The sequence below is a fragment of the Pleurodeles waltl genome, chromosome 3_2, assembly GCF_031143425.1.
Source record: "Pleurodeles waltl isolate 20211129_DDA chromosome 3_2, aPleWal1.hap1.20221129, whole genome shotgun sequence".
NCBI classification, from domain to species: domain Eukaryota; kingdom Metazoa; phylum Chordata; class Amphibia; order Caudata; family Salamandridae; genus Pleurodeles; species Pleurodeles waltl.
In genome coordinates, this window is record NC_090441.1 from 12,886,885 (window position 1) to 13,130,677 (window position 243,793).

Consider the following 243,793-nt stretch of genomic DNA (forward strand, 5'->3'; position numbering starts at 1 on the left):
ACACACCTGCAAAGGACATTATAAAACACACCCTTTCATGGACCACAAACCTTGCATTTACACAGCACAACAAAAACACGGACCACCGTTTTCCCATAGATTAGGCACCCCAATTTTTTTAACATCCCATAGAATACCCTGCACACACTTTTGTTCATTCACACCTTTTTGCACTTACCCTGTTTAGTAAGTCACTGTCACATATTTTTATCCACCATGTCACATTCTAAAACTCCACGTTTTACAGAAGATGAGTTAAGAGTCATGGTGGATGAAATCATAAGAGTAGAGCCACAATTGTTTGGAGCACAAGTCCAGCATACTTCTCTCGATAGGAAAATTGAAATGTGGGACAGGATCATTGACAGAGTGAATGCTGTAGGTACCACCCTGCACACAAAGGAGGACATCAGGAATAGGTGCAATGACCTCAGGGGCAAGGTCCATTCCCTGGTCTCTAGGCACCCGCTGCAAACCCAAAATGACTGGTGGTGGCCCTCCCAGTGCCCCATTACATCTCTTTCCCTGGGAGGAGAAGGCATTGGCTATCCTGCATCCTGAGGGCTTGACAGGAGTACCTGGGGGAGTGGAGTGTGGTAAGTCACAACACAAAATATGTCACCAAAATGCCTTGTCATGCATGCTCACAGCTCACCATTTGCCACTGCAGGGATGTGGAATTCCTATCGCCCAACACATCTTGTTTGGGGTCAAGGGCAACAAGTTTTTATGTTTACTTTGTCCTTGGGACAAGTAGGCCCAACCCCCTGCTGCACAAACCCTTTGGCTGTCTGTTTACAGAGAGTGGAACTCTCTGCAGTTGAGGTAATGTGTTTCCAAAAGATAATGCTGTTCGAACTTGTATTTATGGTTCATTTTTTGAAAGCCTTCATTATTAGGGTGCGTGCTGTAAATAAATGTTTTAAGGTCACACTTCACTACTGACGTTGGTTCCAGTACAAACAAAAAAAAAAACGTGTACACACATGTTTGAAAAGTTTAGGCTAAGAGGCTAAGTATAATGCTCCCAGAATGCTCTCTGATTATATGCAAATGAAGTGTCATTTAGTAAAATGTGTTGATGCATGCTAGTATTTCCCAAAAATATTTCTAATGGAAAATCAGTGTAACCATTTTCAACACGATTATGGGAAGCATGAAAATAAACAAACACTGACAAAGCCAACTGATCTGACATATTTTTATAAGTCTTTTAGTTTTATCAATGTGTGTCTTGTTTTGACATGGCTTTTGTAACACTTTATTGTTGTGGGAGCTACCAGGCCCTCAACATTGTAACAAACATTGGCAAAACCCCCACAAAAAGTTTTTGAACTCTTAAAGCACACGTTGCCACCAGCGGCATAACAAAGGCCCCGCAGCCGCCCTCCAGGGGGCCCCTTCAGCACAGCACCTGCCCTGAGTGAGTCTGGAGAGGGGGCTCCTCCATGTTCTTTGCAAAGGGGCACCCTCCAGTTTCGTTACGTCACTGATTGCCACTGTAGTTCCTGACACTGAACAAAACTACTTTGTGTGGCAATATGCTCCTTGTGGAAGAGCAGAATGCGATCACTCACAGTAAAGCCAGCCGAAAGAGAGAGAAATAGAAATTTAATAAAAACAAAATGTCTTTGTTAACACCAGACCTAATTAGGGACCAAGACCCACATGTAGGTAGCTTTTTGCATGTCGCAAACAGCGACTTTCGCTGTTTGCGACGTGCAAAAAGCACATTGCGATGCACAAACCCAGTTTTGCGATTCAGTAACCTGGTTACCGAATCACAAAACGGGTTTGCGATTCGCAATTAGTAAGGGGTGTTCCCTTCCTAATTGCAACTCGCAGTGCAATGTAGGATTGTTTTGTGACCGCGAACGCGGGCGCAAACCAATCGCAGTTTGCACCCATTTCAAATGGGTGCTAACACTTTCGCAAAAGGGAAGGGATCCCCATGGGACCCCTTCCCCATTGTGAATGTCACTGTAAACATTTTTTCAGAGCCACTGCCTGCTCTGAAAAAATGAAACGAAAACGTTTCATTTTTCGTTTTTGTTATGCATCTCGTTTTCCTTTAAGGAAAACGGGCTGCATTACAAAAAAAACCAAAAAAAACTGCTTTATTGAGAAGCAGTCACAGACATGGTGGTCTGCTGTCTCCAGCAGGCCACCATTCGCGAGGGGGTCGCAAATTGCGACCCACCTCATGATTATTCATGATGTGGGCATTTGCGAAGCCCTTGCGAATCACAGATGGTGTCAAGGACACCATCCTACATTCGGATTTGCGACTCACAATTTGCAGGTCACAAATCTGAACCTACCTACTTGTGGCCCCAAATTCTTAAAGAAAGTCACAAAAGTGCACCCATGGTATATGTCGTACCCTATAAAATATTTGTGAACTGTATTTTAGCATGGGTAAATACAATGTGTAGATTTGCTCATGTGAAAATCTATTGAGCATTTGCAAGTTCATTTTCCCTCCAGCCACTTTCTTCCCAACCCTGGAAGAAGTTCTAATTCTGCCATTGTCAGGAGTAAATGTACAACCTTTCTTATTATGGGAAAATATTAGAGAGAAGCTGGTGAAAATCTTTAAAACATGCAGGTTAGTAAGTTTGCAGACTCAAAGGCATTCCAGCCCTGGAACTATTGCTTACTGCTTCCTCCAGCGCCAGTATGCAGATCTGCAGAAAGGTGGCAAAATAAGGAAATTGCTACAGTAGGGATTGAAACTCCAAGTATTCAAGCCCTACTATGGTAGTAGCCCTGGCATAATCAGAGAGGCTATTAATTGCTGCCATAATTTGTCGCCACACTACATGGCACCAAAGGGACAAGTAGATCCTTTTACAGGACAAGAAGATTTGAGAAGCAACCTGTCCCCTGGACAAGTAGATATTTTAATAAATTCCACACCCCTGCACTGTCTGGTCTTGTTCATTTACCCCACCAACATTCAATACCCAGAGTATCTGAGCGTAAAAATTGTCAATCTGTATTGTTGGACCTAACATCACAGCTACTAAGGTCCGTCACATGCCATTGGTCCAAATGGGGCCTGTACGTGTTTCATTATACAATAATAATACCAGGACTCATGGTATGTATCAACAGGTAAATGTATGCCCAAACCTAAATGCAGTCTGCATAGAGATATGTAATACCCAATATTTGTATAGTGTTTGTAGTAGAGAGAGTTAACTGACTGCAACTCCCAAGAGGCACTGTTTCTGTAATTCCAAACACCGGCCTCTCAATTGAAGTGTGCTCGCCTGGGAGGATACCATGTGTATAGTGTGTGTAGTAGAGAGAGTGACATAACTGCAACTCCCAAGGGGCCTTGTGTCTCTAACTCCAAACACCAGACCAGGGTATACTTGTCCAAATACCCCTGTTTGGCAACTCCCAATTGAAGTTTACTAACATGGGAGGATATTATTTGTCAAGTGTGTGAAGTAGAGGGACTGACCTGACTGCAACTCCCAGGAGGCGTTGTTTCTCTAACTCCAAACACCAGACCAGAGTTCACTTATCCAAAGACCCCTATTCCTTAATTCTCAATTGAAGTGTGCTCACTGGGAGGATAACATTTGCTAACTGTTGGGAAGTAGAGGGAGTGACTTGACAACAAAGCCCAATAGGTCCTGTTACTCTTACTTCAAACACCAGCAGAGTGGCCACTTGTCCAAATACCCTTGTTTGTCAACTCTTAAATGAAATATACTCACCTGGGAGTGATCAAGCACAGATCATGCCCACCTGTCAACAACATACCTCCATCTTGACTAGTTAACCCAATATGAAATATTTGAGGACAGGAATGACACCTTACCCAGTGTGTGCAAGTTTTCAGAAGGCCTCAAAATGCCTCACCAGATTGGCAGCAGAAATATTCACACTGCACTATGCATGTGATGACTCCAGTCACATATACAACAAGGTCCAGGGTTTGCTTGCATCACCCTCAACTAGGCCTCCAAATGAGCAAAGCTATATCATGTCTAGCCACTGTTTTGCAGGCACTGGTGGCAAGGTGTCATTTTCAGGCCATCCTCCCAAGTTGAAATGATCTGCACATTTCAGCAGCTGCTTAAGTCAAAATGAATTATTATGCTTCACACATTCCATGTCAGTACACCCAATACTATCGTTACTTGCCCAATAGGATTACCTGCAACTTAACTTTGTGCAAGTTCTCTGCTTACTGTAACTCAAAACCATTGGAGGTAGACAATACAACTAGTAACGTATGTTTTACATCAACAGGTGGAGCTGTCGCTGGGCACACAGATGCGAGATAACAGACTGCCACTACCCCCTGGATGAAGCCCTCAGTGAAGAAGACTCCCCTGGATGTCTGGACATGGAGGATGGTTCTGGTCCATCTGGGCAACCTGCTCAGATGGCTACAGTGAGTCTCACTGTGCCCACAACTTCACCTCCCAGCCCGGTTGCCTCAACATCACAGGCAAACATTTGCCCCCCAACCTATGTACCTAGTACAGTGTCTACCATCTTGCACCCCCCAGTCCTGGATCCTGAGTTGCAGCGCAACACTTCCGACAATGAGGGTCCAGGAACAAGTTGGAGAGGGCACCCTCAGGCAATGGCATAGGCCAGAGGTGGTAGGGTGTGTGGGAGGAATGCTGTGGGCCAGCTGGGTGAGCCACTGGGGCTGCTCTTGGACAGGACACCATCAGCCACTTCTTGAGGGTCTATCAGGAGTCCCAAGGCATGATGGGCCAGGCGTTAACTGAAATCCGGGAAATCAAGCAGCTACAGAAGGACATGCACAGAGACATGCGAGAACAGATGGAGGCCAACAATACCAACATAGCCTCCCTAACAAGGGTGCTGAGGGACATACATACCACCCTGAGCATGGCTTTGCAACAACAATCTACCTTTCATTTGGCTCATCAACACCAGGAAAATCAACATCAGTGCCAGCCACTGGAAGGGAGGCCCTACCAGAGGAAGAACCAGTCCGAGACACCCCTGCCTCTGTAGCAGCAGACCCCCCCTCATGCAATCAGGGACAAGACAGAATAAGGAAGTCTGTGATGCTACAACACATATGTTGTAGGTGTGTCGCAGTTTACAAAGCCAAATCATTATTTCATTCCGCTAAAATGGCGGATGCCTGATCTACTCCACTGGACATTAGGAACAGCCCGCGACCACCAGCAGAAGTCGTCAGGGTAATAGGCGGTTCCAAACGCGGCGGACACGGTCATAGGCTAATGTGGTGGTCACGGCCCAATGCCTATGTCCACTGGCGGTGATGACCACATCTGCGGCAGAAGTGACCACCATGTTGTGTACATTCACTCACTTGACTCCTGACACTGCCAGCAACACCTCCACTACCTGAGCTGTGTGTTCCGCCTCTGGGAGGAATCATAAAAGTAACCATGTCACATCCAGGAGGTGACAGGGCCCCCTTCCTTCTCTTCAAGGGCTTGTTGATGAGGTCCTACCCCTATATAGACAGCTCTTTGGCTCACCAGAGGAGCAGATAAGTACCTCATTAGCACAATCAACCCTGTTCAACCCTATCCTTTCCCTTCTCACAGGCTACAATGTGCCTCTGCGTGCCAGTTAGACGTCTTATTGCTGCGGTCTGTGTGGCATCAATGGGATGTACATTACGCAGGTATTGGTGGCCAGTACAATATGTTAAGTTCAGTCACATTGTGTTGTGTGAGGTTTTTGGGATCCTAGATCCTCCTTATGTTGGATACACATAACCAGGGGTTGGCCAGCCAACTTCAGCAGACCAATACTTTCCTAGAAGGCATTCATAGTGCCATATCTGGCCTACAGAGATCTTATCAGGCTCTAGCCTACACACTGATGACAGCCAGTCACCCGCCATATTCTGCCCCCAACTCCCTCTTCCCAATCCAAATCCCCCAGTCCCCTACCTATTCCATGCACAAAGACACATACGCATGCACCCACCTGTGTGTGATGGGCTCCACGGTGGCACAGGACGTGTAAAGCTGCCCACAGATGAATTGCTCCTTTTATATTCTCCGTTTCTCCCTGCTGAGACGTGGTGGTTGGACTTCCACATCCACATGGGTGGTGTGCAACCTCATAATGTGTATGGTGGAAACACAGGTTCCGCCAGCCTGTTTATGCTGCCTCATCACTGTGGTGGTCTGCAGTGCCTGGCATGCTGGTGGAACCACGGCGGTCTTTGCTCCAGAGGCCCACATGACTCATAATACAGGGGTACAACCTCCAAGTCGATGGCGGTCGGTCTGCCACCTCCGCTATGCGGTACAAGGTCCACCAAACTCGCAGTGAGGCCCTTTGTTTTTATTATATCATCACACAAGTAAGATCGAAAACTATTAAGGGTGTTGTTTGTTTGATAGGGCATGCACCAGTATTTCTTTGTCCTTTTATTTGAATTTTGAATGTCATTGTGGTGGATGTCCTGGGGTTTAAATAGGACCCTGCTTGTTTTTTTTTTTACATTTCACCTTTTGTAAAGAAAAAATGCTGCACAGTTCAATCCGTTTTCTCCATGGTTGTTATATTTGCAATATTCATTTATTTTACGATGCAACCTAGTCTTCCAACAGGCCATCCAGCCAGAAGGAGGCCCAATACTAGTCATCATTACATGAAAGAAATGTTTCTCTGGTATATGTTTTTTAACACATCATTGAGGGCAGAGATGGCACTGGGATACATTAAAAATGTTGGCTATTGTTTCTATTTCATGTTTTTTTTCTGCAAAAAGTGTATATGTGGGGTAATATTTGATACCATAGAAAGATGTGTGTTGTTGTAAAATTTTATAGCTCAGTTAATTTTCATTGCTGAATTAATAGTAGTGTTTTCTTCAGTGTTACCATGCCTCCTTTGTCTGGCCAGTGTATGTGTGAGTGTGTTTGCCACTGGCCACCATTTGTCTTTTTTTTCCATGTCATGTGACCAGGTGCCATTTTGTGTAGTTTGTGTCCATAGGCCTGAATGTGTTCTTTGTTCTCCATACCTCCTTGCTCGTTGTTGCTTGACCATGTGGTTGGTGGGCATTATGTGTATTCAGCCAGTGGGTTTTTTGCCATAGACTTGTATCTGTTCTTTGTTCTCCTTGCTCGCTGTTGTTGATGTTTATCATGTGGCTGGTGGCCATTTTGTGCATCCAGCCAGTGTGCGTTTACCATAGGTTTGCATGTGTTCCTTGTTCCCCCTGCTTCCTTGCTTGTTGTCGTTGTTTGACCATGTGGCTAGTGACCATTTTGTTCATCCAGCCAGTGTGCTTTTGCCATAGGCTTGCATGCGTTCTTTGTTCCCCATGCCTCCTTGCTCGCTATTGTTATTTGACCATGTGGCTGATGGCCATTTCGTGCATTCAGTCAGTGTGCTTTTGCCATAGGCTTGCATGGATATGATATCAGTTTAATAATATGAGCATTATTTTAGTATATGTATATTAGGAATATGATGATGAACAGTGCTTTATATTACATGCATTTTTCATCTGCACCTCCTTGACTCACAACAGTTTTTTTATACTCCCATACAAACATCAACAATTCATTATTGTTTGTTTATTTAAATGTTTTATATACATTTTTTATATAAATGTTTTATCTATGTTTTTATTTTCATTTTTCAATTGTTTTTATTTTTATTTTATGTTTTTACATTTCTTATTCTGATTTAAAAAAAATAAGTTTTTGAAATTTCTATTTCTATTTTATTTTATTTTTTGTTTTTTCTATTCTTTTTTGTGTGTATTTTGCCTGGATCCTTCCAAAACAGGCACACAGCCACAGAACAGCATTACACTTTTTAGGTATAATTCCATTCCCTCAAGGACACCCGGTCTGTATTAAAGTAGGTGTACTACAGACACATCACCAATCAGCACCATTCATTTTGTAATGATTATTCCATTTCTCCCTGGACCACCTTGCTTGCAATAGGCGCACAATAACCTTCAAGGATTATGCCATGTACCCACACATCTCCCTGACTGCCACAGGTGTCTCCTTTAGAATAGGTGGACTTAAAGCAAAGAGTAAACCTGGATGGAAATTAAATTTTATGGGATGATGGAGTGGTTTGACTTTAAAATGGTTAGATAAATTGTTGTCAATTATTACCTAAGTAAACAACCACATAAAATTATATTGCCTTTGTCTGTAATAATTCAAATTGCAACAATGACAAATGTCACTAAATGTTTTCTTGCTTGTTTGCTTTTAGGTGCACTTGAGAAGAAGAGACATCAGGCACAGTACTGCCAAACAAAAACAAATGACGTCAGCTCTCCAATCTCTTCCGCTTGTGCAGCTTTTTGCCAGTGCCAAGCAAGAGTTTTAAGATGGCCCCAAAGCAAGGTGCTGCCAAAAAGGTGGCCAGTGAGAAGAAACAGCTTTCCGCCACTGGTGTGCTGCCCACAACCTTTTTCAGGAGATGTGTGCCTGTCACATCAGCTTCCAGGAAGGAACCTGGGAGCAGCACTTCCACATCAACAGCACCACCACAAGCTAAGCCCATGTCTGCCAGCGAAGCAGCCACTGCAATCATTGCTACGCCGATGAGCAGTGACATTGAATTGGATTTGTCCCTTTCACAAAGTAGTACCTAATTGTTTCAGGAAACAGAGTAAAGTGGACAGCAGCCAGAACTAATAATTGATCTTTCTGAAGTTGTAGCAGAACAGGACGTTGAGCTTCCTGCCCAGCAAGAACCTCCTCTTTTAGAATCGTTGGCTCCCAGATCTTCTGCAAGAAAAAGGAAACTCCACCATCTTCTTCAAGCACCACTTCTGATGATGATGATGTGGGCACAGAGTGGACCCTGGCAGAGTCTGAGAGATGCCAGGAGAGGCAAGGGAAAATAAAAGTTCCTGAAAGCCTTAGAATTATGGAAGGGGATGATGAGGAGGATGATGACAATGTGCCACTCATTGTGGAAGCTGCCACAGAAGAGTCCAACATTACTTGTCCTATTCAACCTGTTCCGAGGGATGCGGCACAGGTAGCACCACCAGCTTCCATATTTGTAAAGCCCCAGCTGAGACCTGCACCAACCCCTACCTCAGTAGAAATATGCACTCCAGGGAGGTAATCAATGACACACCCACCTATCTCTAGTTATTCTTTAGGCATTGGCACTGACCCACTAAGAATGTACTCCTCCCCAGTTTGGGACTTTTTACACTAAGCAAACAGGAGGAGAAAATTACAATATGCTTCATTTGCCACACAAGTGTTCGTCAAGGTAAGCCTGGTTTACTTTATAGTACTGGAGGCCAAACAACCCATGTGAAAAAAACATCACGCAATCTGGTGGGAGGAGCACCTTAAAAAACCTGCTGAACATGGTCATGGTGAAGTTGAGGAGAGCCAGGAAACATCAGCTACAAATCTAATCATGCTGGGAGGTCATGAGGAAGAAGAGGGTGTCATCGTCACACAAAGCAGCCCTGTCCCCAGCAGTGTGCCAGAATCATCCACCTCAGTGACCCCAAAATGGCAAAATGGTACAAGACCCTGAATCAGAAGGAGACACCACGGCATACAGTGACTGCCCCAAGATGCATATTGAGTCTACCACCACCGACTCGCCTGCGTCAGTGGCCCCGGAAAAGAAGAAAATCCAGGCTACGATTATGAGTATGCTTAAGGAGAGACCCTACGATCGCAACCACCCAACAGCCTGTTTGTACAATGGGAAGCTGGCAAAAATGTTAGCACCGGACCTCCTCCCTTTTTCTTTTGTCAAAGGAGTGGGAGTTTTAGAATTTGGGATAGCCATCTGCCCAAAATGGAAGGCTCCAAGTCGGACCTATTTTGCGGGCGTTGCTGTTCCAGCTCTGTATTGCAATTGGTTGGACAAGCTTTGCAGCAACGTACTGTTCACACTATCCACTTGATGACAGACAAGTGGACCAGTTGTAAGGCCACTGCATCCATGCACACTGCATCTCTTTTGCAAGAGTAAAGCAACAGCTATCTACATCTCTTAGCCCTGAAGAATGTTTAAGAGCATTCGGTGGCATGCAAAAGTAGCCATGTTTGTCATGGAGAAATCATTTACAGTCGCAAACATCGTTGACGAGTTTAACAGCAAGGTGTCTGAATGGCTGTGACCCAGAGGTCTCCAAATTGGATTTATTGCCATGTACAATGGCAGTAATATTGTAAAAGCCATGGCAGACACTGGCGATTTCAGGATCCTGTGTTGGCACATTTCATCAACCTGACTGTGCAGAAGTTTCTCAAAAAATAAGTCATTGTCAGCAACATACTGACCACCTGCAGAAGAATCTGCATTCATTCCATCCATTCTTTTAAAGCCTGGAAACAGCTGCAGATTATTCAGGTTGCTAATAGAGTACCAGTTAAAGTCCTCATACAGGCAATGCCAACACGTTGCAACTTCACCTATTACATGTTGCACCATCTGTATGAGCAGTACAGACAGATCAATGACTATGTCATTCAAAGAGGAGGGAATGCAATTGGGAAAGCTATGACCATGGATGAAGACAAATGGGGCCTAGTCAAATATCTGACACAGATGCTACAACTTTTTGGGTTTTCACACAGGAAGTTAGCAAGGAGGACAGTACGATGGGCAAAGCTATCCTGTTGTTGCGTCTGCTCCTGGACCAGCTAAAGAAGGTGTCTGGAAGGTTTGCAGTTGCAGGTGTGAACACAAATTCAGAAGCGCGTTCCTTGGTTGAGAGCTTAATCCTTCACTTGGGTTGTTTGCAATGCTGAAAAATGACATCATGTTGTCCAAAGCATACATCCGTGCCACAATACTTGATCCACGGTACACTAAAATTCTGCCCATTTTCATTCCTTTTTATGAAAGGGATGTTTCCAAATACAAGAGGTAGATTGTTGAGCAAGCCAGAGACCTGGAGGAATAACGGCTGGAAATTAGGGTACCACTCTGCAGGTATAGGGTACCGCCTTCAACTTCCAGAGAGGGCAGTCTAATCTCACAGCAGCCAACACCAGCAACAATAACACTGGCACCAACTGGAGCAGAAGAATTGCCCCAAATCTCTGTATTGGCTTGGTTTCAAGTGGCAGGTCTTGTCACAATTCGCTCCCTGCACTCCAGTGCCCATCACCAGGGAGCCTAATTGTGGGACGTTCCAATGCTCTAATAAACTTCCAGACCTTCCCCTGCATGCGTATTCTGACTTCCACCAATTTGGACGCTATTTCCAAATTACCATCCATTCCGAATCCATGCTGGGTTTTGTGGAAGCCAGTCTGCTCATGCTTGGAACTCCATTACCTAGAATCCCCTGCTCATTGCTTTGTCTCCACCGCTGCAGGCCAAGGATGGGTGGAGGAATTCAGAACACCTGTGGCTGGCTGGCTGCTAGCCTGCTCATACCTCATGCATGTGATTTTTGTGAGCCCTTGTAAGTCTTGGCTCCCTTCAGATCAGTGTTGGTCATTGTAGCTGTATTCCAGTGAGACTGACCCTTGTTTACTGAAGGTTCAGAGCCATAGTTATTTCTTGTTCCTGTTTCTGAGCCTTTGCTATTCCTTGTTCCTTGGACTAGCACTGCCTGCAATGCTACTTTGACTCTTGAGCCTTATCAAATCCCTGTTCCCGAACTAGCACTCTTTGCAATGCTACTTGACTCCTGAGCATCAGCTTCCCAAGATCAGACTTACGGCCTCATTACAAGTTGGGACTGGCAAACTTGCCCCCTTAAAGGAGCCAAGTGCTATCTTGCAGCACCGAGGGGGCTGACCAGCACCCTCGGAATGCGCACTGTCTGCAAAGCATTGTCAGCACACCATGGGCAGTGCAAGGGCCCCCATGTGGCCCCCAGCACACCCTCACCACCAGCCCTTCCATGTCGATGAAACTGCCATGGAAAGGCTAGTGGTGAGGGGAGTTGTAATCAGCAAGGCGGCGCTGAGTTCAGTGCCGCTCTGGCTGAGTACAACTCTGACCGCCGTCATACTGTTGGGAACCATGTTCCAGGCCGGGATGGCGGTCCCCTGGCAGGTCCAGCTGCCAGGGTTGTAATTGGGCAGTCGGACCACCAGGAGTGCGGCGGTCCAACTGTCAACGTGAGTGTGGCAGTCCTCAGACTGCCACACTCATAATGAGGCCCTTAGTATCAGTTTGTCATCGAGTTGCATGAGTAGTCGCAAGACTGGCGGTGTTCCTGACACCACAAACAGGGGCATACAAATTTGTCAGGATGCCTTTTGGACTCATCTCAACTGCCTCAGTATTTTAGAGGGCCATGTCATCTATGTTCAGTGGCATGAAAGGGATAACATTTTACCAAGATAATGTGCTACTTATTTTAAGACCTGTCAAGAACACCATTCAGTGGTGAGATGTGTCAAGGGTTATATGTGTGCTGAAGATGTTTCAGGAATTTGACTTGACATTAAAAGCAAGTAAGTGGTAAGATGTGTCAAGGGTTACATGTGTGCTGAAGATGTTTCAGGAATTTGACTTGACATTAAGAACAAGTAAGTGCAATTTCTGGAAGGAAAAGATATTGGGGGTCATTACAACCCTGGCGGACGGAGTTAAAGCTGCGGAAATACCGCAAACAGGCCGGCGGACAAAAAAAGGGAATTACGATCCTGGCGGAAACCGCCAACAAAGACAGCCACTTTAGCACATCGCCCGCCACGGCGGTACAGACAAACAGCGCGGCGGTCACCGCCAACAGACAGGCGGGAGACAATGTACCTCCCACACTATTATGACAGGCCAATACGCCACCTTTTCCGGGGCGGATTCTCCGTGGATAAAAACATGGCGGAAACAGCTTTTGCTATGGGAAAACGCTCACCTTAACGACGACTCCATGGAGCCGGAACTCCAAATCCTACCTGCTTTTGTCTTTCTGCTCCTCTACGACCAACAGCGACATAGGCACAGAAGATACCGGTGAGTACTGCTTCTACGACACGGGGGAGGGGGAGGCAAAAGTTAGGGGGACACCCACCAAACACCCCCACCCTCGCATATTACAACATACAAACCAATGCATTTACAAAAATCACATGAACAACCCACAATCCCCCTGGAAGAATGCAAAGACAAAGCGAATTTTGGTCAAACATTGTTTTGTGCCAATATACATGTCATACAAAAAAATACTGATATATATCTCGAAATCTGTCATAATTATATATACAACAATACAAGAAGTAGTGCAGATATGTACACAACAATGTCTGTGCACCAACAGTCCAAAAATGCATGGGCGAGGCCCACAATAGATACCTGACCAAATCCGAGAGAACACTGCCGGGGCATCAGATAGAAACACTACAGGCACCTCAGGGGGAAGGGAAGGGGGGGCACCTCAGCCAGATGAATGCGAAGCCAGATCCACGACAGGGCTCCATGCCCATTGATGTATCCTGGGGAGTGCAAAGCCACAGTCTCTCAAGTCTCACAAGTGGGTGGGTTGCCCACTGTGCCATCCTGGGGAGTGCAAAGCCACAGTCTCACAAGTCTCTACAGTGGGTGGGTTGCCCACTGTGCCATCCTGGGGAGTGCAAAGCCACAGTCTCACAAGTCTCTACAGTGGGTGGGTTGCCCACTGTTACATCCTGGGGAGTGCAAAGCCACAGTCTCACAAGTCTTTACAGTGAATGGGTTGCCCACTAGACCATCCTGGGGAATGCAAAGCTAAATGTTCGCAAGTATCTGCAGTTCTCTACTGGTACTGGGTGGGACTGGTGCCCAGACAGGATGAGTCTCCCCGTGAAAGTTCATGTCCTGTCACTGTCCCAGCTGCACATGGGATAAGGATGCCTGATGTGGCAGCCTATTCATACCCACACGGTGTTTGCCTTGTTCAGTGGTCTTCACCATGGCAGTCTTTGCCCTGTTCAGCGGTCTTCACCATGGCGGTCTATGGACTGTTCAGCGGTCTTCACCATGGCGGTCTTTGCCCTGTTCAGCGGTGCTTAGCCATGGCAGTCTTTGCCCTGTTCAGCGGTCTTCACCATGGCGGTCTTTGCCCTGTTCAGCGGTCTTCACCATGGTGGTCTTTGCCCTGTTCAGCGGTCTTCACCATGGCAGTCTTTGCCCTGTTCAGCGGTCTTCACCATGGCGGTCTTTGCCCTGTTCAGCGGTCTTCACCATGGCGGTCTTGGCCCTGTTCAGCGGTGCTTAGCCATGGCAGTCTTTGCCCTGTTCAGCGGTCTTCACCATGACGGTCTTTGCCCTGTTCAGCGGTGCTTAGCCATGGCAGTCTTTGCCCTGTTCAGCGGTCTTCACCATGGCGTTCTTTGCCCTGTTCAGCGGTCTTCACCATGGCGGTCTATAGACTGTTCAGTGGTCTTCACCATGGCGGTCTTTGCCCTGTTCAGCGGTCTTCACCATGGCGGTCTTTGCCCTGTTCAGCGGTCTTCACCATGGCGGTCTTTGCCCTGTTCAGCGGTCTTCACCATGGCAGTCTTTGCCCTGTTCGTCGGTCTTCACCATGGCGGTCTTTGCCCTGTTCAGCGGTGCTCTGACATGGCGGTTCGGATACTGACATTGGTGTGTGGCATGACGATCTCCACACTGGATATTGGTGTGTGGCATGACGATCTCCACACTGGACATTGGTGTGTGGCTTGACGTTCCATCATTGCCCAGCGGGGCTGTGGGATCTTGGTCCCTCCTGGGCTGTGACTCCGGCGGTGGTCTCCTGACCAGTAATGATACTTGGGCCCTCCTGGGCTGTGACTCCGGCAGTGGTCTCCTGACCAGTAACAATACTTGGGCCCTCCTGGGCTGTGACTCCGGCGGTGGTCTCCTGACCAGTAACGATACTTGGGCCCTCCTGGGCTGTGACTCTGGCGGTGGTCTCCTGACCAGTAACGACGGTGCTGGCGGTTGTGCCTCGACCGCCGGAAATGATGGCGCACTTCTCCGCCGTGACACTCACAACAGGCTGGGCAGACTTCCTCAGGACTTTCCCCACCTTCTTTGGAGTTACAGCTGTCTCACCAATCACCTTCGATCCCATTTCAGTTGTTGTCCCACCAGGAGTCTTGACACGGTCCCGTCGTCCACTCTCCAATTTCAGAGCCTTTACAGGGGGTGGGCTGCCAGTGCCTTGGCTCCGGGTCCTACTGCCTGCCCTGGTGGATGGTGCACTCCAAAAACCTGGAACACGCACCACTGGCACTGGAGGCTTTTTGGCTGAGGCGCGACGACGGGACTGATGAACTGGAGGGGGAGGGTGGGGGCAAACAGGTCAATTTGACATAGGGACAGTTTCTGACGGACACTGGGATGGGTAGCTGGAGGGGGTCTGGGAGTGGAGGTAGAGGAGGTGGTTGTAGGAGGTGTCACTTTAGGTGTTTTGGGTGCAGGTGCAGGTACTGGAGGCTGTTGTGAGGTGGATGGATGTTGGGTGAGTGATTGCCGGCGTTTGGGTACTTTGGGAGGGGGCGTCACAGACACACTGGGAGAGGACACAGGGGACGTGTAAATGGCAGTGGAGGTGGTGAGTGCAGGTGAGCGGTTTGTGGTGCTGGGTGTCCTGGTGCGAGTCCTAGTGCCTGTAGATGTGGTGCATACAGGTGTGTGTGTAGACGACACTGGGAGGGAGGAGGGAGAAGAGGAGGAGGGGGACACAGTGGATGTTGCTGTGTCTGTATGGGTGTGATGCTTGTGTGAGTGCCTGTGGTGTGTGTGGTGCCTATGTTTGCTTGAGCTACTTTTGGGTGTTGACTTGTGTGCCTGCTGGTCTATAGGTGTGCTTGGGATGGGCTGGGGTACAGGGGATTGGGTCTGGGTGGAGGAGGTTGGAGGGGGGAGGCTAGACACAGGGACAATGGCTGCCATCAGTGCTGAGGCCAGAGATTGCAGGGTTCGCTGAAGGACAGCCTGACCAGAATGAATGCCTTCCAGAAATGCATTACCGTGTTGCAACTCTCGTTCTACACCCTGGATGGCATTCACAATGGTAGACTGCCCAACAGTGAGTGACCTGAGGAGGTCAATGGCCTCCTCACTGAGGGCAGCAGGGGTGATTGGGGCAGGGCCTGAGGTGCCTGGGGCGAAGGTGATGCCCACCCTCCTGGGTGAGCGGGCACGGGGCGAACGCTGAGGGGCTGCTGGGAGGGTGGGGCTGGTAGGGGAGGTGTCGGCTGTACCTGTAGAAGTGGGGCGCACAGATGGTGCCGCCACCACAGGGGAGCTCACATCGGCGCACGAGTCCGTCTCGCTGGTTGGTGATCCTGTGGCCGACGTGAAGCTCCCCTCGCCCTCCGTCCCACTGGTGCATTCAGAGTCTGTGGTGTGGCCCTCCATGGCCAAGTGGGATGCAGCTCCCTCGTGCTCCGGTGCCACTGTACCTCCGCCTGATGATGCTGATGTACAAAAGGACAGGGAGAGCAGGAAAAGGGGGGGAGACAGAAGAAAGAGAGTTTTAGTGCATGGCATACCGCTACCGTTGGCGGACAAGACAGACGCAGCAGCCCCATGCGTTACGCCGTGCTCCTGCCCTCTGCACATGCAATTTCTGGGATATGGCCTACATGGCAATGGTAGAAATCTGCGCACATGGATGGCAAAGGGGCAACTATACATCAACTTGCCTCTGTTCTGAGCTGGGGTAGAGTTCCACATGGCCTACATTACGGAGGGGCCTTGCCTACCTAACTCGTCCTGGCCTAGGGACACCCACAGCCCACCTCCCCCACCCAGACACCTCCACTGCACGCAAAGTCCACAGAATGAGGTTGTACTCACCCCCTTGTGTCTGCTGTGATGTCCTTAAGCGCCCATCCAACTCCGGGTAGGCCACCACCAGGATCCGGAACATCAGGGGGGTCATGGTGCGACGGGCACCCCTCCCACGTTGGGAGGCCATCCCCAGCTGAGCCTCCGCCGTCTTCTTGCTGCAGCAGCAAATGTCCTCCCATCTCTTCCGGCAGTGGGTGCCCCGTCTCTGGTGGGCCCCCAGGGTCCGGACTTCCTTGGCGATGGCACGCCAAATGTCCCTCTTCTGGTGGGCGCTGACCTACATGACATGCACAAGGAAAGAGGAACAGTCATTACCTACTGCACCGTCAATGTGAGTGGCCCCATCCCAACTCTGTCCATGTGGCCCATTCATCCCCATGCATTTCTGTGGTAAGAACTCTGCCCCCTTCCCTCTCCCACCCAGCCCTGTCCACCCAGGCCTAGCCCATCCAACGTGCTCCCTGTGTAATAACCTGTTGGTCTGGAGGACCGTAGAGTAGCATGTACTGGGGGAGGACCCCATCCACAAGTTTCTCCAACTCCTGTGCAGTGAAGGCAGGGGCCCTTTCCCCAGACGCAGCAGCCATCGTCGCTTCCAGACCGAGGTCACAGCAGCACTAGCAGTGTAGGTCCTCTCCTGTCGAAGGTCAGGCATCTAGTGATTGAAAAGATAGAAAATGGTGGTGACGTCCGCGGCGGTGACGTCCGCGGCGGGGCGCATCATCACCGCCAGCGCACCTGTTCATTGGCTCCTGGAACCCATAGGGTCCAATGTTAACCAATGCAGCATTGCGCCGCGCTCTACGACCGCCTACCGCGACGGTGTCCAACGCCAGCACAGTTACCCCACAATTCCATTGTCCCAATTTAGAGGTCAGGCAGCCGCCATTTCAGGGGCCCACATGGCTTCATTTACTACTGCATCACACATACCGAGGCCTACACTCAAAACATTTCCCGGATGGGTTAATTGTCTGTTGTAGTCTTGTGTGTGACTGTGGGTACATACCTGGAGGAATGGTGACAGTTTCTTCGCTGTTGTCCTTCCTAGGCACCGTCAGTTGGGACATATTGGAAGATGGCGGAATCCGCCGGTGTACCGACCGCTGGTGGACCTGTTGACAATGGAAGAGAGACTTTTGATCGTGACCTACTGGTTCGACCGTGCCACAATCCGGGAACTATGTACCCAGTTGGAGCCAGAACTGATGTCACCAATCCGCCATCCGACTGGAATCCCCCCTGACGTTCAGGTGCTGTCAGTGCTCCATTTCCTTGCAAGTGGGTCATTTCAGACTACTGTGGCCATGGCATCAGGGATATCCCAGCCTATGTTTTCCAACGTGTTGTCCAGAGTGTTGTCTGCCCTGCTGAAACACGTAAGGAGATACATCATTTTCCCTGAGGTGGAGGATTTGCCTACAGTGAAAGGTGACTTCTATGCCCTTGGACATATCCCAAACGTCATAGGTGCCATTGATGGGACCCATGTAGCTCTGGTCCCCCCCGCAGGAGTGAACAGGTGTACAGGAACAGGAAGAGTTATCATTCCATGAATGTCCAGATGCTCTGTTTGGCAGACCAGTACATCTCGCAGGTAAATGCAATGTTCCCTGGCTCAGTGCATGACGCCTACATCCTGCGGAATAGCAGCATCCCTCATATGATGGGTCAACTCCAGAGGCACCGTGTATGGCTATTGGGGGACTCTGGTTACCCCAACCTGTCCTGGCTATTGACCCCAGTGAGGAATCCCAGGACCAGGGCAGAGGAACGGTACAATGAGGCCCATGGGCGGACTAGGAGGGTGATCGAACGCACCTTCGGCCTCCTGAAGGCGAGGTTCAGGTGCCTCCATATGACAGGTGGGTCCCTATTCTACTCACCGAAGAAGGTGTGCGACATCATCATCGCCTGCTCCATGCTCCATAACTTGGCATTGCGACGCCAGGTGCCTTTTCTGCAGGAGGATGATCCAGATGACGGTGTTGTAGCAGCGGTGGAGCCTGTGGAGCCTGTGGACAGTGATGAGGATGAAGCTGATGAAGAAGAAAACGACAACAGGGAGTCAGTCATACAGCAATATTTCCAGTGAGACACAGGTGAGTACATTTTCAGGTTTAACATAACATTAACTTTCACACGTCTACCTCTATCCTGTACCTACATTTCACTCACTATTTGTTAACTGAGTTGTCCCCTTCCAATTCAGTTTCACAAATGTGGTAACCTACGTGTCAACAGCTTGCACCCTTGAAAGGCTTGTGATGTGTGACATTGGTATGTTGGCCTTCCAATGGGTAACCATTTTTGACACTGTAATTGACAATACAAAGTTCAAAATCATTGACTGACTCCAGTTTTATTAGTGTTTCAAGGGTGTTTATTTAAGTGCATAACAATGAAGGGGGGTTGTGAAATGGGGATGGGTTATGGTGGAAGAATGTCCATGGCAGAGTCCAGTCGATTAGTCTCACAGGTACATTGCACATCTGGCCATTGGAAGTGGAGCTGGGGCAGTTCCGATTTGGACAGGGTAACAAAGTGGTACAGTGGGGGGACAATCAGGGTGGTCTTATTTCCTGGCGGGGGTCTTGCCATCTTGCTCTGTCCTGTTCCTGGATCTCATGGACCACTTTCGTGGTGGTTGTCCGTCTGCAGGGGGTGGGGTGCTGGTGTGTTGGTCCTGTGGCGGGGCGTCCTGTCCACTAGTGATGCCGGAGGTGGTGAGCATTTCATCGTCCTGGCTAGTGTCAGGGGCCCCTTGGAGTGCCACGGTGTCCCTCAAGGTCTTTTGAATGTCCGTCAGCACCCCTACAATGGTGCCCAGGGCGGAGCCGATGGTCCTGAGCTCCTCCCTGAACCCCAAATACTGCTCCTCGTGCAGATGCAGGGTCTCCTGCAACTTGTCCAGGACCGTTGCCATCATCTCCTGGGAGTGGTGGTATGCTCCCATGATGGAGGAGAGGGCCTCGTTGTGAGTAGGTTCCCCCTGGCCTGTCCTCCCTCTGTCGCACAGCACCCCTCCCAGTTCCCCTGTGTTCCTGTGCCTCCGTCCCCTGGACTGTGTGCCCACTACCACTGCCCCCAGGTCCTTGTTGTTGTTGGGGTGTTGGGTTAGCCTGGGTGCCCTGCAGTAGTGGACACACCACTGATTGACCTGTCCTGGGTAGGGTGGTATGGGCCCGCTGGGTGGGTGCTGTGCTGGTGTTACCAGAGGGTGGAAGTTCGGTGTTGGGCTGTGGCTGGGCAAGGGGAACCGACTGTCCTGAGGCCCACGATGGTCCGGGCTGGTCATCAAGATCCAGTAGGGCCGAGCTGCTGTCGTCACTGTGGGCCTCTTCTGGGGGTGGAGTGGTGTTGTCTGGACCCTCTGGTGTGGTGACGTTCCTTCTGGTTCCTGCGGGGGTATAAGTACATGATTACTGCATGTGTGTGTTTCATGGTGTGCAATGGTTGGGTGTGCGTGTACACCAGTGCAGACATTCCTGTGTGGGGGCTTGTGTGCTGATGGTTGGGGGGTGTTCTGGGTATGCGCAGTGGGCATGCTTTAGTGATGGGTATCCATGCTTAGTTGTGTCATGCAGGTCTTGGTGTTGGGATGGGTGGTTGGTGTTATGGGTACATTAGTGAGGAGTTAGGGTGATAGGGGAGGGTGTGAGGGTGGGGGTGTGTGATAGCATGCAGGTAAGGTGGGGGATATGATAGTTAAGATTTGACTTACCAGTGTCCGTTCCTCCAACGACTCCTGCAAGGCCCTCAGGATGCAAGATGGACAAGACTTGCTCCTCCCATGTTGTTAGTTGTGGGGGAGGAGGTGGGGGTCCGCCACCAGTCCGCTGAACCGCGATGTGGTGCCTGGATACCGTGGAACGCACCTTCCCCCGTAGGTCATTCCACCTCTTCCTGATGTCCTCCCTATTTCTTGGATGCTGCTCCACAGCGTTGACCCTGTCGACTATTCTTTGCCATAGCTCCATCTTCCTGGCTATGGATGTGTGCTGTACCTATGAGCCAAATAGCTGTGGCTCTACCCGTACGATTTCCTCCACCATGACCCTGAGCTCCTCTTCGGAAAAGCGGGGGTGTCTTTGGCGTGCCATGGGGTGGTGTGTGTGATGTGTGAGGTGGTGTATGTGGTGATGAGTGCGGTGAGTGTAGTGGTATGTGGTGTTTTGTGCGTGGATGTTGTGTGGGTGATGGTGTAGTGTGCCTCTGTGGTTCTCTATTCTGTGCTGTCTCTCTCTGGCCTTCTCTCTAATTTTGGGTCGTAGGGGCTTGTGGGTGATGTGGGTGTGTGTTTTATATTGTGTGTGGGAGTGTTGTGTGTATGTGTATCAGGTGTGTGTATTCGAAATTGTCCAATGTGGCGGTGTTTTGGAGATGTGTGTGTATTTTGAGCGCAGCGGTGTGTACCGCCAATGGAATACCGCGGTTGAAAGACCGCCGCGTGGATTCGTGCGTCGTAATAGCATGGGTGTGTTTCTGTTGGCGTGGAGGTGGAGGATTTGTTTCTGCATGTTTATCGCTGACCTTTGGTGTGGCGGTATTGTGTGGGTGTCTGAATTTCGGCGGATTCCGTGATGTGTGTCATAATAGCTGTGGCGGTCTACCGCGGCCGCAACGGTGTATTGGCGGTCTTCTGCACGGCGGTAAGTGCCTTATACCGCCAATGTTGTAATGAACGCCTATGGCCCTTATTGCAACCCTGGCAGTCGGTGATAAAGCGGCCGTTATACCGCCAACAGGCCGGCAGTAATTTCTATGAAATTATGACCACGGCGCAAACCGCTCAGACAGACAGCCACTTTAACACACGGACCGCCAGGGCGAAACCAACAGGCACCACGGCGGTAACCGCCTACAGCAAGGTGGAAGACAATGTTCTGCCCACTGTATTATGAGACACCAATCCGCCACCTTTTCTGGGGCGGTACCAACGACATCAAAAGCCTGCTGGAAACAGAACAAAGAAGGGAAAGGACTCATCAGTGGAGACTCAGGGAAGAACCAAGCTGCCATGGAGCCCGAGTAGCATGTCTTCCCCATGCTCTTCTACCTTCTGCTTCATTACGAACACCAACGCTGGCGAAGATGACCACGGTGAGTACTGCTGCCTAGCACACAGCGAAGGGGGGGGAGGAAAAAGAGAGTGACACGCAACACACATACCCCCAAGACCATACACACAAACAGATGCAGTAACATTACATATTTGCCCAGTACCCCTCAGGAATAATGCAAGGACAAAAGGAATTGATTAAAGTGAGTGTAATAAGATAAAATAGTATAAATATGTGCATCCAAATCAAAAAGTATATACATGTTTACAAATGTAGGGACAATGCCCAGTCCTCACTGTCCGTGGGCCACAGTGCCACATCACATAGTCCAAGGCCCCACCTTACTCCTGCAACAACACGGAGAGAACACTGCAGGGGCATCAGTGAAAATAGCCAGGCACCTCAGGGGGACGGGGAATCGGGGGGCACCTCAGCCGGAAGATGGTACAACGCCACTGGTCCTGGAGGGGCCAACATGCCCTGTGTTTGATCCTGGGGAGTGCAAGGCCACAGTCTCTGAAGTGGGTGATTTGCCTACAGCTTGGCCCTGGGGAGTGCAAGGCTGCAGTCTCTCAAGTGGGTGATTTGCCCACAGCTTGGTCCTAGGGAGTGCAAGGCCACAGTCTCGCAAGTGGGTGATTTGCCAACTGCTTGGTCCTGGGGAGTGCAGGTCCACAGTCTCTCAAGTGGGTGACTTCTTACACTGGTTCTGGAAGGGGCATTGTGCCCAGTGAGCTTCATCCTGGGGAGGATGGGGTGAGTGGATGGCTACTCCACTGGTTCTGGAGGGGGCATTGTGCCCAGTGAGCTTCATCCTGGGGAGGATGGGGTGAGTGGATGTCTTCTCCACTGGTTCTGGAGGGGGCATTGTGCCCAGTGAGCTTCATCCTGGGGAGGATGGGGTGAGTGGATGCCTTCTCCACTGGTTCTGGAGGGGGCATCGTGCCCTGTGATGCAAATCTTGGGGAGTGCAAGGTTACAGTCTCTCACCTGGGTGTCAGACCCACAGGAGTTGCATGGGCCAGGCCGCACAACAGCCCATAGACGCAGGACTACACACTGTATGCAGGCGGTGAAGGCTGCTCAATGGTGGCAGTGGTGCTGCTAATGGTGGAGCTGACAGTGATGGGGGAAGGCTACAGCCCTTCCCCTGCAGCCTCAGACGGCTGCCCACTGGGGCTGCTGCTGCTCGCGGTGGTGGTGCTGGTGGCGGCAGTGGGGGGAGGCTCCAGCCCTTCCCCTGCAGCCTCGGACGGCTGCCCACTGGGGCTGCTGCTTCTGGTGGTGGTGCTGGTGGCGGTGCTTGCGGCAGTGGGGGGAGACTTTAGCCCTTCCCCTGCAGCATCGGACGGCTTCCCACTGGGGCTGCTGCTGGCGGTGGTGCTGATGGTGGTGCTGGCAGTGGTGGGGGAGGCTCCAGCCCATCCCCTGCAGCCTCCGACGGCTGCCCATTGGGGCCGCTGCTGGCGGTGGTGCTGGTGGCGGTTCTGGCAGTGGTGGGGGGAGGCTCCAGCCCTTCCCCTGCAGCCTCAGATGGCTGCCCACTGGGGCTGCTGCTGCTGGCTGTGGTGCTGGTGGCGTTGCTGGCAGTGGTGGGGGGAGGCTCCAGCCCATCCCCTGCAGCCTCGGATGGCTGAACCACCATGGTTGGTGGTGGGGGCTCTGACTGAGTCTCAGCACCAGGCCTCTTGTTCTTTCTGCCTGCTGGTTCAGGCCCCTTGCCCTTCCTGCCAGCAGCTGGGGATGGCTCTTTGCCCCTTTTGGCAGCAGCTGGGGACTGCTCCTTGCCGTTCCTTTCAGAAGCTGGGGATTGCTCCTTGACATTCCTTTTAGCAGCTGGGGATGCCTCCTTGCCCTTCCTTGCAGCAGCTGGGGGTGCCTCCTTGCCCTTCCTTGCAGCAGCTGGGGATGCCTCTTTGCCCTTCCTTGCAGCACTTGGTTCAGGCTCCCTTTCAGTGTGGCTGCCTGGTGCCCAGAACCTCTCCCACCTGGAGTAGCTGTGGACACTACTGTGCCCGTGGACTGGGTGGCTGAGGTGCTTGTCTGGCTTTTGACCACCCTGGCCTGACGTGAGGGACAGGGGGAGGGCTAGGGAAGGGGTCAATGTTGGCGAGGAAAAGCTTCTTAGGGACATTGTGGTGGGAAGATGGAGATGGCTTGGGAGTGGAGGAAGAGGGAATGGTTGTAGGAGGTGTCAGTCTGCTGTGTTTGGGTGCAGGTACATGGGCTGGATGCTTTTGTGAGGTGGATGGCTGTTGGGTATCCGAGTGCTTGCATTTGTGTACTTTGGGAGGAGGGGCACAGACACAGTGGGAGAGGACACAGGGGATGTGTGCATGGATGTGAAAGTGGTGACTGCCAGTGAGGGCCATGTACTGATAGGTGTGCTGGTGGTAGTGGATGAGGATGTAGTGCATGCAGGTGTGAGTGGAGATGCAACTGGGAGGGAGGTGGACGATGAGGAGGAGGGGGCCACAGTGGAGGCAGTGGATGTTGGTTTGTCTGCTTCTGGATGGTGTTTGTGTGAGTGCCTGTGGGATGAAGTGTGGTGCGTGTGTTTTCCATGTCCACTCTTGTGTGTTTTCCTGGGTGCATGCTGGTCTGACTGTGTGCTTGGGATAGGTTGGGGTTGAGGGGAATGGGATTGGGAAGAGGAAGTTGGAGGGGGAGGCTTGAAAAAGGGACAATGGCTGCCACCAAAATGGAGGCCAGAGCCTGGCTTGATCTATGTTGGGCCACCAATCCAGTGTGAATGCCCTCCAGGAATGCATTTGTCTGTTGCATTTGGGCTGTCAGCCCCTGGATGGGATTCACAATGGTTGACTGCCCAACAAAAATGGATTGCAGGAGGTCAATAGCCTCCTCACTCAGGGCAGCAGGGCTAACTGGGGCAGTGCCTGAGGTGCCTGGGGTGAAGGAGATGCCCACCCTCCTGGGTGAGCGGGCACAGGAAACTCACCAAGGGGCTGCTGGGAGGGAGGTGCTGGTACGGGGGAGCTCCCATCTGAGGAGGTATCCGTGTCAGAACTGTCTCCACTGTGATGCTCCCCTCGGCCTCCGTCCCACTGGTGCCCTCACCGTCGGTGGATTTAGCCTCCTGGGTCCTGTAGAGTGCAGCCCCCTCTGTCGCTGGTGCCCCTGCTCCTCCGCCAGATGATGCTAATGCACATAAGGACAGGGTGACAAAACAAAAAGGGGGGGAGAGACAAAGGATACAATTGGTCAATGGCGCCACCATCACCACTGTTTGCGTACACAACACACTCACACACTCACACACAGCAAACAGCCCTACACACTAGGCAATGCACTACCAGTCACAATGCTAGTCACCAGCCCACGGATAGGGACACCTAACGCAAATTGCAGCATACCTGAGACCCACAGACCCCTGCCCAGTAGTGGATGCCTACTAGCTTGGTAGGTGTACTTTCACATCAGAACCCTTCCCTACATGGGACCTACCCTGCAATGCTAGTCCTGGCCCAGGGGCACCCACAGGGCCCAGCCCCCCCCACCTGGATACCACCCCACCAGGCGTAAGTTGTAATGATTTTGTACACTGCCAGTATGGGGCCATCAGGGGGGTCAGGCTTTGACGTGCACCCCTTCCTCATTGGGAGGCCATCCCCAGCTGGGCCTCCACCGTCTTCCGTGCCCAGCGTCTCAGGTCCTCCCACCGTTTCTGACAGTGGGTGCTCTGCCTACCGTAGACCCCCAGGGTCCGCACGTCCTTGGCGATGGCACACCATATACCCTTCTTTTGATGGGCACTGACCTGCAGGGAAATAGACACAGGGAAAGGTATTAGTCTGACCGTCCTGCCTGTTTCACTGATGGCCCACCGTGCCCCTTCCCATCCCCATCAGCACAGAAATGGCCCACCATACATGCTGCACGCTGCCCAGGGTCCATCCACCAACCCCCCACACGTGGAGTTCACACACACACCACTCCATACATTCACGCACCATGCATCGTGCTCACAGTGTACTAACCTGTTGGTCTGGAGGCCCATACAGCAGTCGTTACTGGGGTAGGACCCCATCCACTAGTCTCTCCAACTCAGGGGAGGTGAAGGCAGGGGCCCTTTCCCCAGTCACACGAGCCATGGTCGGTTCCAGACACAGGTCACAACAGCACTTGCAGTGTAGGTCCTCTCCTGTTGAAGGTCAGGTAGCAAGTGATTGCACAGCTAGAAAATGGCGGTCACGTCTGCGGCGGTGCGTACCGTCACCGCCGGCGTTCATCACCATTGGCCACTGTACCCGATAGAGCCCAATGATAACCAAAGAGGAGTTGCACGGCGGTTCTCGATCGCCTCCCACAACAGTGCACAATGTCAGTGGAATAACCATACAGGACAGGCTGACGCCATTTCAGGGGGAGGTGCAGACCATGGATCCTAACTGTGTCACAGTACACAAATGCAACATTTGGTCATCTCCAACAAATTACTGTTACAATCACAACATGCATTGAACTGTAATGGCTGGAATGTAGAGATAATGACCAGCTGCTCACTCTTTTGCCCCCTAGATTGCAACCGCTGCGGATGAATAGGAGATGGTGACATTCCCCCGTGTACAGACCCCTGGTAGAATTGGCAACAATGGAGGAAAGGCACATTATCCTCACCTATATACTTGACAGGGCCACAATCACGGAGCTGTGTGCCCAGTTGGACCCTGACCTAATCTCTGCTATCCATCACCCCACTGGGATCCCCCCCTCTTGTGCAAGTGCTATCAGTGATCCATTTCCTGACAACTGGCTCCTTTCAAGTGACAGTGGGCTTGGCAGCAGGAATGTCTCAGCCAATGTTCTCAATAGTGCTGACCAGAGTGTTGTCTGCCCTGATTAAACACATGTGCAGCTACATCGTTTCCCCCAGGTGGAGGATTTGGCCACAGTGAAAGCTGCAAGATGCAATGGGACATATCCCCAACATTATTGGGGCTATTGATGGAACACATATTGCATTTGTCCCCCCCCCCCAGCGAAATAAACAGGTGTTCAGAAATCGAAAGAGTTTTCACTCCATGAATGTGCAGATGGTGTGTTTGGCGGACCAGTACATCTCTCACATTAATGCAAAGTATCCTGGGTATGTGCATGATGCCTTTATCCTGAAGAATAGCAACATCCTAAATGTGATGGTTCAACTCCAGAGGCACAGGGTGTGGCTAATAGGTGAGCCCTGGTTCCCACCAAGTATATGTTGTTGTATGGGTATGGTGTGGGCCCTAAGGGTTGGTGTGTGGCTAACAGTTGTCCCTCGATATTTGCAGGTGACTCTGGTTACCCCAACCTCCCATGACTACTGACCCCTGTGAGGAATCCCAGGACAAGGGCTGAGGAACGTTACAATGAGGCACATGGCCGAACAAGAAGGATTATAGAGAGGACCTTTGGCCTCCTGAAGGCCAGATTTTGTTGCCTCCATCTGTCAGGTGGATCCCTGTGCTACTCACCCAAGAAGGTCTCCCAGATCATCGTGGTATGCTGTACGTTGCACAACCTTGCCTTGCGTCGCCAGGTGCCTTTTCTGCAGGAGGAGGAGGCTGGAGATGGCCGTATGGCAGCAGTGGATCCTGTGGACAGTGAGGCTGAGGAGGCAGAGGATGAGGATGAGGACAACAGAAGTGCAATTATACATCAATACTTCCAATGAGACACAGGTAAGACAGTGTTGATACACATATAATTGACGGTTTGATGTGTGACATTGTCACTGGCAGGCTGTGTATTCCTATATCTATGGTCACTCACTGTACCCTTTGGCATCTCTATTTTCAGATATTTGTGCCCCACTATTGCTCCTGGTGTGTTGACTGCAGCCAACTACAGGTCTTTCCTATGTATGCATTACTGTACAGTTGAATTGCAATGTTTAAACCTTGTTAAACGAATACATACTTAAATCATTTGACATACTCCATACGTGTATTTTTTCAAAGGGTGTTTATTTAAGTGCTAAGAAGTAGAGGGGGTAGTGGAATGGGCTGGGTTGATGATGGAGGAAAGTCCAGGATAGAGTGCAGTCTATTTGTATCATAGGTGCATTGTCCAAGGAGGCATAGGAAGGGGAGCAATGGCAGTTCAAGGTGGACAGGGTGACAGAGTGGGACACAAGGGTGACAACCAGGAGAGTCTCTTTTCCTGGTGGGGTCTTGGCAATAGTCTCTGATTCTGCCTGGATCGCAGGGAATGTTTGCAGGGTGGTTCTCCTTCTGCAGGAGGAGGGGTGCTGGTTGCCTGTTGGTCCTGTGGCGGGGCCTCCTGTCCACTAGCGGCAGTGAAAGTGGAGGGCTGTTCATCGGTTTGGCTAGTGTCAGGGGCCCGGTGGTGTGCCACTGCCTCCCTCATAGTGTTGGCCATGTCTGCCAACACCCCTGCATTGGAGACCAGGGTGGTGTTGATGTCCTTCAAATCCTCCCTGATCCCCAAGCCAGGAATTTGACTTGACATTAAAAGCAAGTAAGTGGTAAGATGTGTCAAGGGTTACATGTGTGCTGAAGATGTTTCAGGAATTTGACTTGACATTAAGAAAAAGTAAGTGCAATTTCTGGAAGGAAAAGATATTGGGGGTCATTACAACCCTGGCGGATGGAGTTAAAGCTGCGGAAATACCGCAAACAGGCCGGCGGACAAAAAAAGGGAGCCACTTTAAGACATCGCCCGCCACAGCGGTACAGACAAACATCGCGGCGGTCACCGCCAACAGACAGGCGGGAGACAATGTACCGCCCACACTATTATGACAGGCCAATCGGCCACCTTTTCCGGGGCGGATTCTCCGTGGATAAAAACACGGCGGAAACAGCTTTTGCTATGGGAAAACGCTCACCTTAACACACTCCACGAGGAACGACGACTCCATGGAGCCGGAACTCCAAATCCTACCTGCCTTTGTCTTTCTGCTCCTCTACGACCAACAGCGACATAGGCACAGAAGATACCGGTGAGTACTGCATCTATGACACGGGGAGGGGGAAGGCAAAAGTTAGGGGGACATCCACCAAACACCTCCACCCCCACCCTCGCATATTACAACAAACACACCAATGTATTTACAAAAATCACATGAACAATCCACAATCCCCCCGGAAGAATGCAAAGACAAAGCGAATTTCGGTCAAACATTGTAATGTGCCAATATACATGTCATACAAAGAAATACTGATATATATCTCGAAATCTGTCATAATTATATATACAACAATACAAGAAGTAGTGCAGATATGTACACAACAATGCCCGTGCACCAACAGTCCAAAAATGCATGGGCGAGGCCCACAATAGATACCTGACCAAAATCCGAGAGAACACTGCTGGGGCATCAGATAGAAACACTACAGGCACCTCAGGGGGAAGGGAAGGGAGGGCACCTCAGCCAGATGAATGCGAAGCCAGATCCACGACAGGGCTCCATGCCCATTGATGTATCCTGGGGAGTGCAAAGCCACAGTCTCTCAAGTCTCACAAGTGGGTGGGTTGCCCACTGTGCCATCCTGGGGAGTGCAAAGCCACAGTCTCACAAGTCTCTACAGTGGGTGGGTTGCCCACTGTGCCATCCTGGGGAGTTCAAAGCCACAGTCTCACAAGTCTCCACAGTGGGTGGGTTGCCCACTGTTACATCCTGGGGAGTGCAAAACCACAGTCTCACAAGTCTTTACAGTGGGTGGGTTGCCCACTAGACCATCCTGGGGAATGCAAAGCTAAATTTTCGCAAGTATCTGCAGTTCTCTACTGGTACTGGGTGGGACTGGTGCCCAGACAGGATGAGTCTCCCCGTGAAAGTTCATGTCCTGTCACTGTCCCAGCTGCACATGGTATCAGGATGCCTGATGTGGTGGCCTATTCATACCCACACGGTGTTTGCCTTGTTCAGCGGTCTTCACCATGGCAGTCTTTGCCCTGTTCAGCGGTCTTCACCATGGCGGTCTATGGACTGTTCAGCGGTCTTCACCATGGCGGTCTTTGCCCTGTTCAGCGGTGCTTAGCCATGGCAGTCTTTGCCCTGTTCAGCGGTGCTTAGCCGTGGCAGTCTTTGCCCTGTTCAGCGGTCTTCACCATGGCGGTCTTGGCCCTGTTCAGCGGTCTTCACCATGGCAGTCTTTGCCCTGTTCAGCGGTCTTCACCATGGCGGTCTTTGCCCTGTTCAGCGGTCTTCACCATGGCGGTCTTGGCCCTGTTCAGCGGGTTCTTAGCCATGGCAGTCTTTGCCCTGTTCAGCGGTGCTTAGCCATGGCAGTCTTTGCCCTGTTCAGCGGTCTTCACCATGGTGTTCTTTGCCCTGTTCAGCGGTATTCACCATGGCGGTCTATGGACTGTTCAGCGGTCTTCACCATGGCGGTCTTTGCCCTGTTCAGCGGTGCTTAGCCATGGCAGTCTTTGCCCTGTTCAGCGGTCTTCACCATGGCGGTCTTTGCCCTGTTCAGCGGTCTTCACCATGGCGGTCTTTGCCCTGTTCAGCGGTCTTCACCATGGCGGTCTTTGCCCTGTTCAGCGGTGCTCTGACATGGCGGTTCGGATACTGACATTGGTGTGTGGCATGACGATCTCCACACTGGACATTGGTGTGTGGCATGACGATCTCCACACTGGACATTGGTGTGTGGCATGACTATCTCCACACTGGACATTGGTGGGTGGCTTGACGTTCCATCATTGCCCAGCGGGGCTGTGGGATCCTGGTCCCTCCTGGGCTGTGACTCCGGCGGTTGTCTCCTGACCAGTAACGATACTTGGGCCCTCCTGGGCTGTGACTCTGGCGGTGGTCTCCTGACCAGTAACGATACTTGGGCCCTCCTGGGCTGTGACTCTGGCGGTGGTCCCCTGACCAGTAACGAGACTTGGGCCCTCCTGGGCTGTGACTCCGGCGGTGGTCTCCTGACCAGTAACGAGACTTGGGCCCTCCTGGGCTGTGACTCCGGCGGTGGTCTCCTGACCAGTAACGATACTTGGGCCCTCCTGGGCTGTGACTCCGGCGGTGGTCTCCTGACCAGTAACGATACTTGGGCCCTCCTGGGCTGTGACTCCGGCGGTGGTCTCCTGACCAGTAACGATACTTGGGCCCTCCTGGGCTGTGACTCTGGCGGTGGTCTCCTGACCAGTAACGACGGTGCTGGCGGTTGTGTCTCGACCGCCGGAAATGATGGCGCACTTCTCCGCCGTGACACTCACAACAGGCTGGGCAGACTTCCTCGGGACCTTCCCCACCTTCTTTGGAGTTACAGCTGACTCACCAATCGCCTTCGATCCCATTTCAGTTGTTGTCCCACCAGGAGTCTTGACACGGTCCCGTCGTCCACTCTCCAATTTCAGAGCCTTTACAGGGGGTGGGCTGCCAGTGCCTTGGCTCCGGGTCCTACTGCCTGCCCTGGTGGACGGTGCACTCCAAAAACCTGGAACACGCACCACTGGCACTGGAGGCTTTTTGGCTGAGGCGCGACGACGGGACTGATGAACTGGAGGGGGGAGGGTGGGGGCAAACAGGTCAATTTGAATAGGGACAGTTTCTGACGGACACTGGGATGGGTAGCTGGAGGGGGTCTGGGAGTGGAGGTAGAGGAGGTGGTTGTAGGAGGTGTCACTTTAGGTGTTTTGGGTGCAAGTGCAGGAGGCTGTTGTGAGGTGGATAGATGTTGGGTGAGTGATTGCCGGCGTTTGGGTACTTTGGGAGGGGGCGTCACAGACACACTGGGAGAGGACACAGGGGACGTGTAAATGGCAGTGGAGGTGGTGAGTGCAGGTGAGCGGCTTGTGGTGCTGGGTGTCCTGGTGTGAGTCCTAGTGCCTGTAGATGTGGTGTATGCAGGTGTGTGTGTAGACAACACTGGGAGGGAGGAGGGAGAAGAGGAGGAGGGGGACACAGTGGAGACAGTGGATGTTGCTGTGTCTGTATGGGTGTGATGCTTGTGTGAGTGCCTGTGGTGTGTGTGGTGCCTATGTTTGCTTGAGCTACTTTTGGGTGTTGACTTGTGTGCCTGCTGGTCTGTAGGTGTGCTTGGGATGGGCTGGGGTACAGGGGATGGGGTCTGGGTGGAGGAAGTTGGAGGGGGGAGGCTGGACACAGGGACAATGGCTGCCATCAGTGCTGAGACCAGAGATTGCAGGGTTCGGTGAAGGACAGCCTGACCAGAATGAATGCCTTCCAGGAATGCATTACCGTGTTGCAACTCTCGTTCTACACCCTGGATGGCATTCACAATGGTAGACTGCCCAACAGTGAGTGACCTGAGGAGGTCAATGGCCTCCTCACTGAGGGCAGCAGGGGTGACTGGGGCAAGGCCTGAGGTGCCTGGGGCGAAGGTGATGCCCACCCTCCTGGGTGAGCGGGCACGGGGCGTATGCTGAGGGGCTGCTGGGAGGGTGGTGCTGGTAGGGGAGGTGGCGGCTGTACCTGTAGAAGTGGGGCGCACAGATGGTGCCGCCACCACAGGGGAGCTCACATCGGCGGACGAGTCCGTGTCGCTGGTTGGTGAACCTGTGGCCGACGTGAAGCTCCCCTCGCCCTCCGTCCCACTGGTGCATTCAGAGTCTGTGGTGTGGCCCTCCATGGCCATGTGGGATGCAGCTCCCTCGTGCTCCGGTGCCACTGTACCTCTGCCTGATGATGCTGATGTACAAAAGGACAGGGAGAGCAGGAAAAGGGGGGGAGACAGAAGAAAGAGAGTTTTAGTGCATGGCATACCGCTACCGTTGGCGGACAAGACAGACGCAGCAGCCCCATGCATTACGCCGTGCTCCTGCCCTCTGCACATGCAATTTCTGGGATATGGCCTACATGGCAATGGTAGAAATCTGCGCACATGGATGGCAAAGGGGCAACTATACATCAACTTGCCTCTGTTCTGAGCTGGGGTAGAGTCCCACATGGCCTACATTACGGAGGGGCCTTGCCTACCTAACTCGCCCTGGCCTAGGGACACCCACAGCCCACCTCCCCCACCCAGACACCTCCACTGCACGCAAAGTCCACAGAATGAGGTTGTACTCACCCCCTTGTGTCTGCTGTGATGTCCTTAAGTGCCCATCCAACTCCGGGTAGGCCACCACCAGGATCCGGAACATCAGGGGGGTCATGGTGCGACGGGCACCCCTCCCACGTTGGGAGGCCATCCCCAGCTGAGCCTCTGCCGTCTTCTTGCTGCAGCGGCGAATGTCCTCCCATCTCTTCCGGCAGTGGGTGCCCCGTCTCTGGTGGGCCCCCAGGGTCCGGACTTCCTTGGCGATGGCACGCCAAATGTCCCTCTTCTGGTGGGCGCTGACCTACATGACATGCACAAGGAAAGAGGAACAGTCATTCCCTACTGCACCGTCAATGTGAGTGGCCCCATCCCAACTCTGTCCATGTGGCCCATTCATCCCCATGCATTTCTGTGGTAAGAACTCTGCCCCCTTCCCTCTCCCACCCAGCCCTGTCCACCCAGGCCTAGCCCATCCAACGTGCTCCCTGTGTACTAACCTGTTGGTCTGGAGGACCGTAGAGTAGCATGTACTGGGGGAGGACCCCATCCACAAGTTTCTCCAACTCCTGTGCAGAGAAGGCAGGGGCCCTTTCCCCAGACGCAGCAGCCATCGTCGCTTCCAGACCGAGGTCACAGCAGCACTAGCAGTGTAGGTCCTCTCCTGTCGAAGGTCAGGTATCTAGTGATTGAAGAGATAGAAAATGGTGGTGACGTCCGCGGCGGTGACATCCGCGGCGGTGACGTCCGCGGCGGTGACGTCCGTGGCGGGGCGCATCATCACCGACAGCGCATCTGTTCATTGGCTCCTGGGACCCATAGGGTCCAATGTTAACCAATGCAGCATTGCGCCGCGCTCTCTACGACCGCCTACCGCGACGGTGTCCAACGCCAGCGCAGTTACCCCACAATTCCTTTGTCCCAGTTTAGAGGTCAGGCAGCCGCCATTTCAGGGGCCCACATGGCTTCATTTACTACTGCGTCACACATACCGAGGCCTACACTCAAAACATTTCCCGGATGGGTTAATTGTCTGTTGTAGTCTTGTGTGTGACTGTGGGTACATACCTGGAGGAATGGTGACAGTTTCTTCGCTGTTGTCCTTCTTAGGCACTGTCAGTTGGGACATATTGGAAGATGTCGGAATCCGCCGGTGTACCGACCGCTGGTGGACCTGTTGACAATGGAAGAGAGACATTTGATCGTGACCTACTGGTTCGACCGTGCCACAATCCAGGAACTATGTACCCAGTTCGAGCCAGACCTGATGTCACCAATCCGCCATCCGACTGGAATCCCCCCTGACGTTCAGGTGCTGTCAGTGCTCCATTTCCTTGCAAGTTGGTCATTTCAGACTACTGTGGCCATGGAATCAGGGATATCCCAGCCTATGTTTTCCAACGTGGCGGTGGTCTCCTGACCAGTAACGATACTTGGGCCCTCCTGGGCTGTGACTCTGGCGGTGGTCTCCTGACCAGTAACGATACTTGGGCCCTCCTGGGCTGTGACTCCGGCGGTGGTCTCCTGACCAGTAACGAGACTTGGGCCCTCCTGGGCTGTGACTCCGGCGGTGGTCTCCTGACCAGTAACGATACTTGGGCCCTCCTGGGCTGTGACTCTGGCGGTGGTCTCCTGACCAGTAACGACGGTGCTGGCGGTTGTGTCTCGACCGCCGGAAATGATGGCGCACTTCTCCGCCGTGACACTCACAACAGGCTGGGCAGACTTCCTCGGGACCTTCCCCACCTTCTTTGGAGTTACAGCTGACTCACCAATCGCCTTCGATCCCATTTCAGTTGTTGTCCCACCAGGAGTCTTGACACGGTCCCGTCGTCCACTCTCCAATTTCAGAGCCTTTACAGGGGGTGGGCTGCCAGTGCCTTGGCTCCGGGTCCTACTGCCTGCCCTGGTGGACGGTGCACTCCAAAAACCTGGAACACGCACCACTGGCACTGGAGGCTTTTTGGCTGAGGCGCGACGACGGGACTGATGAACTGGAGGGGGGAAGGTGGGGGCAAACAGGTCAATTTGAATAGGGACAGTTTCTGACGGACACTGGGATGGGTAGCTGGAGGGGGTCTGGGAGTGGAGGTAGAGGAGGTGGTTGTAGGAGGTGTCACTTTAGGTGTTTTGGGTGCAAGTGCAGGAGGCTGTTGTGAGGTGGATAGATGTTGGGTGAGTGATTGCCGGCGTTTGGGTACTTTGGGAGGGGGCGTCACAGACACACTGGGAGAGGACACAGGGGACGTGTAAATGGCAGTGGAGGTGGTGAGTGCAGGTGAGCGGCTTGTGGTGCTGGGTGTCCTGGTGCGAGTCCTAGTGCCTGTAGATGTGGTGTATGCAGGTGTGTGTGTAGACAACACTGGGAGGGAGGAGGGAGAAGAGGAGGAGGGGGACACAGTGGAGACAGTGGATGTTGCTGTGTCTGTATGGGTGTGATGCTTGTGTGAGTGCCTGTGGTGTGTGTGGTGCCTATGTTTGCTTGAGCTACTTTTGGGTGTTGACTTGTGTGCCTGCTGGTCTGTAGGTGTGCTTGGGATGGGCTGGGGTACAGGGGATGGGGTCTGGGTGGAGGAAGTTGGAGGGGGGAGGCTGGACACAGGGACAATGGCTGCCATCAGTGCTGAGACCAGAGATTGCAGGGTTCGGTGAAGGACAGCCTGACCAGAATGAATGCCTTCCAGGAATGCATTACCGTGTTGCAACTCTCGTTCTACACCCTGGATGGCATTCACAATGGTAGACTGCCCAACAGTGAGTGACCTGAGGAGGTCAATGGCCTCCTCACTGAGGGCAGCAGGGGTGACTGGGGCAGGGCCTGAGGTGCCTGGGGCGAAGGTGATGCCCACCCTCCTGGGTGAGCGGGCACGGGGCGTATGCTGAGGGGCTGCTGGGAGGGTGGTGCTGGTAGGGGAGGTGGCGGCTGTACCTGTAGAAGTGGGGCGCACAGATGGTGCCGCCACCACAGGGGAGCTCACATCGGCGGACAAGTCCGTGTCGCTGGTTGGTGAACCTGTGGCCGACGTGAAGCTCCCCTCGCCCTCCGTCCCACTGGTGCATTCAGAGTCTGTGGTGTGGCCCTCCATGGCCATGTGGGATGCAGCTCCCTCGTGCTCCGGTGCCACTGTACCTCTGCCTGATGATGCTGATGTACAAAAGGACAGGGAGAGCAGGAAAAGGGGGGGAGACAGAAGAAAGAGAGTTTTAGTGCATGGCATACCGCTACCGTTGGCGGACAAGACAGACGCAGCAGCCCCATGCATTACGCCGTGCTCCTGCCCTCTGCACATGCAATTTCTGGGATATGGCCTACATGGCAATGGTAGAAATCTGCGCACATGGATGGCAAAGGGGCAACTATACATCAACTTGCCTCTGTTCTGAGCTGGGGTAGAGTCCCACATGGCCTACATTACGGAGGGGCCTTGCCTACCTAACTCGCCCTGGCCTAGGGACACCCACAGCCCACCTCCCCCAACCAGACACCTCCACTGCACGCAAAGTCCACAGAATGAGGTTGTACTCACCCCCTTGTGTCTGCTGTGATGTCCTTAAGCGCCCATCCAACTCCGGGTAGGCCACCACCAGGATCCGGAACATCAGGGGGGTCATGGTGCGACGGGCACCCCTCCCACGTTGGGAGGCCATCCCCAGCTGAGCCTCCGCCGTCTTCTTGCTGCAGCGGCGAATGTCCTCCCATCTCTTCCGGCAGTGGGTGCCCCGTCTCTGGTGGGCCCCCAGGGTCCGGACTTCCTTGGCGATGGCACGCCAAATGTCCCTCTTCTGGTGGGCGCTGACCTACATGACATGCACAAGGAAAGAGGAACAGTCATTACCTACTGCACCGTCAATGTGAGTGGCCCCATCCCAACTCTGTCCATGTGGCCCATTCATCCCCATGCATTTCTGTGGTAAGAACTCTGCCCCCTTCCCTCTCCCACCCAGCCCTGTCCACCCAGGCCTAGCCCATCCAACGTGCTCCCTGTGTACTAACCTGTTGGTCTGGAGGACCGTAGAGTAGCATGTACTGGGGGAGGACCCCATCCACAAGTTTCTCCAACTCCTGTGCAGAGAAGGCAGGGGCCCTTTCCCCAGACGCAGCAGCCATCGTCGCTTCCAGACCGAGGTCACAGCAGCACTAGCAGTGTAGGTCCTCTCCTGTCGAAGGTCAGGTATCTAGTGATTGAAGAGATAGAAAATGGTGGTGACGTCCGCGGCGGTGACGTCCGCGGCGGTGACGTCCGCGGCGGTGACGTCCGTGGCGGTGACGTCCGTGGCGGGGCGCATCATCACCGACAGCGCATCTGTTCATTGGCTCCTGGGACCCATAGGGTCCAATGTTAACCAATGCAGCATTGCGCCGCGCTCTACGACCGCCTACCGCGACGGTGTCCAACGCCAGCGCAGTTACCCCACAATTCCATTGTCCCAGTTTAGAGGTCAGGCAGCCGCCATTTCAGGGGCCCACATGGCTTCATTTACTACTGCGTCACACATACCGAGGCCTACACTCAAAACATTTCCCGGATGGGTTAATTGTCTGTTGTAGTCTTGTGTGTGACTGTGGGTACATACCTGGAGGAATGGTGACAGTTTCTTCGCTGTTGTCCTTCTTAGGCACTGTCAGTTGGGACATATTGGAAGATGTCGGAATCCGCCGGTGTACCGACCGCTGGTGGACCTGTTGACAATGGAAGAGAGACATTTGATCGTGACCTACTGGTTCGACCGTGCCACAATCCAGGAACTATGTACCCAGTTCGAGCCAGACCTGATGTCACCAATTCGCCATCCGACTGGAATCCCCCCTGACGTTCAGGTGCTGTCAGTGCTCCATTTCCTTGCAAGTTGGTCATTTCAGACTACTGTGGCCATGGCATCAGGGATATCCCAGCCTATGTTTTCCAACGTGTTGTCCAGAGTGTTGTCTGCCCTGCTGAAACACGTAAGGAGATACATCATTTTCCCTGAGGTGGAGGATTTGCCTACAGTGAAAGGTGACTTCTATGCCCTTGGACATATCCCGAACGTCATAGGTGCCATTGATGGGACCCATGTAGCTCTGGTCCCCCCCGCAGGAGTGAACAGGTGTACAGGAACAGGAAGAGTTATCATTCCATGAATGTCCAGATGCTCTGTTTGGTAGACCAGTACATCTCGCAGGTAAATGCAATGTTCCCTGGCTCAGTGCATGACGCCTACATCCTGCGGAATAGCAGCATCCCTGATATGATGGGTCAACTCCAGAGGCACCGTGTATGGCTATTGGGGGACTCTGGTTACCCCAACCTGTCCTGGCTATTGATCCCAGTGAGGAATCCCAGGACCAGGGCAGAGGAACGGTACAATGAGGCCCATGGGCGGACTAGGAGGGTGATCGAACGCACCTTCGGCCTCCTGAAGGCGAGGTTCAGGTGCCTCCATATGACAGGTGGGTCCCTATTCTACTCACCGAAGAAGGTGTGCGACATCATCATCGCCTGCTCCATGCTCCATAACTTGGCATTGTGACGCCAGGTGCCTTTTCTGCAGGAGGATGATCCAGATGACGGTGTTGTAGCAGCGGTGGAGCCTGTGGAGCCTGTGGACAGTGATGAGGATGAAGCTGATGAAGAAGAAAACGACAACAGGGAGTCAGTCATACAGCAATATTTCCAGTGAGACACAGGTGAGTACATTTTCAGGTTTAACATAACATTAACTTTCACACGTCTACCTCTATCCTGTACCCACATTTCACTCACTATTTGTTAACTGAGTTGTCCCCTTCCAATTCAGTTTCACAAATGTGGTAACCTACGTGTCAACAGCTTGCACCCTTGAAAGGCTTGTGATGTGTGACATTGGTATGTTGGCCTTCCAATGGGTAACCATTTTTGACACTGTAATTGACAATACAAAGTTCAAAATCATTGACTGACTCCAGTTTTATTAGTGTTTCAAGGGTGTTTATTTAAGTGCATAACAATGAAGGGGGGTTGTGAAATGGGGATGGGTTATGGTGGAAGAATGTCCATGGCAGAGTCCAGTCGATTAGTCTCACAGGTACATTGCACATCTGGCCATTGGAAGTGGAGCTGGGGCAGTTCCGATTTGGACAGGGTAACAAAGTGGTACAGTGGGGGACAATCAGGGTGGTCTCATTTCCTGGCGGGGGTCTTGCCATCTTGCTCTGTCCTGTTCCTGGATCTCAGGGACCGCTTTCGTGGTGGTTGTCCGTCTGCAGGGTGTGGGGTGCTGGTGTGTTGGTCCTGTGGCGGGGCGTCCTGTCCACTAGCGCCGGCGGAGGTGGTGGGCATTTCATCATCTTGGCTAGTGTCAGGGGCCCCTTGGAGTGCAACGGTGTCCCTCAAGGTCTTTTGAATGTCCGTCAGCACCCCTACAATGGTGCCCAGGGCGGAGCCGATGGTCCTGAGCTCCTCCCTGAACCCCAAATACTGCTCCTCGTGCAGACGCAGGGTCTCCTGCAACTTGTCCAGGACCGTTGCCATCGTCTCCTGGGAGTGGTGGTATGCTCCCATGATGGAGGAGAGGGCCTCGTTGAGAGTAGGTTCCCTTGGCTTGTCCTCCCTCTGTCGCACAGCAGCCCTCCCAGTTCCCCTGTGTTCCTGTGCCTCCGTCCCCTGGACTGTGTGCCCACTACCACTGCCCCCAGGTCCCTGTTGTTGTTGGGGTGTTGGGTTAGCCTGGGTGCCCTGTAGTGGTGGACACACCGCTGATTGACCTGTCCTGGGTAGGGAGGTATGGGCCCGCTGGGTGGGTGCTGTGCTGGTGTTACTAGAGGGCGGAAGTTCGGTGTTGGGTTGTGGCTGGGCAAGGGGAACCGACTGTCCTGAGGCCCACAATGGTCCGGGCTGGTCATCAAGATCCAGTAGGGCAGAGCTGCTGTCGTCACTGTGGGCCTCTTCTGGGGGTGGAGTGGTGTTGTCTGGACCCTCTGGTGTGGTGACGTTCCTTCTGGTTCCTGCGGGGGTATAAGTACATGATTATTGCATGTGTGTGTTTCATGGTGTGCAATGGTTGGGTGTGCGTGTACACCAGTGCAGGCCTTCCTGTGTGGGGGCTTGTGTGCTGATGGTTGGGGGGTGTTCTGGGTATGCGCAGTGGGCATGCTTTAGTGATGGGTATCCATGCTTAGTTGTGTCATGCAGGTCTTGGTCTTGGGATGGGTGGTTGGTGTTATGGGTACATTAGTGAGGAGTTAGGGTGATAGGGGAGGGTGTGAGGGTGGGGGTGTGTGATAGCATGCAGGTAAGGTGGGGGATATGATAGTTAAGATTTGACTTACCAGTGTCCGTTCCTCCAATGACTCCTGCAAGGCCCTCAGGATGCAAGATGGACAAGACTTGCTCCTCCCATGTTGTTAGTTGTGGGGGAGGAGGTGGGGGTCTGCCACCAGTCCGCTGAACCGCGATGTGGTGCCTGGATACTGTGGAACGCACCTTCCCCCGTAGGTCATTCCACCTCTTCCTGATGTCCTCCCTATTTCTTGGATGCTGTCCCACAGCGTTGACCCTGTCGACTATTCTTTGCCATAGCTCCATCTTCCTGGCTATGGATGTGTGCTGTACCTGTGAGCCAAATAGCTGTGGCTCTACCCGTACGATTTCCTCCACCATGACCCTGAGCTCCTCTTCGGAAAAGCGGGGGTGTCTTTGGCGTGCCATGGGGTGGTGTGTGTGATGTGTGAGGTGGTGTATGTGGTGATGAGTGTGGTGAGTGTAGTGGTATGTGGTGTTTTGTGCGTGGATGTTGTGTGGGTGATGGTGTAGTGTGCCTCTGTGTAAAAGGGTTCTCTATTCTGTGCTGTCTCTCTCTGGCCTTCTCACTAATTTTGGGTCGTAGGGGTTTGTGGGTGATGTGGGTGTGTGTTTTATATTGTGTTGGGTGTGTGGGAGTGTTGTGTGTATGTGTATCAGGTGTGTGTATTTGAAATTGTCCAATGTGGCGGTGTTTTGGAGATGTGTGTGTATTTTGAGCGCAGCGGTGTGTACCGCCAATGGAATACCGCGGCTGAAAGACCGCCGCGTGGATTCGTATGTCGTAATAGCATGGGCGTGTTTCTGTTGGCATGGAGGTGGAGGATTTGTTTCCGCATGTTTATCGCTGACCTTTGGTGTGGCGGTATTGTGTGGGTGTCTGAATTTCGGCGGATTCCGTGATGTGTGTCATAATAGCTGTGGCGGTCTACCGCGGCCGCCACGGTGTATTGGCGGTCTTCTGCACGGCGGTAAGTGCCTTATACCGCCAATGTTGTAATGACCGCCTATGGCCCTTATTGCAACCCTGGCAGTCGGTGATAAAGCGGCGGTTATACCGCCAACAGGCCGGCAGTAATTTCTATGAAATTATGACCACGGCGCAAACCGCTCAGACAGACAGCCACTTTAACGCACGGACCGCCAGGGCGAAACCAACAGGCACCACGGCGGTAACCGCCTACAGCAAGGTGGAAGACAATGTTCTGCCCACTGTATTATGAGACACCAATCCGCCACCTTTTCCGGGGCGGTACCAACGACATCAAAAGCCTGCTGGAAACAGAACAAAGAAGGGAAAGGACTCACCTGTGGAGACTCAGGGAAGAACCAAGCTGCCATGGAGCCCGAGTAGCATGTCTTCCCCATGCTCTTCTACCTTCTGCTTCATTACGAACACCAACGCTGGAGAAGATGACCACGGTGAGTACTGCCGCCTAGCACACAGCGAAGGGGGGGAAGGAAAAAGAGAGTGACACGCAACACACACACCCCCAAGACCATACACACAAACAGATGCAGTAACATTACATATTTGCCCCGTACCCCTCAGGAATAATGCAAGGACAAAAGGAATTGATTAAAGTGAGTGTAATAAGATAAAATAGTATAAATATGTGCATCCAAATCAAAAAGTATATACATGTTTACAAATGTAGGGACACTGCCCAGTCCTCACTGTCCGTGGGCCACAGGGCCACATCACATAGTCCAAGGCCCCACCTTACTCCTGCAACAACACGGAGAGAACACTGCAGGGGCATCAGTGAAAATAGCCAGGCACCTCAGGGGGACGGGGAATTGGGGGGCACCTCAGCCGGAAGATGGTACAACGCCACTGGTCCTGGAGGGGCCAACATGCCCTGTGTTTGATCCTGGGGAGTGCAAGGCCACAGTCTCTGAAGTGGGTGATTTGCCCACAGCTTGGCCCTGGGGAGTGCAAGGCCACAGTCTCTCAAGTGGGTGATTTGCCCACAGCTTGGTCCTAGGGAGTGCAAGGCCACAGTCTCTCAAGTGGGTGATTTGCCAACTGCTTGGTCCTGGGGAGTGCAGGTCCACAGTCTCTCAAGTGGGTGACTTCTTACACTGGTTCTGGAAGGGGCATTGTGCCCAGTGAGCTTCATCCTGGGGAGGATGGGGTGAGTGGATGGCTACTCCACTGGTTCTGGAGGGGGCATTGTGCCTAGTGAGCTTCATCCCGTGGAGGATGGAGTGAGTGGATGGCTACTCCACTGGTTCTGGAGGGGGCATTGTGCCCAGTGAGCTTCATCCTGGGGAGGATGGGGTGAGTGGATGTCTTCTCCACTGGTTCTGGAGGGGGCATTGTGCCCAGTGAGCTTCATCCTGGGGAGGATGGGGTGAGTGGATGCCTTCTCCACTGGTTCTGGAGGGGGCATCGTGCCCTGTGATGCAGATCTTGGGGAGTGCAAGGTTACAGTCTCTCACCTGGGTGTCAGACCCACAGGAGTTGCATGGGCCAGGCCGCACAACAGCCCATGGACGCAGGACTACACACTGTATGCCGGCGGTGAAGGCTGCTCAATGGTGGCAGTGGTGCTGCTAATGGTGGAGCTGACAGTGATGGGGGAAGGCTACAGCCCTTCCCCTGCAGCCTCAGACGGCTGCCCACTGGGGCTGCTGCTGCTCGTGGTGGTGGTGCTGGTGGCGGCAGTGGGGGGAGGCTCCAGCCCTTCCCCTGCAGCCTCGGACGGCTGCCCACTGGGGCTGCTGCTTCTGGTGGTGGTGCTGGTGGCGGTGCTTGCGGCAGTGGGGGGGAGACTTTAGCCCTTCCCCTGCAGCATCGGACGGCTTCCCACTGGGGCTGCTGCTGGCGGTGGTGCTGATGGTGGTGCTGGCAGTGCTGGGGGAGGCTCCAGCCCATCCCCTGCAGCCTCCGACGGCTGCCCATTGGGGCTGCTGCTGCTGGCGGTGGTGCTGGTGGCGGGGGGAGGCTCCAGCCCTTCCCCTGCAGCCTCAGATGGCTGCCCACTGGGGCTGCTGCTGCTGGCTGTGGTGCTGGTGGCGTTGCTGGCAGTGGTGGGGGGAGGCTCCAGCCCATCCCCTGCAGCCTCGGATGGCTGAACCACCATAGTTGGTGGTGGGGGCTCTGACTGAGTCTCAGCACCAGGCCTCTTGTTCTTTCTGCCTGCTGGTGCAGGCCCCTTGCCCTTCCTGCCAGCAGCTGGGGATGGTTCCTTGCCCCTTTTGGCAGCAGCTGGGGACTGCTCCTTGCCGTTCCTTTCAGAAGCTGGGGATTGCTCCTTGACATTCCTTTTAGCAGCTGGGGATGCCTCCTTGCCCTTCCTTGCAGCAGCTGGGGGTGCCTCCTTGCCCTTCCTTGCAGCAGCTGGGGATGCCTCTTTGCCCTTCCTTGCAGCACTTGGTGCAGGCTCCCTTTCAGTGTGGCTGCCTGGTGCCCAGAACCTCTCCCACCTGGAGTAGCTGTGGACACTACTGTGCCCGTGGACTGGGTGGCTGAGGTGCTTGCCTGGCTTTTGACCACCCTGGCCTGACGTGAGGGACGGGGGGAGGGCTAGGGAAGGGGTCAATGTTGGCGAGGAAAAGCTTCTTAGGGACATTGTGGTGGGAAGATGGAGATGGCTTCGGAGTGGAGGAAGAGGGAATGGTTGTAGGAGGTATCAGTCTGCTGTGTTTGGGTGCAGGTGCATGGGCTGGATGCTGTTGTGAGGTGGATGGCTGTTGGGTATCCGAGAGCTTGCATTTGTGTACTTTGGGAGGAGGGGCACAGACACAGTGGGAGAGGACACAGGGGATGTGTGCATGGATGTGAAAGTGGTGACTGCCAGTGAGGGCCATGTACTGATAGGTGTGCTGGTGGTAGTGGATGAGGATGTAGTGCATGCAGGTGTGAGTGGAGATGCAACTGGGAGGGAGGTGGACGATGAGGAGGAGTGGGCCACAGTGGAGGCAGTGGATGTTGGTTTGTCTGCTGCTGGATGGTGTTTGTGTGAGTGCCTGTGGGATGAAGTGTGGTGCGTGTGTTTTCCATGTCCACTCTTGTGTGTTTTCCTGGGTGCATGCTGGTCTGACTGTGTGCTTGGGATAGGTTGGGGTTGAGGGGAATGGGATTGGGAAGAGGAAGTTGGAGGGGGAGGCTTGAAAAAGGGACAATGGCTGCCACCAAAATGGAGGCCAGAGCCTGGCTTGATCTATGTTGGGCCACCAAGCCAGTGTGAATGCCCTCCAGGAATGCATTTGTCTGTTGCATTTGGGCTGTCAGCCCCTGGATGGGATTCACAATGGTTGACTGCCCAACAGAAATGGATTGCAGGAGGTCAATAGCCTTCTCACTCAGGGCAGCAGGGCTAACTGGGGCAGTGCCTGAGGTGCCTGGGGTGAAGGAGATGACCACCCTCCTGGGTGAGCGGGCACAGGAAACTCACCAAGGGGCTGCTGGGAGGGAGGTGCTGGTACGGGGGAGCTTCCATCTGAGGAGGTATCCGTGTCAGAACTGTCTCCACTGTGGTGCTCCCCTCGGCCTCCATCCCACTGGTGCCCTCACCGTCGGTGGATTTGGCCTCCTGGGTCCTGTAGAGTGCAGCCCCCTCTGTCGCTGGTGCCCCTGCTCCTCCGCCAGATTATGCTAATGCACATAAGGACAGGGTGACAAAACAAAAAGGGGGGGAGAGACAAAGGATACAATTGGTCAATGGCGCCACCATCACCACTGTTTGTGTACACAACGCACTCACACACTCACACACAGCAAACAGCCCTACACACTAGGCAATGCACTACCAGTCACAATGCTAGTCACCAGCCCACGGATAGGGACACCTAACGCAAATTGCAGCATACCTGAGACCCACAGACCCCTGCCCAGTAGTGGATGCCTACTAGCTTGGTAGGTGTACTTTCACATCAGAACCCTTCCCTACATGGGACCTACCCTGCAATGCTAGTCCTGGCCCAGGGGCACCCACAGGGCCCAGCCCCCCCCACCTGGATACCACCCCACCAGGCGTAAGTTGTAATGATGATGTACACCGCCAGTATGCGGGCCATCAGGGGGGTCAGGCTTTGACGTGCACCCCTTCCTCATTGGGAGGCCATCCCCAGCTGGGCCTCCACCGTCTTCCGTGCCCAGCGTCTCAGGTCCTCCCACCGTTTCTGACAGTGGGTGCTCTGCCTACCGTAGACCCCCAGGGTCCGCACGTCCTTGGCGATGGCACGCCATATACCCTTCTTTTGATGGGCGCTGACCTGCAGGGAAATAGACACAGGGAAAGGTATTAGTCCGACCGTCCTGCCTGTTTCACTTATGGCCCACCGTGACCCTTCCCATCCCCATCAGCACAGAAATGGCCCACCATACATGCTGCACGCTGCCCAGGGTCCATCCACCAACCCCCCCACACGAGGCGTTCACACACACACCACTCCATACATTCACGCACCATGCATCGTGCTCACAGTGTACTAACCTGTTGGTCTGGAGGCCCATACAGCAGTCGTTACTGGGGTAGGACCCCATCCACTAGTCTCTCCAACTCAGGGGAGGTGAAGGCAGGGGCCCTTTCCCCAGTCACACGAGCCATGGTCGGTTCCAGACACAGGTCACAACAGCACTTGCAGTGTAGGTCCTCTCCTGTTGAAGGTCAGGTAGCAAGTGATTGCACAGCTAGAAAATGGCGGTCACGTCTGCGGCGGTGCGTACCGTCACCGCCGGCGTTCATCACCATTGGCCACTGTACACGATAGAGCCCAATGATAACCAAAGAGGAGTTGCACAGCGGTTCTTGATCGCCTCCCACAACAGTGCATAATGTCAGTGGAATAACCATAGAGGACAGGCTGACGCCATTTCAGGGGGAGGTGCAGACCATGGATCCTAACTGTGTCACAGTACACAAATGCAACATTTGGTCATCTCCAGCAAATTACTGTTACAATCACAACATGCATTGAACTGTAATGGCTAGAATGTAGAGATAATGACCAGCTGCTCACTCTTTTGCCCCCTAGATTGCAACCACTGCAGATGAATAGGAGATGGTGACATTCCCCTGTGTACAGACCCCTGGTAGAATTGGCAACAATGGAGGAAAGGCACATTATCCTCACCTATAGACTTGACAGGGCCACAATCACGGAGCTGTGTGCCCAGTTGGACCCTGACCTAATCTCTGCTATCCGTCACCCCACTGGGATCCCCCCTCTTGTGCAAGTGCTATCAGTGATCCATTTCCTGACAACTGGCTCCTTTCAAGTGACAGTGGGCTTGGCAGCAGGAATGTCTCAGCCAATGTTCTCAATAGTGCTGACCAGAGTGTTGTCTGCCCTGATTAAACACATGTGCAGCTACATCGTTTCCCCCAGGTGGAGGATTTGGCCACAGTGAAAGCTGCAAGATACAATGGGACATATCCCCAACATTATTGGGGCTATTGATGGAACACATATTGCATTTGTCCCCCCCCCCAGCGAAATGAACAGGTGTTCAGAAATCGAAAGAGTTTTCACTCCATGAATGTGCAGATGGTGTGTTTGGCGGACCAGTACATCTCTCACATCAATGCAAAGTATCCTGGGTATGTGCATGATGCCTTTATCCTGAAGAATAGCAACATCCTAAATGTGATGGTTCAACTCCAGAGGCACAGGGTGTGGCTAATAGGTGAGCCCTGGTTCCCACCCAGTATATGTTGTTGTATGGGTATGGTGTGGGCCCTAAGGGTTGGTGTGTGGCTAACAGTTGTCCCTCGATATTTGCAGGTGACTCTGGTTACCCCAACCTCCCATGACTACTGACCCCTGTGAGGAATCCCAGGACAAGGGCTGAGGAATGTTACAATGAGGCACATGGCCGAACAAGAAGGATTATAGAGAGGACCTTTGGCCTCCTGAAGGCCAGATTTTGTTGCCTCCATCTGTCAGGTGGATCCCTGTGCTGCTCACCCAAGAAGGTCTGCCAGATCATCGTGGTATTCTGTACGTTGCACAACCTTGCCTTGCGTCGCCAGGTGCCTTTTCTGCAGGAGGAGGAGGCTGGAGATGGCCGTATGGCAGCAGTGGATCCTGTGGACAGTGAAGCTGAGGAGGCAGAGGATGAGGATGAGGACAACAGAAGTGCAATTATACGTCAATACTTCCAATGAGACACAGGTAAGACAGTGTTGATACACATATAATTGACGGTTTGATGTGTGACATTGTCACTGGCAGGCTGTGTATTCCTATATCTATGGTCACTCACTGTACCCTTTGGCATCTCTATTTTCAGATATTTGTGCCCCACTATTGCTCCTGGTGTGTTGACTGCAGCCAACTACAGGTCTTTCCTATGTATGCATTACTGTACAGTTGAATTTCAATGTTTAAACCTTGTTAAACGAATACATACTTAAATCATTTGACATACTCCATACGTGTATTTTTTCAAAGGGTGTTTATTTAAGTGCTAAGAAGTAGAGGGGGTAGTGGAATGGGCTGGGTTGATGATGGAGGAAAGTCCAGGATAGAGTGCAGTCTATTTGTATCATAGGTGCATTGTCCAAGGAGGCATAGGAAGGGGAGCAATGGCAGTTCAAGGTGGACAGGGTGACAGAGTGGGACACAAGGGTGACAACCAGGAGAGTCTCTTTTCCTGGTGGGGTCTTGGCAATAGTCTCTAGCTTCTGCCTGGATCGCAGGGAATGTTTGCAGGGTGGTTCTCCTTCTGCAGGAGGAGGGGAGCTGGTGGCCTGTTGGTCCTGTGGCGGGGCCTCCTGTCCACTAGCGGCAGTGAAAGTGGAGGGCTGTTCATCGGTTAGGCTAGTGTCAGGGGCCCGGTGGTGTGCCACTGCCTCCCTCATAGTGTTGGCCATGTCTGCCAGCACCCCTGCATTGGAGACCAGGGTGGTGTTGATGTCCTTCAAATCCTCCCTGATCCCCAGGTACTGTCCCTCCTGCAGCCACATGTTCTCCTGCAACTTGTCCAGTATCTGTCCCAGCGTATTCTGGGAATATTGGTATGCTCCCAGGCCAGGTTGGCCATCCAGATCCAGGTGACCAGAGCTGCTGTCATCACTGAGGGCCTCTTCTGGGGGGGACTGGATGTTGCTGGCACCTCTTCTCCAGTGACATTGGCTGGGGTACCTGTGGGGATGTGAATGCAGTGTTATTGTTTCTGTGTGTTACATATTGTGCATGGGTGTGTTGCCTTCTATGGTTGTTGTTGCCCTGGCAGATTTGCCTTTGTGTGAGTTGCTATTTGGTGGGCTAGGTGATTCTCTCCAGTGTGCATGCAGTGGTGATAGGTGTCCATTCAGGTCAGTGAGGGGTGCATTGGTGTTGCATGCAGAGCTTGGTATTGGGATGAGTGGGTTGTGATGGTGGGGCATGTGGGAGGTGGTGAAGTGATGGGAGTGAGGTTAAGGATGGGGGTTTGTGATGGCATGCAGTTAGGGGGGTGATAGGAGTAGAGATTTGACTTACCAGAGTCCAGTCCTCCTCCTACTCCTGCCAGGCCCTCAAGATGCATGATTGCCAAGACTTGCTCCTCCCATATTGTTAGTTGTGGGGGAGGAGGTGGGGGTCCACCTCCAGTCCTCAGTACAGCTAGTTGGTGTCTTGCTGCCCCGGAACACACCTTCCCCGGTAAGTCGTTCCACCTCTTCCTGATGTCATCCCTTGTTCTGGGGTGCTGTCCCATGGGGTTGACCCTGTCCACGATTCTCCGCCATAGCTCCATCTTCCTAGCAATGGATGTCTGCTGCACCTGTGCTCCAAATAGCTGTGGCTCTACCCGGATGATTTCCTCCACCATTACCCTTAGCTCCTCCTCTGAGAACCTGGGGTGTCTTTGTGGTGCAATGGGTGTAGTGTGAGTGGTGTGGTTGAGGGTGTGTGGGGTGATGTGTTGGGGTGTGTGATGTAAGGAGCGGGGATGGTGTATAGGTGATGGTGTTATGTGGCTCTGGTTGTGTGGGTGCTCTTGCTGTATCTCTCTCTTGTGGCAATTCTATCTAGTCGTAAAGGGATGTGGGTAGTGTGGGTTTATGTTTTATAGTGGTGATGGTGTGTGGGTGTGGTGTGTGTATGGGTGTCAGGTGTGTGTAGTTTGAATTGTCCAATGTGGTGTTGTTTTGTTTGAGTGTGCATATTTTGAGCGCAGCGGTATGTACTGCCAATGGTTTACCGCCATTGAATGTCCGCCATGGTGATTCGTGGATCATAATGTTGTGGGTGTTGTTCTGTTGGCGTAACGGTGTGGGTTTGGATACAGCCAGTTTATCACTGACCTTTGGGCTGGCGGACTTGTGTGTGTGGCTGTATAGTGACGGATTGGTATGTGTGTGTCATAATATGCTTGGCGGTTATCCGCTGCGGCAGCATTATGTTGGCGGCTGTCGGCATGGCAGTAAGCGGAATTTACCACCAATGTCAAATGAGGGCCCATATTTTATATATCCCATGAGTAAACTATTGTGCCGCAGACTATTTGTGGAGATTAACTTCAGGTTGCATTGGATTTGATGGTACAGTTGAAAGGTGAATCGATCAATCCTCATTTGCTTGTGTTGGTTGATCTGTGTTCCTGATGAAAAGGGAGGCAAAATCTGAATGATACCAGTTCAAGCAGTATGATCAGGTTTTGGAGAGTGTGTTCTCAAGGAAGGGTGTTCCAGCACACATTCTGGCTGATAATGGAGCTTCAGGATTCTGCTGTAAAGAAGTAGAAAAGATTGTAAAGGAGTATGGTGTTGCATACAAACTGTGTAGGCCATATCATCCAGAAACAAATGTTGTTGCTATACTGAATTAGACTATCAAGCAAGAGATTCAACTTGCTAAGACTAATGGTTCAGACTGGGGAAATGAGTTACAAAATATGTTAGTAGCTTACAGGGTGTCTCCATATCACACCACAGGGAAAACATCTTTCAAAATATTTAGAGGAAGATGCCTGATAATAGGTTGGTCTCTCTGTGGATGGATAGAGTACTGACTGCTGTGATGAGTAGTGTGATGGTGAGCAGATGAAAAGAGAGTTTAAACTGCAACAGAAGAGGAAAAGGTATTATAATCATAGGAAATGTACAAAGGAGATGGTAGTGTGAGTGGGTGATCGGGTAGTATGAAAGCGCCAATAGAATGTGCTACTTAGTCCAAATTTACCAAGCAACTGAGAGTGGTGAAATTGTGTTGTAAAACAGTGGAAAATGAAGATGGTAGGAGTACTGGTGTGAGTTCAGAAATGTTTAGTGTAAAACAGAAAGACGATAGATTGTAATGATTGAAAGTAAGTGTTGCTAGAACCATCAGAAGCAATGTGTAGCTCAAGGACTATGTTACTGGATGACTGATGTGGAGAATGATGTTGAGTATTTCCAAAAAGATGTTTAATGTATTTATGTTATCTGAATTTTGTAAAGATTCAATTCTTGCCCTTATGGCTTGCAGTTTTTTTAAATCATTCTTATGATTATGATTTTAGGAGGAAAAGTGCATGGTCTTCTCTATCTTTAATAGAATGGCTCTGAGATAGAAGGTGATGGAACAGGACAGAACAATAAGGAAGATTGAGCTATTACATTTGGGAGGTGACCAGTATTGTTGGTTGTTGTCTGTTGAAATAAACTTACATCCTGGTCAGGCTGGGTCTGATGAGTCTTCAATATTGGCATGGTACAGCAGACAACGTTTACAGTATAATTGCTAGGGCTTCGACTGGAGGACCTTCAGGGAGAACTCTACAAGTGTAGGGCTAAGTGTGTGAATCTATGATGTTACCAAATGTTTTCTGTCTATTAAGCTGCTAGGGATTTTTCTCAAAGAGACGTCAATCTTCTAAAAATCATAGCACTTAAAATGTCCAGGGTTTCCCACCATCGGTAAAAAATGACAGGAAGGCAGGCCATCCCGCATAAAGCAATGCTAGGCTCAGCTGTCAGTATGTTTTCACATGGTAGAAAAGCAACTTGTAGAAAAGCAGAAGAACTATGATAAACACTTGGGAAAATTATATTTCTTACATTTTTTAACCTGCATTCCTTATTCTATAAGTGAACTATTAGATAAGTGTATAACCAGGCATGGAAATCAAATGAATACAAGGACTGTCGACAGGTAAATGTCGAACTTTTCCTTTTGAAGTGTTTCACTGACAATCTCCTATGCAGATATTCCATTGTCAGATTTAACTTTATATGTACACAGTTCATTTTTTGAAAAACATAAATCAGAATGTTGCTTACTTAGAGTCATATAGTAAGGATATTTCAGCTGTCTATTTGACTGCTAAGCTCTGTACAATGTTCTATTTATGATAGTTAATCACCTAGTTAAGGGACAAAGTAGAGGCACTTGCTGCAGGATACAACATTAACTGGATTATAATAAACAGCATAGTTTTATTTAAACTTTCCCTGGGTACTAGATATCCTCCATCTTATCACTCCTTGTTGGCTACCTTTTTCTTTTAGATTCTAGTGTCATTTCTTGCGACTTGTGTTTATATGTGTCCATATCATTATTTTGCCTTACCTCACATCTCTTGTGTAGGTGTATATTCCATCTCATCCCTTATGTTCTACCTCGAAAGGTAGACTGGTACACTTCATTTTGTGCACTACCTCTTGATTTAAATATTTTCCCTAATCTGTGGAATTCACTACCTCTCTGTGTACTTCTCCGCAGTTTTGTAACTCTTGATTCAGAATTATCCATCAGAAGATCCAGCAAACATTCCAAATGCTAAAGCAAAAATCATGGACAAAAATAGTAGCAAAGGGGGGAAAACATGACACAAAATATGAGAACAAATGTGTTGAAAGGTATCCATCAATTTAAAATGGCTCCTTATAGATGATTCAAACAGGGGTATCACAGCAAAAGAATATTTTTCATCTTGAACTGGGAATCTTGGATAGCATTTTGTGGAAACCACCATCTTCAAAATTACAGATTACAAGGCTGGGCCATGTCCCTTTTCTAAAGCTCTTGGTATTTATTAGATACATGAACAAGAAGTCAAGGTTCACATCCTTTGGTGGTGAATTCCACAGTGTCACCGCAGCTTTTCATGCCTGGTGTGCCATGATTAATTAAAGAAGTATATTCCCAAGAATGCTAGAAGGATAATCTTTTGAGTGAATTAGAAATTGAAGACAGCCTTGAAACTTCTAAACATCACACATTTCTTGAATCGCATACTTTTTTGCCACACCAAGGGGGTTCATATGACTTCTATTGTGAAAAGTAAATGCCAGAAGAAATCTTCAAATTTTGAGGTAAATTAATCCAAAAGGTCACAGGTTTGATCTGATAAGTTATCTCAAATGGACCAAAAAATCTTGTTGAAATTTCACTGGCAATGTGTGAACAGGAAGAAAATGGAAAGACACTCAAACACTTTCTCTGGAAGCAAAGGGAAAAGAATGATCAGCCTACTGCTGTTGTTTCCTCTTCATTTTCCTTCCTTTGGGCTTTCACCTCTTCTTTGGAGGCGCATGTGGGAAAAGAACAAGATAAGATATCGGTAAGTTTCTTTTCTTTTTTTTATCTTTTGGTTCTTTCTTTTCATACTCTGCTCTCTTTCTTCTCTCTATTCTGAAGGGGTTTTCTCTCTCCTTCTTCTCTAATGCTCTTTCCCGTTACTTATTTTCCACTTGCAATTTCTCTGTCGTGGGTTGCAGACTTTTGTTGCTGTCTTATTTCCTGTATACAGTTCCTGTTGTACTGTCCTTTTCTCGGTTCTTCTCCTCTTTTACCCTTCTTGCATTAGTTTTGTGTCTCTTTGTCTTTGGGCCTCTTGGTCCTTTTCTCTTTTATTACCTTTATAACCTTCTGCCTTTTATGTCTGCATTGTCTTAGTTAGAAGTATTCCTGCATCTTGTCTACTGCCCTCGGGTTTCTTGCACCTTGCCTCCTATGTGGACTCCCTCCTCCCCTTCTTCCACGTTGTTGCCTTCCCGCTCCTCCCATGTTCGTCCTCCCTGCTCCCCCTTAGTTACTAGTCCCCTTCTCCCCACCCAACCGCCCTGGTTCCCACTAACCGGTCCCAGGACGCACCTGAGTCTGCCATTCTTCTCCTGAAGCGTGGCTGGAAGGCTCGCGTTGCGCATCCTGTGCCGCCGACGTTACTGCCACGTTGTTCAGCCACTCTCCTCCTGGATTCAGTCTTCTTTCACCGTTCCGTTCTCCCGTGCTGCTCTTGGGTAAGCCGCCACGTTCCTCTTTTCTGCCGTTCGCCGCTTTTTCAGCTGTTCTCGTCCCCGCACACCAACCTCCCGGCTCCTCCTTTGATGCCGGAAGTCTTTGGGGATTCGCTGTCACCTCTTCGCTCACCAGCACAAGTCGGAGTTATGGACGGGCCGCACCGCGCCAGCCCGTCACATAAGGATATTTATGTTCAGTTTAATTACAGTAGCACTGTAAATATTGCTCCAATCTTTGATTAGTTTGTTCTGTTTGCCCACATGACTGGGGATGATAGCAAAAAATTGTCATATTCCCATTGCCCTACACAGAGCTCTCCTAAAACATGAAAGATATTGAATTTCTCTGTCAGATGTTACAGTACAAGGCTATGCAGATGTAGCCGTGAGGCTGCATGATTGTGACTGTACGATAATGTGTAAGAGTTTGTGTATGTGAGAGCCTATGCAAGTCTGAATGTGTGTGATAGTGTCTGAGGGGCTTTCAAGTTTGTGTGAGTGTGTGTATCACTGTGTGTTAGTGTTTGAATAGATGACGGTATGTTGACTGTAATTGTAATTGTATTTTCTATATATAGTATGTTACTAGCCCTTACAATACTAGAGGTACTTCTGGGCTTATGATGGGGGCACCCATGACATATGAGAGGGGTTAGCCTTGGGCAAAATGTATAGGCCCTGGTCTACTAGTGGTAGTTCTTGGCGTATGGAAGCACCCATGGCAAGATGGGGATGCCAATAAATGAAAATAAGGGCAACCCAATATCCCTAGAAGGAACCTGAGTAAACATCTATATGCACTGTTGGGCGCATTTGTTTTGCTTGCTTGCTAGTGATATGAGCAAGTACTATGCCCCACCACCACTTTTGTAGATCACCAGCGCCATTTTTCCTAGTGGGTGTTTAATAGTCCAGAACATTGACTAACACCAGCAGTTACACAGATTCTATCCCAAAAGTTGGTAAATACCTCTGCGTGCCACTCTTAGGTACCAATCCTTCTCCTGGTACTAGGTGGCACCCTGAACTATGACTGCACTTTTATAAGACATCCAAGATCTTGAGATTTGGTTTTAGTTTCACTTTGGCAACTAGCAGCATCTATTTGATGGTTTGCATTTCTAGGACATGTGTTTGGTAGGCCCACAACCACTATTTCTTGAACCTTACCTGCAAAAGAAGTTTGGACAAAGAATAGCAATATAATAGCACTTTGGTTGCAATAGTTTAATGACCGAGCAGCAACTAATACATCATGTGTCATCCCTGGGAATGCCTTTGGTGAAGAATACTTATTGGTTGAATGTGATCACTATTGGAAATTTGCCTTTTCTACAGAGTAACCCTGATTTTTTTTGCCTTTGTTCTGGGTCCTATTTTTGCTGGCTATAGAACTCTGTGCACTTTATTTCTGCTGACAAGTGGCAAAGTGATTGTGCTCCTCCTTTCAATCTGGTGAAATAAGCATACCCTAACTGCCATATTTAATTTACCTGTAAGTCTATAGTTTATGATACCCAAAGTGTGCAAAGGGCCAGCAAGTTAAATGTCACCAGTGGGCTGCAGAACTCATTGTGCCACCTACTGCAGTGATAATGCAAACACGACTGCATGTGTGCCACTAGTAGTTTGACTGCATGTTCGACCTGTCAAAATAACCCCTCATGACAGGCTTAAAGCCCTCCTTCCAAATATGTATAAGTCACTTGTTACAAAGCATTACGGTGTTTGAACAAAATATCGGAAAAAAATATTGTGGTACTGAAATATCAGGTGAAGAATATCAGGGCTTCAACTATATCATGGACAGGAATATCGAAGGTAAAATTACTGTTTTTAATGTTTTTAATATTGTTGTCAAAAACTTTTATGTAGTAAATATTGTTGCATATAATATCGTTGTTAGTGTTAATTAGTATGTAACCTATTGTATTTTTTATTCTATGTGCTTATAATTTTTTTCTTTAGTTTTCGTTTTATATTTTTTATGTATGACATTGCTTACATTTGTTTTCTAAATTGCATACATTTTTTTGTATTAATTATTGTATTTTTTTGTAGCGGGATGTTGGGTTATTGGGGGATAAGAGTGGAGAGATTATTAAAAAATTGTGTATTTTAACGTTTTTTAATTTAACGTGATAATTTTAAAGCTGTGCCAGTTCTGCATTGTAACATATTATATTATTTTTTTAATGTAATGTTAAATGAGATATGTTAATGCTTTTTTAAAAATAGAAAAATAAATATTTTTAAATATTAATATTGTTCAATGTTTATAGAGTGGTCTTTATGGATTTATTTTGATGTTTAAATTAAAAATAATACATTTTAATTAAATTGTTATAATTATAAACAGAACTTTTTTTGTTTTTTTTATTTTTTGTAAGAGTTCGTAAATCCTTCAAATCCAAATTTACAATAAACCAAAACATCCAAGAATAACAAGATATTCAATTATCATCAGATTCATATTAAACCAGCAAATAAATAGTTTTATATTGCACATGTCCCGCTTCCTCACCTTTCTATCTTAACATATTCCATTTGTATTGCACATTTCACGAGAGTCCTAGTATCAACCTAAGCATTAAACACTTCTATGCAATTTTACCTCTATCAAACACAGGGTCGATAACCTCCCTGTCCCAAAGCCTCCCATAATTGTTGAAATTTATTGTACGATCCAGATCTTAATGAATATCTATGCTCTAGTTCCTTAACACTTAACATTTTGGCCCACCATTGTTGGTATGTTGGGTCCATTCGGATCGCCAGTTTTGCAGCATTATTGACTGAGCTATTATGACTATAATAAACAATAATTTTTTCTTCAAGGATGTAGTCTCGGCATCTGGAGAATACCACAGTACTGCGGTATCAGTATTGGTTGGCTGAATCAAACGTAAAATATGAAAACAATATTCCTGGATCCCTGCCCAGAAGCAAATTATTTTGGGACAGCTCCAAATAATATGGGTCCAGCTCCCAGTACCCCCCTATCGGGTATGTGGGGATTAATTTTATGCAAAAAAGGTGGTGTCCAATAAAGAAGCCACTTTGTGTAAAATGTCATTCTTAGAAAATTTGCTCCCTTCAGTAAAGAAAAAGTAAGCAAATGTATCTTACTCCACATATCCTTTGTTATCTGAAGACCCTATTTGGACTGCCACTTATCTCAAGCCTTCAGATATAACTCAGTGGTCTTCTGTTACCGAAAGATACATACCCAGCTATTAATGGATCTTTGGTTCTGGGTTCTATTAAATCTTCCACCAGGTCCAAACTAGCCCTGATTTGGCCAACATCCAAGTTATTATTAAAAAAAACTGTCTTACACTGTTATATGACCAGTGTGTCATTGTTTAAAGTGCCTAATGGAGGGTTCCATTTTGTCCCAAGCCTTCCAGATGTCAGAATTAAAAAAATCTGAAACCTTGCTGTACCCATTACCTTCCCACTTGGAAACAGTCTGTTTATCTAACAGAGGTAACTTTACAACATAGATATCGCCCAGGCGAGTGGTGCCATTAATAACCAGAATATCGAAAAATATAAATATCTCTTCTTCGTGTTTTAGGGACCAGGCTAAAACCACATATTTAACCTTTTTAGGTGATCTAGTGCAGCCAAAATATCAATGATCTCATATGCTTGGAACATCAGAATGAGAAGAGAAAAAAAAATTATCAATCCCAGCTTTTCCCAGGGATTTCAAAACCCTGTCTGAGCTATGTGCACAATTAGCAAAATAATATGTTTTTAAATTAGGCGGGCTAAGCCCCCATCCTTCACTGGTTTATATCGTGAATCTATTGCCAATCTTGGCATATTATAGGCCCATATAAAAGCAGAGAACATTCCCTCCAGTTCTTTAAAAACCTTCATCTAGAGCGTGCATAGTATAGCAGCAAACAAAAAGATACATAGAGGTAAATTGACATACGAATCAGGGCAATACGACCAATTATTGAGAGAGGTAATTGATCCCATTTTAAGAAAAGTGCCTTCACCCTACGACTCAGTGGGGAATAAGTCAGCCCAAAAAGGTTGTTGACGTTTTCTGTAACATTTATCCCCAAGTATCTTTTGGCCCTTAAATTGATTGATGGGTGAAGTTCCACGGGTAAAGTGTGAAGTGTACAGTTACACAATAGAATCTCTGTTTTTAATTTATTCATCTTGTACCTAACCAACTCTTGAACTTCTTGAAAAACCTTAAAAACCCTCTCTTGGTCTGTTATATCAGGTTTAAAAAAAAGAGCTATATCATCTGCATATAGTTTGACTTTAGTCATACCACGAATAGGTGGCTCTATGCTTGTATCAGACCACACTGCTATTGCTAGGGGCTTTATAAATAACAGAAAGAGAATAGGCGAGCAGGGGCATCCTTGCCTCATTCCCCGAGTAATCTTGCAGGCCCCAATATTCAGAGAATTAATAATAATTTAGGCTGTTGCACCTTTATAAAGTCGTAATATTATTTGAATAAGTCTTTTGGGAAATCCGAATTCCTTAAGGATAACAAAAAGGCTCTCCCATCAAAACAAGTCAAGTGCCTTTTCGCATCTAATAAAACAACCTGGGCAGGAACTCTATTTTTGTGAGAAATAATCTAATGCTTCTATCAGATCATTTGCATTTGAAAATAGCTGTCTACCTGCAATAAAACTGCACTGATCCGGGCGCATAACGGAATCTAAACTCCTACGCCGTCAATTGGCCAGTAATTTTGTAATGATGTTATAATCCACATTCAAAAGTTTAGTGGGCCTGTATGAATTAATATTTTCTTTATTCTTATCTTTTTTTGGTAAGATGACTATTCTAGCAGTGTCAAACGATGCTGGAACTGTGCTCCCTTCCAAAATATAGTTGGGCAACTTTAATCGCTCTGGATTCAAAACCAATGCACATTTCTTAAACTCGGCCAGGAGGCCATCTTCACAACAAGCCCTCCCATTAGCTAGAGATTTAACAACCTCCTAGATTTCTTCAAGGGTAATTTTGGTTAGCACAGCTTGAGTTTGACTATGTCGCAATTTTGGAATGGGAAGCTGTGCTAAAAATGATTGAGTCGAGTAATATCAACTTGCTGCTGTACACTATATATCGCTGTGTAATGCTTGAGAAACATTTCTTGTATCAGGGTAGACTTTTTAATGTAGGTTTTAGATTCCTCATCAAAAAGAGATGTAACCATATTCTGCGCTTGACACTCACAAACCTGCCAGGCAAACAATGTACCCGCATAATCACTCTCCTTGTAGCTCTTTAGGGGGTTAGCAGAGTTATCGCTGTACCCTTGCTCGTATAAATAATCTTGCATATGTGCTCTTGCGTACTTAAGCACCATTTCATTCTGATGATTTCTATTGCGAGAATATGCCAGGTTTGCTTGATATAGCACCAATTCTAACCCAGACCTGTGGGCTGATAACTGCTTCCTCTGTATAATATCTTTGGAAGTTATGTAGTCCTAAATGATAGCCTTGAATGCATCCCAAATATTTTCTACCCTGGCTGTGTGTTTAATTACCACAAAATAGCTTGTTATCTCCCTGTGTATCTCCTTACACCATTCTTCATTTTCAAGACTTACTTTATTAAAATACCATCCCCCACTGGGTCTCTCTACGCTAATGCCTGAGACTCCCATCTCTATCAATGAATGATCAGAAAAACTACTTGGGATATGTGCATAGCTACTAAGCTTCGACTCCTGGGAGGATAAGTAAAAGTCCAGTCTATTTCCCAGAGAAACAGGAATATTCCTGTCTTTCTGCATGCCTTTCATGCCAGAGATCAACCAGGTGCAAATTTGGATCAAACATAACCTTAGCTATTTGTAGCTTATTCTGCCTACACGCCAGAAAGGAAGAATCTAGTGTTGAATTTAGAAGAAAATTTAAATCTCCCTCTACAATCTCTAACCTGGGGATGGTTGCTAATGCTTGAAAAAGCCCAGCTATCAGGCTTGGATCATTGGACCATATATTGTGGCTATGGTGACTCTGGAGTTATTGAACAGGCCGCTAACCAAAGCCCATCTACCATTCTTATCCACTGAGAATAAGTGACTTGAAAAGGAAAGTGCCTATTTCTAAATATTGCTACCCCCTATGGGCAGCATTTGCACATGACAGACATTGCTGACCTGCCCATTTTTTAAAATATTTTATACTTTAATTCCCTTTTTTTTACAAAAATTAGTCTCTTGCATGAGTGCTATAACTGGTGAGTGTCCTCTGACCCAGTCTTCGACTTCCCGAGCTTTACACTTGTTATTTAGGCCATTAACATTGTAAGAGAACATTTGAAGACCTTTTCTATATGTTTTAATCTAGAGACACTCATATAGGCACGTAAGTCCAAATATCTTGCAGGAACAAATCAATACAGAGCAGTGATACACAATAAAATGCATCATCATATATTCCACATTCGGGGGGGTTGGTATCCAAAATGCATTACCGAGTGAATGTATACGTGTTCCTATATGTGCAAATGGTACGCCATCAGTAAAGTGTGTTAAATAGTCACTGGATGGGCCTCTCCCCACCCATGATTTGTCAAAGTGCATTGTGCTAGAAAAAAACATGTTTGCATCGTTACCTGTAGGCTGTCTCCCACTAACAAACAATCCTGAGGTATACAACGACTTTTGTACATCCCAGATCCCAACTGTATACCGTACTTCCCTACTGTGTGCGAGCCCTGTGTATACTTAAATAAACCATCCTACCAGCACCACTTCGGTGTATCATAGCATTCTTAGTAAAAAATGACAGATTCCTATCTCTTCTGCCCTGGTAGCTCTTTCTGCCCTAATGAGAATGTTCCCGATCCGGAACTCAAATGAAGACTTAATCACAAACTCTTCCATATTTTCCCACTGCCAAACCCAAATGACACCACCCACCACTACCTTCTCCACCACCACCTTACACCCACCACGTGTAATCCTAAGGGAGAATTTTGTCCGTATATCCCCCTCCCACTCCACGTTTCTCAAGGTGCCATGACCCTGCACCCCATAACACTCAATACTTGGGAAGCCCAAGGACCCCCTGCCCACCCCCGGAATGCATATCTATACACAGCAACACCAATATACATATATACTCCAGCCACTTCCTAGCTGGGTTCTCTCTGTGTATTCATAAATCTGTTCCTGTGGGTAACTACCATTATCATCACAAAATCATCATGGATTGTTAAAGATACCCGTCAGTCCCACATAAATAAATCAATGATGTGGGAGCTCCAATTGGCTGGTTGGTGGACATCTTAAATAGATACATTCTGGAGGAGATTCTGGGCTTCCCCAGTATCTAAGAAAAGATACAGTTGACTCTTCACCAAACCTTTAAGCTTGGCCTGCTGGATGATCAATACTTGAGCGCCTTTGGCTTTAAATGAGTCTATCGTTTGAACAAAATCCCTGTGTCTCTTCACTATAAGTGCTGACATATCAGAAAATCTTTGGAACTGACACACCTCAGGATTAGAAAATGGTCTCTGTTCTATAGCTTGTGACAGAATCTGCTCTTGGATGCGAAAGTCAGCAAAGTTAATCAAAATTGTTTGTGGGTATTAGGCATTTGCTGAGCTTTGAGCATGCACCCTATGGGCTCCAGTAATTGTAAGATCGCCCACTAGGTCAGGCATCGCTTTCCACAATAAAGGGATGCTTTGGGTACCTGCTGAACTTCCCTCCCTTCCAGCACCCCTACAATTCTAAGGTTTGAGCGTCTATTACACTTCTTGAAGTCTAGCAATTTATCTTCGAGAAGATGCACTTTCTTTCCCGACTGAGAAAACTTCTTGTTGCATAGAGAATACTTTAATCTCCAAGTCTGCAATTCTGGTTTCAGCCTCTTTCCATCTGTCTGGGAGCTGGGCAATAGCTTCCTCAATTTTCGCCAAATGTACTTGAAGGGCTGCCATTCCCTATGCTTACGTAGCCTTTAACTCTTTGATCTCAGCTAGAATAGTCATGAACATGCCCCTAATGGACTGCTCCAAATCCCCCCCAAACCCTGCCATTGCCTGCTACATAGGCGTGTTCAAATGATCACTCTTTGAAGCAACACTGTCGCCGGATTCAGTCTGTATTAATTCCTCGTTAGGCATCAAATTCGGAGGTGTTGTCTGAGATTACCTTACAGCTGGGTGGGGGGGCAATTGAGGAAGGGGAACTGGCTTCCCATCGCTCTCCATGGCAGGAAACAGGATTGATGCTTCCATCAGTGTAATCCCCTCCGGTTGTTTAAAAAATAAGGGGTGTACTGCTTAGGCCCTGCTATTGAGACTGAAGCTGCCTCTACTGCAGTGGTTTTCAAACATTTTAATGCTGCGTCCCCCCCCCAGTGGGAAAACAAAAATCAGCCGCCTCTCTGAATTTTTCACAACTATTCTATAAAGTTGGCAGTGTTTAAATGTGCCTAGACTTATTTAAACATTGCAGTTAACTTCTGTTATCCTTTTTAAAAACAAAACAAAGCACTTGTATATGCTAATGCTTCTTTTGGCCAAAGCCTGGCGCACCCGCCATCCAGTTTGAAGACCCCTGCTCTATTGTGATTATAGCATACCTGCGTCCCTCCACATCTATGTCTGTATCATCCAATCCTGAAGGGGGAGGGTGCTCCATCAATAGGAGATCTGAAGCATTGCTTCTCAGGTCTCAGGCCCCCTTTCGCTCCCTGCTTGATCATTGGAGGCTCTGGTTTTCCCTACTCCAAGGATCTCTTTAACCCCGCATTCTATTTTGTGCTGCGCGCTGTGGACAACTTTCCTTGACCCCCTTTACGCTTTAGTTTCTGAGACGGGGTGCATTGACTCAGCACTGTGCTTGCTGTTTTCCATTGGAATGTTCTCATGATCAGGGGACCGGTTCTCTTGACTGACTCAGAGCTGCAAAAATATAAGTTCTCTTACTCTTGCTGTTTTTTAAAGGTTTGCCTGTTGCCTATTACCTACTATTTGGGGGGAGGAGGGTCTTACACTGAATTCAATGGGGGTGAGGGGCGATTGTCAACCACCTCGTTGCACCTACACTCATGGAACTTGCCTCTAGGTTGCACAGTGGTGGAGATGTCATCGAATTTCACATGCATTAACTCCACCCATCCAACAGTTAGACTTTCATCATTTCTCATCAAGCCTCATTCCGCCTTTAAACACACTGTGGTTTAGTGCCCTAGTAGAGATTAACGCTACAATGAGGTGCTGCAGCAATATGTCACTTTAAAGATTCAAAAGCTTCTTGATTCCCTGCACGTAACCTGACCAGAATGAGTCAGCAGCGTGTCCCAGCTCCCTCACAATGGCCCACCTCACCTCAGTGTTGCAGAGAGGAGTTATCCCTGTCTAGGACCTTTCAGGCTAGGCTCAACCAATTGCCGTTGCCAGAATACCCACAAGCCAAGTGCTGGTTGTTCATGGGGAAAGCATTGGCCGCTCAGCCAGTCTCCCATCTTGCGGCTGCCTCCTCGATGCCTCCTCATTGTCATCAGCCCCGACCCAGCTAAAAACTCTTCAGCATTCATCAACACTTCGTTGCGTAGCGCAGTCTGGCTTCCTGTGCTGTGCTTCCGGGGGAGGAGTCGGGTGAGTGCGATAACAGCCAGATGCATGAGTTAAGGTTGCCGTCATCTCCTATATGCAAAAAAAATTGAAAAATAAAAAATGGAAAAAAAATATTTAAAAAACTTTTACACTGTAATGATAAAATAAATCATTTTCAAAACATTTAAAATGTTATTTGACTAAAATGTATCTTTGAAAGTTTATGAATAGTAGAAAATATTTGAAAAACGTTTGAAAATATATTATATAAATGTTAAATTGTAATGCAAATTCTTTTATAGAAAGGTTAGTAGTTTAAATTAGTGTGTTGTTTATATAACATTTTTGAAAATATTCTAATTTACTCAAATGTAAGAATGCATAGTATTAATTGTGTATTTTACATTTGAATTGTAAAATATTCTAAGTAAAGAGTTTTATTTTGAACTGGATTTATAAAATTTAAAAAAAATTGTTTTCAACATCTTTTCCAAGTTGCTGTAGATTAGAGTGGATATAATAAACGTCACCCTTTTAGTGTCCAACACCTTCCCAAGTTGGTTTAGACTGAAGTGGGGATATAAACCCACTTAGGAAAGGTGGTGGTCACTAAAGGGGTGAAATTTACTATCCCCACTACCTTTCCTTAGTTGGTTTATATTGAAGTGGGAATAGTAAATGTCACCCCTTTAGTGTTCAACACCTTTCCCAAGTTGGTTTAGATTGGACTGGGAATAGTAAATATGACCCTTTTGAGTGTCGAAGATTTCCCCAAATTTAGGCCCTCATTACGACCTTGGCGGGCCGCTGAAGCCGCCCGCCAAGATCGGACCGCCGGGCGGCCACCAATGCACCCACACTCCCGCCGCGGCCATTAGGAGATTCCCGCTGGGCCGGCAGGCGGAAACCTAGTTTCCGCCCGCCGGCCCAGGGAGAATCTCGGCCGCAACACAGGAGCCGGCTCCGAACGGTGTTGCAGCTGTGCGACGGGTGCAGTTGCACTCGTCACACTTTTGAAAAGCTGCACGGGGCCCTGTCAGGGGGCCCCGTGACTCCCCGTACTGCCAGCATTTTCCTGGTGGTTCAAACCGCCAGGAACAGGCTGGCGGTAGGGGACTCGTTTTCCCCTGGGCAGCGCTGCAAGCAGCGCTGCCCTGGCGGATTAAAACCGCCAGGGCCATTGTGGCAGGAAACCGCCGGCCCCGGCGGTGCGACCGCGGCGGTCGTAATGCCCAGCAAAGCACCGCCAGCCTGTTGGCGGTGCTTCCTCCGAAACAGCCCTGGCGGTCTTGGACCGCCAGGGTTGTAATGAAGGCCTTAGTGTACTAAAAAGATGTTACACATTTCCTGAATTTTATTCTTTGACAGTTTTAATTTATTGTAAGGTTTTACATTTTGACAAACATATTTTGAAGTAGAAATAAAAGTAATTATAAAGTGAATTAAATAAAATAGTTGTTTTGTTTTCTTAATTGTAAAAAAGAGTAAATCATATGTATAATGTACATTTTCAAATGTTATTTTTTATTGACCATAATTTTTCAACATTTTAACTTGTTCTTAATTATATTTTTTCCATGATTTCAACATACTCTTTATTAGAGTATATTATTTCATTGTATATATTTTATACTATTATTTAATTTATACTTTAAACTTTTAGAAAACTTTTTTCCACCTTGTTTGCCATGTTTAACATTGCTAATAATGTATTACCTTTTTCAATTTATTAAACATTTTCACTATATTTCCCACTGATTTTCTATGGAGAGACATTATTTTCTTTAATTTAGTTTAATTTGGAGGCCATTGTTTTTTACAGCTAGCTTCTATTTTGTAATCTATTGGTGTTATTTTGGGTGTATTTTCCAGGAACCAAGTTGCAGTTAGGTGCTGCTGTTCATCCGTACAGGTAGGTCCTTTTATAAGGAGTAAGGGTTTTGAGCATGGGGTAGTTTAGGATGCACGTTTAAAACTTGGCTGTAGTGTTGTCTAAGAGTTTTGTTTTTTCTTTACATGTGTTTACATTAGTGTTTTGCACTATATTGCTGTGTCGCTTTTTGAAATTGTTACATTAATGTATGAATCTGTTATGTTAAATCATGTGATGTTACTTATGTTTTGATGATTAAGTGCCTCATTACGAGTTTGGCGGGCTGAATGCAAGACCGCCGCTGTGGTGGTTGCCAAAAGCCCGCCATGTTGGCGGTCATCCAGACCACCATGTTACGAGTTACATAGCCAAGCCTGCCAAAAGACACCCAAAAACCCAACACTGCCAGGAGGGTGGGAGAGAGGCAGTCCAACCACCAGCACCACCAGCCTGTCAAAGATCCACTGAATCTATTACGACTGACATATCACAGTAGCGATTCTTTCATAGCGGAAAACCAATGGCGGTGTGAACCGCGTCAGTTGGCGGAAACCACAGTTATACAACACCACATTGGATAGTTTGAATTCCACACACCTGATATACATCCATACACCTGACACATCTACAGACTGCTCTATAAAACATACCCCTTCACATCCCACAATCCTTTGCAACCAGAATGCCACAAACAGCAAGATAGAGAGTGCAAATAGAAATTAAATACCATAGATAAGGCATCCCTCCACACTTCAAATACCACTCATCCCACACCTGCGCAACATACCCAACACACAAATTAGTACCCTACACTTCAAGCACCAACCGTCACCCACTCACAACACATCACCCACACCTCATCATCTGTTATTATTACTTTTCCTTGTCCAGCACCACCATGTCCCAACAAAAACATCCCAGTTTCACTGACCACGAGTTGAGGGTCATGGTGGACGAAATCATCAGAGAAGAGACACACCTATTTGGAGCCAAATTCCAGCAAACTACTATTGCCAGGAAAATGGCGATGTGACAAAGAATAGACGACAGGGTGAATTTTGTAGACAGCTATCCACTCACAAGGGAGGACATCAGGAAGAGGTGGAATAACCTCAGGGGAAGGTCCATTCCATGGCCGCCAGCCACCAACTGGCGGTCAGCAAGACTGACAGTGGTCCCTAATCTCCTCCCCAAGGTTCACATCATGGGAGGAAAATGTCCTGGACATCCTACATCCTGAGTGCTTGACAGGAATACCTGGGTGGTGGAGTCGGGTAGGTCACAACACCTATGATGTCACCCAAAAGTTTTGTCTTGCATGCTCACTGATCACCTTTTGATATCTTAACAGCCAACCTACTCACCATCCCTTTGTCCAACTGTCCAGATACCCCTGTCTGGCATCCCACGTGTCAACTAAACTCACCTGGGGCACAATGTCTGTGTATGGCATGGATAGTACAGGGACTGACAGCACTACAACTCCCAGGTGGCAGTGTTCCACCATTAAGAAAACCTGAACAGTGTACCACAAATAAAATTGCCTTGCATGTCAACTAAACAATTAACCAAACCCACCTGAATGTTCCACAGTTGTACAGGCTATGGCAATGACAGCAATGCTATGGGCATCTGCCAGTACAATGCGACCAGCACACAGCAACAGTTGTGTCTTCTGCTAAACTGTCCCTTCTACCTCCCATCACCTATTGAAATATACTTACCTGGGGGGAACAAACATATATGCAGTGTGCTGTAATTGGTATAACCTGACGCATATGGCCAGGTAGAATGGTTACTCCTAATTTGATGGACAAGTCAGTTTCCACATTACATTGTGCAGCTGTCTGTTGACTCAATACTGAACTACTGCTATCTGGGAGGTAACATGGAAAATATAAAGCTACACAGCTACCTAGATATGAGTCTATGAACAGACATCCAAATGCCAAGATACTCTGACATCCTGTACCAAGGTGTCTGATACAAGAATTGTCTGTATTCCACATAGCTGTTCTCCAGATTTGAAACCAGGTGTCACTGTTAGATCAGGGTATCAAGCAAAACCTTTCTGTTCATGTCTAAACGCATATCTACCTGTCAAAGGCTGATACAACATGTTGCATTACAATCTGTAACTGTCTGTTCCACTACTTCAACAGGTCTACATTCATTTAGGACCATGTAGAGGACACCTGAGACAGCCACTTCCCCCTGGATGAAGCTCTCAGTGATGAAAACAGTGTGGGATGTGTGACTAATGAGGATGACTGGGCCATCTGGCATACCTGGTCAGTCCACAATTGTCAGCCTCACCCTGCCCACATCGACTTTGCCCAGCCCTGTTGCATCTACATCCCAAGCAACTATTCGCCCCCAAACATGTGTCACTAGGACGGTTTCTACCATCATGTGCCCCCCAGTACAGGCACTGGAGTCACAACTAGAAAACCCTGACAATGAAGGACCTTGCACTAGTAGTAGTGGGCAAATTGTGCCAAGGGCAGAGGCACGTAGGGGTAAGATGCGTGGGAGGGATGGTGTGGGCCAGTGGATTGGGGCTTCTAGGGATACAAACGGCCAGGACACTATCTCCCAAGTCTTGGGAGCTCACCAACAGTCCCAAGGCATGATGGGCCAGGTGCTTGCCATGATGGAGAGATCAAGCAGCTGCAGAGGGACAACCACCAGGAAGTAATGCAACAGTGGGAGGCCCTCAATTCCAACATGATCACCCTAACAGGGGTGCTGAGAGACATCAATACCACCCTGAGCAAGGTCTGTCCACAACACCAAACCCCTCCACTGGCCATGTAACATCAGCCCCTTCTACATCTGTGGCAGCCAGTGTGATGGAGGCTCTGCCGGGGGTAGGACATGCCTCAGACACCCCTGCCTCTGTAGCTGAAGAACCCCCCACAAACGTGGATGCCCACCAAAACAACCAGGAGGTACAGATGCCAAGACTACAGCCACAGCCAGGAAGTGATTCTCTAATGACTGGTTCCCCTTGTGTGCCACTGATACACCCGATAGACTCTTCTACGACCACTGTCCATTTTTCACAGATAGAAGGACACTGGTCTTGAGACTTCAAATGTTGTAGCAGCTACCCTGATGATAACATCCACCATGACTAAACCCTTCACTGCACTTTATTGCTTTGATTCCATTCGTTTTATTTTCCTGTGCACTTATAAATAAGCACAACTAAAATACAATAAATGAGAGTCACATATCAACTATTTTGAACAGTTAACTGGGAAATTACTTGATTACAAATGATACACTCAAATGTAGCAAATGTGGGAAGGGACAGGTCACATGTACTGTTGATTTTTGGTTCAGTGCATACACAATGATACAAGTGGACAATCATCAATTCCCATTTATAGCACTGCACACAGCACATAGGCTGACCACATGCCAACGATCACACAGTGAAGTACACCTTCACAATTTAGTGCGTCAGCATAGGTGTTAGTAACTAAGGGCTACATGTATGAAACTTCAGAATTGCGTCTCGCAAATTGCGAGTCAGAACGACTCGCAATTTTTGGGTCACAAATCCGAATGTAGGATGGTGTCCATGACACTATTTGCGACTCGCAAGGGAGTCGCAAATGCCCACCTCATGATTATTCATGAGTTAGGTCGCAATTTGCGACCCCCTTGGGAATGGCGACCCTCACAGGGATGGTGGCCTGCTGGAGACAGCAGACCACTATGTCTGTGACTGCTCCTAAATAAAGCAGTTTTTTTTGTAATGAAGCCCATTTCCTTAGAGGAAAACTAGATGCATTACAAAAACAAAAAATTAAACGTTTTTGTTTCATTTTTTCAGAGCAGGCAGTGGTCCTTAGGACCACTGCCAGCTCTGAAAAAGTGTTTTCAGTGACATTTACAAAGGAGAAGGGGTCCCATGGGGACCCCATCCCGCTTGCGAATGTGTTAGCACCAGTGTGACACTGGTGCTAACTGCGATTGTTTTGCGACCGCGTTCGCGGCCACAAAATAATCATACATGGGACTGCGAGTCGCAATTAGGAAGGGAACACCCCTTCCTAATTGTGAGTCGCAATCCCGTTTTGCGATTCGGTAAAAAGTTTACTGAATCACAAAACTGGCTTTGTACATGGGAAAGTGCTCTTTGCATGTCCCAAACAGCCAGATTCACTGCTTGCGATATGCAAAAAGCATCATACATGTGGCCCTAACTTCCTGTTCCAATACACCTGTTCATTGCCATATGGACGAACCAAGGCTACATGGGTACCATCAATGGCTCCCACTACATGTGGGATATGTGCCAATCCATAAAAATCTGCCTTCACATGGGCTAAATCCTTGAGTTGTGCAAATCTGATGTAGGTTTTAGGTGTTTTAACAATGCAGAGAGTACATCCTTCAAGACCAGACTGAGCATAGGCTGGAACATGTCTGCAGTTAGGGCCACGGTATTCTGAAAGGACCCTGTGGCTAGGAAATACAGCACTGAAATGATTTGTAAAATGGGTGGTATGCTATTTGGATGATGAATGGCAGGCATCAGATCTGGCTCCAACTGAGGGCATAGATCCATAATTGTCTGCCTATCCAGGCGGTAGATCTGAATTACATGTCGATCCTACATGATCTGCAGGTCAGCTAGTGGACTGCACACTGGAGGTTGTTCTGCCAGTCTCATTCCAGACTACCTATGTGAGGGAAGATAAGAAGGTATGTCCATCACTCATTGTGTCCTTGGTAAATTTCAAAACAAATGTCTCATATCGTAATGTGACATGGCATATGATACGGTAGGAACATGGACCACAGTACAGACCAATGCTAATGATGTCAAAATAGTGGAATCTCATCCCCTACCCTCAATTATGACATGAAAATGTAAACACATGATTCAGCGAGCCTCTGTTATATGGACATCCAACTACGCATTGCATAAAAAAGCCAAAACAAAATATCTAGCCAATTGCCAAGAGGGTGCTGACTCTGCCACTAAAGATACCTTACTTTAATCTTATCAACATGACAACATATCACTTCAGTCTGAACATTCATACATGGTTAGTTAATGCCAGCACTTAAGACTGTGATAGATAAGTTTCCGATCTTGTGACGCATCAAGACTATGCGATAGATAAGTTTCCGACCTTGTGACGCATCATGAAAATAACTTTTCGGACCATTTAAGGGTCTTAAAATGGCAGCTACCTAACCTACTGTACTCGACAATAGGAAACAACCTGCGAGCGCAGTTGGAAATCGGCATGGCAGCAGGCGAATACTACTGTGGTGGACATTGCCATTGGAACACACTGCTGTCTATGGTGGTCTAGGGCCAATGGCGATGTCCGCTAGTGGTGACGGTCTCTTACGTTGCGGAGGTGACCGCCATCTCATATTTCATCTTTCACTTGACTCCTGACACTGCTGCAAGCAAGGCCTCCACAACCTGAGTTGATGAGTACTGCCTCTAGGAGCAATCGTGCCTTCTCACCTGAGGAGCTTGAGAAGCTGGTGTAGGAGGTCCTACCCCTGTATGGACAGCTCTATGGTCCACCAAAGGAGCAGGTAAGTGCACCATATGCACATATCTCTCATTAGCCAGACTATTCTTTGATTTGCTAAGTAAAGGCTGAGGGGCAATAGTGTGTCCTTAAAGTCCTTTGGGTGCTAAAGTTGTGCTAAAATGGGTGACTTCCTGGGCATGTACTAATGTTTGTTGACACAGTTAGAGTCCTGAGACACTGTGGAGAGTGTGTCATGGATGTTCCCTGAGCCACCTTGTGACTATTGCACATGGTTAGTGGAGGTGTTATGCCAGTCTTTGCCTGAAAAAACTAATCTTCATATGTGTTGGGTGTCTGGTCATATGTGATAACATGACAGCTGGGGCTGGAGATGAATGGTGTGTGCCTGTTTCTCCACAGACTACCTATGTGAGGTACACATATGCCCTCACATATGCCCTCACTGTATATGCTCATCTATCTGTGGAGTGGATGTTCGAGACAGTCTCTGTTTGGCTTGCTGAACTGACTGTTTTAGTGTTGTACATGTGGACATAACATTCTTTCTTGTCTTTGTCATCCATGCAGGTCAACACCTGTCAGAAGAAGGGGATATGGCGTGCCATCACCAATAAAGTGCGGACCCTGGGGGTCAACAGCCAGGGGAGCGCCAACTGTCGGAAGAGGTGGGAGCACCTGAGACGCTGGGCCCACAAGACGGCAGAGGCCCAGCTGGGGATGTCCTTCCAACGAGGACGGGGTGCCCATCAGACCATGACCCCTTAATCGCCTGTATTGCAACGATGGCCTACCCTGAGTTGGATGGGCGTTTGAAGGCTGCACAGCAGCCACAAGGGGGTAAGTACAGACCTGACATATTTGCCCCTTTAGCAGGAGAATGCGGGATGGAACAGATTATTAGCTCTGACAATATGGAAAGTGCATATTGTCACAGACAGATCTCCTGTGAACACACTGATGTACAGTACCCATCTATAGCACACAGATATGCACATACAAATGTATTTTGAAACGTGTTACTCAACTATGTTGTCCCCCCAGTACAATGGCACATAATGGCGCATACATGACTGTGTCATATGTGTACTAATATACTGCTTTGTATTCCCTGTTGGTTGTCAATTTCCACCAACAGGTCAATTCTCCCATTGTCATAATAGTAAAGTGTGTAAGTCCTTGCTCTCTGTCCTCTGCAAAGTCTCAGGATTCATGTCTATGTGCTCCATAGAGTCAGACATAATGAAGTCATCTCTAGTTTTCTAATGTTTTCTGGCAGCATCATGTGAGGCTGTGATGGCCATCTGACATGTCACATGACATACAAGGTTAACATCTTCTCACCTATTGCAAAGTAATCCCACTTGGTAAATGAGGGATGTACATAGACATTTTTGATGTCCCATCAGAGTGGATAATATGCATGTTGGATACCATTGAGGTGTTACAACATTTCTATAGGCACATGTATATTGGTATCAGAGGTAGGAATATAACTACCATGCTGATGTTCTGATAGTAGAAACTGGCCACACAGCTTTGTCAATAAGCATACTAGTGAAGGTATGATACATAGGCAATGGTAGCCTATTCACAGATATGGCCCAGACAGTAATTTATCAACATCATGGGGGTCATTCTGACCCTGGCGGCCGGTGACCGCCAGGGTCACCGACCACGGGAGCACCGCCAACAGGCTGGTGGTGCTCCCGAGGGCATTCTGACTGCGGCGGTTCAGCCGCGGTCAGAAAGGGTAAACCGGCGGTCTCCCGCCGGTTTACCGCTGCCCCAGTGAATCCTCCATGGCGGCGGAGCGCGCTCCACCGCCATGAGGATTCAGACACCCCCTACCGCCATCCTGTTCATGGCGGGAAACCCGCCATGAACAGGATGGCGGTAGGGGGTGCCGCGGGGCCCCTGGGGGCCCCTGCAGTGCCCATGCCAATGGCATGGGCACTGCAGGGGCCCCCGTAAGAGGGCCCCAAAAAGTATTTCAGTGTCTGCTTTGCAGACACTGAAATACGCGACGGGTGCAACTGCACCCGTCGCACCCCTGCAACTACGCCGGCTCAATTCTGAGCCGGCGTCCTCGTTGCAGGGGCATTTCCTCTGGGCCGGCGGGCGCTCTTTTGGAGAGCGCCCGCCGGCCCAGAGGAAATGTTTGAATGGCCGCCGCGGTCTTTTGACCGCGGTGCGGTCATTTGGCGGCGGTACCTTGGCGGACGGCCTCCGCCGTCCGCCAAGGTTAAAATCACCCCCCATGTGTCAATGGAAATGTTCAGTAATGATGCAACAATGGTATTTGTTATGTGTACCTGCTGTTGCAATGAAGTATATGTCAAATGAAGCCTGCCTGTTTTGTAACCTCACGTTTGCCATGACACCTATTTGGTGCAGTTGTGATAGTTCATATACACCTGTAGGTTGGTACGTGTGCCCAGGCTGTTGGCTTGCATCATGTTTGGTGTACCAGTTATGTAAGCATCACATATGCTTTGGCTCTAGGAATCCTCCACAGACAGATGTCAGGCATGCCATGTCTTAGGTGTGGGTAGTGATGTTGTTACTCAGTCAGTGGCCTTTTGATGGACTAATTGCATAGATAGCTGGGTCTGGTTCTCACCTTCCTGCACAGTATTGTAGTCCATTTGATACACAGGCTTTATTGACAACTTGTTACTGTGCGTGGGACATTGGTCTGAGTGTACTTGGTCCTAAGATGACTGATATTGTTCATTTTATGGAGATCATTTTCCTATATGCATTGATCCACATTGTATTGTTACTCCTTGGTATGTCACAATTGGTGCATGTGTGTGTGACGTGTTCTCCTTGACTAAAGTTTGGCATGTGTGACAATTTGAGGTGTTACATGTTGGCATGTGTACATACTGTATGGTAGTAACTATGTGAAATGAAGAAGGGATGGCTTGTTTTCATAAGCCTTGCTTGCCTTTATTTTACAACATGTGTCATCACCTGGTACATGACGTCAGGGTAAAGTATTTGTGTGTTAAGTATGTGTAAGGAAATGCCTTCCTTGGCATGGTCACCCCCTAACTTTTTGCCTTTTGTTGATGCCAGTTATGATTGAAAGTGTGCTGGGACCCTGCTAACCAGGCCCCAGCACCAGTGTTCTTTCCCTAAACTGTACCTTTGTTCCAACAATTGGCTCAGCCCTGGCACACAGATAAGTCCCTTGCAAAATGGTACCCCTGGTACCAAGGGCCCTGTGGCCAGGGAAGGTCTCTAAGGGCTGCAGCATGTATTATGCCACCCTGGGGACCCCTTACTCAGCACATGCACACTGCCTCACAGCTTCTGTGTGCTGGTGGGGAGAAAATGACTAAGTTGACATGGCACTCCACTCAGGGTGCCATGCCCACCTCTCACTGCCTGTTGCATAGGTAAGTCACCCCTTTAGCAGGCCTTACAGCCCTGAGGCAGGGTGCACTATGCCACAGGTGAGGGCATAGTTGCATGAGCACTATGCCCCTACAGTGTCTAAGCAAAGCCTTAGACATTGTAAGTGCAGGGTAGCCATAAAGAGTATATGGTCTGGGAGTCTGTTAGTTACGAACTCCACAGTTCCATAATGGCTACACTGAAATCTGGGAAGTTTGGTATCAAACTTCTCAGCACAATAAATGCACACTGATGCCAGTGTGGGATTTATTGTAAAATACACCCAGAGGGCATCTTAGAGATGCCCCCTGAATACCAGTCCGACTCCTAGTACTAGGCGGACCAGTTTCTGCCAGCCTGCCACAACCAGAGGAGTTTCTGGCCACATGGGGTGAGTGCCTTTGTCACTCTGTGGCCAGGAACAAAGCCTGTACTGGGTGGAGGTGCTTCTCACCTCCCCCTGCAGGAACTGTATCACCTGGCGGTGAGCCTCAAAGGCTCATGCCTTTTGTACAACACCCCAGGGCATCCCAGCTAGTGGAGATACCCGCCCTTCCGGCCACTTCCCCCACTTTTGGCGGCAAGGCTGGAGGAGATAATGAGGAAAGCAAGGAGGAGTCACCTACCAGTCAAGTCAACCCGTAAGGTGCCCTGAGCTGAGGTGACCCCTGCCTTTAGAAATCCTCCATTGTGAGTTTGGAGGATTCCCCCAATAGGAAAAGGGATGTGCCCCTCTACCCTCAGGGAGGAGGCACAAAGAGGGTGTAGCCACCCTCAAGGGCAGTAGCCATTGGTAACTGCCCCCCAGACCTAAACACACCCCTAAATGTAGTATTTAGGGGCAACACTGAACCTAGGAAATCGGATTCCTACAACCTACAACAAGAAGAAGGACTGCTGACCTGAAAGCCCCACAGAGACGACAGAGACAACTGACTTGGCCCCATCCCTATCGGCCTGTCTCCAGAATCAAAGAACCTGCACAGCGATGCATCCGACAGGGACCAGCGACCTCTGAGGACTCAGAGGACTACCCTGAACCCAAAGGACCAAGAAACTCCAGAGAACAGCTGCAATGTTCAAAATCTGCAACAACTTTGCAACAAAGAAACAACTTTTAAAGAACTCTCTCTTACCATCGGAAGCGTGCACCTGAGACCCCCGGCTCGAGTTCAGGAGAACCAACACCGCAGAGAGGACTCCCAGGCGACTACGACAACGTGAGCATCCTGAGTCGACCTCCCTGCACCCCCACAGCGACGCCTGCAGAGAGGATCCAGAGGCTCCCCATGACCGCGACTGCCTGGTAACAAAGGAACCAACGCCTGGACCAAGGACTGCACCCGCAACCCCAGGACCGAGAGGAACCACCTACCAGTGCAGGAGTGACCAGCAGTGGGCCCTCATCCTAGCCCAGTCTGTGGCTGGCCCGAGAAGGCCACCTGTGCCCTGCCTGCATCTCGCCTAAGTGACCCCCGGGTCCCTCCATTGCTTTTAATAGCAAACCTGACGCCTACTTTGCCTACTGCACCCGGCCGCCCTGTGGCGCTGAGGGTGTTTTTTGTGGGCTTGTTTGTTTCCCCTCAGTGCTCTACAAAACCCCCCTGGCCTGTTCCCCGAGGACGCAGGTACTTACCTGCTAGCAGACTAGAACCGGAGCACCCCTGTTCTCTATAGGCGCCTATGTGTTTTGAGACGTCCTTTGACCTCTGCACCTGACCAGCCCTGTGTTGCTGGTGCTGTGGCTTTGGGGTTGCCTTGAACCCCCAACGGTGGGCTGCCGTGTCTTTGAAATAGTCCATTAGTGGAATAAGTTAGTCTTAGGGCCTGATTATGAGTTTGGCGGATGGGAACACTCGTCCAACTAACTCCCAACAGGGTAGTCACCACCGTTCTGGTGACATCCTTGCTAGCTCCATTAGGACTTTCCCACTTGGCTGACCAGCAGAAACCAAGGATTCCACCAGTCAACCCAGTGGGAAAGTGGTGGCAGCATTGTCTCCGGCTTGTAACAGAGCCAGCAGCAATGCTGCCGCACGCAGGGGGCACCAGCACAGTACAGAAGACAGTGCGCATTTTGAGGGTGCTGGGCAGGGATACCCCTCCATTGCCTATGCCATGGTCATAGGCAGTGCAGAGCCCCCCGTGTCCCCTGTGGTCCTCTGCACTTGTTCTCTGCCAACTTTTTCTTGGCGGTAAAACCACCATGAAAAGGCTGGCGTAGAACAAGGTTGCAATCAGCAGGGCAGTGCTGAGTTCAGAGCTGCCCTGGCTGATTGCAACCTGCACTGCCATCTGCCCGTCTGGATCTAGGATCCTGGGGTGGATGGTGGTAGTTTGGCTGGTCTGCCCACCAACCTCGTAATGTGGCGGTCGGACCACCACAATGGCAGCAGTTGGACAGCCACCACGGCATCATAATCTGGCCCTTAATTTTGTTGGTAGAAAGGGCTTTTTATTAGTAAGTTATAGTGGTCAGCTACCTCTGTGACAGGGACGTAGGCTAGTCCTACCATTTTTTTTATTTTGAAGGTAAACTGACTGTTAGTGGAATATTCTACACTTAGAACCCTTATTATGAGTTTGACAGTCCCACCACGGGACCGCCAAACTTACGAGGAGGACGCCACCGCCATATTGGTGACGTTCCCCGGAGTGTATTACAATGGAAAATTACAATACACTTTCTCGCTGAGTTGAACGTGGGAACAGTGTTGTGATATTAGTCTTGGCTCCTTTAAGGGAGCCGAGGCCAATCTCCTAACACTCCAGCACCCTTGGAATGCGCACTGTCTGCATAGCAGATTGTGGGCATTACAATGGTGCTGGGCATGGGGACCCCTTCACTGCCCATGCCCTGGGCATGCAGACAGTGAAAAGCGTGACGGGTGCAACTGCACCCGTCGCACAGCCGCAACACCGCCGGCTCCTGTGTTGCAGCCGCGATCCCCGCTGGGCCGGCGGGGATTTCCTAATGGCCTTGGCGGGAGTGCGGCTGCATTGGCGGCCGCCCGGCGGCACCCGCCAAGGTCGTAATGAGGGCCAATGTGTCAAAAATACCTCAGAGGATATACTCCCATAGGAGGTAACTAACATACACAAAATATACACAACTAACCAAATCAGTAAAACAGTCAGAAAGTAGTGCAAACACTGTAAACACAATAGGATGCAATAGGCCTAGGGGCAACACAAACCATATACTAAGAAAGTGGAATGCGAACCACAAATGCATCCCTAGGCAAGTGTAATGTGTAGAGGGTCGATGGGAGTGTAAGAAAACACTAAGGGTATAAAGGAGACCCCGCCCCAAGACCGTGGAAAGTAGGAGTAAAGTACTACTATTTACCCAAAAACAAACTAAAGTCGTGATAAAGGATTTTGCAAGGACCACAACAGACTGCAAAGCACGGAAGACGGATTCCTGGACCTGAAGACCTGCAAAGGAAGGGGACCAACTCCAAGAGTCGCTAAAGTGTCCAGGGGGGGCAGGAGCCCACTAAACCCCGGATGAAGGGGCAAAATGTCTTCATCTGGTTGGAAGAAGCTGCAGGTTTTGCAACAACGAAAGGAGGTAGGAAGTTCTTCTTTGTGCTGAATATGTCCCACGGCGTGCTGGAGGATGCAGAGTTGTTTCTTTGGAAAAATACTGCAAACAAGCCTTGCTACCTGCAAGAGTCGCAGTTGAAGAAGAAGGGTGCTGTCCGGTCCCAGAAAGGACCATGATGTCGCCACTTGGGAGAGGAGACAGAGGGGGCCCTCAGCAATGTAGAGAATCGATGGACAGGAAGGAAGCACCCGCAGAAGTCCTTGAACACGGGTTCAAGACTGAACACAGCAGTCGTCTCAACACTGCAAAGAGAGGTCCCACAACTCAGGGAGCTGAGCATCGCAGGACGGAGTGCTGGGGACCTAGGCTCAGCTGTGCATGCAGTATTTCTTGGAAATATGCACAGAAGCCCTTGTAGCTGCAGTTCACACAGGGCACAGGATTACTGTCTGGGCAGGGGAGGCAGGGACTTACCTCCTCCAAATTCGGACAGTTGTACCTCTGGACAGTCTGGGTCACTTGGGTCCACCACCCTTGTTCCAGGGGCCACACTCGTCAGGATGAGAGGGGACCCAGAGTACCGGTGAAGCTGAAGTTTGGTGCCTGCTCAAGCAGGTGGAAGATTCTGTCGACCCACGGGAAATTTTCTTCGTGGCTTCCAGTGCAAGGTGAAGGCCGGCAGCCCCCAGAGCATGCATCACCAGGAAACAGTTGAGAAAGCCGGCAGGATTAGGCGCTACAATGTCGCTGGTAGTCTTCTGGCTACTTTGTTGCTGGTTGCAGGTGTCCTGGAGCAGTCAGTGGTCGATCCTTGGCAGAAGCCGAAGAGAGAAGTGAAGAGGAACCCTGATGAATTCTTGCAAGTCGTAATCTGAGGAAAAGCCCACTGGAGAGACCCTAAATAGCCCTCTGAGGAGGATTGGCTGCCTAGTCAGGTATGCACCTTATCAGGAGGGGTCTCTGACATCACCTGCTGGCACTGGCCACTCAGAGGCCTCCAGAGTGCCCCACACCTCTGGAAACAAGATGGCAGAGGTCTGAGAACCACCGGAGGAGCTCTGGGCACCACCCCTGGGGTAGTGATGGACAGGGGAGTGGTCACTCCCCTTTCCTTTGTCCAGTTTCGCACCAGAGCAGGGACTGGGGGTTACATAAACCGGTGTAAACTGGCTTATGCAAGGAGGGCACCATCTGTGCCCTTCAAAACATTTCCAGAGGCTGGGAGAGGCTACCCCTCCCCAGCCTTTAACACCTATTTCCAAAGAGAGAGGGTGTAACACCCTGCTCTCAGAGGAAATGCTTTGTTCTGCCTTCCTGGTACTGGGCTACCCAGACCCCAGGGGCGCAGAACCCTGTCTGTGGTGTGGCAGCAGCTATAGCTGCAGAAGAAAAAAAACAGAGAGCTGGTTTGGCAGTACTGGGGGTCCATAGTGGAGCCCTCAGGATGCATGGAATTGACTCCCCAATACCAGATTTGGAATGGGGGGACAATTCCATGATCTTAGACATGTTACATGGCCATATTCAGAGTTACCATTGTGAAGCTACATATAGGTACTGACCTATATGTAGTGCACGTGTGTAATGGTGTCCCCGCACTCACAAAGTCCGGGGAAATGGCCCTGAACTATGTGGGGGCACCTTTGCTAGTGCCAGGGTGCCCTCACACTTAGTAACTTTGCACCTGACCTGATAGAAGATAGCCATGGCAAAGCAGCTTAGGCTGAACTAGGAGACATGCAAAGCTCCTACTATACCACTTTTATCATATGCACAATATCATAAGAAAACACAATACACAGAGTTACTAAAAATAAAGGTACTTTATTTTTTATGACAATATGCCAAAAGTATCTCAGTGAGTACCCTCAGTAAGAAGGTAAGTAATATACACAAGTTATATGTACACAAACCAAAATTAGGTAAGTAAGAGCAAGAAAAGTAATGCAAACAGTGTAGAATTACAATAGGTTGCAATAGGCAAGCATAGGTATAGGGGCAACACAAACCATATACTCCAAAAGTGGAATGCGAACCACAAATGGACCCCAGACCTATGTGAGCTTGTAGAGGGTCACTGGGACTGTAAGAAAACAGTGACGGTTAGAAAAATACCCCACCCCAAGACCCTGAAAAGTAGGAGTAAAGTACACCTACTACCCCCAGAGAGCACAATAGTTGTGATAGGGGAATTCTGCAGGAAGAACAAACACCAGCAGTGCACTGACAACGGATTTCCGGACCTGAGTACCTGTAAGACAAGGGGACCAAGTCCAATAGTCGCGACAGTGACCAGAGGGGGCAGGAGCCCAAGAAACCCCAGATGAAGGTGCAAAGAAGCTGCCTCCGGTTGGAAGAAGCTAGGAGTTCTGTAAGAAAGAAGAGGACTAGGAACTTCTCCTTTGGAAGACGGATGTCCCACGTCGCGATGAAGCTTGCAGAGGTATTCCCACGCAGAAATACCACAAACAAGCTTTGCTATCTGCAAGGGTTGCGGTAGAGGTTTCTGGGTGCTGCTGAGGACCAGGAAGGACCAGGGTGTCGCCTTTTGGAGGAGGAGATAGAGAGCCCTCACGGAAGCAGGCAGCACCAGCAGAAGTTCCCCAACAGGCACTTGGAAGAAGAGTGAACTGGAGTCCACGCAAAGTTACAAAAGGGGGTCCCACGACATCAGAGGACAACTCAGAAGGTTGTGCACTGCAGGACGGAGTGCTGGGGACCCAGGCTAGGCTGTGCATGAAGGAAATCGTGGAAGAGTGCACAGGAGCCGGAGCAGCTGCAAATCATGCAGTACACAGCTTTGCAGTCTAGCGTGGGGAGGCAAGGACTTACCTCCACCAAACTTGGACTGAAGAGTCACTGGACTGTGGGAGTCCTTTGGACAGAGTTGCTGTGTTCCAGGGACCAAGCTCGTCAGGATGAGAGGGAACCCAGAGGACCAGTGATGTAGTCTTTTGGTGCCTGCGTTAGTAGAGGGAAGATTCCGTCGACCCACGGGAGATTTCTTTGGAGCTTCTGGTGCAGGGTGAAGGCAGGCTACCCCCAGAGCATGCACCACCTGGAAACAGTCGAGAAGGCCGGCAGGATTAGGCGCTACAATGTGGCTGGTAGTCCTCTTGCTAGTTTGTTGCGGTTTTAGAGGCGTCCTGGAGCAGTCAGCGGTCGATCCTTTGGTAGAAGGTGAAGAGGGAGATGCAGAGGAACTCTGGTGAGCTCTTGCATTCGTTATCTGAAGAATTCCCCAAAGCAGAGACCCAAAATAGCCAGAAAAGGAGGTTTGGCTACCACGTTAGGAGGATTGGCTACCAAGAGAAGTAAGAGCCTATCAGAAGGAGCCTCTGACGTCACCAGCTGGCACTGGCCACTCAGAGCAGTCCAGTGTGCCCCCAACACCTCTGTTTCCAAGATGGCAGAGGTCTGGGACACACTGGAGGAGCTCTGGGCACCTCCCTTGGGAGGTACTGGTCAGGGGAGTGGTCACTCCCCTTTCCTTTGTCCAGTTTCGCACCAGAGCAGGGCTGGGGGATCCCTGAACTGGTGTAGACTGGCTTATGCAGAGATAGGCACCATCTGTGCCCATCAAAGCATTTCCAGAGGCTGGGGGAGGCTACTCCTCCCCAGCCCTTCACACCTATTTCCAAAGGGAGAGGGTGAAACATCCTCTCTTAGAGGAACTTCTTTGTTCTGCCTTCCTGGACCAGGGCTGCCTGGACCCCAGGAGGGCAGAAACCTGTCTGAGGGGTTGGCAGCAGCAGCAGCTGCAGTGGAGACCCCGGAAAGGCAGTTTGGCAGTACCCGGGTTCTGTGCTAGAGACCCGGGGGATCATGGAATTGTCCCCCCAATACCAGAATGGTATTGGGGTGACAATTCCATGATCTTAGACATGTTACATGGCCATGTTCGGAGTTACCATTGTGACGCTATTCATAGGTAGTGACCTATGTATAGTGTACGCGTGTAATGGTGTCCCCGCACTCACAAAGTCCGGGGAATTTGCCCTGAACGATGTGGGGGCACCTTGGCTAGTGCCAGGATTCCCACACACTAAGCAACTTTGCACCCAACCTTCACCAGGTGAAGGTTAGACATATAGGTGACTTATAAGTTACGTATGTGCAGTGGTAAATGGCTGTAAAATAACGTGGACGTTATTTCACACAGGCTGCAGTGGCAGGCCTGTGTAAGAATTGTCAGAGCTCCCTATGGGTGGCAAAAGAAATGCTGAAGCCCATAGGGATCTCCTGGAACCCCAATACCCTGGGTACCTCAGTACCATATACCAGGGAATTATATAGGTGTACCAGTATGCCAATGTGAATTGGTAAATGTAGTCATTAGCACGTTAGTGACAAATTTGGAAAGTAAAGAGAGCATAACCACTGAGGTTCTGGTTAGCAGAGCCTCAGTGAGACAGTTAGGCATCACACAGGGAACACATACAGGGCTCATGAGAAGTGGGGCCCTGCCTGGCAGGGTCCCAGTGACACATGGACTAAAACAACATACATACAGTGAAATATGGGGGTAACATGCCAGGCAAGATGGTACTTTCCTACAGCTTTGATGTGGAGTAGGAGGTTATTTTAGGAGCAATGTAAGAGAACATCTGTCCTCCTGCTCTGGTTCTGTGTATGTGTATGAGTTAAAGTCCTGTGGCGCAGATGTGTCTGGGTAGTTGGTTGAAGGATATGTGACTGTTCATGTAGGTGGGACCTAAGTTGTGTAGTGCCATGAATATGTATGTAATAAGTTGAAATAGAGCATGTTTGTGTATCAGGAGCAAGTGTAGTTCCCTATTGTGTCATGTAGTGTGAGCTCTGTACGGGGGAGCAGAGGATGAGTTTGGCTGCTGAATTCTAGATTATTTGTAGTCTTCTGATGAGCTCCCTGGTGATCCTAGAGTAGGTGTTCCCATAGTCCAACTTGCTAGTGACTAGGATGTGAGTGATGCTTTATCTGGTGTTGCTTACGAGCCATTTGAAGATCTTCCTCAGCATCTTCCGAATGTGTAAGCAGGATACTATGACTGCGTTGCCTTGTGCGTCATGTCAGATTTGCTGTTGATGTTGCAGAGGTTCCTGGCATGGGTGTTGGACGTGGCTGTGGGTTCGAGTTTAGTCAGTCAACAGTTAAAGTCCCATGGCGACGTATTCTTGCCACTACTTATGTATTTTTGGTGTTTAGCTTGACATAGTTGGCTTCCATCCAGTTAGTGACTTCAAACTTACAGGTGGTGAACTTGTTTCTTGTGTTGGCGTCTTGTCTGAAAAGAGCAGTACGAGTTGTGTGTCACTAGTGTAGGAAAGAACGTTGATGCTGTGTGCGGATGATGCTGGTCAGAGGGATCATGTATGCATTAAAGAAGGTGGGGCTGAGTAATGAACCCTGAGGCACTCTGCAGATGGGTTAGCAGGCTTCCAGGAGTAAGGTGTGAGGCTGACAGCTTGTGTTCTACCCATTTAGAAGGAGCGGATCTAGTGGCGAATGGGTTATTGGACGTCATTCTTGTGCAGGCACCTTAGGAGGATGAGGTCTACGACCGTATCAAATGCTGCAGGGGGTCTATGAGAATGATGGCTGCTGTGTGTCCTCTGTCAAGGATTTTGCAGATGTTGCCTATGGTGGCGATGAGCGTTGTTTCTGTAATGTGGTTGGATCTGAATCTGGACTATGTAGCATTGAGAAGCTGGTGGTTGCTGAGATAGTCGATGAGCCGTCACTTGATTAAATTCTCTAAGACCTTGGCCGGATATGATAAGAGGAAGATGTGTCTGTAGTTGGAAAGTGTGACTGAGTCAGCTGGTGTTTTCTTGAGCAGAGGCATGGCGGTGGTGTGATCCCGGATGTCTGGGAATGTGGCTAAGTTGATGGAGGTGTTAAGGAAACAGAAACAGAAATATTGTGGACCAAAATATTGCAAAGACTATCGAGGGCACAAATCATGAAAGTAAGTTTCTATATGTAAAATTCTATATGTAAGCAAAGTTTTGCTATATATAACTCCACATAAACGTATCTATATATATCTCCAAGGTACATAGATGTGGAGTTCAGAATAGGAAATATAAACTTACCTATTTACACTTACTTTCTTGATATTTTGGTCCTCAATATTTTTGACACAATATTATGTCCACAAAATATTTCTGATTCTGATATTCTGACAGTGATCCCTGTAGTGATGTCCGGTGCCGAAGTTCGGTTTAGTTATGTTTCCATGAGGAAGAGCAGGTCCAGATTGTGGTTGTGCAGTAGGTCCCATATCTCCATGGTATGTTTGATGAGCGAGCAGGTATTAAGGAGCATAGATGTAAATGTGTCGTATTGCATGGGTGATGGTTGATCTGTGTGAGAGTAGGCAGTGAGAAGTGGAGGAGTGCAGGAGCAGTGGGTGGTGTGCAGATGACGCCCAGGGGGCGGGTGCAGATGGATAACTACACCCATGTCAAGTGTGATATTTGGAGGAAACCTGAACTATAAAATTTGGCACATTAGGCCGCAGGTGTAGCTCTTGTGCTCTTGCCTTTCTAACTTTAAACTATAGTGGTCTGGTGTCCCAGCTGGACTACAAATCCACTCCTCCCTTTGACTTTATGGTCACATGTTTGACTCTTGGCAGGATCTAGTATGCCTTACTCCCATCTAAAGTTTATAAAAGGAGCACATCTTCTGTCAGTTACAAGATACCACTTTAGTATTGAAAGCATGCATTACAATGTGCAATTTTATAAGTTGGCAGCTGTCAATATTTCTGAACAAGCCATGCAAATGTGCCTATGAGAGGCCAGCAATTGTTGACTTTGTAACCAGGCCCGACTTCAGGATTCTCGACCTGGGAGAAGTAGAGGTGGGCCATGAAGATACATGGGGGAGCAGAAAAAAAGGAAGGATGGGGTTTTGTAACATCTGCTTTTTAGGCACTGACATCTAACTAATTTTGACAGCTCTAGAAAGTCATGTCTTAGTAATTTTGGGTCTCATGTGTAGGAACATTAGCCATGTCCTGTGCCCAATCCCTAATCAATACTGCAAGGAGCTATATTTGCCACAAGTTGTGCGAGCAGATCATGCTTAGTGCCCACTGGACACAGCTACAGGTCATCTAGAGTGGATACTGGAAGCAGGATACTAAGCACAAGGCCTGGGCTCAAGCCATTATTTGTACCAATCCCGACCACGTATAGACATATCCCACCATTACCGCAAGGTTTGTCCAGTGAATTATGTAATAGATATATAAATATAAATATAAATGATGAAATCTAATGGCTATAAGATTTTGAATCTTAACTGTAATGTCCTTATGGCAATGGTTTCAAAACATATATTTCACAGGAATTATTGCAAACCTTAGAGTTATTTACCATAAATTGTCAAAATTACATTCATTGTAGGGTGTGAGTGCTAATATTAGCAGGCATTTTCCTATTTTGTAACTGTAGTATATAAATACATATACAGTAACACATTGCAGAGTCCAGCTGATATTAACAAACCACTTTGCCACATGGCTCATTATCATGTCACAAGAACACCACATTGGCATCTTAGAACAAGGGGTGTGCAAATTATAAACTTTGCTCATGTACTATCCCACTGCATATCTTCTGCAGGAAATTATACTCTGACCTCACTCATGATGCCTGGCAGCAAGGAAACGTAAATAGCCCGCACCAAATAAGATGTAAAGATCCTCTTCCCAACTTCCAAGTCCTGCCCTGTGACTAGCAGCATATGAGGAAAGGGGGGTATAAATATACAAAGTCCTAAGCTTTGCACACTGCTGAAGAGCAACAAAATACAGTTTCCCATTATTTATACTGACATACATACATACATACATACATATATACATACATGCATACAGCCAGCCATTTATATATTATAGTGATACGAGTGTAGCAGTTGTGCCCCTATAGAAAATATTCAGTTACACTTTACAGTGAGAATTCTAAATCTATTTTTTATTTTTTTATTTTTATGTTTGAGTAAAATTCACAACTTTTGAATAGCTTTCTTGGATGAATATGTGGCATCAATTACTAGATTTGGTGACCGCAGAGTACGGATTTCATAGATTAAAATTTGATTTTTTCAAGTCTAATGAGTTGCATTGAGTACTACTCTAACATGAGTTTCCTCATAGATACAATATCAGTCAGAATTGACTTCCCTGAAGTGTTGAGCGCCACAAAGGACTTAATTAAGCCCTATTTTATTTAGTACATACATAGCCCCACTGAAGACACAGATCAGTTTGTTTCACACGATATTTTACGCATATGCAGGCAACCCAAGATTTTTGGTGACACTAGATGACTCTTGGTGAATCTTTGGCCAAGCCCTCCTCTTTCTTTCAAAGAAGTGTGCCTAACAGCAGCTGCAAAGTGGATGTCAGATAAAATATTAAAATAGAGACTCTGACAAAAACGAAGCTGCTTGTCACAGGAGAACCTCCTCCCCTCTCTATCTGAACCACTGCTCTTGGGACCCCCAACCTCTGTGCTGGTACTCACAGTAGTGACGTCATACACCGAGGCATATTGTTTCATTCAGGTTTAACTTTTACTCCCTAAACTAATAAGCTGTATCTGTTTTGTCATCTTGAGAAAGGTGAGAACATTCTTCCATTTGTCAATATTTATAGCAAATGCATTGTTATTCAAGGGACTGTCTCGGGTAGATTGCATTATGGAAATGCTGCTGTATATGTATGTTTATATATGGTACTTGTATAGCACTAGCCTAGCAAATACAACAGCAGAGCACTGTACAATTTCAAAGGCAAGCAGAAAGTCAGTGAATAATAGGAGAGTTAGCTTGTTATTGGATTACACTGTGATGCAGTGTTCTTTAAAGTGGTGTGTTTTCAACCCAATCCTAAATTTGAGCAGCCATTAGAACAAAATGGACTCCTAGGTCTGAATGACCTGCATTTTAGATGTCCCTGTTCAGGTGGCCACTTCTTCTGTTATAAAGGGGTGGACTTGAGAAACTCGCCCCAACTCTCTCTGTGCCCAAATCAAGACCTGTCACGACTGTGGCAGTCTGACCACCAAATTACAAGTTTCGGAACGCCATCCTAGATCCTGATGAGGTGACGGTTGTCTTGGTTGCAATCAGCTAGGGTGGTGCTGAATTTAGCGCCGCCATGCTGGTTACAATCTTGTTCTCCGCAAGCCTTTTCATTGTGGTTTCACCAAGGGGCCATGGCATGGGTAGTGCAGGGACCCCCTAACCAGCACCATCGGAATGCGTACTGTCTGCTTTACAGACAGTGTGCATTCTGTGGGTGTGTGGCCCCCTCTGTGTAATGGCTATCTCGTAGCACTGTTCCTGCTGGTCACACCGGCAGGAACGCTCTATTCCAAGGCTTCCGCTGGTCAGCCAGGTCATACCGATGAAAATCTTGTAACAGGACGGAGGGACGCCACTGCCATGATGGTGGCGTCCTCCCTGCAAGTTTGGCAGTCCTGCGTCGGGACCACAAAACTCGTAATGAGCCCCTTTATGTGTTCAAGACTTATAATGTGGACATTTACACAAAATAATTTATATTTAATGAATATGTTAAAAACATTATGTGGCCAATACCCTACAGCCCTATTACAAATGTAAGTTCAACAAGCTGAGTTACTATCCCAGGGCCAGACTGGAAAGTAAAATCATCCCTGGCACAAATGATCAAACTAACTAACTCACACTGCTGGAGATGACCGTTAACCTGAGGCAATGGGACTTTCATAGCTGGGTCATTGCAGCTCCGCCTGCTCTAAAAGCAGCCCTCTAGCTCGCAGCCCACTGAGAAAATGCCAGAGTGGAACAATGGCCAGTCTTCCTTGGCTTTCCAACAATGCCCAGTCTGCCTTGGCTTTCCAAACAAAACGTTGTTAACTATTTGAAACACTTGAAACAGAGCCTCATTAAATGCAATTAAATGTACAATTGCTGTAACAAATGGACATCAGGATAAGTAAGTGTACATTCATTGTATTCGCACAACACCTGGCCTGAGTGAGTCCGGAGGGTGAGCCCCCTCCAGGTTCTTTGCGGGGCGGGAGGCTCCAGTTTTGTTACGCCGCTGTCACCCTACACCAGAGGCCCCCAAACTTTTTAATGCCGCGCCCCCCCAGTTGAAAAATAAAAATCAATTTTCATAATTATTTTATAAACATGGCAATGTTCAAATACGTCTAAACCTATTTAAACATTGCAGTTAAGTACTGATACCTTTTTAAAACTGCAATAACATGCTTCTGCTTAAAACAAAGGCCTGTTAACTGTATAATATTTATTTTGGCCAGAGTCTGGGGCCCCCCCTGGGATCACTTGACGCCCCCCTAGGGGGGCCCGCCCCCCAGTTTGAAGACCTCTGCCCTACACTGTTCTGTTACAAATTAATTTGCGGAAGAAAATTTTAAAAAAAGTGATTTTCTTCTGAATGTAAACATTTTATGTATTTTTACACATGCGAAGCTTTGCAGATTCCCATGTCTTTTCTCTGCTCTTAATAAATAAGAACTATTATCAAAAACTGCAACCTCAACACCTGTTGCACAAGTGACATTATTATCAGAAGATATACACGTACTTTGATTCGATCTGTTTCGGAAAGCTCAGAAGAGACTGTAAAATATTCGAAAGCTTTGTAGGCCCCTTTTGAAGGGAGAGCACCGCATTCCCTTTCTCGCATTTTTTTTAAACCATGTTTTGTTGCATATTTTGGCATGCTGATGAAATGGATTTAAATGGATTAAAAGAGAACCTGTGTACCATTTTCAGAGTTCTCAGGGTGTGCATTGTTAGGCGAAAGCTGCTCATCTTTTCGGAATTTCATTTTGTTAAAACCCACTACTTGCAGTCTCACATTAGTTACAACAAACTCTACACTACAAGTGCCGCGGTGCAAAAACAGGACTGGATAATTCACGATTACGTTTCAAAGCATATATTGCAGAACGGGCGCGGGCGCACATAATTCACCGATAACATCTGCAGGAAGATGTTACTAAGTTCTGAATATGAACAAGCACATCGTCCAAAAAGACCAGACCGAGCCCTGGCCTGGACAATGTTTCTTCGGGGCATTAAGGTGCGTGGCAGGGCGGTGCACACGCCGGGTGCCGCTTGAGTCCAGGCCGTGTTTTCCGCCCAGGCCACGCCTCGCAGAAACCTCCGCCAGCCTCTCCCTGCCCTGCCAGGAGCCGAGGACACGGCAGCCTGGAGGACAGCCGAGTGCGCAGCGTCTCTGTGGTAACTGCGCGGAGCTCCAGGTAACACTGCCGAGGAAGGGCGGGGAGTGCGGTGCACCGGGGGTGAAATACCGCTCCGCTGGCCCACCGACCTCCACCTTTGCACCACTCCACGGTAAGAGAGGGAAAAGATGCGCACGTTTTAACCAGAATAAACTGCTCAGAATGTGTGCACGGCTCCGCCCCCGGCGAGAAGGGACGGGACGCAATTTACTTTATCTGGGGATCGGATGCGATAGTTTTATTTTTCTGCGTCCGTGCCCCTCCGCCACAGGCATTATTTAGTTTGTAGCCTGCAGGTTCGAACCCTGAAGTGCGTGGTTGCGTCTTTCATCCGCTGTGGTCCGTACATAGTGTGGGTTTGATATTGGACCCACTGCAAATGCGTGAAACCATTCGTTTTGAGGTGCTCGCAGAGCAAGTCGTTTATATGATATTATCACTCCGTCCAGTCTTCCGTGATTTAGTACGGCGTGTTAGTGTGACTGCTGCGGAACTCGGTGCACAAGTTTCAGGTGGACTGTGTAAGGCATTATCCCCATCTGACATCGATATCTTGACCATAAATTGTTACTAATACTACGAAGATCAATCTGCACTGCAGTGAAGCCGCGATTCTGGGAGACCGATCGCTGCATAAACAGTTGTTACCTGATGAGGACCCATGCACAGTGTGAATCACGTATTTATGCTCCTGACCCAAAAAGTCCCTGCTGGCAGGACCTCCAGAGGATCCAATGTGTGATCCTATTTATGTGAAGGGAGTATAGGGAATCGAGATGAGATTTAAAGAAAGTTGATTGTATTGTGGTGTTTGTGTGATCTGGAATGTTCCTATTGGAGCTGGTTCGAGGGTAATTTGCATATGTCTGGGTCCAAACTGAGGGGGGTGATTTCCAAATAACAAAGGACAGGGGCGCAGCACTGAGTAATTACCAGCGGCTGAGATTAATTCATATATTGCAGCCATTACTTTTTTTTGATATTTCTGTAGTACTAATAGAGCATGCCCTGTGCTGAGTATCAATGTCCACAGCGCCCACCGGGCATCGCCTTTTGCTCTGTGCGGTGCCTTATTTACACATGATTTAGTCATGCAGGGCATGCCCTTTGACCAGCCAGTACCCATTCCTGCAGTACCACCAGGACAGCCCTGAAACCAGGCCCTGGACAGAGAGGATGGCACTGCAAGTGCTGTGCCAGGGAAATGTTTTGTGCAGTGCCTTTGGGATATAAGAGGTGGAGCACATGGGATGGCCTTTAGCAAATCAGGCGTGGATGACATGTATAACTCGATCTGTACCCCATCAAGATACAGTGTGTTCTCCTCTTCACACCCAAGCCCGAGTCATAACTACAAGCATACTTTCCCTGTGCAAAATCTTATTGACTCGGGACTTTACTTCAAGACCCATCACAACAAGAAACAAACCACAGATTGCCTACCACCAAATAAGTCTCATGAATTAAAAAAAAAAACAGCTCCCCCTTCTCTTGCAATTTCAAATGCTAGTATAAACCCCGGTTCTTGCACATAAAAATGGTGGACGTGCCCTTGTTGCAAGTTTCTCGCCCGTTCAAGACAGCCTTCCATGCTGCCGCATATCTAATAAAGGCAACCACATTCAGCCACGTCACACATAGGGTGATAGATGTGTTCTGACTGCCTTTCCCAGCCAAGATGCCGTCAAGCCCTTTCGTGTCATCTACAGAGCTGCAGACACAAACATTCTGACCGTCATGCTGAGAAACTTGCAGTCCCTGGAGGATGCCGAACAATTGAGTGTCAAACAATGGTGAGGCTGTAAGTATAGAAGTGCAAGAAAGAGAACAACGCAGTTAGGCCTTCTCCATCTCTGCCCCGAGAGTATGGAACAATTTCTGAACACATCCAGTGGTGCTGGAACAATTTTTAGAATGGGGGCGGTGCCATTAATGCTCTATCACTGAAGTCATGGGGACTGTAAAAATCCAAGTGTCTGAAGAAGAAACACGTTTAGCAAATGTGCCATTAAGCAGGAAAGTGGTGAGTGTTATAATTACCTGAGGGTGCATATTGATTGGCGCACTAGTGAGGTAGCCCACTGCCATTCACAGACAGTATATTTCCTGTTGAAATGACCACTAAATTTGCTCAGGCATACAGGTTTGGTAAAAATATGTAGTATAAAAACGAATAAGTATGGCAATTGGGTTTCAGTGAATATCATTTGCACATCACCTAGTAAAATGTCTTGATTTCGTTTAATCCTGGTAATATATTTGTTTCTTTCATACTTCAGAATTATAAAAAAGAGCTTCATTTGTGCTTTCCTACTTGCCCATACAGTTTGAAATGTGGATAGTTAATTTCCTGATATTTAAATGTTGTTGGGTGTTAGGAAAACCAGATATGCTACATCTTTTCCGTTTGCTTCTTGTACCCCAACAGCGCTGTCACTTAGATCACTTTACAAAATCCCCTCAGAGAAATAAAAGTAAATACCAGTTTCTGAATAGGAAGCAATTTGTCAGAAGATGTTTGACCTTACTCTTTAAAGTCATAGCAAATGTGACAGGATGCCCACAAAAGTTAAAGGCATTTTATTGCTCATTCATCTTCTGAACTCCAGCTGATTATTTCTGGGGTCTGGAGGCAGCACCCCTACTTTCAGCACTTGTGAACCTCCTCTCTCTCTCCTTCAGTTCAGAAAAGCACAAAACACCCATTTGTTGCAGCTCTACCTATCATCAGACCTATAACCTCCACTAATCTTCGTACTAATAACATGCTTTACTAACACCAAACCTTAGCTGCGTGCCACACTGACTGTTGTGGGGTCCAGTCCTTTCTTAGACTCGATATGTTTCCCTGAGCAATTCCCAAACTTTAGTCCACACTTGGACCTTTCCAGTGAGCCTCTGCTGTTGTGAAAAAGTTGAGTACACAGCCAACAAGTGGCTCCCTGTCATGTTTTGTCTTTCTGTCTCAGAGCACTGTACCTGCAGGTGATCTTAAGTCCATAGTTTTTGTGGAAAAAACTAAAGTACTGTTCCCAGAAAACTAAATGCTGTAGGCTGGGACTGGCTGAGGGTATCAAGCGTGACAGTAGGCCACATGGCAGCTACGTATGTACTCGTGTGCCTTAAAACTATTGCACCAACTGGCAGGCATGTCAGATGATGTTGTGGGGCACAGTTCATGAATTTCATGCAAATCCACGTCTAGCACAAGCAACTTTTCCATGTTAAAGAAAAATATATCCTAAATGGAAAGAGAAAGCACAGCAGAGCGCTAGTATCTGGCACCATCTAGTGCTAGCTCCTCTTCATTGATGAACATAGCAAGCTGGCTTCAAAATATATATAAAAAAATGCAGTATGAGCTCTACGCTCTAAAAAAGGACTGGACCTGGAGAATTACGCTCTATCTGCCCTTCTCTTCTGACAGCCCTGGTCAGTGGCTCTTCTTTGTATCTTATTAAAATAACTTAGCTGTGTTTCTGATCTGGAAGTAAGTTATCATGTAAATTTCACAAAGCCCCCTGCCAAACAGAGTCTAATTCCTATCAGGGTAACTCTCATGAGCCTGATGCCCACCTGCTAGGCAAGTGCTCGACAGGTTTATGCCCCTACCCCTTGTGCTGAGCTGGTGGCAGGTCTTTTTACAGGAGGTGTAGAGTATCTTGGGGATACAAAAATTGTGGGGGCAAAAAACTAGATGACATAAATATTGAAGGGGAAAAACATTGTGATGAGCGCAGATAACTATCAGTGTAGGGTACATTAAAATTTAGGTAGGTGTTCTGTTTAGGGTTGGAACAGAAAATGGTTAGGAACTTTAATAAAGCCAGGGTAAGAGTGCATATTAGGTTGGTGTAGGATGAAAGGAAGAGGTTTAAGGATTAGGTTGATTTGTAGGAATAATATAAGGGCTAGCTTTAGGTCAAAAGATGAGCGCAGGGCCACTGGAATTATGAGCTGCAGCAGAATTCAGAGTTTTTTCCCGTTATTAAGAATTTTCCACAATAGCCACATAATCCTCCACGTGCTGCATAATGTTCAGATTTTAATGAAAATAATGTTCTTAGTGGAAGGCCTTTGCAAATGTTAACTGGTCACCTTTCGGTAGCTCATTACTCTATCTACATGTTAAATTGATATTGACAAGGTTAAATATTTGCCAAGATAATGTTAACATATGGAAGTCTGTAAAAAAATTATGCACGAATACTGCCACAAAATGTGCTACGTCAGGCCGCATAACTTGCCTTCTATCGCGTCATAATTTTGTCAACCCTCCTGTATAATTCCCGTGGTCTTGGGTTGTGGAAGGAGTTGTGGTGGTAGGTCTCCACCAGTATTTGCCTCCTATTTTGAATTAAAAGTGTTTGCAATTATTATTACAAATAGGGCCTCACAATTAATCTCTGACTAATGATCTCAAGTTATGTTTTTTTCTGAAAATAACAATGTGATCGTGGGTTTGGGCAGAGTGATTTATTCTGCCGTGTTTATTTCCCCGGTGAAAATGGAAGCTGGAATTGAAAGAAGCTGCTGCATTTGCAAGAAGTGTAGTGTCCAGGGTGAATCACCTGGCTCTGGTCCACATCTTGGAATCAATTGAGAGGGGAAAGGCAAAAGAATTACTGTCATTCAGTGAAATATGGAGCGATGGACCGGCGTCCCTGGAGACAAGAACGCCTGCCACATTGGCAACCCAATCTTTATTCAACGTATGCGGAGGTAAATTTAAATAGCAAGGGATCGGCATAGCTGCCAGAAGGCCCCATCTCATGTCACAAGTGAATGTCAGCCAAACCTCGTTTTTCACCCATCAGCATTTTGCGATTTGTAGTTTCTCTTTGTCCCACTGCAAGTAATACCCGACAAGTTCAAACAAGCCTAGTCATCATTACAGCTGGCTCGTTACTGCTTCCGAGTAGCAATACCACCCCGTGCGGTATGGCCTTTCCATGCGAAAATCTGCAGCACAGAATGGGGGTAGAATCACACACAACGTGTTTTCCCCGTTCCATGACACAAAACACAGAATTTGTGTTATTGTCCCTATAAAAAATTGCATCATTTTTTACTTGGGCGGTATAAAGTATGTGCTCCCGCACCAGTTTGAGTTTAAGGGATTAGAACTGGTCTTATTGGCTTAGAAACAAGGGATGAAGAAAGGTGACACGACATGCAGCCGGCTGAAAGTTTATGGATGTTGTATCTAACCCCGTCAAACAGAATTCCTGCTATTTTGCCAAGAACAAGCAGGGACTAGCCTACAACTGGCTCAGTGAAATTGACCTATATAGATTAGAAAAACAACTTGCACCCAATGCCATATCACTTGGTTTTACCTCTGACACTACTATATGTACCCATATAAGGTACCCATCTCCAAGGTACCCAAGAGGGTCTGGTCTCATCTAAAGAAAGTGAAAATATTTCTTCAATCAATTGATTTCAGAACTACCATTGGTCTTGTATTCCACATCTGCATTGTAGGAATGCCATAATTATATTATATTGAATACTGGTTGAGTAAACACTGATATCCTCACATACATACACCATTTATACTTACATTAAAATACCGTCCTTAGCAGGCGAAGGTGGAAGATGTCTGGTCACTGCTGGATGTTGTCTGCTTTAGATGCAAGCTAATGTCTGTCTGTGTGTGGCTGAGGTTTTTTTTTAAGTCAGTGTAAAGCATTTGGTACAAACAGTAGTCATTTAATTACCTTGTGACTTTTTTCAGGTTTAATGATGTAATGCTAAATTGTTTCTTAGGCAAAGCTTATTTAACCACAAAAAAAACACTCCTGTCAGCTTGTGCAACTATACCCTAAACAGCATGTCCCACCCCAAGATTACTGCTGTATCCATCAGTAAGCATCGCATTTATGAATAATTCAATCAGAATGACAGTTCTGTGGGTTGAGTGCCTGCGTCTGTGGAGATCGAGTCACCTGTTCTCAAACCCAACTGGGTATCTGCTGCAGTTCAGTAGAGTAGGTACCATTGAACTGAACGCTTAAGACACCAGCAGTTTGTTTGCAATGTTGTTTTACATTATGGTGACATGGAGGCCATGAAGCACCGCACACAAAAACAATAGCAGTGATGCCTCAGGTTCCACAGCTGGAGCCATGCTGTGTTTAATTGTATTTACTATTGGCGTTTTGTAAAGAGCTAACATGCGTCTCTTTGTGGCTGCTCTAAGGTGCTTCATTAGTAATGATAAAATCCACACGTAAGAAATAAATAGTTATTTTACGCAGGCATGAGAGACCAGAAGCCCGTCCGTACCTTGCCATTCCAAGTATTGGTGTGGGTACATCTGTTGTTAGTAGGGGGTGAAGAGTGTTGAATTAGTTCTTCTAGGCCAGGTGGAGACCAGTACCCATCTAAGTTGGGGTGCAATTCTTCGAAGTCACTGTCACTACTATAATATACCCGCGCAATAAAACAGAACCACAAGGCTGTCTAACCAGAAAGACCACTTTATTAGGACAGGCTTGTAGGTCGTCATCAATCAATTAATTACAAACATGTAAAAAAATCCTTGCTAATACATATTGGAACTCCTGACACCCCCTGCCCCTTAAAGTCCCCATCTTCTGTAACATACCCCCAAACATATCCCCATACCCGGCAAGTTCATTGTTTCATCTTTCACAGCCCTTTCTGCACATTCTAATATTTCTCTCTCACCCAAACAATCATCTCTAAAAGAACTCCACTTTGTCTTGCTCCACCTCCTCAGATCTACTCTTCCCTTCCCTCTGGGTCCCCCTAAGCTCTTGAGGGGTGGAGGCACCCACACCTGACCCCCTGTCTCCCCCCACCCCCAAAAAAATACTGCTAAGGGAAACTACACCCTGCCCTACTGCGGCAAACGAACGTCATGAAAGACTGGCCCATAACTTGCCCAGCAAGACCCCTAGAGATCTTTAAACATAGGGCAGGTGGGTGGGCCTGATGGAATAGCCATCCATCTCCTCCCTCAAACTCCAGCAGATGGCTGCAGTAAGAGTAAGGAGCCCCCCTCCCCTGCACCTAAGTATCCCCTGTAGGAAAGTACCCTCTTTCTTGGCATGGTTAACCCCATTTTCTGCCCGTTGTCAGTGTGTTTGTGTTTACTGGGATCCTGCTAACCAGAACCCCAGTGATTATGCTCTCTCCCTTCAAACATGGTTACTGGAACAGTTTTCACCCCACATTTGGCATACTGGTGCCCCCATGTAAGCCCCTAGTATATGGTACCCAGGGCATTGGGGTACCAGGGGATTCCCATGGGGTGCAGCATGTATTATGCCACACATTGGGAGCCCATGTAAAGTGTTCTGCAGGTCTGCCATTGCAGCCTGCGTGAAAGGGTGCATGCACACTTTTTCACTACAGGTCGCTGCACCAGGTCACTGTCAGGTCACACTTAGGGCCCGATTATGACTGTGGCAGTCTTTAGACCACCACACTCACGGTGGCGGTCTGCCACCAGTGCGGCAGTCCAACTGCCACATTACAACTCTGATGGTCGTAACAACAGGGAATGGCCAGCTCTGCCAGGATCTCAGATTCCGGTGGTCTGAAGGTTGGTGGCGGTCCTAATCCGCCAGGGAAGTGCTGCAAGCAGTGCTGCCCTAGGGATTACAACCCCCTTCTCCACCAGCGGTTTTATGGCGGTAGCACCGACATTAAAGGACTGGCGGAGAACAGGTGCAAGGGGGGGCCCAGGGGCTCCCTTGGCCAGCACCATCGCAATGTTCACTGTCTGCCTTGCAGACAGTGAATATGCAGGCTACAGCAATGCCGTCGGCTCGATTACGAGCTGGAGACAATGCTGTAGCTTGTTTCCCACTAGGCCAGCAGGCAGAAACAGATTTCCACCCTCCGACCTAGCAGGAAACTCTTAATAACACCAGCGGAGGCCACCCTGTTGAAAGTTTGGCAGACTGGCTTTCCCGTCCGCCAAACTCATAATAGGGCCCTAAGGGTAGAATGTTCTAAATTAAAAAGGGAGAAACAGTAAGACAGACGTTGGAATGTTGGGTTAGAAGTCTTATACCAGCCATTACAAGGCGAGAGCTACTCCATTGTTTTTAATAAAACACTCAGAATTCCAATGGTCTAATTTGGATTTATTTTACTAAGATAACACTAGAAGGCCCTTAAAAGAGCATGTAAATATCATTGAACAGAATTCATGAAACATTTGTAAAGACAAATCTGTAAATTGCTACTACTGGCTGTGCTGGAGATCGTTAATTTAAGGGTTCGGTGCGTGTGTACCAGTGGAACTGGAATACTTTTCAGAGTAGGGGTGCTGTCATTAATCTTGCACCACTGAAGCCATAGCAGTTGTGAAAAATCCAAGTGTCTCGCAAAGAAAAAGGTTAGCAAATGGGCCATGCTGGTTGATAAGGAGAGTTTTATAAGGGTGTGGAATGTGGGTGGTCGCACATTTTGGAGCACACTGTTGCAAATATATACTAAATCATGGTGCAGTAGTGCACTGTCATTCACAGGTGGCACATTTTCCATTCAAATGGTCAGCATATTTGCACTGGGATTGCAATTTTACTAACACAACTATGTAGGGCACAAAAGATCGGCAATGTGTGGGGGTTTCCACGAATATTTATCATTTGCGATTCACCTAGTACAGTGACTTATTTGTATTAAAACTTTGTTTCAATCACACTTCGGAATTCCCCAAAAATGTGCTTTATTTCCTCTTTGCTAACTGATGACATATTTTGAAATATTTGTACAGTTCTTTTACAGGTATGTAAATTGTGTTGTGTGTTGTCCTACAGCCTTTCGCGCCATACTCCATGTATGCCATCAAGTTCACACAGTTCCCTTTATGCAGCAATGTGTAAGAAGACGTTGACTGATATTCGACCTCTTCTTTTAAACGTAGAGTAAATGTGACAAGAAAAACACACAATTTAAAGACCTTTTTATTGGTAATTTACCTACTGAAGTCCAGCATAGTTATTTCAAGGAATGCCCCCCCCCTCCCCCCCGCCCGCACTCCTACTTCCAGTGCCTGTGATGTGTACGTAGAAGAAGACGGCGACCAGCCAGGTGCGCCTTGCAGCATGCCGAGACGCACTCATTAGGCAGCTTAACGCATCATTTTCAGTGATTCGAAACAGTAGAAATGCAAGTCGGGAGATTGTCCTCCGAGCCACACCTATTGGACATTTACATAAATAATGTTTGGGGTTGAACAAATCTGCTAGCTAGGCAGGGTTCTTCTGCCTTCTGGCTAGTTTCGTGCTGTAGAAATACCATACATAAATACATACAAAGTGTAGTGGTTAATGATAGTATTGGCTCTCGCATCCCTGCTCGGTGGCTGCTCTCTGTTGCACTACATTTGCACATAGCAACACAATCAATACTGATTTCCTGCGCAGTGGAAGTAAATGAATTGCCACCCTTGAGCAATCTTGAAGGTCTGAAATGCTGCGACCCTTTAACCCAAAAGGTTGCTTTCACATAGGCAGCTGATGACGTGGCATAGAAACTGAGGACACGGCATAAATATAAACGTGTTTAGTGGCTGGCTGCAGTGGCGGGCCTCCGTCAAACAGAATTCGCTTTCTCTGCAATTGCATTTGTCGCCCTCAGACACACATGACTTGCATATAACTGGCCGAAGGCGAAAATGGACCACAGAACCGAAGAGGTGGTGTTACTGTGCAGAGGTGAGGGGTGTATATATTTCATCTTACCAAGCTCTGAATGCTATTGCTAGTACCGAGTCACTGTGGATTCGCTCGATTCAAGAAAAGCACAGATGGGATTCAGCAGCAATCTCGGTGCTGCTGTACCCCCACGTCTGTATTTTGTCAGTGCTCTATTTTTGTACCTCAGGCTGTCATCAGCAGGCAAAGTGTCTCGCAGGCAGATTTAATTCGCAAAAAGTGAAAGATGATCGGTGCTGTGCGACACTGTGTAAACTTGTAGCCAAAGTTAACTGAGTGCAATATTTGCTCTGTAAGATTTTCCAGCGTTAAGGGGCAATAGACCCCATGTGATATGATTTATGGCAGGGGACCATGTGTTTTTGAAACCTGAAAATGGACGATTGGACAGTTGCACTGAAAACCTCATTCTCCAACATGATCTGCAACTTCCTTGGAAATGTGTAGGATGCCTTCAGTTTACGCAGTGCCCATCATAGTGGATACCATGTCTACTAGAAAGAGCGTAGTTGTTAGGAGACAAGGCCACATAGTTATTATATTCTACAAACAAAACTGTTCCTATCGTGTATGTTGGGACAGCAGAGGTGATACGTTTGATTTTCTTCAAAACACAGTGCATACTTGCTGAAGAAATGACTGCTGACGAACATCCTTCCACTGACATTTTTATGCAGATCTCGTTAAATATTGCCTCTGTCCGCATACTTGACACAGTTGAGTTGAGACGTCTTTGATCTAGTCGTGTGCTGCAGCATGATCCACAATATTGCAATAAGGCATTGTTTCCTAACCTGGAGTCTGAGACTGTTTAGAAAATTAAATATTACTATAATAAATATGTTAAAAAAAAAATACATTAAACATTTTAAAACGCGCTGTTCATGGGAAAGCAATTAAACTTAAAGGTTAAACATTAAGGTGTTGTCCTTATCTTGCTCTGTGGGAGCAAAGTCAGTACAGCAAACTCAAAAGTACAGCAAATGTAATCTAGTATGGACGATTGGCAGCCTCAATTGCAGGAGCGGCTCGCGGCAAGCAGAAGGGGCAGGCCGGCGTGGGGGGGGGGGGATTAAAATAAAATGTATTAAAAAAAAATAATACTTCCCTTAACGCCGTGCACCGCTGTGCTCCTCCATCTCCTTGCTACAGGCACAGGCTCCCAGCCTGCCCTGCGGCCAGTCCTGACGCTGCTCAGAGCAGCGTCAGGATTGGCTGGGAGCGCCCAGCCAAGGTGCTCCCAGGAAGCATGGGAGCCTGTGCAGGCTCTCCCCAGCCCGGCAACTGTGTTGCTGGGCTGGTGAGAGCCTACTGCGCATGTGTGTTTGGCCACCCCGGGACGGCAGACCAAACATACGTGCTCAGTTGAGGGGGAGTGCTGTGCACTCCCCCTTACTGCTCGTCACCCCGTGGCCCCACCCCTTTACAAGGAAACAATAAAAAAGTTTATTATCATTTTCTTTTAAAGGTTTTGCAGCTGCCGCTGCTGGCGGGGAGGCCATTGCTTCTCCGCCTTAATGGAGGAGCTGACCCTGCTCAATTGAAGCACTGGCAGACACCAGCTAAAAGAGGGCACGCATCAGAAGCAAAAAAGTTAAAGTGGTATTTTCGAGTGTAGCATATTGCTTCAACTTTAGAAATAAAACTACATTTTGAAAAGCTCCAACTTTACCACTAAAAATAAAATTTAGATTTTTGTATGTGATTTAAATCTAATACCTTGTAATTTGTGTATCTGTTTGTGTGCTTGCTTCTGTATTTTTGTGATTTGTTTTGAAGTTCAAATTGGAGAAATTGCTTAAGCAGTGGTCTCTAGCCTCTACTAGTGATTTAGTGGGGGGAGCACGAGGGAGGATGGAGTGCACAGAAGTCGGAAGGGCAAGTACCGCTGTAAGAACCGAATCCCGTTATTTAGGAATACTTCACAGGATTAGTGTTTGTGAAGTCAAGACAATAGGGCAGGAGAACATGTCATCATTTGCATTTGAAGTTTTATTGTATACATCACCACGTTTCAAATGGACAGGACAAAAGTACATTGCATTTACCCTTGTTCTGCGCATGTGTGTCCATCTTTTCAATTACTCCAGTGTTGCACTGTTATTGTTTGTTTCCAAACATCACTGTTCGAGGCCTGTGTACCAAGAAACATACTAAACATTAATAAATTCAAGGACTTGTAACATGTTGTTTTAGCAAATGTCAAAGGCAAAATCCAGCAATTTGTTCCTTCTGTTTAAGGGAAGCCGATGAATATTTGTCATATTTAGGCTGGATCTCTACATTAGAGACCATTTGAGAGTAGGTTACTTACACTGTTACTCTTGTAGGCACGGCTGGATTAACCATTAAGCAATATAAGCACTAGACACCACAGAAATTTTCCACTGACGGATTTACCGTGGACTATATGATGCAAAACTGCAAATAGTGCAGTTGAACTGCGTTCCACAAAAAGCAGCTCCCACAGTAAATTAACCCCTTAGCTGCTGTCCACACAGCTGAGCACTTTTTTTGGGCTATTTTGGGTAGTTCGCGCTTAGGCCCCCATAACTTCTTGTCCATATAAACTATCCATGCCAAATTTGCGTCCTTTTTTCCTCCCAATATCCTGGGGATTCTCAAGGTACCCAGAGTTTATGGGTTCCCCTGGAGGAGACTGCAAAATTAGCCAAAATGGGGAGAAAGTCTTGCAGAAGAAAGCATCTGTTTTTCCCCCTCCGCAAATGGGATCAACAGATCAACAAAGGGTTTGCGGTGCTAAGATCACCATCTTCCCAGCTTTCAGTAAGAGGAGACGAATCAGAAAAACACATTTTCAGTACAGTTTTTGGTATTTTACCTGGACATACCCCATTTTTACTATTTTTGTGCTTTCAGCCTCCTTCCAGTTAGTGACAGAAATGGGTGTGAAACCAATGATTGATTCCGGACAACTAAACAAAATTCTGAATTCAGCAAGGGGTCATTTGTGTAGATCCTTCAAGGTTTTGCTATTGAAAGTAACAGTTGAAATAAAAAAATATTGAAATTGAGTTGAAAAAAACCCAGCCATTTCTTTCTATGTTTTCTTCTGTAACTTTTTCCAGCTATGGCAGATTTTTAAAAGCAATATGCAGTTATGTCTGCTGGACCCTTCTGGTTAAGGGGATATATAGGGCTTGTAGGTTAATCAGGAACCCAAGATAACCGGAGCAAATAAATGAGCTGTATCTTGCAATGGGATTTCATTATATACTGGTATACAGCAATTCATTCGGTAAAATATAAAGAGTGAAAAATAGGTATCAAGGAAACCTTTGTATTTCCAAAATGGGCACAAGATATGGAGTTTAGATGCAGTGATTATTTGCACATCTCTGAACTCAGGGGTACCTATACTAGCATGTGAATTACAGAGTATTTCTTAAAATGACTTCTTTCTTACACACTGTCTTACATTTGGAAGGCATAAATGTAGGCAATTGGCAATGACACTTGTTCTTCTATTCTGTGTTCCTCCAAGTCTCCTGATACAATTGGTACCTCAGTTGCGTGGGCAAGCCTTGTGCCTGCGACAGGAAATGCCCCAAAAAACAATGTGGACACATCACATTTTTCCAATGAAAATAGACACTTTTTTTTTTTGCAAAGTGCCTAGTTGTGGATTTTGGCCTCTAGCTCAGCTGGCACCTTAAGAAAACCTAGCAAACCTATGCATGTTTTAAAACTACACACCAGGGGAATCAATAATGGGGTGACTTGTGGGGCTCTCACCAGGTTCTGTCACCCAGAATCCTTTGCACACCTCAAAATTTGTCTAAAAAAACACATTTTCCTCACATGTCAGAGATGCAAAGTTCTGGAATCTGAGGGGAGCCACAAACTTCCTTCCACCCAGCATTCCCCCATGTCTCTGGATAAAAATGGTACCTCACTTGGGTGGGTAGGCCTTGTGCCCGTGACAGGAAATGCCCCAAAACACAATTTGGACACAACACTTTTTTCCAGTGAAAACTGACATGTTTCTTGCAAAGTGCCTGGCTATGGATTTTGGCCTCTAGCTCAGCCGGCACCTTAGGAAACCTATACATTTTTTAGAACTAGACACCCAGGGGAATCCAGAAAGGGGTATCTTGTGGGGCTCTCACCAAGTTCTGTCGCCCAGACACCTTTGAAAACGTGTCTAAAAAACACATTTTCCTCACATTTCAGTGACGTGAAGTTCTGGAATCTGAGGAAAGCCACTAACTTCTTCTATCCACCATTCCCCAAGTCTCCCAATACATTTTTTACCTCACCTATGTGGGTAGGCCAAGTACCTGTAACAGGGAAGGGCCCAAAAACGTACTGTGGCGATAATGATAACTGAGGTGAGTGTACTAATTAGTCCTGGGATCTGGAACCATTTAGGGAAACCTACCAAACCCAGACATTTCTGAAAACTAGACACTTGGGGGAGTCCACGGAGGTGTGGCTTGTATGATTCCTCAAAGTTTTTATACCCAGAATACCCTGCAAAGGTGAAAGTGAAATGTTGAATAAAACACTATTTTCCTTGCAAAGGCACTGCAACAGCCTTCACCACCACATTCTCCTTTACTTCCTGCTTCACCACCACCTGATACTCCACCACCACCACCCCACCCACACAATTTTATCCACAATCCCCTGTTTCACCACATAGGGATGATTTATACGATACTCAAGAGGATCTAGATCCATGGGATATATATGACACGGATCCCATTCTTTCCAATGATCCTGATTTATACCCTGCAAGGCCTTCTCCCCCTGAAGATACCACTTCTTACAATCAGGTTATAGCCAGAGCAGCTGCTTCTCATAATGCACAACTTCATGCAGATCCCATAGAGGATGTTTTTTAAAATTTTATTTAATACCTTAACGTCTACTCATAAAGAGTATCTGTGTCTCCCTATGCTCTCAGGCATGCTTAAACATGCAGAGGATGTTTTTTAAAGAACCAGTAAAATCCAGACTCATTGCACTCAGGTTGGATAAAAAATATAAACCTGCACACTCAGATCTGTTTTTTATTAGAACACAACATCTGCCTGACTCTGTAGTGGTCAGTGCAGCAAGAAAGCGGACCAATAGCCAGTCTACAGAGGATGCTCCTCCTCCAGACAAGGAAAGTCACAAATTTGACGAGGCAGGTAAAAAGGTAGCAACTCAAGTTGCTAACCGTTGGAGGAATGCAAACTCTCAAGCAGTCCTAGCAAGGTATGATAGGGCTCGTTGGGAGAAAATGGAAGACTTGTTGCAGTACCTTCCACCAGAACATCAAAAAAGAGCACAACAAATAGTAGCGGAAGGGCAGGCTATTTCCAATAACCAAATGAGATCTGCTATAGATGCAGTGGATACAGCGGCAAGGGGTATCAACACCAGCATCATCATTAGAAGACATGCATGGCTAAGGGCTTCAGGTTTTAAGCCAGAAATACAACAGGTAGTATTAAATATGCCCTTTAATAAATAACATTTATTTGAACCAGATGTTGATACCACAATAGAGAAACTTAAAAAGGAAGAAACTGCTAAAGCTATGAGTGCGTTATACACTACACTTACTCGGGGGAACTTTTTGTAGGCCACAATTTAGAGGTGGTTTCAAAACATCAACCACTTAACCATCCACATCCCAACAAAAACAAGGGCCACACTTCTACAACAGAGGTTCCTTTTTCAGGCTCTTACAGAGGAAATAATTGCAGAGGAAAAGGTAAATCAACCACGCCAAGAGGTTCTTCCACCTCAACAAAGCAGTGACTTCTTACACATCCCCACAGTGCATACATCTCGTGTGGGAGGAAGACTGGAACATTTTTACCCGCAATGGCACAACATTACTACAGATCAATGGGTTCTATCAATTATCCAACATGGTTATTGCCTAGAACTCATCTCTACCCCACCAAACATTCCCCCTCATTCACACAAACTTACTCTGGAATATCTCAATTTCTTAAAACAGGAAGTACAATCACTACTTCTCAAAGGTGCCATGGAGATGGTACGTATATTCCATAAAAGGGTCTGCAGTGTATTCACTATACTTCCTCATACCAAAGAAACATGGTACTCTCTGGCCAATCTTAGATTTCAGACCCCTCAATCAATACATTCTCTCAGAACATTTTCACATGGTCACTCTACAAGACATTATTCCCTTACTACCGAAACAAGTTTACATGATAGCATTAAATCCAAAAGATGCTTATTTCCACATTCCCATACATCCAGCACATTGAAAAATATCTAAGATTAGTTACTGCGGGAAAGCACTCCCAGGTCAAAGTACTTCCATTCGGAATAACAACAGCACCAAGGATATTCACCAGATGCCTAGTGGTAGTTGCAGCATTCCTCAGAAGACAACACATACATGTCTTCCTGTATCTTGACGACTGGCTCATAAAAGCCAGTACAATTCAAATCTGTCAACAGCATACACAGTACACAGTGGACACCTTACACAAGCTAGGATTCACAGTCAGTTATCAAAAATCTCACCTGCAGGCAGCACAGATACAACTGTATCTTGGAGCAATTCTGAGCACTCAGTTGGGATTAGCATACCCAAACCCAGTGAGGATTCAAGCATTTTGCAATCTCATATCTCAACTACAATACAGTAAAGCTGGTCATTAAACTATTGGGAATGATGGCCTCTTGCATAGCAATAGTACCCAATGCACGCCTGCACAAAAGACCACTACAATAGTGTCTTTCTCAACAATGGTCTCGGCACAGGGTCGCATTCAGGATCTAGTGTTGTTGGACCGCCAGACTTATCACTCTGCAATGGTGGAATCACGCCAACTTATTAAAGGGACAGCCCTTTCAGGACCCGGTGCCACAGATCATAATCACAACAGAGGCATCAATGATAGGGTGGGGAGCTCATCTCAACAACCTCACCATACAAGGGGAATGGGACTCAATCCAACAAACTTCTCACATAAATCACTTGGAATAACTAGCAGTGTTCCTAGCACTCAAAGCTTTCCATACACAAATCACACACAAGACAGTGTTAATAAGGACAGACAATATGACCATAATGTATTATCTGCAAAAACAGGGGGTGTGGAGGGGGCATACTCCTCTCAATTGTCCCCTTTGGCACAGACAATTTGGAAATGGGCAATTCACAATCACATTCATCTACTAGCAGAGTATATTCTAGGAATACACAGGCAACTAGCAGACCTCTTAACCAGGACGCAGCAACAAGTACACAAATGGGAGATTCACCCACAGGTAATTCAACAATACTTTCAAATGTGGGGAACCCCAGACATAGACCTCTTCGCCGTAAGTGAAAATTCCAAATGCCGAAACTTTGCATCCAGGTACCCACACCCTCAATCCAAGCACAATGCTCTATGGATGAATTGGTCAGGGATATTTGCTTACGCTTTTCCACCTCTCCACTAATTCCATTTCTCATCAACAAGATCACTCAGACCTCCTTCACCATGATACTCATAGCTCCTATGTGGGCACGTCAACAATGGTACACAAGACTGTTGGATCTGTCTGTAGTACTACATCACAAATTACAAGATCTATTGACTCAAAACAAAGGTCAAATCAGGCATCCCAATCCCAGCATACTCAACCTGGCGATTTGCCTCCTGAAGTCATAGAATTTGGCTACTTACAGCTTGCTTCCGAATATATGGATATTCTAAAGGAAGCACGCAAACCTACAACAAGACAGTGTTATGCAGCTAAATGGAAGCGTTTTCTCTATTGTTGTCAGCCCAAAAACATTAACCAACTTAAAGCTTCAGTACAGGATATTGTCTGTTATGTGCTACACTTACAAAAAGCAAATCTTGCATACTCCTCTATTAAAATCCATTTAACAACAATAGCTGCTTAAGTCCAAAACAGACAACTTACTTCTCTGTTTAGGATTCCTGTTATAAAGGTTTTTATGGAAGGTCTTAAAAGGATTATTCCACCTAGAGCACCACCAGCTCCTGTCTGGAATCTTCACATTGTACTCACAAGACTTATGGGACCACCATTTGAATCAAAGTATTCTTCCCCTCTTCAGTTTCTATCATGGAAGGTTGCCTTCTTAGGAGCAATCGCTTCTTTAAGAAGAGTTAATGAAATATCAAGCATTCACTTTATAAGAACCTTTCTTTCTAATTCACAAGAACAAAAAAGTCCTAAGAAAATAAACCAAAAGTTGTTTCGCCGTTTCATATCAATCAGTCAGTGGAATTGCCAGTCTTCTTTCTACAGCCAGATTCAGTTGCTGAGAAAGCTCTTTATGCTCTTGATGTTAAAAGAGCTCTCATGTACTATATAGATAGAACAAAAAAATTCTGAAAAACTAAGCAACTCTGTCACATTTCAACAGCCTCACAAGGGTAATCCTATTTCAAAACAAGGATTAGCTAGATGGATATTAAAGTGTATTCAAACTTGCTATCTTAAAGTTAAAAGACAGTTTCTAGTAACTACTAATGCACATTCCACTAGAAAGAAAGGAGATTTAATGGCATTCTTAGGAAATATACCAATAGCAGATATATGTAAAGCAGCCACGTGATCTACACCACAAACATTTACTTAACACTACTGTGTGGATGTGTTATCTCGCCAGCAAGCAAACGTTGGACAGATGATGCTTAAAACACTATTTCAAACTACTACAACTCCTACAGGCTAGCCACCACTTATTTTAGGAGAGGACTGCTTTACAGTCTATGCAAAGCATGTGTATGTACAGCTACACATGCCATCGAACAGAAAATATTACTTACCCAGAAGACATGTAGTGCTGTAGAGTCACGTGTGTCCTCCCTCCTCCCCAGAAGCCTGTGGCTGTTGTAGTACTATATTTTGTAAATATGTTTATACATTGCATGGACATCTTTCTTCTTCACTATATATATGTATATGTACATAAACATTTCTACACGCTTTACTACACCCTCCTTTCGGGAAAACAATCTGACAAAGGACTCGATGCCCATGCGCACTATCTCCGAGAGGAGGAGTTACTCGATCTTGTGACTCAAAAACCTTCTTTGAAGAAAAACAACTTGTAACACTCCGAGCCCAACACTAGGTAGCAGACTTATGCACAGCATTTGAATTTGCAGCACTACATGCCACAAACAGATGTTTACTGGGTAAGTAGCATTCTCTCTCTCTCTCTCTCTCTCTCTCTATATATATATATATATATATATATATATATATATATATATATAAAAAAATATGTAGTTAGGACCATGTTTCCATTTAAAAAAAAAAAAAAAAGTTTTTTGACTTACCTATATACCCCCCAACCACCTCCTTTTCTATCCCTGGTGGCCAAGTGGCGGCGCGATCTACGAGCCGGAATCTGTTTGTGTGAGGCATCACTGGAAAAAGTAGACTCTCCTCTTTCCAGTGATGCCTCACACAAACATGGGGGGCACCTAAAATGCCTCTAAAACCCCACTGGCTGCTAGAGCACACCTTACCTGCTCTCGATGGCTGCTCCGGTGGGGATTTGGAACGTCAGTGCGCCTTGTGCAGTGCTGACATCACAGATGAGCTGGGGAAGATGTGGAAGCTCTTCCGCGTCTCCTGAGGGATTTATAATTTTAAAAAAATCATCCTGTGCAAAACACCAGAGGATTTTTTAAACCCCTCAGTGGTGTCGGCCAGTGGTCGTGGCCCATGCACCGATAAGGTTAAAAAAAAAAAACATACAAACACACACAATAAAAATGATAAAATAGTAATAATAGAGGTTAATTATATACATTAATCATGGGAATACAACAAAATTAGAATTTGGTAACTGCCACAAGGTGTGACCAGCTGTACACTTCGTAAGATGAATTTGAAAGATATGAAGCAGCTGCAAAGGGAATGCTACCAAATGTTGATTACAAGCCAGCTCAAACTTGAAAAGGTATCAGAAAGAAGCTACCCAGAGACGGAGATGCACCAGAGGTATATCTGAATGCCAGAGATTACTTTTGTATCACCACCTTTTACACAATTGTTGACAAATTTGAAACTGAGATGAGAAGAAGTGATCTACGAAGAAAGAGATTGTTATGCTGAACTTCATAAAGCAATTGTAAAAGACAATATTGAGTGTGCTTATCCGAGTGTAGACATTTACATTCATATATTTTTTAACATTAATGGTCACAAATTGCTCAGCTGAGCATCCATTTTCTCAGTTGAAGTTTATTAAAAATCCCAACAGAACAACTATGCAACAAGGCCGGCTGGATGCCTCATCTCTACTAAGTATAGAAGCAGATGTGCTACGTAATATTAATTTTGAAGATCTGATCAAAGAAGTTGCAATTAGAAAAAAATTAGGAGAAATCTTTTCATATATAAAGTGGAAGTATACAAAAATAAACATTATTTTCCATCTTACTGTAAGTTTTGTTTCATTTTGAAAAATATATTTGTTATTGTTTATATTTTGAATTAGATATATGGGGGCACCAAAATCTTTTAAGTGCCTAGGGCCACTAAAGGTCTTAATCCTGACCTGCTTGTAGGCCTTATAAGTTTAGTAAGTTTGCACATATAATGAATGCCTCTGCCTCTTAATAGTAGCATTTCAGGAGTTTTGCCACTTTTGCCTCGTTCTTTGCTTTGGTACAGGTACAAGTGCAGTGAGCATGTGGAGTAGCATGGATACAATATGGCTGTTCCCTGTGGTGTTGCATGCAGTGGTTGAAGTTTGCCGTGAGTCGACGTTGGTAGTCTGCAGTGCCTGTAAAGCAAGGATGGACGTCATTCAGCCCCCTTGGCTTTGGGCGTCACGTGGTAAAGGGTGGCTCACCTGAGGTAGCGTTGCGCTTGGGAGATATGAGTGCAGTACATCATTGACCAGCTACTGGGTTGCCTCTCATTCACATCAGTTCACTACCTCATCTTCAGTACACTTCCTCACACATCAGCAGGCTGCAACAAAATGACTGCCAACCCATCAACGGTTGCCATAAGGGGCTCACTCAAGGCGAGAGAACATTGTTGGCGTGATCCTCTGCATAAGTTCTAATTTGTGTTACCAAGTTTGAACTGAAGCTCCTTTTATCATCCTTAGAAACTTGCTTTATCAGTGCCATATATCCGGGTTACCACTTCTTGACTCTCCGATTCACCCAGGCCACTTCTGAGGAATCTCTTCTGCATAATGTCTTCCTTCTGTCTCTGCTGAAACAGTGACTTGAACCTCTGGGTTTTGTCAGATGAATCGAGGCGCTATGCCTCTTCTGATTAGAAGGTTGTATGAGAGAAAAAAGAGGTAGTGGTGAGATGTGTGAAAAAATTGACAGTCCTGGCTGTTCAACTCCAGCGCATAAAAACACACATTTGGTAAACGCAATGAGCGGTCCCAGCAGCCTGAGTTGAGTCTTTCACCTTTTGGATGCATAGGCCTAGAATGATATCTAATGTTTCCCAGTTTTACCGAGGAGATCTCCATGCACATGATATTGAGATTTCCACTGGGACTTTAAGAAACCACCCCCATCTGAGCGAAATCTTCCCTCAAAGTGTTCTGAGGTTGTGCAGATATTCCAGCTCGCATATTGCCACTGCGTGCCACACTATAGCAGCGCTATTAACGTAGTCCACCTGGCCAGGGCTGATATCACATCATGAACACAATGTGTGGAGCTGCGCAGCCTCGATAGGCGCCTCTGCCCATGTTTGTAGTCTCACATGGTGAAAAATGCCTTACGGTTAGCCGGGCTGTTGATCACCGATCCTGGGTTGCTTGTGTTCCGCTTCGTGGAGAACCTGGCCTGTCATCAACGTCATAAAGCCTTCATCCACGCAGTGAGACAAACTCGCAGTACAGACCTGTCCAGGGGTAGGTCTGGTGAAATAGGATATTTATTTAGGAAACGTTTCATCTTTGTGCTCCAGTGAACAGCCATAAAGCTACACCATGTGAGAGAGAGAGAAGATTTGATGAGATAATTGTAATAACTTGATTTCACTTACTGTGTGATCAGCTTTGATCGTGTTTTGGGGTGCCTAGTTTGGGGAATATTTTGAATTTGTTGCTTAATAAGGGCGGAGTTTCATAACTTACCAAAGTGAGTATTTTCGTGGCTTTGGTTTGTGTTAAATGGATTACCAAATGCCACTGCAGTGGGTCTAGGACAAACGTAGATGTTTGAGACAATTTACCTAGTACTTGTAATTGTAACTGTATTTATATAGCGCTTACAACCCCTGATGAGGCTTTGAAGCGCTTTATGCGAGGCAGCAAGCTTACTGGTCAGTCCTGTGTTACTGGTTATTATGTGTTATTGGAATTAATATTGTGGTCTCAGGGGTAACATTCCATACATTTAGTTCAGTTTCTTTTTGGTAGATGAAGTTAACATGACTTGGCTGTAATCAGTAGTAGGGGGTTTGTGAATCCATACACATGGTTGGTGGGATTAACAAGTGAGCTAAAAGGGATAGAGGGGTATTGCTTACTTACAAAATAGATTTGTATGATCTTTTCAAGGAGATTTGTGCAAATTGCAGCAGGGCAATTAAAGAGATTAATGTGACAGTAGGCTGTGTTCAGTGACAGAAGGGTCGCAAGTATGGAAACCAGGAAAGTGTCACCTTTTTAAAAAAAAAAACATCAGTGACAATCAGACGTTTTGAGAGAAGGTCTGTTTTCGTGCAGGGTTTTAGGAATAAAGAGGAACCTTTTTCAAATAACATGCAGTCTATCTGAGGATGCAACACAAGGAATAAAAAAGGTAATTTGCGTGTGACATAGTGCTTTGTTAGAAACTTTTAACTGGCATAATATTCAAATGAGCAGTATGGCCACTGCTTAAATACCATTGCTTCTGCAAGCACAGTGGTTGTAAGTGTGAAGTAATGGTTGGCTTTGTATTGGGAAATATTGAAAGATTTAAGCAGCGCTTGAAAAGCAGTAACCTTGTGATCGAAACCATGTGGAAAAAATTAAAGTGGTACTTGGCAGTAGCTGCTGGAGCCTATGTGACCGTGGCAAGGGTGTGTGATAAGAACTGGACTTACAACCTGTTATACCTATAAATTTACCTGGGTTGGCAAGATATCCTTTTCCATTCAAGAAAACCACGTTATCCCAGCTTGACTGTTTTATTGCTAGAGTGTATGTTTCTCAAACATAAAGGAATCTATTGACATGAATTCATGGCTGCAATAACTAAGCAACCCTTACTCTTAACACAGGAAGCTGTCACCTCTTTTAAAAAGCCAAGCAGCATAATTGATTTACTAAAGTGAAAAGGATGTTTTAAATGTGCTAACCATCCTTGGGCTGTAAAATGTTTTCCTTTTGAGTAACTTGAAGTTCAATTATTTATTTAAATGTGAAGAAGAGACCTAGTTTAAAATGACCTCTACATGTTCTTTTCACAGTTACATGTCTAATACTATTTATTTGTTTTGTTGCTTTCGGAGAGCGTTCAAAACGTCTGCCTCAGAGTAACATCTGTTTTTTATGAATCCTTAATCTCAAATAGATGAGTTTGGAATGTAAATGAGAACAACATATAGCTCCCTGGTCTAATTGAAGAGGTAACATCAGTTATGCAAACCGTGGGGGTTGGGGTCGTTTCTCTGGTGTCCCCCTGTCTGCCCTACTATGGCTCGGCAAACTGGGCCAAGTGCACCCTTTCTACAGCTGACTCTCAGGGTAATGAGGATGAGCAGTCAAAGGCTTCTTAGGGATATAGCTTGGGGGGCGGTGACTCCGAACTCAGCAGTCAAACAACAGATAAAGTTCACTACTCTCCAGCCCAGTGCTTGTCTTAGTAAAAGGAGAAGTAAACAGCACAACCAAAGAAAATACTTCACACAGTAATAGGAGTTCATCTGCAGGGTTCTACAATAAACTTTGGGGCTCTAACCAATTTGTATAGTGCCCAAATGAATCATGGTGTCCTAGTGCCATAGTTACAGTCCCCACTTAGCGCGTGGCTTCTGTTCCCACACTTCTGCAGTGGCCAGCAGTAAAGGAAATCTCACGAGCGAGAATTGCCACAGGTGCAAGGTGGGGAATTGGTTTATGCAAGCAGTTGCTAAATGTGTGGACCGTAGGTTGGTTCAGTTTGTGTCTTGTAAAAGTGTTTGTATTTGACAATATTTATTCATTTCAGTATGGAGCTGTAGCCTGTGTAGTGGAAGACAGTCTCCTAGCATCTTAACACTGCTTTGTGTTTACCGGTCTGTGTAAAAGTCTCTCTGCACTGAGTCCGCCACCCGTGCCTTTCACAGATGGCATCTCTGTCTGTGGGCACAGGGTCATGGTGGTGGTCCCGCCACTCAGATCTTGTCACTGAAGCAGCAGTACGGAAGTCCTTGTCAGCAGTCACCTGTCTTCGGCCATTGCCGCCTATGAGCGTCAGGGTGGTGGCAGAATAGGCTGCTTGGGTCGCAGAGAGGGTGCCAGAGGCACACTGTCATTACAAGGCACTACATCACATGCACCACTCGAGGAGACTGAGTGAACTTTCACAGCTGGGTTGGTGTTGACCACATTCCCACACCCACTCCTAATCACACGTCAGCTTTTCTGGGGGTTCCACACACCGGGAGCATGCTGAGCTTCTCTTCCTGGATAGTCTCTCCTCCAGCATAGATAGGCAGTTCACGTCACTAATTTAGCAGCATGGCGACCTTCTAGGCACTTGGCAGGCTATCAGCTTCTCCAGCAAGTACACAGTCTAAGTCATTATTCCAGTTTGCATCTTGCAAAAGTGTCTATACTGTACACTGACAATTGTTACTCCTTTCCATGTGCAGTTCAATCCCCTTTGGTGCAAAACATTCTCCTGTGTCAACGCAGCCTTGTATTTACCTGTCTGTGAAACCAAGGCTCAGCAGTGAGGACACCACCCTTGTGTCATTTGCAAACACACAGGAGTAGCATCTCTATCAGCAGGTGTAGGGTTGCGATGGTGGTGATGATAACTTTATCTGCAAGGCATTGAGGCAAAGGAAGAATAGGTCCTTTGGGTCGCTGAGGGGATACCGGATGCCACGCTGTTACTTAGAGGGATATTGTTGCTTTACGCAGCTCACCACATGAGCTACACAAGGAGGCTGGCTGACCCCTCTACGCTTGGATCGGCACTGGTCACACTCCTGATCACAAGGCTCTTCCAAGTGCTTCACTAACCAGGAGCACATCTGTGTCTCTCCTTCTGGATGGTATTTCCTCCCACTTGGTTAGGCACTCTTTTTACCTCTCTGAGTAGGCTTCTACGTGCGAAGCAGACCTTCAGCTTCTCTCACAAGTGTGTGGACTTTGAGTGATGTCCACTCACCTCTGGGATATATGCTATCAGACTGACTCAGCCCTATATTCACAGCAGCTGCTCGAGTTCCCTATGGAACACACCCATCCATAGGAAAGAAGAAATGGGAACTGGAACAACGTGGGGTGATTTATGCCCCACCTTTATAATGGTTTTCCAGATAGGGAATGTTGATCTGCTTTATAAAATCCAGAAAACAGTTTGGGATTGTTCTCTTTTTTTTTTTTTTTTTTTTTTACTGAAATGCAAATGCAGCCTTTGTACAAAGTGTTGGCTTTCACTGTAGGTAGTGCTGATGCTGGAGCCAAGCCTGATTTTCTCACAACGTAAGCACAGTGAAGTGTGAAGACTGCATCAGACTGTCATCAGCCTCTCTAAAGTAGCACTCTGGGAAAGAGAAGGAGGCTGAATTGCAAACCCCCCCCCCCCCACCTTCCACCAAATGGCAGGGCTCAGGGAGGACGAATCTGCAGTCCCCTGCTAAAAGATCCTTATAGAATTTCTAAGGTTAGCACTGTCTCCATCCTCTCTCTCTCCAGTGTCTGGTGCTCCTCCCTTAATGCCCAGCAGTGTAGGAAATACACTTTCAATGTCTGTGGAAACCGTATCCCATCCTCCATTTTGTTGCATGTCAAACTAGGGGCAATCCAAAATGGATCCCTGCTGGTCCCAGTAAGCATACTCTCACCACATCACAGAGACATAACAACAACCATACCTCACACACAGGCAGTATGCACACAGAATGTCATCACACGGGTTTGGGTGTTACATCAGGCGTTATGAGTGGGACCGGAAGGCATTGTGTTTCTCTAGAACCAGAAAAATGTCTGTTAAGTACTATCAATCACAAACATTGCCCTGACCCAGCACCACTTCATATCAACGACCCATGATCTGGAAAAGTAGTCCCATGTCATCATAGATGGCCTTCTTGGTTCACCTGTCCAGCTCACTTAGCAGGTCCTAGACCCTGCAATTACTGTGGACAAGTGTAGACCTCAGAGTACACTCTGAACTAGGGCGTAAAAAGGCAAGATACTAGTTTCGCATGCAGTTGGGTCACTCATGCCAGGGATACATGCCCATTTATGATACAGGTGACCTTCTTGTCCCAAATTCCAGTTCACCTAGAGGAATATGCATGGCCAGAACATCTCAAAAGAGCACAATTTGTGTTTGAGTCAGATCTCAAACTGGGTGTAAAAGCAGTATGTGCATAAATACAGATTTAGTCCCGCACTTAAAAGGAAGCCATACAACTGCATATCTTCAAAAGCAATCTGTTCATTCATCAATTTGTGTTTCCGCTTTGCATGACCGATTTATCCATAAGGTGGATGAAGAGATACATACTTATAAGGAGCTATGAATTGCATAAATCAAGCTCGAAGCAATGAAGACTGCATGTATCAAGTTAGGGATATATATATTAATTCATCTGTTTATTCCCTTGTGTGTGTTGTGGGTAAGCACTCGTGCTGTGTGTGGATGGGGAGGAGTGATTGTTCGTGCTTGCACATATTCTCCGCGGCCAGCAAGAACTCGGGGCATTGCACTATATGCGTCTTTGGAAGACCGGTATCCCCGGGGATGAAGCCCTCCTCTAGGCGAATGGAGTTGCTTCCTTGTCACCAATTTTGGGCCTGCCCCGAGGGCCTTACCTTGCAGTGTGTGGGTAAAGTAGTTAAGGCGCAATTAGTCACTTCCACAAACCAAGGATGTGCTGCGAGTTAGTTTTTTTCCTCTATGGGTCCCTCCTCCCCTTTTATCCGAATTAACGCTGCCTCTGATCCCTTTGGCAGTGTTCCTCAGTCGAGATAAGTACATGCTGTGTAAATAGCAGGACTTTCTGTGACTCAGGGGCTCAGCTGCTGTTATTGTTCTCGTCTGAGCAGCTAGTGTAGTGTGTAAATCACAGCACTAAACTACAGCATCAGTCCTCCAGTCCCCTAATTTCCCAAGGTTTTTTTTGGTTCTCTGGCTGAGATTACCGGATGATTCAATTTCACCAAAGACAAGTTGCTCCAGTTACGAGTTTTCTTTTAAGAACCTATTGCAGATCTTCCATCTTCGTAAAAAAAAAAAAATAATAATCTCCGTGTGAAGAGAGGGCTTGGGCTGTGGTGGGTGTCACGTCGAGAACTGCCTGAGATACTTCTGCCCCTTGCCCCTACCACCCTCCCCTTTCAGAAAAGAACAAACGATAAATGGGTTGCCGTCAATGTGCTATGGTGTGGTGTTTTCACGCCCCTTAATGGATGTTGGCTGCTTAGAGCCTACAAAGAGGAGCTGGAAACCCATTCAGTTCAAGCGTTTCCAGCTCGCCCTTCCGGCCACTGTGACATCGGCTCTTCGCCTTGTGACCGTGTGTAGGGTGCCGAGATCGCGTGGCACACGATGGTGGTTGGCATTCTAGGGGTTGCAAACCTGGCAAAGAGGGGAATAATTTACAGTATGAAATGCGAAAGGGAGGAGAAAAAGTGATGTGGCCATAGAGAGGGGTAGGGTTTTACACTGACAGCAGTGACTGGGTTACTGAGAAATAATATATACACAGTTGGCCCGTGGGACTCGTTTAGAATTGGGCACCTTAATACCTTAACTAGTCAACATACATCAAATGTTTCTGTTAATTGAAATAAGACGAAGTCGCAATCAAAGATACTGATTTTCTGTCTATACTATGTTATCTAATAAATATATTTTAATTTCACTTATCGTTATACATGAGAGGGTGACCCAAGTGCAGACGACTCAGTGCTCCAATGTGAAAATAACAAAAAATATTTAATATATATATTTTTTTTTTTTTGCAAAAGCACTAAACAACCCCCTGGTTGTAGACATCATTGTTTGATATACATCTGTCAGAGCATTGCAACAAATAACAGTTTCTCCTGTTTATGAACGTTTCTTAACAGCAGCGGAGGGGGGTGGGTATGTTGACATTTCGACCCCATTTTATGTGTAGGGTTTCCTCAGGACTAAGCCATCTGACCATTCAGCCTGCAGTTGATAAAAGACAGAAACCAGATGCCACCCTTAGTCTCAGTAATGCCTCCAAGCGACACTCCCCTCATACTCAAAATGCATTTAAAGGCACTCACCATGTAATAAGTTCTGGTTGAGCCTCTCAAAAGCATCAGTCATGTTCTCAGTATGTAATATTCTGGGCCTAAAGAGATCAAATGAATTAAAACTTTATCTCATTTATCAACCTGTCACACCCCAAGTGTATGCAAGTATGATCGCTGTTGAGTTTGGGTTACAGAGCAGCCAGAGGTGGAATGTTTCAATTAATCTTTTCTTTGCTCACATGCGATTCCAGGCAAGAAACACCCTCATATAGATGAGCCTGGTTCTGCTCCAGAAGCAGTCTTGCTTACCCCTCTCAACACATCCACCAGAGACTGCCTACCAGAGACTGCCTACCAGAGACTGCCTGAGGAGGAGACAAATATGAACAGTACAGATGCCCTGGAAACCTGACTCCATGCAGGGGTCTCCACCACATCTTACTCTTCAGCGTGTAAATGTCTTCCCATTGTGTTAGCCTGTCAAAGTGCCAAAGTAATGCGACATTGTGGAACATGTGAGTTGGCATGTTTAGATTGTAGCTGTGCTTCACCTCAGTTGATCTGATTGAACTAACAAATCTGAATTGATTTGTGAACGAAAACCACTGGGCTGCATTAATGCAACTGTGGTGACCTGGAGTCATCTAGTAACCTTGCATGTGATGTTGCATTTTATTTAGAAGAATAGAGAAGCTCTCCTTTTTATGTGTGACCTGGAGTCATCTAGTAACCTTGCGTGTGATGTTGCTTTTTATTTAGAAGAATAGAGAAGCTCTCCTTTTTATGTGTGACCTACATTAGCATGCGATAGTGCATGCGCCCTTGCTTGCAAGACTCTTTTGTTTAGTGATGGCCTTGGAACCCGCCAATTATGTGCCATTAGTTCACATTATAGTCACTCTTCTTTGCTGCCTTCTAATTGGGCAGTACTTCCAGTGCATCACTTCCTTTTCTTTGCGTGGTCCATGGACCATCATACATTGGCCATCAGCTGCTTGCACTGCGACTCTTCGTCTGAAAAAAACAGAGTAATGGAGCAGGCAACGCAGCCCACGTCATATATCTTCTTGTTATTCTTTCCACACTCCATCTGTTTCTTCCCCAACACCCGCCCTCCCATCCCAGTTTCAACTCCCCCCCCGCCCAATCTCTGTTTATTTTTTCAACATAAAGGAAAAAAGTGCTGTGAAGCGGCAAGCGCTATTTGCTTCATAGTGATTCGTTGGACACCTGTCCCATGTTAGCCACCTAGCTCCGTTAGCTACTCCCCATTAACCCCTTGTTACCCGCCCCCGATTGCCAACGCCAACAGCTCGCCCATAGGTGAGACCTGTTGGCTTTGCCAATGCTTGGTAAAGAGGTGCCTGCTTATGCATGCCTGAATATAGACGCCGTTTTTGAATGGTAAAGCAAGCATTTTGCAGCACCTAAGAAATCAACTAATGTGTCCTGTGGCAAGTCTCGGCCACCACTGATGATGACCATGTACTCATTCCCCCTCAAACTCCTGACCCAGTTGCAGTGCTCGACATCAACTGAGATCAAAAAAATTGTTACTGACTTAAAAAAATAAGTCTTCTCCATAATATTCCTCTCTTTTTATCACTGATAATCTATCACCAAGTTAATTTTTGCTGAGCAGAGAAAATATTGTTATGCTGACAGTTGTAGTACTCTCTTAGGCATATCGCTCAAAGGAACATGTCCGTAGTAGCTTTTTGGGAATTATTCTCCTGGTTGGTACCCAGTCCCATCCTCCCACCATCTTTCTACATGCAGGACAGGTATTTTCATCTGTTGTTCTTGGACACATGCATCTCTGTCTTATGGGAGAGTGTACTAGAAGGCTGTGTGCCGTCTTGCACCACTCTTCAAATAAAAAAAACGACGTGTGCCAAGGTGTTACTGCGATTATAGCCAAGAATTGTGCTATACCTTTCTAAAGTAGCGGACAATGCCCAGATCTATAACTGTAAAAAGTATGCTATGCTAGGGACGGCTTGTAGCTGCCCCTTGAAACAAGATGCAGGAAACGCAGGTGAACTATATCGCACTTAAGGTTTCTCTTGTTGCTGCACTGTCTTCTGTATCGATGAGCAAGCCTGTGACCTGCATCAACGAACCCACCTTTCCAGGGTCTTGCTATTTTTTTGCCATATTGCCGGTGTCATGCTAATTTTTTGTTCAGGGCTCCGTGCACAGCTGAAACCAGCAGACAAGAAATTAATGGAAATGTGTTACATTACTAAATGCAGTACTTCATGTGGAAGAGGTGGCCTAATATTTCAGGTGTTCCCGTGGAAGCAGGAGATCCTGGTTCTATTCTCTACTTCTTTAATATCTTCATCTTTCTGGGCCCTGGTTTAGTTTTAGGGTCGAGTGCGCAAGCGATCTGGCCTGTTGTAATCTCTCTGTGGGCTTTTAATCACTCCCACTCTTAATATTCATTCTTTGTTGTGCTTGTCTTAAATGCTACATTTTTATTGGTGCATTTTGTGAAATGTCCCTCCCTTGTGTGCTGAGTTCCCTCCCAGGCGATTTCACTAAGTGAACATTTTTGTTGGCCATCACACTACGTCATGCTTCCTCCTATGACAGCGTGTGATGGCCCCTCCGGTTTCGATTTGCCTTTCATCCCAGCCAAAATCCTTTCTAAACATTCAGGCATGGAGCCAAAAACTCTCATGCTCATGGCGGCCGTGGCACTTTGAATGAGCTCGCTTATGTCAACTGTTTTACTTTTCATTTTCAATTTATGTGGCAAGAAAAGTCCAGTGCGGAATTTACAACGCTAATAGCTCTAACTCGAGCAAACGCGAGACCCATTGCATTGCAAATGCCTGTTTTATCTCCCACCATTGAGAGTGTTTAAAAAAAAAAAATCAGCACTCCTACTAAGCACTGTATGGAAAAGACAAAACATTTTAATTTACGTTTAACTTGTGATATAGGGAATATTACGATCATTCTACACGAAGAGAAACACTGCTTCGAGTTAGTTTCATCATTTTAATGACTGTTTCAATACGACCATGAACCCAAATTTAGACGGAGCATCTGCTTTCTTGTCTTTCCTGTGTACAAATGTAGTCTGACATCCCGGGCTTGACACTGAGCAGACAGGCTCCGGATGGAGATGTCAGAAATGATCTGCAGCGCAGCATCACCACGTGGCGACGATGGGGCAGGAGAGCGCTTTGCAGATTTGCAGTGGGATCAATAGCAGGCGGCACAAGGGGCCACGCTGAGCCACTTGTGAGGCTTAGGCCACGTACCTGTGTCACCCTCAGGAGGGAGAATACTCGCCGCTGCTCTTTGCCCCCACACATTTGATCATCTGGCACCATTTTGATCTATAATTTAAACGAAATCTGACTCTCATTGTTGGTACTGCTTTGTGCTTCGCCCTGTGCTAATGCCACGGGCACCAGGTTGCATTACACTTTGTGTCACGTTTTCCTAACAGATCGTTTTATACCTGTGAAACATAAGCTGTACAAACTAAAGTATCTTTGAAGAGGTGCTAGTCACCTATTACAAACACAAAATGCATGTACAAGCTGGTGATACATAGCTCAGTGGGTTAACGCACCTAGCACAGTAATGTCAGTAGGTCACTGGTTTGAATTCTGTAAAGGTTAGCTATGCCTTTCATCTTTCTGAGGTTGATAAAATATGTGCCTGTTGAGTAACGTAAGCGAAATATCCATTATTGTCACCTTGCTTGAATACCCTGGTAATATGTAAAATGTATGTCAATAAACACGGCTAAGCAGGTGTTGAAATTAAAAAGAAGAAATTCTTTAAAATCGGGTGCAGTGACCGGTACTAAACACAGAAGTGTGTGCTTTTATTTAACAATCTTAAATTGTAAGAGAAAAGACCCATCCGAAGGATAACCAGTCTATTTGCTACATTTGGTGAAAGATCTTGATGATAATTTTCTAATCTTTATTTACTTGTAAACATTGTGATATAATCTAATGTTGCCATTTAGGCAATGTTCTTTTAGGGCAAAACATAGGTTATAAATCTAGAGGCAATTAATTGAGAAACATCTAAAACGTAACCTTACTCTGTCTCTCTGAAGACCTATTCTGACGGTTGCCTTGTGTGCCTGGAAAGGCTGGAGAGGAAACTGATGCTCATTCGACAGGGAAGAGATTGAACCACTTCTGTCGCCATTTATATTTATGCATGATGGATACATTTATTTGGGCTTCAGGCAGAATTGTGGCGGAGGCCTTATATTTTTTGATTCTCTGTCACCTCCTTCAGTTTCTGTACAGGAGAATACACTGACTTCTGACCATTTAGAATTGTCACCACTTATTCTACAAAAACTCAACAGACGAGTGAAAGCTTTTTCTCTCACAATGAACTACAGACTGAATCCTCCCTGTAATCAGATGTTTTATGTCTGTAAATGCATGCTTTGTACAAATCAAAAGGGCTTTTACATGATTTTAAAGTACCAGTTTGTAGCACTGCTGGCATTGCCCCCCCCGGAAAATGAAACCATACCAGATGTCTCAAATATGATTTAATAAAACGGGAAGAGGAAAGAGCATCTGAGCGCTGAAAGGAGGTTGGGAACCATCATATGAGAATAAAAAATTCACGTGCTGGTTGCCTGACTTCAAACAACAACAACCTTCAACAATTGGGGTTCTAGAATGGAACTTTGTTTTGTGATATTTGGTTTGATTATGAGACCTATTGTGACATCATTCACAGGATGACCACTTTAAAAAGGCAAAGTTGTCATCACCATGAGATGCCTGTGTACAGTTTGGGCTGTGATGAGCACGGGGGTGCTGCCCAAACTAAAACTGGAAACTCCGAAGACTATGGTGGTCTGTAAATCAAAGAAAACCACTGTGTGACGTACTCTAAGCAGTGAGAACAGTAGTTGTGGAGCAAAGTGGACAGGGGGGTGAGGTCAATATTTATACTGTGTGAAGCGGCGGGGGACTTCTACTCTTGTTGGATACCTGAAGCTATGCTCCAACAATCCACTGAATTATTTTAGGTTTAATTGGGATTCTTCTGAGAAGAAACCTACCAAAGACATGTCCGATACAAGAATGATTACCATACCAGATGTAATGAAGATGAGTAGTTGGAGACGTCTTACAGATAGGCCTGGCCCTCTGAATACGTCGTCCTACTACTCCAAGTCCAGGACTACCTGACTCCTGTCCTCCCATTTTGAGGCCTCAAAACATATCAACGGAGATCAAGAGGACTGACCAGGAGGTGGTGGTCTGCTTACTCACATGTTATCTTCATTATCTGAATCAAGATCTTCATTGTCCCATTCCGTACGTTTTGAGGCAGTGAGTTCCAATATGAGGACAAGGAAGACAGGCAAAGAGGTAATGCAACACTGTTAGAGGAGACGTTGTGTTGAAGAAGGGGATCAGAAATAATGCATTACACCTAGGGTAATTCTACCCTGTTTCCAGTCCCATCCTTATGCACAACCACAGGGGAGATTCCCCAGCAAAGCAAAAAAAAACTATGACAATGAGAAATGAACAGCAGCATGGTGCAGGTAATGAGTACCAGTTAGTAAATTCTCCAATACTTTTTGGCCGATTGTGCATCACTTTGTGAAAAGGGTAGTAACTACAGATTTCACTCAATGTCTTTAGGATAACATTTGGATGGGTCTGCAGGGCACTTTTCTCCTTATGAAAACCCATGTACATGGCCTTCAGCTCCTTAACAAACCTCATGAAAGCAATAGATATGAAGAAAGTGAACTTCAAGGAGTGGATTGTGAGTTATTATGATACCCTAAACTTGCACGACTGGTGCATGAAACGGGAGAGGACTGTGTTCAGAACTTTTTTGGTTGTAGGGCCTTGTCACCAGGGGGGAAGAGATGGAGGACAGTCAAGTAATGTTCGAGGGAGGGAAACATTGACCCATCCTGTTCCTCTATTCTCCTACTTCTGCCAAATAGGTTTTACGTGTTACATTACCTTACTGGCCCAGGTGTTTAAAGAAGGACATAATGTAATTGACAACACACACAAGACGATGAAGATCATTTTCCTCAACGCTCAGTGTTTGGTTCTCAGCCAACTGCTTATTGCATCTACCTGACATCAAAATTGTCTGAAGAGTGTTCTTGGTAGGCAGAGGTCAGCTCAGGACTATGTGCTTGAGTTAGGTTAGTTGATAGTAGGCAGGGGAGGAAAACTCATCAATCATCATTCTTCAGAAGGTCTTGTCTCGAAAGACGTTTGTTGATATCTCCCCTTTTAGGATGTAAATTCTCTACAATACAGAATTCGTGTGCCCAAGTTGGAGTTCCAGTTATTATCACAATAACATAGTCCGTGAAATTCTGGAGGGCTTTCAGGATTGAATGGCCAAAGGGTAGGTATGTAAGGACCTCCCTGACTGTTCAATCAGTACACACATTTGTTGCCCACTGGAGGTTGAGAACTCCTACTTACATTAGGCCAGCAGTTTTTAAACGTTTGCCTTCTGTGGACCCCACTTAATAGCAACTGGAAGCCATGGACCCCCCACCTCAGTGATTTCTACTATTTAACCACTAAAGAAATACTCAAAAATACAAAAGTAACTATAATTCAAACAAAAACACAAATTGTGAAATATTTTAATGTAAAAAATGTAAAAATCAAACTTTTAATTTTAATGCATAGGTTGGAGCTTTTCAAAATTTTGTTTCATTGCCGAAAGATGAAGCAACAAGCCAAGCTCCAGCATATCACTTTCTTTGTTGCCCCTAATGTATGCTCTTTTTGCCTCTGCATGCCAGTGCTTTACTCAATGCCACAAACTGTCCATTCTGGATTCTGTTTGCTGTACTTCTTTGGCTCCATTAAACTAAGATGAGGATATCAACTTAAGTTTTAGTCCACAATTTCAAATCTTCACGTTTACAGAACGTTTTAAAATTAATTTTGCCTTTTTAGATATAAAATTTATTAATCTGCCAATATGATTTAATTTTCTAAACAGTTGCGGGGCCCCTGAGTAGACATTGCAGACACCCAGGGATCTGTGAACCCCAGGTTAAGAAACATTGGTTTAAGCAAAGAAGTGGGGAGACAGGAGGTCTGATGATCCTCATCTGGGGCAACCGCCAGTTGGTTTGCTTCACATTGACAGCTCCTTAGCTTTCTACTTTGGAAACTCTAAACTCCCAGGGAACTGCTGTTTTTACTAAAATTAGTATGAGATATTCTAACAGAAATGTGGAGAACTAGCATGAATGAATACGCCAAATGCTTGACTTCACCCACACGCAGGTGGCCGGCATAGATAATGTAGCTCCTAGGAAATTGCCTATAAATTAAATGAATTCCTTTGTTTTGCTTTATTTAGTACCCAGTTTTCTGGCGGCAGAATCATCGCTTCTCAATAATCTGTCAGACCCATCTGTGCTAGTTATAGTCATTCTCCGAATGCATTGTTCAAAGATATCCACATCCCTTCTGAGAATTTCAGTGCACCCTTTAAGTGAAATGAAATGTTGGTATTTGACGATATGAGTGGTTGCTTAGTTCAAGCTTTTCGGACAGCCTTCCCAAACTATAGAACGTGTTAAGAATCCTCACCCAAGCAAGGTGGCTATATTGCACTGCACAGCATGTGTATTGGTCCCAGCAGCTTTCGAGAGCGAGAGAACATCGCAGGAGAGGGTAGAAGATGGAGTCGGCAGGCAGCCCTCCTGATTTTGATGTTAGATGAAAACTTTGTAGAAAATGATGGTGGTAGAGCTTTATGAAAATGTGGGGTGGGGGGGGTCTGATTGTCCCATGCGTTGTTGTGTGTGGCCATCTCAGGAGTATTGTTTGCACAACCAGGTATGCAGACTTGCTTAACAAGAGAGTATTCTGAGAAGCAGCCCACTTTTACATGTATTAAACAGTGTATAGATGGCAAGGCTGTGCGAGTGGCAGGCGCCATTGCTGGTTTATTGCTCATTCTGAAACTTGTGACATCCACATTGAATGATCTGTAATTTTCCCTTGTTTCACACACTTGATCCACGAGATGACTTAGTTCAGGGTTGTGGAATTTAATAAAACATCTGCTTGTCCATGGGGCAGGTTGCTTCTCAAATCTACTTGTCCTGTAAAAAATCTACTTGCCCCTTGCCCCTTTGGTGCCACGTAGTGTGGTGACAAATTATGGCAGCAATCTCATTAATGAAGAGCTCTAATATCAGCCTCTCTGATTATGCCAGGGCTACTACTATAGTAGGGCTTGAATACTTGCAATTTCAATCCCTACTATAGCAATTTCCTTATTTTGTCACCTTTGTGCATATCTACATACTGGGGCTGGAGGAAGCAGTAAGCAATAGTTCCAGGGCTGGAATGCCTTTGAGTCTTCAAGCCTACTAAGTTGCATGTTTTAAGGATTTTCACCAGCTCTTCTCTAATCTTTTCCCATAATGAGAAAGGTTGGAAATTTACTCCTGACAAGGGCAGAAGTGGAAGTGCTTCCAGGGTTGGGAAAAAAGTGGTTGGAGGGAAAGTGAACATGTAAACACTTAACAGATTTTCACATGGGCAGTCTCTACACATGCATATTTGCTCATTCTAAAATAAAATTCACAAATATTTTCTAGGAGTACGATTTCCTGGTCTACTTCTGTAAGTTCTTGTGAAATCATGAAAGACACTAATTCCAAGACATACACCATGGGCGCGCTTTTGTGATTTTCTTTAAGAATTGGGTCCCTAATTGGGGCTGGCGTTAACAGAGACATTTTGTTTTTATTAAACTTCTATTTCTCTCTCTATCGGCTGGGTTTACTATGAGTGATCACATTCTGCTCTTACACAAGGAGCATATTGTCACACAAAGTAGTTTTGTTCAGTGCCGGGAACTACTGTGGCAATCAGTGGCGTAACAAAACTGGAAGGGGCCCCCCTGCAAAGAATATGGAGGGATACCACCTCCTGACTCACTCAGGACAGGTGCTGTGCTCAGTGCGCCTCTTAGAGGGTGGTTGTGGGGCCTTTGTTATGCCACTAGTGGCAGTGTGTGCTTTTTGAGACCAAAACCTTTTTTTCTTTTTGCCAGTGTTTGTTACAATGGTGAGGGCCTGGCAGCTCCCACAACAATAACGTTTTTCAAAAGTCATGTCAAAACAAGACACGCATTGGTGAAACCAAAAGACTCACAAAAAAAATGTCAGTTCGGTTGGCTTTGCCAGTGCTTGTTTATTTTCGTGCTTCCCACAATCTTGTTGAAAATGGTTACACTGGTTTTCCATTAGGAATATTTCTGGGAAATACTAGCATGCATTAACACATTTTACTAAATGGCTCTTCAAAGAAATAGCACCTAGAGGTTCATAGTAGCAAAACGTTTTTTTTCCTTCTTGCATTTTTTTCTGAACATTTCATTTTCAAAGCAAGTAATCACTCTTGCTTACAAGCTTCTTCAAACATTTGCATCTAATCTGAGAGCATTCTGGGAGCATTATACTTAACCTCCCATTGTTAAACTTTTGAAACGTACACTTTTTTTTCACTGTAACCACTGTCACTAGTGCATTGTGACCTTAAAACGTTTATTTATATCGCTCACCCTAAACATGAAGGTTTTTCAATAATGAGCCATAAATACAAGTTCGAACAACATTAACATATGGACACATATTACCTTAACTGCAGACAGTTCCCTTCTCTGTAAACTGGCAGCCAAAACGTTTGTGCTGCAGGGGGTTGGGCCTACTTGTCCCAAGGACAAAATGAACATGAGAATTTTTTGCCCTTACCTCAAACAATATGCCCCGGGCGTCGGGCGATAGCAGTTTGACATCCCTGTTAGTTGTTTTAACACTTAAATACAGAAGTCAGAGGCCTACTTAAGAGTTCTATACTGCAGTTATTTGCCCATTTCCATTCAGGTCTGCAGGTGAGAGATGCGCTCAGACAAGCGTGCGTCGATATGGTTTGAATTGTGTTCAGTTTGGGTTTGCAGTTTTGCCTTTGGTACGAACACTCAAGTAAACCTGTCAGCTCATGTACACAAGCTTGGAGTCGTGTTCTTTAAGACGCTTCTTGTCAAAGTCACTCTTTAAATTGCAGTATCAGTGGCTACTACATCCCCTCTACCGACAAAATTACTAGATTTGCACCTTGATTCATTACCTGTGACTCTTGTAATTCGCAGCTGCAAAGTTCTTGTGCGGCTCACACTCATTATACTACATCCTCACATTGCTTATAGTGGCATCTCCCCTCTGAGCATGATTCAGTCTAGTTCCCCTTTCATTCTGGACAATTTTCACCAAACACACAGTGGACCATACAATTAGATCTAGTTATGGCATATCTCTTTCATGTGCCACCATGACGGGCTCTAGCAACTCTGGGCATTATACAATGAGTTCTCTTCCCCATTTCTTCAACTTCAGAAAAACATTTTCTACCCAAAGTTTTTTAACTAGCATTCCTATTCAAAAGACTTATTTCAACCTTACCATCCATAATTCAGTCCAGGCATGATCTAAAAATTCTTTATTACTTAACATTTCACACGAAGGTGGCACAGTCGCTATTTGATGTTGCAAACTCTCTACTGTTGCTGTTTTAGTATTTGCAGTTTTTCCACTTAGATAAGGCTTGTCTTCCAACTCGTATCTGCAGGTTTACCAACTCCTCAAAGTAAGCGCTGGAGGGATGGCATCTAGTATCCATGTTGGCTTTCTGCAATTATATTATGAGGCGTCCCAGAGCAATGTGTTTCAGAATCGTCCCATGAAATAGTGACATGGAGTTATTCACTCTAGGAAAGAGACTGGAGCCTGACCTGCCAGGTACTTGAAGGCCTAGTTTAAGATGTACTAGCACCTTGGGTCTGCAGAGGGAAGAAGTAGATTGGTCTAAGTTTATGGGTGAGTCATGTATTCACAGCCTAAACATCAGTTGACCGGCTGCATTCCGTATAATTAGCACCACAGGTACAGACATTCAGTAGGTGTTGAGTTCAGTTGACGATTAAGTTTATCAGAAAGAGAGTGACACATCAAAGTTATATAGTTATATCCAGGCTTTTGGTATATTGCGACACAGCATAGGATGGAACTGGAGACATTTAGGGATGCAAGATTGTACTAATTTTTGGTGTCTACTAATGGCTTTGAACTGGGGGGAGTGACCATACCTTTGAGGGAGCGGGGGAAGTGCCCTACCTTTGTGGGAGCTGGCCAACGATGTCTCTGCTCCTCTGAAGGTCTCTTTGCCCAGTGTCACACTCCCTTTCCTTGGTCCGTCAACCCCCTGGACATTGTCTGCGCAGCAGTTTCCGACATTGTGAACGGGTCGTCTGACGCTTTTCCAGTAGCTTGAGGCGGTGTATAAGATAGTGACTTGTTGGGGCGTTACTCCACAAAACCTTGTTTTTGATTCACGAAATAATCAGAAGTTCTCTTCTCTCTTAGACTGCCAAGGTCTAGCCCACCAAATTGAAGGATTCAATGAAACAATTTATTGGGTACAATCTGTGCAATGGGGCATAGCAAGTGCTTGGATTTAAGGTTCATAAGGCATGTCTACCTAATCGGTTGCCTAATGTGGCACAAGAATTCTGCGTTGTCTCTTGCTTAACTCTAGCAGCATCCTGAAGCCCTTTATGATTGAAGGCATTAAAAAAACACTGTGCATGACCAATTTTATCGCTCCTAAAGGCTTGTAGTGTGTGTTCATGATATCCCTATTTAGGGATTAGTGCCAGTAGTAGCCTGGGGAGAGGCAAGATGGTCCCTACAAGCAGCATAGGTGATCTGCCTACATTTGGGGTCAAATGGTCATCGACCACAGGTTAATTCTTAAACGGACCATATCTCTGCTGCTTTGTAATTCATTATTTATTGGGGCCACTGGAACTATGCTGCAGGGGAAGGCCAAATTATGAGGCAGTCTGACTAAATTATGCGTCAATGGGCAAATTATGCAGCATAATTCGGCCCTTTTTGTGACAGTATTACTTCATTATTTTCGTTTTTTTTTTTTTTTACACACTTGTCTGGACCTAAATTGCACCTTCTTAGTAGCAGTTTAACATCCAAATATAGAAAAAAGGTGACCAGTCAACCTTTGCACATTGCTTTCCACTGTGCAGCAACACGTGTGGTTTTTTTTGTAAGTCTTGAACCATATGAGTTAATAATGTTTTTTTTTTTTTGTTTTGTTAAAATCTGCAGACTATGCAGCAGATGATGGAGCACGTGGCCAAGGCGGCCAGTCCATAATTGTGCGAAAAACGTTGCGGCTGCACAATCGCGTCTAGTGGCCATGTTTATTATTTTTTTCCACACTGAGCACGTGGATTCTTCCCTCCACCCCTTGTCACGACCTTGTGTGCATTAAAATAAATAGATCCACATAAAGCCCACTTGCACCGTTCGACCATCTTAAATTCTGTGAATTTCGCAAGTCTTGCATTTGTAGCGCATGCGAGTTTCCTCCAGGTGGGTCTGCACCCCGCTCCGAAGTATTTACCGGGCATGTACACGGCTTCGGACCCTTGGGGCTGCGGTGTGAGCCCCGCCCCTCGGTGTGCGGAGAGCGCCGGTGCTTTGCGTGTCTCTGCAGCGACAGGCCCCTCTGTGTGCGGTCTCTTCTGAACACTGGGTCCCATTGTGATCACGCTTCGCCGGAGCGCCTGATCAGTCCCCAGCGCGCCCTGCCATAAAGACATTGTGTTCCAGTAAGCACGTGCTTGTCAATGGAAGAAATATCTGCTGCGGCTTCCGTCTCACTGGGCTGGTCAACAACTCTAGTGCTGCGACAGCTAGAGAGTCCCCTGTGGTGCCTGCCTCGCGAGCCAGGGCCACGTCACTCAGCGAGATGTACTTAGTACGACAGCGAAACAGAGATAGAAGTAAGCACACTCTTCAATGGAACGTGGTTCTTGGATTTATTTAGCATCCTAGTTGGAGTGCTGAGATAGGCTCTGCCGGCACGAGCTGCTGCTGTTTGCCTGCATTGTAGGTTTGACAGTGGGTGGATTTGTTTGCTTGGTTTGGGTGATTTTAGCGGGATGGATGCTAACAGTCGTATTGCCTTACTGCAGCATCTCACCTTCTACTCGGGCCCATAATTGTGGGGTAGCCAATAAACAGTGGTTAACACCCTCTTCAGAGTGCAATAATTCTTAAACGTTGAGCAGATTAACAGCCCGGTGGTGCCTGAGAATGTTATAAAGCCTTTAAGCACCATTTCTTCTAATCTCACCCAACACAGGCAAAAAAAGATGCCGACTGCCTGCGTCTGCTTTATGTCCCTATCACTGAACCCAGAATGTAGGCAAACAGTAGTCGGTGCCAGGACTGTAATTGGTGGAGCCTGTGCCATGCCAATGCTAGCTTTAGGCCGAAGAGGGCTATACTATTGCTGGAACGCCGTCTCCTCGTTTTTGGTCCATGCCGCTTATGAGGGCAGAATATTCCCATTATCGGGTGAAAACGAAACACTGGAAATGTGTAGCCGAATGTCTGTTCCAGCAATCATTTGGCCTTTGCACTCTATTTGTCATGGTGCGTCCAGCATTCCGGTGATCTAATGAAGATGTATCTGCCTCAGTTGAGGCTATTAGCCCTTTTCACAAGGTTTTGACTGTTGGTAATTGCCCGTCTGGCAAACATGGACCAGAAACCAAGGGCAGCTATTAACACCCAACATCACGCAGGAAATGACGATGTTAGCACCTCATTCTTACCCAACACGTGCAAATAAATAATCCAACTGTCCCTGCTCGCTTTATGGTCCTGCTTGCTTTTGGCCCTGCTTCACATTCTCGATTAATTTAGACTACATGCAAACATAAGCTAGTCTCAGCTTTGTGACTGGCTGAGTCAGTCTGAGATCCCATACAGGCTGCAGGAACATGCATGGCCGCAATGACTGATCCTCTCGTCCTGTGTCTCGGGTATCCGCATGCCACCAAGATCTAAGCTTCTGCAGTTTTAGATATTTCTTTTATTTATGTATTTCATATATTTTATTCAATGTCTTCTTTCTTCGTTTCATGCGTTTGCCATTGTATATTTTCGCGATAGAACTACTTTGGCAATGCAAACAATGGCCAAGCGCCGTGTTTTGTGTCTGTATAGTTCTCGGTTACATTCAGTCTCGGTGTTCGGAGCTCTGAGACAAGGGCACTCTTACCGCCCACGGAGAAGGGCAAATGAAAGAGGCTTCTATCAAAAACAGACGTAGGCGGCAAGTCTGCAATAGGAACCCAGGATTGGTATGCCTCTCTCTCCTTTGTTACACTGCTTGGAGTGTAAAGCCATAGAACAGGCCACAACAGAGAGAATATCCTTCTTTCTAAGCCTGACCTTTGCCCTGAAAAAATAGGGAGCAATTCACAAAACCATGTATAAGTACCTGAAGTCTGCTCAAGTACTCAATAATGCCTTGTTAATTGGCTCGCAATGCCCAACTCCCTGTTAGTAAAAGTGCAAACAAGGCAGTCTTTTCTGTCTGTACTAATTCTGTATGCACAGTTCCTGAATATTCCTATTTTAGATGTTTTGTGGACAATTCACAAAGGTATTTTGTAGTATGTTAAATGGTACTACAAGAGTACTACTTCGCGTACTCCTAAATCCCTTTCTGAAAAGGCCCCACAATGTATAGCCTATGTATGGCTGATATTGATACATATACGTTGTTGGAACATAGATAGAGGGATCGACTTTGAATGTATTTAGCAATACAGAAATGTGTATTGCATACAATCCAATTTTTCTAGCTACCTGTGCAGGCATCATCACATGGGTCACGGGATACTTGAAGGACATATGCAAATACAGGGAGTGCAGAATTATTAGGCAAGTAGTATTTTTGAGGATTAATTTTATTATTGAACAACAACCATGTTCTCAATGAACCCAAAAAACTCATTAATATCAAAGCTGAATATTTTTGGAAGTAGTTTGTAGTTTGTTTTTAGTTTTAGCTATGTTAGGGGGATATCTGTGTGTGCAGGTGACTATTACTGTGCATAATTATTAGGCAACTTAACAAAAAAAAATATATACCCATTTCAATTATTTATTATTACCAGTGAAACCAATATAACATCTCAACATTCACAAATATACATTTCTGACATTCAAAAACAAAACAAAAACAAATCAGTGACCAATATAGCCACCTTTCTTTGCAAGGACACTCAAAAGCCTGCCATCCATGGATTCTGTCAGTGTTTTGATCTGTTCACCATCAACATTGCGTGCAGCAGCAACCACAGCCTCCCAGACACTGTTCAGAGAGGTGTACTGTTTTCCCTCCTTGTAAATCTCACATTTGATGATGGACCACAGGTTCTCAATGGGGTTCAGATCAGGTGAACAAGGAGGCCATGTCATTAGATTTCCTTCTTTTATACCCTTTCTTGCCAGCCACGCTGTGGAGTACTTGGACGCGTGTGATGGAGCATTGTCCTGCATGAAAATCATGTTTTTCTTGAAGGATGCAGACTTCTTCCTGTACCACTGCTTGAAGAAGGTGTCTTCCAGGAACTGGCAGTAGGACTGGGAGTTGAGCTTGACTCCATCCTCAACCCGAAAAGGCCCCACAAGCTCATCTTTGATGATACCAGCCCAAACCAGTACTCCACCTCCACCTTGCTGGAGTCTGAGTCGGACTGGAGCTCTCTGCCCTTTACCAATCCAGCCACGGGCCCATCCATCTGGCCCATCAAGACTCACTCTCATTTCATCAGTCCATAAAACCTTAGAAAAATCAGTCTTGAGATATTTCTTGGCCCAGTCTTGACGTTTCAGCTTGTGTGTCTTGTTCAGTGGTGGTCGTCTTTCAGCCTTTCTTACCTTGGCCATGTCTCTGAGTATTTCACACCTTGTGCTTTTGGGCACTCCAGTGATGTTGCAGCTCTGAAATATGGCCAAACTGGTGGCAAGTGGCATCGTGGCAGCTGCACGCTTAACTTTTCTCAGTTCATGGGCAGTTATTTTGCGCCTTGGTTTTTCCACACGCTTCTTGCGACCCTGTTGACTATTTTGAATGAAACGCTTGATTGTTCGATGATCACGCTTCAGAAGCTTTGCAATTTTAAGAGTGCTGCATCCCTCTGCAAGATATCTCACTATTTTTGACTTTTCTGAGCCTGTCAAGTCCTTCTTTTGACCCATTTTGCCAAAGGAAAGGAAGTTGCCTAATAATTATGCACACCTGATATAGGGTGTTGATGTCATTAGACCACACCCCTTCTCATTAAAGAGATGCCCATCACCTAATATGCTTAATTGGTAGTAGGCTTTCGAGCCTATACAGCTTGGAGTAAGACAACATGCATAAAGAGGATGATGTGGTCAAAATACTCATTTGCCTAATAATTCTGCACTCCCTGTATAAAAAATACCAGTACTTTGATAATAGTGAGATACACACAAACACGATCTTGGTATCTCGAGGCGCACCCACAGAACCAAGAATTTCCACCGTGTATCACTCTGTCCTTATTTAGGAAATTTTCAGGCAGCATGACATGGGGCAGTGAGTTGTGGGTCTGCTCCAGAGATCTGGGCATATAACCTGCCATAGATTGATTTGGATCTTAGAAGTGCAGTTTCTTCCACCATTCTGGGATTGGATTAAATCAGCTGTGTCTACATGGGCGTGCAACCATTTTTTAATCTTCTGCTTCCTAGATTTCAGGACTCTGGCTCGACAACATTTGGGCCTTTAAGCGGAGATCATTTCTCTCCTGCCTTAGACTCCATGCATTTGGATGTTGGTGACTTGACGAACTGACTTCAGGATCTTTATCACAACTCCCCAGGTGTTTTATTGCACGAATCCAGCTGTTTTAGGATGACAGAAAACGTGTACCACACTCCTCTAAGGCCATTGAGATCTTCTGGTTCGTTCTTCCTGAAATCTTCTCATGCTAGGAAGATACCTACAAGAGACAGATACCTTCATAGTGCTGGCCTCGCTGTTGTGGAAGGACCTCCCTCTTTCAGTCAGATCCATCAGATATAGTATGAAACAGTTTCTTCTCCATGAGCTTGTTGAGGTAGAAGTGGTGTCATGGGCCTTAATATAACCAAGGAAATAGCCCTCCCTTACTTCCAACTGGATAATGAATAGGAGCCGTAATGCCTCAGCAGAACTGCACTAACAAGTCCCCACACCTACACCGTATTCTAGTTCACTGACTGGCACATGTTACTTGTTTGCATCATCCTAGCTTTTCTGTCTGGAGACTTTTGGGCATATCCAACTCGATTAGACATCCTCTCCAGATACTTGATAAATTGTACAGCACTCTGCAGTGATTTTAGAGCACCTGGAAAGATGAGTTATGATCTCAGAGGTGGTGTTATTCCATTTATCATGCTTCTCCTCTGTAGTGGTCATTTGACTTCTGCGGTCAAAGTCTCGGATACAGAGCTCTGAATCATTCCTGACCGCGATATATAGAGGGGTTAAAACTAAATGGAAGCTTATTCAGTTGGGGATGTATCAAATGGAGCCAAGCCATTTAGGAACTAGGGCACAAAGGTTTGTGCTAGGCTTACTATCCTGGTAAGAAAGCTCAGTGGGTTGAGTTTTTTTTTCCTTTTTTGCCAAGCAGTGGCAGCACAGGTTCAGATTCGGTCAGGAGTGCCTCAACCTTTTATTGCTTCTGAGACTGCCAACCATGAGTGCTGTTCAGTTGGGTGATAACACCCCACAGCAGGATCTGTGACATGCTAACATAGTGCAGCCATTCCGATTATTTTGAATGTCGGCTCACGCACTGTCAGCCAGTCAGAGGCTTTGAATGGCGGCATATCTTCTTGAGCTGCGTATGCCGAGCATAGATATGAAGCCTAAGGAAAAGCAGTGTGTGAGGTCTGGGGGAGATCAGTGCTAATAGATATACCATTCTCCTATTGCTGGGCGTAAATATATCTTAATTGCTCTTAAAGTAATTGTGAAGCTGGCAATTGATAGCCACGAATTCCTACAACAGAGGGTTCCCCGTTAAAACCATTGATATCTTATCATGGCTGCAGAGATCATCTGCCCTAATATTTTAGTTTCCCTTCACTGTCATTTCAATAAGGACTTTTCCAGTTAGTATATGCCCTCCTGCTCACAATAGGTCCTCACCTGCGGCTTGGGTCTGTAACTCAGGTGCGGAGTGGCTGTGGACCACACGCCCTGATGGCCACCATTGGGCTACCAAAGACGTTTGGTCTTGTTGCCTAAGTCAAGCCCTGCAAAACCGTCAAAACGCTTCCCCTCCGTGGAAGCAGCAGAACTTGAGCAAACAGTTCAGAATTGGGTTACTGCAAAAAAGCAGCAATGGACTCCCTGAAAGACAATCGCACATTGTTAACGCACGGCAAGGCCTTTTGAAGAAAGTAATTATTCTGAGGTTTTGGAGCTCCGAGGAACATTCTTCCTATCAAGGTTTTCAAGACTCTGGGGCAGGCTGCCAGCGGCCGAACTGGTTCTATTCCAGATCGGATTATGCCTCCCTCGGCTCCAGTAATTGCGATTCTCAATTTAAATGAGTCCCAGAGTCGGATTTGCCATTCGGGCAGCGGTGCATTGCCAGGTTGGCCACACCTGCTTGCCGGAGCCCTGTCCCGAACCTGGGGGTGATGACGCAGCTCCTAGGGGCCGCATCATCTCTGCTGGCAGCCTGGACTAACGCCATTTTGACTACGAACTTCAGAGGGCTCGTGCCAAGGCCTTGAATTATTAGAAGAGGCTCTTGAAGGCTTTTACGTTTCCTTCTCTTCCAGAAAAGGTTGCTTAGAGTGAACAAATGAGATAGACGGACCCTCTCTTTAGCTGCTGCCCTAATCACCATCAGTTAACTGATAGTTTTGTCTGGGATAGGTGAGTGACCTGGCTTAGCTGTGACAGGTGAGAGCGGCTTTCTTGCCCATCTGGTACACCCCGATGTACTTAACAAGTAACCAAGAGCTGAAGAGAGATTTCACTCTACAAATCTTAATGGGAAGGTTGGACCTTTTTCTAAATTCAAATGAGGCCACTATTCGTCCATACTACATTCTGTTTGATGCACTTGCACTGCTCCCAGGAATCAAAATGAGGGCACCAACTTAATTTTAGCCTCCAATTTTAAAATTCCTTCACATCTATAGAGCGTTTTAAAATGTTCAGATTTACATTTTTCTTTTTTAAATTTATATACACTATTAATCTGTTAATATTATTTAATTTTCTAAGCAGTCACGGACCCCATGAGTAGGCTTTGCGGACCACCAGGGGTCCCCTGACCACAGGTTGGGAACCACTTTGTTGAGCAACAAGAGGCCACAGAAACTGCATCCTATCTCAAGAGCAGGCGACTTAAGGAACATGTCCCCTGAGGGTTCATGTCATGTGGTACATGAGAAGTATTACTGCACTAATAATTATCTTGCATGCATTACCAAACAAAGCTGTTTTCTTGCAAACTAAACTGTACTGATTATAACGCTCTCCAAAATGACCGCTTTACTTGATCTTGCAGGAATACGAGTGGATGCTCATTAAAAGGTCAAATTCCATGTTTTCACCACAGTAAAGTCTCACAGCATGTGTGTTACAACGATTTGACAGAGGGAAACAAATCTGCTAGTAGTCACAAGACCTGTTCAGTATGTTTTTATAGCAGCGTCGGGATTTAACCCCATGTAGCTGGTTCTCTTCAAATGCCCTTATTTATAACCACTGCACATGACAGAGCATCATAGCATAAACCATACATGCACTTGTGTCAGGTATAATTTTCTTTTTATTACCATTGTATTGGGAGGAGAATATCATCATTCATATGAGGATTTGCCTCATGTGTGTCTTGGCCCCACCCTACACCGAATAGTGGAAATAAATAGCATATTACATTCTGCACATCATAACATACAATATATATTTTTACTGAGAAAACCAATGGTTAAAGTAACTTTATAGTTCGGTGTTGGAATAGGTACAAGCAAAAGTTTAAAGAAAAAAAAAACACTGAAACAGGTCAGTTATTGATCGCAAGGTTCTTGGCATTGGCGGGAGGGTGAGTTTCGGTCCTGGCTCTGTTGGCCACCAGGTGGAATCCCATGGTGATGCGCTCACTCAAAGATAACGATTTCAGTTTTGTCAGTGTTCAGCTTGAGACAGTTAGGCCCAGATTTATGAAAAGTTGCACTGCACCTAGTGAAGTGCCACTTTTCCTGCGTCCCTCCCCCCCCCCCAACGCCACCATGTGTGCGCCGTATTTAAACTATGGCGCACCATGGCGGTAGTCAGGTGGACTAGTGTCATAATTTTTGTTGTTAGTCTGGTGCTTTGCAGGACTAGTGTCAAAAATTATGACGCTACTCCTGCAAAGCATCCAGAGGCCTATTGAACACAATGGGAGTCTCTTTTTAATGCCTGTCGGTAAAAATGGTACAAAGGACTCTCACAGATTCATTTGCGCCATTTTTATGGCCCCCAAGCACCGGAACACCCCCCTTGTATACATTATGCCTGGTACAGGCATAATGTGGCACAAGGGGTTACAAATTGGCGCAATGCAAGCATTGCGTCACTTTGTAAATGTGGCATGGCGTTTTTGCCCTTCCAATGCCACATTAGCTTAAACATGAAGGCCACCATAAATCTGGTCCTAGGTCTTCATCCAGTGGGTGATTTCAGTGATGCAGGCACTGAACAGGGTACAGGGTACTAGGGTTGAGTGAGGGTTACCCACCCCTTTGAAAACTCAGTGTCATCCCTACATTTGTTAACCTTCTCCCTCCAGATAAAATATATTTGTGCCAGCATATAATTCACCTCATATGCAGTTCAGCTGAGCAGTGCCTGCTGATCAAAGTGATATACTACTAAGAGGGGAGCAATTGTAGAACTCTGTGTAATGACGATTTCTGATTAGTAGCCAGGGCATTACCACTTTGTCTTGGATGGTAACCCTGCTGAAAATAGATCCCACCTTTGTATGAACAGTTTGAAGGCTTCACATTCTTGCATAATCTCCATTTACGTCAAGGGGGTCTTGCATGGAAAATCTATGAACAGACCCTGATGAACTTAGAGAAAACTTGCAGCATGTCACTGGTAGATGTGGGAAATGAAGAGGGAGGGAAGGCAAAATGTGGACAGGGTCAACCAACCCCCATCCCTGAACATTGCGCCCCGTTTATTTAACGCCCCGGGTTGTTTCACAGGCGTGCCTAGTAGCTGGTTCAGCATGGCACAGCATGAGGTAGAATACGCGACTCTGTGTATTTGAGCTGGGTTGTTTATGCACACTAGGTTATACACATGTAGCTCTTGGAGATCACATATCTTTTAATAGTAGAGTGTGTTCCCATTACTGAAAAACCAGGTGGCTATTGGTTGTTTTATAATTTCTTTAGGAAACATTTCTCCTCAAGAAGGGCTAGGCCCGAAATGCACTGGGACAAAGGGACTGTATGGGGTGACTTAACTATATGATGTGATGATACAACATTAAATATCCTGGACAGCGGACACTGACAAGAGAACAAATAAAACTCCTATTTTGAACTTTAATGTGCAACATTGATTATACATTGGAGGAATTGTATAAGAATCGGGTGCCATCTGCTGGACCAAGATTGACCCTTCTGATGGAGTGCCTCCAGGGGGCGTTACTCCCGACCAGGAGGAGCGCAACCTGTTCATAGCATGCCACTCAGACATACAGAATGCGCGAGCGGAAAGGGGTTATGAGGCGTGGCTTTGCCCCATCCGTGAATAGCTACTTGTGAAGTTCGATAAACATTCGGGGGTCAAACTAGGGGGATAATCGAGGAAGGTAAGTGAGGGGGCACTGCAAAAAGCTCCTAAGAAGATTCGTCCTTACGAGTAAGCGCATACAAGGTGTAATCTGTTATATCCATAGGTCAAATCGTTATGGGTGCGCGGTCACACTCACAGCATAAGGTATTTCTGTCCTGCTATACATTGTGACCTATTAACTATTGAATAAGTGGGTAATTCACCATGGGCCAGATGTACCAAGGGATTTTACCCATTCTGTGTCTATGGGAAAATGTGTTTGTACATATGGCCCCATGATACCGGAGTCAGCTTTATCAGGCTTATTTTTTCATTAATTGGAGAGGTGTGACTTTTCTATGTGATGGAATTGTGGTCGATTTATAACATCACAGTGATCGTCTTTGAGAGTTTGCCTCTGGATAATAACTGGGTTAGAGGTAATGTGTGAAGCTTTCTTAAGTTGTGTATAATGTGGACAATTAATTACCATTGGTTAATGTATGTGAACCAAGAATGTTTGGACTAGTAGTGAGCATTGCTAGTAAAATAATGGCTATAGCATTATGCATGTTTAATGTCATTCCTTGTAATTATTTGTGCCAATATTATGTTTTATTTCACGGCACACTTTACACTGCCTCCTGGCTCTTTAATTTAAACATTTTACTACGAGTAGGTTCAGTGTTCTAATAGTCTCAGAATGCCTTTTTAATTTGACTTTAAAGATTGTTATGGTTAAAATACGTTTTTATGAATTCTCTGCTGTTTATCCTTTGCCCCACAGTATTACATCACATAATATTGACCTGCTTCTTTAGACTAAGGGCCTGATTACAACTTTGGAGGAGGTGTTAATCTGTCCCAAATGTGACGGATATACCACCAGCCGTATTACGAGTTCCATAGGATATAATGGACTCGTAATACGGCTGGTGGTAAATCCGTCACTTTACCGTCACTTTTGGGACGGATTAACACCTCCTCCAAAGTTGTAATCAGGCCCTAAATGTGTCTACATTAAGAAACTCCATCAAATCAGTTCACCTTACGCCAAAATTTACTCAGTATTTTAACACAGTAGGTTTAAAATTACCCCCGCGGCCCCCCCGTTAGGAAAGTAGAAATACAGGAAACCCAAGGAAATACAAAAGTTACATAATCATACTTTGATGTACCCTATCTCTCTCCCTCACAGAAGCCCCCCCCGGTCCAATTTGTGTATAGTTTGCATTCTTCCACCTCCAGGTTTATCATCAGGTGCCCCTATCGGATCCCTTATAGGTCCCATTAAGGGCTCACAGATAAACTATTGTGGAAAATCTTTGCAAACTCGATTTGGGGAAAATAGAAATTGCATCCTTTTAAATCTTACTCGCAACCACTCTTAGTGAGTCACTGACACCTCCAGTCCCTCCGCACAGAAGTCTTTCTTAATGTCGACATGGGCCCTTCTTTCTAGTGAAAGAAAGTATGTGGGTTTAGATCAGGAAAAAACAGGATGCAGTGTTCACCCACTTGTATCACTTTCTTTTTTGTTGCCACTTTAATGCCCTTATCTTTCCAATCTAATGGTCAAAGGACCACCATTACTGAGCCACCAGCGGCATCCAACCACCCTTGCGTTTTGAGGAGAAATTGCACTTTGATTGTACCATTTGATGCATTGTGTCCTCGTCTGAGTTGAGGATCTCCAGTACCACACCTCATATTCTCTCTAATAGCTTTTCTGTAATATGTGCCAGACAGCCAAGGACTTTGATCAGGAAACCCTTGTGTAAGTTGTTTAGGTGTTCCAATTTTATGTCTAGCTTGAGGATCCCCCTCTGTTGTCACTGATTTAAAGGACATCAATTCTTTAACTGCAGCATCAGATACATTGGATTGGTTTTCTAGGTCCTTGGTCCTCTGTGAAACTCTATGCTGCTCCCTTTCAGTTGCCTGCATCATGCCTGATAGACCCTCCAATCTCTCCTCCACTGCCTTCACAGTAAAGGATGTGGACTCTGTTCTCTCCGCTTTCATCATTGAGCATGTAGGAGCAATCGCTTGCCTGTCAGGTTGGAGTTGTCTGGATCACTCAGCTTTACACTGTTATTTTTGAGAATCACCATCGACGACTGAAAAAATCTTCCTCCTTGCTTTGACACCCATGCATTGCCCTACCTTTTTAGGATTCTCTCTCTCTGGGTATTATTCTCTGATTCGCTGATCTAATGACTAGTAGAGTTGCCAGCGAGGCTCTGCTTTGGGCACGACGTCTGGTTAAGGCTGTTGTTTGCCTATCAAGGGAATAGTACCACTCTTGCGGCCTCCTACCTGCTTCCACGTGCCTCTCAAGTAGGTCAAGCTGTAGTTATCCTAAGTTAACTCTGCCTCCTCCTTTCACTGGAGCTCCATGGAAATCAGCCTTCCCTGAGTGCTGCTGAGACTGTGGCGCAGCCCGTGGCTGCCACTGCTTCTCGTCTGCGCTGCATCCTCCTTGTAGTTGACAGACCAGAGGGAGAAGCAAGGTCTGCTGATATCGCTGAAGCTGTAGCCTCAAAAATTACCCCCACAGGTCTCCGTCACCTTGTTTCCCCCTTAGGGCTCCAGCAGGCCCTGAGAAGCGCTTTTGCCACAGCAAGTGTCAGCGAGGAGACTCTCTTAGGAGCTTTCAAGTGAAGCAGCCATCCTGGACCCAGGTTGGCTCTACCCTTTTCCAACAGTTGTTAATGTCCGCAAGCTTGTTATAGGACCCCGTCAACACTGGAACACGGTCTTACAATTAATATTGCCCATGGCAGCAGGATGCAATGCTTAATTAATTACTACCCTGAACACTCAAAATATATCTGTCTGCCACATCTTTCATTGAGGAGCCTGTACACCTATGGGTTTTATTGTGTTCATAGCATACACGCTCTTGTTAGAACACATGTGAGATTGGTCACAAATAACCTTATAAATCTCAAAGGTTCAATCACTAGTATAGTGACCACTATATCCCCTCTGTGGCAGAGAATCCAGGTCATACCTTCCTTTATGAATGTCCAGAGGATCTCCTTTTCACACACTGAGGGAGTGGAGATAGTCTGGAAAAAATCTGCAAATCCCTTGAAGTTTTGCAATTTAACCAAATCAATGGTATTAAAAGTATCGGGCAATTGATTGTTGAACCGGGAATAAGCAGTCACCAAGCATGCAATACATATTAACATGGAAGTTGCCTACAAGGCAGGAAAATGCTGGTGTTTGCGTTTGTGCGCCTGCCTTTTTCACTAAGAGGATGAGAATACTCCTCTTGTATCTTATCCCAGTGATGTCCTCCAGATGCCACATATCTACTGGAAGTGGTGGCTTGGCCTCTGGTGAAACAAAAAAAACTGTCCAAAGTTGTGTCTTTCAGTGGACTCAGAGTGGCTGGGGATGTCTGCGTAGTAGCAGATTTACAGGTGGCAAACATGATGGGATTTTGTTCGAGCCCATATCATAACATGTGTATTTGTAAAGTGCACATTCATACCTTCGGACATCTTGGCGATGAATAACACACCTTCTACTACCACACCCTCTACTGCCTTAATGCCATGGTTGTGAATCTTGTACATCAACATTGACATAGTGCCATCACACAGTGTTACTTCAGGTCAACCCTCCCTCATCACTGAAAGTGAAATCTGGAGCTCGCACTTGTGCCACTTTTGAAATGACCTAACAAAATATATTTTGTAAGAGTACGTATCTTAAGTATACAAATCGTCTGAAAAGTAGGCAATTATGCAGGGGCTTTTGCCACCTATCCATCTCATAATAGTTCAGCAATGTTTGCAGTCCAAGTGTTCCGGTACCCTGAACACATTCACGCAGGACACCCAAGTTAGGACTAGCCATTGATCTGTTTATACGCAAAAAGCACGTCCTGCAAGGCAGACGAGTTGCGAGCCAGTGGGGACGTAAGCACATGTGTCGGAGAGGTGCTTCATCCAATCAATGAAGTTTGGCGTAAAGAAACAGAATGAGGGTTCAAATTATAGTTGAAAGAAGTAACGTGGACGTTTGATTAAACTTTCTTTCATTTGCAGGCTACATAATGAATCAGTGTATTATCTATAAAGGATATAAAAAGTATGCTTTGTTTTCCATAAAATAAAGACCGATGTTACTTCCTGTTTCTCAATTAAATATTCTGATTAGAACAATTGCTTACCACTGATTTGTATTAATTCAGTAAAAACCTAGTAACTTTAAACGCTGTGACTCTAAGGGTTTAAGCACTTTGATGGCAATGTCCAAGTTTTACCTCAGAAAGGAGTTTTGACGTGGACCAAACTACACACACTCGAAATGCATATCATATTGTAGTGATTTAATGTTTACTTACATGTTCAGTGGATTGTCATACATTGTTTCTATTGTTTTGTGGTTCAGTGCGTTCTCTGATACCTTTTTGGGGAATTGATAAAGTGAGCAGGAAACAAGCAACAAAATTGACGCTGCATCCTGGTGTATTGAGGTGGCTATCCACTTGCTACCATTACTATTCATCATTTGGGTCTGCAAATGCTAGTACTTGTGCCCTGGTCGTCAGTCTTTTGCTCAGGAGGTGAAATGTGTCTTCACAGTGGAACACGGAACTGTTTCTTAAATGTTCCCTGCCTCAGTAGTTAGTGTTATGTATGTGGTTGCAGGTTTTGAGTTCCTCTTTGTAGCCAACCATCTGTCAGTCCAGCCAAGAACAAGTAAATGTTTTATATTGAGCACTTGGCTCAGACCTCACCGCCCTCAGGTAAACTTGTACACATTCAGTCCAATATCTGCTTATGTAAGAGTGCGCTGTGGTGGACCACCTCATTGACTTGTATCTTCTTGCCAAGTCTGTCTAACAGCAGCACAATCTGGCCATCTGCATTCACCCGCTGCATCTGTTTAAAAGAGTGGCCATTTCTCTCTTCGTTCAGCCATATGCACCCTGAAGACCATCAATGAAGCTTAGCAGTTGCTTCTTCCTGAAGGTTTCATGGAGCAGCTGAGCTCTTTAGATCCCTTTAAGATATTCAGCTGCCAGTTCCACCAAGTTAGGATGCCACTCCCTTCATGGCTTCAATACTCATACACATTCAGGGATGCTCAATAGGCAAGACAGGGGCACTATACAACATCTCTTGCTAAGGCCGATGCAGGTGCCTTTTTGTTGCAACCTCCCTTCTAAACACACATCAGTTCAATTCTTACTAGTCTTGACCATATCTCTTGAGAACAATCATGTCAGTAGTCCACACCCCCACATCTGCTAGCCCATTGGAATGTTCTTATCTTCATTTTTGCATAATTGTGACATAATCCAGTCCTGTTGATCTCTCGCTTCTAGTTATGATACTGTGGAGAAGTGGAGCTTATAGTTTAGGCGTAAAAGAAAAGCAAGGAACAGGGAGGAAAAGGTGATTATCCGAAAATCAAACAATTTATTCTAGTGATTAGTTTCCTTGTCTCCAGTCTATATGTTGCAAAAAACAAGGGGTTCTCAGAATAGCGTCCTTTTCCTGAGTCTTGGTTTGATTGTATTTCGAGGTGTACTAACTCTGCTAATACTCCGAGGGGTGTCCGGTGCTAGGAACGGCCACCTGAGAAAGAACTGGAAGTCATCAGACAAAAAGAAAAGTGTTCAGTTTCCTCCTTAACAGGGGTGATCTAAGGCCCTCCGAAGATGAAGCCAAAGCACACTGGATACCTTAAGAGTGACCCCAGAGGGGCCTTCTCCCCTCCATCCGAGATCACTTCAAACAGCGGGCTTTGAGTTGGGCTCCGACAGTAACGTGGCAAAGAAATAATGTGGTGCAAAAAGTTGGTTCTTTCATCAGCAAGGATATGATGATATATAGGTAAATATTTAAGCATAACTCTGCTGTTCACAAGTAGACAATGTATCTTGGCACAATGACCCGAGACTGGGAACTATTTGGGAAAACCCAGAATCATTGTGGCTGCCATGTAAGCTGGGTTCTATCTGATAGATTTTTGGGCAGCCCAAAGTGTTGCCGTAATTGAGTCAGTGTAAATAACCGCCCGGATAACCAATCGTCAGGATCATAATGCAATTTAAGAAAAAAAAAACATTGAAAAGGAGAAAGGTGAATTCATTTGTGATACCAAGGAAAGACTCATTGCACATGTGTTTAGTGACAGCAAGTTTTTGGCTTAAGTTGTAACGCCATTTTTTTTTTTTTAAATGGCCGATGACAGGACGTCAGTGAGTTCACTGGTTAGTGATTTGCCATAGTACTTTACGTTTCTGCCAGTGGTGCAGTACCGTGCAACGTGCAGTTACACCCAGAGACGGCACACAACACCTGGGATGGCGACTCTCTTTTGTACGACCCCTTATGCGCTGTCCTAAGGCTCCATTGTGAGATTTCAACCTCCCGCCGAATGAAAACAAACGCCATCCAGAGTTAGACCAGTAGGTTGGTTTCTTTGCCAGGGGTGGAGGCACTGGACATATTTGAAGGGATTTTTTAGGGTCTCGCTGGTTTTTAGCCAGTTTTCCGAGTGCCACCCGGTGTTCAGAGGATGATTTGATTTGCGACTTCAGTACAGATGTATGTGTGAAAACATGTCAGTGCTGCTGACACGCGAAAGTGATGTTTAACAGTTCGAGGTCCCTGTGGCAGTGCTTAATTTGTGCTTGTTGTTTCCGGTGCTGTACACTGGCACTTATTTCTGAGGGCCGGGGCTTAGTTTTGTGTTTTAAGCATTAACTGCGAGCAAAAGACACGTGGGAAAGACGGAGGAAGAGAAACAAGCATTTACAGTGCAACGGGTCTCGCGTTTGCTCATGTTAGAGCTGATCGCGTTGTAAACTCCTAACCCGACTTTTCACCTATCGGGCAAAAGTGCATTAATGTACATAACCCGAAAAAGTGAAATTAACTATGTAAAGCGCTCGACTTCTGCCAAGCGAGATCGCGCTCATAAATTAGAGAAAAAGAAGTCCACAAGCCCAATGGAAAACAGCGAGTCTTGCATGTTTTCTGTACTTGGTCGCTGCACTTGAGGAGAGCTAGCCACCGGAAAAGGCATGACGTATGCATGCCTTCGACTAATGAAAGCAAGCAGATTTTATTAGGCAAGCCCATGAACCAATAAAAAACACTGATGTGAAGTTTACAGGGCTCCGAGCCCTTTTCTAAATACAAAAGCGTCTCGCTGCGATACGCATGCGCGAGCGCATGCAACTCAGGCTCGACCCTAAAAAGAAGAAGCGTCACAAAGGGGAAAAGCAGGAATCTGCAAGAGTGAGTTGAAGGGGCGGGCAGTGGCTGTTAATGGATTGAAGAGGCCCGAGGTGGCTTCAGGATTACTCTGCCTCAGTGTTATGTGCTTGCAGTTTTAATTGAAGCAGACGCGTGTTTAAGAGGACAGCTTTTAGCACCGGCACCTTTTTATGTACAAATTAAGCACTGCCCTGTGGCTAAAGAGGCAGACAGGCCCAGGAATCGAAGACGTGCGGGACGCACGGCACTGGTTCCTCATGCTTACCTGTCTCTTACGTTTAACACTTTCCCTCCTCGAAATTATTTACCAACAGAAGAACAGTCACTGTGATCTCATGGCAAACTTTCTAAAGTTATGTGATGAATTGCTGACCAAATGGCACATATTAGTAGTCCTGCAGCCGTCGGTGGCACGTCTGAGTCTTTGTAAAGTAAGATATTTTCCTAAAGCATTTGATGCATCAAAAAGGCTGCCAATTCAGGAGAAAGTTCTATCACCCGCAGGTCTCTGCTGACCAGGCAGCTGGCACTTCCAACTCTCCGAGGCTGTCTGCTGCAGATTAGCCAGGCCCTTGACACTTCGAGAGATATCCCTTACTGCAAAACCTCTCTGATTTCTAATGCATCGAGCTCAGCCACGGTGACAAACGTTAAACGTGCCACAGTGTACAGTGTGTCAATAAGACATTATGCACTGTAAATGTGATTTCAGGTGATTAATTATTTATAACATGCAAACAAGGTGCTAAGTCCTGGAAATTGGAAACAGGTCGGCAGGGCCCAATGTCTTACAGAAACAAGATGCAGTCCTAGCAGAAAAGATGCACTTTTAGGAGCATGTACCACTCACTGTAATGGCCATGACATGTGAGGCCTTTTAGACTCCGAGAGTCCTAGGTGATTGTGATGCAAAACATTAGTATAACAAATCATCAAATGCATAGCAGTGAGGTCGGGTAAAAGTCTGAATTCTACTGTTTTCCACTTTATAAGAGGGAGAAGTTCCACCCCATTCCTGTCCTTGCCCTTCCCCAGGATTTTAATGACTTTTTTTTATGTTCTTGGGATTTTTTCCCTCCATTTTGTTTAGCATTTCTATTGCTATGACCTACTTGGTCTGGCATATTAGGTGAGAATATATAGTGTGCAATAATAGGTATCAACAGCTTTAATAATAGGTTGCAATAACATAACTAGTAGGTAGCAACAACTATATAGTCCTTTTGAGTAGCAAAAGGTAAACGGCCATAACAGGTAACAGGTAGTATGTTGTATTGGATAATAACAGGGAGAGGGCCATAAAAGAAACCAACTTGTAGAGCAGTGGTTCTTAACCTGTGGTCCACGGACCTGTGGGGGTCCACAACACTTACTCTAGGAGTTTGCGACTGTTTAGAAAATAAAATAATATTAGCAGATTAATAAACCTATATATAAATAAAGAAAGTTGGAGGCTAGACATTAAGGGGGTCATTCTAAGTCTGGCGGGCGGCGGAGGCCGCCCGCCAGACTTCCACCTCCGAAATACCGCTCCACGGTCGAAAGACCGCGGAGGGTATTCTAAGTTTTTCCCTGGGCTGGCGGGCGGTCGCCAAAAGACCGCCCGCCAGCCCAGGGAAAAACTCCCTTCCCACGAGGATGCCGGCTCGTAATCGAGCCGGCGGAGTGGGAAGGTGCGACGGGTGCTGTTGCACCCGTTGCGTATTTCACTGTCTGCCAAGCAGACAGTGAAATACTTGTAGGGGCCCTCTTACGGGGGCCCCTGCAGTGCCCATGCCAGTGGCATGGGCACTGCAGGGGCCCCCAGGGGCCCCGCGACCCCCCCTACCGCCATCCGGTTCCCGGCGGGCGGACCGCCGGGAACTGGATGGCGGTAGGGGGGGTCGGAATCCCCTCGGCGGCGCAGCAAGCTGCGCCGCCTTGGAGGATTCAATAGGGCGGCGGTACACTGGCGGGAGACCGCCAGTGTTGCCGGTCTGACCGCGGCTTTACCGCCGCGGTCAGAATGCCCTGCGGGGCACCGCCGGCCGACCCCCTAAATGAGCAGCACTGGTACAGCAAACAGAATATAGCATGGATGATGGGTGGCCTCAACTAAAATATATACAAAAAGAGAGCATGCATTCTGAGCAAAAAAGACAGTGATATGCTAGAGTCTAGCATACAGCTTTTATAATTAAAATCCGGATTTAGAAAAGCATTAACCTTCCCATTAAAATTATATTTTGTATTTGTTTGTGAATTAAATAAACTTTTACATAACGTGTGCCTGTTTGGTGTATATTTATTTCTGCATTTTTGTGTATTGTTTTGAGGTTCAAATTGCTTAGGCCCAGGTCCAGAAATTATTTAGTGGGGTTCCTGGAGTCCAGTAATTATTCTGTAACGCGGTACACAGATGCCGAAAGGTTAGGAACCACTATTGTAGAGTTTCCTCTTGGAAAAAAAGCTAGAGGGTTTTAATAAGTAACATTTTGAACTTAGCGCTCAGAATAACTTAAAATAGTGCCCTTAAGCCAAGACTGCGTACGCACGGTACGTAACTAGGAAACAAACAACATACGTTTTGTTTCTGACCCATAGGGATGTGATGTGATCCTGCAGTTTGTCAGCCCTACTGCCTGTTATCCATTGTTATACTTTTTGGTGTTATGCATTGTGACACCGTAACAGCCAAATACACATTACAATGAAGCAAAACATTTCCTGTAATATTCTTTAATTATTTACTCAGAAACATATGATTTTAAAAAGTACATAAAATACGTCTTTCCTTCCGCCTCCTTCCTTCATCCAGAATATCCTCTCCGCCGATCATTCTAAGGTTCCACCATACTACAAACTCCTTAAAGGAGCAAACAGTAAAACCATAACATGTAACAATGCAAACACTCTAACAGTTGTTACCTATAATAACACTGGTTGTCAGTCTTTACATCGCATTCCATTAAATACAGACTACCTTTACTTTCCATCTTTGCTGTTTTTTAAAAATATATACGTTCATAGCATGTATTGCATTAAATACACATGCTTAGCATACTCCTGCCATCTAGTGTAGCGCTCAGACGTTTGCAAGTTGTTTTTCTTCAAAGAAGTCTTCCTAGTCACAAGGTGTAGGTAGCAAAGAATATCAGCATCAATTCCATGTTAGATTATTTTCCTGCACAGCGGGTGAGATTCGTATATAGAGTTGTGACATAGGGCCAGATGTAGGTAGCCTTTTGCGGCTCGCAAACGGCAAAAAACGCCATTTGCGAGGCGCAAAAGGCCTCACGCGATGCAGAAACACATTTTGCGAGTCGGTACCGACTCGCAAAATGTGTTTCCGACTCGCAAATAGGAAGGGGTGTGCCCTTCCTATTTGCGACCGCATCACGATGTAGAGTTTATTTGTGACCACGAAAGCGGTCGCAAATCAACTCGCAGTTACCATCCACTTGGAGTGGATGGTAACTCATTCGCAAACGGGAAGGGGTCCCCATGGGACCCCTTCCCCTTTGTGAATGCAAACAAAAATATTTTTTCCTACTCCGAAAAAAAACGAAACAAAAAGGTTTCGGTATTTTTTCTATTTGCAGCTCGTTTTCCTTTATTCAAAAGCAGTCACGGACATGGTGGTCTGCTGTCTCCAGCAGGCCACCATCCCGTGAGTGCCTAGACTCGCTATGGGGTCGCAAACTGCGACCCACCTCATAAATATTTATGAGGTGGGTCTTTGCGACCCCATAGCGAGTCGCAGAAGGTGTCTGAGACACCTTTCTGCATAACATTTTGCAAGGTGCAAATTGCGAGTCGCTGGTACTCGCAATTTGCACCTCGCAAAATGTTTTCTTCCTACATCTGGCCCATAGTATCTTATAATACACATATGTATTACAAAAAGTATGGCAGTAAGGGGGTGGGGTCAAGCAGCCAGAAATGGCGGACGTGTGGTTGTGGCACTCTGCTCTGGCACAAGTATTCATCCTGAATCATTAGTGCCCGGGGTGCCTCTTTGATACGGAATGGTGTCCCTGAGGACAAGGTAGGAGTAGAGCAGCGCCCGACGACTGCTGGAGGGCACAGAGGGGCGCGCTTGAAAGTTGTGGCCGGATTCTGCTGCGGGCCTGGACAGCCTACTGTCGGCCCAGTGGAGGCCGGGGAACGCAATTGTGGACTGCATAAGGCCAGATTGGGCCCGAGCGGCTTTGGATGGCCGCGGATGGCTGAACTGAGGTCGCAACACTGGGCTGCGACGAAGGTGTTGTGCCTGGTGCGCGCTATGCGAAGGGGCTGGCACAGAGGCGGCAGTGACGTGACTTAAGAGGTGAGCAGCCCTGCTGTGCCAGGATCCTAACGCCTGCTCCCTAGACCTCAATAGCAAAGGCGATGTGGCCTGAGGACTGTAAAAGCGAGCCTTGTGGTCTCATGAGCCTGACAGGCTCGCTGAAAGACGGAGGAATGGAGGTGCTGCATGGGACACAGTTTGGGAAGAACTTGAGGCCTTCTGGCCAGGGAGGACATGACTAGAAACGGTGCGGTGACGCACAAACATAGAGGTGGGAGGCCCTACAGTGGCATGTATCGGAAGAAGGAACCTGGGGACTCTATGGAGATGAATGGACGGTGTCCGACTAAGCAGCAGGGCTTATAAAACTTCCCTGAAACCTCACAGCAGACCAGGACATATTGTGGCTGTAGGTGGTGCATTGTTACCTGATCTGGATTGGCCATGCTGCTCTGGCCGCTGGCTCGGCAGGGTGGGCGCAGACCTCTGGAAGCCACACTGAACATTCTTGGCGCTGGATTTTGTCGCCTGCTTGGGCATCTGCATTGTTTACTACCACGTTCAATTACTCTCCTAGCGCATTGTCGGGAAGGAAGTGACTGTGTTGCCCCTGTGTTGTCCTTTGCAGTGGGGGCGCTCTGGTGCGGAAAGGTGTGGCTGGAGGCGCCTGACTGGCCCTTCGCTTAGGAGTAGCGGGGTGGACTAGAGATTACCTGACGTACATACCTCGAGAACTGAATCAAAACAGACATAGGCCCGAATAAACCTATCCCCTTTTTGATGCTGGGGCGAGCCCATAGGGTTCCCGCTTGCTCCCCTGGCCCTGGGAAGACAGCCGAGAAAGGTGGTTGCTAAATTGCTGCACTACTGTGATAGAGACGTCCTGTTGAATTGTGCTCGTAAGAAGGGCCCATATCAGATTGAGAACGGAAAGGTGAACATGTTCCCAAACTACACAGCCGTAGTCCAGGAGAAAAGGACGTCCTATGCTGAAGTGAAGAAAGCTCTCAGGGAAGAGGGCATTCAGTATTCCCTAGTATTTCCTTCCAAACTGAAACTTATGGTAGACGGCAGGATGCATTTTAGTGACAAACTCGAGAAGCGTGGGACTGGCTGGAGGTGCACAGGACTGGGGCTCCTTGGTTGAAAAACAGCACAGGCAGAGTGAACGATAAAGTCGCCCTCCCAGAAGGCCCCGGATGTCCCAGAATTGTAATCGCTGGGAAAGACCAGCTAAAGCACAGACTATGATTGGGCGGTGGCACTCCAGACAGCAGGCCTCACCCAGCAACAGGGTTCTGAACAAGGACCAGGATACTCCTGAAAAAGATGGCTTCCCTGTGGTGACCCCACAGTCTGTAGATTAACTTATTTGACTAATCACAGGCATGCACATTTCCATAAAACTTAGTGATTAAAGGAGGGAAATACCAGGTAACTATGCACTGGCTACTTCAAATTTGGTGACTGTATATGTACAATGGGGGATGCTGGGGTCCTCCTGAATAATGGGTAGCACTGGGTGGAGGAGAATCTTGGAGTTTTGGGCTGGGTGAAGTGGCTTCCAGGATGGGCCTGGATTACTCCTGAAGTTTAGGGCACTCACGAGGAAAGCTGACATTGCAATTTATGACATCTTTTTTTTTTTTTAAGACCTCCCTTATCACCAGGCTCTTCATGGGAGCATGGTGGAACAGTGCCTACGACTTTGTTTCCTTTATGGAAGTTGATTTGTTTTGGTGGACGGCCATTGCAGTTCAGCCCAGGAGTTGAGGAGTACAAAATGGGGGTTTGTTTTTTATTTCGACGACTCAAGGAATGTTATATGGAGACTTATCAGAGGCAGGGATCATGGAAGGGGCTGGGAACTTCTACCAGGCAGTTTAAGCTTTATGCTGCTTCATGGCTAACAAACCACAGAGATTACTATGCATAACCTGGAATGTCCAGGGGATGGGGTCTGCAGCAAAGCTTTATAAAGTATATCAGTATCTGCATCACAGGGGAGTGCATATAGGGATGTTACAAGAGATGCATACAGTGGGGATAGAGATTGCCTGATTGTACTGTAGATGGCTTGGACAACTCTATGCAACCTCTTAAACTCTACCTATGTGAGAGGGGCACTGAGAAGCTATTGATAAGGGGAGATGGTATGTACTGATTTAACGGTAGACTCCTGGGGAAAGAAGTCACTTTGGGAAGCATTTATGCTCCCAACAAAGATCAACTCAGGTTCTTCTAGACCCTGTTGGCCCCAGTGGGTTTGATGATGTGGAGGGGATCTTTATTCGGGGGATATTTTAATTGTGTAGACACTGTTCTGATATACTGCCCCACTCCACCATTGCAGGGAGCTCCCGCCAATAGACCTGCCTCTGGGTTGAGGGATTGGATACACCACTGGGCCGTCACTGACGTATGGTGTGTCCAACACAGTCAAGAACGAGACTATTCATATTACTCCCATATACACAATTTACATACCAGATTGGACAGGCTTTGCTATGAGAGATTTTGCCATTCACTGCTATCCACAGAATATCTGGGACGTAACATGTCAGACCATAGCCCTTTTTTTCTGACACTTGATCCACCACATACTAGACCAGCGATGCCACTATGGTGTTTATAACCTGCCGCGCTAGAGGACGATAGTTAGAGGGAGTCCTTAGGTACTTCCATTGCGGGCTATTCCACAGCCAATCAGGGGTCCACGTCTTCTGGCATTGTGAAATGGGAAGCCTTTAAGGTGGTAGTGTGGGGCAGTGCATGAGCCAAGCTGTGGGAGTTTGCCAGGAACTGCATGGAGAGTTACAGGCTCTTGAAGATTCAATACATCACTTATGAATGTCGCAGGGTTCTGGATCCCTTGTCTATCAGAGAACACAAGAGGCTCGTACAAAGCACCTTGAGGTTCTGGACAGGCTACAAAATATCGACTATAAGACTTACCTTGATAAGACACAGGAGGAAGCGGGTATGTCTAGACGACTACTAGCTTGGCTTATCCACCCTGAACTTAGAGGCACTACTATCACACACCTGACCACTGCACCTGGGGTACATTTGTATACCCCCAGTCTCATTAATGACAAACTCTGATTGTATTTCAAGGCTCTTTATGTACGGCCTGAGGTTCTCTCTGACTACCTGCAGGATACATTCCTTGATAGTGTGCAGCTCCAAACTCTGCCTCAGGAAGCAGCTGGAACGCAGGGGATTCCGGTCACTGCCCTGCAGAAATGCCAGGTAATAGGGGGGATGGCCATGGGTATAACTCTGGGGCCTGATGGGCTTCCAGCTGAATGTTATATGGCCTTCATAGATATACTAACACCAAAACTCGAGTGCTTGTATGCTACCTCATTAGAAAAGGGCCATTTACTGGAATCTCCCAGGACTTCGCTGGTGGTTCCGCTTCCTAAGACAATGCGTTCAGGGGCATTTTCCTTCACATTTCGCCTGTTGTCCATGTTAAATATGGACTTTTAAATACTTAGCAAGGTTCTGGCAAACATAATGATTCCCTACATGCAGACGTTCTTACATGAAGACCAAGAGTACCTCCCTTAACCTGCGTGGATTTTCCCATGTTTTGAACCATCCAGATGTACAGTCCCAAACCGAGGCCACACATATCTGTGGACTTCGAGAAAGCTTTTGATTCTATACGCTGGGACTTCCTATCAAAGGTTATACAGAGAATGGGCCTGGAGGACTGTTGGACCCGATGGATAACACTGCTGTACACTGAGCCGACGGTGAGGACTGGGCTTACTGTCTCCTCCACATATGATATTCATAGGGGGACGAGGCAGGGATGCCCATTGTCGCCTTTATTATGTGCCCTGGCAATAGAACCATTGGCAGCTTTGTTCCGAAAAGAAAGCACAGAGAATGGATCACTAGTGGATGGCCACCGCCATATTATTTCGTTGTCTGCAGATGACCTCCTCTTGTATAGCAAACTGCTCGACCGGGGCAACAGCTGCGATTGATCGGCTTGAGGAGTTTGGAAGGGTGGCTGGCCTGCGATTGAACCATGCAAAGACTTACCTCTTTCCCTGTATTGAGGATTCCCAGCACCCCCGTAACCTACCGGTGCGTCTCTGGTGGGAGCCTTCATCCTTTAGGTGCTTAGGCATTCAGATTTACCATACTGTCAAAGATGTATATGAAGGAAAACGAGGAGGGGCTTATCACTCCTTTAAAAGTAGTGCCCTTTTCGGATTTTGTTAAAACCATCTCTGATGGCACGAATAACAGTTGCTAAAATTGTGGCATAACCCTGCTTTCTTTACTTTTTTTGCGAACATACCGTTCAACATTTCGGTGGTGTGGTTTCGTCAGGTGGATGCATTGCTTAGGGAGCTTATATGTGTTGGGGCAGACATAGGGTGTCGCTTGCCATCATGAGACGTCCACCTGAGGAGGGAGGTTTGGTAGTTCCAGATTTCGAATTGTATTACTTGGCGGCATAGCTGTAGTGGATTGCTAGATTGCTTGGAGACACCCACCATAGTGTGTTGTGCCAGATGGGCCTGTTGCCTTACCAAGTTTTGTTGCTGCAGCGGTTAAGATCGGACATGGCAATTAAACGTCCAACTATATTACTGAAGGGGGCACTGTCTACTTGGAGGCGTTGCCAAGCGAGGCCCCGAAAGGCAGTTGTATATTCCCCAGGGCTGCACATAGTGGGCCTCCCCCTTGGCAATCCACTAACCTATTTTACAGAAGCTGGACTCTCGGACTGGTAGACTGCTGGGTTAGTGACGGTGGGTGACTGCTTCCAAAAGGGTGAACTCATCCCACTGGGAGATCTTATAGGCCTACACGGTCTACCTAGCGGTCAGTTCTTGACCTAGGAGGACATTGTGTGAACATTTGCAGACCAATGGAGTAGTGGTCCTCAGGAACCCCTTACACATGCTATGCTTCAGCTCTTTCATTGGGCACGGCTAGATGGCTGATTACCTGGTTCTATAGATTGCTGAATGAGATGGGGCGTACATCCTTGACGGCGCTGAGGACTAAATAGGAAGGGACCCTGGAAAACGTGATTTCAGATAGAGACTGGGGAAAAATTATAGCATATCCCAAGAAGGTCTCACGTAACACTAGACTTCAGTACATCCAATTCAATTGTCTTCATATGACCTATTTGACACCACATAGACTCCGGGTAATATATAGAGGAGACACCCAGAGCTGCCTGAGGTGTGGACTGTTAGATGCAGACTTCTGCCACATAACATGGGGTGCTCTCCTTTGCAGGTTTTTAGGGGTGCGGTTATCTGCAGAACATACCTCACACTTGGGTGCCCGAGTCCACACACCATTGATATCTGTTTAGTGGAAAAATTTCTCTAGACCCATGAAATGCAGGGTGGGGTCCCAGTTTATAGACTTCGCATTGGCCCTGGCAAGGAGACGGATTACAATGGCATGGAAGTCAGCCAGGTGCCCCAACCTGGTAGAATGGGAAAAGGATGTCACAAAGTGGGCGGGGTAGAGGAACAGATGCTTCAGAAGGAGGATAGAAGAGGGCTTAGGAGGTGCCCTATGGCACACCCCTGGACAGAAATTCTGGATTTGTGGACTCATCCCGACGAGATACCGACTCTTAGAGTGGGAAGGGCACCAGTTGAAAGGGCATGACTATACGTGAAGAAGGTGGGGGAAGATATATCATGTGAGAGGTGGCGGGAGGTCCTGGAGATGGTTGGAAATGATCACTCTGGTCTACATTGCCTACAACACTAATGACTACGCATCATGCCATCGGGCCGCCGGTGCCATCTAGTTGTTGCTTCGTTTAGAAAGTGAGATTTTCAGGTACAAGACATTAGCCTGTAAACTATCACAGACTTGCCCCAATTTCTAACCCATCACATAATACCTGAGTCCCCATTGTTGGAATTATAGGTTATTTCTCCCTTTTCTTTCTTTTATTGTTTTTTCTTTTCCTGTTTTTTTTCATGTTTCCAGTTTCACATTGTTCATCTTTGACTTGGCTATTTTAATAGAGTTTTTCTCCACCCCACCCCCATATGCAAACAGTTCTTACACTTTCTACACTAGCACTTACTCCCACCTCTAGTAGCTATGTACACATGTGACAGTGCGCGATGTTCTTACATTTACACTTTTGTATGAATACCTGAAAGAACAGCTATGCCTTTGACTAATGAACATAGGGAAAGAAAAGTGTGTTCAGAGGCTGCTGTAGCTGGATTCAGGAGATGGGTGTTAGAGGAAATGATTTCCGAAAAGCATGTAAAGGATTGTTATCAAGAAATAAGAAATACTGTACTAAAGTGCTTTATTGTGTCAAGATACAGTTTATACTATAAAAATTACATGCAGATACGCTACATACTATGAAGAAATGCTACAAAAGATATTCCATAAAAAAGTATGGGAGTAAATTGTGAGCAGGTGAAGACATCTGTGACTACATTGTGACGTATCCGGGGAAGTGCTCAATTGCATGTGAACTTACAGCACTACACACTACGACCAGAAAAATACAGGATAAGTACCATTCACTCTTCATAGCATGTGTTGCTTTAGATAAACATGATTAGCATAGACTAAAAAGCAGTATCTTCCCAGAGCAGTGTCTAGCATGAGGCAGAAGTCCCAAAGTTTAAAGGACCATTTGGCCAACCGTTGCTTGCTGTTTGGCTAGGACATCCATTTAATAGTGTTTAGTGAACACGTTTAGGGTTGAAACATATAGCTGTTTTACAAACGTCATCCACAGCACTACACTCTACACATAGATATTTATAGGTAAGTGACATTCCCCCCTCTCTCTATCTTCCCCCATCCCCCCTCCTTCCTAGTTCTCTCGTGACACTTTTTAATTATAGTTGGGTCACTGCCCACAGGAAGGCCATTTTTTGTTTCACTGATAATTTTGGCTGGGTTTGACAAATCTTCACAAAACTTTTCAAAACAAAAGTTATTCTATCTTGGCTCCTTCCTGTAAAGTTTTCAGGGTGATCTGTCAAGCAGAGTCCAAGAAAAAAAAGGGTGGTCCCAAAACTTTGATTGCCCATGTTAATTCCCATAGGAAATTTGGGGAATTGATAAAAAATAATGGCTTAACAGAATTATACCAAATTAGGCAAAAAAAAAGATAATTTTAATCAAAGCATGCATTTTGTTATTCAGCGTATATTTGTTCAGCCGCATTCGAGAAATTTGCATTTAAAAATATGTTTGGGTTTTTATGAAGGAGTTAGAAAGATAGAAGTACCAACAGGTATGATATATTGGCCTGTAGTATAGGTTGAGCACGTTTCATATATGTGTTCACTTTGGGTGTTCTTCGTACTTTTTATTTCTTTGAGGTTCTGTTCATGTTGTTTTTGGTTTTGGCATGCATGCTTGTTATTAGTTGGGTTTGATTTTCATGTTTGGTCTGTTCAGGGGCTTGATTAATTTTTCCATTTAATATCCTTTTTATTTTTGTTTCCTGTATTTTATTCTGATTCTGTATGGTGTGAAGGTTGAGGTACCCACATCAACTTATTCTTTATTTGATCGTTTAATTACAGATATTGAAATATTTATTGAATGATTGTAAGTTAAAACACAGCTGCTACACAAACTTTTGGATTAATTAATATATCCCTGATATATGTTTTTTTGATTTAGATGAATTATTCAGTCTTTGGTGTTTTTTTCTACATATACATGCCCTGAGGAAGGTGGCTGTGAGATTATAAATATATAATAATGTTTAAATCCACCGAAACGCGCGTTGGCACTTGAGTACCGAAGCTGTAACGAAGGACCCTAATTTTATAGGTCTCATGATGGATCAACAAATCTGGACCCGTTGGAGAATGGTCAACATTGTGAACTTGAACGGTCTTTGATAACCAATGAGTATTTGACTGTCAAGAAACTCTTTAAAAGATTTACATCAAAGTTCTGTTACAGGCAGAGATTTTTTTGAAGTCTTTTGGCAATTTATGACTATATAATTGCTAGACGCGGATCATTATATTGCACTTATACGTAGATATATGTGATATTGATGCAATTATTTGGTTTGAAATTTGAATATTTGTTATGTGTTTGAGTTGAGATTTGGTTAGAATATGTTTGTCTTTGCTAAAAAAAAAAAAATTGGTATATGTTGTCTTTTTTCTTTGTGTAAGTTTATGTTGTGTTGTCAATGAGAATTGTATTATTTGTGTTAAATATGATGCATTAAATCAGGAGTGCATTATAGTAGGTTAGGTCTGGCTTTATTTAAAAATTCTATTAAAGACTGTTGTTATATATTTTAGTTGTACTTATATATTTTGTCTTTGTTATTTTGATAGGAGAGTACTGTTTCAGTTTTTGTGTTAGAAAGATAGTGACAGCTGAACTGTTGTCGGACAGATATGCTCTGTCCACTTTAAAAGGGGGTAGTCATCCTGATTGACTGACCATAACTTGAAAACTATACTGTGGCAGACAATACAGGACTCAGGTGTATGGTACCTGTATCTTGAAAATGAATTAAAATGTATATAAGGGGGCAATGTGAGCACCCCCTGACCTGTAGGGTACAGGGAGCCAGGGTGGTATAACAGGGACCCTCCATGATTGGCTGGCCACAACATGGGGAACATGATGTGGCAACCATTACAGGACTTTAGTACATGGTCACCATTGAAATGCATTGTAGTGAATGCACAAAAATGCGCACCTAAAAAAGGTAATGGTCATAATGTACATTATTTGTTTGTTCAACTATACTAATTTTAGAAATTGTGGTGTGCTCTAAGGTGACGTTATCCTGTGAAAACTGATGGCCCTCTTCTGGGGTTTGATGAACCATGTTTGCAAATAAACTGTTTCTCTCATGAGTTTCTGAGAGTTGATGGAAGCTGCTCTAGACGATAAAGTGAGTGCTCATACTCTATAAGTACACACTAATTTCCTCAGCCGTGTGAGAAGAAAGTCTGATATTCTGAGTAAAACATGCACTTCAAACAGCAGCAGCTTCTCAGTTGATTTCCCAGTGTTCTACTGCAGCCCCACTGTAGTGTTCTAATGAACAACTAGTGCACTAACATTCTGTATTCCTGACAAAACTGTGGCATGCCTGCAGATATTTTGATGGAACAAAAGCTGTAACACTTTAAATTAGTTCCTTTAGAAATTAGCAAAATGAGGGGATTCTTTTTTTCATAGAAATTATGGTTAGTGGTACTTGCAATATACGGCTGAGGTCTTGAATACAAGTTTTCTTGCAAATCATTTAAAAAGGGGTAGAAGATGTTTTCTTATTTTAGCTCCCATGAGACATTTTGCCCCCACTTACAGCCCCAACAACTTAATGGATATACAACAAACATGGCATGAAAGAAGAACTTTACTCAGAAAGCTTGTAGTTATTGATTTGGTGTAAATCAGTTCAGTAGTTTTTGACGTATTAGTGTTTTAAAAAGTTGGCTTTAAAGGGTTAAGAAAAAAAGGTGAACCATGCTTTGCAGCTCCTGTCAGTCTCATTTTGTTGTTTTAACAATTGTGGTTGGCTGTAGAAAGACCCAGACATATTTTTAGTCTAGCACCTTAAAAATATCAAGTTGATTCTGATTCTTGATTGCCATGATGTAGAAAGAAAGTGTCCCCTGTTTTATTGGGGGGGAGGAGGGGAGTTACCTTTTAGTATCAGGGCAGTCCTGAGTTCCATATATTGTTAGTTTATACGTGTATTACGCAGTTGAGGTCTTTAAGCACCATGTAACTACTGGTATTGGACACTGCAGTACAAAGAGGTCTGCATGAGAGTCTGGATGTTTTGAACAACGTGCATGTTCAACTCTGGTCTAGAGAAAGCCATCTCTTTCATTACCAAAATTAATGAAACGTGTATTGTTTGTTGAGCACTTTCATCTGCTAATAAGAATGAAATACGCTGTCTGAATACATTATCTGTGTTCTTTTTCGCTGGCTGCTCTTAGCATGATGAAAAGGCAAGTGAGGGAGAGTGCATTATGTACCTGAAGTTATATAGGTCATCGGAGCTCTGGAGGGTGGAGGCGATGCCACAATCAACATCTTTTAACAATGCAAATGTAAAACCACAATGTAGTTTGTTTTTTAAAGTTGTGTAAAGGGACCTTCCAGTGCATGGAAAATACATTCTGCATTGCTAACAATTGCCACCAATAGGCATTTCCGAAAGTTCATTGGTTTCATGATGTCTGCTTGGATTTGAGACTTATGGTGACATCATTCCCCAGATGGCTCCATAAATGCAACAAAGGCTGTTGGTCTGCAGTGTCTCCGGATGTGACCGAATATTGGATTGCGATGAAGATGTTACTTAGCCATGTTAAGCCAGAAAAGCTAAATCTACATGCTGGCCTCCTGTCTGTGGGACATGCCACTGGATGAGCTGAAAAAAAAAAACGAATTAGCCTCCATTACTGGAGCTAAGAAGAAAAGCTTTCCACCTGTTGACCCTGCAAAGTAGACAGTGGAAATCGTGACGGGGCTGGCCAGGGGGTCCCCTGTACTCCCCATGCCAAGTGCATGGGCAGTACAGGGGCTATCCTGGGGCACCCTGCACCCCGTCTCCGCCAGCCTTTACATGGCGGGGCTAATGCTAATGTAATCGCTGGCAGAGAAGGGTCTCGTAATCTGATTAGGACCACCAGCACCGCTAGACTGACAAAGTTGTGATGTGGTGGTGCTGGTGGTCCGACGGTGGCACAACTGCCGTAGTTGTAATGTGGTGACGTTCCGACCTCCACCACGACCCTGGTGGTCTCAAGACCGCCAGGGTCGTAATGATGCCCTATTTGTGTGTGTACATGCAAGTATTTGTAATTTGTATAGCACAAAATTACCCAGGCATTTGAGCGCTGTAAATGGTCAAATGCATGGATACAGTTAATGAGTGATTGGAGACGTAGCTGGTTTCCTGGAGCAGAAGTTTACTGTTACTGAACCATGATGATGATTTGATCTACTTTGAAAATGTGAAATAGTTTCATGCAGGCACTCCATAGGAGGCTTAAATATAAACCAACCAACTAATTGTAAGAGGTGGGTGTCAGGCCCAGTCTATATTCATTTTGAAAAATGGGTAACAATAGGTCAGCAGACATCTGCACTTTCAAGCCAGAGACAAAAAGTATTTTTGAGGCCGTAGATGTTGGGGCACAAGCGATTTCTCATATCATAGTGACTGATCCGGAAAATAAGCAAAAAAAAAAATGCTTTATTTGATAAGAACTGTATGACTAATCTCATATCCAGAAATATAGGAAGAGAGCCAACATCAACTCAGTCTTTGAAACAGAAATTGAGAAACTGGAAAGGTATGAAAAAGGGAACTAAATACATGGTTGGAGCTGATCTTTCTCCATAACTGTTTTGCAGAAACTTAGAGGACTGAGAGTGTTTACAATACCAAGTTAATTTTCTTTATCCTGTTCAGTCACAATTTAGAAATATATCAAATATGCTGAGAGTCAACCAAAGAATGCGAACAGTAATGTATCTCTGCATTTAGAGAACAAATGAACAACCAAAACAAATTATTATGAGATAGAAAAAGCTCTGAAACATTGTGTACAATGCCCAACTAAGTGTCAAACATTTTAGAAATGAGGGAAGGCTGTCGTGCTTGATGTGATCAACCAGGTAGAAAAGTGCTTTACCAATATGTCAAATCGTGATGACATTTAAGATGCAGAATTGGTTGATTGTATAGAAATTGTTGAATGAACAAGTTCGGAATTCCCACCCTGGACCATCAGCTAGATATTTTAAGACAATGTTGTAGAAAAGTTGAAAGAGGAAAAGAAAAAAACACAGAGGAGGGAGGCAAAGAGATAATCAGGAAAAGTTAATAGCATTACAATACAGAATTGGTAAATTTGGTCAAAACATATTCAAACAATTATGAAATCATTTATCACACATTGAATCCTTAAGTAGTAGTCAAAATGAATTATTACAACCGGGCCGAACCCTTTGCTCTCATTGTGTCTTTGATTATTAAAGAAATTGAAATTAGCAAAGATACATAATCTCAAACTGCCTCAACTCAAATCAATGAGACAAACTGAAACCCAGCCTCCAAATATGTAACAATGAGGGGCTTACTGCTCTGTATGGATTTGCTTTGCTTGAGACACCTGGAATTGACACAGTTGATTGTAGCGATTGTAGATTTAGAAAGAAATCAAAATATTTTTTATAGTCAAACTTCGATGCCTTGGAGGCAGTTTAATAATGTGGGTTTTGATCTTATAAACTGTAAAAGGATGAGGATGAAGCACATCTGCCAATGAAACCTTAAGCAGCAGTTGAGTAACTGTGCAAATACACAGTCTTAAGACCCCCCGACAAGGGTGGACACATTATCTTCTTAACAAAGAAGCGTACATAACAGTACAACTATTGGGTTAGATGTCCTGCTAAAATAGTTTCACACATAAAAATATTGGTATTCAGAACAGCATACTAGGGATTATAAGAAAATTGGAGAGACAAATATTTGATTGGGGAATACCAATACTTAGGATGAAAACATCTTAAACAGTTTATTTACTTTTGAAGATCCTCAAGTATCCTGTTAGGCCACCTGTCAGCCCATGGTATCGCCTAAGACAGCAATTTAGAGCAATATTAATGTACAGTGACAATTTCTTTACACCATACGTACTGTTTGCGGCAACACTCATTCTGTACTGTGAAATGATTGGAAATTCCATGTCAAGATAACTGGTGGTCACAGTTGTTAATGTCAGTGACATAAAGACATTTTTTATGAAGAAGATGGACCTGAAGCATGTGCTCATTATCTCAAAGCTAGATCAATACCCTATGAGCACTGTACAAGGATGTGGAATTTGATCAAATTTAAGCATGTCCAAGCAATGGGATGCTTCAGAAATCTACTTGTTCTTTAAAACATATTCACTCGCCTGTTTTGGTGCCGTGCAGTGACGTGAGAAATTATGGTAGCATTTTAATTATATCAGAGCTCTGATAGCATAGTATCTGGGTGTGCGAGGGTTCATATTGTGTCAGTGTTTGGTTTCTAGCAGGGCTTTTAATTTACCACCTTTCTGCGACTCTATATACATATGTGCTGTAAGTAGGTAGGGAGCTTAAGTTCTTGAGCTGGAAAGTACTGTGTTTGTCCACACCCAGACACAAGTTTACGGGTGTACATCAACTCTTCCCACATTGGAAACTAACGAAATTCACTCTGGAGAGAGACAGGAGTAAAACTTTTTCCAGGGTAGGAAAAAAGTATGGGATTCCCCAGAGGATGAAATGTTTTCCCTGTTGAAAAAAGAAAAATAAACAAGTGATGTGAAGTCGCAATGGAGACTGTCGTATGAGCCAATATACATATGTATGTTTATTTTCTCATGCGAAAATAGAAGTCTCAAAAGTTTGTTAGGATACAGTTTCCAGGCCTACTTTTGTGATTTTTTTGAAAGTTGTAAATGTGCACCAGTGCAAGGTAATCTATTCATGGGTGCACGTTTATGACTTTCTTGATCATTGGGCTCCTAACCTAATTTCGTTTTTCCATTAATGATTTTAAATTAGTTTACATGATAAGAATGGCAGGCATGAAACACGTTTTATCAAACGATGCCTCAGAGAAACGGTAGATACAGTTGCAGAATAATTTAGCAGACCTTTTTTTTTTTTAGTTTAATTTAGTGTTTTTGTACAATTTATTTTGAAAGCAGTTATCAGACTTGCAGTCATGCTTCTGCATGTATTTATACACAATCAGGGAACATTCTCGGAACATTACAAATAGCCTAAGATTGTTAAAGTATGCAAACGTGTGATTGTTTTATGTTGAACCTACTGTCAGTAATGCAGGCTCAGCTAACAGCTCATTGCATTTCCCCACAGTCCTCACCCTCGCAGTAAACGCTTTGCATAAATTAATCAAATATGCAGCTTTGAACAATGTATGCTTATGGAAACATCTTGCCTTACGGGCACAGTTCTCTTTCTCTGAAGCATTTGGTGGTACTGTAAACTGGCAGTCAGAGAGTTTGTGCTGCAGGGGGTTGTGGCTTATTTATAATTTGACAAAATAGATGTGAAAACTTGTTGTCCAGGTCTCTAACACAGGCTTCACCAATGTGTAACTAGCGAGCTACCAATAGCTCACCAACTACTTCTAGCTAGCTCTCCTGTGGACAGCCCAGCTTACTTTAGAAATTTTTGATGGTTAAACTAATACTGGGTATTCAAGATGAAAATATGTATAGTTTTAGAAATCATAAGCTTATATATATTCGTTGTAAAGAGTAAAAAGCTTTAAATTATACTGGAAGTGTCCTGACCTTTCTTGTCATTACAAGATTTTTCTTTTATATATATATATATATATATATATATAAAATATATTTACAGCTAATATTTGAGTGATAAATCATGCAGCATTATAGGAGAATTATTACTAATATTACTCTTTTTTTGTGTGCTGACAACCGTGCCGATGCACTGAGCTGATCACTTCTAGTGATCTTGCATATAGTGGCGACTAATGTAACCTCGTCTAATGTTGTCACTGTTACAACACTTATAATATTAGTAACGCTGGATAATTTCAGTTGAACATACATAGCTCTTACTACAGAAAAGGTAGGAAACCCCTGATCTAACAATATGTTGTTATTGTTGGGTTGTGCGAATTCCACAACCCTGTCATATCATTATGATTTTGCAGATTTAATAATATTTTTTTTAATTTTTTGGTTAGCCTTTGACATGTACATGGGATTGCGATTTGCATGTGCTGCTGACCAAATTAATACTAAGAGCTTGATGTGCTGGGGAGAGGAGCAAATGCTGTCCAATGAGCCTAGCGTGAAATATACTACACTATTAGAGAATAACTGCAATATATTTATGATCTACTCCTTGTATGGGATGACAGGGAGATACTAGATGAACAATATAGCAGACCCCTTATAGGAATGAATTGAATTTACGACTTACTGCCACGAGGAATAAATGCACCACAGTATTTCTAAATTTGAAACTTGAAGTCCCTAATGGGACGCTTTGTACCTGTCATTTTAGAAAGGAAATGACAAACGATAGCCTCGGACCAAATATAGGGCCTAATTATGATCTTGGCGGATGGAATACTCTGTCACAAATTTGACGGATGTTCCGTCAACCGTATTGCGATCTCTATAGCATATAATGGGATCATAATACGACAGACGGGATATCTGTCACATTTGCTCCGAAGTAAGCATACCCACCAAGATCATAACAGGCCCTATTTTATGGGTGATGATTGCAAAAATGGAATGACTGCCGTACTAGGAATTGGGTTATCAAAAGCCGTTAATTGGAGCCACGGCCCAAAAACTAGATGCTAAAAATAGAAATGGTCTCTGTTGTACTGAGAAATGAGTCAGTAATCAGCTTGGAAATAGGTGCTATCCCAGCAGTCACATTTAGAAATGTGACGTCACTGAGAAATTCATTGGTATAAAACTATTTACCGAAGACATGATTAAAGCACAAACAAGAGATTTTTTGTGTAAGTAACATAATCATAAAGCATGCAAAAACAGTGTCAACAAGACGAGTTACGAGGGTAACCAACAGTAAAAGAGAACAAGAAGTTAAAAGTATTCATTTTATGTCACATGGGACGTAATTTAAATCCTTGACTATCCATGTCGTAAAAGGTAGTACAATTTTTCTGTAAAAAAAGATAATTCTGAAAAAGCATTTGCTTTTAGAAACAAAACATGTACTTACCCTGCATTGCTAACTTGCGATATGTTTAACAGGCGATTGCATTATCAGAGTTGGTTTATTTTGAATTTGCAGACGATATTGAAAATTGTGAATTATAACTGACAACACGTCCACTTGGGCTAGACATCTTGACAAATAGATGGAATTATTTTGGATTAAAGCCTGGCTTCTACAGACCGTATCCAGTGGCAAGTGAGGCATCCCCATATGAATCCTTTTGCAAATAACATTCAGCCATCAGTCTGGGGTGTGTTATTAAATGACACTTAATACTGCTCTTAGTGAAGTCTGTCTTACTTATAAATATTTACAGATTAAATGAATGTGTTTGTTTAGCACACAAAAAACGTGAAGATAGTTCTTTAACTTCTAGGGCTATGAAGTGTATTTTCTGTGTCTACCGATGAATAAAACGCCTGTGTCTGATTTCAATTCATGTAATATTTGTCTTGAGAAAGACCGTATCTGCTGGGCGGAACACATTGACATCATTGCCAAGTTGTAATTATGTCAAATGAAAGAATATTATATTTTTTTAATGCAAATGTTGAATGATGGCAATTCTTTATCCTCAATGGATGTCTTGGGGGGAAAAAAACAAATGTGTATTTGTGTGTGTGTATATGTCTGTTTATTTATATTATGTGTATATCTGTTTATATAATAATATCAAAACCAAACCATGGCAAGATTAGTGTCACATATATTATGCAAAACATTTGCTATTTAAACCTGGGTAATACCCTGTCTTTAAGTGGAGAGCTTCTCCTTTATATGAAAGGGATCTACAGTCTCATGCATGCTCAAATTTGCCTAAATCAGTCGTCTGCTTTTCCAACAGAATGTTTAAATATAGGATTATTTCAATTGCTGTCCATGCTGAGATGGAAACGCCTTTGTCATTTCTCAGCTCAGAATGGATAGCACTTGTTTAATCTTATGCATTGCTGGAAAATGCTAAGAGCTAGTTATTTCCCAGTCAGAAATGGTTAAACGGCTGGCTGGACTCACCCAGGCTTTGTGGATTTAATTCATTGGCAAATATTCCCCTCCTCTGTGCATCCTGCCACATGGAAATTTAGAAAACTACAGTTTAGTGGCTAAGACCATGAGATAGGGGACTACCAACAAAAACGACCTAGCAGGATTAGTCCTCGTTTTTGAAGAAAAATATAACAAAGCGACAACACTTATTCTCCTTCCCTTTTACTCCCTGGCCATCTATATCCAGAGAAGGTACGTATACAAATAGGGATATTGCTCTGTCGAACAGCATACATCAGGTCAGATATCCTTTATCACTAAGGCCCTTATGACGAGTCTGGCGGTCGCATGACCGCCAGACTCACGGTGGCGGTCCCACCCCCTGTTGGCGTGGGACCGCCACATTATGACCGTGGTCGGACCACCGACACCGCCAGGCTGCTGCAAGCTGCCAGCATGGCGGTCCCGGTGGTTTCTCATCCTCCAGGGCAGCGCTGCTTGCAGCGCTGCTTTCAGCGCCGCCCTGGGGATTAGGAGTCCCCATCTGCCATCCTTTCCATGGCAGTTCACACCGCCATGGAAAGGCTGGCGGAATGGGGGACTGGGGAGGGGCTCCCATGCGCAACGGGTGCTGCTGCACCCCCACATTGGAGCCGGTGTCAATGTTCAGGCCCTTTTCACTGCAGGGCTGATGGGCGTAAACACTGTTTCCACCCGCCGGCCCTGCGGTGAAGCCCTATTAGGGCCGGCGGGGTTCAGGCTGCACTGGCGGTCTGAGAGTGGGAAGAGTTTGGAGAGGCCGCCCGCAAAATTCTTAACGAGGGCCTAAGTCCACTTTTTAAGATAGGTGCAATAATACCCTGTTCACTGTGCACGTCTTTCTTTAACTTTTCCTTGTCTGTGGCAAAACAATACAGGGCAAGCTAATCAGAAATGCGTAGTGGGTCGAGAGTACTGGAGGTGATTTATCAAGCTCTTCTTTTCAAATGACTTTAAAAACCAAAAGGGGTCGTATTATGAACTCTTCAGGTCTCGTCAACAGGTTTCTGTCCCTCCTCTGGCCCTTCTATGTCCTATGCATTTGTTAGGACAGGTCCCAATCTGTCCTTTCCCTGAGTGCTGCCCCTTATCCCCGTCATTTTTATGGTGTTAGGAGAAGGTAAACTTACACTAACTACACCTTTTCTGCTGTGATGTACTAAGAAGGGATTGTAACCTCTCACACGGGTCTCTTGACCCATAAAAGGAAACAAAAACAGAAAGATTAATGAGAGTCCAGTCTCTGGCTTGTAGTCTGGGGATCCTGTATTACATGTGCTTATGTTTCAGTTCTGATCACCATTTCTGAAATTTATTTTTACCCACGCTAATACTATTATACAATGCGACCTCTGTTTACTACTGAGAGGTTTCTTGTGAACTCTTACGCAAACTGTGAAAATAGGAAACGCTGCACACCTCTAACAGCGCCACTGCACATCCTGCTATACTCTGCAAATGTCTTGCCACCTAGCGAACCTAGTGTGCCCTTGTGTGTTGTGCTGAGAATGTAAGTAACATCATATTGGGTCACGGTCAACCCCCCCCCAAACCCCATTATCTTGATGGATAAAAATACTAAAGAGGGCATTAATTGTGAGGATGGTAGACATTAGCAAGGTGTAGTGCCTTTGCTCTAACCAGCCGTTACGCCCTTAACACTAATGTGCTCACACACCTTCACCCCGCTGGAACAATACTGTCTTGCTGAACATTTCGAAAGCGGAACAGCCAATGCTATTTTGAAGAGCACGCAGTTGAGGCGGCAGTGGTGGTGTTGTTGTCATGTAGTGCATTGGATGCTGGGCACTGACTGGAGAACAATGTTGTCATAGATATTGGTCAGTGCTGCTGTGTGGTGGCGTATGATGACATGGCGAGGCGCAGTGATATCCTAGCCCCGTGGTTCTCAACCTTTTGACTTCTCTGGATCCCACTTCATCATTACTGGATCCCGGGGACCCCCACTTAATCAGTCATTACTGGAAGCTGGCTACCCCAACCTAAACATTGTTTATGATTGGAACTGCAAAACAATACACAGAAAATACATAAAAAAGTATTGCATCAAACAATTGAACAAAAATATTAAAATACTAAGGATCTCTGCTGTTTTGTACAGGTGACATTGCGATTTGCCTTGGACATGCACTCGACAAAGGGATACAAGACTTATGTGAGTAGAGACGGAGTGACAGACACCTTTGCATAGGATAGTCAATTGTTCCCAGGGGTTAACTCTTTTCAATAACCTGGAAAACAGTTAGATTGAGCCTTGCGGTTCCTTCATCCTATATTCTGAAAATACTGTTTGACTCCATTCTCCTCAGCTGGAGCAGAGGAGTGGTTTGGGCTGCCAAGTTAACATCCTATTGGAAATCCAGTCCAAAATATTAATATTTTAAATTACCATTTCTCGTAAACTCTTCTCTGTAACTCTGTGTGTGTAGTTGAGCTACTTGAAAATATTTAATATCATCTGAACTTGCTAGACCTTTTTTAGAGTAGCCATTCATTCTCTGAGGAATCTGCATTGTAATATTCAAGACTAATCACAATTTCTTTTTGTACCTTCTGGTGGATTCCTCTGGTGCCTAGAAATGTCAGACATCTGGGCATGATTGACAGATTGACTGCACGTAGAGGGCTTATAATGTTGATGGCCTGTGGGTCAGATCATACAAGATGTACTTTATGCAGATGTCTAAAGAGGGATACTGAATGGTAATGAAGTCCATATTAAAGTAGAGTGTACCGCATAGAGGCGGCTTCCTTGAAATGTAAATATAAGTTTAAAGAGAGCTGTGACCAGCAACTGCTAAAGGGAGAGCAGAGGGGGTATGCATGTAGTCCCTTTAGAGTCAAGGTAACTGGGTAACAATCCAGAAAGACATCTAAAAGCCAGATTGGTAATATTAAAGTGGACCTTGATTTTATTAGGAAGCTATTACTTCACCTGGTGATTGGCGCATGATTGCTCTTTGTTAAATCGCAAAAAGGGGCACTTCAGCTTTTGGGCAAATTTCGGCCTGTCTAGCAGGGTATTGGGGAAAATGCCATACAGGAAATTTCCATAATCGATACACAGGTCTGTGGTATTGCTAACCATAATCCTTTAATGATTTAAGCAAATGAGTGTCAGAATGCTTTTAATGTTGCAAAGTTGAAGAGCAGACAAATAGGGTCATGTAGGAATCCAGATGAAATTTCAGGTTTTTGTCCATAATTAGTACAAATGAAAGGTCTACAAACTGGGGAGAATATTGGGAGTTGAAAATGGATCAGCCCTCACCTAAACACCAAAGAACATAATGTGCTTATGTCCATAATTGGACGTTCTTCAGAAGCCTCAGAGGTTTTTAATCATGTTGGTCCACCAAAAAATTCAAGTTGAGAAATTTGGCCACTACATGAAGTGTGACAGTGGGGGCAAAATTGGGGCTTTAAGTTTTTTTCTTCTTCTTTTTTTTAAATAACTGACTAATTAATCTTGTTATAAAGGAAAGGGGGACCACCACCTCTAAGAGTGGTATAGAAATGAGGATAGTAATAAGAATCTATATATAGAAGCAGAATGTCAAGCAGGTGTGAGATCTAGATGCGAATCAGTAGGTCTGCCGTAGCTCCTTTAGTATTTTTACAGGAATCGGAGTAAGAGATAGTTGAGTCAAGAATCAAGTCAGGGACAAAAAAAGATGCACTTGACCTAGCTGGACCTTTGGCAGAAGCACTGTGCTATGTCTTTGTAAGATAACCTAAAATAAACATATTAATAGAGAGTTAACAGCACTGTAGAAACAGCAGAAATGCAGTCAATACAGGTGGCCGTAGAACTGACCAGTTTGAAGAGTGACTCGGTTGATTACCAGGGTCCTTTATCTGCTAGTCGTGGGTTCTTTTTCTACATCAGTTTTACCCTAGGATTGCCTTCATTATCGGTGAATAACCATATTGATGACAATATGTATGAAACAGTGCTATGTTGCCCTCAAGTTTAGTCATGCCGGTTGAGTAGATGGGGAATGTAGCAAATACCCAGTGCCCATTGTTATAAGGAACTCGTAAGAAAAATGGAAGTAAAAAAAAAAAAACAGTAGGGGGCCTGGAGTAAGATGAGACTTAGAAGGTTTTAACACTTTGAAAGGAGTGGGGCTTAGTATAGATTGAGTTTCAAATCAAAACAGACTAATAAATGAGTCAGACCATAGTGAAGAGTAATATTTAAAACTTGCATTTGGGAATGATGCCTAATCATGTTATTGGAGGTGTTTGCAATTATCTTGTCAATTATGGTCACAGTAGGCACGGTGCGGTGCACCACATGGGCGTCGGACTAGCTCTGCCAGGGAGCATGAATGGACTGTCTACACATTGCTAAGCTGGAGCACAATCCAGTGCTTCCAGTTACCCTGGAGGGCCGGACAGGGTGTCACTTAAATGGGTGATCTGTATTGAGACCGCACCTTCATCGACATACGAGTGGTGTGGTCCCGGCCTGACAGTGCACTACCTAGAGACACTTGTATTATTGTCTGCGAGCTGGCTGTAAAACACTACATCCCTCTTTCACCAAAGAGCCTGTGGGCTTAACCCACCTAGAGAGTCTGCTTGCCTCTCCCGCCCCAAAAAACGAAATAATAGATTGTAGAGAATTATGCAGGAAAGGGTTCCTGTGGTCACACCTAGTGCACAAGACCACTGGAGATGAGACCTGGGACCCACATGTACTGACAAGTGCTGTGAGTACAACTGCTCCCAGTTGGCTACGCTCTCCCCCAACTACTGACTGTGATTAATACATGTCAAGTACTTACACAGAATCCATCACACCCAAATAAGACTTTGTAAAATGGGATTGCCAGTAATTGTGTCTGATGTGGGAGTAAGGTCGCAGATTATTTTATTTTTTTTACATTTAACCTGGGGCTGCAGTTGAGTGGCTCAATTCTGGACTGAATCATTTGATCGTATTGAGGACGTGACTGGCTGGAGCACCCGCAGAGAGCCTGTGGTTGCATGCAGGGATATGTTGGAGATACCCCTGTTGCCTCCTGCAGACTTATCTCCATGATGCGGGCCAAAAGAAAGGTGGCTGTGCACTGGGGTGTGGGGGCGCTTGGCCCCACAGGTGAGAGTGGCTGAAAGATCTGACCTATTGCCAGGAGATACTGGATGAATACTGGGCACTAATGAAGGCAAAAGCTAGACCCCAGGATATATAGACCCTCCTCAGCACATACTTGGCACTGCATGACCAGTGGGAGGCAGCATTACCTTGCCCATATATTCAGACCAGAATGTCCAGCGCATACCTGAAGTTCAACCTAGCTCAACAGACTCACCAGAACACCTGTTATTTCCCACAAACAAACAAAAAGTCCAATCCTGTTTCAGTGACGTGAACCGGCCTCAGCTTTCACCGAATGTCAAGTCACTTGGATTTTCCCTGGATACCAACCTACCATTCAAGTAACACATTGCCAAAAAACATATAAAGACACCATGGTACCAACCCTCTTCTAAAGAATGTGAAATCATTTTTGTTTAGTCAGTGACTTCAGAACTGCTGTTCAAGTACTCATACTTTTGTATCTGGATGGTGGTAGTGCCCTGCTCTGTGGCCTACCAGACTCCACACTGGCACCCCACAAGGGCATCTTTCAATCCATAGCATTTCTTATCCGGGGCCTGAAGAAATATGATCACATCACCCTCCTGCTTTTGGAACTCCATTGGCTCCTATTGATGGCTCACACCATTTTCAAAAACAGCTGCATAATTTACAAAGCCATCACGACCAGCAACCCCACATATCTTGCAGACAAGCTCACCATTTCCCCTGGTTCTTGGGACACCCCATGTCAGGATACCATCAAACTGTATACTAAGAATTGTAAGAAAATAAATAAATAAAATGGCAGCAAGCCTTTTCCATCTATGTACCCAGGATCTGGAACATCCTTGTATCCATCAGGACCACCCCAAAACAGCTCTAATTAAGGAAACAGTTGAAGACTAACCTCTTTAAAGAACACTACGTCCAGCTTCCTCTCCTATCATTCATTGACTTGCGCTATAGAAACACCATATGAATACATACATATCAAAGCATTTGTGAAGTGCACTCCAGACCCGTGAAGGTCTCAAGGTGCTGTTGGGGTGGTGATGTAATGTAATTCGAGATTTATAAAGCGCGTTCCTACTCAAAGAGCATCGAAGCGCTGGGAAGAAAGCACGTGGTGAGAGGCTGCTACTGATCGAACAGCCAGGTCTTGAGGTTTCTCCTGAAGGTAAGTAAGTCCTATGACTGTCATAGGTGGGTGGGAAGAGTTTTCCACGTATTGGCGGCGAGATGGGAGAACGATCTGCCGCTGGTGGTCGTTCTGTGGATGTGTGGGACGGTGGCTAGGGCAAGCGGAGCAAAGCTGTTGGGTCGGGGTGTAGAAGGAGAGCCGTTTGAGTTATTCCGGTCCGGTGTTGTGTAGTGCCTTGTGGGCATGGGTGAGGAGTTTGAACATGATTCTCTTGTTGACTGGGAGCCAGTGCAGGTCTCTCGGGTGGGCTGTGAGGTGGATGTGGCGGGGGATGTCCAGGATGAGGCGTGCGGAGGAGTTCTGTATGTGTTGCAGTCTTTTCTGGAGCTTGGCCGTGGTTCCTGCATAGAGGGTGTGGCCGTAGTCTAATTTGCTGCTTACGAGGGCTTGGGTGACTGTCCTTCTGGTTTCAGTGGTGATCCATGTGTAGATCTTCCAAAGTATGCGGAGGGTGTTGAAGCATGAGGAAGAGACGCCATTGACTTGCTGGGTAATTGATAGAAATGAGTCCAGTATGAATCCCAGGTTGCGTGTGTGGTCGGTGGGTGTTGGTGCGGTTCCCAGTGTGGCAGGCCACCAGGAGTCGTCCCATGCGGAGGGGGTGTAGCCGAGGATGAGGACCCTTAGTTTTGTCAGAATTCAGTTTCAGGCAGCTGTTCTTCATCCATTCGGCAATGGCCTTCATTCCTTCGTGGAAGTTGGTTTTGGCAGTAGCGGGGTCCTTGGTGAGGGACAGGATCAGCTGCGTGTCATCGGCGTATGAGACGATATGGAGGTTGTGAGATTGGGTGATGTTTGCGAGCGGCACCATGTAGACATTAAAGACGGTGGGGCTGATGGACGATCCGTGCGGTACGCCACAGGTGATTTTGGTGGCTACAAAGCAGAATGGAGGGAGGCAGACTTTCTGAGTTCTGCTGGTTAGGAAGGAGGTGATCCAGTCTAGGGCTTTGTCGCCGATCTCTGCGTTGTTGTGTTGTGTGCGTAGGGTGTGGTGGGGGTCTGTAAACAAGGGTCCCTCTGAGGGTGGTGTTTGGATCGGTGTGGATCTGGAAGTGCAGGTGTTCGACGGTGCTGAGGGTGTCTTCGGTGCTGGTCATGATTCTGAGGGTATTCCTGCGGACGATGGTGATCCCTCCTCCTGGTCTGTTGGTGCGGTCCCTGCGGGTGATCTTGTAGCTGTCTGGGATGGCTATGGCAGGCGCTGAGGAGGGGTTCATCCACGTCTCGGTAATGAAGGTGACGTCTGGGGAGGCTGAGTCGAGTAGGTTCCAGAGTTTGATGGCGTGTTTGTGGACGTAGCAGGTGTTGAGTAGGATGCATCTGTGGTGATTGCGTCCTGTCTTGGTGGGTGGTGGCGTGGAGGCTGGTGAAGATGCAGTTCCGGCAGGAGAAGTGTCCGTGGGTGAGCTGTGGGGTGGCTTGATGGCAGGTGGATGAGTGGCCGGTGTTGAGCGTGTGGAGGGTGGTGGCGTCGTAGCAGAGTCGAGTGTGGCGGCTGTGTGGGGGGGGGGGGGGCGCGAGAACCAGGGGTTCCGGTACTGGGCGCGGTCCAGGCGCAGACAGGTGCAGATCGGCTTGTCTTTGGTGCGCCAGCAGTACAGCCACCACTAAATAGAGGGAGGGGAGGAAGGAGACGACAGCTGGGAGGTGGGAGCGGGGGTGAGAATGCAGGGCAAGAGAGGATGGGGGCGGGGCAGCAGCGGCGGGAGAGAGAGAGAGTGGAGTGAGGGGAGAGAAATGCAAGAAAAGAGTGTAACACAGAAGTGATGCAAAAGGAGCACTGTGAAAGGCACAAGGGGCACAAAAGGGACAGACACGGAAGAGAAAGCAGACAGAGAGCAAAGCAGAAAAAAAGAGGAGCGAGGCAGAGGGCAGCCTAGTAGGAAAGCAGAGCTCCCCACTAGACACCAAGGATGAGGCGCAGGCAGAAGCCTGTGGGTGGAGGAGGGCTTTGAACTCCTGACAGAAGTCAGGAGTTCAGAGGAACGAGGGCTCTACTTACAGGTGGAGCTACGGGAGGCAGAGCAGTTCACTGACCAGGTCATACACTTTTAATATCCAGTATCTAAAGTAGACAGGCAGTTGGGTAATATTAGACTTACAGCATCTTGTCTGAATGCCATCAAGGTTTTGTAAAAAACAGTTTTCTTAGGTGGTAATTTCAGGACATTTTAATATTGTATTAGAATTTCTAGTATGTGCTTTTGCATGGACATAGCTCTAGCTCATTCCAGAGAGCATTTTTATGGTAGCAGGAGCAGCTCAAACACCTAAGCGACGCAGAAGAGTAAAGTTTGTTTGGTCTAGTTGAGACTACATTGAAGAAACCAGTATGTATTGTGGAAGGGGTTGGGAACCTGTATAGGGGTAGTAATAGGCAGCATACTGTGCCACTGGAGTTTTACATTGCAAATAGACGCAGGAGAAATCGGGTATATTTCATAATATACTTGGGGCTGTGTCTTGTTCTACTTTTTGTTATCCTGTCCCTAGAAGAGAATGTGTGTATATATACAAGTTGAGCTAAGCTTTAACTGTTCTGAATTGTAGGTATAATTTCACATTTTGATATGTCAACTTGACCCTCCTCACAGGTAATTTGTCAATGTTTGGAACTTCATGTCTGTTTTTATTGAATCGAATGGTTATGCATTATCTGTGTTTAGTTTTCTAATGTCCTAAATGATTTTGAGGCGGAGAGGCGTTTGTATTAAATGAATGGCTAGCATGAGGCATTTGACCAATAATTGCAGCCTTATATCTTAACCTTATACCAACACCAAGCACATGACTTTCTGCACCCCCAAGGGGGGAGGGGGTTCTATAGACCCTGGAGGTGGTCTACGCATTCTCCAAGACTTCAGATGGTACAGGGCCTCCCATTACTCAGTCCTTTTCCAAAACCTGCTTTCTCTGTATGGCTGTACCTCTGCAATGTTTTTTTTGCTGGAATTTCGTTTGTATTTCCATGATGAAATGTATTTTTTAGTGGTGCTCCCTTTTGGTTTGTTTTTGCCAAGAATAACAGATGATGTTAAAGATTTCCGAATATTCTGAATGTGATACAGACCTGTATGTTAACATTTCTATGTCCAAAACTCTCCACAGCGCTGATTGTGTCCTCAACAAGCTCCTCTAATATCCATATCCAGTTTGAACGCTCAAGTTTGAACACCTGAAAGTGGGAAGACACGTAACCCAAGGTTGGTATTTGAAACAATCTTATCTAGAGATGTCCACATTGGTGATGCTTAGGATCGGATAAATGTGAAACTGCCAGCAGCTTTCTTTCCAATAAAAAATACCTTAATGTATTCCCCAATGTATTTAAAATCAATTTTTATTATAAATAAATGCACAGAGGCAGTGTGTGGATGGTTAGAATACAGTACCAAAAAATGAATTATTACAAAATTATGACTATGTATTATATTATTCTGGTAATAAAGTACTGAACTCTCAAAAGGCAAACAATCATATTGTTCTAATAGAAAGTTACCAGTGACGGCCGGAAATTTGAGTAGGTGGGGAAGGGAGAGACGGACGGGTGGGCCCCACAAACATACATACCCACACTCATCTATCTACATGCACACTCACTCACACCCATACATTCACAATCATGCACATATATGCCCACCGTTCACAAGCACATACACTTGCACACACTAATACACATACATTCACACACTAACCATAAAAGAAAAAAAAAATACCAGACTGCAGTGGTGATCCTCTGAGATTCCTGGAACGTTGGGAAGAGTTGAGAAGAGGCGGCAGTCCCTTACTTGCCACTGAGGGGGATGGGTCAGTGAGAGTTACTGATCCCACCCTACTCTGTGACGAGGTGTCACTGATTTATTCTCGGCCCTTGGCACTTTAGGGCTTAAAACTGAAGTGCCCAGGACTGACGCTATCAGTGAAGCACCGACTTGTCATGAGGGGGAGGACCTCTAGGCGGTTTGCAGGGATGAGGAGATCACGCCCACAGGACTGTGAAATCCTCAGCCTATTTAAGGCATGATAGCACCTGGCTGCCTGACCGGAACATAAAGCCTGACATTCACTTTTGATGTCTACAAAAAGGTGAGGGGGTTGCGGTGCCTCTGCCCTCAAGCACAGGCTAAACCCGACCATTTCCTTCTGGTATTGAAACTTTGCAGTCATTTGCACATACTAATCGCTGGATCACTTTTCAGTTTCCTTGGAATACATTTATTCACCGCACCATCTTGAGTGCAATGCTCCCTCATAACTTCTACGGTTCCTACATCTTGGGCGTGGGTTTTTATTTTGGAGAAGGCTGGTGTGTTGCTCGGTTTGTAGCTCAGAGCGCAGTTAGTGATTAGGTGTGTAGGTTGTTGCTAGTGGATCGCCCTCTGAGTTTTTTTCTGTATAATTATTGGTATACAACATCATATGGACCCACTGTGAGATTGGTCGAAAGTGGTTGTTGGCGTGACACCTTTGTAACAGTGATAGCCAGAAATGTATGTTAGACTAATATACGCCATTTCAATGTAAATTACTGCCCCTTCAAAAAGTTAGGTGAGTCGTAAAGGTAGATTGTATCCAAAGGCTACTCTGAAGCCCTAGAAAATAAATGTGGGTTGAGGGGAATGTAACAAAAGCTCACCTTTTCAACCTGGTACCTTGTTACACATGCCTCTGCATTTAATATATCTAAATCTAGGTGATGGCTTAGGAGTGATTGGGTCTGATGGTTCTGGCTACCATGCTTGTAAGGCAGATCCTTAATGAAGAAAATCTTGTGTGCAGCACACAGCTGGAGGAGCAGTCTTTCCACACAAAGCATGCACAGCTATAGGTAACAAACAGCAATATAAGGTTCCATAACCTGACACAACAGGCAACTGTAATAAAATGTTTCTTCAGACAGGACAGGAGTGGTTGCATTGAAGGTACTCTTTGCAAAAAATGGTATAGCTTGAGCAGAAAGCTTCGCTCACACACAAAACAATCACAGCCTGCAAAGCAGCAGTGCAAGCTTCCTTTACACAAATGATAGACAGAGCCTAATCAACAGCACTGCAAGCGTTACACAAATAAAATAGTCAAATCATGTGATGGAGGAGACCTGAAGCAATGTGTGAGAGGAACATCTTCATCTAATGCTGCAAGAAACAACAGTCACTTTGTTCCAGCCTAGCTAGCAAATGATTTGATACAAAACAGGCCAATCTCCCAGGTTACACCAGTGGGCACTTTGCAGGCTGGCACTGTAGTGCAATTGTTGCACTTTTGTGAAAAGGGTATGAAGTGTTGATGGAAGATAGCAATGGGGTGTACGACCTCTATTCATCCTGCTCCTAATTCTTAAAACATCACTGCAACACATTCCACCCCATTTAACAAGAGGTTCTTAATCAATTCTAGATACCAAAAGATACTTGAGAAAAGGGACAAGAGGAGGGGGTGTTCTCCTTAACCTTGTAGACTTCAAATAGGCACATCACACAACAGACACTGAATCTGAAACATGGTGCTACTTGGAAACATTTCACAATAAGCACTGGCAGCGCCAATAGGATTCGCCTATGCTAGATCTATTGGCTTTGTCATTGTTTTTTAGTCATGTTGTCCAGCTGCTGTGCAACATGGGATAAGGTGCCCGGGGGAAAAAAACAATATGACGTACCCAGTGTTGACCGCATCATATTGCTTTTTTTCTTTACTTTATACTTTAAGCCTTGTTGCACAGCAGCCCTCCCTGCTGTGCAATGTGTCTAAATAACATTAATGAAGCAAAATTGCTCTCACATTTGTGAGTGCTGTTTGGCTTTGTTATTTTTTGTGGCAGACAGTAGGTTTGAAGTGGGTAGGGGGAACCAGGGTAGAGGGGGACACGTGAGGAGAACAGCAGAGCAAAATAACGGACAGTGGGTAGAGGGCAAGCAACACAAGAGAGGAGCAGAGGAGGGAAGTTGGGCCAATTGCATAAATGGTAGGAGAAGGGAGGGAGCAACAGCAGTGGGAGTAGGGCGGGGGGCAAGCAACATGAGGTAGGGGTGTGAAGGAAGTTTGGGGCAAAGGTGGTGGCAGGGGAATGGGAGATGGGAGTGAGTAAGCAAAATCACAGACAGCATGGGGAAAGGAGATGGACTGCAGATATGTGCACTCAGTGCATGGAGAAAAGTTTATATATATATATATATATATATATATATATATATATATATATATATATATATATACACAAACACACATACATATATACATGCATGAGTGTGCTGGCAGTGGAAGGACACAGGCCACACACAGGAAGCTTTAGTTGATCAGTGTTCCACGGTAGTGACAAACACTCAGTCCCAGGTGATGCTGACCTATAAAAAGCAAGGGAATGAGAGAGAGAGACGTCAGAGCCAATCAATGGTTAGTATTGAGTGTGCTGTAAGCCCCTTTTATGCTTTTAGTCTACAAGAGATTTCACAAGCAACAGCTCAAAGGCTGGCTGGAGGCGAAAACTGAAAAAAAAGGAAATCTTTTGGAGTACAAATGTGATGGCAACCTGTTTACCTGGGTTCCAAAATCCTGCTTAGAAACTTGGTTAACTCCACCGAAATAGCTTTCCAACTGGACCTAGCTTAGTTCAGCTCTGTGCAAGCCTGCTGGCAGGTGAAGCCTCTCACATGGAGAAACAACAAGAGCATTATCACAGGTCTGGCTGCAACTGCAGGACCTGAATACTCATGCCATTGTCTGCACTAACATTGTGTGACAGGGCAGTCTTTGTCTGGCAGCAGAAAATGAAGAAAAAAAATCCGAAATTAGTCATGTTCTTTATGCAACAGAAAGCCATTGAAGTCTAGAATACAGCAGAAGCTTGAATCTGATTACATCAGATGTCTGCCTGAAATTCTTTTTTAGGGTTCAGAGCTTTAGAAGAAAGAGCTGCCCTTTCTAAGCCCAGAAAGTTGGCAGTTGCCTACAAATCTAGGTTTTGCGTGTTCAAAACCAGAATCACACATTGCCAACATACGGTAAGTCTATTATTGTGACTTGTCAACTCCAATTGAGAGGGAAAACAGTACACATTAGTGGGCCTTTTTTTTAAACTCGATGCAAAACAGTAGCAAGAGGGGAAACACAGATAAGACTCTCTTTTGGTTTTTATGGCCCTACCAGGCACACAGTCTTGTAAATTCTACGCTGTTTGGGGCATGTGCCTAGAGCAAGCAGAGCTGCGGGCATACTGTGAACGTAGCCCTGTCTTAGGCCTGTTAGCCAAGACTTTTTAATTTTACTCAAATTATGTTTAAAATAATATTACCATTCGGAGCATTCAACAAGCTGTCCTCTTCATTCTTTGGCCTGTTATTGTGTCTTTCTCAATTTTCATCTGCCCACTACAGCACGGGCACTCCTTGAGCCCACTTCAGCCAAGGGCTAATTTCACTCTGTGTAAATGTATTTTGTATCATGGATCTCATCCACACAAAGTAATTCTTGTCAGCGCTAGGGACTACTGTAGCAATGTGTGCTTTTTGAGACCAATAATATATTTTTGCTCTTAGCCTACGTTTGGAGTTGTTTTCTAGAGTACCGAGTATTCAGCAGCTTCCGCAACAACATCTTCCAACATGCATTGGCAGTGCCAATAGGTATGACTTTAAAGGAATGCTGTATGGTAATGTGAAGGATTGCAAGTAGATAGCATGGATATGTATTTGTGTGGAAGCAAAGAACTGTAGAATAATATTGGTGTAGGTTAAAGGTCAGATGACCGTTGCACTGTCAAGCCAGACCTAAAAATCCACATAAGCTACTGACTGCCATTTTTGTCGTTTGTGCTGCTGCCACAGAAAAAGGCCATACATTATCTAGTTATCAAAGACACTTTAATAGCATTACAGTGACATGTGTGTGCCCCTGAGAGTTCAAGCTCAGGCAGCTGGATAAATAAAGAAACCGACCACAGCTGAGTGGAAAGATAGCACTTTTTTGTGGAAGCACACAACTTCTGCCCAATCAAAACATGTACTATTTGCTCACAACATGTGTTTGGAGCCACAGTCTCTCTCTTTGTGATTCTTACATAATTGTCTGCTGACAGCTGCACTGTTGAGTTAGATCATAAAAACATGATAAAACTAAGGAAGCATTGACAAAGCCAAAAGACTGACAGACAAAGCTTGAATTACTGACTTTGCCAATGCTTGTTGTATTATGTGCATAGTACAGGCAAACAGATTGAAAACAGAGCACTATTTTGTTAACACCTTGGGTGCTGAGGACAGCTTGGAGCCGTCCTCAGCCACGGTAGTCGTGTGCTGAGGACGGCTCCAAGCTGTCCTGCTACCCACCCATGTTGGGAGAGCTGCCCCTTCGGCAATCTGATGACGGCAGCACATGTACGTTTCACAGACGTTATCAGATGGAACGATGATGTGCTGGTTCAGTCGTTTGGTTCCAGCGCGTCCAGTAGAAAGGATGCTTTTCCTGGAAAGGGGGGGGGTGAGGGTGTTTTAGGGGCTGTACAGACAAAGGGTGAAAGGAAAGAATTTTCCTTTCCCCTTGTGTCAACAGTGGAATCCTGCTTCACGATCCCACCTGGCTTTTTTCTGTATTTCAGGGAGTGACCCCTTAGGCAAGCGTCCCTCCCCCAAGGGTGCACGGATTATCTGTGTTTCAGCTCCCATGGGGGACTAGTACAGCCTTTTTTGGCTAATATGCCTCCTGGGGGACGGGCGGGGGCGGTGGGGGTGTTGAAACACACTAAATGCCAAGAATTTTAAGTTATGAAATTGCAGGGAGGAAACCCTTGGGCAATGGTTGCTCCCCTTGGGGGATGAGTTTTTTTTTTTTAGCCCCTGTTTAAATTTTTTTTTAATGTAGAGACAGTCATTGCCTTTGTCTTGTTGGTAACTGCTGTTTGTGGGTGCAGCTTTGGCAGATCTGTAGTTTGTGGAGTTGTGGTTGGTTAGCAACTCATTTTGTTATCTTTTCATCTAACGTGTATCCTTGCCTTGTTTGTATAATTTATTTGACTGCTGTACTAATGTTTGAAGCTTTTGCTTTTTGTGTGATTGTCTTTCAAAGTAGCATATTGATTTGTGCACGTTTTTAATGCCTTTTGGTATGTGTAATGTGTTTTTCCCTTTCTTGTGGGACTTCTTTGATACTTGCTGTGTCTATGCAGAGTAGGTGCAGTCTCAGTCTTGCTGTCTCTGGCAAGTGAGTGGTATTGTTTTTGAGTATCTAAGTCTTTGTGTGCTTTGTATTGATTGATTTTTCTTTTCAGATTACTATATGCCAGTAGATTTACTGTCTGTTTGATAAAGCCACGGTTTGTTTGTTACCTATTGTACACAGTGTTGGTTGTTGTTGGCCTATTTGTTTTGTACTTTTATTAGTAAGGTTTATGGCTAACCACACGATTATTGTTCAGCAGGTTATTGGTTTGCTTTTCGATTCTTCCTCCTCAATCAAATCCTGGCTGGTGAACCAATCCCAGAATCCTGGAGGGGATTCATAATCTCTCCAATATACAAAGACGGCGACAAATCAGATCCTAGAAATTACTAATTGCGCTTATCGACAATGAAGCAAAATACTTTGCTGGCACTCTCCTCAATCATCTGGTTGACTGGGCTGATCAAGAATCAATAATTCCCACAAACCAAACAGGGTTCACCAGCAATTCAGACACAGATACCAATATTATCTCTCATTCTTGATTTCCTCAAGGGCTGCAAAACTCCCCCTCTATCTCTGCATTCTTGACTTCAAAGCGCCTTCAACAGCATCAATCGGAGCAGGCTCTGGGGGAAACTTAACAATGGCAAATCCCACCGCAAATTCTAAAAGCCATTGAAACTCTTTATACCAACACGTGGGTTAGAATCAAACTGAACAACGGATCAAACCTATCTAGGAGGATCTCAACTACAAGAGATCTAAAGCAGGGCTGTCTCTTGGCCCCCACTTTATTCAATCTTTTCATGGCAGATTTTTCAACAGCTCTCTCTTCAATCAACTCCCACACACCACGACTACGGATAAAGCAACTGTCGAACCTTCTATATGCAGATAAGGTCGTGCTACTCAGTAGAACAAGAGTTGGTATGCAACGCCTCTTGAAAGCCACTGAAGATTACTCCGTTGAGAATGGGCTACAAATCAAACACAAAAACCTAAAATCATGATTCTAGGCAGGGGATCTCTGAGGGGGGTCGCAACCTGGGGTCTAAGTGGGAGCACGCTTGAAGAAACAGCACCATATAAATATCTGTGTCTCCTGTTTGCCTGTCATGGATCCTTTCTTAAACACAAAGAAGAAATAAGAAAGGGGCTGCTCTCTCCATGGGGGTTCGGACATTGTCAACCAAACTGAAGCAGTACACGCTCAGCCCACTGCTAAAAGTAGCCAGAGCTAAGGTGGTCCCTTCATTGGCTTACGGAAGTATTGCACTTCATGGCAGAGACTCAGAGGTCTTGGATGACACCGTAGCGACCATATGCAGGCAAATGTTTAGGCTTCCAAGTTACACATCACCGGCACAGATAAGGCTGGAGTTCAGTTTACCCAAACAGTCTCTAGCAAAGCACGCAGCTTATATAAACTTTTTTCATGAAACAAGGAGTTCAGCCAGGATCACTATAAGCTACAACATATGGGAGGAAATAACAATGAAGCCCTGCTCGCCAGCACAAAAATATCTTGATGCCTCAATAATGCAGTTCGACATCGAGATCTTATGGTCATCGGAGCTTAACCACAAACTTAAAAAAAAAAAAAAAAGTAACAAAGCTTCTGTTCCTAACAGAAGACAAGATATCGCTTGAGAAAAGGCATCATGCCTGGCTAGTCCTAAATAGCTATAAGACTCTAGCCCCCCCCAGCCATACCTGGGAGAACTCTTAACCTACAGCATCAAGAGGAAGTACCTGCTTTATCACTTGGGGGTCCTCCCAGCAGGCAGACCACGAGAGCCCATGGCGATGACCTGCAAAAGATGAATCCTGCTGGCTCTACGGATCAGCAGCCGAAACCGTGCCCTACATGTTCTGCCTATGCTCCAGGACCGATCTGATCGCAGTTTCTTCTGCACCCGCTGTGGGTACATCTGGGGGTCCGTACATGCAGACATGCTACCCTAAGCTGCCTCAGTTCTGCCAACCAAAAACTGATTGCCCATACGGTGAGATATCTGGAGGGTGTAGTGTGTGCCCTGGCTGATGCAACCACTGTAGATTATAAGACATGGGCACATGCCCTCTGTCAGGGTGCAATAACAATAACGCCTCAATATCAAATGATACTCGCTGTCAGAACATTATATAAGTTAATGGTTTTATTTTATGTGTTTCATTCTGCACAAGTGCCACAGTTTTATTTTATGTGTTTTATTGTGTACAAGTGCAATGTTTTTTATTAACTAGGTGCACTGATAATAAATGTGATTTGATTCTTCTTCTGACCATGGTTCTGAGACTGATTCTGCATCTAAGGCAGAGGAGGAAGTCCAAGATTCTAGCAGAGAAAGCCACTCTCAGTGTGGAGAAAATGCCTCTTTTAGAGAAGGAAATGGGCAGGCTGACAGTGCAGCAAGAGGAATCTGGACTGCAGCCTGGGGCAGTAAGGCTTCCCATTGGAAGCACTGAACTCTGGGTTGCCCCAAACATGGTGCAGCCTGGGTTGCTTACCTTGAGTGGTGTTGCAGGGTATAGAGTCAATACTAAAAACGCTTTGCCTATAAATTGTTTTCAATTGTTTATGGACAATGTATTTTTGCATGGGATTGTTGACCAGACTTAATTGTATGCTGAATAGTATTTGAGGGAGAACAGTGCCCGACTTAAGCCCCACTTTAGAGCTAACCAGTGGACCCCCACATATCTGTATGAGTTGAAGAAGTACTTGAGTTTCACTTTTTTGATAGGCTTGATAAGGAAGCTGTTGCTGTCTTCATATTGGTCTACTAGTCCTTTAATGGCAACTGCTAGATTTCCTGCAACCATGAGTTGTGGTTGGTATTTGCTTCTGCTTTGGATGCTGCATATTTTTGATGATGCTTCAGCATTGCCATGAGATCACCCTGATAGTGACCCTCTCATCAAGATTCGGTCTGTCCTTGATCATTTTGTAGATCGCTTTTCAGAGATCTATGTTCTTTGGAAAGAAATAACTGACAATTAATTTTTGGTCCTGATCAAGGTTCGTTTAGTTCTTTGGCAGTGCATTCCTAGCAAGAGGGCATGTAATGGAATTAAGATATGTATGCTGTCTGAGAGTAGTACTAGATATGTCTGTAATTTCAGGGTGTACACTGGTAGAGATTGTTCTATTCCCCCCCCCCCCCTTCCAGGTTGTCCTTCCACTTTTGGAGTCGGTGAGAAAATTGTGAGGACTATTTAACAAAGGTCACCATTTATACATAAATAACTTATACACTAGTGTGCAATTGTTCAAAGTGGACACTGTTGCTTGTTGCACAATCCCCCCTAGCTGTAAAGGTTACCCTTGTAAAAAAAAAAAAATAATCTTCAGAGAAGACAGTGTAGTACCTTGCGTAGATGAACTTCTAGCTTTGAAATTTTGAGACCGAAGAGATGTCCACATGCTGACAACCATTCATAATAAAAGTACTTCAGTTGTGAATGTTTTGGGTCACGTTGCTGAAGTGCACAAACCTGTGTGCATTATAGACTACAATAAGCACAGGGGTCATGTAGATTAGAGGTTGGAATCTTACACTGCTGTTCATAAGTAAAATATTTGGTATAAGAGGTTGACTGTCTATTTGTTTCATTTAGCAACCTTCAATGCTTTTGTTGTATTCAAAGATTGTTTTCCACTTTCAATGATAACTTTTGTTCAGTTTCAGCAGTGTGTATTAGGCAGCCTTGTTGTAGTGGAGCAGGCAAGTGTTTCTAGAGAGGACATGGCTAGATTGAAAGATCTCCACTTTCCTAATTACATTACTTTCACACTCAAAAAGCGATTTTCCCAGTAGGAGGTGTAGAGCCTGTGTCCGAAGAGACCTGCAGAAGGAGATTTGTATGTACTGCCCTGTGTGTCCCTCTAATCCTGGGTTTTATATGCCAGCATGTTTTAAATTGTATAACACGAAGATGAAGTATTAAACGCAACCGTGAGCGTAAAAGTGAAGTGTCTGGTCTGTATTGTGTTATATTTTTTGTTCAGTTTCATGCTTGACAGTAGTTTGATGTATTTAATTAGACCTGATGTGTTTGTAGTCATAGCTGGTTTTTCATCTACTTCAACTTAGTTTGTTTTCATTTTTGTTGGAAAAAAAAAAAAAATTGATGGTGTGTATGGGCTGGCGTGTGGCTTGCAGTGGGTGGACTGGATTTTGGCTGGCAGTGTGTGTGGATTGGCGCCTGGCTGGAGGTGTATGTGTGTAGTGACTAGCTGCTGGTTGCTACACACACATTGCCAGCCAAATGCCAGTCCACACACTGTCACCTGCCAGGCGCTGTAATTTATGTGTCAGTCCTGTGGGCATATGAAAGTTATGGGCCCTTGAATGATGCTGTTTGTTGATGTGAATGTTGTAATGTGCTGGGCCCACGGCTGACAGTGTGAATGGTTTTGTATGTGCCAAGCATGAAAGTCTGTGAATGACCTGTAAAGCGGTTGGTGCCTTTGTGTGACTTTACAGCATCCAAACTGTGAGTCACTGGTTCAGTTTTTTTAACTTGCAGTTATTAACAATGTATTTAATTTTGTGAAATTTCTTGTTAACAAAATTTACATTTTGAACCTTTCACTCACCCTTGTGCCAAATGCAACCAGCATCTGTGTGTACTTGAGGAGTAGATGGTTGTGCAGTAATATTTGTCTTTTCTGTCTTTCTCTCTTAGGTGATCTCCACTGATAGTAATAATCACTGACTAGCCCGCCCATGAGCAGAGATCCCAGAGCACTTTTTCACAATATATTCTTCTTAAGTGTAGATGAACATCTTTCTTCAGGAAGATTGGTAGAAACACTTAAGACAAGAAAATTGTGCAGCCTATAAGGAAGGCTATAATGGGCAATTTATTCAGATTGCATTTAAAAAAGGGGTAACAAATATCAAAGTATATACATGTATATAAGGCCAAATACTTTGGTAGACTACTTAAATCTCTTTCACAAACGCTTTTTTTAAAAGGAGACGGATTAATGAAAAAAGGACAGCATAGCCATACAGGCTGCCATTATGTGAATGCAAAATCAGCATCTGCACCTTTAAGGGCCCAGAGACCAATGGTATCCCATCATGTCCAGCAGGTGGCAGTTGCTTATGTTTTTTCTGGCACCTGGTGACAGGATCTTGAAGCACTGAGGTTGGCCCTTTTTGGCTTTTTTTCATTATAATTGTCACTAGGAAACTTCTGACAACTAATTCACTCAATGTATTTCATCTCTCCCTGTATTTTTTAATGCCTTTTTCCGACAGGAAGTTTTTGATATTAGTCAATTAAAATGCCACTTTTACTTGACATGTGGTCCTCCCTGTGGAAGGAAGAAGGCCAAGTCAGACCCTTGTGATGTCTGCATCATCTGCCTTCCTGAAAACCATGTTCCTGACAGATGTCCACACTGCAGGAAGTTTTCCAGACGTACCCTGAGGGAAAGGGAGAAGATTTCCTCCATGGTAGAGCGGAGCGAGGCAAGAAACAGGTGCAGTCAGAAGGTGGGACATCCAGAGAGCGAGTGTTAGACCTAACAACCTTAGGGTGGTCATCCCCCAACTTTTTGCCTGCCTCCCTCCACTTTTCTGACACTATTTTTTTGCTGGTTTTAGGACTAACCAGTGCTAAAGTGCATATGCTCTCTCCCTTAAACATGGTAACATTGGTTCGTTCCCAATTGGCATATTTGATTTACTTTAAAGTCCCTAGTAAAGTGCACTACATGTGCCCAGGGCCTGTAAATTGAATGCTACTAGTGGGCCTGCAGCACTGGTTGTGGCACCCACATAAGTAGCCCTTTAACCATATCACAGGTCTGTCATTGAAAGGCCTGTGTGTGCAGTTTCACTGCCACTTCTACTTGGCATTTAAAAGTACTTGCCAAGCCTTAAAATGCCCCTTTTGTTTACATATAAGTCACCCCTAAGGTAGGCCATAGGTATCCCATTTGGCAGGGTGCTGTGTAGGTAAAAGGCAGTATATGTACATGTGTGTTTTATGTGTCTTGGTAGTGGAAAACTCCTAAATTCATTTTCCACTACTGTGAGGCCTGCTCGTTTCATAGGATAGCATTAGGGATACTCTCACATAATGTCTGAGTAGTAGATTATGATCAGAAAGGGGTAACCAGGTCATATTTAGTATGGCCAGAATGGTGATAGAAAATCCTGCTTATTGGTGAGGTTGGATTTTATATTACTAATTTAGAAATGCCACTTTTAGAAAGTGAGCAGTTCTCTGCACATAAACTCCATCTGTGTCTTATAGCCTGTCTCCAGTCAATGTCTGGGCTGGGCTTGTGCATTTCCCCCAGACAACCACAAGCACAGGATACTCAGTCACACCTGCACTCATCTGCATACTGAATGGGTTTTCCTGGGCTGGAAGGATGGAGGGCGTGACACATTTTTAAGGCTAGTGGCCTTCCCTCACACAATGGACTGCCAAACCCCGACTGGGACCCTGGCGAACAGACCTGTACTGAAAGGGGTCCTTGTGCACTTCAAAACCACTCTTTGAATTCTTCCCCACTTCAAAGGCATTTTTTGGTATATAAACTGGGTCCCTGACCCCACCAAATCAGACACTTCTGGACCTGAACCTGCAGCCCATCAAGAGGAATTGCCTGACTGCCCAAAGGACTCATCTAGACTGCTTTGCTGAGAAGGACTGCTGCCCTGCTGTTGCCCTGCTGCCTTGCTGCCCTTTGACTTGACTGAGAAGTGCTCTCTAAGGGCTTGGACTGAGCTTGCCTCCTGTTTTTTTTTTGTCTCTAGGCCCAAAAGACTTCATCTCTTCAGGAAACTCCTTGTGTTCCGAAAATCAACGCACAGCCTGCAGGAAATGACGCACAGCCGTTTTGCGACCGAGAAATCGCCACACAGCCGAGCCAGAAAGACGCAGCCTGTTTTCCCAAGTGAAGAATTGATGCAGCACCTGCTTTGCGGGTAGAAATTTGGCGCACAGCCTACCAGATTGACGCACAGCTGAACCGTAACGACGCAGCCCGACTTCCCGAGTGAAGAATCGACGCAGCACCTGCAGTGCAACAGAAAATTCAACGCATCGCCTGCTGGATCGACGCAACGCCCGTGACTTCTTCCCGCACGCCCAGGATTTTCCCTGCATCGTCCATGGGTGTCAAAAAGCTCCCTCCATCGCAATGAGGAACCAAGACTGCGCACCGGAAATCGACGCAAAGCCCCTTGCAGTGTGAAAAGAAACAACGCGCGCCAGAAATTCCAATGCATACCCTAATTTTTCCACACATCTCCTCCTCTGCAGCCTCCGTGCGGGTTATTTTTGACACAAACCAGGCACTTTGTGCAAACAAGAGACAACTGTTGATTTTCTAAGACTTAAGACTCTTTTTAATCTTGCAAAAGTGATATCTCAACTTGTGCTTATTGAATCTTTATCGTTTTGACCTTAATTTAACCAGATAAATATCTTATATTTGTGTAAACCTGTGTGGTGTATATCTGTGGCGTTTGCACTGTTACTGTATGATGTATTGCACAAATACTTTACACATTGCCTTCTAAGTTAAGCCTGACTGCTCAGTACCAAGCTACCAGAGGGTGGGCACAGGATAATTTGGATTGTGTGGGACCTACTCTGACTAGGATTGTGGTCCCTGCTTGAACAAGGGTGTATACCTCTGCCAACTAGAGAACCCATTTCTAACAGCGAGGATGGGGTGAGTCCTCTAACAGGGTTTTTCCACCGTCCTCTGAGGACTCCAGGCCTGGGAGATCCAAAAAGAGAAGCACAGCCCAAAAACAACGTCATTCAAGGTTGACGTTGAGAGCTTCGACCTTGAGACAAGGTAATATACCTACATGTCCCCTGTTGACGGCTGGTTGGCGTCAAAGAGGAGTCGAGGGTCCCCGTCAAGACATAGAAGGTTGATGTTGAAGGATACTACGACGTCGAGGCACAGAACAAGTTTCACTTCGAAGAGTGTGTCGACATAGAGAATTAGGAGAAGGTCGACTTCGAGAACAATGTTGACGTCAAGACGTAGGAGAAAGTAGGCATTGAGGAGTCTGTCAACATCAAGACCATCCATATCTACGGAAAAGGCCATCATCCCCATTGTCGCCTGTAGCACTGCCAGACTCTCCTCCACCACCACCTATGCCAGCGTGTCTTCCACCAGCGCCAACACTTCTTCCACAACCTGTGAAAGCTTCTCCACTGAGACCTTTGCCTTCTCTGTGATGATCGGGTTGTAGATCTCACAATAGTTTTCACCATTACAGGCATCGCCACAGGTCCTAGGGTTCCTCATCTCAGCCATCCTCCAGGTGCTCTCATTGTCACCATGCGTCCAGCTCAAGAACAAGGTCAAGACATTGTTTGCTCTATTATTCTTCCACTTCTTCTTCCAGCACAGGCAGATACTCACCAATGCTGTCTGATTCTCTTCAGCCATTGGTCTCCCCTTGGATGATATCACCACCGTCCAGGAGGTCCTGATGAGAGGAGCTTCAAAATTAAACATGGTTATGTCGACTCCTGCGCCATCCATATCGGTCATTTTAGAGACTCTTCATCATAGATCAGGGTCTAGGTGTTGCCTAACATTGGTTCCAGGCCTATTGGAGCAACCAAACCAGTGGACCTATTCCTCACATCGGCTTCATCAAATCTGCTCTGTTGAGGCTGCAAAAGATGTACATATCTCCAGAGCAGGACCCCCTGTTTCTCCAAACAGACCGTCCCCCAGACTCTGTGATCATCCTTGCGGCAAGGGAACAACTTTTCACCACTCTTTTGTCCACAGTGCCACCAGGAGAGGAAAAAGTTGAATTCAGTGAGGCACAAGGCTTGCGGTGCAGCTGACACCACCATGAAGGCAGCAAGTGCATCGGGTCTCCGGGGCAGATGCAACAGAGCCTTGTGGGAGTCTTTAAAAAAAATTGCAGATTACTTCCCTAGAGAGAAGAGAGAGGGCTTCCTTGAAGTGGTCAGTGAGGGTATGATGGTCTCCAACCAAATCATCAGCACTGCTGCTTGACTCATCATTAGAAGCAGCCCACAATTACTGCCATGGATGCTCTTGCGAAGGCATACATGGCTCTGCCTTGCGGCCCTTAAAAGTGAATGTCAGCAACAGATTCTTAACTTTCCATTCTCAGGATCCACACTATTTGGCAGTTAATACAGGTGATGAAATGACCCGCATGAAGTTCTAACTTGACACCTTAAAAGCAGTAGGTCTCGAAAAGCAGAAAGAGCAGTGAAAGCACACCTACAAATCTTACCAACAACGCTTTTACCCACAGAGGGTTCAAACTCCTCACTGGTACCAAGGTCACCAGCAACACCAACCAGAGACCTTATCAACAGCAGCACTATTGTCCGTTCACAGGAAGAGCAACTCAACAGCCTGTCTGGGGGGGAAACTCCACAGCAGGCTCTAATCAATGAATCTCTACTTCCACCTCTTCCATTATCCACTCTGGTAGGGGGAAGTATATCTAATTTAATAACAAGGTGACAAGCAATTGCAAAAGATGCTTGGGTATTATATATTGTCGAAATGGGTACTGTCTCAGGTTCACCACTCCTTCACCAAATATTCCAGCAAAACCATCCAATTACCAGCTACAGATGTTGCTGTCTGAAGTAAACATCCTTATGCAGAAGCATGCATTGGAAACTGTTCCTCACAAACAATAGGGAATGAGAATTTATTCCTGTTATTTTCTGGTGAAAAAAGAAAGGTCCCAAAAACAAGTTCAGACCCATTCTCGAATTGAAAATTGCGAACAAGTGGATTAGAAGAGAAAACGTTTGAATGCTGTCACTGCATCAGATCTATCCCGATACACCAGGGGAGAGGCTCAAATACATTATCAGTTGACCAGCAATCTTCATCAATTAGCTCTGTATATTAATCACCCAAGTCAAACTCTACTCCAGTCCAAAGGCTGCATTACTTTGGGCCTTCATCGACACCATTCAAGCAGGTGTGTGTCCTTCAGAGGAGAGACTCCTTTCAATCCGTCTGATGTGTCATTCTCTCATGAAAATTTCCCACTCCACATCGAGAACAGTGTTATTTCTTCTCGGCTCAATGGTTTAATGTAGCTTTCTAACTTCAAACGCCCATCTCTGCAGGCTACCTCTCCAGGAATGTCTTGAGGATGAATCGGATTAGCTTACAGGCAATTGGGAGGACAAGATCACACTCTACCCCAGTGCAAAACAGTCTCTGATATTGTGGTGCTCTCCGACAAATATGCTTCAAGGGAGGTCATTTCATTAGGATTTTCCTTCCTAGACCATGGTAACAGATGTCTTGTTGTTAGGTTGGGGAGCGCACATGCATCACTTACAAATCCAGAGAACATGGTCTCCGAGAGACATGACCTATCACATCAATCTCCTTGAGCTGTGAACAGTTCAGCTAGTGTTGAAGGTTTTTTTCCTGTCCTTCAAGACGCAGTCCCTGCTTGTTCAGACAGACAACTCAACTATGTAATACCTCAACAAGCGGACTGGAACGAGGTCCAGACCTTTATCTCATGAGGCCCAGCAATTTGGAAGTGGCTGATAGCCAGAGACCTGCGGTCCACTGCGACTCATCTCCCAGGTGTTCAAAATGTGCAAGCAGACTCCCTAAGTCCTTCAAGAAAACCACAAATGGGTTCTTCACAACAACGCTGTGCAAAAACTTTTCAGAATGTGGGGTGCTCCGCACATCGACTTGTTCGCCACTGCAGAAAACAAAAAATGCCCAGGCTTAGCCTCAAGATTCTTCTAACCAGGGACACTGGGGAATGCCCTATGGATCGACTGGTCTGGCAAATTTCTCTACACCTTTTCTCCGATTCCCAGTTCCCATCAGTTCTCATCCAACTGTCTTACTCAAGGGCCAGAATTATCCTGATTGCTTTGGAGTGGCCATGTCAGTGGTGTAAACGGACCTTCTCCACAGGTTGGACTGTCCATATCTCAAGCTGCCACGCAGACCGGATCATCTCACGAAATTTAGAGGCCAGATGGTTCACCCTAACATCTCCTCCTTGAGTTTGGCAGCATGGTTCCTGAGCTAGTGGAGTATGGCCATGTGAACCTTCCACAAGAATGCATGAACATTCTCAAAGAGGCTAAACGACTGTCAACATGTTCAGCCTATTCATTCATTCAAATGGGAGAGATTGTGCATTTGGTGTTCTAACAAGGATGTGAATCCAACAATCTGCCAAGAAGATGTGATTCTTCCATACTTACTTCATTTGTCCAATTCTGGCTTACAATTCTCTTTCATAAAAGTTAACTTGGAGGCAGTTATTGCCTACAGAAAATGTCCTACACAAACCCCTTTTTTCAAAGTTTCTGCTTTCAAAGATTTTTTGTAAGGGTTGAAAAAGGTTTTCCCTCCACAAGGCGACCATCTCCTCCCTGGGAGCTTAATGTAGTCCTCTCATGCCTCATGCAGTCCCATTTTGAGCCCATTCACAGATCGTCCTTGCAGCATCTCTCTTGGAAAGCTTCCTTCCTTGTAGGGATGAAATCAACAGATAGGGTTAGCGAAATCCAGGCGTTGTGTTCTCATGACCCACACACCACTTTTCATTCCAATAAAGTAGTTATGAGGAATCATCCAAAATTCCTCCCTAAAGTCATTTGGGACTTTTATATTATTCAGACCATTCCCTTGCCTACTTTCTTTCAGCACCCTTCCACACCTGTTGAAAGGACTCTGTTCGCTAGGTGTTAAGCGGGTTTTAAAGTTTTATCTGGACAGGACAAAAGATATATGAAAGTTGGACCAATTGTTTGTGAACTATGGGCCAGTCTGTGAAGGTCTAGCCATGTCCAAGCAGTCCATATCCTGATGGATAGTATCTTCCATTCAATTATGCTACCAAATAAGGTTTTGTCCGGTAGACCTAAAGCATGCTCCACAAGAGGTAAAGGTGCCACTGCTGCTTTAATGAGAAATGTCCTGATAGCTGAAATCTGTAAAACAGCTATGCAGAGATTGGTTTACACATTTACCAAACATTATTTGAACAGATGCTGAAGTAGGACAGGCTTCCCTGAGAAATGTATTTGCTTGATTTGTTCAATTGATCATTCCTCTGTCTTTGCCACCACTCTTGGTGGGGAGGGGCTTGCTGTTCTATTCAGTGGTTATGACTATCTGTGAAGATCCCCTGAGAGAGAAGGAATGCTCTCTTAACCTATAATCCCAATTCTCTTTAGGTGGAATATCCGTTGAAGTCATAAGCAAACCTCCGCCTCCCCCGTAGAGATGACAAAGGCGATTATTGGACCTGTCTGATACTGTCACATCTTGTCAAAAAGAACTGAAGCAACTGCCACCTGCTGAGCATGATGGGATACTGGTGGTCTCTGGGCCCTTAAGAGCGCCAACATTGCTTTTGCTTTCACATAATGGCAGTCTATAGGGCTTTTTTTCCTTCATCTTTCTCCTTTTAAAAAAGGGTTTGTGAAAGAGATTTAAGTAATCTACCAAAGTATTTGGCCTTATATACATGTATATACTTTGGTGTTTGTTACCCCTTTTATAAATGAAATCTGAAAAAATTGGCAATTATAGCCTTCCTTATAGGCTGTACAATTTCCTTATCTTAAGAATTCCTACAGGCCTTCCTGGAGAAAACCAAACATCTACACCTAAGAATACATATTGTGAAAAAGTGGTCCGGATCGCATTTGGGCGGGACTATTCAGTACTTATGATTTCAGTGGAGGTTCCCCTGAGAGAGAACTGAGATTACAGGTAAGAAACCATTCCTTCTCCGCCAGGGTGTACATTGTTTCTATGGAAAATCTACCATCTCTAGATATTTTCATAACCTAGACACGAGGGGGACTCCGAAATGTGAGGAAAATTTGACTTTTTAGCCTAAGTTTGAGGTTTGCAAGGGATTCTGGGTCATACAACCTGGTGAGAGCCACACAAGTCACCCTATCCTGGATTCCCCGAGATGTCTAGGTTTGAAAAATATACAGGTTTGCTAGGTTTCACTGGGTGCTGGCTGAGGTAGGGCCCAAAATCCACAGCTAGGCACACTGCAAAACAAGCCTTTGCAATGCAATGGGTCTCGTGTTTGCTCAAGTTAGAGCCATTGGTGTTGTAAATTCCTAACTGGACTTTCCTTGGCAAATTGAAAATTAAAAGTAAAACAGTCGACATAAGCAAGCCGATTCAAAGCTCCACGACCGCTATGAGCATGAGGGCGAAGGAGAGACATAAAAGGAAAAAGACGTTTACTCGCAGTCGGACGTATTGGCAAACGTGCAATTATCCGTGTAACAGGGTCGGTGTCCAAGGCGGTAACAAAACCACCCCAAGGAGGGACAAACGTAAAGCATTTACCAACGATAACAAAGAAGTCTTGAAAAGCAAGACCATGAATGTGTGAAAAGGATAGGTGTGCGGTGGGCGTGGTTAAAAGCCCACAAGATGTGCAACAGGTCAAAGCGCTTGCATGCTCAACCAAAAATAGGGCTTCCATGCCCACTCTTCAGTTTACTACTGGACCTGTGGAAAGACTCAGAGGACTGTCTGCTACAGTGACCTGCTGTGCACACTACCAGACTGCTGCTGTACCTATAAGGACTACTGTGGAGCCTGCCTTAAACCTTCAGTGTATTATCAAAAACAATTGTTCCTATTGGAGATACTTGTATACAAATTAAAACATAATGCAAACATATCAATGAAACTGTGGTAGGATGAAAGTAGAGTAAGTCAACACCAAGTTTCACTACAATTGGTAAATACCAAAATAGAATATTCATTAATGTACAGTGAACATTACGATCTTGCAAAAAAACACTTTTCCAAATAAAATGGAACATACAACAACCAAAGTGATAAACAATAATGTACACAAAGGAACAAAACAAAATAGATTTCCAAAAATACAGCAGGTAACCTCAATGAGTATACATATGTCTCAGACCCTTTTAAAATTTCAAAGGATCAAACTACAAGGTTTGTTCAGCTCAGTCAACGACGTTTCAACCCTCTCATCAGACCAAACACTAAAAGGGACACCTGGAGTCAATGAAACATAAATAATAAAAAAGTGAAAAGCCCTGTAGTGCAAAAGGAAAAATTAGGCCTACAAAACGAATGGTGTCATACATACCTGACATAGACGAGAGGAACAAAAAAAAAGCCTGCATCCCACCACATGTGTGCAGTGAATTAAAATTGCTTGTGTAGGGAGCCCTGCTGGGGTACTGTATAAAAGAACAACAAGAAAACTAAATGAGAAAAAAAATTGGAGCAAGCTCAATATATATATATATACAAAGGTTGTAATATACTAGGTTAATTCAGGCACCTATAGAAGGGAAACAGACTTACCCCTCTGCAAGTAAGGTAAATCCTATGCACATTCAGGTGCAGTGTGTTCCACAATCGGAATGTTCAGCGTGTAGTAATACTAATGTTGACTCTCTTAATGAACAGCTCCTGTATCTTTACAATAAGCCATGATCTGCAAAATCAAGAGTGTATTGACAATGAACCACAAGGGACGCAACATCTTCTATTTCAAGTATAGGGACTGTTTCTGACAAAGAGGCTTGAAGTGCAAGGCAGCAGAGTAAGGAAGCATAGAGGGAGTGTGGTCAGCCCATAACTTTCACATTGAAAAGATGATCATGCCACAATCAGTGTGAACAGGCAAAAGGAGAGAGAGGCACTGGGTTCCAAATTGTAAAATGGTTAGCGTGACCTGCATGCAAGATATTCACAAACCAAAATAGCTACTAATGTAGAGAAAAGGAGACCAGTCTTCAGGGGGCATGCAAGACGCTAGGATAGTTTTGACAACAAAAACGAGTCGGTCTACAATGTTGGCAAAGCAAACAAAGTGAAAAATATAGTGAATCTGGACAGAAAGGGAATTTCACCCTTCAGGCCAAGGACAGTGTTTGTATGTTAACAGAATGAAAAGTCTTGCAAGCATTTTTGCCTCGCATTTCAACAAAGCACTAAAGAAGTTAGCAGAGCATCCTGAGAAGATTTATGGCCCCAATAAAGGAGCTAAGCAATGCCCTGTGTGCGATGTCGTTAGTGCTGGCAGGGAGGCACCGTGGAGAGAGGCTCTCTGCAATGCAATACGATGTAAGGCTAAGCAAGTTTCACTTTCTTTGCTTCTAGGTTTAGATACATTCTACGAGGGCATATTGTAGCTCTTGTGAGCAGTGAGGTAAATGACCGGATGTTTGTTAAGTAAAATAAGCTTATTTTAGGAGCTGCAATAAAACGCAGGCAGCTACCAGCCTTAAACTCCCACAGTGAAAGGGGAGCACCAAATAAAAGTAAAAAATAGTCTGTCACAGCAACAGATAAATAAACCAAAGTGGAACAATACAGTAGTTGGTCACTGCTCTGAAACAGAAAAAGGAGGGAGAAAAAGGCAGAACTGACTACTAGCGAGCAAGAATTTTAAAAGAACACTGCAACCAACAAATGAAATTGCTTTAAGCCCACAGTATAAGTATACTTAAGTATGCACCAGGTCGAACGCTTACGCTCGACCTAAAAAAGGGTCAGTTTTCAGTGGAAAGATGTGATTTGTCCATGTTGTGTTTTGGGCTGTTTCCTGTCTGGGGCACTAGGCCTACCCACACAAATGTGATACAGTTTTTATCTGGAAACTTAGGGGAACACAGAATAGTAGAACAAGTGTCATTGCCAATTGTATTTCTCTGCATTTGTGCCTTCTAAAGGTAAGCCAGTGTGTGAAAAAGAAGACATTTTGAGAAATGCCCTTTAATTCACATGCTAGTATGGGTATCCACAAACTCGGAGATGTGCAAATAACCACTGCTTCTAAACTTCGACTATCTTGTGTCCATTTCGTCAATACATACGTTTTCTTGATACCTATTTTTCAGTGTTTATATTTTACCATATTAAATGCTGTATATCTGGTACACAGTAAAAAAATTGCAAGTTGCAGTTCAGTAATTGATGGTTCTGAATCCTTCAAGTTCTTTGAAAATACACAAGCCATGGATATCCCCGCAACCAAAAGGGTCTAGCAGGTGTAATGGTATATTGATTTTATAAAGCGACCATCGTGACAAGAAGTTCCAAATTAAAATGTTGTTACAAATGGCTGTTTTTTTCCTTTTTATTTCAACACTAAGTTGCTTTGGGAAAACCTTGAAGGACCTACTCAATTGACCCCTTGCTGAATTCACAATTGTGTCTAGTTTTCAGAAATGTATAGCTGTCCGGTATCCACCATGGGTTTCGCACCCAATTTCACCACAAACTGGAAGGAGGTTGAAAGCACAAAAAAATAGGAAAAATGGGCTATCTCCCAGTAAAATGCCAAAACTGTGGTTTAAAAAAAATAGAGTTTTCTGAATCAAGTCTGGCTGTGCCTGACAGCAGGGAGGATGCTGATTTTACCACTGCACACCTTTTGTTGATGCCATTTGCAGGAAAAAAAGAATTTTGTTTGCTGCATGTTAGTCCTGGCAGCTTTTTAGCTTGTCTGCCCTGTCTTTTTGCCTTCTGACCTCCTGGTTTTGGACTGTTTTTGCTGGTTTATTTTCTCTGCACACTTTACCACTGCTAATCAGTGCTAAAGTGCAAGTGCTCCCCATATAAATTGTACTGTGGATTGGTTTATTCATAATTGGTGTAGTTGATTTACTAATAAGTCCCTAGTAACGTGCCCTAGAGGTGCCCAGGGCCTGTAAATCAAATGCTACTAGTGGGCTTGCAGCACTGGCTGTGCCACCTACATTAGTAGCCCTGTAAACATGACTCAGACCTGTCATTGCAGTGTCTGTGAATGCAGTTTTAAACTGCCAATTCGACTTGGCAAGTGTACCCACTTGCCAGGCCTTAACCTTCTCTTTTACTACATGTGAGGCATGTGAGTTAGGCCCTAGGTAGCCTCATGGGCAGGGTGCAGTGTATGTTTAAGGTAGGACATATACTAGTTTGTTTTATATGTCCTAACAGTGAAATACTGCCAAATTTGGTTTTCACTATGCAAGGCCTATCTCTCTCATGAGGACTGCCTTTAAATATCCTTAAAGCACAGATTCCCTTTGAGAGCAGATAAAAGTGTGGAGTTTAGGGTCTCTGAACTCACAATTTAAAAATGCATCTTTTAGTGAAGTTGGTTTTTAAATTGTCTGTTGCTGAAAATTCCACTTTTAGAAAGTAGGCATTTTCTTGCTTATACCATTCTGTGACTCTGCCTGTTTGTGGATTGTCTGTCTGGGTCAGTTTGACAGTTGGGCTGTTTTGCACCTCTCTAGACAGTGACACAAAAGGGGGTGGGGTGTAGCCTGCATATCCTGACGAGCCATCTGAGCTAGAGAGGAGGGAGGAGTGGCCGTTCACACCTAAAAGGACTCACACAATGCAGTCTCTGACCCCATGGTGTGCATCTGGGTCCTGGCCTGGACAAGGAAGGATCTTGCAAACACTGGAGACTTTGCTTTGAAGTTTGCCAACTTCAAAGGCAGAACTGGGTATAAGAAGAAGATCCAAAACCCCAGACTTTTAGAATCTCTCTGGAACCAAGAGGAACCTCTGCCCAGGAGAAGAGCTGAAGAACTGAAGGAGGAGTACTGTCCCTTTGCTGTGTTGCTTTGCTGGACTGGCCTGCAGTTGCTGCTTCTGCCTGAAAAGAGTGCAAAGGGTGAACTTTGCTGTGTGTCCTGCTTGATAAAATTCTCCAAGGGCTTGGAGTAGAGCTTGCCTCCTGTTGGAAGTCTCAGGGACACCAAAGACTTCAGTTTCCCCGACGTGCAGCACTGGGAACTGTGTGTTTTGTGCTGTTCAAGAGGAGAAACCTCTGTGCCGCCGCCGTCGAAGACGCTGGCCTGCACCATGACCTGCCGACGCCACACGGAGTCGCATTGCCCCGCTTTGCACCGCGACCTTGGTCTTCCCAACGCCGTCATCGGACGACGTTACCGAGCTGCTGCTTGCACCGCAACCTGTGGGGCCCGCACTCCAGCATTGCCTGCTCACCCTGCAGCCTGGGCATCCCCGACGACGACGCTCCTGCTGACACCGGCACCAGCACCATCGACTCCTTTGTCGTCACCAGGTATTCTGCCTGCACCATGGCCAGTGGACACCACTCGTGAGGGTCACGAAGCACGTCCCGTCCTGCACTGCTGGCTTGGGCATACCGACGACAGCGCTTCAGCAGCGACGACGACGCTGCCTGCACCGTGACCTGTGGACACCACACGTTGCACCGCCTTGCTTCACACTGCAGCCCTGGTCTCAATGACGCCGCTGGACGCCGTCACCGAGCCGCTGCCTGCACTGTGACTTGAGGGCACTGCACCTCTCATCATCCCACTTCGCACCGCAGCCCCAACGCCATCCACGTCAGCGCACCTGACGTCATCAGCCTAGAGTTCGATCCGCAACACGTGTGACCTCAAGCGTCCGACGACTCCTGCACGAACTCCGGAACCGACACAGCGACGTGGCTCCACGGAGCTCACCGCGAGGATCACGATGCCCCTGCAAATCCGAGGTATTGTTTGTGGGTCTTCCTGGCACCGTAGCTGGCCCGCAACGCCGCGACCAGCCTGAACTGGTGTTTTTGTTGATCACAACGCGGTTATATCCCCAGGTAGAGCTATCGACTTCAAGGAACTGTATTTTTAAGGAAATCTTTCAGAATTCATATTTTTATTACCGTATGTTGGATTTTATCATATTTGGTCTTGTTTTATATAGATAAATATTGGCTATTTTTCTAAAACTGGTGTGGTGTCCGTTTGTAGTGTTTTCACTTATTAATGTGTTATGTGTAAATGCTTTACACATTGCTTCTGAGATAAGCCTGACCGCTCGTGCCAAACTACCAAGGGGGTGAGCAGGGGTTATCTGAGCAGGTATCTCCCTTATCCTGACTAGACTGCGGGTCCCTACTTGGACAGGGTGCAAACCAACTGCCAACTAGAGACCCCATTTCTAACACTGCACTTTTCCAATTCTTCCAAGAAAAAACACATGTAGCTCTATTTTTAGCTAATTTCTCTTTCCCCTCTAAGAGAATCCACAAACCCTGGGTACCTTTAGAATCCCCTGAATGTTGGAAGAAAAAAAAAGGACGCAGATTTGGCATGGATAGCTTATGTGAACAAAACGTTATGGTGGCCTACGCGCAAACTACCGCCAAATAGCCCAAAAAAGGCTTAGCGCTGGTGAGAAAAGGCCTAACCGCGAAAGAGTTCATGTGCTTTGTGCAGGCAGTTTGTAAACATACCATTATGTGTAGCATGTGTGTGGCCAGGCCCCAGACCAAACATAAACACTACACTACTTTCACCATGTGCTCAATGTAGGTCGACCCACAGTGGATCGTCTGTAACAGAATTCAGTTTGTTTAATGCTCTTTAAAGGGGGGTAGGTAGGCCTAAAACTGATTCCAAGTATGCTAAAACTCTTTGGTGTATGTTCACATTTGCAAAGTTCTAACAAGTCTTCACATTTTCTAGCTATGTGGAGCATCTTTTGTGGTGGAACTGGAAAGACCATAAACCAACTGTCTGATGTTTGCTGGTGTTCGATTGTTTGAGATTAGGAGACCACATGTTCAGTGTTTTGGTTTAGCAGTGTTTGTGTAGATTAATGTGAAGGTAAATCACATTAGGTCCTGCAAGCTTCCTGGAGAGTTTTATGGGTGGGTGTGCAGAAGGATTCATGTTTTTCCTGCATTCGTTGGGCGGTTGTCTGTTTCTCAGTCGGGATAGGGTGCAATCTAACTAAACATTGCAATTCCCATATTTGATTTTGGTGCAGTGTTATGCACATGAAGGGCGTTCTGTTTATACTAGATTTATCTGTGTTTCTACAGTATATGTCACTGTGGTGCATGACAGTGCTGTGTGTTGGTCAGTGTTTAAGTCAATTATATCACATTGATGCTGTGTTGCATGCATGAGGATGTTACGGTTCTCTAACGTGTTCTTGTGGGGATTGTGAGCATCTTGGGCTGTGATGTGTATATCTTAAAAGTGGCTGTGTTGTAAGCCAGACCTTTTGCATGTGTAACAATGATACGCAGCAGAGCTTCCTAGGTGTGGGGAGGAAGAGTCCAAATTTTAGGAAGTAGCATAGTGTGAGAACCAGGGTGTAATATGATAGGCCTACTTCACCCTAGAGGTTGCTTTTAGCTGGTCTATAGGTACAGCCTCGCACCCAGCGTCTCCTAAGCCATCTTTTCTAGGAACGTATATATGATTTGGACTTACTGGGTAGTATAAAGTTAGCTCCAGAATCTAGTGTTTAGAACCCACGCCACTTGTCCCCTGTGTCGTCATGTCTTGTGGGCATTTGTTAACAAACGGCAGTTAGGTTTTTTATTAAGCATGGCTTGCTGTTGTTGGAGGTGGAGACACAGGAGCTAGGTACTAATGCTAGCTCACTAAGTTACGAAGGAAGTCAGTTTTTGGCCAAGACTTTCATAAGGTAGTGAAGTTGAATGATCAAGGGTTATGGAAGCATGTGTATCACTTACAAGAAATATAGGGCCTGATCACAACTTTGTAGGAGGTGTTAATCCGTCCCAAATGTGACGGATATACCACCAGCCGTATTACGAGTTCCATAGGATATAATGGACTCGTAATACGGCACGATGTCCAGAGAATTCAGTCACAAGATGCTGCTACTTCAAAGGCTCAAGGAAAGTTAGAACGAGTCTGTGATGTGTGACCCTACTGAGATCACTATAGAAAAATAAACTGTAAAGCCTCTCCAATTTGAATTGTGTGCTTAATCTCTTTAGTGTTGAAGCTTTGACAAAACCCCCACTCCTGTTGTCCACCCCGTTTTTCATATTTGCTGCAGATGGCACTTAAATGTTCATACTTTATTCCACAAAAGATAGCCAGGCCAAAGTTAAGTACTTTTCCCTCCACATTTTGGGGCTTCTAAAGATACCAATGGGTTGTGAATTACCCCAGAGGGACCTGAGAAAATAGCCAAAATGTAGCAATATATTTTTTGAGAAATGCGGGAAACGTGTTGTGCCCAAACATTGTTTCTCTAAAATAGCATCAACAAAACCTGTGCTGTGCTGAGATTGACTTCTTCCCAGCTTTCAAGAACAGTCAAAGTGGTAGTCAGTATTTCCTTTTTTGTGGTCTTTACCTGCTTGCTGTTTGTAGGGAAAAGTGGCATAAAACCAATGAGTTAACCTGGGAAGCTGTACATTTCTGAAAAGTAGACAAAATAAACAACTTACCTTGTGTAATGCTCTTTTTGGTAGAAACTATCTAGTCGCAAATTCCTCACCTTTTGAATATTTCTCAGGTGTCCGACTGTATACAGAACATTTTCAGCTTTACCTGTGCCCGTCAGTAAGTGGCACTGTTTAGCTCCGCATTGATGCAGTTTCTGTTCTGAAAGTGATGTGCAGAGCCTAAATACGTGCCACTCCTGTCAATTGCTTTTAAGAGTGTCCTGCTGATGTCCGTTGCTTTTGAGAGTGTCCAAGTTCCCACACGCAGAGCTCCAAAAGCAAATTGGTGTAACCAGTGTGCAGATTTCAAGACTTGGGATTTAATTGTCCAACTACAAAACAGGGAGGATGGGAGCTCTGGTGAGGAGTCTGCTGCTAGATAGTCTCTACCAGAAACAGCATTACCAAAAGGTAAGCAACTTGTTCTTCTGATAGAGACTTCTAGCCACAGATTTCTTGCCTTTTTGATACCAAAGTAGTACGTATTAGACGTGGTTCTGTGTATGGACTCAAATCAGAAGGTCCTGCAGAACCCTTTTGGGGAACCGACAATAGTTCTTCATGAACGTATGAAGGGATTCCAATGTAGCTGCCTGTCAGTTGTCTAGGGCAGGGGCCCCTCATGCTCATGCATTGGTAGTAGATTTGGCTTTGGTAGAATAAACAGGCAAGGCTTCTTCGGGCTGCTTTTGTAGCTGATGCTTGATAGATCTTAATGTAAAGCACAATCCAGCTGGAGATGGTTCTTTTCACAAAATAAAATGATGGACGCAATGTTGAAACTTTTCAGCACTCACCCTCAGTCACAGATCTGGGTTTAATCCATTGTTATTTTGCTCTCCACGTCACCCCAGTTTGGACCCAGCCATATGCAAATCAGCCTTGACCCTGTTCCCCATGGGAACAGTCCAGCCCGAACTGCCAAGCCAGGTCCTCCCTGGACCAGAAACAAGCATCCTGGGACCGATTTCGGTATATCACCCCTCATCAGCAAGATTTCCTTGAATCAAGTAGTACAGCAAGCAAGAGACCCACATCTGGGCATACCCCGAGCCCCTTAGGGCGCACTTAGCAACATCACAAAATAAAATGATGGATGGAGTGTTAAAACTTTTCAAACACTCACCCCCAGACACAGGTCCGGGTTTAATCCTTTGTTATTTTGCTCGTCATGTGACCCCAATTTGGACCCAGTGATATTGAAATCAGTCTTAACCCTGCCAAGTTAGGTCCTCCCTGTACTGGAAACAAGCATCTTTTGACTGGTGTTGGGGCATCAACCCTCATCAGACAGACTTGCTTGAATTCCTTGGCACAGCAAGCAAGGGACACAAATAAAACATCAGATTACATTGCCTGGACAGGGTCTCCGTGGCAAGTATAGCACCAAGCCACAAATTTGTCCTAACGTTAGGCATTGCACAGTTTTTGTCTTTAGAGGAAGGTCAAAGTTGTTAAACTGCCGCCACGCAATCACCCTGCATGAAGGTGAAGATTGCGACCCGGTTGTAGAACATTGCTCTGCTGCTGCGACAGCAGATCCTCCGCAAGAGGTAACCTGATTGGAGGACAGATGCTCAAACCCAAGAGTTGTAGCTACCATACTCTTCATGCCAAATCCAGAGAACCTAGGCCTGGTTGGTTCTGCTCAGGAGTCCGAGTTCCACTATATGCAGAATGTCTCTGAGTGAGAGACTTCTTGGAAACTCCAACACGCAGAAGTGATGACATTGCACGATCTTGGTGGTGGGAAAGAGATTGAGCCAGGCTTCTTCCCATTTACAGAAGAGACATTGTGCCACCTCTGAATGCAACTGCCATTTGTGATCCATTAGGCATTGCCGGCTACGTTTGTCTGCCCTAGCGTTCAAAAAGCCTGCCAAGTGATTCACTAGGAAGATCCCTTGGCAGTCCAGCCATATCCAAGAGCTGAGCCTCCTGGCACAGGGTCCGTGATTCCCCTGCCCTACCCCCCTCCCCAAACCTTGTTGCAGTACCACATTAAGATGTTGTCTGCAAGCACCTGTGCCAGCCACCCTTTGATGGGTGAAAGGGAGGCTTTCAATGCCAAATGGATGGCCCTCAGGGAGCTGAGACAGCATTACATATAATAATGATCAGATGCTTACAGGATAAGTAGCATGTGTGGCTGTAAGATAAACATGCTCTGCACAGACTATAAGCAGTTCCCTCCCTACCTGTGGCAAGCAGGTAGATGATGCAGACGTTTGGAATAATATTCTAAATACAATGGCCAACATTAAATAGCCTTTGGCAGGCTGATATGTCCATACTGTAGTGCTTTGTAAAGGTGTGTGGTCAGTGATTAATTTGTAAAAAGTGCCATGCCCAGAGCTCTCCTCTGAAACATGCAGGTGCTGCAATTAAATGTGCAAGCACAGCATAAACCTTAAGCCATCTTGGGCCTCTTTAATCCATTTAAAGCAACGCCTTGCCCCTTCATCTCTCTCTTGCTTTCTGTTTTTCTCTTCTGCCGTCTTTCCCATATAAGGCTTTTGCTCTCAGTAAATGCCTAAGGCAGCAAAATAAGTGCCGGCCCTCAAAAATAATTAAGCACTTTGTTTGTTGTTGACCAGGTAAGATGTCTGCTAATGCGATTTTTACCTAGGAAAGCCATAGTGCGTTCCTTCTCACACGTAGAGTTGTTGTTTAAACTGTCACTGGTGTAGTTCTACAAGGTTTGCTTTCCCACCAAGGAGTGACGTAGGTGAAATTGGTTCAGTGTACCAACGCTGAATGTGAAGACAGGTTATTGTAGTCCTGCAGAAACCCACCCAATACATAGATGAAGTGAAGTAATTGCTTTTGGGTTACCAATAATCCCTGAAAAGGGGTGAGGGCACCGTGGTAGCAGTAACCCTATTTCTCTCTTCATAGTATCACACACACAGCGCTAAGAATAGACTCTTTTAATCAAAAAGTATTAATTACAACCGTGCAATCCTGTTTTTTAAAATAATCATGAAGGATATCATAAAAACAGCAAGAAGGCACATTGTAAACAACTAAAATAAAATTAACATTTCTAACATGGTAAAAATGTCATCTGAAAGCCTGACACTTTAAAACCTACTTCTGTGTGCTCCCATAGGAGAATACAGTAACTAGCAGTCTAGAGTTTTCTTAGGGAAAAGCAGCACACTGCATCCCTTATTGACAGCGCATGCTGTCATTATTGGCAGAGCCGTGGATTAAATATTTCTTGCAAAAGAGAGACATGCTGCTGTAACAGCCTCCCTCTGGTACTCAGCTCTTATCAGTGTCAGGCAAGATGCATCATATTCTCTGAGTGGCAGAAATAGTCAAGATTGTCTTGGATAGTATCTTGCAGGATAATCTGAGGCAAAGGACCTCTCTATGGAGTCGAGTAGTGATTCTTAAATACCTAATATTATCGGGGATGAAAACCTATGCCATCGTTTCAGGAATGTGGTACATAGATTACGGACGCCAGAGAAATGGTCCTAGAAATAACTTTGAGAAAATGAGAGATGAGGGGATTTCAGTTCGTACAATACCTCTTTGATGAATTATATATGGATGTTTCTGGATGTCCCTGACACATTGATAAGGGAACACTTGTCATTATTAGAATGGCTTAATAATCTCTCAGCTCTGTGACTAAGGGTGGATGGTATTCATATTATTATAGTGTACAATAGATATGACAGTGAGTTGGCAGAATTCAAGATAAGTGTCTGAGATGGAGTTCGGAGCCTAGCTAGAATGGAGTCGGAACTTAGAGACTTTACCTTATCCCTGGCTTGTTCGTTTGAGAATGGCGTCACAAGGCATAATTAATCAATAGGGAGGTTATTAATATGTAGCGAAATCTATGCTCTACATTTCAAAGCAATACCATTCTCTGGGTAATACCTATTTCTATGTAAAGAAAACGCAATACAGGTCAATAAAATAACACCTCCTTTGAGTGAACCTTGAATAATTTGAGCTTTGCAGAGTTTCACAGAGTTTCAAGTTTTTGGTGAATGTTCTCTACAGAGGGATGTTTATTGGTGACTAAATATACCAGTGATAGAATGGAAGGGGCCGAATTAAAAATATGTGGCATAAAAAACTAAGAGGAGAAAAATCAAAGGAGTGTGTTTTTAAGAAACGTTTTCCCACGGTCCATGATCACTGTGCTATCAAGATGAAAGCTGGTCTTCAAAAAAAAAAAAAAGCTCATAGTTCATTCTCCTCGTTGGATGCCATGTCAGTAACCCTTAGTTCATACAAGGGATAGGTATGGTCATTTTAGAGGCCAGGTAATGCGTGCCTATATTCATAAGCCCGCATAGTTCGCACTCATTGATGCCATTTGTTGATGATAGAAACTAGACTTCAGGAGACTCAAATGTGAACAGTGCATGAAGCCACTGGTCGAGAGAGGTGTTAAAGAGTGCCATGGGTGAACTTGTTTTGTCATACATCACTTCTGGCAGGGCAGACAGAAGCATTTTTAGGTTTCACTTGCGCGCTGTGCTTGCAAAATCTTTTGTGAATAGAAACAAAATCATATATACTCATGATTCGAAAGTAATACTTTTCAAAATCCCATGCTTGCATCCTGAGCTTACGCTTGCCGATGAGACGCGTGCGCACTGTGCTTGCGAAATCTTTTGTGAATAGATGTCAGTCTCATTTACGTGCTTCTGATTGGCCAGCATGTCGTTTGCTTTCACTTCCTGCTCTCTGCTGCTTTGCCGTCCTGCAGCCCATGCAACATGGACCAAGTACTTCTTCCGGCTACTGCCATTGGCTACAGGTCAGTCTCCTTACACACCACAGGTATTTTTTTTTTTTTACAAATGACCACTTCAAATGAGTGCATCTGCACGCTTCCTCTCTCCTCCCTGTGGTCTTTCAGCCTCTTCCCAGCTCACTCCTTGCTGCTTTCCCCTTGCGCTCCTTCACTGGCCCCCCCCCCCCCTGATCCAGTGTTGCGTTCCAGTTGGTGGGTTATTTTGTCCCAGTCCTTTCCACATTACAGCATATTTTTGTTTACAAATGAGATTTCCTAAACTAGGACTAGTCAGAAGGCGAGCCTCGAGCGAGGCTTTTTCTGGCTCACCTAAGGGGCAAAGGGCAGACATTTGGAGGCGGTGAAGAAATATATAGATATATAACACAAAAAGGTTTCTGGTGCAACCCTCTCCATCCATTCTGTACGGCAGGACTCCCTGAAGAGTTAGTTGTTCCAGGTGTAAATCCTGGATGATCTCAGTTGGACAGTGTCTGCACCAGAATACAGGTCTCATCTGTAGCGTGTCCATTCTTTGAAAGATTATTATGCAATTCTCAGTCTGTTCTGATAGCCAAGCATGTCCCATGTAATGAACAAGAATTTCTTGTCATCTTTGTTCAGCCTGATACGTGTGTGCCATGATGTTGGTTTCCTTGTTGGAAATAATCAAGACAATGATACCAGAGCCAATTAGCAGTAGACTGATTGATGCTCCTCCACAAATACCAGAGAACAGAGTGTGAACAAATGATGGAATCAGTCATAACACTGCTTTGAATCCAGGTATCACACTAGAACTTATATTCTTTAAAAGATGCACAGCATTGGTTGTCAGAGATGAATTGAATATCGTTTGTATGATATTAGCAACATGCTAGGGGTACTGTGTTACAACAGCTGCTGTAATTCTGAAGCAGTTCTAGCTGTCCGCAGATTATATACCTCAGCCGTTGAAGTCAAAGGCACTACTTTTTGTAATAAAATGACAGTAGTATATTTAGGTCGTCAAAGTGCATGTCCTTCATACTAAAACGAGGCCAAGGAACATTTCTGATTGCATGTGTAGGAGGGGGCTACAAGGTTCTCCCCCAACACAGTATTGTTTGTGAAACTGTTATCAAGTAGGGCTGGCCTGATTGCAAGCCACAGCAAGTAATGTTGGTTAAAAATAAATAAGAACTGTTGTTCAATAGTTCATAGTGTGTAGGAATTAACATACTGGGGTTAACAGTTAAGATAGAGTTCAATCCTGGGAGAATAGCTCCACACGTGCCATGAAAGCTTATAGAATGACAAAAAAGGGAGTATCCAAAGGAAGTTTTGCAATTGGCTGTACTGATAAACACAGGGTCAATCATGTCTTCATTCAAGCAAATGTGAGACAAGGGAGACTATTAATGGAACAATTGTGTATTATGCATTGCTTTGTTTCAGCCAATGGTTTTGTGCTTCTGGCAGTTTTGAAAATGAAATGTGGTAGTAGGTATAGAAATAATAATACCATGTATTAACAAGGTGATAGGCGGGATGTCACTAATAGTGAAAGGGGCCTCGCCTATTTGCTCCTTGTTTAACACTCTGTATGTGAACTCCTTTTTCTCCAGTGTTCTTTGGGTTGATGTCAGATTGTAAGGTTCAAAGATGTCTGTCTCGTTTAAAAATTGTCAAGGCACAAAACCTGATCTGAGTGTTTGTAATGCTTAATTTAAATGTATAATAGCTTGTAGTTGAGCTTGTCCATGTTGTAACAAATCTAGGTCTCCTCTCATAAGGTCTAAAGCTGAGGACTGTATATGGTTTAATGAGTACACTCTTTTGCAAGGCATATGCATTCCATTGTCCATAACCTTAAACACTGCTTGTAGATTTGTCTTGCTCTATCTGCTTAATACATTCTGCAGCCTCTTTTTCTGAGTAGTTATTTAACTCATTGTATATAGCATATATTCCTTTTGCCAGGAATCTTTTATTTTGATAGGACTAGGTCCCAAGAGGAATTCAGAAAAATCCATGTTTTCTCTAATCAGGGAAAAGAAGGTCTTTCACAGCTGACAGACTGGAATTTTCAGTCATCTTTGGCATATTTTGCCTTCACTATATATGGTAACTGCTACAGGTGCTTGTGTATCGGAACAGGGATCAATATGATAAGCTTTAGGTCCAGGAGTGTCCAGGAGGAAACAGCCCAGGCAAGTATCTGAATCATGAGGTCAAACCCTTAATAGGATATTTAGTGGAATTATAGGTTCCATTTTGAACTATTTCATTTATAAGAACCTAGGGCGTTTTCATTTGAAATTGACAGTCAGTGAATAAGGTTACTTTAACTTTTGATATAGAAGGCTTCTTCAAATTCTTCATTGTTCCAGATCCCAGATAGGTAGTCTGTTGGACAGTTTAAGAATTTTTTTCTTTCAGAATTATGCATCCATGAAACAAGGTTTCTTTTCCTAGGATTTGCCAAAATGTGTTTACCCAAATACTTTTCTCAACAATATTGTTTTTCCTATACTCATATCCTGAGATAGCCAGAGTCCAACTAAGCTCCGTGGAATGAATTGTTAGTGGTAATTAGACTTTTTACGGAATTGTTGTGGCTTCTGTGAAAAATAGAAAGCCGAGGGGTGTGAGCGCTCTTTACTTTGTAGGGGATTTCTTTAAGAAATTAAGATGACTATCAGCAGGTGGTGCCTCACAGTGCTCCCATTGTGTGTAGTTTTAAATCCGTCTAGAATAGCTCGTCCTGTGTATGTAATAGTATGCACAATGGTGATAACAATACTTTTTTTCGGTAATTAGGTGAATTCAAATAAGGATCTTCATTATTCAAAGTAGCATATGCCTGTAAGTCAGACATCATTCGTTTAACAGTCTCTGTATCACAGACATCTGAAACGAAATCAGGAATCACAAACTCATTCATTGAAACCTTAATTACATTTGGTGATTGCAGTGTCTCAGCGGACCCCAGAATCTGATACGGGAACTTCTCCCAAGCTTTACCTTTGGACACAGGATAAGCTGTGATGTTAGTAGCGCAGAGGTCTTTGCGAGCTCCTGGGGACCAAGAATGCAGCTGTAATTCACGACCCACAGGGGATGTAACTGTTCTTCTGGGGCAAAATGTACATTTAGTAGCAATAGAACGATGATCTTCGTCGTTAGCCATAGAATGAGAAGAAAGGTTCCCGGGTGATCCAAACATAGGACCACAGCGGAATAAGGTACCTCTCACGAAGCTGTGGTGAGCGTGAAGCAGTCTGTGGCAATGAGTGGCTGTAGATTGATTTGCAAAATCCTTTGAAGCCTGTCTAGAATCATTCTCAGAGTCAGTGGGCTCTTTAGTTTCTCAAAAGGGCACCATTTCAAGTCCAAGGGGTTGCATTGAATACTAGTAACAGTGCTGATTGCAGTATAATGCCCCATCGAGGAACTGTGTTCTATGTGTAGTGATGTGCTCAGCTGGGAACTTGTGCTAGTGGTTCCGCTTTGTTTGAGAGGTGTTGTATTCATAGTAGGGAGAGGTTGAGAGGTGCTACTCTGAATCTTTCTTAGTGTTTGGGTTGGTCGACTGTATAGGACTGACTACAAAATGCTTTTTCACATGGTTGATGGACTCCTGTCTTTTTCTCCTTGCGGCAGGCAAAGGAGGCAGAATGACAGTTCTGTTGTCTTTTACCCCAAGAACAGTCCCTGTTGGTGTGTAGGATGGTTCAAAGACTTGTTTGTTGTGGATTTTCAACCAAACTAAATCCCAGCTTTGAAAACCCACCTGTCAGCAGTTATATCCTTCTTTTTATGGGCGGCGTTGAAAGAGAGCAGTTCAAGTTAGACAACTTGTCTATGATTTTTTGGTTATTCTGTAAAACATTCAAACTTTTCTCCAAGTCAGTTTTTGCTTTTTACGCTAACTTCCACTACGCCAGGCACATACATAGGAAGTCCAAAGAGAACCATTGTATGAATTGCACCTTCCTGAAGCTCATGTAGTCAAGTTATTGAGTGCTTTCTTCTCTGGACTCCATATAGGTTATGGTATCATCTAAGACCTGTATGTAGCATAATAGCAGTCAAGGCTTGTTTAATCACGCGGTTGGCTCATTCAACAATGCCTTAGACATGGCTCTAAATGAGTTGCAGAATTGCAGACAAACTCACGGAGCAGACAATGAACCTTTTTTATTTTTTAAGTATAGGTTTTTATTGGCATTTAATCAACATTAAGATACAGTAAGGGAAACCAACAAGCTAAAACAACAAAAGGATCATGTAATAGCGCAAGCAATGATATACCTTCATCAGTCCCTTGGTTCCCACCCCACACCCCCACGTAGATAAGACCGGACATCTGTAATCTTGGTAATGTATAAGAACAGTGCAACCCCCCCCCCCCTGCCCCCCCCCCCTCCCCCCAAAAAAAAATCCATGGCCGAAAGAGAAATCCCATATCAACATTCCCCTATCCTAGGTGGGTTCCCCGTTGCACCATCCAGATCATGGTGGACGAGCATCAGAAGGATTCAATAAGTCAGAAAGCATCACAGCCCAGGCCTGCAAATCATCGGACAATTTGTCATCTCTGTGGAATTTGTGCATCTGGCTCTCTTCAAGACCTGCCCATTCAGCCACATCCTTCTTCCAATCACTATGTATGGGGGGTAGTTGGGGACAGCCAGTGAATGGCTGTCCTATGCTTAGCCAGTGTGAGCCCCAGAAGAAGGAACCATCTGCTTAATGTCTTCTTTTCAAAAGACCCATCCCAACAGGCACTGTCCTATGTCTTGGGGACTATCATATCCCATGGCCTCCTTCAGAGAAATGAGCCCCCATCCCAATATCCGCATAGGGCAGGGCATTTCCAAATCATGTGAATGAAATTAGCCTTGATACAATGGTATTTGGGGAGACATTGAATCCTTGTATGCCTTGGGGGCAAACAAAGAATCGTTATCGGAGTGACATGGAAAAACTGCCCCAGTCGCCACCAGACACTGCAAATATTTGACTACTGCTGAAACACATGCACGTCTTTGTGGCCACACCCATAGGAATAGAGAACATGAATTGAATGCCACCAATAAGTATCAGTAGGGATTGACAGATTGATATTGTCCAAATAAATCACCCAGAAGGTTATGTAAGAGACTGAGAGGGGCTGGTGAGGAGCTTTTGACAGGGAAATGCTTGATCTGTTGACAAGTGAAACACAGCCTGACATAATTCCTAGTCTGTTTTTATAAACCAGGCCACCAGTAGTGCTCTTGTAGCATTGATACAGTTGCATTGGCCCCTGCCATGAGCAGATGCGAGGCCCTCATGAGCGTCCCTCATTAAGTCTATTCCAGTTAGATTGTTGGGTATTATCCTGTCTCCTACTTTAGGAAGAGTAACTACAGTAACATTATCTGAACTAAGGGTGTAGTAGTATTTAGGGGGAAAGCCTACGGGAGGTTTACCACCTTGCTTGGTTATGGTTATTGCTGTTAAGATGTTTGGGTCGATCTTCTCTGCGATCTGGTAAAAATGCTATGGCATGAACACCATCACGCTGATGGCCCGAAGTGTGCCTCACATGAACTAATGTCAGCCTATCGTGTACACAGCTACCTTTCATCAATATTCCTTACTTTTAATAGGTTCTCTCTTTGAATCCTTAAATACATTCAAACAACAATGTAGCAAGTCACCATTGTAACCTTGTACACAGAATAAGGCAGACACTGTTCGTGTGGGAACTGACCAGTCAGCCTTCTGCAATGCCAGTAACAGGGCATGAAGTTTTGTGTGTTGTGCCGTCACCTGAAGCCGCGGAGTACTTGCATTTTGTTCCTACCGCAGGTTGAGCAGAGCCATCTGTGTCGCATATGCTCTGGTATGACTCAGTGGGTAAAGTAGATGGAGTAGGAGCGACACGTTCATACTGGAGAAAAGCCTGTGTACTAAGATCATACTGGAACTTTACATCCACAGCACGTAAGAAAGAGGCCCACTCCACCCGTTACAGGTGTAAGGCAAGGGCATTTGGAATGCTTGCTTTGGTGGCTGCCGGAAGCACCAGGAGATGGGGAAACAACAATCATGTGTTTTCTCAACACCAAAGGTCGCTCCTTCAAGATAGCTGTGTGCACAGCTGCAAGGATTTATTTCAATAGAAACAAAACTTGCTTTGGTTAGCAAACACAAGTGGGACTTGTATGCCATGGGGACATTCTGTCCCCCATTGTAGGTCACATATATATAATCATAGTGAGTGAGTGTTAGACCTGACACACTGAGATGGTGGTTCCCCAAACTGTTTTGCTTTTTCTAGGAGGCTTTGCTGATTCTCTATGAGTGGCTTTCGGGCCCTGGGCACTTTCCTACTGTTAGTACAGTGGGAAACTTCGCAAGCCCTTCCTACATCTGCTAGAAAGTGCTGCCTTCCAGGACGCGCACGCTTGCACATTGGTGTTTCTCATGTATATACTGACCCTGGCATAGCTTATCAGTATGTGCACACTTGCACAATGATGGTTTCATACATACTGAGCCTGGAACAGCTTGCCAGCATGTGCATATTTGCACAATGGTGTTTTCTTGTATATACCGAGACAGGCACAGCTTGCCAGCATGGGAACATTACACACACACTTAGCCTGGCACAGCTTGCCAATATATACACACTTGCACGGTGATGTTTTCATATTTATACTGAGCTTGTCATAGTGGTCCTGTCTGTATGGGAACACTTGCACCTTTGTGGTGTTCCTAAACCTTGTGTCCAGCCTGCACCTGCACCAGGGCACAGGTGCCCAGAGAGTGAAGATTACCCATATTTGTTTTCACTACCATTGACAGCTGCTTTGCCCATAGGTTAATATGGGGGAAAGTTCACAATTAATCCTAGCTACAATAGTGGATTGTAATTGAGCAGCCTCATAATGTTTACTGCCATTGAATTCACAATGACAAACCCTTTACAATGGTAAAGGTGGCTTTGTCAGTAATGCCTTGGAAATGCCACTTCTAGAAAGTGAGCATTTTGTATGCTCGAAGACTCCTTTTGTATGCCTTTTTAATTCATCTTCATACCACTGAAGGCTGAGGGGGAACACATCTGTGCATTCCCCAGCAACAGCTATAAAACTTGGGCAACTGGAACAACAGAACTCTGCCATTTGAGGGCCTGGCTTGATAGATTGGAGAGAGAAGTTTTGACACTTGGCCTCTCTGAGCCAGATCTTAGCCCCACTAAAGATTAATATCTGCATTCCACAGCCCCATGGCAGACAGGACTGAAATGTAGGGGAGACATTTGTGGGTCAAAGGGTAACATACGTACTGCCAGCCGTCAGGCCCGGGCACCAACATAAACGTGGCCTCCTAGCAAATCAGATGACTCAAAAGGTGGCCCACATTTGCAATCATGCCAGTTTTTAGTTTTTAAAAATAGCCTGTATAAGTATTTGTGAAGGTATGGAAGATTACATGTTTGCTGCAGTCAATGTTTGTGGTAACATGTAGGAAATCAACAGTAAACACTGGCCTAGATGGCCATAAAACAAGCCCACAAACTGCAAAAAGAATAAATAAAAAATAAACAGCCCACACACTGATCTGTCCCAATTGCGGTGTTCCTGGTAAGTGAGAGGGATTTCCAAATCTTGGTAAGCTCTCTAGTGTGCTGGTGGATCTACCGCTGTATATTCTTGAAACTGCCCCGAAGCAGATCTTAATGCAGAGCATGAGCCATCAGGAAATGGTTCGCTTCTGCACGGCCGTCCCTTTTTTGGCCCAACATATTCCACAAAGAGTTGATCGTCCACCTGGAATGGTTTTTTGTGGTAAAGTGAGAGCATCAATGCTCTTTTTGGATCTCTTCCTTAGAATGATGAGGTGGAGCAAAAGTACGCAAGGTGATAAATTGGCCTACATGGAGAGGAGTTACCTCCTTCAGCGTCAGTGATGCTTGGGTCCGTAGGACTAGTTTTTATGGGAAGAAAGAGAGGGATAGAGGCTGAGGGTAAACATCACTAACAACACGGTCAATGCAACGCTAAGCATTGACCACACTGCCGTTGCCATGCATATGCGCTTACTACGCATGTGTTTAGCACACATGCCTTTACTACCCATATGCATGGTAACGAAAGAGAGAGCAGTCTGGGTGGAACAGGAAAGAGCAGTGACCAGGGGAGAGAGAGGTAAGTGGGACTGGGTTTTTAGAAAAGGGTGGGGTAGGTTTTAGGATTCAGGGTTGGGAGTCGGGGTAGTTTTTAGGACAGGGCGGGGTAGGTTTTAGGACAGGGCAGGTAGCTTGTAGGGTTTAGGGTGGGAGTGGGGTCATTTTTAGGACAGGGAAGGGTAGGGTTCAGGGTGGTGGTCAGGGTAATTTATAGGACAGGGCAGGGTATGTTTTAGGGTTTGGGGTAGGGGATCGAGGTAGTTTTTTAGGACAGGGCAGAGTAGGTTTTAGGACAGGGCAGGGTAGATTTTAGGGTTTAGGGTGGGGTGGGAGAGTAGTTTTTAGGACAGGGCATGGTTTGTTTTAGGGTTTGGGCCAGAGTAGTTTTTTGTGGACAGGTTGGGGTAGTTTTTAGGACAGGGTAGGTTTTAGGGATTAGGGCAGGGTGGGGGTAGGTTTTAGGACGAGCGGGGTAGGTCTTAAGACAAGGAGGGTAGCTTTTAGGGTTTGGGGAGGGGTAGGTTTTAGGATAGGGTAGTGTTTAGGGTTGGGGTAGTTTTTAGTACAGGGTGGGGTAGGTTTTAGGACAGGGTAGATTTTGTGGCTTAGGGTGGGGGTCAGCTAGTTTTTAGGACAGGGTGGGGTAGTTTTTAGGACAGGGTAGGTTTTAGGGCAGGGTAGCCTTTAGGGTTTAGGGTGGGGGCAGGGGGTCAAGGTGGTTTTTACAAAAGGGCAGGGTATGTTTTAGGGTTTAAGGCGGGGGTTGGGGTAGTATTTAGAACAGGGTGGGGTAGCTTTTAGGGTTTAGGGTGGGTGTGGGGTAGGTTTTAGGGTGTGGGGTCATGGTGGTTTTTAGGACAAGGTGGGTAGGTTTTAGGAAGGTAGATTTTAGGGTGGGGTCTGGGTAGTTTTTAGGCCAGGGTGGGGTAGTTTTTAGGGTTTAAGGCGATGGTGGGGGCTTGTTTTTAGGACAAGGCGGGATAGGTTTTAGGACAGGGCAGGGTAGCTTTTAGCGTGTGGGGTCGGTAGTTTTTAGGACAGGGCGGGTAGGTTTGAGATTTCAGGGCGGGGTTGGGGTAGTTTTTAGGATAGGGTAGGTTTTATAGTTTAGGGGTGGGTTAGGTTTTAGGTCAGGGCGGGGTAGGTTTTAGGACAGAGCAGGTAGCTTTTAGGGTTGGGGCAGGGTAGTTTTTAGGACAGGGCACTGAAGATTTTAGGGTGGGGGTGGGGTAGTTTTAAGGACAGGGTAGGTTTTAGGGTGGGGGGTCGGGTAGTTTTTGGGGCAGGGTAGGGCAGGGAGTTAGGGCTCATGGCAGGTGGTGGTAGGGGCAGTTTTAAGGGCTTGGGCCGGTGCAGTATGGTGTCAGGTGTAGGGGGCAGGGCGGGGGAAAATTTACCATGCATGTTCCCTTACCAAACATGCTTTTACACCGAAATTCGTTGTAAAGGCATGCGTGGTAATGACGCAGTCATTGTAGATATTGCGTTATTAAGGCATACGTGATATATGCATGGGTTGTTCCATCATATATTTGAGGCTGAGATGGCAAAGCCTTTAGTTCACTGACTCCAGGCAGATGTAATTGCCACCAGAAGGGCTATCATGATGGTGAGAAGCCTAAGAGGGCAGGTATGAAGTGACTCAAAGGGACCACTCATTAGATAGGGAAGGACCAAATTGAGGTCCCATTGAGGCAGATCGGATCTGGAGGGAATAATTGTTGTCTTTATCGGCAGAGCTGTGGAGGAAATGTTCCCTGTGAAAGGCAAACACGCTGGGGTGGCAGCCTCCCATGCGTGTGCATGCCTCTTATCAGTGCCAGGCAAGATGCATCATATTCTCTGAGTGCTGGCAAGAGTAAAGTTCATCCTGGATGGTATCTCGCAAGATAATTGGGGGCGAAGGACCTCTGTCCCTAAGGAGTCGAGTGGTGGTCCTTAAATAACAAATTACCAGCGCTGAAAACCTCTGACATAATTTCAGGAATGTGGTACATTTATCACAGATGCCAAGAAAGGGTCGTAGACACATCTTTAAGAAAATGGGAGACATCAATTCGGACTATACCTCTTATGAATTATCTAGTGATGTCTCTGGGTGGCCCCGACATTGATAAGGGAACACTTGTTCCAGACTGGGTGTTGCATCAGGTTTTATATCTAGGTCATTATTGGAATGAATCAACACTTTCTCAGTTCTGTGAATGACAAGGACAGACAATATTCATGTTATGATTGTTTACAACAGATAAATCTTTGAATCACCATAAAATTCCAATTTTGTTATTTGCCGATGATTCTCTCTTGATCTCCAGAACCCCTATGGGCCTCCAGGTACTCATGGACAAGTTCAGTTCGTTTTGCGGTGACTATGGTCTGGAACTTAACCATAGCAAAACTAAACTCATGACTTTGGGTTGTGGCCCCACTAAGAGATATTCAATATTTTACAATGGAACGCCCCTAGGTTTGGTAAGCTCTATAGATTACTTGGGGGTGAGAATTAGCAACAATCTGCATTGGGGGGCCCAAATCGACAAAAGTTTGGCTCGCCTGGTACAGTCATCTGGAGCCATTCTTCGTTTTCATAAGTCTACTTCTGAGAGAGTGATTACTCCAATTATTAAAATTTATAGAGCAAAGGCACAAAGTGCTGCGGTCTATGGGGCAGAAATTTGGGGGTCCTCAAACACTGGCAGGCTTGCAGTGGGGGAAAACAATTTTGTGAGGTCTATTTTGGCCTGCCATGCAGTACCCCACTGCTGCCATTGTTCTGGGACCTTGGCCTTTCACGCATCACAGATGTAGTTGCCCTACGACCTCTGCTTTTTTGGGTCCGTGTTTGGTCCACCCCTGAGTTATCTACATACAAGGAGTCTATCCAAGACATCTTGGATAGACCAAATGTACTCACCATTCCCTGGTTTAATCACATCTCTAAATGGTTTCACAAATTGGGTCTTAGTGAGCTATGGAGTCATCCAGAAAGTATAAGGAAGGAGCAGAAGAATCATTTGAAAACTGTATACTGGACTTACGTCAGGGAAAACTATCTGCTGTGCCCTACTCACGGCAGATTGACCTCACAATTTTTTTATTTTAAATGGTATCCGTCTTTTGAATCTTTTATGGATATAATTCTTGACCCATTAAGTAAGAGTTTATATATCCAGTTCAGATATGGTTGTCTGCCTCTCAAATCATATGGCAGTAAGTGGAGTGCAACTACAAGATCTGATTTATGTCCGAGCTGTACCCATAATCCAGAATCCATTGTACATTTTATGTTTTTATGTCCTGCCTATTTGATTGCGCGTCGAAAGTGGATACGGCCAGTGTGTAGAAATATGGGGGTAAGACATTGTATTGTTGCCTTAAGAATTCTGATGAGGGAAAGTTCCCCCCCCTTGCCCTGTGCGGTTAGTAAGTACATTACAGCTGCCTGGCATGTACGTATTAATCGCTTGGGGAAAGTTGCTGATGCGGAACTTACTTCCAAATAAGGACAACATGAAAAACTGACAATGGAATGTTTTAGTCATCAAATTTTAACCACACACCTAGACTGGAACAAAACCCCATGATTAATTTAAATGACAGTCAGTAGGAGATTAGGTGTTTGGTTTTTATGTGTTTTAAGGCCGTAAAGGATGTTCTTTTTTATTCCTCTTATTTATTTTTTAACTTAATTTTTACTTATCTTTTATCTTTCTACCGGTGGTTGTTTTGCTTTTATGGTTGAAAGTAACCGAATAAAGCTATGTATGTACAAATATAACTGTGGGAGAAAACAATTTTGCGAGGGCTTTGATAGCGTGCCCCCGAAGTACACCACTGATCCCAATGTTTCTTGATTTGGGGCTAAACCAAGTAGCTGATTTAATTTCCCTATGACCTCTATTATATTGGATAAGGATTTGGACCACCCTGAATTGGATTTATACAAAGCATCATTGCTTGACCTGCTAAAGAGACCAAATGCAGCTATTATTCCTTGGATTAAATATGTGTCCAATTGGTTTTGTATCTTGGGGTTCAGAGATTATTGGGAGAATCCCCAAAAATTAGTGAAATCCCATAAAACTGCTTTGAAATCACCTTACTGGTCCAATGTATGGAACAATTATATTTGTTGTAAATCTCATGGTCGATTAACTAATCTTTTTATTGATTTTAAGTGGTTTCCGCAGTATGAATCCTATTTAGATATTATACCAGATTTACAGGGCAGAGGTTTATGTGCTAGATTCCGTTTTGGGTCCTTACCAATGTTGTCTTTAACTTGCAACTGGGGGCCAATCACTACTTCAGATATATGTCCGGCTTGTGGCGGTGCCCCGGAAACAGTTGAACATTTTATGTTTTTTTGCCCTACATATTTTATTCCACAGTCAAAATGGATTCGAAAAACCTGTTGGGAAATGGGGCTGAAAAATTGCAGTATAGCAATAAGGGTTTTAAAAAGCCATAGATCAAATTAATTAATTTTAGCAGTCAGCAAGTTTTTAGTGGCAGCATGGCATATACGTGATCACCATTTTAATCAAGGACCCATGAAGCGTGCCCAGGCAGGATTTTAGATGAATACTTTGATATCACATGTATGTATTTATTTATGTGTTTTTTTATAAAATTATTTAATTATTGTACAGATTATAAAATGAGATGAAATTTTTCCTTTAATGTATGTGATGCTTTGATGGTTAATTGACCGAATAAAGCTTGATTTGACAGTGAACAGATAAATCGATGAGTTGGCACAATTTTGGAGAAGTGTTTTCCGAGAAGGAGTTAGGGCCCTGGCCAGAATGGAGTCGGATCTTAGGGACTTTACGTCAGTGTGCCCTGGGAGGTGCAGTGAGTACATGTTTAATTTTGACTTAGAAAATTTGGATGCTTTTGACAGGCCACCTTGCAGTGACTGCCTTTGAAATGGGATGACATTTGTGTATTTAGCAAAACCTACAAAGAGCTAGTTAGTTTTCAGAAGGACTTAGTCCCGTCAATATAATACATTAGTGCCCTCTTGATGTCTAAGGTGTGTAATTCCCTTTCTGCCATGGAATCAGGTTTAGGAAATAATACGAGCAGCTAAATAATTTGGTTAATGTGGAAAGGTGAGACAAACCTGAGCAGAAACTTTGGATTGGTGGTGAGGACTACCCTGTCCTTATACATGTGAACGAATGGCTCCTGAGTGGCCAGTGCTTGGAACTTGCTGATGGACCCATGGGGTGAGGTTATGGCTAATATAAATGCCACCTGCCAGGAAAAAAAACTAGGTTGCAAGAGTGGAGGGGTTCAAAAGCAGACCCATAATGCTTTTGAGAACTATGTTAAGGTTCCACACTGGACAACAGCACAAAATAAATTAATGGATGGAGTGTTGAAACTTTTCAAACACTCACCCCCAGGCACAGATCTGGGTTTAAGCCATTGTTATTTTGCTTTCCACGTCACCCCGGTTTGGACCCAGGCCTGTGCAAATCAGCCTTGACCCTGTTTCCAAGGGAACAGTCCAGCCTGAACTGCCAACCCAGGTCCTCCCTGGACCAGAAACAAGCATCCTGGGACTGGTTTCGGGATATCACCCCATATCAGCCAGGCTAGCTTGAAGCCAGTGCCATAGCGAGCAAGGGATTCATGTCTGGGCATATCCCTAGTCACTTAGGGCACACATATCAACATCACAAAATAAAATGATGTACTGAGTGTTGAAACTTTTCACTCACCTCCATCACAGATCTGGGTTTATTCCATCATTATTTTGCTCGCCATGTCACCCCATTTTGAACCCAGCCATATGCAAATCAGTCTTGACCCTGTTCACCATAGGAAAAGTCCAGCCCGAACTGCCAAGCCATGTCCTCCGTGGACCAAAAACAAGCATCCAGGGACCCGTTTTGGGGTATCACCTTCCTGCACAGAAAAAATCCATAGAGGCTTTTTCCTCTTTCTATGCCTGCTGCAAAATGCAGCACGCATAGAAAGAGGAAGAAAAAGAAGGAGAAATATCATCTCCTCGTTACGCCGGTCCTGGGGAGGCATAAGATTTTGACACATTCCCAGGTTTACAAGTCCTTGTAAATCTGAGAATGCATCAAAACCCATGGGATTAGTGTGGGAACACCCACCCATGGAACGCAAACCTCGCACAGAGTAAGACAACACAGAGATTTGCGATGCGTTGCCTTACTCAAGATTTATGAGGTCACTCAAAGTGTGGTTTTGCGTGGCTTCTGAGCCTTGCGTCATGTATGTACCACTTTGTGTGGTGCACACATGACACAGGACTCTAATAAATAGGCCCCTTGGTGTCTACAGATGTTCACCATCTAATGGAATGTTTAGGAGGAGCAGTTCGAACTCTAGCTTGAACTCTCAGATGCCAAGCAGTGCCTGGTGGTGGAGCAGGGTACTAGTGTTCATGCTGTGGGAGAAGCTATGACTACCTCTCCTCCCTCCCCCCCCCCCTTTCTCTAGGTCTCAGGGAAGTGCTGCACACCATTTTCTCCCAATGAATTCTGTCCGGCAAGCCAACCAAATTTGTGATATTCCATTGGGTAATTGCACCAACTGCCACACACTTGCCGACGGTGCCAAGGCACTTACTCTCCTCCCCCTTGCGTAAGATGGGGCCAGCTTTCTTGCTATGAATACCAGCAGGGAGCCCGGGGGAACCTGGCCACGGATGTAAAGTGTGTCACTGGGAGAAGCCTTTAATTTTTTCTGAACCCATTGCATGACAACCTTTGCCCCCACGAGATCGTTGACATTGTCACGCTGACCTCAGCATGCCCTTGAGCACTGGGGCATGGGGAGGAACTGAATGAAGATGACTCTTTGGAGAGGTTCTAGAACATAAAGTAATCTTTGCTCCTAAGTCATGCATGATGACTTTATAGGAGCAGTCACTTTGAGAAGTTGGGTTGTTCGTTGACTTGGGTGTGAGCCCTGGTTAAGCAACATCCACAATCCCTTGCAGGGTGAACCACAAAAAGACACTAAATTAACCTGCGCTTACCTCTAGGTAGCTTGGCACAGAAAGCAGTCAGGCTTAACTTGGAGGCAACATGTGCTAAACCCTGGGTAGCTTGGCACAAACAGCATTCAGGCTTAACTTAGAGGCAATGAGTAAAGTATTAATGCAGCACACAAACAATGAAAACACAACACAAGGAAAATCCCAAAACAATTTAGACAAAAAGAGTAAATTGTACTAAATGATTTCACACCAAAACAACAAAAATCCAAACAGTAGAACCAGAGTTATGAATTTTTACATTTTAAGGTTCAGAAAAGCACATAAACGATAGATGAGCCAACAGTGGATATATGGTCACCTTTAGCATCACAACCAAGGGTCCAAGAGTGGATGGAGGCCTCTTAGAGTTTCAGGACTCACTCAGGCTAGGGTCAAGATGATGGGAGCCTGTTTATGTCTCTGTGGCTCTGAACAGGAGGCCAGCAAACTATCCCTTGGAGTTATTTCTGATAGTTCTGGTTGCAGGCATAGAAGCAGGGGGGGCCTCTGAGGGTTTAAGGAAGGTTCCGGGCCACAAAGCAGTCCTTCCAGGTCCAGCAGCAGTCTGGCAGAGTGCACAGCAGGTCAGAGCAGCAGGCAGCCCTCCAAGAGTCCTTCCGCAGGTTCAATAGTGAACTGAAGTGCGGGTCTGAGAGTCCTATTTTAGTACCTTGGTGCCCTGCACCTAGAAGGTGGCAGATGTTTCTAGAAAGGTTCTTGACGTTTCCTGACTCCCAGCTGACTGCAGTGACAATACTGATTTGTTAGGCCTATTGTGAGGAAACGGGCATAGACTATTCAGGTGCAAGTAGTGCTGTGCACAGCTTTCCACCTCCTTAAGCTAGTTAATGGCCCATTGAGGCACACCTAATCCCTCTGTTGTGTGACTGTCTGGGAGGAATTCACAACGTCTGTCAGATGCATCCAGTCATGTGACCCAAGGCAGGCTGCAGGCACAAAGGGGCCAAGGGCAGGAAAATAGCAACTTTGTAAAAGTGGCGTTTTAAAAAATTTAATGAAAAATCTGACTCTCATTAAAGAGAGGTTGTCATTAGAATGTCATAGGTACCAAACATGATATATCTACCTCCCCTCAACTAGGAATTACAGCTTATTAAAGGTAATAAGGAATCCCCAATGTTATCCCATGGCAACGGTAGGCCTTGCAGTAGTGAAAAACTAAATTGGGAGTTTTTCACTACCAGGACATATAAAACTTAAAAGTAGATGTTCAACATTGCCTAATCTGAGACAGTGGTTTCAGGTGCTCAGCACCACCACTTACTTGCCAACACCGGTACTTATGCCATTCTGCCACAGTTGCTTATTAATGAAATAAACTTTTAAAAGGAGCAATACCTGCTGCCGAAGCCATTCTCATAGTTTGGGGGCTTGGAATAGTCTGAATCAGTCCCTCCTATATGAGCGTGATGGTTAGTAGCTCTGTTGGTACTGACATTAATGGGTAGTGCAAACTGCATTTATCACCTGACGAGGGCCCTGGCAAATCTTTTTTGACAAATTAAGCATTGATGTCCAACCTTTTATTTATACAGCACCTTCCCCTCTGGGCTACCTAGGGCCTACCTTAGTGGTGATGTATATGTTATAAAAGCAGAGTTCAAGGCTTGGGAAGAGGGTTTAAATGGCAAGTCAACATGGCAGTGTGACACTGCATTCAGGCTGCAGTAGCAGACCTGGGACATGTTTTAGAAGTATACTTAGGTGGGTATCACAATACGTGATGCAGGCCCATTGGTAGCAGTTATTTACAGGCCCTTGTATATGGTATACCACTCTACAAGGGACTTACAAGTAAATTAAATATGCTAGTTGGGGAGACAGCACAATCACTTTAGCAGTGGTAAAGTGCACAGAGGCCTAATGCCAACAAAAAGTAGTTCAGCAAAAAGTGGAGGGTAAAGGGCAAAATGTTTGGAGATGATCCTGCAGAGAGTCCCATTTCCAACAGCCACCCTCTGACAAAGAGCATGATACTTGGTGGTATCATCTAGTGGTGATGACTTAGTGGGGTATGGTTCTAGATATGGGTCGTCCGCAGACTTTACATGAGGTCATCTTAATCTCCTTCTCCAACAGGGTAGTTCTAAGGGTCTCATCACCATAAGGACTACCTGGGTGAGAATATGAGGGCAACTGACCTGTCAGGAGACTTTGGTTGTTGTGGAGGGATAGGTCACTATGGGCATGCTGGTGTTGGTGATTGCCTAGGTGTGTGCAGATTGGATGGAGGGCTTGTAGTCTTGTCCTTGTGCTTCTTTTGCACCATGTGTCGCAGTACCCCGGTGGCAAGCTCTGCCTCACTTTTTTATCAATAGGACAGCGTAGTTGACTGCTTTCCTGGGGGCGACGTAGCAGTAATCTGACAGCCCTTGGCGCATGAAGACATTCTTTTGCCTGGCATTGAGTGCTTCCCTCAGTCTTTCCAGGACGGGAGCCTCAGATCCACTGATCTTTTCAGTTTTAAGTGGGGGAGGGGTCAGTGCCCTTCAGACAAGAGGACATCAATGAGTGTTGAGGATTAAATCCCTTCGCTGGGAGCTTGCTTGGCTCAGTGCCAACTGTAGCTCGAGGACGGTGGTTGCACAGAAGCTGGGGTTTTCTTTCTGCCCCTCCTTGGGGCTCAACAACTGACTCCTCAGGTGTCCCCCTGGCTTTGTTGCGCTGGAGCAATACTCACACCCCTCTGTTTCTTCTTGGTTTGGGGCCCTGCTGGTAATGCTGAAGGTGCCTCGTCTTGATCTTCTTTCTTGGAAGCGCTCTAGGACGTCATCTCGGGCTGGGTGTTGGTTGGACTGCTGGGATACTGGAAGGATGAGGATGTTCCTCCTCGAAATCAAGAGCATCCTGTACCTCGAAAATGTCAGGGGTCTCAGAGGATGAGTGCTGCTGTCACCTTTCTAAGTGTGCCCAGTGCTGTGCTCTTCAGTGCATCATTATCTTGTTGTGGTTGGGTTGCAGAGTTTGCAAAGGCTATGCTGGCCCACTCAAGGGTACTTTGTGTTGCACTGTGGACAAAATTGGAAGGGTGTGCAATCCATCGACCCCTGCCTGTTGCATTCTCCAAGAAGAGCTCCGCAGAGATCGAAGAAGGCGACTGGAGCATCGAGGTGAAGTGGTTGTTTGTGAAAGAATAGTGGTGTTTCCATTAAGAAAACTGTTTAGCAGATGCAGACAGCGCAGTGTTTGTTACCAGAGTTGCTGATATCAAAGAGTGGAGCTGTGAGGCCCAACAAAGCTGCAATGATTGTTACCAGAGTTGCTGATCCCAAAGAGTGAAGCTGTGAGGCCTAAAAAAGCTGCAATTATTGTATCGGTCTCTGAGCCATTGCTGAATACATTCAAACCTGATGATGGAGAAAAACAATCTTAGGTGGAATGGTGCCCATGCTCATTATGTAATAAGGGAGTAGTCACAGCACATCTTGTGGCGCTGAAGGTTCTTCAAAGAAAAACAAGTTGTAATGTCCCAACCCAACTCTAGATGACAGGAGTATGCAGTGGATCTGTATCTACAGGCACACATGCTATAAACATGATTTTTATTGTTACCAACTCATCAGTTCATAAGATACATTCTAATTCTAGAAACATGACTATGAAGGCAAACTATGCAGTTTTTAAATGTGCCCAAGATTCTGAACTTAGGAATAGTGGTTATTTGTTTGACTCTGAATTTGGGGTTATCCATAAAATCATGGGATTCGGCTAGCGCTTTGCAAAATGTGTAGTTTCTTAACACACTGGCTCACAGTGGAAGCTAAAAATGAATGAAAATGTAATAGATAACACATGTTCACCCTTTTTATTTCCCCACAGTTTTCTCAATTATAAACAGCAACTATCCTGCAAGCGGGACTATGACCTGCAACAGGAAAGATTTTAAATTGGCACTTGAAGATTTTCCCTTGGAATTGTAATCTTCCTGGGGATGTGGATAGCCGTGGTATTAGAGCCCACTGTTTCTTACCCAGAATGCCCTGCAAACATCGGGCTTTACAGAAATCACAGATTTTCCACACTTGTCTGAGAAAGAAAGTTTTGGAATCTGCTGGCATTTCCACACTCCTGATAATAACGGTACCCCTATTTATGTGGGCAGGCCAATCACCAATGATGCAAAAAGCCTCAAATTGCAATGTGGATACAGCAGTGTTTTTCTTTGGAATTTTAATCATTCCGGGGTTTGGATAACTGTGGTGTTTGGGCCCAGGGTTGTCCAACTTTCTGAGAAACATACCCACCCCAGCCATTTGTGAAAACTAAACACCCAAGAGGGGTCCAGTTTGATGTGGCTTATGTGGGTATCTACACTGTCTCTTAACCTGAAATCTACTGCTCACCTTTTCCACAATTCCCCTGATAAAAACAGTAACTCACCTGTATGGATTGACGTATACTGGACATACATGGCTGAGAAGAGTGACTATATTAAGTCAATGTGATTGTCAAATGGTCGCCAGTTTGCTGCATTCATGTCTCAGGTAATGGGTCCACACACACATGCGGTAAAGTTTTTATTGTGGAAGCATGGAAATGCACAGTGTCAATACGTTTGCCATTCTCAGTATGTTCAGGGGTTTTTTGCTCACAAAAAAGTGTGGATTATGATTTTCTTCACCCATACATTTAACAGTAGATTATACATAAGAAAACATGCATGGACCTATCCAAGGACTCCTTTATTGTGTCTACTCTCAAGAAATGTCTGAGTAGTGCACGTGTCCCTTTATGTTGATTGATCTGGGCCCAAATACTCCAGCCATACCCTACATGAAGTCATCATTGACTGCATGTGAGTGTAGTGGCAGACCTTTCTTTCGCAAACAAAAAGCATATCCATACATGGCACGTACAATTTTAAACTGGATAATAGTGAGAAAGACGAATGGTGTGTCCTTCCTCGCACTAGCCACCACACACCACATACGGAAGACCTCGCCTGGTGGGAGATCCTTCGCCTACCTCACAGCAGAGAGCTGGAACACCCTGCCCCTGCATCTCAGGCAGTCACCATTGCTACCCCAATTCAGGAAGGACCTTAAAACCTGGTCCTTCGACTGAAGCTGAGGACAAACCCCCTTAGGGCCTTAAGACCCTTATGGGTGAGTAGTTGCGCTTTACAAACTCTGAATGACTGACTGGTTAACACGGGCTTAGAGCAGAGATTCCACCAGTGGTGTACTCATGATATTTCCTCACTACATTATTGCATGTTTTATTTTCTTGATTATGTGAAAGAAGCCCCGAAGGGAGACCCTCACACCCCCAGTAGTGTGGAATGCTTCATCATCGTATCCTCTAATCTAGCGCTGGGAAAACTCCTTTTGTAGTGTTACCTTGCATTTCTGTAGTGCAGTGGTTCTCACCCTGTAGTCCATGAATCCCTTGGGGTCTGCGAGATCTGCAAAGGGTGTCTGCGACTGTTTACACAATTAAATATCATTAGAAGAGTAATAAAGTGTGTGTGTATATATATATATATATATATATATATATACACACACAAAAAAGCAAAATATAAAATTCTAATTTTTAAAACAGTATATGAATTTTCAAGTGTTTGAAATTGGATGCTAAATGTTAATAAGTAGGTGTCCTTTGTTGATTTGTGGGTGCAGCTCAAGTACAGCAAACAGAATGTAGTATTGTTGGCCACAGTTGAAGCACTGGTAGTCGTTGACAAAAAATGGAACATGCATTGAGAGCAAAAAAAAAAGACACAGGAACTGATTTAGAGTTTAGCAGAGATGGTACTCTGGCTTAACTGTAATGGAGTTCCCTCTCTGCCAAACTCTTTATCTTCCCGCCTCATTTACTGGTAAGCAAACCTTGAGTATGTCAGTGGCAGAACCTACTCCTGATTCCTCACCGACATACACCTCCGAAAGCCTGACAGAGTATGGGCTATTAGGGATTTACATAAAACACAGTATGTCCAATTTAGAGTGGACGGTGTTCTATATATTTTTTTTTTTTTTTGCTGTTCGTCACTGCCTGGTAAAAATCAGCCAAATCGTGCGCTGTAATGTTTTGGCGACTCTGTATGCCAGGAGGGCTGACGGGAAAACTTGTGCTGTGTTGATCGAGCCAGGTCACCAGTAGCAACGAGGACTGTGACTAGTCCAAACCTGTTGGGCAAGTGAGGATGCTATTGGAGCATCCTCATCAAAGTTCAGGATCGAGGACCAGGGCGTCTGAATCATCCGCCACCCCAACGGGAGCATGAAGTCACGCTGCAGGAGGAGTGCAGGAAACCTTCAATCAGTGGTGGAGTGTGACTGCTAGGAAGAGAGGGAGCCTGCACTTCAAGAATGCAGCTGCTGAATCTGCGTGCAACTGGCTCACCTGATTGGGACTGGAGCTGCTGTGCATGCCAGTGGCCTATCGGCCCCAGGTGAACTTGCTGCTGAGAGTGCTGCAGCAGTAGGACACTTATGATTTGAATTTAAGAGTCAGAATCGACTCGAGACACAGACTGCTGGTAGGGTTTTCCCTGGATGCTACCAAGAGTGAATGGGGAATAACTACTATTGCTAACACGAGGAGGAAGTGGGACAACCTTGACCCCAAGGGGAAATTGTGTTATTTTTTGTGAATGTTGTATTTTTCCTTTGTGTGGTTAGCAGTAGAAATAAAATATTTATCTTTTTTCATAAAAGTGAGTATTTGGCTGGACATTGATTTACTTCTGCTGCACGCATTTTGCATTGCAAGCACATGTCAAATCCACCATCCCATTCCCTCCTACCCTATGCCCATGGGAGGGAGCCATTGACAACTTGACCAAGCTTACCACTGAGAGTCAAGTGCAGAAGGGGTACTTGGCTCAGTTTCTCAGAATCCATAGTAGGCTGGGGCCTAGGACATCAGGGATAAAAGGCCTTTTTTCTGGACAGACCTCAAAAGCAAATCTCAGGCCGGGTGCCTTATTAACGCCTCCATTTTTCTGTACTGCTCTCCATTCAGTAATGAGGCTTTAGGGTTGAAAAGTAATGGACATAAAACTGGGAAGTAATTATCTGCATGTTTTATAGAATAGGAATGCATGTCAGGTTGCATCACACTGCTGTAATAAAAAAGTGTTTTATCTAACATTCACCATTAAACATTGTATGTTGAAATATTAATGTATAAATGTGGTTGAATTTTTCAGGACATCTAAATCGGCAAAGCTGGGAAAATGAACATCTGACGGGAAAGTCACCTAAATGTATGCCTCCTGGTGATGAAAGTGTGAGATACAAGCAGTCCAATGAGTTCAAGGAGCCACAGTTCCCTCCAGAGGACCTTCCTGCCTCCCCGTCTGGTTTCGGATGCCTCACTTGGGGGCATTGCAGAGATCACCTCTTCTCTTTACCTTGGTAGGGGGAGCGTGGCTTCCAACCGCACTCTGCTGCTGTCCCGAGGCATCACCTGCATCATCAATGCCACCATCGAGATCCCAAACTTCAACTGGCCCCAGTTTGAATATGTAAAGGCCCCACTGGCGGACATGCCTCATGCGCCAATTTCTTTATATTTTGACAGCGTTGCTGATAAGATCCACAGCATAGCCCGCAAACATGGTGCCACTCTGGTACACTGTGCCGCGGGAGTGAGTCGATCTGCCTCACTCTGTATCGCCTACCTTATGAAATACCACAAGGTGACCCTGGTGCAGGCGTATAACTGGGTCAAGGCACGGCGGCCCGTCATCAGGCCCAACGTGGGATTCTGGAAGCAGCTGATAGACTACGAGCGCAAACTGTTTGGACAGAGTACTGTCAAAATGGTGCACACGCCGTATGGCGTCATGCCAGACATTTACGATAAAGAGAGAAGGAGCGTCTTCCCTTACTGGGGGATTTAACAAACCTGCCCCTTCCTCACGAGAGCGCGATGAAGAGAGATCCTTCAGACACGATTGGTCTGTGGGGTAATCTACACGTAAAGCATTGTATGAAATGTAAGCAGGTCAGAGAAACAAAATGGATGGAGGTGAGTTTTTAAACAACATTATGATCTGGTAGAGCCCAGGCGTGCCAGGAAAGTGGCAGAGATGTACGATCAACAATTCACACAACTACTTAGCAAGTGATAAACATTGGCAAGAATTGTAGAGCGGGGATGCAAATCTCTGGCACTGGTCAAAAACGTTTAGTAAAGTAGCTTGAATAGATGGCGGTCAGACACTGAAAATCTTCCACCAATATTATACATCTGACCCAACTGGCTGTCACCTTTGGTCATAAAATATGGAAGGTGGCTCTACGGATCGCCTGGAAGCTATGACATTCCCTGCTGGATCACTAGTTCCAATCTGAAATGGGTTTCTAGCAGTGACAGCGCCTTACTCTTTTATTCAGTAGCCCACGTGTGGAATGAGTTGGTATTCTCAGTGGTGTTGGCAGGTGTCTGTCACACAAAGCAGTGGATACGAAAGTTGACAGGCTTGAGGTCAGTGCTTAATTTGGAAATAAAAAAGTGCCGGTGCCCAAAGCCCTCCTCCTAAACACGTGTCTGCTGCAATTAAATGTGTGAACACAGCATACTGAGTCAGCGTAATACTGAAGCCATCTCGGGCCTCTTCAATCCATTTAAAGCCACTCCCTGTCCCCTCAGCTCACTCTTGCAGCTTTCTACTTTCTCCCTTTGCACTTTTTTTCGTTTTTCCCTTCATCTGTCTTTCCCATATGTGTCTTTTGCTCGCAGCAAATGCTTGAGGCCGAAGAGCAAGCCCCGGCCCTCAAAAATAAGTGCCAGTGCTCAGCACCGGAAACAACAAACACAAATTAAGCACTGCTTGAGGTAGAGGCCAAGGTTTGAGGGAGCAGTGTCAAGCCTCTCTTCTTGCCTGCCTCAGTAGTCTTGATGCAAATGGGTGGAGAGCAGGAAGAATCATAACCTGCTGTGGAGGACCTCAAACTCCAGTGCTTTCCACACAGCTCTATTTACAAGCAGTAAATGCACACTTATCATACACGTGTCCAGCAGGGAGTGAGTGTGCAGTGTACAAAAAATAGCTGTTCCTTACCAGCCTTTTTAAAAGGTTGTGAGCCTTTGGTTGTGAAGTAAGGAGTACCAAATATTAACAAAGTCGCCATAAACATTGCCACTCTATACAGGCCATGTATCGAACACCTTTGGACATAAAGGTTGCTAGTTAACTAGTCTGAACGCACACTTCAGTCAGGCAAGCAGTCTGGTTAGATTTAGGGGCTTATTTACAAGCCTTGTGCGCTGTGGGTGCGTCTGTTTTTGTGACGCACCGGCGGCACATAGTGCAGGCCCATCTACATGGCCACGCAAAGCCACTGTGTGGCTTTTCATGGCCTTGTAGATATGTTTTAAGGCAATACAGCACAAGTCGGTCACGTTACACTGTCAGGGCAACGTTCCATGGTGGTGGGTTTTCCCATGCAAGACCCATGGGTTTTGACACATTCCCAGATTTACGAGAATCTCTAAACATGGGAATGCTTCAAAATCTTATGCCTCCCCAGGGGAAACACAAGGAGGAGAAATATCTTTTGATCTCTTTGCTTTTTCCTCTTTCTGCGTGTGCTGCATTCTGCAGCACCCATAGAAAGAGGAAAATGCCTCTATGGATTGTTTTTGTGCAGGAAGGTGTCCCTTACTGCACAGAAACAGTACTGTTTGCGACGCAGGCATCCTTTCATCATGGTGCAAGGGTGCCTATGTCAACGCTCGGCAGCCCATTGTGCACCAGCGCAGAGGGAGAGAACAGAAATGTACTGTATCTTGTAGATTTTGCGTATTTCTCTCTTTCTCTGTGGTGCAGGGCAGGGCATTGCAGCGCAGCAAGGTCACTTACTGTGCTGCCCAATTTTTTCTGAACCCTCATCAAGTCCCTCAAAAGTTCCTTGTGGTATGGAGGCATATGGCTTCCTGCTAGCTGTGAGCAGCAAGACCTATCAGTAAGGCATGTCAGCCTGAGCGACTGTCAGTAGCCGTGGAGCTGCATCGTATGCCGCACTCTTGGCTCTCGTCCTCTCTTTCTGGCAGGGTGGTTTTCAGGGCACTGCCTGTGCATGTCAAATTCTATGCTCAGTCGTGCTGCTGCCTCTGTCAAGTATCACCTTATTGTACCATTCGACGTGCTCACAATTGCCTTTCCAGTAACAGGTGTACCTTCACACACAGAGAGATGCAAACAAAAGAGAAACCAGAACCCATACTCTATGGTTGTTAATGGTGACTAGGCTGACTCCTTGGCCATGCGTTATTTTTAATGCACACAATTTCTGATCTGATTTTTTTTATATCTGGTGTGTTTTCTAGATGTTATTAGATATACTAATCCATGTTTCGCTTTCCAGCACTGCTTCGGTACAGGGGCCCGTATTTATACTTTTTTAGCGCCACATTTGCGTCGTTTTTTGACGCAAAAACAGCGCAAACTTGCAAAATGCCATTGTATTTTGTAGGTTTGCGCCGTTTTGCGTCAAAAAGCGGCGCAAATGCGGCGCTAAAAAAAGTATAAATACGGGCCCGAGTGTTTTCCAAAATGAGGAACAAAAGACAGTTGACAAGATACTATATGCTGCAGAGATAGACAGGCAAACAGATTGCTAGATAACCTGAGAGGCAAGTGACTTTGAAAGGCTCTCTGGGCTACAGAAGTCAGCCACATATCAGATTATGGCTTTTCAGTAACTTCTTTATCTTCTTACAGGCCTGTGTGTCTTTACATTGTAGGATAGAAACACTTCTAAAACCATTTCAACATTGAAAGTGTAGCCTACCTGTTAACTACATCAAAGCCACAAACAACGCCACTGTTTTCCTGAATGTGACCGCTTCAACCAAAGACTGAAAATTTGGAATTAACCGTTGCCCAACGATAAACAGGGTAAATGGATAAAATGTATTCAAACTATTTAGGCCATATTTCTGCACAAGTGTACCACAAAATCACAGATGGTGCACACTCTCAATTTATACACATGTATTATAATATTTATAAACCAACCCACAAATGTTATCTTAGGTATGCTACATGCTTTAACTGCACAACATATAGTGGTATAAAACCCATGTTTAACAGGGAACTGTGGAATATAGGAAATATTTTTGCCTGTGAAATACAGATGTTCTCATGATAATGACAGCCCCAAACCACTCTGTAGACCTTTAACTTTGTCAAGGCAACTAGGATTATGCATCCTGGAGGACCAAATTATGAGACAAAAATGCAGAGTATGCAGCACATTCTCTGCTGTTATTTTCATCCACCTGAGATAAAACATTTTTGGTGAAATATGTTTTTAGCAATTTATTCAAGAAAGCTAAACCACATCAAAAAACATTCTGACCCCCATCAGGTCACATTGTTCAAGGTACTTTGACGAAAACAGGTTTTTCAAGCTGTCGCAAAAAAAAAAAAAAAAAAAAAACGTGATCCTATATTGCCATCTCGGGGGTTCTGGTGACCCAAACTATATAAATATTTAAGAGACATGGAGAAAAAGGGAGCACCCTATATTGTCATCTCCGGGTTCTGGTGACACATACACACTATACAGATATTTGAGAGAGATCGAGAAAGAGGAAGCATGTACCCCAGAGACACCAGGTACCATCTTACCTCCATTCACCAGTAAAACTGCACCTTTTTTGTCACAGTCTCACCCTCTTTAAGTTGCACTGCGTGGGTACCTACTGAAGGTTGTGTCTTTTCCTTCTTTACCATATCAGAAGTTCAATGATATAGCTATTAAATGAATAAAACATGGCTTGAAATATGCTATAGAAAAAGTACTCCCCTTGATCATGAACACAACACACAGGCTCCTCACACCTGCTTCTTGAAGCTGGTTAGGCAGGGATTTGACCATAAAGTCGAGGCATAAGCAAATGCTGTCATTCAGCAGATTTTCACAAGGATCCTTCACTATTACTTGCTTTGAGTGATTCCAAACAAAAGCTTTAAACATGGCCAGAATCTAACCACAGTATATTTTTGTGACTGTGTGGTTTTGCATTGATCATTGAGTATAAGAAGCTTTGCACTGTGCGTTCCAATTTGTTTCTTTACAGCAAAATCAAGAATATCAGCTGTTCTTTTAGTTCAGTCACACCCTCTAGGATGCAGTTCCTTTGTCCTCCCTTTTCTTCATTTGACTCCTTTTCTCCTCTCGCTACAGCTAACACTCATTTAAAGCTTCTTGTTGTCGGGTCAGATAATCCCCCTGCACCAATGATCTGTGAGCCAGTGCTTGCCTCTAATGGTACTGCTCCTGACGTGCAGATCTGCAAGTCATCCATTCGGAAGCAGACACTTGTAGTTGTGCTTCTGATAACAAATAATAAACAGCCTAATGTCGATCCCTGTGTGCATGCTAAGGAGTTCAGCTTCTCCTTGGTACAGTCTCCCTCCAAGATTAGTGAGAGTGCTTTCAGCTGAGCACCCTCACAGTTCCTATAACCAAACAGGATCCTGGATCCCTTTCCAGGTATCATACGGAATCCGTACTTGTGACTGCTCTCGACCTGCTTATGACCTTTGAGTGCAGCAGTGCTGTTTGCTTCATTCTTTTGGACCTCTGCAGCGTTGGACTCCCACTGCACCATCTGCAGCATCTAGCCTGATTTGCATCCTTGGTCCGGCAAGGCACCCAGGCTGCATTCATCACTCCTGTCCGTTCTGCTTTCGGTTTACTCCTGTGAATCCATTAGCGACTCTGACCTTCAAATGTTTCTTCTGCAATGCTGATGATCCTCAACTCCTTATTTAATTGGCTAACTTGGTGGCCAACCCTCTTTTTGAAGAGTGTCTCATGTTGACTCTTATTTGGATGAGCCTTAACACTCTCTCTATGAATAAGGACAAAAAAAGAGTTTCTTATATTGAGGGGCCCCGCCACTTTCTAGTTTGATGCCTAGTGGCCATCCAGGAGGCCCCTTAAACTTCCACAGTGGTCACAACAGACATTTTCTCCATGTCTACAACTCTAATTAAACATTAGACTGCTTTTTGATTTTCACAGTTAAAGCTATGTTATATTTTCTTGCTTGCTTATGTGTGAACTAATCCACTCCTCCTGGGATGGTGTCAGCCAGAAATGGTGGAAAGGTGTCCTCAAACGGTTGTATTGAAAGCAACGTTGAGTTCTACTAACTAAAGACAGAACTCCAATCAATGTTTCCAGCAACCTTCACAGTGTAATGTTTTAAAGGGACCGATTCAGCCACGGATACCACCCCCCCCCCTCCCCTCCCATACACAGTTACATTTCTGGAAGTTGGGCAGATTCCTTCAGAGGAAGGTAACAAAACAGGGACTGGCTTAGTCAAGATTGTGCTGATCCCTGTATAAATAGCATTTTATATCACACAGTGGAGTTTGGTACTGTTGAAAAATAAAAGAAAAAATATTATGAAACCTATCTTCAGTCTGTTTCAATGCTCGCCTTCCAAATTCAGGACAGACAACAGGGATAAAATTAAACTTGCAATGTCAGTAGTGTGTTATGTTGAGTTCCATATGTAATCATGGTCAGGTAAATAATGCTGGATATTGCTAGCTATTGGCTCCACTGACCTGCGTACCCAAGGCATACACAGGTGCACAGTGGGCAGATAAGGAACAGTAACTACCTCCACCCCACGGATGTGCCAGATGTGTCACTCCTCTGCTCGTTCCCAGGGCTTTGCATGAACGGTATGCTCTGACTCTGGAGCAGTCATTTACCACGGTCTACCGACTGCATTCTGTTAGTTGCTCAGCTTCCAACAATCCAGTGAACATACTAATGCAGAACAGCATGAGCTCATAAAAAGAGGACGACACTTTCTTTTATTTGAAGTGTTTTATTTCGTGCCGCACGGCCTCTTGCAGAGCACTTTGTTGCGTAGTTGCATGCAAGCTTCAAAAATCATGCATAGTATTAAATGCTTTTAGTGTGCATAAAGTACAACTTCTTTATAGGCTTCTCCGATTCTCTAGCAAATACGGACATTACAGGATAGAGCTGTGGCTCTAGTAGATTTTAGGTTTGGGCTCAAAGAAATTCCACCATGGCTTTGTCATTTCAGTTCCTCTTAGCTTACGGTTTTATGTGTGTGACTGATCTGAGATTCCTCACTGTGTGGCTGGGTCCTGGATGTAGCTTGAGCCCTTCTGCTTATAGAATGTTACTGCATGGTGCACAAGGCATTTAATTTAATACTGATGACCACCCCCCCTCTTCCCATTTGACAGCCAGCCTAGTTCTGCACATGCCATCGCCTGTTAGCGAGCTTTTTGGGAAGGCTTTTGTGAGCCAGATTGTGATAAGACTTTGTGCTCTTCTCAGTGTGTTATTTGTATCAGTGGTTGGACAAAGAGAGACGGGACAGTCGAAATTGGCCACTTAACTGAATGCTTTTAATTTGGGGGAGGATGGAGCATACAGGTTTGAGTCAAAATTGAGCCAAGGTGTGTGTAACTTACTGTGCTGGAACCACAGCTGAGCTCAAGGAGCAGGCCCACTGAAATTGGATTGTTCCATACTTTTCAAATTCCCTGTTCAATTCCACAGTGATATATGAATCACTAAATGTAAAATATCACGATTTGTGTATACATACATGGTTTAGCCACTGCCACTTTCTTAAAGTTGTGGTTTCATAATCTCTGACTGCGATGTATTTTGGGTGTCATCAGTATGCATTTAAAACTGGTGGTGGCGTTCAGAAACCTGGTGTTATGTATGGATATTGTTTATACTGTATGAACTAAACTACAAAGCAGTAGAGGGCTGTACTAGAAATAGTGAGACGCAACAGGAGAGGTGCACGTGAAAGCACAGATTAAAATAGTGCATTAGGGATCATAGAATGGAAGGTTGGAGGGATTACCTCAAGACGGTGGACCAGGTAATGGGTGGGTCCACTGCAGTGTGGTGTTAGACAAGATGTGTCTTCATCTTTTTCAGGTGTAGGGAAGGGATAAAGTCTGTCGAATCTACCCTGGGGTGGATCAGCTGTTCCTAACTGTGGCAATGCTGCTGTGAAAATTACAAGATCGCAGGAGATGGATGGTGGAGTGCCTTAGTTAACCACCTTGTAGGCAGCAAAAGTAGTGCAGGGACAGAGAGAGACGTGGACCTCTTTTAACATAGGTGCAACATGTATATTCCAAGACCCTCGATCAGGTGAGCTACAATATAGAGGACACTCTTTAAGGGGAGAGGTGTGTCTAGGACAGTGATAGCTGGATTTTGCCTTAGCCAGCTTTAGAGGGAAATCATTTTAAATTATTTTTTACGTCCGATTTTGTTTGAGCTAGAAATATGCCTGACATCCATGCATAAATCATACTGAGGAAGTCCTTCAGAGGATCTAGACCATGCCATTGTCAGACCTTAGACTAGTATTCAGCCATACCTAGCTCTACTCAGTGTTGGCATCCACGCCTGCCAACTGGAGCCCAAGGAGTTCCATCAATGGTTGTTAAAGAGCAGGGAGAATAGTGCTAACCCAACACTTGGATGGGCCCTTTAGTCTGCAGATTTGGTAGGCTACATTCTTTTTGACAACTTCAATAAATGATTTGATCCAGTGCCTTATTATTTTTTATAAAGAGGGTATGGCCAGCTGTGTCATATTATGCCGAAAGGTTGAGAAATTTCAGGACCGTATTCTGTTTTAGGTTGAGTGCTAGGAGCTTGCCATACCATTTGCTACTGTGGTTTCTGTTCCCGTAAGGGTATGAATCCTGACGTGTTAATGCAGGTGATCCTTTTTGTTCCATGCACTCTTGAAAGTTTGTATGTGAGAATTTTGCACACATAAAGGAGATTGGCTTTTAGTTAGCTGGATTTCCGGGTCAACGGTGGGGGTTTTTGTTTTTTCTTAATCAGACATAGTGTAACAACTGCCAACTATAGGCGGCCCAGGGCTTTTTCCATTGGTGATGAGCTTGAATTTCTGAAGCAGGTGTCTGCATGCACTATTTGATCAACAGCCTGGGAAGAGCTCTACAGGTTGATTGGTTATTTGATTACTTTCTCAATCTCCAAGGCGCTGGATTTTGAAAAACATGCTTTTAGCAGCAATGAAGGGATGGGGCGTATGGGGAATACTTCTAGAAATACCTAATTACATAAAATAATCTGGGCTCACAAACACCCATTTAAATAACAACTACAAAAATCTGCATACTTCATTTGTTCTTGTATTATGTTAAATGCTAAATTGTCAGTAAGAGCATAAAGGCAATAGTACTCTAGAAGGCACCACCAGCCACACCTTAGTCTGCATTTGTTTTGGACGCTGTTCCCTATCTCATAAAATCTTTCAAAATGAGACCTATATTCAACATCGTTACCCGCTCCGTAAACAACTAATCAAGCCAGTTCAAGACTGAAGTTGCAGGATTGTTTTACTTATCTGCTCTTGGCTTTATTGTTCATAGTTCACACATCAGATCATCTGCCAGAAACACTGGAGTTATACGTACTTGAAAACAATTTGCAAGCAGTAAGAACTTTTAAAATGTACTGGGAAGTGGTAAAGCTTAGACACAGATACTGGCGACTAGAAATATGTTCCTGCTTATCACACTGCTTGTTTTTTTGGGCTCATAAGTGTCTGTTAACTATTTTTTCATCAATTAGAAAATATGTGTGAATTTATAACTGACTTTGTAATTCTTATTTTTAACAATTTTTAAATTAAAGCTATGTCAATTGAATGATGTTCTGCTTTCACTCTATTTTAAGTACTCTGGAGGAAGGGGGTGTAATAACTAATAGTTTTAAGAAATGAAATTGATTCAACACAGACCTTATCAACACTCCATTAAAAATGTAATGCATAAATAAAAGTAGATGGTGAAACCTCCTCAATGCACTGTGTCCTTTTTTTAAACAGCGTTAATAACAGCCAGTATCAGTGTACCCGAACTCACCCCATGATTCATAAGGTTGCTGCTGGAGATAGGGGAAATACTTCAGGAAAGGAAAACACCATGAGAACCAATGTTTTACAGCAGATCCAGTAGCCTATCAAGTAGTGCATCTAAGGGTCTGTATTATCTTTCAAATCTGTAGAGTCAAATTCATGACTGTACACAACGTGTAACTATTTTGATTGCTTCAGATGAAACTCAAAAGAAGTCAGTCAATTTCAATCAGAGCTACCACGGGCCAATGGGCTCACTGGATTGGCAGCCTACTGTGGAGGTTTGTGTTGTCTTCAGATCACAGGTTTGCATCCTGCTGAAGCTGTCTCATCCTCAAAGTTTGACAAAGGGATTACAGATGAGCATTAGTACATATTCCTTAAGCGTGTGGTGTAAGCACATGGCGTACTTGCTGAGCCAGACAGTTCCCCATGGGGACCCCTGCTGCTCACAACAGCCTAAAGCTGGGCAGGTATGCGTCTGAGAATGAAGAATGACGAGATGTTCTTCCATCCCCTGGAGTTTCCTGTACCCATCAGTAATGAACAATAACTGAAGGGGGGAACAATGACTGGCTCCATTAGCAGGGCCCTTGTAATGAAGTACTACATATTCAATTATGAGTTTAAGGTTTTATCTGACTGTCAGTTTGTCACAGTATACATGATGCCATTACTGTAGATCTGTTATATTTTAAAGCCTCTTGGTTCATAGCCTTGGAATGAATGCACTAAGATTGATGCGTGGTATTACAAAGTTTTATTTCTCGAAAATATCAAATTTTCCCTGAGAAAGTGCTTTTGTTTCTGGCCAATGTGTGAGATTTCGTGGTGCACCTGCCTTTGACTTATTTCGGTCTTAATCAGCCGGGATGCAGAGGTCTTTAACAGTGGCAAGATGTCATTTAGCCATTATGGTTAGGATTGCCTCTGGGTGTAAGCTATCTTCAATGTGATAGTTGAGAACTTGGCACATAGTACTAAGGGGCATATTTATACTCTGTTTGCGCCAGATTTGCATCATTTTTTTTTACGCAAATCCGGCGCAAACTTAACTCCATATTTATGTTTTGACGCTAGACATGTCTAGCGCCAAAATATTGGAGTTAGTCAATTTTTGCCTGCGGAAAACTACCTTGCGTCAAGGAGATGCAATGTAGGCGTTCCCGGGCAAAAAAATGACTCAAAGGCCCTAGCGCCGTATTTATCCTCCTGTGCAAAATTCACACACGGGAGGAGTAGGGCCTTAAATAATGGCGCTAAGCCTGCTTAGCACCATTATTTAACGCCTGGGTCAGGGCAGGTGTTAGGGGACCTGTGGGCCCTTTTCCATGGTCAGAGACCATGGAAACAGCCCACAGGTGCCCTTCCCGGCCCCCAGTGAAACCCCCACCCACCCGCAACCACACCTGGAGGACTCATAAGGATGGGGGGGACCCATCCCAGGTAAGTCTTTTTATTTTTTTTGCCTAACTTGGGCCCCCCCCCTATATGGCACTGTGCCCAATGGTCATGCCCAGGGGACTTAAGTCCCCTGCACATGGCCATTGTGCTGAAGGGCATGACTTCTGTCTTTATTTAGACAGAAGTCATGTCCATGAGGGTTGTGTGTGGAAATAATGACGCTAATCAGGTTAGCGTAATTTTTTTTTACTCTAACCTGACTAGCGCCATTCTTTCATGCACAACCTCCAGTTTCCCCTAAGCCTCCCCCACCCAATTAGCATCAATAATTTTGATGCTAACTGGGCCTTACCGCCGGCTAGTGTTGTAGCTTAAATATGACACCCGCCTGGTGTCCAGGAATGGTGCTATCCGGCTGTATACTTTTTGACGCAAACCTGCGCTAACGCAGGTTTGCACCAAAAAGTATAAATCAGGGCCTGAGAGTTCATCAATGTCTGCATGAAAAATATGCACATTTTGAGTACAAAAACTTTTCCTCAACAAGCATAAAACAGAAGTATTAAATTATTCTAATACATTTATACATAGCTCATTGGCCGCAATTCAGTGTTCTTCGAAAAATATAGCAAAGCTTTGTGCGTACCTGGTCAACATACACAAGTAGAATTCATAGGGTTGAACTGTCACGCTTTAAAAAATCGTATCTACAATGAATTCTTTGGTACCTGTGGAGTCTGAATTAAAAAAAAAAAGCCTAGATTGGCACTCTTACAGGCGGTTTTGCTTACTTTCTTACAAGCATCGTTAAATAGAATAAACACATTTATGGAAAAAGAAACGGTAAACTGGGACCCCAGATTGTCCCTGTCGCACATTAATTTTGAATGATGAATATGCATAATTATTTTAATTAAATAAATAATTTGTCCAAAAAGCAGGATATTTGTTTCCTCCAGATCTCTTTCCGGAAGGTGTTACTGTAGCATGGGCGCTTTGATCGCCTAATATGCTTTACAGAAGCACCTTCAATGCAGATACCCAACAGTTCTGCCTCAGCCAATTCTGTGAAACACTACAATAAACTTTTTAAGTCCAGACATACAATTTTATTTTCAGTAAGCCCCACAAAAACCACCCGAGTACACCCTTTTTGAGCATGTACCTTGACACCAACAAGTACTGGGAAAGCCAATAAGTTGCACTTTTCGGACCCATTGGCTTTACCAATGGTGAGCCTCATTGCACAACATCACAGATACTAAGGCCCATATTTATACTTTGACGCAAACCAGCGCCGGCGTCAAACATTTTACCGCCGGCTAACGCCATTTCTACGTGCCATGCAGGCACCTTATTTAAGGAATGACGTTAACCGGCGCTGCGGACTGGTCAGAGTAAAAAAAAAAAAAAAGACTCAAACCAGGCAGGGCCGGCATAGGGGAAAATGGGGGTTGTGCGTAAAAAAATGGTGCAAGTCAGGTTTGAGGCAAAAATCATGCCTCAAACCAGACTTGCGCCATTCTTTGACACACAACCCCCACTGAAATGACTTCTGTCCCCTGGGCATGGTCATTGGGCACAGTGGCATGTAGGGGGGCCCAAATTAGGCCCCCCCCATGTCACTTTAAAAAAATAAAAAAAAATACTTACCTCAACTTACCTGGGTGGGCGAGGGTGGCAGGGGGTGTCCCTGGGGGTAGGGAATGGCACTTCTGGACTCCTTCCATGGTCCGAGACCATGGAAGTGAGCCCACAGGTCCCTTAACGCCTGCCATGACCCAGGTGTTAAAAAACTGCACACATCAGAATGTGCGCCGTTTTTTAAGGCCCGCCCTCTCCTGTGCATCAAAATGACGCAGGAGTATAAATGAGGCGCACAGGCCTTAAAGTAATTTTTGGGGCGGGAACGCCTACCTTGCATGTCATTAACGCAAGGCAGTTTCCTGCAGCCAAAAAATGACTCACACAGAGGAATTTTGGCGGGCTCGGGCGTCAAAGTTTAAATATGGTGCACGGTTTGCGCCGATTGTGCGTCAAACTTTTTGATGCACATTCGGCGCAAACAGAGTATAAATATGCCCCTAAGCATGGCTAAAATAGTATAAATATTTTTTTTTAAAAGCCTTTGCTGCGGCCACCCGCATCATGCACCTCTAAAATGATGTGAGCACCTGACACTTCTTTTTTAGTTATCAAT

At 45.5% G+C, this 243,793-nt stretch overlaps 1 protein-coding gene across 2 annotated transcripts; it reads left to right on the forward strand.

The window, feature by feature from the left end:
* The first annotated feature begins 88,302 nt into the window (after positions 1 to 88,302).
* Positions 88,303 to 240,129, forward strand: DUSP14 (dual specificity phosphatase 14). 2 transcript variants are annotated; one of them, XM_069226577.1, is made up of 3 exons: positions 88,303 to 88,492; positions 176,018 to 176,112; positions 230,456 to 240,129. In XM_069226577.1, the coding sequence occupies exon 3, from the start codon at positions 230,555 to 230,557 to the stop codon at positions 231,149 to 231,151; it is 597 nt and encodes a 198-aa protein (XP_069082678.1). In that variant the 5' UTR covers positions 88,303 to 88,492; positions 176,018 to 176,112; positions 230,456 to 230,554; the 3' UTR covers positions 231,152 to 240,129. The 2 variants fall into 2 exon arrangements, with proteins under 2 accessions (XP_069082678.1, XP_069082679.1); XM_069226578.1 differs by lacking the exon at positions 88,303 to 88,492 and adding an exon at positions 129,234 to 129,366.
* Positions 240,130 to 243,793: the final 3,664 nt, after the last annotated feature.

Excerpts from the sequence above, each read along its gene's own strand:
- DUSP14 (XM_069226577.1), top strand. The coding sequence starts at position 230,555 with ATGAGTTCAAGGAGCCACAGTTCCCTCCAGAGGACCTTCCTGCCTCCC.